Source organism: Macaca mulatta, chromosome 7 (genome assembly GCF_049350105.2).
Source record: "Macaca mulatta isolate MMU2019108-1 chromosome 7, T2T-MMU8v2.0, whole genome shotgun sequence".
Taxonomy (NCBI): domain Eukaryota; kingdom Metazoa; phylum Chordata; class Mammalia; order Primates; family Cercopithecidae; genus Macaca; species Macaca mulatta.
This window is the reverse complement of record NC_133412.1, coordinates 97,193,885-97,459,876: the sequence shown is the minus strand read 5'-3', so window position 1 is coordinate 97,459,876 and position 265,992 is coordinate 97,193,885. Positions and strand designations below refer to the sequence as shown.

General features: G+C 51.0%; 27 protein-coding genes and 4 long non-coding RNA genes across 191 annotated transcripts; 16 read left to right on the top strand and 15 right to left on the bottom strand.

Moving 5' to 3' along the window:
• Nucleotides 1–721: 721 nt before the first annotated feature.
• Nucleotides 722–4,754, top strand: RIPK3 (receptor interacting serine/threonine kinase 3). Its single transcript, XM_001114079.5, has 10 exons — nt 722–960; nt 1,170–1,310; nt 1,445–1,754; nt 2,207–2,352; nt 2,479–2,525; nt 2,733–2,900; nt 3,011–3,078; nt 3,294–3,668; nt 3,809–3,869; nt 4,384–4,754. Exons 1-10 carry the CDS (start codon nt 941–943, stop codon nt 4,602–4,604), a joined length of 1,557 nt encoding a protein of 518 aa, XP_001114079.2. The 5' UTR covers nt 722–940; the 3' UTR covers nt 4,605–4,754.
• Nucleotides 4,755–5,325: 571 nt separating this feature from the next.
• ADCY4 (adenylate cyclase 4) lies at nt 5,326–21,518 on the top strand. Of its 10 annotated transcripts, XR_013396144.1 has the most exons (27): nt 5,606–5,787; nt 6,090–6,278; nt 7,808–8,005; nt 8,113–8,274; nt 8,855–9,004; nt 9,436–9,584; nt 9,663–9,774; nt 10,496–10,623; nt 10,773–10,931; nt 11,259–11,391; nt 11,558–11,731; nt 13,350–13,393; nt 13,530–13,616; nt 13,829–13,898; nt 14,242–14,339; nt 15,648–15,732; nt 15,840–15,977; nt 16,581–16,691; nt 16,934–17,118; nt 17,322–17,406; nt 17,806–17,964; nt 18,180–18,278; nt 19,997–20,143; nt 20,448–20,555; nt 20,672–20,786; nt 21,104–21,228; nt 21,314–21,518. XR_013396144.1 is itself a non-coding variant. In XM_028851453.2 (26 exons), the coding sequence occupies exons 2-26, from the start codon at nt 6,120–6,122 to the stop codon at nt 21,464–21,466; spliced, it is 3,234 nt and encodes a 1,077-aa protein (XP_028707286.1). In that variant the 5' UTR covers nt 5,630–5,787; nt 6,090–6,119; the 3' UTR covers nt 21,467–21,518. The 10 variants fall into 10 exon arrangements, 3 of the variants coding, with proteins under 3 accessions (XP_077796870.1, XP_028707286.1, XP_028707287.1); XR_013396143.1 differs by lacking the exon at nt 18,180–18,278 and having other exon boundaries at nt 5,605–5,787; nt 17,806–18,101; XR_013396142.1 differs by lacking the exon at nt 18,180–18,278 and having other exon boundaries at nt 19,897–20,143.
• On the top strand, nt 14,166–34,781 carry CIDEB (cell death inducing DFFA like effector b). Of its 8 annotated transcripts, none has more exons than XM_077937602.1 (8): nt 28,471–29,257; nt 29,358–29,497; nt 31,054–31,407; nt 31,968–32,070; nt 32,375–32,519; nt 33,359–33,508; nt 33,745–33,935; nt 34,117–34,686. In XM_077937602.1, the coding sequence occupies exons 4-8, from the start codon at nt 32,030–32,032 to the stop codon at nt 34,247–34,249; spliced, it is 660 nt and encodes a 219-aa protein (XP_077793728.1). In that variant the 5' UTR covers nt 28,471–29,257; nt 29,358–29,497; nt 31,054–31,407; nt 31,968–32,029; the 3' UTR covers nt 34,250–34,686.
• LTB4R (leukotriene B4 receptor) lies at nt 21,843–26,903 on the bottom strand. Of its 3 annotated transcripts, none has more exons than XM_077940790.1 (2): nt 25,723–26,903; nt 21,843–24,229 (listed from the first exon to the last, which is right to left on the bottom strand). In XM_077940790.1, exons 1-2 carry the CDS (start codon nt 25,852–25,854, stop codon nt 23,156–23,158), a joined length of 1,206 nt encoding a protein of 401 aa, XP_077796916.1. In that variant the 5' UTR covers nt 25,855–26,903; the 3' UTR covers nt 21,843–23,155. The 3 variants fall into 3 exon arrangements, with proteins under 3 accessions (XP_077796916.1, XP_014998943.2, XP_014998944.2); XM_015143457.3 differs by having other exon boundaries at nt 24,858–26,811; XM_015143458.3 differs by lacking the exon at nt 25,723–26,903 and adding an exon at nt 24,862–25,158.
• On the bottom strand, nt 27,683–29,241 carry LTB4R2 (leukotriene B4 receptor 2). Its single transcript, XM_015143456.3, has one exon. The coding sequence runs from the start codon at nt 29,239–29,241 to the stop codon at nt 28,165–28,167; it is 1,077 nt and encodes a 358-aa protein (XP_014998942.2). The 3' UTR covers nt 27,683–28,164.
• NOP9 (NOP9 nucleolar protein) lies at nt 30,761–40,073 on the bottom strand. Of its 2 annotated transcripts, none has more exons than XM_015143357.3 (10): nt 39,705–40,073; nt 39,046–39,498; nt 38,162–38,314; nt 37,778–37,919; nt 37,464–37,656; nt 36,676–36,816; nt 36,015–36,140; nt 35,595–35,831; nt 35,272–35,377; nt 30,761–34,939 (listed from the first exon to the last, which is right to left on the bottom strand). In XM_015143357.3, the coding sequence occupies exons 1-10, from the start codon at nt 39,949–39,951 to the stop codon at nt 34,782–34,784; spliced, it is 1,956 nt and encodes a 651-aa protein (XP_014998843.1). In that variant the 5' UTR covers nt 39,952–40,073; the 3' UTR covers nt 30,761–34,781. The 2 variants fall into 2 exon arrangements, with proteins under 2 accessions (XP_014998843.1, NP_001253185.1); NM_001266256.1 differs by having other exon boundaries at nt 34,767–34,939; nt 38,162–38,272; nt 39,705–40,021.
• Nucleotides 40,074–40,125: 52 nt separating this feature from the next.
• On the top strand, nt 40,126–49,243 carry DHRS1 (dehydrogenase/reductase 1). 3 transcript variants are annotated; one of them, XM_077938592.1, is made up of 10 exons: nt 40,126–40,301; nt 40,383–40,408; nt 40,898–41,071; nt 43,366–43,509; nt 43,659–43,738; nt 46,707–46,839; nt 47,161–47,307; nt 48,199–48,268; nt 48,618–48,698; nt 48,842–49,239. In XM_077938592.1, exons 3-10 carry the CDS (start codon nt 40,922–40,924, stop codon nt 48,976–48,978), a joined length of 942 nt encoding a protein of 313 aa, XP_077794718.1. In that variant the 5' UTR covers nt 40,126–40,301; nt 40,383–40,408; nt 40,898–40,921; the 3' UTR covers nt 48,979–49,239.
• Nucleotides 49,244–68,367: 19,124 nt separating this feature from the next.
• Nucleotides 68,368–74,392, top strand: RABGGTA (Rab geranylgeranyltransferase subunit alpha). 5 transcript variants are annotated; one of them, XM_077940787.1, is made up of 17 exons: nt 68,368–68,429; nt 68,749–68,805; nt 68,972–69,082; nt 69,461–69,585; nt 69,777–69,964; nt 70,224–70,427; nt 70,767–70,850; nt 70,939–71,021; nt 71,110–71,211; nt 71,316–71,421; nt 71,515–71,566; nt 71,737–71,825; nt 71,977–72,065; nt 72,159–72,248; nt 73,054–73,167; nt 73,425–73,512; nt 74,175–74,392. In XM_077940787.1, exons 2-17 carry the CDS (start codon nt 68,803–68,805, stop codon nt 74,237–74,239), a joined length of 1,593 nt encoding a protein of 530 aa, XP_077796913.1. In that variant the 5' UTR covers nt 68,368–68,429; nt 68,749–68,802; the 3' UTR covers nt 74,240–74,392. The 5 variants fall into 5 exon arrangements, with proteins under 5 accessions (XP_077796913.1, XP_077796911.1, XP_077796912.1 ...); XM_077940785.1 differs by having other exon boundaries at nt 74,167–74,392; XM_077940786.1 differs by having other exon boundaries at nt 72,159–72,275.
• A 2,290-nt stretch (nt 74,393–76,682) lies between these two features.
• TGM1 (transglutaminase 1) lies at nt 76,683–91,150 on the top strand. 2 transcript variants are annotated; one of them, XM_028851457.2, is made up of 15 exons: nt 76,683–76,797; nt 77,535–77,858; nt 78,008–78,196; nt 79,177–79,425; nt 79,816–79,934; nt 80,063–80,170; nt 80,618–80,792; nt 81,194–81,332; nt 81,474–81,577; nt 83,891–83,979; nt 84,456–84,609; nt 84,720–85,001; nt 85,149–85,309; nt 85,684–85,820; nt 90,745–91,150. In XM_028851457.2, exons 2-15 carry the CDS (start codon nt 77,537–77,539, stop codon nt 90,971–90,973), a joined length of 2,457 nt encoding a protein of 818 aa, XP_028707290.2. In that variant the 5' UTR covers nt 76,683–76,797; nt 77,535–77,536; the 3' UTR covers nt 90,974–91,150. The 2 variants fall into 2 exon arrangements, with proteins under 2 accessions (XP_028707290.2, XP_077796897.1); XM_077940771.1 differs by lacking the exon at nt 78,008–78,196.
• LOC144330197 (uncharacterized) lies at nt 90,201–93,575 on the bottom strand. The gene is made up of 2 exons (XR_013396155.1): nt 93,315–93,575; nt 90,201–92,780 (listed from the first exon to the last, which is right to left on the bottom strand). It is a non-coding gene; the product is annotated as an uncharacterized LOC144330197 (long non-coding RNA).
• Nucleotides 93,576–98,337: 4,762 nt separating this feature from the next.
• On the top strand, nt 98,338–101,330 carry TINF2 (TERF1 interacting nuclear factor 2). 2 transcript variants are annotated; one of them, XM_015143438.3, is made up of 9 exons: nt 98,338–98,819; nt 98,962–99,066; nt 99,180–99,281; nt 99,657–99,764; nt 99,852–99,948; nt 100,093–100,549; nt 100,639–100,706; nt 100,814–100,905; nt 101,039–101,330. In XM_015143438.3, exons 1-9 carry the CDS (start codon nt 98,628–98,630, stop codon nt 101,171–101,173), a joined length of 1,356 nt encoding a protein of 451 aa, XP_014998924.3. In that variant the 5' UTR covers nt 98,338–98,627; the 3' UTR covers nt 101,174–101,330. The 2 variants fall into 2 exon arrangements, with proteins under 2 accessions (XP_014998924.3, XP_077796915.1); XM_077940789.1 differs by lacking the exon at nt 98,962–99,066.
• A 399-nt stretch (nt 101,331–101,729) lies between these two features.
• Nucleotides 101,730–108,584, bottom strand: GMPR2 (guanosine monophosphate reductase 2). Of its 14 annotated transcripts, none has more exons than XM_028851443.2 (11): nt 108,418–108,584; nt 107,924–108,045; nt 107,666–107,785; nt 107,016–107,150; nt 105,434–105,517; nt 105,114–105,287; nt 104,110–104,191; nt 103,913–104,019; nt 103,395–103,437; nt 102,563–102,722; nt 101,730–102,378 (listed from the first exon to the last, which is right to left on the bottom strand). In XM_028851443.2, exons 4-11 carry the CDS (start codon nt 107,112–107,114, stop codon nt 102,189–102,191), a joined length of 939 nt encoding a protein of 312 aa, XP_028707276.2. In that variant the 5' UTR covers nt 107,115–107,150; nt 107,666–107,785; nt 107,924–108,045; nt 108,418–108,584; the 3' UTR covers nt 101,730–102,188. The 14 variants fall into 14 exon arrangements, with proteins under 14 accessions (XP_028707276.2, XP_014998928.2, XP_014998929.2 ...); XM_015143442.3 differs by having other exon boundaries at nt 108,477–108,584; XM_015143443.3 differs by lacking the exon at nt 108,418–108,584 and adding an exon at nt 108,288–108,336.
• NEDD8 (NEDD8 ubiquitin like modifier) lies at nt 105,576–124,248 on the top strand. Of its 2 annotated transcripts, none has more exons than XM_028850530.2 (4): nt 105,576–105,903; nt 122,412–122,459; nt 122,625–122,707; nt 123,882–124,248. In XM_028850530.2, the coding sequence occupies exons 1-4, from the start codon at nt 105,859–105,861 to the stop codon at nt 123,976–123,978; spliced, it is 273 nt and encodes a 90-aa protein (XP_028706363.1). In that variant the 5' UTR covers nt 105,576–105,858; the 3' UTR covers nt 123,979–124,248. The 2 variants fall into 2 exon arrangements, with proteins under 2 accessions (XP_028706363.1, NP_001253817.1); NM_001266888.2 differs by lacking the exon at nt 105,576–105,903 and adding an exon at nt 108,996–109,018 and having other exon boundaries at nt 123,882–124,239.
• On the bottom strand, nt 108,904–112,193 carry LOC144330194 (uncharacterized). The gene is made up of 3 exons (XR_013396151.1): nt 111,731–112,193; nt 110,622–110,876; nt 108,904–110,100 (listed from the first exon to the last, which is right to left on the bottom strand). It is a non-coding gene; the product is annotated as an uncharacterized LOC144330194 (long non-coding RNA).
• On the top strand, nt 109,883–120,557 carry LOC144330195 (uncharacterized). Its single transcript, XR_013396152.1, has 3 exons — nt 109,883–110,061; nt 112,824–113,034; nt 119,396–120,557. It is a non-coding gene; the product is annotated as an uncharacterized LOC144330195 (long non-coding RNA).
• A 781-nt stretch (nt 124,249–125,029) lies between the features above and the next one.
• Nucleotides 125,030–127,104, top strand: MDP1 (magnesium dependent phosphatase 1). Of its 4 annotated transcripts, none has more exons than XM_015143450.3 (6): nt 125,030–125,182; nt 125,296–125,356; nt 125,430–125,540; nt 126,460–126,567; nt 126,664–126,749; nt 126,908–127,104. In XM_015143450.3, exons 1-6 carry the CDS (start codon nt 125,146–125,148, stop codon nt 126,997–126,999), a joined length of 495 nt encoding a protein of 164 aa, XP_014998936.1. In that variant the 5' UTR covers nt 125,030–125,145; the 3' UTR covers nt 127,000–127,104. The 4 variants fall into 4 exon arrangements, with proteins under 4 accessions (XP_014998936.1, XP_028707285.1, XP_077796940.1 ...); XM_028851452.2 differs by having other exon boundaries at nt 126,664–126,797; XM_077940814.1 differs by having other exon boundaries at nt 125,030–125,206; nt 126,664–126,797.
• A 474-nt stretch (nt 127,105–127,578) lies between these two features.
• On the top strand, nt 127,579–137,999 carry CHMP4A (charged multivesicular body protein 4A). 3 transcript variants are annotated; one of them, XM_077940802.1, is made up of 7 exons: nt 127,579–127,658; nt 129,237–129,386; nt 129,474–129,651; nt 130,703–130,817; nt 130,988–131,123; nt 131,535–131,580; nt 137,549–137,999. In XM_077940802.1, exons 1-7 carry the CDS (start codon nt 127,628–127,630, stop codon nt 137,604–137,606), a joined length of 714 nt encoding a protein of 237 aa, XP_077796928.1. In that variant the 5' UTR covers nt 127,579–127,627; the 3' UTR covers nt 137,607–137,999. The 3 variants fall into 3 exon arrangements, with proteins under 3 accessions (XP_077796928.1, XP_077796929.1, XP_014998935.2); XM_077940803.1 differs by lacking the exon at nt 131,535–131,580; XM_015143449.3 differs by lacking the exon at nt 137,549–137,999 and having other exon boundaries at nt 131,535–131,854.
• TSSK4 (testis specific serine kinase 4) lies at nt 133,049–136,314 on the bottom strand. Of its 3 annotated transcripts, none has more exons than XM_001112727.5 (4): nt 135,148–136,314; nt 134,574–134,788; nt 133,786–134,179; nt 133,049–133,331 (listed from the first exon to the last, which is right to left on the bottom strand). In XM_001112727.5, the coding sequence occupies exons 1-4, from the start codon at nt 135,370–135,372 to the stop codon at nt 133,149–133,151; spliced, it is 1,017 nt and encodes a 338-aa protein (XP_001112727.2). In that variant the 5' UTR covers nt 135,373–136,314; the 3' UTR covers nt 133,049–133,148. The 3 variants fall into 3 exon arrangements, with proteins under 3 accessions (XP_001112727.2, XP_001112810.2, XP_077796921.1); XM_001112810.5 differs by having other exon boundaries at nt 133,786–134,149; XM_077940795.1 differs by having other exon boundaries at nt 133,786–134,149; nt 135,491–135,599.
• Nucleotides 138,000–143,734: 5,735 nt separating the features above from the next.
• On the top strand, nt 143,735–150,982 carry TM9SF1 (transmembrane 9 superfamily member 1). 9 transcript variants are annotated; one of them, XM_077938529.1, is made up of 6 exons: nt 143,735–143,883; nt 144,981–145,342; nt 146,585–147,206; nt 147,493–147,678; nt 149,478–149,751; nt 150,323–150,982. In XM_077938529.1, the coding sequence occupies exons 2-6, from the start codon at nt 144,998–145,000 to the stop codon at nt 150,714–150,716; spliced, it is 1,821 nt and encodes a 606-aa protein (XP_077794655.1). In that variant the 5' UTR covers nt 143,735–143,883; nt 144,981–144,997; the 3' UTR covers nt 150,717–150,982. The 9 variants fall into 9 exon arrangements, with proteins under 9 accessions (XP_077794655.1, XP_028706341.1, XP_077794656.1 ...); XM_028850508.2 differs by lacking the exon at nt 143,735–143,883 and adding an exon at nt 144,287–144,466; XM_077938530.1 differs by lacking the exon at nt 143,735–143,883 and adding an exon at nt 144,575–144,670 and having other exon boundaries at nt 145,187–145,342.
• A 332-nt stretch (nt 150,983–151,314) lies between these two features.
• On the top strand, nt 151,315–159,903 carry IPO4 (importin 4). Of its 7 annotated transcripts, none has more exons than XR_013396149.1 (30): nt 151,315–151,412; nt 151,494–151,580; nt 151,709–151,788; nt 151,875–151,916; nt 152,334–152,463; nt 152,551–152,730; nt 152,979–153,044; nt 153,146–153,247; nt 153,334–153,417; nt 153,673–153,837; nt 153,942–153,995; nt 154,153–154,262; nt 154,557–154,665; nt 154,811–154,940; nt 155,143–155,256; nt 155,358–155,471; nt 155,706–155,826; nt 156,015–156,126; nt 156,222–156,337; nt 156,454–156,531; nt 156,608–156,665; nt 156,766–156,871; nt 156,955–157,148; nt 157,287–157,337; nt 157,706–157,851; nt 157,966–158,174; nt 158,286–158,418; nt 158,512–158,616; nt 159,364–159,433; nt 159,550–159,903. XR_013396149.1 is itself a non-coding variant. In XM_015143430.2 (30 exons), the coding sequence occupies exons 1-30, from the start codon at nt 151,344–151,346 to the stop codon at nt 159,678–159,680; spliced, it is 3,246 nt and encodes a 1,081-aa protein (XP_014998916.2). In that variant the 5' UTR covers nt 151,315–151,343; the 3' UTR covers nt 159,681–159,903. The 7 variants fall into 7 exon arrangements, 5 of the variants coding, with proteins under 5 accessions (XP_014998916.2, XP_077796874.1, XP_077796873.1 ...); XR_013396148.1 differs by having other exon boundaries at nt 153,146–153,258; nt 153,342–153,417; XM_015143430.2 differs by having other exon boundaries at nt 157,726–157,851.
• On the bottom strand, nt 159,610–168,752 carry REC8 (REC8 meiotic recombination protein). Of its 9 annotated transcripts, none has more exons than XM_015143436.3 (20): nt 168,153–168,752; nt 167,910–168,051; nt 167,737–167,805; nt 167,476–167,618; nt 167,319–167,391; nt 167,106–167,226; nt 164,563–164,644; nt 163,275–163,354; nt 162,953–163,034; nt 162,750–162,822; nt 162,583–162,668; nt 162,362–162,411; nt 161,900–162,031; nt 161,450–161,516; nt 161,211–161,347; nt 160,994–161,042; nt 160,663–160,729; nt 160,396–160,527; nt 160,216–160,322; nt 159,865–160,112 (listed from the first exon to the last, which is right to left on the bottom strand). In XM_015143436.3, the coding sequence occupies exons 2-20, from the start codon at nt 167,963–167,965 to the stop codon at nt 160,021–160,023; spliced, it is 1,698 nt and encodes a 565-aa protein (XP_014998922.3). In that variant the 5' UTR covers nt 167,966–168,051; nt 168,153–168,752; the 3' UTR covers nt 159,865–160,020. The 9 variants fall into 9 exon arrangements, with proteins under 9 accessions (XP_077796904.1, XP_077796910.1, XP_014998920.3 ...); XM_077940783.1 differs by having other exon boundaries at nt 167,910–168,026; nt 168,153–168,507; XM_077940778.1 differs by having other exon boundaries at nt 159,610–160,322.
• Nucleotides 168,753–174,526: 5,774 nt separating this feature from the next.
• On the bottom strand, nt 174,527–180,178 carry IRF9 (interferon regulatory factor 9). Of its 3 annotated transcripts, none has more exons than XR_013395206.1 (10): nt 180,056–180,101; nt 179,072–179,252; nt 178,250–178,433; nt 177,889–178,019; nt 177,442–177,520; nt 177,267–177,338; nt 176,446–176,787; nt 176,146–176,344; nt 175,441–175,556; nt 174,527–175,281 (listed from the first exon to the last, which is right to left on the bottom strand). XR_013395206.1 is itself a non-coding variant. In XM_015143349.3 (10 exons), exons 2-10 carry the CDS (start codon nt 179,249–179,251, stop codon nt 175,148–175,150), a joined length of 1,365 nt encoding a protein of 454 aa, XP_014998835.3. In that variant the 5' UTR covers nt 179,252; nt 180,056–180,101; the 3' UTR covers nt 174,527–175,147.
• A 560-nt stretch (nt 180,179–180,738) lies between these two features.
• RNF31 (ring finger protein 31) lies at nt 180,739–195,055 on the bottom strand. 20 transcript variants are annotated; one of them, XM_077940752.1, is made up of 22 exons: nt 194,911–195,055; nt 193,838–194,030; nt 193,607–193,753; nt 193,304–193,459; nt 193,016–193,075; nt 192,841–192,916; nt 192,135–192,312; nt 191,270–191,657; nt 190,819–191,109; nt 190,318–190,566; nt 190,027–190,212; nt 189,705–189,911; nt 186,006–186,179; nt 185,824–185,922; nt 185,644–185,733; nt 183,960–184,074; nt 183,726–183,844; nt 183,353–183,532; nt 183,166–183,223; nt 181,436–181,532; nt 180,988–181,156; nt 180,739–180,878 (listed from the first exon to the last, which is right to left on the bottom strand). In XM_077940752.1, exons 2-22 carry the CDS (start codon nt 194,027–194,029, stop codon nt 180,825–180,827), a joined length of 3,285 nt encoding a protein of 1,094 aa, XP_077796878.1. In that variant the 5' UTR covers nt 194,030; nt 194,911–195,055; the 3' UTR covers nt 180,739–180,824. The 20 variants fall into 20 exon arrangements, with proteins under 20 accessions (XP_077796878.1, XP_077796883.1, XP_077796887.1 ...); XM_077940757.1 differs by having other exon boundaries at nt 183,353–183,466; XM_077940761.1 differs by having other exon boundaries at nt 183,353–183,466; nt 190,819–191,106.
• A 25-nt stretch (nt 195,056–195,080) lies between these two features.
• Nucleotides 195,081–198,338, top strand: PSME2 (proteasome activator subunit 2). The gene is made up of 11 exons (NM_001257629.1): nt 195,081–195,194; nt 195,489–195,521; nt 195,958–196,020; nt 196,265–196,351; nt 196,457–196,487; nt 196,575–196,672; nt 197,259–197,327; nt 197,468–197,535; nt 197,692–197,746; nt 198,050–198,136; nt 198,232–198,338. Exons 1-11 carry the CDS (start codon nt 195,147–195,149, stop codon nt 198,310–198,312), a joined length of 720 nt encoding a protein of 239 aa, NP_001244558.1. The 5' UTR covers nt 195,081–195,146; the 3' UTR covers nt 198,313–198,338.
• A 1,879-nt stretch (nt 198,339–200,217) lies between these two features.
• Nucleotides 200,218–202,840, top strand: EMC9 (ER membrane protein complex subunit 9). 10 transcript variants are annotated; one of them, NM_001194532.1, is made up of 6 exons: nt 200,218–200,368; nt 200,490–200,699; nt 200,841–200,917; nt 202,185–202,254; nt 202,345–202,439; nt 202,603–202,840. In NM_001194532.1, the coding sequence occupies exons 2-6, from the start codon at nt 200,502–200,504 to the stop codon at nt 202,787–202,789; spliced, it is 627 nt and encodes a 208-aa protein (NP_001181461.1). In that variant the 5' UTR covers nt 200,218–200,368; nt 200,490–200,501; the 3' UTR covers nt 202,790–202,840. The 10 variants fall into 10 exon arrangements, with proteins under 10 accessions (NP_001181461.1, XP_014998832.1, XP_077794643.1 ...); XM_015143346.3 differs by having other exon boundaries at nt 200,296–200,368; nt 202,010–202,254; XM_077938517.1 differs by having other exon boundaries at nt 200,296–200,368; nt 201,986–202,254.
• Nucleotides 201,362–205,630, bottom strand: PSME1 (proteasome activator subunit 1). Of its 6 annotated transcripts, XR_003730940.2 has the most exons (13): nt 205,492–205,630; nt 204,776–204,808; nt 204,591–204,653; nt 204,366–204,476; nt 204,232–204,277; nt 204,000–204,097; nt 203,682–203,750; nt 203,536–203,603; nt 203,398–203,452; nt 203,237–203,323; nt 202,323–202,423; nt 201,945–202,069; nt 201,362–201,551 (listed from the first exon to the last, which is right to left on the bottom strand). XR_003730940.2 is itself a non-coding variant. In XM_028850469.2 (11 exons), the coding sequence occupies exons 1-11, from the start codon at nt 205,528–205,530 to the stop codon at nt 202,388–202,390; spliced, it is 705 nt and encodes a 234-aa protein (XP_028706302.1). In that variant the 5' UTR covers nt 205,531–205,630; the 3' UTR covers nt 201,812–202,387. The 6 variants fall into 6 exon arrangements, 4 of the variants coding, with proteins under 4 accessions (XP_028706302.1, XP_077794585.1, XP_077794584.1 ...); XR_013395204.1 differs by having other exon boundaries at nt 201,945–202,423; XM_028850469.2 differs by lacking the exon at nt 201,362–201,551 and having other exon boundaries at nt 201,812–202,423.
• A 3,337-nt stretch (nt 205,631–208,967) lies between these two features.
• FITM1 (fat storage inducing transmembrane protein 1) lies at nt 208,968–210,542 on the bottom strand. The gene is given in 2 exon segments (NM_001194524.2): nt 208,968–209,608; nt 209,990–210,542. Coding segments are annotated over 2 exon segments (879 nt in total). The 5' UTR covers nt 210,256–210,542; the 3' UTR covers nt 208,968–208,995.
• A 6,336-nt stretch (nt 210,543–216,878) lies between these two features.
• Nucleotides 216,879–227,375, bottom strand: DCAF11 (DDB1 and CUL4 associated factor 11). 35 transcript variants are annotated; one of them, NM_001261192.1, is given in 15 exon segments: nt 216,879–218,353; nt 218,452–218,558; nt 219,959–220,111; nt 220,484–220,637; nt 221,558–221,743; nt 221,838–221,895; nt 222,240–222,308; nt 222,651–222,705; nt 222,921–223,067; nt 223,300–223,400; nt 223,723–223,787; nt 224,063–224,190; nt 224,412–224,539; nt 225,731–226,098; nt 226,187–226,584. In NM_001261192.1, coding segments are annotated over 14 exon segments (1,641 nt in total). In that variant the 5' UTR covers nt 225,886–226,098; nt 226,187–226,584; the 3' UTR covers nt 216,879–218,218.
• On the top strand, nt 226,460–265,466 carry NRL (neural retina leucine zipper). 12 transcript variants are annotated; one of them, XM_077940805.1, is made up of 6 exons: nt 251,223–251,442; nt 252,392–252,716; nt 261,551–261,776; nt 262,632–262,767; nt 263,406–263,813; nt 264,733–265,466. In XM_077940805.1, exons 5-6 carry the CDS (start codon nt 263,433–263,435, stop codon nt 265,069–265,071), a joined length of 720 nt encoding a protein of 239 aa, XP_077796931.1. In that variant the 5' UTR covers nt 251,223–251,442; nt 252,392–252,716; nt 261,551–261,776; nt 262,632–262,767; nt 263,406–263,432; the 3' UTR covers nt 265,072–265,466. The 12 variants fall into 12 exon arrangements, 11 of the variants coding, with proteins under 11 accessions (XP_014998913.3, XP_077796934.1, XP_077796939.1 ...); XM_077940807.1 differs by lacking the exons at nt 251,223–251,442; nt 252,392–252,716 and adding an exon at nt 226,542–226,758; XM_077940804.1 differs by lacking the exons at nt 251,223–251,442; nt 262,632–262,767 and adding an exon at nt 226,557–226,758.
• LOC144330196 (uncharacterized) lies at nt 230,834–235,331 on the bottom strand. Of its 2 annotated transcripts, none has more exons than XR_013396153.1 (3): nt 234,814–235,331; nt 232,268–234,162; nt 230,834–231,098 (listed from the first exon to the last, which is right to left on the bottom strand). It is a non-coding gene; the product is annotated as an uncharacterized LOC144330196 (long non-coding RNA). The 2 variants fall into 2 exon arrangements; XR_013396154.1 differs by having other exon boundaries at nt 230,835–231,098; nt 234,806–235,331.
• On the bottom strand, nt 241,771–251,942 carry PCK2 (phosphoenolpyruvate carboxykinase 2, mitochondrial). Of its 10 annotated transcripts, none has more exons than XM_077938510.1 (11): nt 251,782–251,942; nt 251,065–251,144; nt 248,780–249,025; nt 247,507–247,691; nt 247,216–247,419; nt 246,657–246,844; nt 246,175–246,337; nt 245,682–245,900; nt 243,018–243,155; nt 242,643–242,738; nt 241,771–242,386 (listed from the first exon to the last, which is right to left on the bottom strand). In XM_077938510.1, exons 1-11 carry the CDS (start codon nt 251,839–251,841, stop codon nt 241,932–241,934), a joined length of 2,034 nt encoding a protein of 677 aa, XP_077794636.1. In that variant the 5' UTR covers nt 251,842–251,942; the 3' UTR covers nt 241,771–241,931. The 10 variants fall into 10 exon arrangements, with proteins under 10 accessions (XP_077794636.1, XP_028706327.1, XP_014998830.1 ...); XM_028850494.2 differs by having other exon boundaries at nt 251,657–251,784; XM_015143344.3 differs by having other exon boundaries at nt 251,476–251,782.
• Nucleotides 265,467–265,992: the final 526 nt, after the last annotated feature.

Below are 265,992 nucleotides of genomic sequence, written 5' to 3'. Positions count from 1 at the left end.
GCTGGATGGGCTGGTATATCTAGCCTTACCACAATGCCCTTGGAGTGGGTTTGGGGTCTGCCAGCTCAAGGAGCTCCTGTTCATAGGGCATGTAAGTCCCTATGAACATATAAGTCCCAAGGAATACAAATAGGGATCCTTCACTACATCGTTGGATGCTTCACAACTTTCCCAGCCTCCTGCAGGACCAGCTGAGTGGTCCTGCAACCTGTGTGAAAACAGGTGAAACCTATGTGAAAACAGCCCTGAAACCTATGATGTGAAAACAGGATAACTTGATGGTTCAGAGCCATTATTTCCATATGGGCTTAGGCAAGGTACTTAAACTCTCAGTGTCTCAGTTTCCTCATCTATAGAAAGGTAATAAAAGCAGTACCTATCCCCTTAGGGTTCGTGTGAGAATTAAATAAGCTAATCTATGTACCTGGTGCATGATAAGTTTTATATATGCATTGGCTATGATCTTAGGGCAGCTATGAGAGAGCTGAGCCCCAAAACCATAAAACCTGCCTAAGCACCATCTCCACTCATGGCCTGGCAGGTGGTGGAGCAGGAAATCCTGTGGGAAAAGAGAAGGCTTTGACTGTAGGAGTGGGTTGATTGTGGGTTCCTGGAAGGTGAGGACCCATTGCCACACCTAACCTGGCCGCTGCATGCGGCAGGCACTCAGGAAACGCTAGTCAGGGAGAAAGACACTAGCTTTCACTTTGCCCCCTGCCCCACCCCAGGGGCGGGACTGTAGAGGCGCCTGTAAGGGAAGTTGTTCAGTCAACTCAGAATACGGGTAGCAACCCGGAAAGTGGAGTCACCGTCCTGGTCTAGAGACTGATCCCTGCAGAGACAGATCCCTTCCCCTCTCTGCCAAAGACCGCAGCCCCAGAAGTCATTCCATCTCCTACTGCTCGCAATCTCCAGAGGCCCCCTCGCACCTTCCAGCCTGATGTCGTGCGTCAAGTTATGGTGAGTAGGGAGTGGCATGTCGATCGCAGCCTCCGACATTCACACCCAGAGCGCCCCACGGACTCGCTCAGAGAACGCCTTTGAGTCTGGAGACGGTGGGGGCCGGCGAGAGAGGCCGGGGATTGCAGTAAGAGCGCCGAGTCACAGGGGCGCGGGGAGCAGCGCTGGCGTAGGGCACTGCCGGCTAGTGGGCGACACCCCTGTCTCAGGCCCAGTGGTGCCTCCGCCTCCTTGGTGTCCATCGAGGAACTGGAAAACCAGGAGTTCGTCGGCAGAGGCGGGTTCGGCACAGTGTTCCGGGCGCGATATAGGAAGTGGGGCTACGATGTGGCGGTCAAGATTGTAAACTCGTGAGTGACCCCTGTTGCCCCCCCGGCCGCAATCTGGCCAAAAAGGTGGAGCCACTGTGCTCTGGGGCCTGAATGGGGAATGGAGGGATTTTTCCCACGACCCCGGGTGACTCCAGCTCTCTCCTGGAGTGTAGGAAGGCGATATCCAGGGAAGTCAAGGCCATGGCAAGTCTGGATAACGAATTCGTGCTGCGCCTAGAAGGGGTCATCGAGAAGGTGAACTGGGACCACGTGCCCAAGCCGGCTCTGGTGACTAAATTCATGGAGAACGGCTCCCTGTCCCGGCTGCTGCAGCCCGAGTGCCCTAGGCCCTGGCCGCTGCTTTGCCGCCTGCTGAAAGAAGTGGTGCTTGGGATGTTTTACCTGCACAACCAGAACCCGGTGCTCCTGCACCGGGACCTCAAGCCATCCAATGTCCTGCTGGACCCAGAGCTGCACGTCAAGGTCAGCTGCTCTACACCCCTCTCAGCCTCAGGACAAGGTCCCACCCCAGAGCAGCTCCAGCCAGGCCCACTGGACACCAGACCTCCAGAGCCCTGTCTATTGAATAGGCGTAGCCTCTCCCTCTGGACACAGGGCTGCCAGGGCACAAAGCCCAGCCAGGAGTTTTAGCTCCTGCCATACCAGGTGATAGAGGCCCCGACCCACACGAGTCATTTCCACCAGCTGCCCCACCAACCCCTCCAAAGAGTCATGGCTGACCCAGCCCTGGAGACTCACACCTTGACCCAGCCCTACCACAGGCACCTAGATCTACTATCCAAGGGAGCCTCTTCCCTTGACCTCCACACTCCCTTTACAAAGCTGAACCTGAACCTTCTGGGGGCAAGGGGGTTTCTGGAGGCTGCCTGGCCCCCTTGTCTTCCCTACCTCCCACTTCTTTCCTTCCTTTGCAGCTGGCAGATTTTGGCCTGTCCACATTTCAGGGAGGCTCACAGTCAGGGACAGCATCCAGGGAGCCAGGGGGCACCCTGGGCTACTTGGCCCCAGAACTGTTTGTTAATGTAAACCGGAAGGCCTCCACAGCCAGTGATGTCTACAGGTAAGGATCCCAGCCCAAACACACAGCCGGGATTCCTACACTTCTCTGGGCCCTCCCAGGGGGTGATGTATAGGAAAGGAGTCTTGCCAGTGATTGGACTGGTCCTCAGCTTTGTGTCTCCTGCAGCTTCGGGATCCTAATGTGGGCAGTGCTTGCTGGAAGAGAAGCTGAGTGTAAGACTCTAGGCGGATTCTGGGATCCTTAACCCCAGGTGCCCTTCTCTTGAAAGCCCCAAAGCTTCCCCTTCCTGCTCACCTACTAAGACTGCCCTCCTCCATCCTTGTGCTCCCACATTACACTCCCTGCCTCTTTCCATGATGGAGCAGATATTCCCTTTTACCCTGAATGCCTTCTCTTCTCACCCTCCTCCCCTACTCCAGTGCCAACAGAAGCATCACTGGTGTGTGGAGCAGTGTGCAGGAGGCAGACCCGGCCCTCATTGACTGAGCTGCCCCAAGCTGGGCCTGAGACTCCCGGCTTAGAAGGACTGAAGGAGCTAATGCAGCTCTGCTGGAGCAGTGAGCCCAAGGACAGACCCTCCTTCCAGGGTGAGCTGGCCAATTAGCTGGATCTGGGGTAAGCTTGGGTCTGTCAGCATGGGGCTTTCCTCAGGAAAAGAAGATTTGCTCACCTGCAACCCACTCTGCTGTCCCTCTAGAATGCCTACCAAAAACTGATGAAGCCTTCCAGATGGTGGAGAACAATATAAATGCTGCTGTCTCCACAGTGAGCGCCAACATCACCCCTCTCCAGGAGCTGGTCAGGGATGGCACAACATGGCTACCTGGCCATCCAATGACTCACCATTAACCACAGCTTTTTTATGCCTTGACCTTTGTCCTCACCCTCCCCAGCCCACCCCTGAGTTCCAAGAGACTACTCCCTTGGGTTTACTCTGGCTCATCCAAGTCATACCCAGCAAACTCCTCCCATCCCTGCAGGTAAAGAATTTCCTATCTGAGCTCAGGAGCAGCAATCCGAGATTTTCTACCCCCGAGTCAGGCCAAGGAGGGACAGAAATGGATGGCTTTAGGAGAACCACAGGAAACCAACACTCTCGTAATGATGTCATGGTTTCTGAGCTGCTAAACAAACTGAATCTAGAGGGGTCTCCCAGCTCTGTTCCTGAAAAATACCCGAGCCTTACCAAGAGGAGCAGGGCACAAGAGGAGCAGGTTCTGCAAGCCAGGACAGCAGGGACATCTTCAGATTCAGTGGCCCAACCTCCCCAGACTCCAGAGACCTCAACTTTCAGAAACCAGATGCCCAGCCCCACATCAACTGGAACACCAAGTCCTGGACCCCAGGGGAATCAGGTGAGACATTGGCAGGATTAGGGGATGCACTAAGAGTCCTATAAATGCTGTCCCCTTGCCAGGCAAAACTTGGGGCTGAGAGGAGTGCACTGGGCGGTCCAGGCTCCAGGACAGAACTGGATGCTCTGTGATGTTTGCAGGGCGCTGAGAGACATGGCATGAACTGGTCCTCCAGGACCCCGGAGCCAAATCCAGTAACAGGTACCCACTCTCCACCTCTTTCTTTTCCCTGTTCAATTCTTCCATGAGACTCCTCCTCCAGATCTATATCTAGATTCAGGGTACTTTCTGGAGGCGAGGGGAGAAGATGATCTAACTCAACCTCATTTCATAAATGGGAAAACTGACACCCCCTGAGAAAGGAGCCCTCTGAGGTCACACAACGAAGCTTGGATTTTTCCCTGAGTTTTCTAACTTTCCACAGCATCAGCTCTGTGAGCCCCCTAAGTTCCATTGTTTCAGCAGTCCAGAGGACTTCCCAGCAAAAAAGATCAGGGTCTCAAATGTCAATTGCTACTCTCTAGAGCTTCTGCTAAGCCAGTTCTGGAGAGGAACTCTGAAGGGAAGGGCACAGGACACACCTTAACACAGTCATTTGGGTGACCACTCCACTCAAGGCCAAGCTGGGGGTGGAGACCTCATACTCCCCACCCACCCCCAACTTGGCCTTTCTGACAGCTAAACCCTCCTGCCACCATCACTATTTCTCTTAAAGGGCGACCACTCATTAACTTACACAACTGTTCTGGGGTGCAAGTTGGAGACAACAACTACTTGACTATGCAACAGACAACTGCCTTGCCCACAGGGGGCCTGGCACCTTCGGGCACGGGGAGGGGCTGGCAGCACCCCCCACCAATAGGTTCGCAAGAAGGCCCTGAAGAACCTGAAAACTGGAGCGGGCCACATGGTTGGTATAATCATAGTGGAAAATAAAGCACCTTCAGAGCTTGCCTCCAAGAGTTAGGAGTTAAGGAAGAGCGCCACCCCTTGAGGCCCCTGACTTCCTTCTAGGGCAGTCTGGCCTGCCCACAAACTGACTTTGTGATCTGTCCCCCAGGAGTCAATAAACATGATGGAATGCTAGCCAAAGTCTGAGCTCAGCCAGGGGCCGGGAGGGACTGGGATGGGGGTGGGAGCTGCCAGTGAGGGATAGGGAGGCACCACAACTCTGCTATGGCAGGAAGCGGGGATGCTGGGGGCTGGGAGTGGGCAACGGCCTGGCACACAAGGTCAGGGCACAGCCGGCTACAACAGGAAGGAATCCCAGAGGCCTGGTTCCCCAGACCACTCTAATCTCAGGGCAGTGCTTCCTTTAAAGCCTAGGATGGCGACCCCACCCTAACCCTAAACTCTGGGGATAGAGGCTGTGGTCCCTTTTCTTCTGGGCTCTCAACTCAGTTGCAGCGCTCTGGGAAGGGATGAGTGGGTGTGAAAGATCACAGACCAGGCCCCCCACGGTGCCCTCAGGTTCTTAGAGATCATGAGGTCCCATACCTGCCTCCACCACACACTCAGGTTGCTTCCTAGACATTGCTTCCCTTTTGATTCCCAGCTGCTCTTCGGGAGTGGAAAGCTATGGCTCCTAAAGCTATACACACGCGCACCCCCTCCCACGGAACAGTTCAAACCTGGTAGTAGTGGTTGCCAGCCAGGCGGAGAGACGAGGAGAATGAGCGCCCCCCGCTCTGACCTAGATCCCCACCAGGACTCACATTCTTCCCTACATTCTCGCCAGGCTTCAGCCCCCCGCCCTCAGTCTCCCCACTACCAAACGTTCACCCCCATTTGGCCACACCCTATTCGGTCCACCCCAGCCACCCCTTCGCATCTCTCCCAGGGTCCACATTGCCCTTCCCTGAAGGGGCTGAGGCGGGAAGGCGATGGTGTTAAGAGAGACAAAACCAAGTGCGGGAGGAGACCAGGGGAGTCCGGCTTCGGCACAGGAAGGGGCCGGGCTGTCCCGTCGGGGAAGTGGGAGGGGGGCCGCGGCGCCTGGAGGGAAGCTCCTGTCGCCCGGGACTCTGAGCCAGAGCGCAGCGGCGAGCGTGACTCCGCCATCAGGTCCCCGGCTGCCTCCCTGGGCCTAGCCCACTCCGCTGCGCCAGCGACGCGGGCAGTGAGTTCGGGGGACAGGGGAACCCAGGGCTCCCTCGCACCAACCCCAAATCCTGCCCTCCTGGCGATGAAGCTTTGCTAGGGCACCTCCACAATCCGGGCACGAGGGAGGAGGAGGAAAGGACTGAGGGATCCCCTCATAGCCAGCTGGGAGCGGGCTGGGAGGCCGCAGGGAGGGCCTGAAAAAGGAGACGGGATTACCACGAGGTTTGGGGGCGCGGGGAGGTAGCGGCTTGGAGCGGGTTAGAAAAGCTCAGGTGCGGCCCGCCGGGCCGAAGGAGGTAACCCGGCGCCCGGCCCTAGCCAGCCTCGGGACTCTGGGCGGGGGAGATCATGGCCCGCCTCTTCAGCCCCCGGCCACCCCCCAGCGAAGACCTCTTCTACGAGACCTACTACAGCCTGAGCCAGCAGTACCCGCTGCTGCTGCTGCTGCTGGGAATCGTGCTCTGTGCGCTCGCGGCGCTGCTCGTGGTTGCCTGGGCCAGCGGCAGGGTGAGCCGGGCCGCCGCTGCGGGAGGGTCGCTGCCTGGGTAGCATTTTCGGGGTTGGGGTTTGTGGGGTCTTTTTTTCGATGTGTTTCGTTGCTGGGAGCCGAGAAAGAACCATTGAATCTGGCTAGGAACTGCAGTGACCCTGGGCAAGTCACTGTACCATTCTGGGTCTGCGCAGGGAGAAAGCTGAGTCCTGGATGCTTCTAGTTTCTGTCCGGGTTCTGACAGACTTCATGAACGTCCGTGGTCTACGGGTTCTACAATAAATCCATCACCGGATTTTCCAGTTTTCCAAAAGGGAAATTCTAGGAGGCCCCTGAGGAATTCATTTCCTGCCTTTCTCTGCCTCTTAGGGGATGTGGGGCAGTTGTGCCCACAGACTCCCAGAAGGCACCCTCCACCCGGCTCTCACTGAGTCCCAAAGTAAACCCATGTCCAGTTCCTGTTTGGGAAGGAAGGGGGTCTTCAATCAAATTCTAGAAATGGCCTGCCCCGGGTTTTCTTTTCACTCCTTGGAGGCAAAGTGGGAAAATCACCGGGCGTGGCCAATCCTTGCTGGTCCACGCCGAAATCCGGGAAGAGATGGGGACAAAACGCGGGGACGACGGTGGAACTTCTGCAAGGAGTTGAGGCAGGTGGCGAGATCGCAGCCCTGGCGGCCAGGAAGGTGCGGGACGCCGCGGGTCCTGGCGCCCCCTGCTGCTCGAGCACTGCCTCGCACCGCCCTCCGAGCTGCCAGCCGCCGGCCCCCGCGCCGCCGGGAAACTCCCGAGCAAATTGGCCAGATTTGGAGACATTCATTCCGAAGTGCCTTCTTGTGAGCTAGGATCTATCTTTTACTTGTTTCATGAAGCTTTGGTTCCCGTTTGACAGATAAGAAAATTGAGGCTCAGAAAAGTCATGGATTCACAAATAGGGATGGGAGCCAGATCTTCTAGGTAGCTGTCCCAGGCTCAGCAAGATAATAGGTTGGACCGCAGGAGGCTGGGCGCGGTGGCTCACGCCCGTAATCCCAGCACTTTGGGAGGCCGAGGTGGGAGATCGCTTGAGCCCAGAAGCTCGAGACCAGCCTGGGCAACTTGGCGAGATCCTGTCTTCTACTAAAAATGCAAAAAAAAAAAAAAAAAAAATTCAGCCGGGCGTGGTGGCGGTAGCATGTAATCCCAGCTACTCGGGAGGCTGAGGCACGAGAATCACTTGAACCCGGAGGCAGAGGTTGCAGTAAGCCGAGATCGTGCCACTGAACTCCAGCCTGGGCGACAGAGCAAGACTCTGTCTCAAAAAACTAACCAACCAACCAACAAAAATCATACGAGATTGCTGAGTCTGGATAAAAACAGTAGGACACAAGCAATTTCAAATGGTTCAACCTAAAGTGAATGGCAAGCGGAGGTGCCTTGCCTCCTTTTAGTACTTAGGCTTGAGACATCTTTCAGAACTGGGCTGAGGGGCTGGGCTGCCGGCTCTTCCTTTATCAGGTTCGTTCCTTCTCCCTGTCACAATCTTGCCTCATACACCCCTTGCCCACAGGAGCTGACCTCAGACCCGAGCTTCCTGACCACTGTGCTGTGCGCGCTGGGCGGCTTCTCGCTGCTGCTGGGCCTCGCTTCCCGCGAGCAGCGACTGCAGCGCTGGACGCGTCCTCTGTCCGGCTTGGTATGGGTCGCGCTGCTAGCGCTAGGCCACGCCTTCCTGTTCACCGGGGGCGTGGTGAGCGCCTGGGACCAGGTGAGAGGGGCGGCAGGCAGGGCAGCGGGGACGGCCCGGGCTTCGATCCCTCACCAGGCCTTGAATAGTCCCACTCTGGCCTTCGGCTTTCCGCGCCCCGCCCCCAGGTGTCCTATTTTCTCTTCGTCATCTTCACGGTGTATGCCATGCTGCCCTTGGGCATGCGGGACGCCGCCGTCGCGGGCCTCGCCTCCTCACTCTCGCATCTACTGGTCCTGGGGCTGTATCTTGGGCCACAGCCGGACTCACGGCCTGCACTGCTGCCTCAGGTGAGCACGCAAGTAGCACAGGCTGCGCTCAGGACGGCTCTGTCACGTGCTAGTAGTCTCCTTTGGTGGGGTTGTGGAGCTGTGACTCCAAGGCAGGGTGCAACGCTGGGAGTAGGATACCCAATCTTGCTTTCGCAGAGCTGGTACAACAGTGTGGTGCAATGCCTGCTGTTACCAGAAGAGGGATCCAGGTCTCAAGGAAGGGAGTCGTGTCGTGGTTTGCACGGGGACAACAGATGTTGGTTAATGAAACCTTGACACAGAATGTAAAAAAAAAAAAAGTTTTGTGCCACGGAAGTGGGTAGCGACAGTGGAGTGGTATTCCAAACAGAGGAAATGTACCTGCAAAGGTTCCAGACCTAAGAGGTCGTATTGGTGAAGCAGCCGAGAGTCTGGAGCAGGGAGCATCTGGGAAGGGAAACGCCCCTAGGGATGCCACAGTGTGGCACCACTTGTTCCACAGTAGTTAGGTCCCTCACTGTAGAACCCAGTCTCCCCCAGCCAGTCTTTGAGACCAATTCCAGCTACACACGACAACCACCCGGGTCCCGCGTCCTCTGAGGCTGGCCTTCGCCCACAGTTGGCAGCAAATGCGGTGCTGTTCCTGTGCGGGAACGTGGCAGGAGTATACCACAAGGCGCTGATGGAGCGCGCCCTGCGGGCCACGTTCCGGGAGGCACTCAGCTCCTTGCACTCGCGCCGGCGGCTGGACACCGAAAAGAAGCACCAGGTTAGCCTGGCCTAGGAAGGCCAGACCAGCGCTCCCAGAGAGGAGTTGCTTAGATTACATAACGGGGGTCCTCCACAGGTTGAGTGACTCTGGGCAGATTTCTTGACCTGTTTCCTCTTTTGTATAAAACGTGGGTATTGCCCATCTTAGAAGGTTGTGAGGCTCACACAAACCAAAGCTTATAAAAAGCACTTTAGGGCATTATGATATTAAGTGAACTCTCATTCAGGTGTTGATACTGGGAGTTCAGTCCCTAAAGGTGATCAATGTAGGATGGGGTGCTGGAGCCCTGTTGTGTGCAGAGGGAGGACCTGGGGGAGCATCCTGGGGAGCACGTGTGGTGGGCAGTGTGGGCTCCTGAGTGATTTGGGGGGCAGGGGCTCCCGGCTTTAGGATGCAGAGGAGTTGGTACTCATAGTGACCTCTTCTAGGAACACCTTCTCTTGTCCATCCTTCCTGCCTACCTGGCCCGAGAGATGAAAGCAGAGATCATGGCACGGCTGCAGGCAGGACAGGGGTCACGGCCAGAGAGCACCAACAATTTCCACAGCCTCTATGTCAAGAGGCACCAGGGAGTCAGGTATGATGAAGAATGGCTGGAGGGGAGGAGCCTGTGGGCTAAGACCCTGGCCCCACTGACACAGCCTGCCCTATGCAGTGTGCTGTATGCTGACATTGTGGGCTTCACGCGGCTGGCCAGCGAGTGTTCCCCTAAGGAGCTGGTGCTCATGCTCAATGAGCTCTTTGGCAAGTTCGACCAGATCGCCAAGGTCAGAGAAGGCTTCCCTCCCCACCCAGGGACCCTCAAATTTCCCATCCTGGGTAGCCCCTTCCAAGGGAAACTCCCACCTTATAAGATCCCAGGCCCACTTCAGTGCATGCAGGCCCCCAGATATCCCAGTGGAAAGAGGAAACCCTCTCAAACATTCCCAGTCATGAAGCTGCTCACCACACATCTGAAACCTGCAGAGATCCCTCAATATCTCCACAGATGTCCCAAGTACAATGCCCCATACAAGCTCAGAGCCCCAACATATGTGTCTCTGGACACTACGACCAAATCTATAGAGACGTTTTGATATTCTAACCTTAGGAGGCCCTTCCAAGAGAAATTTCTGCCCTATGCAACCTCAGCCTAGCAACCTGCTTAGACTCCAGGGATACCTCCAAGCAACCAATCCTTGGGTTCCCCCCAACCTCTCAATCCTGAGACCACTACCACATATTCAACTCTGGGTACCCCCTTCACTTGCCAAAAGTGGAAAGAGCCACAGCCATCCAGCCCTTGGGGAAACCCTTCTGAGAAAGAGATCTGCATGGAAGACAGTTAGCCCCATATCAGGTGAAAGGAGTCCCTAGATCTGATCTAAACACTACCCCACCTTGGAAGTTCTTCAGGAATACCACACTCGCTCCCCGCTTTTCCCAACTCCCTCCTACCCTTCTGGCCTCTAACCAGGTTCCTCTACACACCCACATACACACTCCCAGGAGCATGAATGCATGCGGATCAAGATCCTGGGGGACTGTTACTACTGTGTCTCCGGACTGCCACTCTCACTGCCAGACCATGCCATCAACTGCGTGCGCATGGGGCTGGACATGTGCCGGGCCATCAGGTCAGCTCAGGCGGTGGTCAGGAGGAATGCTGAGGGTGGATGTGGGGGGCAGCAGGCAACTGACAGAAGTCCTCTTTGTGAGAATCAGGGGTGTCTCATAGGCAGGGCTGAAGGTAGGACTCAGATTGCCCCACACTCACTCTGCTCAGGAAACTGCGGGCAGCCACTGGCGTGGACATCAACATGCGTGTGGGCGTGCACTCAGGCAGTGTACTCTGTGGAGTCATCGGGCTGCAGAAGTGGCAGTATGACGTTTGGTCCCATGATGTCACACTGGCTAACCACATGGAGGCAGGCGGTGTACCAGGGTGAGACCTATGGCCCTAGGCAGCTACAGCAGAAGGCCAACCAGGCCTACCACAGGCTGCCAAACTTTTCGTTAGTTCCTTAAGATAAGCACAAGAAGAGTACCTTAAGATGAGTCCCATATGGGGCTTGGGAGATCCTAGGGTACAGGGAGGGGAGCTGGGAGGCACCTCCTGTAACACAGGCTCTTTCTTGAAGTCAGACCTCCAGGAATGATCTTTAAAAGACATGAGATGTTTGTCAGTTCTAGGAGCCACGGGCGTGAGGGGGCAGGAAATAGGAGATGTGAAGGCCCTCCCTGCTGACCCCTACTGCCTCCCTCCTTCCAGGCGAGTGCACATCACAGGGGCTACCCTGGCCCTGCTGGCAGGAGCTTATGCTGTGGAGGACGCAGGCATGGAGCATCGGGATCCCTACCTTCGGGAGCTAGGGGAGCCCACCTATCTGGTCATCGATCCACGGGTAAAAGCCCAGCGCAGACCCCGTGGGTTGGCCCACACAAACTGTCCCACAGTCAACAGGCCTGATCTCTTCTGTGCCAGAGATTGAGTTCCTGGATCCTACTGGGGGGTGGAGGAAGAATGAGGGAGTGTCTGTCATCTTTACTCTCAGCCCTCATGTGTCCCAGGCAGAGGAGGAGGATGAGAAGGGCACTGCAGGAGGCTTGCTCTCCTCGCTTGAGGGCCCCAAGATGCGTCCATCACTGCTGATGACCCGTTACCTGGAGTCCTGGGGTGCAGCCAAGCCTTTTGCCCACCTGAGCCACGTAGACAGCCCTGTGTCCACCTCCACCCCTCTCCAGGTATGCGCACCTTCACCCTGAGCCCCAGAGCTTAGTTAAATCCACCCCCAGTATCCTCAGGCCCCACTCCCACCCAGCCTTCTCTGCCCCCACCGCCAGTGAGCCACTTAATGATTTGTGATATCCCAAAGTCCTGAACTGTCTGGTCACCCCAGTCACTGGTTCAGGCCCTTCCTTGCCCCTCCTTCCAGAGAAAGGGCCCTCCAGCTCACCTCAGAGAAGATCCAAGATCCCTACAGACACCATGTCCATAACTCCCCAGCCTCTACTCAGGAGAGTGCCTTCCCCTGACACCACATAGGCAGTTGGACCCCCACTTCCTCCTGTCTCTGATTGTAGGGCTGTGCACCCATAGCACCAGGAAATGTCTCTGTTTAACTCAGTTCCTGAAACTTCATGCTCTCTTCTTCAATCCCCCCAACACTGGGGAGTGGGGGAAGGACACTGGCAGCAGTGGTTGCAGGAAGTACTTAATTCCAAGTGTTAACATGAGGTAGGGGAGAGGTCAGAGGGTTAAGCTGGCAGGAGGAAGAGGAAGGAAGAAGCTGAGGCTCAGCTGACTGTTGGAGGATGAGACCTCTAAGGTGGGTGGAGTGGTGTGTGGGGATTGCTCCAAGCCCAGGGACTATGAGATGACCTTAGGTGCAAGGTTGTTGTTCAAGAGTATCTCCTGAGGCAGGACCTTCACTAGCACAGAAATCCACTTAGCCCCTGAAGTTCCAGGAGATCAGTCAAATATCAGAAATCTTGCCAGGCACAGTGGCTCACGCCTGTAATCCCAGCACTTTGGAAGGCCGAGGCAGATGGATAGCTTGAGGTCAGTAGTTTGAGACCAGCCTGGCCAACATGGCGAAACCCCATCTCTACTAAAAATACAAAAATTAGCCAGGCGTGGTGGTGCGTGCCTGTAATCCCAGCTATTCACGAAGCTGAGGCAAGAGAATTGCTTGAATCTGGAAGGCGGAAGTTGCAGTGAGCTGAGATTGCACCACTGCACTCCAGCCTGAGCAACAAGAGAGAAACTCCATCTCAAAAAAAAAAAAAGAAAGAAAGAAAGAAAAAAGAAATCCAGCCAGGTGCTGTGGCTCACGCCTATAATCCCAGCACTTTGAGAGGCTGAGACAGGCAGATCACCTGAGGTCAGCAGTTTGAGACCAGCCTGACCAACATGGTGAAACCCCCTCTCTACTAAAAATGCAAAAATTAGCCAGGCATGGTGGCACATGCCTGTAATCCCAGCTACCCGGGAGGCTGAGGCAGGAAAATCGCTTTAACCTAGGGGGCAGAGGTTACAGTGAGCCAAGATCACGCCATTGCACTCCAACCTGGTGACAGAGCAAGATTCCGTCACAGACACACACACACACACACACACACACACAGATCCTGGGAGTCTAGAGAGTCAGGGGGAAACTTACTTTAAGGAGGTTCAAACCTCTTCTTCAAGAGCAGGTGGGATTTGGGAGAGAGAGAGGTCATTAGAGGCAGAGGAAAGGGCCCAGTGAAATGCCCAAGGTCAAGGACATGTATAGAGCATGCAGTGTGGCTCATGGTCTACCTCACTACAGGGAGTCTACCTCACCCACCATGCCCACCTCTCACTGTGCTCTCCCAACAGGAGAAGACCCTGGCTTCCTTCAGCCCCCAGTGGAGCCTAGATCGGTGAGGAGGCCCCAAAGCCTTTGCCAGTGGGGCTGTCTGTATGACCCCCTCCATCCTCCCTGGGGGTCTGCTCGTGCTTTGCCCAGATGCTCTGAGAGTCTCTGTGGTGATGTACTTGGCTCTCACTGCTGTGCAGGAGCCGTACCCTCCGTGGACTGGATGATGAACTGGACACCGGGGATGCCAAGTTCTTCCAGGTCATTGAGCAGCTCAACTCACAGAAGTACGGAGAACAAAGAGGACTGGGAGGGCCGCAGGCCCTGAGGTCGTGTGGTGGAGAAGGGATGGTGCTCCCTGAGGGACTGGAAGGAAGACTCACCTGACCACCCGCTCTTGCCCTCACTCTGCCCTCTTCCTGCCCCTCTCTGCCCTCTTCCTGCCCTTCTCTGCCCTCTGCTCTCTGGTGCTTTCACCCACCCTTCCACCTCCCACCAGACAGTGGAAGCAGTCGAAGGACTTCAACCCACTGACACTGTACTTCAGAGAGAAGGAGATGGAGAAAGAGGTGAGCTGTGGAGTGAATGGCACCAAACGACTTCCCAACTTTAGTTCCTTGGCGCTGGGGAGGGGTCAGCCCTTGGGTCTCCTCCCCAGGTCTGCTCAGTTTGTGATCCTAGGGATGAGGAGCTTGTGCCTCTCTCTAAGGGAAAGTCACTCTGTAGACTGAGCTACTGGATGGTAGAGGGAGGAAGGAGGGTAGCTCCTTGGAGAACTGGTAGGGTCTACATGGAACTGAACTGGAGGCTTGGCGGTGAGGCTGAGGAACCCACCCATTGCCCGGGAGTGATGCCTTCAAGGTGATGGGCAGCACGGGACCCTGTCTCTACCTCCGGCCCCCTCACTTTCAGTACCGACTCTCTGCAATCCCCGCCTTCAAATACTATGAAGCCTGCACCTTCCTGGTTTTTCTCTCCAACTTCATCATCCAGATGCTAGTGACAAACAGGTGAGAGTGCCCCAGGCGAAGGAGGCCCTGGCTGTCACAAGCGGATCACCTTGCCCTCATGACCCCTGGCCACACTTTCTTCATTCACCTCTTCCCCTTAGCTTCAGGCACTTACCCACAGAGGAAACGGGTTTTCTGGGGAAAATGATAATCGCAGCCCTTATCTTAATCTTGTACATCCTGTGGACTTTCTACACAGCCCTAGCATTTTCCCATGAGTGTCTCTTTTGGTGCTAACAACATCTCCATGAAGGCGGGTTTGTTTCCATTGAGAAACCCAAATCTGGCAGCAAATGTGTGAGCTTAGAAAGTAGATCCTCGCCAAGCGCGGTGGCTCAAGCCTGTAATCCCAGCACTTTGGGAGGCCGAGACGGGTGGATCACGAGGTCAGGAGATCGAGACCATCCTGGCTAACACGGTGAAACCCCGTCTCTACTAAAAAAAAAAATACAAAAAACTAGCCAGGCGCGGTGGCGGGCGCCTGTAGTCCCAGCTACTCGGGAGGCTGAGGCAGGAGAATGGCGTAAACCCGGGAGGCGGAGCTTGCAGTGAGCTGAGGTCCGGCCACTGCACTCCAGCCTGGGTGGCAGAGCGAGACTCCGTCTCAAAAAAAAAAAAAAAAAAAAAGAAAGTAGGCCCTCATTCCTAGTCCACTGCTAGCAGGGACGAGGACTTGTTAACTCAGCCACGTGGCCGGGTGCAATGGCTCACACCTGTAATCCCAGCACTCTGGGAGGCCAAGGCAGGTGGATCACCTGAGGTCAGGAGTCAAGACCAGCCTGGCCAACACGGTGAAATCCCGTCTCTACTAAAAGTACAAAAATATACTGGGTGAGATAGCAGACTCCTGTAATCCCAGCTACGCGGGAGGCTGACAGTAGGAGAATCGCTCAAACCCTGGAGGCAGAGTTTGCAGTGAGCCAAGATGACACCCCTGCACTCCAGCCTGGGCAACAGAGCGAGACTCCGTCTCAAAAAAAAGAAAAAAAAAAAAAAAAAAACTCAGCCAGGTTAAAGAGCTTTAGCCTAAAGACCCAGAGATCGGTCTGCCGTAGCCTTGGTCATTCTTGTGAGCCCCCACTCCCCACCATACGGGTCCCTGTTCCACCTCAACACAGCTCTAGACCCTTAAGCCAGCCAACCCAGATCATTAGAATGCAATGTGTTTTATCAGCCGGGACCCCATTGCCAGCCAACCCAGATTCCCCAGAACCACTTCCCCCATCTCCCACCCAACTCACCAGCAGCTTCACAGCACACAGGGAGCCTGTTCTGGCACTTCAAGGCCTCGATTTTGTCTCCCTTTAGGCCCCCAGCTCTGGCCATCACGTATAGCATCACCTTCCTCCTCTTCCTCCTCCTCCTTTTTGTCTGCTTCTCAGAGGACCTGATGGTGAGGTGGGCTGAGGGGTGGAAGTGGCATGCCAGAGCCCTGGTCACAACCTGTCCTGAAGAGGGTGCCCCAGCCCCATGGCTAAGACGCCCATGCTCCCTCCACAGAGGTGTGTCCTGAAAGGCCCCAAGATGCTGCACTGGCTGCCTGCACTGTCTGGCCTGGTGGCCACACGACCAGGACTGAGAATAGCCTTGGGCACCGCCACCATCCTCCTTGTCTTTGCCATGGCCATTACCAGCCTGGTGAGGACAGAGGGGGCCCTATCCACCCCCATCAGGGCATGTTGGACCTGCCAGGGACTGAAAGGGAACCCCTGGATTTGGGCAGGCAGCTGGACTAATCCCAGGAGATGCTGGAAATGTTGTATAAATAGAAAGAAAAAAATTACAGTCACCAGCAATCTACATCTGGGTATAATAGTTGTTAATAACACTTTGGTGAATGTCCTTATCTTTTTTCTGTGTAGGCAGTTATTTATTACTTAGATCACTTGGCTGATTTTTCAGGATTTAGACTCATTCCTAGAATTCTATTCCTGGAGGGCACCTGGGAATCACCCATCAGCCAAGTTACAGAAGAGGAAGCTAAGGCCCAGAGAGGCTAAGTGGCTGGCAAGAGCTCACACAGTGGCTCAGAGTCAGAGAAGTACTCTTGACACCCCTCACACAACTCCTCCCCCAGTGAGGACCCCAGTGCTGAGGTTCCCTTCCCTACCAGAAATAGCAGAATCCACCCCTTTGGACGAGTCTGGACCTGACTCATCCCTGGGTCAGCTGAAACCCAGCACAAGCCACCATTGTGCCCAAGAAGCTACCTGCCTCTTCAGCTCCTCATCTCCTCTGCAGTTCTTCTTCCCAGCATCATCAGACTGCCCTTTCCAAGCTCCCAATGTGTCCTCCATGATTTCCAACCTCTCCTGGGAGCTCCCTGGGTCTCTGCCTCTCATCAGTGTCCCAGTGAGTGTTCCCACATGCCCTTAATCTCCTTCCTCAGCCCAAGTCCACAGCTCCCCTGAGTGGAGGAACACTCCATTCTGTGGATTAGAACAGACATAAGTCACACCCAGTGTGTATCAGTGTATGACGCCCCCTGTCTCCCAGATAGGACCTGGGCCTGGGAGGGACAGGAAGGGAGCCCTCAGGGGTCCCCCCTCTGCCTGTGGGACATGCCCACTCCTGACCCCTGCCTGGCCCCACAGTACTCCATGCACTGCTGCACGCTGGGCTTCCTCTCCTGCTCCCTCTTTCTGCACATGAGCTTCGAGCTGAAGCTGCTGCTGCTCCTGCTGTGGCTGGCAGCATCCTGCTCCCTCTTCCTGCACTCCCACGCCTGGCTGTCCGACTGCCTCATCGTCCGCCTCTATCTGGGCCCCTTGGACTCCAGGTATGCACAGCTGCTGGACAGAGGTGCCGGGCCCCCTGGGATGGGGGTGAGATGGGATACAGCAGAGCTGTCCTGGCCTCACTGACCTGAATCACCTACAGGGCAAAGTGGGAGGGAAGCGGAGGCCTACATGGGCACTGGGGGCAGGGAGAAGGCCAGGAAGGGGCAGAGCAAGGGGCAACCCTGATCCATGGCCCCTTCAGGCCCGGAGTGCTGAAGGAGCCCAAATTCATGGGTGCTATCTCCTTCTTCATCTTCTTCTTCACCCTCCTTGTCCTGGCTCGCCAGGTAAGTCACCCAGCTCAGCCCCACCAGGGCCCACCTATGAGTGGCCCCCATATTTGTGACTTGATCTTTCTAATCTCCAGGGTTGAATCCCGTTGGAAGCTTCTAAGCGAGTCTTCCTGCTTCCTTTCTTTCTCCTCCACTCCCCGTCCCTCCTTTCTCCCACACCCCTATCTGGGAAAGCCCATGCTTTAGAAAAAGTCTGCTGCCAATTCTGTATCCCTAGTCTGAATCTAATTTCAAGGATAGTCTCCCTCCAAGGATACTTGCACCTTAAGCCCTACTTCTAGACTGGGGGTGGGGTGGGGGTGGTTTCAGGCATCATGGAGTTGGGGCTGAACACGCAGAAGCTGCGCTTCCCCTGCTCTGTGTCTCCCCATGGCCCCTGGTGACCCTCCCCAGAATGAGTACTACTGCCGCCTGGACTTCCTGTGGAAGAAGAAGCTGAGGCAGGAGCGGGAGGAGACAGAGACGATGGAGAACCTGACTCGGCTGCTCTTGGAGAACGTGCTCCCTGCACACGTGGCCCCCCAGTTCATTGGCCAGAACCGGCGCAACGAGGTGACTCCTGACCCCCTGACTCCTGATCCACGGACGCCATAGGGCCTAATTTCGGATGAAAGTCTTGACCTATGGCCAGTTCTCTCTAGTGCTTGTCAAGCATCTTCGTTTTCACAAGATCTTAGATTCTGTCTTTGGTGAGCACAAAATTGCATATCAAATTCTTACTTGGAAGGCATGTCTTATCTAATTCATGACCATTCCATACCTTCCAGAAGCTTAGGTGTTGATGGGAGCTGTCTGGAGCAGGGGTCCCCAGCCCCCAGGCCCCAGGTCCATGGCCTGTTGGGAACTGGCTACACAGCAGAGGTGAGGTGAGCCGTGAGCCAGCACTACCGCCTGAGCTCCGCCTCCTGTCAGATCAGCAGCGGCATCAGATTCTCATAGGAACTCGAACCTTATTGTGAACTGCACATGCAAGGGGTCTAGTTTGTACACTCCTTATGAAAATGTATTAGGCTGATACAAAATTAATCACAGTTTTTGCCATTAAAAGTAATATAATTAAAAGTAATTACTTTTTTTTTTTTTGAGACGGAGTTTCACTCTTGTCCCTCAGGCTGGAGTACATGTAATGGTGTGATCTCAGCTCACTGAAACCTCTGCCTCCTGGGTTCAAGCGATTCTCCTGCCTCAGCCTCCCAGGTAGCTGGGATTACAGGTGCCTGCCACCATGCCTGGCTAATTATTTTTGCATTTTTTTTTTTAGTAGAGACAGGGTTTCACCATGTTGACCAGGCTGGTCTCGATCTCCTGATCTCAGGTGATCCACCTGCCTTGGCCTCCCAAAATGCTGAGATTATAGGTGCACTGCACCCGACCTAAAAGTAATTACTTTTAATGGCAAAAAAAAAAAAAGCAATTAATTTTGCACCAATCTGATAACTAATGCCTGATGATCTGAAGTGGAACAGTTTCATCCCAAAACCATCCCCCCCACAGCCTGGGTGCATGGAAAACTTGTCTTCCATGAAACCCATCCTTGGGGCCAAAAAGGTTGGGGACTGCTGGTCTAGAGGATACAGTCCACCCCTCTCTCTAGACATGTACTATCCAATATGGTAGCCATTAGCGTATGAAAATTTAATGTTAATGAATTAAAATATTCAGTTCCTCAGTTGCATCAGCCACATTTCCAGGGCTCAACAGCCACGTGTATCTAGTGGCCACCCTATTGGACACTGCAGATAGGGAATGTTTCCACTGCAAAAATTTCTATTGGATGCTGCTGCTCTAGATCCTCAAAAATCTTACTAGAGCCAAACCATCAGAAAGTCACCCACATATTTGTACCATCGTATTTGTATCATCTGCTGGCCCTCTGCTATGGAAATGCTCTTGACTCATATTGAAGGGTGTTAAAAGAAACAGCTCAGGAGCTCTTTCACAGCTTTATGCCCCCACCGCCTGCTCCCTGCTCTCAAGATCAGCTCTGGTTTCTTCTCTAATAGACACAGGGAATGTTGTAATCGATCCTTTTCTCTCTTCACTTTGGTGGCTAGAAAGCTGAGAACCAAAATCTAAGACTAAATAGGACTTCATGGCACTCATTTTGTGAACCACCCTCAGATCTGATTCCATCTTTATCATCTTACTCTTATTTTCCCTTTGCCTCATAGTCCCTATTGTTGCTTACTTTATCTTTCATTTTGTAGCTATCTTAACTGACTTAAACACGTTTTACCTTTGGTTTTGTAGCTGACTTAATTGACTTAAACACCTTTCAGCAGTAGGATAGGATATAGAAATAATTAACATTGACAGGATCCCACTTCTAGGAGTGATTCCCTTCGTGTTGCTGTGAGGTGATCCTGACCCCAAACCTCTGTCTTTTCTAGAATTACAATGAGATCCAAGCTTTGACTCCTAAGTCACTTCCCTGGGGTAGCCTGGCCCTACTCCTCTCCCTCCCTCCCAATTCTTCTTAAACAGGGAGACCAGGAATGTGGACATGGGGAGGAGGGCCCCACACAGACCTAGAAAGGAGAGGAACATGACATGTACCCCTCACTCCAGTCTCCTGCTCTCCCAGGATCTCTACCACCAGTCCTACGAATGCGTTTGTGTCCTCTTCGCTTCAGTCCCAGACTTCAAGGAGTTCTACTCTGAATCCAACATCAATCATGAGGGCCTAGAGTGTCTGAGGCTGCTCAATGAAATAATTGCTGATTTTGATGAGGTGAAAATTCCAAGAGTCTCCCAGAACCTATGTCCTAGATTCTAAAATTTCCCCCAGTACCTCCTTCCACTTTGCTTTTCTGGCCATGAAGTCAATCCTCCCCTCTACAGTACTCCCTCGCCTCCTCTGATCCCCCAGATCTACCCACTCCAGCAACACTGCCCACCACCAACCCTCTCCTTCCTGACACCATCCCCACTCCCACAGCCTGATCCTTTAACTCCAAAGGCTTGGGGCTGGGCTTCTGGGAGAGGGGATGGAGAGAGTAAGAGAGACTGGGGACAGGACTCTTCTCTACATACAGCTGCTCTCCAAGCCCAAGTTCAGTGGGGTGGAGAAGATCAAGACCATTGGCAGCACCTACATGGCAGCCACAGGATTAAATGCCACCTCTGGACAGGATGCACAACAGGTACAGCAACCCTTCCTTACTTACCACCCTCCTCTGGTCTCTCATTGATGGGCTCATTAGTGGGACTTATTCCTGTGCCCTCACTGGCCCACCCTGGTGCGTGGGCCCATTGCCAGGATGCTGAACGGAGCTGCAGCCACCTTGGCACTATGGTGGAATTTGCCGTTGCCCTGGGGTCTAAGCTGGACGTCATCAACAAGCATTCATTCAACAACTTCCGCCTGCGTGTGGGTGAGAGACTTCCCCTGCTGCAACAGTCTGGTACCTCCTCACCTTCCTGAGCTTGCCCCACTCCAAGTCCTTTGTTAGCTGCTCCCAGTTCATCCTGAAGCCCCTTTCCTAACTCACTGCCTGGGATGGGGTGTGAAGCTGCTGGGCCAGGAGGTATGAGGCTCTCCCACTCTTTTTCTTAAGCTACATTCCTCCAGCCTTAGAGACCCCTCCTCTCCTCTAGGGCCCCCCAGGCTCTTCTCCCTTCCTTCTAGTTCCTTGTGCTTCCTCTTCCCCTCTTCCTTCTCCAAGTCTGTCATTACCACATCCCTTATTAGGGTTGAACCACGGACCAGTAGTAGCTGGAGTTATTGGGGCCCAGAAGCCACAATATGACATTTGGGGCAACACAGTGAATGTGGCCAGCCGCATGGAGAGTACAGGAGTCCTTGGCAAAATCCAAGTGAGTGAACAACATTGGAGGCATAGGGGGAGGGGAACTAAGAATAGGGCCACCTCCATATTCCCTCACCCCCCTCCAATTGTAGGTGACTGAGGAGACAGCCTGGGCCCTACAGTCCCTGGGCTACACCTGCTACAGCCGGGGGGTCATCAAGGTGAAAGGCAAAGGGCAGCTCTGCACCTACTTCCTGAACACAGACTTGACACGAAGTGGACCTCCTTCAGTTACCCTAGGCTGAGATTGCACTCCCCTTCTAAGAACCTCAATAAAGAGACTCTGGTGTGCCTGGAGCCCATTGATGTCAGAAGCTGCTGATATAGCTGGGGATCACCTTCTCCTTGCCCTTCAGTGGGAAGTATTCTTCCCAGGCCAATTTTAGTGCGAGTGTGTGTGTGTGTGTGTGTGCATATGTGTGCACACATGCATGCATGTGAGACTGAGCATGTTGAAATGGAGTGATTTTTTTCACAAGCTCAGGAAGAGAACTCCCTCAGCCTCTCTGCCAACTTGATTCCAGCATTTTGTACACCTTGGAAGCGTAAAGAATTTAGCCACATGGCTCAAAACAAAGATTTGCCCATTCCTGCCCCCTACTCACAAATACTGGAAGAATCTCCAGGGAAATGTCATTTGAACTTTATTCATTCAACAAACACTAAATAAGTACCTATCATGTGTTCACCATATAGAATGGGTGAGAGGTCTGAGAAATACTCTGTGAGGTCCCTCCCAGTTTCAGCTGCTGTTCTCAAATTGGTACACCATGCTTTCCAGTAAGGATCTGTAGACAGCTTGGGGGTCTCCTCTTTTTAGATACACCCAACATCCCTTTGCTTCCTTCTGTATCCTTCTGCACAGATGCTGGTATAGGGGTCTTGAGGTATTGATGACTCATTCTCACTGGCTCATACTTTGGGGTCCATGGGAGATACCTTGACATACTAGGTTTGTTGCGGATGTTGCATGTGGATATTTGGTTTCACTCTCTTACTTGCTCTTTTGTTTTTCATGAGAAAGATCCAAAAAGTACACTGCTGCCACTGTTGTTGCCATCTTCCTAAAACCTTGTCAGAACAGAGTTGGACCAAGGTTCTCTAAAACAACAGTCATCTCTAGGAAATAATGACTCATCCCTCTCACTTTTGGGAATCTTTGTTTCCTGGGGCCCTCAGCCCCACCCTGTGCCAGGGTGTGTTGTGGAGGTTAGCAGATGCTGATATGTAGAATTCTAAGGGATAAGATCTAATGACTTAGTCCTCAAGTCTGACCTCTTTGTGAAATGGAAGGAAGGAAGGCATCCCCTAGAATACCTCCTACAGAGAGGACAAAGATTATTGGCAGGAAGTTGGAGTCATGCTAACAAGGAGACTTATCACAGGCTTCAGGGAAGATGTTTCATAGCAGTGCTGTTTTCTCAGAAGGTCCCCTGAGTCACAGAGCTTGGAGTGATAGGCCCACATGGGTGGTCTTCCTAGACAAGCTGCTTTAGGAGTCCGCAGACTGCGTTTTGCTAAGTATTATCTGCAGACTACGTACTCAGAATCACCTGGGAATGGGGGCAATCTATGTTTGTCCTTGTGTCCTTTCCAAAATTGTAAATCATGGGGAACTAAAAGAGGTAACTCTCGACTACTGAGAGGGGTCCCACCAGGGCACCCACAAGCACCCCGATGCCCACAGCACACGTACCCCACTCACAAGGTTGACCCAATTTCAGACTTCAGTTTTAATGGTTAAAGCTGCCTGTGGGAGCAGGATGGAGCACTCTCTCACTCCGCCCTCACTTTGCTCCACCTCTCCCTCTTCTTCCACTCCACTCCCGCCTCCCACGCTCTCATGCCCTCCCCGCTCCTGCTCCTCCTCCAGGTACAGAACTGGCTCAGGGCTGGCATTCTGCCAGGAGAAAGTGGGCCTCCTTCCACCAGGCCTAGTTCAGTTCGTTTAACTCCAGAGGGCTGGAAGCAGTGAGGCTCTCGGAAGGACCGGGCTCCTGAGCGGCGGGGCCGCCCCTCACGGTCTGGCCCAGGCTGCCCCCGCGGCGGGTGCTGGACGCCTCGGAGCCCGTGCCCTCCAGCAGCTTGGCGACGAAGCCCACGCCCGCGGAGCGTAGCAGGCCGCCGCCGGCGCACGCGTACAGCACGGGGTTCACGCTGCTGCTCAGGAAGGCGAGCGCGATGAGTACGCTGCGGGCCAGTTTCAGCCGCTGCCCCACGAGCCCCGACCCGGAGGCCTGGCCGGCCAGCGCACGGGCAGCCTCGGCCAGGTTCACCACGTGGTAGGGCAGCCAGAAGGCGGCGAAGGCCAGGATGATGAGCACCACCAGGCGACCAGTGCGGCGGCTGCGGCGGAAGCGCCGGGCCTGCAGCCGACGCCCTATGTCGGAGTAGCTGGCCACCACAGCCAGGAAGGGCAGCAGGAAGCCCGTGAGGGCCTCGAAGATTAGATGGAAGGCCTCGTGCTCCTTGCTGGGGTACTTCGGATAGCACAGGCTCATGTTCGTTTTCAAGGCCACTACTGTGCGGTACACGAGGACGGGTGTGGCCAGCAGAAAGGACACCACCCAGATGCCTGCCAGCACCCGCAGGGCCATTGCCTTGGTGCGTAGCTTCTGGGATACAAAGGGGCGGGCCACTGCCAGTGAGCGGTCTAGACTCATGGCTGTGATAAGCAGGACACTGGCGTACATGCTGACTCCACAGACATAGTGGCACAGGCGACAACCAGCCAATCCAAAACTCCAGGTGCCTTGGGCCAGGAAGTGAAGGAAAAAGGGAGCAGTGAGCAATACGGCCAGGTCGGCCAGGGCCAGGTTCAGCACCAACAGGGCAGTGACAGAGCGCGTCTTCATCCTTTTCAAGATGCTCCACACCACAAAGCTGTTGCCGGGAAGCCCCACAGCCAGCGCCACTGACAGCAGGATGATAGCCAACAGAACGATGAACCCTACACCTAGTGAGGGGGATGCTGCAGGAGATGTAGTGTTCATGGCCGTCAGGAGGACCTGGAGAGTGAGGGCGGACAAACGCATGAGAGTAGAGGACCAAGGGTTACCTGACACCATAGACACGCCTAGACTGAGAACTCTAGTCTGTCTCCAGGGTCAGCAGCACCAGAGGTCCCCCTGAAATATACTGCCCCCATCGCTGCAGACTGACATCTTAAAGGGATCTGGTTGAGTACAAAGACTAGTTTCCTAACTGGGTCATGAGGCCCCTTCCTGCCCACAGACCCAATTGCAAAATATACAGTGACCGCAGCAGCAGCAGCAGCAGCAGCAGCATTTTCAGACCTTTTCAGTCTCCTCCCCTTAAGAGACCCTAAAGCCCAGAACCAACCTGAGAGTTCCTACCAATGCTGCACCCCTTGAAAGGCCAGCTTTCTTGCCCCCTGCCAGGCCCTCATCCCCTCAATCCCATTAACTTTCCCAATCACCTGCCTACTGTCCCCAGAGATGCCCAGGGTCAACCAGGAATAACAGGGAGGGGAAGAGTTAGTGGACAAGTGACAAGGACAAAGCCTCCCAACTTTTACACTGGTCAGGCTTTCTTTGGAGATTCCTTTGCACCTTCTTTCATGGCTGCACACCGTCCCACCACCACCACAACCACTGCCGTTCCCAGGATACTTACTTACAAGCTTTGACGGGAACTGGTTGGAAGCTGATGCCAATCCCAGGGTCAGGGCAAGGTGCCGTAGCCTATCCCTGGATCTGTCCCACTGCCAAGGGCCTGGCCCCCGGTCTAGGTGCTGTTTGCTAAGTCAGCCAGAGAGGAAGTACCATAGAGCAGAGGACAGGGAAGACGCATCTTCCTGAGGGTGGGGCTGAAACCCCTACCCACTCCCTTCACTAGGAGGGGGGATAGTCTGTGTTCCAGGGCAACCCAGAAGGGTTTCTCTGAGGACTCCTCAGAGGTGGAGCCAGATGAGAAGAGACCAGGAAGGAGCAGTGAGAGGAAAGAGGGGTGTGGGGAGTGAGTAGGCTGGGTGTGGTCTCAAGATGCAGGTCTAGACTGGAGAATTAAATAAAGTAGTGAATGGTATCATATAGGAGAAGGAGGTATGGTAGCTAGAGAAGGGAAATGGGCTCAGATTGAGAGGCTACAGTGCTGATATCTTTGTTTGTTTGTTTTGCAGTAATAATGTAGATTTTTTTTTTTTTTTAAATTAATAGGAAGTGTAGGTTGGAGCTGTGACTAGGTCCTGGGTCTGGGTTTGGGTTAGATAACATGATTTAAAGAGGGCATGTCAGTAAATTGCCGAAGGGGGCAGTACTCTGTTCTTGGTTTCAGTTCAAGCTATGATCTAGGTTGTGTGGCCATCTTCCAGCACCCCCTTTCCTCGCCTTACTTAAAGGGATTGGTTCCATTTAGGTCAACCAATTCTCCATTCTCTTTGGTAGAAGCCAAAATCCAAATGGTCTCCTTGGTATCACACAGAATGCCAATTACTTCCCCTTTCCCCAAACCCCTGCCTTGTGCTTGCCCATGTGATTACCTTGCTGAGTCTGGATTTAAGATCTGGGCAAGGGGATTGGCACCATCTCTTTCCTATCTTCCCACAGCCTTCTATCCAGTTCCACTTTAGACACACAGAGAAAGTTGAGGCCGAGCTAGGCAGGCTGAGCATGAGGAGCAGGAGTGGGAGAGCAGGAACAGTGATGCCTCATGACTACCCTGCCAAGATGGGAAACCAGGAATGCAAAAATGGTCACCTTCCCCATTTCCTGCACAGAGGAACATCTCCTTTCCTTGAAGTCTCCTGCAAAAGCTAAGAACTAAAAATTCCTGGTGGGTTGTGGTGGTTCATACTGGTAATCCCAGCACTTTGGGAGGCTGAGGGGAGCGGATCGCTTGATGTCAGTAGTTTGAGACCAGCCTGGCCAACATGGTGAAACCCCGTCTCTACTAAAAATACAAAAGTTAGCTGGGTGTAGTGGTATGTGCCTGTAGTCTCAGCTACTTGGGAGGCTGAGGCAGGAGAATCACATGAACCCAGGTAGTGCAGGCTGCAGTGAGCCGAGATCGTACCACTGCACTCCAGTCTGAGTGACACAGTGAGACTCCATCTCAAAAAAAAAAAAAAAAAAGAAAAAGAAAAGAAGAAACTAAAAATTTCTTCCTTCAATCTGACCATGGGCCTTCCTGCTTCCCTTTCAACTCTCACTTCTCAGGAAAGATGCAAAGTGTAATGGTGGTCACTGAGATCCCTTAACCTTTCCAGAGCCCCCACTTGCTCTGCCTGGAGAAAAGCCAGAGCAGAGTTGACCTCGTAGCTGTCAGGCAGAGGATATGATGAAAAGCAATGGGCAGAAACCGAAGCAAGAACTGAAGTCTGAGTTAAGGAAGGGCTTTCTGACCGCACTGGGTGTCAGAGATGGGGAATATGCAACAAGGGAATTTAGGGAACCTCTGCCCAGGACACAAGGACAGAAAGAATCCCATGAGGCCTGTGTTTGGGGACAGAAGCTCCAGGGTCAACCAGAGGTCCCCTCAGAGAGAAACTGGGTTGTCCTTGCCACCCCTCCCAAGTTGTTCCCCACCCACATCTACCTTGATGGCCTTTCTTCCCCAAACCCAGGACCAGGCACTCTAAGCATACTCCCTGCTGTTCTAGTTCACAGATGCTAGTTAATCCCAGTTTTGGTAGCCCCAGCATGACCCTGGGGACTGGGTTTCTTTTGCTCTGTTTCGACTTCTGTTTGGGAGGCAGGGAGGTATGAGCAGTCACTAAAGTAGAGCCTGGGGTGATGGTCAGGGTAGCCACTTGAGTGGCCAACCATTTCAGTTTGTTGGGAAACCAACAGGGCTGGGACAAGGGATTTTCAGTGCTAAAACTGGGAAAGTCCTGGGCCAACTGGGATGAGCTGGTCACCTTAGTGACCACAAGTGTGTACTTGTGGATGTCCCCTGAAAAGAATCCCATTCTACATCCCCCAATCAAAGGTGTCAGAATCTAGAACCGTTTTTAGACCTAGATATGGATTCCAAAAGGTGGGGGCAGATAAGTATTGGGGAAGGGGCCAGGAATAGCTAGCAGCATCTTGGAAGGAGCCCAGACTTGGCAAAGAGAAAAAGAATAGGTGGCACTTTTCTGAAAAATTATTCCTGTCCTCTAAATATTCCTGCCATTCCTCATACCCCCTGATGACCAACCTCCAAACTTCCCAGACTGAGTGCCTGCTCCTGGGCTCCTTTTCACGTCAGGTGGCCTTTGCAGGGAGGAACAGATGGTCAGGGAGGAAGGTAAGTCTCAGACTCCCAGGGCCCCTACACCACTGTCCACTCCTTGTGTGCCTCTCTCACACCCACTGGACCAAACACAAGACAGGCAGGAAAACTTTCCTTTCAAACCCCAGATTCAGTTTCCCCTTCAGAGCCATTTCCTCCCCCAGAGGCTTTTATAAGCCTCAGAGAATGGATCCCATTCCTACCCCTCATCCAAGCTCCCATACTTCTCCTTCCATTTTCTCCTTTATTTCCAGAGTGGTTCTATGGATTGGCCTGTGGAACCAGGGCACCTGGACTGAGGAGGGCAGATCAAGATGCCACTGAAGGCCGGCACTGCCCAGCCCTGGCTTGACCCAGAAGGGAACTAGGTGGCTTCAGTACAACTCAGGCATGAAGAACCACCAGGGGAGGCACACATAAGTCATCATCTAATGGCTTCCCAGTGTATTTCACAATAACAGCTATTGGCAACAAGTAAGCAGTGCTGGCACATGGGTACATGCCAACTTGCAAGTATGCAATAGTCCTTAACAGGGACCATCACCACCCTCATAATCCCTCAGTATGGAGAAGCCTGGGCCTGCCTGAGGTGTATAGTAATCCTACCCAGTCAAATCCAAACTCTAATCAAAGAAGGGTCCCCAAATGTTCCAGAACACTGAGCTCCAGAGGGTGAGAGGATGGAAAGGGAGAGGGAAGGGCAGCAGGGTCAAAGGTCCCATTCCGGACCGTCCTTCTCCATCCCACCCCCCGGGTCTCCATTGCCGCGGCCCTGCCCCACCACTTTCAGCTGAGGGGTAGTTCGGAGCTCCATGGTCCCCTCCCTAGAGCGGCCGCCCCCTCGGGCCTCCCCGGAGCCTTCGAAGAGCCGCGTTAGGAAACGGGGACCTGCCCGGGGCAGCAGATCTCCAGCGGTGAAGACGTACAGCACCGGGTTGACGCTAGAACTGAAGAAGGCCAAAGCCGTAGTTCCTGCTCGCGCCGCCTGGCCAGCCCCACCCAGCTTCGCCAAGGTCCCTTCAGGTGGAGCCAGCGCGGCGACTGCCTGCAGAAGGTTGACCGCGTGGTAGGGAGCCCAGAGCAAGCCGAAGGCAAGCACGATGGCGCTCACCAGCCGGCCCACCCGTGCCCCATGCCGCCCGGAGCCCCAGCGGGCGCCCCGCAGCCGCGCCAGCGTCACGCTGTAGCAGCCAAGCATCAGCCCGAAAGGAAGCACGAAGGCGGTCAGAGTCTCCAGGGTCAGGTGGGCGGCGGCGTGGGCCGGCGACGGGTGGCACAGCTGGCATACGCGGTCCCTCCACAGGTGGCGGTAGATGGCGGCCGGAACGGCGAGCAAGAGGGCGGCCAGCCAGACGGCCAGCAGCAGGCGGCGGGCCAGGGCCGGGCTGCGCAGCCTGGGCGCCAGGAAGGGGCGGGTAACCGCGAGGCAGCGCTGCAGGCTGAGCAGGCCGGTGAGCAGCACGCTGGCGTACATGCTGAGCGCGCACACGTAGTACACCGCCTTGCAGCCCGCCTGGCCCAGCGGCCAGGCTTGCCCGGTCAGGAAGGCCACAAAGAGCGGCGTGAGCAGCAGCACCGCGCCGTCGGCCAGCGCCAGATGCAGCACAAGGGTGGCTGCCAGCGGTCGCCCCCGTGCAGGCCGCCAGCCCGCCAAGCTCCACACCACGAAGCCGTTGCCGGGCAGCCCCAGCAGTGCCGCCAGGAGCAGGAAGGCCGTGCCTGTGGCCCGCGAAGTCTTCCAGCTCAGCAGTGTCTCGTTCCCTGGGGGACGGTAGCAGACCGACATCCTTCTGGGCCTACAGGTGGGTGGAAGGCGCCACAGAGAGTGTTCAGGGGTGGGGCGAAACCCCACCTGTGATGTCCGAAGAGAAGGGGCCATGCCTCCTCCTTACTTGCCTGCAGCCTGCCTCTTTCTGCCTGGGAGTCCTGACTTCCACGAGAACCCAGATCCCACCTCAAACACTACTCCTTCTTGGAACCCAGATCCCCTGCTCCCACTCAGCTGACCTGCCCCACTCCTGGCTCCTTCCCAGAGCTCAGTGGTAAACAGGCATAAAGTCCTCACCCCAGGCTGTCACTATCTCTACCACCACTCCTCTAGTCTGGCCCCTCCTTCTTTGTCCAGCCCCATTCTAGCACATCTGGGCAAAAGTGGATGGTGGGGTATAAAGGGATGTGCGCAGATCTACTTACCAAGGTGGGAGCGAGCACGACTGGGGGCCTGGAGAAGCTGAAAGGTTAAGCAGCAGTGGGCGAGGTGCCTACTCCTGTCCTGTGCCTATCACATTTGCAGTGGGTAAGGCAAGAATGGGGAGGGACAAGATGAGGCTCATCCTGGGCCTCTCCTGGGGCCCCTCCCTCACCCTACTCCTTCCCATCACCAACGTATCCAAGTGTCCAGGCATGTGAGAGCCTGCCTTGCCAGGAAACAGCAGAAGCTGAAGTGGGGCAGTAAGATTCCCTGGCCGTGGAAGGAAATAGGAGGACTCTGCTGAATCCTAACCCTGGTCCTGCTTCTGTTCTCATCCCTCCCCCAGCTCTGGCCCCAATCCTCCCAGCCCACCTTCTGCAGCATGTATGTTGCTTGGCCTCTCTGGTCTGCAGAGAAGGTGACCCAAACAACTCAGTCCCCCATCTGCTCTATCTTTGCCTGTTTTCCAGTCTCCTGGTCTGGCTGAGCCCCTTTTCTTCAGCTTCTGGCCTACCTCCTCCCATCTCTTGCCTAGGGCCCTCCCCCGGTCACTCCACCCTCAGGGCTCTCACCGGGCTGTCAGTGACAGCCTTTCCATGTAAGGCATGCTGCCAGGTTCCAGGAGGAACAGGAGATGCATGGAGGCATAATGGTTAGGGAGTCATGACACACAACCATGAAGAGATCCCATTTCCAGGCTGTACAAGGATACAAGACAAGAAAGGAAAGGATGCAGTAGGGACATACTAAGCAGCAGCCCTCTCTTCTTGGAAAAGTCAAGCAAAACTTGGAAATGAAGAGATTTGACGGGGGCCTGGCAGATGGATAGAACTGGGGGAAGGGAAAAGAAAGGCCTCAGCCCAAGTAACAGCCAGAACTTGAGGTTCCTTGCGCAGGGCACCAGGAGCACTGTCTTAGGCTGGGGCCTCCCAAAGCAGAGCCTGAGCTAAGGGCTTGGGTACCAGTAATCCTGTATTTGGGAGGTTAACTCAGGAAGTGAGGGCATAGGGTAAAACAAGAGGGGAAAGCCATTAAGAGTGTTAAGTCCCTTCAGTAGGCCTTGGAATCTCTGAGAAAAGTACAGATTGCCCAAGACAAAAGACTGGCAGGGTGATCAGTCCAAAGCATTTATTAGGAAAATGTACTTAATGAGTGGGCTACAGCATATCCTTACAACAGACAGTGAGAGAAAGAGTTGTTCTATCTCGATATGTCCAAAACAAAGGGGTCAGGGTATGGAGTTTATGAGGGTTCAAGATATTTGGTTCAGGGCCAGGGCCAGTTTTTTTGTGTTTTGAGCAACAACCTGAATACCTTTTCAAGGCTCTGGCTTGGGCTCAAGCCTCCAGGGGAAATGCAGCTGGCCAGGTCACAGGGCAATCAAGTTACTCTGTGTTTCCTTGTCAGGACACAGAAAAAAAGTGGGGAAGCTGGGGGACCCTATAAGGATCCTGGGCAGGAAAGCAGGGATTGTGTTCATTTGAGGGTTTCACTGTCAGTGAGAGTCTCAGCTTCCATGCAACTGTCCATCACGGCTGCAACTGAAATCAGAGCTGGGACACAGTGCACCAGAAGCTAAATTCTTGATGCCATCAAAGGACATTCCTGCCCCATTCACATCTCCTTCACGTCCATTAGTTGGCAAAAGCAGAAAGGTGAGAGAGAAGATGACCTAAGTGTGACCGAACTCCACAGGCAGTTCTGGAAACCGAAGTCAGAGCAATGAACCAGCCCCTCCTTTGACCAAGGAGGAAGGAGCAGGTAAGCAGGAAAACCGGGGTCCCAGACAGGACCCTAATGATTCTGAATCCATGGATTAGGATCCATCCTCTCCTTACACCCTTCCTGGACACAGTCTCACCTCTCACTTTCCAAAGCCCTGCCATGCTGCCATCCAGCTTCCCCACACTCCACCCCGGGATCCCTTTTCCTAAAGCTGCAGCTTATGGCTACTCCAGTAGGTGGCAGCACACACAGAGCCACTCACATAAAATGCAGCTTCTCAGAGTCTGAGAGCCAGAAACCATCCCCAGAAATTCTCTCATAGAAATAAAAAAAACACCAGAGGTCACGTTTCATCCTTTTACATGGTTCCCATCTACTCTCACAACACATGTCATCACCAAAGGCACACATACAAGCTCCAATGGCTTTTGCCAGGCAATTCTTCCTCCAGGACCCCATCTGGCCCCTCCCTCATCCCTCCCCTTGGACTTTGCCCTTCTTACTGGTCAGGCAGGGGGGCCAGAGTCCAGGCTTGACTCATTCCCACGTTGCCCTGGGCTGAGATCCCAGGTTTGTAACAGAAAACACCACTAAAGCCCCAGCACAGGAGAGAACCACCCAGCCCAGAAGTTCCAGGGAAGGAACTCTCCCATCCACCATGGAGTACCTCTCAGCTCTGAACCCCAGTGACCTACTCAGGTGACTGCTAACCCTCCGCTCTACCCTCTACCTTTAGGGGATATAAGCAGGGCAACAATACTCCACTCAGCCCCTAGGACACTAACCAGTACCCCTTCCTCTTCTGCTCCCCACTCCATAGTGGGCTTGTCAAGCTCTTGACCCACCCGCCCCCACCTGTACTCCATGGTCTCTCCCTCATCCCTACCATCTATAAACCTAGATCTCTCCCTCCCTAGCCCTCTAGCCACTCTACCCCCATCACGCCCTTTACACTCACTAAGCCCCTTCTTGCCCCTTCTTGACTTTTCTTCTCAACTACCAGGTCAGTATCTAATATAAGCTCGGAGCTTGGACGGAGGGTCTGGACCTCAGCTTCACCACCCCAGCGACCTTTCCGTGTCTGTAATCACAAGCGGACCATCCGGAAAGGCCTGACAGCTGCCACCCGCCAGGAGCTGCTAGCCAAAGTAAGTAGGCCAAGTTCCTTGGTTCCTTTAGCAGGGGTAGCCAAGGGGCTCCACAACATTGGCAACTTGTGATGATGGAGCAGAGAGGGCTGAAGTCACACAGCTGCCTCCTCCCACTGAGAGCTCAGTGGGGTGGGCCTCATGAGTTCCGGTCAGTTTGTTCATTTTCCACCTAGTGAGCTTTTCTATGGGAGCAGGGGTTAGCAGGAAATAGGGAGAGTTGGAGGGATGGAATTCAGAGGCCAGTATGGAAGGCAATTTGTATGACAAATCAAGTTCAAATTCTGATTCTGCCACTTCCTGGCTGTCAAACCTTGGGAAGTTGTTCAACCTATCAAAACCTCAGTTTCTTCATCTATAAAAAGGCAATAATAACACATCACCTCCTAGGGTTGTTGAAAGGAGTAAGAGGATAATGTAGGTAAAGTCCTCATACCCGGCACAGAGTAAGGACTCAAAAAGGTTAAACACTATTACTGAAAACACTTCTGGAGAACTCTGAGGGTGTGGGAAGTGAGGTGCAGCATTGTAGATAAGACAGAAGGGTGGACTTCATGAGAACCTGGCTTGCTTTCCAATTCCAAACCAGGAGTGACTTGGAGGGGAGCAAGGGGAGATGCCAATGACATGGTAGGAGCAAAGAGGAAAAAGCTCAGCCTCTAGCTAGGATCCCCCAAAACCTGAAGAACACGGAGAGCTGCAGCCTTTAGGAGGTATCAAAGTGCCGGAAAGTCAAGGTGGGACATCGACCAATGTCTAGAGCCAACTGATGGATGTTGGGCAGCTAAAGAGGGAAGGGGCATGGGATACCTTCCTTCTTGCTTCTTGCCATTGGGCAGGCATTGGAGACCCTACTGCTGAATGGAGTGCTAACCCTGGTGCTAGAGGAGGATGGAACTGCAGTGGACAGTGAGGACTTCTTCCAGCTGCTGGAGGATGACACGTGCCTGATGGTGTTGGAGTCTGGTCAGAGCTGGAGCCCCGCAAGGGTAAGAGGCCTATATTGGAGCTGCTTCCACTGCCCGTCCTTTAGAGCTTTCCCGGGCTTCCTCTCTAGCTTAACCCTGATCCTGGGGACCAGGTGCAGGGGGAGTTGTAGAATTGTTAAGGATGTCACACAGTGGACAGAAAGCCTAAGCGAGGGAGAGTCTGACACGGTGCCGATGGAGATTAGTGGTGGGTGTCTGGTGTGAGGATATACTGCACTGACAAGGGTGTCCTACAGAGTGGAGTGCTGTCATATGGCCTGGGACGGGAGAGGCCCAAGCACAGCAAGGACATCGCCCGCATCACCTTTGACGTGTACAAGCAAAACCCTCGAGACCTCTTTGGCAGCCTGAATGTCAAAGCCACATTCTACGGGCTCTACTCTATGAGTTGTGACTTTCAAGGACTCGGCCCAAAGAAAGTACTCAGGTCAGAAATCAACATGTCATACTTCCCCATCCCCTACAGTTGGATAGTCCCCATAATTCCTCCTCCTGCACCCACCTACCCCTAGTTAGCTCTTGCTTGTGGAAAATCCTCATCTCCCGGCTTGATGGCTTCCTCCCAGGTTTCCCAAATCATCTGATTTCCTCTTATCTCTGCCCTTCAGGGAGCTCCTTCGTTGGACCTCCACACTGCTGCAAGGCCTGGGCCATATGTTGCTGGGAATTTCCTCCACCCTTCGTCATGTAGTGGAGGGGGCTGAGCAGTGGCAGCAAAAGGGCCGCCTCCATTCCTACTAAGAAGGGGCTCTGAGCTTCTGCCCCCAGAATCATTCCAAGAGACACACTGCAAAGACTATGACAGCATCAAATTTCAGGACCTGCAGACAGTACAGGCTAGATAACTCACCCAATTTCCCCATTGTCCTCTGATCCGCTTGTCAGAGAACCTTTCAGCATAATGCCTCACATCCCAAGTCTGTACCTTTACCTGAAGAATGCTGTCCCTTCCTAGCCACCTTTCTGGCCTCCCACTTGCCCTGAAAGGCCACAAGCCTGTCCCCCAGGCATCTTGATCCCAGCCTGATTGCTGCTACATCTAACCCCTACCAATGCCTCCTGTCCCTAAACTCCCCAGCACACTGATGACAGCCCTCTGACTTTACCCTGAGATGTCTTCATATCCTTCACCACAAACTAACAAAAACATTTCCAATAAAAATATAAAATATTTACCACTACGACTTTTGACTCCAATTTAAACCAGGAAAGAGATGGGGTGGATACCCCCTTTTGCCCTCCCCCATCAACACGCAGTCCCAGATCCAAAGCCTCAGTCTTCAAGTATGGAGTTCAATGCCCGCCTCCGCTTGGCCACCGCACCCTGCTGCTGTTCCCAAGCCTCTCGTCGCTTTAAGAAGGTAGTCAAGGCCACATTTCGAGCCACATGGTGGCCGAAAGGGTCTCTTATCAGCTGCTGGTTCTGCTCCCCTGCAAAGGGAACCACTCATGTTTAGTACCACCATGCTCAAAGACAGACTCTACCTGAGGTAAAGGTCCCTCCATTTCCCCCAGACCCTGCCACTGGGGTACAGTGAACACTTCACTTTCCAAAGAACAGAAGTCAGAGGGAGGGGTGAGGGCAGAGGACTGCACAATTAGTCAGCGGGAGGGAAGGGGAAAGCAGACTGCTAAGAACCCATGAGCAAGACCACCCTTTGGAACTAAAGACTGTTGAATTTCAGTAGACTTCCCAGCCACCCAGTGATCTGGAGTAAGAGAAGGGAAGTCTGGAAACATCAAAGAGAGGGGCTGGTACTCACCCAGCTCAGCAGCAATTTCTTTCCGAGCCCCCAAGGCTGCTCCACTCCAGATGGCATCTAGCACACGGCTGCCATGGCGACTACAGGCCAGAGCCACATATTGTCCCTGTATTGAGACAAGCAAAGTAGGTCTCCCTAGCAAAGTCCACAAAAGTGTATTTTGGGGGCTTGCGGGGAGTGAATTTTCTGAAGAGTTTAGGGGCTGAATTAAAATAGTCTAGTAATTACATAGCCTTTTGGAGTCTGAAGGTACAGTCCTGAGAAAGCTCATATTCTCTAAATGGATGATGGTGGGGAATCAAGGCAGAAGCCAGAAATCTAACCTTTAGGTTCTGCAGCACACGGCGGCGCTGCTTGCGCGTCACAGAAGGGCTGGTCAGGATGGCATCGAGCACATGAGAGCCAGCAGGACTTTGGGCCAGGACCAGAAGTTGTGGTCCCGTCAAGGCACCCAGACTTCGAAGTACAAGACCAGGAGTGGAGAAGTGCAGCAGATGCTGGAGCAGTAGAGACCCAAGGACTGTTACGTCCCCCAAGGCCCTGGCTGCGGCCATTTCCACCTGGGAGCGCAGAGATAGGAAATTAGGAGGCACCAACAAGCCAGGTGGATGAGCCCATCCCCAGAACACTGCCACCTCCACCTGGATGAAGTCACCACTCTCACCTCAGAAGTCAGAGGCTTGCTAAACCCTAGGAGGCCTGGCTCCCAATTAGTCACTGGCTTGGCCTCTCCTCTACCTCACCTGGTGCTCTGCAGGCACTGCCCCCTCCTCCTCCATCAGTCCATAGTACACCTCATACGCCATCAAAGTGGCAAAGAGAGGCACACAGGCCACTTGCCGGGATGAGGGCTCTGCACAGTGGAATGCCTAAAGGAGAAGACAAAGTATGATGAACCTGAGAACTTCTCCATCCCTAACCTCAACTTTAAGGGAACACCTTCAGGAAAGGAAAGAAGCCCCGACTCCACAAGAATGTGAGCTCCATGAGAGCAGGATATCATGCCTTGCTGTATCCCCAGTCTCTATCACATACAGGGATTAATAAACGTTTATCCCTTAAATAAACTTCTCTCTTAGTTCTGGGAGACAATTTTTGTTCCAGGACTGTGAAATAGCATTTGGCCTCAGCCGGGTGCAGTGAGTTGAGATTGCACCATTGCACTCCAGCCTGGGCAACAAGAGCGAAACTCTGTCTCAAAAAAAAAAAAAAAAGAAAAAAGAAAAAAAAAATTAGCTGGGAGTGGTGGCGGGCACCTACAGGTCTCATTTTCCCCCATTCCTGTGAACTCCTTGGGCACTAGACTTCCTGAGTCCAGAGGTACAACAACTTAAGATTAGATAAGTCCTAACATGTAGAAGTTGGACTGAGGGCATAAACAGATTGTGGGTAATATCCACTCACCTCCAACAAGAGCTGTAGGACCTTGGCTTGGCAGGCCCCAACTCTGCGACAGGCCCCCACCAGGGCAATGACTACCCCTGGGTGGCCCTGGGCCAATACAGCTTCCAGGACAGGGCTTAGCTCCTCAAACACAGGGGACAGCTGATGGGAAACATGGGATGTAACTTTGGCATTCTGGTAATGGTGGACCACATTATTCAGAGAAATTTTCCCAGTGAAAACAACTAAAAATGCTAGATGAAACATAAAAAGCATTGCCAGTATCAGGACTTTTGTTTGGGTAGATAAGGCCCAGGACAAGGGGGCAGTCTTAGAGGTGCCACCTCACAGGAAGGAACTTTAAGTGGCTCTTCCCTATGTGTAAGGGAGAACTAGAGGCAAGGGGGGACTAAAATTAAACCTGCCCCTCCACTCTAACACCCAATGCATGAAACCACAGGGAAGCCCACCTTAGTCCTAAGCAGCAAAGGAAAAGAGCAGCTATGGCAACAGATCTAGCACTCATGTGGGCTTAGAGCCAAGTACCAGAGTCTGGGTGGGCCATGGAACCTCAAGCTGTAAACCTGAATGAAGCCTGTCTCTTGCTGGTCCTCATACCTGAGAGAAGTCAAAACAAATCCTCACTGGAAGATGGGCAAATTTATCCTAAGCTCTGGAAAACCTCAAGGAATAGCTTTTCAAGGGCAATGGCCAGCACAATGTCAAAGATATATAGAGGCAGACAGACCATAAAATAAGGTCCAATGATCAAGAATTAGAAACAGAACCAGCTCAGGTTTCCAACTCACCAGCTCAGGGGTAGTGACTGCATCCAGTAAGCGCTGCAAAGGGAAGTTGGCAATGGGATGTGCAGCCAGGGTCTGCAGCTGCCCCTGCAAGTGCTCCTCAAAGAGGCTCTGGAGCCTTGGGGGCTCCAACACCAGCAGGACCTGCTCCAGGAGTCTGGAGCTCGTCTGATCTCGGAGAAATAGCAGTAGGGGACTGGGGACAAGAAGGGCATCAGGCAGTCTTAACTCTATTTCATGCAAAATACAGTTGCACTACATCACCTCATTCATTTCACACAGCCCCACCAACTTTGATCCTGAGGCCCTGACCATACCTGCCATCTACTGAGGAACTGCGAGTACTCAGGTAGCCAATCACAGCATTGCAGAGATAAGCGCAAAACTCGGGAAGTTTGTGGTGTAAAACCTGTAAAGCCACTTGAAGACAGAAGCTGGAGATCTTATCAGTGATAAACACTGTGAAGAGAGGGCAGAAATAAAGCAGCTTTCTCAAACTCCAGACAACCTGCATAACCTCAAACTTTAGGCAACAAGATACAGGGCACTATGGACACAAAGGGACTATACGAAGTGCTTTGAACATCAAACCAGACCAGGTTTGAAAAGAAGAGGAATAACCTGACCAGAGGGCCTTGCTTGGTGGTAAAATCACCTCCAGAAAAGTAGATGGGAGACCCTCCTCCTACTTCCCTCCTTACCTGCAATGTCCTTCAGAAAGGAGGAGGTCAGGTCCTGAAGGCGATTTAAAAAGGTTTCAGGGACTTCAAAATCAGCTGGCTTACATTCCCGAGCTGGGGCCTTCTGTGCTTCTGAAGGAAGATTAAGAACATGTGCAGTGGGGAGATCACAAACTGTCACCCAGGAGAGAAAAATTCCATAGATGGACAAGGATTCCACTTGGAGATGCAGAACAGATGTAGTACAACTGAATGTCTCTTCTGTATGACAGAACTGAGACTACATTTCTGTCTTAATTTTTCTAAGAAACTTCAACCAGCTTCCCCATGGTCCACAGAAGACAGTTCAACCTCCTCAGTCAGGTAGTCAAGGCATTCCAAAATTAAGCCTCATTTAAACTCGCTAACTTTATTTCCCAGAGTTTTTCAAAATGTGGATCACAGCTCAAGACTGTATCATGAAATCAAGTTACTGGTCTCAACTAGCATTTTTTTTTTTTAATGAAATAGAACAAAATAAAGTTTTGAAAAAGAAAAAAAATAAAATAATAACAGAGTGGGCTGCATGTAGTAAGGGTATTCTTTCCTGAACTTTTGCTTGAGTCCAGTATGTATGTTACTTTTGCTTGAGTCCATTTAAATGTTAAGTCATGCTTAAAAAGAAAAATTTCTCCTCCTGTGTCCATTCTAATAGCCGTCCCCAAAACACAACTGTACATCCCTACCTCTGGGCCTCTGCACACACTAATCTTTGGCTTGCTAAGCCCTGTTCAGATTAGGACAGGTCAAGCTAATATTTCCAGGTCAAGCTCCCCCATGAAGACTTAGTCTTCTGTTTACTGTCTCCTTCTGAACTTTCTAAATTCTTCTTCCCCCTAGGTCCACTTTCCTCTTGTAATACTTACCAGATGATTGGAAACCACGGGGCCTGGCTCTCTCAGACTCCAGAATAGTCCCTCCTAACACCTGAAGCAGAGTTCTGACCACGAAGCTGCCATGTGTGTCTCCACAGTAGAAAAGAAAATCATCACACACCTCAGCGGCTAGTCCCAGGACCAGCTCCTCCAGGGTCTCCGTGGGACCATCCTTCCCATCCTCCCCTTCCTGCTCCTCCTCCTCCTCTGCAGCACTCCCCAGCAATCGAGGGAGCTGTAGCAAAGCACTTTGCAATACATGGACCCCGCATCGGTGACAGGCCACAGTGCGCAAGTTGGAGCGCAGAGCAGCCCATACGCGACAAAGCGGTTTCAAGGGACTGAATCCCAACAGTTCCTGCAGCATCTCACTGCCAGTCCTGTTAGTGGACAAAGCTAGGGCCTGAGTCTCTACTTCCTTCATAATATTGTGCACCATCAGATCTGGAAAAGTGAAGAAAAACACACTTTGAAGAGACTTAGTAGACAATATGGTTATGTACCCTTACTTAACCAAGGGTCGTGGGTGGGAGGCCGAGGAAGAGGACATGGGAATGAAACTAAGTCCCCACGCCCTGCCGACCCCAGAAAGTTTCCTTGCCTGCCCTGGATTTGATGCTCTTGGTCTAAACCCCGAAGTTGCTGCCTACCTCGTTCTTCCCCAGTCTCGGGAGCCTCTTTCAATGCTGACAGCGCCCGGCGGAAATATCCCAGAGCTTCGGGGCTCAGGTGCGGGTGCGAATCTGGAGGCGGCTCCGAGCGCCTATCCGGAGGCGGCCAGGGTTGCCGCTTACTGCGGGGTAAGGGGCGCCCCGACCCCTTGGCCCCGCGTCCCCGTTTGCCACCAGCTGGGAACCGGCGCCCCACCTTGTGTGGAGAGCGCGGACCCAGCCCCATGTGTGTTTCGGAACCTCTCCGGCTGCAAAAGTTTCCTTAGCTGTGGACGAACCTTCAACGTCGCCAAGCGTGTGCCCGGCCCAAACCAAGTTCAGAAACGCGGGCGCGCTCCTGACGCAGCTATTACGTCATAGTTACGCGCGGCCCCAGCCGGGTGGGGTGGGTGTTTCCCCCAGATCGCTCCGCCCCATCCTCAGGTTCTAACTTTGGCCCAGGACTCCGCCCCTCGACCCCAGCACAAAATCGCCCCGGGTCCTACTGTAGAATCAGTCCTTGAACACTTCCTCCACGTCGCCAGCTCAATCTGGGTCAGAACCCAGACTTCCACCGCAGCCCCGCAATTTGCCCCAGTAGTAGTCACTTCGTTCCGCCCCTGCGGCCGGAATTAAAGTTCTCGAACTACACGTGTATGGCGAGCTAGTCGGCGCGAGGACCTCAGCGGCAGCGCAGCTGGCAGGTAAGCGGCACACGCGCCTCACATTTAGGGCTTAGGATCTCCAGGCTTCGCGCTCATCCGGCCCGGAAGCTGCGCCTCTGGCTCAGCCGGACTGGGTCAGGCCAGGGAGCGGAGCCCCAGATAGCCCAGGACTCTGCTTGGACGCGCCCCGAGGGGCTGCCGCGCCAGATTCCCCCATCCAGGCAGCCACACTCAGAGGGTCGTAGTAGTTGTCCACCTCTGGACAGCCCCACTCAGCCCCTTCTTCACTCTCTGGGCCTCCCAAAAGACAGTCAGCCTTGTCCTCAGGCCCACACCCAGTTGTCCGCCTCTGACACCCTTACCCTTAGGCCCGCACCCAGTTGTCCGCCTCTGACTCCTCTCCCCTCAAAGGATTCTTACCTTGGCTCCTCCTCTTAGCCCTAGTGAGGCTCCCCCCTCCCCCCGACCCCCGCCCCAACACACACACAGTCTCCAGGCTTCCCTCAGAGCAAGTCTTTGCTTCCACAGACCTTCCTCCTTTGCCTGTGAGTCATGGCAGCTCCCATGAAGGGCAAAGTGTGTGTGGTGACTGGTGCCTCCAGGGGTATTGGCCGTGGCATTGCCTTGCAGCTCTGCAAAGCAGGTGCCACAGTTTACATCACTGGCCGCCATCTAGACACCCTTCGCGTTGCTGCTCAGGAGGTGAGTGCTTCCTCTGGGACCACAGTTGCAGAAACCACCCAAGAGAGCCTTCCACTTAACCGCTCCCTTTCCTAATCTCTTACCTGAAACTATACTACTACTCAACAAGATGTGAATATTTATTCAAAGTGGAAATTTAAAACCCCGTAAATAATTTCAGGTAAGGTAGAATTTTGCCGCCCAGTGAGTTTTATGAAAAAACTTTGTTTGAGCCAGGCATGGTGGCATGTGCCTATAGTCCCAGCAGCTACTCTGGAGGCTGAGGCAGGAGGATCGCTTGAGCCTAGGAGTTGAGCCATGATCATGCCACTGCACTCCAGTCTAGACGACAGAGGGAGACACTGTCTTAAAAAAAAAAAAAAAAAAAAAAGAAAAAAGAAAAGAAAGAAAAAGAAAAGAACTTTGTGTTTGAGAGCAGAGATTTTGGAATTGTAACTAAAGGGTTGTGGACCTGTGTTTTCCTCTATTTTAGGCAAGACTTTATTGAACTGTACATTTTTTGCTTATTTACTAGACTTCAGTTAAATAAATATTTGAGTATCCATGATTTGCTAGGCATTGGGTAAAGCACGGAAGTTACCAAGACTAATGAGATCTAATTTCTCCTCTTCAAAGATTCAGTCCATGGTGGAGTACAGTGGCTCATGCCTGGCGTCCCAGCCCTTTGGGAGGCCAAGGCAGCAAGATCACTTACCTGCAATGTCCTTCAGAAAGGAGGAGGTCAGGTCTTGAAGGCGATTTAAAAAGGTTTCAGGGACTTCAAAATCAGCTGGCTTACATTCCCGAGCTGGGGCCTTCTGTGCTTCTGAAGGAAGATTAAGAACATGTGCAGCCTTTTGGAGACCAGTCTGGGCAACACAGCTAGACCCAGTCTCTACAAAAAATATTTTTTGAATAATTAGCTGGGCACAGTGGCCTGCACCTGTAGTACCACCTACTTGGGAGGCTGAGGCAGGAGGATCATTTGAGCCCAGGAGTTCGAGGTTGCAGTGAGCTATGATTGCACCACTGCACTCCAGCCTGGGTGACAGTGAGATCTTGTCTCTTAAAAAAAAATAAAAATTAAAAATGAAGATAGATTCCAACAGGAAATGAAGTACAGAAAGCAGTCATTTCAATGTAATGTGAATATGGTAAATTGTAAGAGGGAGATATGCACAGAATACTCTAGGGGTGTTGGGGAGCATCCAGATGACACAGGAGAGTGGCTAGGGAAAGTGGTTTGGGAAAGCATCCTGGAGGAGGTAGGTGGTTCTTGAACTGAGTTTCGAAAGGTAAGAGGTAAAGGAAGTTAGGAAAACCTTTCCAACAGAGGGAGCTCCATAAGCATAGGGACAGTGTGTGAAAGAGTAGATGTTGAGATAATGCAAGGGAAGAGTAGTGAGTGAGAGGCTGGAGAGGAAAGAGTCGGTCTTAGAAGACCCTAGAAGAGAACTCAGGCTTCATTCTCTAAGAGATGGAGATCCAGTTAGGAGATTTTGAACAGGGTTTGTGTTTTAGATGGTTCGTACTGGCTGGATTATGAAGAATTAATTTAAGGCAGACAGACTGGAGGTCAGGTGAGTAGTTGGGAGGCATTGCAGTAGTTCAGGCAAGGAGGGTAATAGGGGAGGATCCATAAATTTGGAGAATAGGAGGATTGTTCTTGGATAAGGGACTCTTCTTCCTCTGAAGTTGGAGGTTTGTGGGCATTTGTAGAGAGTGAGACAGAACAGGAAGTAGAAATCATTCATGGCTGATAGCTTTGGTTTTTTCAGTTACCAAGCAGGAGCATTGGTGGAGCGAGGGTAAGAGAGCTGGGACTGAGCAGAGGTTCTAGGTGAGTGGTGAAGGGTGGGAGCTAAGGCCATGAGAGATGGAAAAGACCACAACAAGGAAAAGGATGCTTACTCATTTCTCAAGAACAGACTCCATGCCTCACTTGTTCTTACCCTCTACTTGCAAAGTACAATGCCTTGCATGGTACTTTGAGAAGTACATTAAGAAGAAGGAGTGAACACCAATGCTCTTTAGTCTCCACATCCTCACTCCACACCACATGGTGGGCCTCAGTAAATGTTTGTAGATTATTAAAACTTACATTGCAATTCACCTTGTTCTGGGGTGGGGAGGCCTATCATTCCTGAAACTACTCAAACAGACACCAGAGGGCAGCGTTGCCTGCCATGTTGCCTCTGCAGCTGGCTCTCCTAGGATTGTCTTCTCAGTGCTCAAGTCCACTTTTGGTTGAGGGAGTTTTGTCATGACTCACACCCGTGTGTGAATGTAAGCTCATATCCCCTGTCCTACTCCAGGCACAATCCCTCGGGGGCCGATGTGTGCCTGTGGTGTGCGATTCAAGCCAGGAGAGTGAAGTGCGAAGCCTGTTTGAGCAAGTGGATCGGGAACAGCAAGGGCATCTGGACGTGCTGGTCAACAACGCTTATGCAGGAGTCCAGGTACCCTTTGAACTTTGGTCCCAGCTCCACATTTCTGACCTCCCCATCTGATCCCTGCATCTTCATCCCCACTCATTGTCCCTTCCATTACCTAGCCCCTCACACCTCCCTGCCTTCAGATCATTCATCACCCTCCCTGTGCCTTCCAGACGATCCTGAACACCAGGAATAAGGCATTCTGGGAAACCCCTGCCTCCATGTGGGATGATATCAACAACGTTGGACTCAGGTCGGTGCTCCACTGCCAGGGCCCGTGTTCCCTCACTCACTTAGCCAGCTTAACAGCCAGGCCTTTCCTTACATGCCCTCTCCTTTTCCCTCTGGCCTCCCCCATCTCTTTCTTCTCCCTTCTGTTCCATTTATCCCACTTACCTCTGGAGAAGTTCCATCCAGGTGAGTCTGTTCCTGAGAATGTCAACTCTTGCCTTGTTTCTGTCAGTAATATTTATCAGAACAAGCCCTTGGCCTCTCTCCTGCCTCATTCTCTGCCCATCCAAATGAAAGACCCAGAAGGGAGAAAGCCTCCTCCTCTCAGTAATGCACACAGCCTGTAGTCTATACTTTCAAAATGGTTAGAGGGAGAAATTGTTTTATTTTAGACCAGGAGAAGCTTAAGAAGGAGTGAACACCAATGCTCTTTACTCTCCACATCCTCACTCCACACCCACAGGCAAGGGCACTCATGGGTCAGAGTTGGGAGAGCAGGGATATCACTGGGTCACACCGGGTCATGTAGCCCAAGAGTCAGATGAAACACAGCATTTAGAATTCGCCTAGCGTAATGTGCACCAGTTATGCCTCCGTTACTGTTGGAATGATGTTACGCTCTCATGTAATCAAGCCATGCCTGATGAATGTGATCAGTCACCTGTGGGAGTAACCACCAGATTATCGGCAAATCTGTGACTAAAGCATGTAAGAACACCCACCGCTCCAATTTTGGTACTCTGGTGACAATCCCAAGGAAGCAGGATTAGAATGCAATTGTGATTTCCAAAGTGGAAGGAAGATCATTAGGACAGAGAAGGATGGTCAGGCCAAAGGCAAGAAAGGAACACCCTAAGAGCTGGAAATTGGCCAGTGTTCATGGCCATAGCCTGCAAAGAGAGGTGCCTTCCACACCCTCATCTCTTGCTGGCCTCAGCCTCCCAAAGTTTGGGATTATAGGCATGAGCCACCACACTCAGTCCTGCCCTGCTCTTTGTATATACAGAAATATACATGTATCTTTATATTTGTGTGTGTATGTGTGTGTGCGTCTTAATTTTAAGAAGTCAAATCTGTCAGTCTTTTATAGTTTCTATCTGCGTGTGATGCTAAGAAAAGCCTTCCCCACCTCAAGTTTATAAACACGTTTGATCATGTTTCTTTCAGTACTTCTGTGCTTTTATTTTTTATATTTAAATATTTGATCCTTTTAGGCTTAATTTTAAAATAATAGATGAGACAGAGACCCAATTCCCCCAACTCAAATAACTGGTCAGTTGTCCCAAATGATCCATCTTTCCCCACTGACTTGACAGGTTCCTTTTGTAATACACTGCATTCTCACATATACTTGTATCTAATTATTCACTGTTTTGTTTCATTGACTTATCAGACTATTGTTACACTTGTACTGTATTCTTTTAACTATTATGTCTTGTACATTTTAATTTATTTTATTTTATTTTTTAGAGATGGGGTCTTGCTGTGCTGGCCAGGCTGGTCTCAAACTCCTGACCTCAAGCAATCCTCCCATCTCAGCCTCCCAAAATGCTGGGATTATAGACATAAGCCAGCATGTCTGGCCCGTGTGCATTTTCATATGGGTGACAATAGGGGTAGGGAAAGCAATCCCCCCACCCACAAGACATTAGTCCTTTTTTCAGAATTTTCCTAGCTGTTCTCTTTCTCTTTTTTTTTTTTTTTTTTTTTTTTCACAGTGTGACAAGCTGGCTAGAGTAGGCATCACACTGGGGAGGGTGGGCAGCTGAGACCTTGGGGCTCCTGGGAAGGGCAGGGTTGGTGGAGCATTCACAGTAGAAGCAGAGAGGGCAGGGCAGGAAAGTGACATGGCTAGGTGGCTCTTACCTTGCCTTCCGCCTCTCCACAGTGTGACAACCTGGGTCACTCTGTGTCACCCAGGTTGGAGTGCAGTGGCACAATCTCAGCTTACTGCAACCTCCGCCTCCTGGGCTCAAGAGATCCTCCTGCCTCAGGCTCCCGAGTAGCTGGGACTACAGGCACGTATCACCACACCTGGCTAATTTTTGTATTTTTAGTATAAATGGGGTTTCACCATGTTGGCCAGTCTGGTCTCAAACTCCTGAGCTCAAGTGATCTGCCCCGCTGGCCTCCCAAAGTGCGTGAGCCACTGTGCCCAGCTTTTCTGGCTGTTCTCACATGTTTATTATTCCCATTGAGCTTTAGATTATTTTATCAATTCCTCCAAAAGGTCTTACTGAGATATAATCCAATTTGACTGAATCTATGGATTGATTTACATAGAAATGATGATTTACATGTCAGTTCTTAGCTTTTAAAGATTTTGTCTGCACTTATTCTGTCATGGTTTTATAGTTTTTCCATGTAGATACTATATATTTCTTAAATTTTCTCCCCCTGAGCAATTTTGTTTGTAATTGTTATTGTGACAGGGCTCTTGCCTTCCATTTCATCTTCTAAAGATTGCTATTTCTCATCTGTTTCAGTGTTTTGTTTTTTTTTTTTTTCCGAGACAGAGTCTCACTCTGTCACCCAGGCTGGAGACCAGTGGTGGCATGATCTCGGCTCACTGCAAGCTCCGCCTCCCGGGTTCATGCCATTCTCCTGCCTCAGCCTCCCGAGTAACTAGGACTACAGGCGCCTGCCACCACGCCCAGCTTATTTTTTTGCATTTTTAGTAGAGACCGGGTTTCACTGTGTTAGCCAGGATGGTCTCGATCTCCTGACCTCGTGATCTGCCCACCTTAGCCTCCCAAAATGCTGGGATTAGAGGCGTGAGCCACCACGCCCAGGCCTGTCAGTGGTTATTTTGACCAGTTTTCCTCTCAGAATATGGCCTCAAGCCCCTAATTCCTCAGGTTGCTACCCTGCCCTGTGTAGCCTTCCTAGTGGACAACCACCACCAGAAGGCAGGGGAAGCTGCCAGAGGCTGCGGCACCCAGGCCAGCACTAACATGGTTCATTCCTTCTTCCCTTGCCGCACCTTCTAGAGGCCACTACTTTTGCTCTGTGTATGGGGCACGGCTGATGGTACCAGCTGGCCGGGGGCTCATCGTGGTCATCTCCTCCCCTGGAAGCCTGCAGTATATGTTCAACGTCCCCTATGGTGTGGGCAAAGCTGCGGTGAGGACCCAGTGGCATAGGAGCTGAGGAGGTAAAAGACAGTGATGGTACTTATAGCTCAGAAGGTACAGTCCCCAGTGGTCAGAATGGTAAGGCTGGCTCCTCTCAGCTCCTCCTCTGCCTCATCCATGGACAGTTCCTTTGCTTGTGCACCTCTCGGTTGGCTAGAGTAGGCATCACACTGGGGAGAGTGGGCAGCTGAGACCTTGGGGCTCCTGGGAAGGGCAGGGTTGGTGGAGCATTCACAGTAGAAGCAGAGAGGGCAGGGCAGGAAAGTGACATGGCTAGGTGGCTCTTACCTTGCCTTCCGCCTCTCCACAGTGTGACAAGCTGGCTGCTGACTGTGCCCACGAGCTGCGGCGCCATGGGGTCAGCTATGTGTCTCTGTGGCCAGGAATTGTGCAGACAGAACTGCTGAAGGAGCATATGGCAAAAGAGGAGGTCCTGAAGGATCCTGTGTTTAAGCAGGTTGGCAAGGGGAGGGCGAAGGAAGCAGAGAACACAGGGGAGTCAGCCTCTCCGTCCTCAATAACAAGACAATAACAAGAGCAGATACTCCTATTCACCAGGTGCTTACTGTGGCAGGTGCAGGGCTGAGCATGGGACACACATTATTTCCTTTAATCCTGTAAGGGAGATACCAGCTCCATTCTACGGATGGCAAAACTGAAACCCAGAGAGGTTTAGAAACGTTTTTGTTTTTTGTTTTTTGTTTTTTTGGTTTTTTTTGAGACGGAGTCTCGCTCTGCTGCCCAGGCTGGAGTGCAGTGGTGCAATCTCGGCTCACTGCAACCTCCACCTCCTGGGTTCAAGCAATTTTCCTGCCTCAGCCTCCTGAGTAGCTGGGATTACAGGCGCCCGCCACCACGTCCAGCTAATTTTTGTATTTTTAGTAGAGACAGGGTTTCACCATGTTGGTCAGGCTGGTCTCGAACCCCTGACCTCGTGATCCACCTGCCTCGGCCTCCCAAAGTGCTGGGATTACAGGCATGAGCCACTGCGCCCGGCAAAAACTTGTTGAAGGTCACATATGTCCTAAGTGGAAAGGCTGTCTAGCTCCAAAGCCCATGCACTCGACCCCCACACCAGCTAGCTTAGAAGGTCCAAACACTATTTGGCACTACCAGATCCTTCCACTTAGCAAAGACAGCAGATCCTGGTGCCAGGAAACAGGGCTTACCTGGATATGGGGAGGAGTGGCTCTGGCACCTGCCAATACTTTGGATCCTGCAGGCCCTGCTTGAGGTCTTTGGCCTCTTTGGTCTTTGATCTCTTTCTCCTGGAACAGAAGTTGAAACCGGGAGACTTGGGCAGTGCTCTTGGAAATTAACCCTTCACTTCTCTGCCCCTGTTTTTCAGTTCAAATCAATCTTCTCATCTGCAGAAACCACAGAATTGAGTGGCAAATGTGTGGTGGCTTTGGCAACAGGTGAAGTTTGGGGGCAGCTGGTAATAAGAAAGGGCATGGAGGATGTGTAGGGTGGTAGCATCCAGTGGCCAGATCTGGCTCAGGAGTTGATTGAGGAACATGTCATTCTTTTCTCTGTTTTTTGAGGCCCAAGGGGTCAGCATTCCCAGTTTGAGTCTGGGAGCCTTAGGAGTGGGCTCCTGGGAAGTGTGGGAAAAGTCCGAGGCCCAAGAGCCTTCCTAGGAACAGAAAGAAAGAGTTTTCCAGGGCTCCTGAGTCTGTTTCAGCAGTGCCCTGTCCAACTGGGCCCAAACCTTGTCACTCTGCACACTCCCCTGCCTGCCATCTCTACCTGTCTGTGTGCCCGCAGATCCCAATATCCTGAGCCTGAGTGGTAAGGTGCTACCATCCTGTGACCTTGCTCGACGCTATGGCCTTCGGGATGTGGACGGTGAGGATCCTGGCACAGCAGCCAGCCTTGACTGCTATTCCCTCTGTTCCCTGCCCACTCCTCCCTCGGTCTCTCCAGCCAAGGTGAGGGTATCTGAGGAGTGGGAAATGAGAATCTAATCCTCCTACTCCTGTTGTTCCCAGGCCGCCCTGTCCAAGACTATTTGTCTTTGAGCTCTGTTCTCTCACACGTGTCCGGCGTGGGCTGGCTGGCCTCCTACTTGCCCTCCTTCCTCCGTGTGCCCAAGTGGATTATTGCCCTCTACACTAGCAAGTTCTAACCCTCCTGGTCTGACACCACGTCTCCGCTTGTCTTCTCATTTGGGCTTGGTGGTTGGTCCTATCTCAATGAAACAGCAGCCTTTCTTGCCTACCCATACCCTTGATATGAAGAGAAGGACTCTGCTGTGTGTCCGTGGTGAGTTCTGGGGTCTGCCTAGGTCCTTTCTTTGTGCCTTGGTTTTCCTTGTCCTTCTTTTTACTTTTTGCCTTAGTATTGAAAAATGCTCTGGGAGCTAATAAAAGTCTCATTTCTCTTTCAATATGTTTTTGACTGCTGATTCTGTGCTCGGCAACACGTTAACTATTTGGTAGAAGGACTCAAAGATGTATAAATGTGAAGCTTCTCAAGGGGTTCTGCCCCAGGACAAGACCCCTTTCCTCCAGACCTGTTCCTGCTCTGCCCTGCAAGACCTATTTCCCATGCCCCAGCTGAGGAGCAGAGTCACTCCACAGCTGGAAGCGGGCACATCCAGTCACACTGGTTTTCCACCCCCATTCCACCATCTCTTCAGAGATGCCTACTACCTTCTAGCTGGGCCTGATCTCTGACTGAGGCCCAGTCCAGCAAAGGCAGATTCCTTGGTGTTTATGATTTCCTGGAACTTGGGGAGAAGGTACTGCCTGAATCCAAGTGAGGGACAGAGGAATAGCTGTGACACCGACAACTCTCATCCTTCCTCTCGGGGTGGTACTACCTGAATTGCTTTCTGCAGAACTAATTGCATGAGCCCTATAGAGCTGCCTTGCCTATGCAGGAGGCTGTCCTAGCCTGAAGCAAGGCAATGGGGTGTGTTCCTAAGAGGAGCCAAGGGCTATTTTGAGGGATCCTTCCACCCAACAGCCTAGATAACCATCCAAAGTGATGGGATGGCTGCCATAACTCAGAGAAGCATAAATCATTTTACTTATTCAAAATCTTCAGAGTGAGAGCTGAGGCTTCTCCAGGCTGCCCATGAGGTTGGCAGAAGGCTTCCTGTGGCTTTCTGGGGACCGTCCCCGGTTACCGTTCCAGTGGTGAGTGGAGTGACTCACCGGCTTGTGAGAGCTGCTGATGCGCATCTCTTCTAAGTCCTCATTCAGTGACTTCATGTGGTGTCTTGAATCAGCCATGGCAACAGTACATGTCCCATGGAAGTCTACAAATGCTACCAATCAAGGCTTTCTTTTAGAGAGAGGGCTGGCTTATCAGTACATGACTGGTATAGAACTTTTGGAACTGTGTACCTAAATGCCACCATTTGCTGTGGCAGCTAATTAAGATCACAGTGATCAGATTTCCTCAGCGCCTGTTCACCCTCTTCCACTTACCAGCCTAAATTCCTGTTATCCCCTGAGGTTGGTGAGGGGCAAAGGCAGTAGCCTATGTGATATAAAAAGAAGATGGGCCTCAGGACCACCTCTAGCCTTGCACAGCCATCATTAAAGCCACCAATGGGGCTGGGCATAGTAGTTTACACCTGTAATCTCAGTCCTTTGGGAGGTTGAGGAAGGTGGATCGCTTGAGCCCAGAAGTTTGAGACCAGCCTGGGCAACATAGGGATACCCCATCTCTACAAAACAATTTTTTAAAAAATTAGCTGGGCATGGTGGAATGCACCTGTGGTCCCAGCTACTTGGGAGGCTAAGGTGGGAGGATTTGGTGAGCGTGATCATGCCACTGCACTCCAGCCTGAGCAACAGAGTGAGACCCAGTCTCAAAAAAACAAAAACCACTATTGGAACAAAGCCTTGCATGATGGTATTGTCTCCTAAAGTCTCAAGATACTATGAGGGAAGCATGGACTTCAAACTCATATAAACTGTCATGCAAATCCTGACTCCACCACTTTGAGAATTAAATGAAATTATATATATATATATGTAAAGCACCAAGCAATACATAACCACTGAAATTGTCAATTCCTGGTTGGGCGTGGTGGCTCACGCCTATAATCCCAGCACTTTGGGAGGCCGACTCAGGTGGATCACGAGGTCAGGAGTTCGAGACCGGCCTGGCCAACATGGTGAAACCCTATCTCTAATAAAAATACAAAAGTTAGCCAGGCATGGTGGAGCATTTCTCCAATCCCAGCTATTCGGGAGGCTGAGGCAGGAGAATCACTTGAACCTGGGAGGCAGAGGTTGCAGTGAGTGGAGATCACGCCACTGCACTCCAGCCTGGGCGACAGTGTGAGACTCCATCTCAAAAAAAAAAAAAAAGAAAAGAAATTGTCAATTCCTTCTCTCAACAAATAAATCTAACAGCCTGCTCTGTACCAGGCACCATTCTTGGCTTCGGGATAGAACAGAGAGCAAGACAGACCAGGCCCCCGCCCACAGAAGACTTTCATTTCAGCCATGGAGATTTTAGAAGTCATCTAGACCTTCCATTTATTGAAGGCAGTGAGTGAACTGGGACCCCAAGAGTCCATAAGATGTGAAGTAAGACCTCGGTCCTGGTATCCCAAGAAACCAGAAGGAACAGTGCTATTCACAGCAGACCACTGTGCTGCTCTCTGACAAGGTTTCACTCATCTTAGAAACATAAGCCATGGAGTACACCACCCAAGGGAATGGCACATGGACAGTCATTTTTGACTGAAGATAGAAGAGATTCAGGATGTGAGAAGCCTGACACTAGAGAACACTAGGACATTTTGGGGAATCAATACTCATTCAAAAACATTTGTTTTTTGAAACTCTCTGCCCAGCCCCGTGCAAGACACCAGGGAAGACTAGCTGAATTTGGCGAGATGAGTGCTACAGCTACGGTAAACTACCCAGAGTGCCCTGAGGACACAGGAGGAAGGAAGCAGCATGCCTGGAGAACTGAGGAAGGGGGCGAGACTAACCAGACATGTAAAGGATGGGCCGGGGGTGGTGGTGGTTTTTTTGTTTTGTTTTGTTTTGTTTTGTTTTGTTTTGTTTTTTGAGACGGAGTCTCCTTCTGCCGCCCAGGCCGGAGTGCAGGGGCGCGATCTTGGCTGACTGCAAGCTCTGCCTCCCAGGTTCATGCCATTCTCCTGCCTCAGCCTCCTGAGTAGCTGGGACTACAGGCACCCGCCACCACGCCCAGCTAAGTTTTTGTATTTTTAGTAGAGACGGGGTTTCACTGTGTTAGCCAGGATGGTCTCCATCTCTTGACCTTGTGATCCGCCCACCTCAGCCTCCGAAAGTGCTGGGATTACAGGCGTGAGCCACAGCACCCAGCCTTGTTTTTGCTTTTTTTTTTTTTTTTTTTTTTTGAGACAGAGTCTTGCTCTGTCGCCCAGGCTGGGGTGCAGTGGCCGGATCTCAGCTCACTGCAAGCTCCGCCTCCCGGGTTTAGACCATTCTCCTGCCTCAGCCTCCCGAGTAGCTGGGACTACAGGCGCCCGCCACCTCGCCCGGCTAGTTTTTTGTATTTTTTAGTAGAGACGGGGTTTCACCGTGTTAGCCAGGATGGTCTCGATCTCCTGACCTCGTGATCCGCCCGTCTCGGCCTCCCAAAGTGCTGGGATTACAGGCTTGAGCCACTGCGCCCGGCCATGTTTTTGCTTTTTAAAGGCAGGTACTAAGACACAAAAGTAGCAGAACAGCTAGAATTTTGATGTGGCTTAAATTTAGATTGGATATGGAAAACATTTCCAGAGAGAGAGTGGAGTAAAGATATATGACTGAGACTTAAATGGTGGATGATAGGTTTCCACTGAGGATCCACCTTAGACCCTGAGTAATTTATGAAGTACTCCCAGGGAGACCAGTAAGCAGCGTTGGTGAAGCCAAGCACGAGCACCTTCTCAGCTGCAGAAAGCAGCTTTGGCATGATGCGAGGGAACAGCTTTGGCATGTAAGGCCTCAGAGCAGTTCCAGCCTGGGATGAGGTTTTTCTGGGCTTTTATTCCCACCAACACTACCACCAGCACATGGTGCTCAGTGACCATGGAGCAGTCACTGGGTACACTGCCACCCAGGGCAAAGCAGTCCAGGAGGCCAAAGGCAGTCCTCCAAGAAGGGCTGCAGGTGCCAGCCTGGAAAGCACAGAGTGGGGACTGGGCACGGTGACTCACACCTGGAATCCCAGCGCTTAGGGAGGCAGAGGCAGGTGGGTCACTTGAGGTCAGGCATTCGAGACCAGGTTGGCCAACATGGTGAAACCATGTCTCTATTAAATACAAAAATTAGCCTGGTGTGGTGGCGTGTGCCTGTAATCCCAGCTACTCAGGAAGCTGAGGCAGGAGGATTGCTTGAACCCGGGAGGCAGAGGTTGCAGTGAGCCAAGATCGCACCACTACACTCCAGCCTGGGCAACAGAGCGAGACTCTCTAAAAATAAACATAAAAAACAAAAAAAGAAAGGAGAGAGTGGGGGGTCATGCACAAAAATGAAAAAGTTCAAGGGGGATCTGGGCAGAGCATTAACACTGTCAGCTGCAGGAGGAATTAAGCAGAAGCATAAAATCATCAGATTTGAATTTTGGAAGTTCACTGGGGCTGAGGTGTAGGGAGGATGGACTAGAGGGAGGAGAGAAGCAGACACCAGAGGAGTAGCCAGAAGGCTAGCCCGCTATCAGTATCCCTGGGATGTGATGCAGTGAAGGTGTGAGCAGATGAGACATTGTAGGAGGCAGAGTCAACAGGGACCTGGGACTATTGTGGGACTGTGGTGGTGGCATCCCTGGCTTGAGGGATGCCATGAAACCAGCAACAGGCACAGAGAAAGAAAGAATGTGCCTGAGCAGTGAAGGAGAAGCCGGTCTGCCAGACGTAGCACTGGTGGGGCACTGAGGGCCTGACCGAGATGCAGCCCGCCCCAACTGGAGAAAGTCAAGGTTCTTGGCAGGTCCCTGAAGACGCTTAATTCCTCAAAGGAACCCAGGGAGAGAAGAAGAAATTTTTGTTTTGCATTGTTACTTTTTTTTTTTTTTTTTTGACAGAGTTTCTCTTTGTTGCCCAGGCTGCATGTAGTGGCATGATCTCAACTCATAGCCACCTCCACCTCCCGGGTTCAAGCAATTCTCATGCCTCAGCCTCCTGAGTAGCTGGGATTACAGGCACCAGCCACCACGCCTGGCTAATTTTTTGTATTTTAGTAGAGACGGGGTTTCACCATCTTGCCCAGGCTGGTCTCGAACTTCTGAGCTGAGGTAATCTGCCTGTCTCGGCCTCCCAAAGTGCTAGGATTACAGGCATAAGCCACTGTGCCCGGCCTGTTAATTTATATTTTTCAGAGGTAACACATTCACATGGCTCAGAATCCAAAAGGTATTGAAGGATGCACAGTGAAAAGTCTCCTTCTCATCCCTGCCCTCAGCCCAGAGGCAGCTAGTGCTACTGCATTCTTGGGTGGCCACAGAGAGAGCCCATACCTTACAAGCAAACATCTAAGATATTCAGAGAAGAGATTTGCTGCGTGCAAATCTGGGCCTCTCTCTCCAGCAGAGGGATCATAATTTCCAGTCTGAGGCCCACTCTGGCCCTTGTGTCCAACACTTCTAAGTGCACTCAGAGCCCCAACCCCTTCCCAGGTCCTAATGCAGCTGCTCCCACCACCAGAAACTTCCCTACTCCACCAGCAGAGAGGGTAAGAGGAAAGTGTGACAGCTTAAATAGAGACTAATGACAGCAGAGAAGCAGTGTGAATGCCTAGAAGAGACCAGCCTGAGCAGCCTGGCCCAGCCCCGGTCTCCTCCAAGGAAGTGGACCCAAACATGGCTGTGAGATGCATGTCACATGGAGATTCCTCTTTGTAGAACAACCGCCCAAGGGTTGTGAAGTATCAGAATGAGGCTGACTGTGGAGCCTCTTATCTCCAGGTGTCTCCACTGATGTGAGCTTTGACCAACTGGTACATTAAACAGGAAGAGGATGGGTGCAGGGCTGGACCAAGGGATAACTGACTCCAGGTTTACGGACAAGTCACTGAGGAGGAGTTTCCATCTTCCTTCAGGAAGTCCCCTTTGGGCCCATGAGTAGGAGGGGAGGTCTCTGGCAGGCCAGGGAAGTGAGGAGGCGATGTGAGTGACAGTGGGGTGCGATCCAGGCACAGAGAGTGAGGAGCACGCATGAGGGCCCCATGGGAACCCAGGCCCAGTGGAAAAATCCAGGCAGGCGGCTGGGCCTAGGGCTGCCCTTTCCCTTTCTCACCCTGGCTCCTACCCACCCATGACCGCCAAAGGCCTTGGCACTGTCTCTGAGGCATCTGTCTCCTACCACCCACGCCAAAGGCCTTGGCACTGCTGCTGAGGCATCTGGTCCCTTAGGCTTTTGGCCTCCCTATCCCTGGGGAGAGCCCCACCTACGACCTCAGAAGTCCTTTGCCACAGCCCTCCCCATCACGTCCAGTCCCTGGTCTTCCCCTCGTTTGGCCCATCCTTTCCACCAAGTGCACTCCCCTGGGCCCTGCTGCCTCCACCTTCTTAGGCTTCCCCTCCTCGCACGGCTCCTCCTGACCCCTCAGCCCATCACCTGCCTGTCCTCACTGGCCCCTGTGCTCTAATCCCATCTTTAACCCTCCATCTCCTGGTCAGCTGGCGTTTGTGCAGCCTCCTGTGTGCCCATCCTGGGCAGGGCAGGGTGGACAGGTACAGGCAAGCCTTATGAGACAAAGGTCCATTTCTCAAAGCGCTTCCAGTTGGCGTCATGAAAACATTAGGCAACCATGGCAAGACCCAGGGTGGGGACTCAAAGGAGCAGGAGGGATCGCCACAGCCAGGCATCTCCCTAGGCTGGACACAACTCTCGTTTCATCCAGGTTTCACCTTCCTGGGGGTGATAGAACATTCTTATCCCTGCCTTTCTCTGTGAAGCTTCACCTCTGTCTCAGCTCCTGCCTTCAGGCCACCAAGGGCATCCTTGCCCCCTCAGTGTGTCCTGACTCCCTGCCTGACACTGCACTCAGTTCCCCCAACACACATGCCCATGGGTGCCCTGGCCTCGGGGTTCTCCTCAGAGCCCTGTGGCTGCTGGTTTGACCAGGCTGATGGGCCTCATGTTGAGCAGCAGAAGAGGCAGGAGTCGCTTCAGGACTGAGCAGGGGCTAAGGAGGAGCGCGGGCTGGGTCTTCTGCAGGTGGTATCAAAGAGAAATAGCAGATGTTAGTTAAAGCAGTGAAAGCAGGCTTTATTCAGTAACTACTGACAGTAGGGGAAAGAGCTGAGCTCCATTCTGATTTGTGCAGAGGTGATCTGGGAGCTTTAAAGGGAGGAAGCAGGGGGTTAGCAGAGCCTCAGAGTGAATGGAATGAGGCCAGCTGTCTCTCTGTCTCTGGCTGGCATGTATCTAAGTTAGGGCTCTGTCCTTTATTTTTTGAGGCAGGGTCTCACTCTGTCGCGTGAGCTGGAGTTCAGTGGGTGGCACGATCTTGGCTCACTGCAACCTGTACCTCCCTAGCTCAAGCGATCCTCCCACCTCAGCCCCCTGAGTAGCTGGGACTATAGGAATGTGCAACCACACCTGGTTAAGTTTTTTTTTGTTTTGTTTTTTGTTTTTTGGGTTTTTTTGTATTTTTAGTAGAGACAGAGTTTTGGCATATTGCCCAAGCTGGTCTTGAACTCCTGGCCTCAAGTGATCCACCTGCCTCCACCTCCCAAAGTGCTGGGATTACAGGTGTGAGTCACCATGCCTGGCCTTGATGACTACATTTTAAAGGAAGACCTGATGCTTCTGAGTTGCAAGAGATACATATTTACAACGGCAAGCCATTTTGAGCCAAACGCCCTAAGAAAGCGAGGTCAGGGGCCTATCATCAGGTGTTGGCTAGAACAAATAATAAATTTTTCTGGCAGCACTGAGCTTTCTAAAGTTGACACTTTAAGAGGGGCTGGGGTCACCCTAGGGATACAGCCTTGTGCTGCTAAAAGCCAGTCTAGAGTCTGGTCAAGTCTCTTAGTTCAGAGGTTTGGACAGAGTTGTCAAGTGCTGAGAGTTCTGCAATTCTCTCTCTAGCAGCCAGTGGGATGCCGCTGCCCAGTGCCCTCTGCTCCAAGCCTCCCAGGGAACTCAGCAGTGAGCCAGCTGTGGGGGTGAATAGTTTCCTCAGCCAGAGTCCAGGTGCAGGCTCAGGCTCAGCTTGAAGCAAAGCCAAGGGACCACCAGCCGCCTGGACTTAAATGCCAGCAGTGGAGAGGAACTGGAAGCTGCCTGTGCTTGATAGTGATGAATCTGGAGGACATGAGGACCCTTCCATAGACCCTTGAGAATGGAGGAGCCCATGAGGAATGCTGGGAAGTGGCAAAGGGAGGAAGTGGGCCCGGTTTTGTGCAATTTCTGTTACCAAGTACCAACACATATGCTCCATATTGGGGAGTAAGAAGGTCTTGGCTAGCTCCTTATTGGAGAGGCAGTTCCAGAAGAAATGAGCAAAGCCAGAACAGACACAGCCTAAGCATCCCTAGAGGGCCTCATGCAAGAGGGAGAAAAACTGCCTTGGCTTTGGCCCTTCACTGTCACATTAACACCCTATCATCAGAGACCTGTGTCATTGTAGGGGCTGAGAGAATTCAGGTTTATTGGGCACCTGCAATGTCCAAACACTCTACCCAGGCCCTACTCTTTTCATCTGCCACATGAGGTAAGTACTCTTTTACAGCTGAGGAAACTGAGGCTCAGAAATTCTAAGTAACTTATCCTGGATTGCAAGTCTTTACAGTGCGAGTCTGGATTCAATCAAATCTGCATAACTCTGTATAAAAGTGTGAGCTCTTTCCCCTACATCATGCTGCTTCTGCTGCCTTGTATCTGGTTTTGTTTTGTTTTGTTTTATGTTTTGCTTGGTTTGGTTTGGTTTGGTTTTTGAGACAGATCTCACTCTGTTGCCCAGGCTGGAGTGCAGTGGCGCTATCTCAGCTCACTACAACCTCTGCCTCCTGGGTTCAAGCAATTCTCCTGTCTCAGCCTCCCCAGTAGCTGGAATTACAGGCGTGTGCCACCATGCCTGGCTAATTTTTGTATTTTTAGTAGAGACGGGGTTTCCCCAGGCTGGTCTCAAGCTCCCGGCCTCAAGTGATCCACCCGCCCTGGCCTCCCAAAGTGTTGGGATTACAGGCGTGAGCCACTGCGCCAGGCATCTGGTTTGGTTTTGACTTTGGAGGCCTTCTACTTTGGGTAGAGGAAGGGTTGGGGACTGGGCAGAATGGTGAAAGCTTTCCCAAGCTCACCCAGCCCAAGTTCCTCTTGGCCACATTGAGTCTTACTCATACCTAAACTTGACCACACTCCCTTTCCTCCACACCTTTGCTCCAACTGTTCTGATCTCTGGATTACCACTCATTCTTCTTTCACCCAGCCCCCAACCCCATTTTGCCTGCCAGAATTCATTCAGCCAGGCCCATCTCAACCTCCTAGAAGTTTCTCTTGGTGTCTTCTGCCCTTGCTTTGCTCACTTCTGGGGAACCTCTTACTATGAAATTCACTTGGCTCTTGACTAGTGTTCGAGCCATAGATGTCTTCATCCATTTCCTGGATAAGGATAAGGTCCAAGACCTAATCCCTAACTTCCCAAGGTTAGGGATTAGGTCTTGGACCCTTCATCCTCCCTTCCCCTGCTGTCTCCTTCCCCATGCACAGAAACTTTGAAGCCTTCAGCAAAGAACTGCACAGTACCTGGTGTGAACCCAGAGTGTGGCTGAGCTCACAGGCCCAGTGGGACCCAGTGGTGAGGGCTCCACCATTCCTCCCCGGGAGGAGGTACACTAGGCCAGCCACAGGAGTGTCTGTATTCCAGGACTGATCCTCTGAGGACTCACTGATCCCTAGTATCCATCGATCCTTGGCCTCGGCCCCACACACCACACCTCCGCCTCAAAACGCCTGTTTAGTGTCCTAAAAGACAATTTCCCAACAGGGCTGCCAGCCGTGGGAGCCTTGGATGCCTCTGTGGGGCTACTCCAGGTCCTCCATGCCCCTTTTCCCCTCAGTGTTCTTTGCCAGGCACAGAGCTCAAGTCTGAGTCATGATTGGACCCACAGGGGACTCGGGAACACAGTATTGCTCCTGTCAGCAGTTCTAGGCATTCTCCTTTACACTGAATTCTGAGCTTTGGAACCACTCCTTGTCCACTCCCTCCAGTGCTGTGAGGCCTGGCCCTACAGCCTGGAGTGCAGCCACCCCGACCAAGCTCCCTGCCCTGGGTTCTAAGATCCCCAACTCCTCCTCCTAATCTCCCACCCCAGCCCAGTGGGTGGGTGCCTCCATGGCTCACCATTTATTCATTCTTTCTTTCTTTCCCAACTAGTCTCAATACCCTGTTTCATTTCCCTCAGGGGCACTTAGATTCCCTGAAATTGTCTTTGGTGTGTATCTACTCCTACAGGGACTGTCTTCCCAACTATAATGTAAGCCCTATGATGACAGGGACCTTGTCTGTCTTGGTTACCGCTGTATATTGAGCTGTACTGGTGCTCAATAATTCTTGGTTGATAATTGACTGGCTAAATTATGTTAACGTTAGCTGAGCAACCACCACGGTGCAGGCACCTTGCTAGGTGAGAGGAAATGCAGTCGAATGAGTCCCTTTGGGTAGGTAGTTCACAGCAGGAGAAGAAGTGGGGCACCACACCCACAGGATGAGCTATAATGCAGGCACCACAGGACCTGGTGCTGAGAGGCACCAAAGAGGTATTTGACTGAACCCCAAACCAGGCCTTCTGCTCACCTACAGCCACTGCTCCCACTCACTTCCTCTAGGAAGCCCACCCCCATCCCCAGACAAGGCAGCTGCCCATCAGGTGCTCGCCCAGCACCATATGCCTCTCCATAAAGGCAGAGCAGTCGACAGAGTTGTACTTCTACATTTGCTTATGTGATTATTTCTGTCATCCAGAAAGTTCGATTAAACAGCCCAGGGCTAACCTATATGCTCCGTGAGGCAGGGACTGTGTCTGTGCTCTGCTCACTGTCATAGCCCCCACCCTAGCATGGATCAGGCACAGAGGGCCCTCAGTCAGTATTTGTTGGACAGATAAATGGGACAGGGAAAGGGTGAGGCCTGAGTCCTCCCCCCAAAGGAGCAGTTCCTCTTTCCTCTCCCAGAGGAGTATGTCCTTTGTTGTCCTTTGTCCCCTGTGTTCATCTACCAGCAACAGCATCCCATCCTTCCCCAGGACCCACAGTGTCACTTTGTTCCACAGCTTCTGCTTCTCATCTGACATAGAACGTCAGGGCTTCTGCCTCCTGGTACCACTCACATCATATATGCCCAAAACTGAATGTGATGGTGCCCCCTGCAGTTGGGCAGCAGCCTTGCCAGGCAGTGAGTTTCTTGGCTACATTCCCACCTCCACTAGTGCTCTGGGCAATTTTTAGCCAACAGGTCATTATCATCACCAGTCACCATGCAGTGCCTGGCTCATGTCACAGAGGCTTCAGTTCTGGCTGGCTCAAGAAGTTTTTCCAGCTTTTCAGCACCAGTTCTTGGTTGCTTTTCCTTCAACTCTTCCCCAAGAGACGCCAACATGAGTCAGCACCCACCACACCCTGGGAGAGTTAGAATGCTCTTGTGGGGACTTTCCCTCTGGGGCCCTTCTGTCTTTTAGGGCAGCCTTGGGGACCTGCCCTCCCTTCTCACTGGCTAACCTGTTCTGTCTTCTTCCCCAGCCAGGAAGTGTGCTACAGGCACATGGCAATCCCCATGGGCCATCAAGGAATTTCCTCAGCCTGACTCAGAAAGAACTGGGGAGCAGGGAGAAGAGAAAGAATGCAAGCATTCAAACCAAGTGTCCAAGGAATGGGCAGTTGCGGGGAATGGGCAGTGGAGAGGGTCTTCTTGGGCTCTGAGTTACTCTAGTCCCCTGCTCCATCCCAGGGATCAGAATCTTTCAGAACTTCAGAGTGGAGAGACTCTGGTCTCTGAATGTCCACTACTACATTCTGACAAAGTGGTTGACCAACATATGCTTGAACGCCTCCCACCTCTCATTGAGGCCCATTCTACCTTCGGGCAGCTTTAATTATTAGAAAGTCCTTCCTCATAAAGGATCTGCAACCACTCTCTGGTCTTTGTTCTTTGTTCTCAAGATACGCAGAATCAATTCGGTTTCTATCCAGGAGTAGAACGACTATTATCATCTGCCCCTTGAATCTTCTCTCCCAGTTCAGTATCTTCATGTCCTCCCTCTGGTCATGGGCTCTTCTCACCATCCTGATTTCTACCTCTGGACTCTACAGTTTGTCTCTGTCCCTCTCAAAATGGGCCACACACTCCTAACAGGGTTTGACTCTCACAGAGTCTGGGGCCTATGAGCCCCATTGTTCTGGGTACTAAAGCTCTCTCTTAGTGCATCCCAAAGTCATGTTAGTGCTTTTGGTAAGCAGATCACGGTCAATTCTTTCCAATCCCTTATCATTCAGAGTCCTCCTGTCTTCATTTACTATTGTTATTCCACCCCTCACATATCTTACTCTTGTGCAGCTGATTATCTGAAGACCAAAGAACCAAACTGTAATTCTGTCCCTATTCAATACCATGTGACAAATTTGGCCCAACAATCTCGCCAGATGTCATCATCCAGTATTCCTCCCAATCATGTGCAAGTGACCTTCGATTATGAGAGTGGCATCTGTGCTCATCCCGCATGTCACTGAAAATGTGCCACCACTAGGGACCTCCCTCCAGGTTGACAAAGACACATTAATTCATATTATTTGGTGATGGGTGTCCTGCGTGTTACAACCATATCTACTATCCTACCAGCAAACCCACAGTTCACCATTTTGTTGCTCAACATATCCTAAGATAGAGCTGATGGATGCAAAACCATTAAGAGTCATTTGAAAACCCGGTTTCCAAACCTGGCCCCACCTCAGGGTATGTGACTTCACTGAGTATCTCTGGGCTGCTGGGGATCCGTCAAGCCCTGTCTCGCTGTTACATTCTGCTCTGTGATGGTCAGGGTTATAAAGAATCAGGAAGCTGGGGGCAGAGGAAGGTCCCTGTTGCAAGAGATAAGAATTGAACACTTCTGCTTGTGCCCTGGGGAAGCTTCAACTCTGCTGTCATTGACACATGGCAGGCACCTAGCACTGCTCTTCCTCTTTCATTTTTCTTGACCCCAACTTGTGCTGGAACTCAGATTTCCCAATATTTGATTTCCTCTGGGTCCCAAGATTAGATCCAGACCATCTGGCCTGAGTTGCCTCTCCTTGCTGGCCCCCCCTCCCTACAAGGCCAGCATCCAGCACCCCCACCCCAGCTTCCCAGAGGTCTCTGGACAACTCCTTCCACCCTCTTCCCACACTTCTGGCCCTGACCAGCTCCAGCAAAGCATGGTGGGCGAGGCTGGAGGGAAAGCCAGCAAGACAGCTTCTTCTGGAATTAGCCTGAGCATGAGGCCAGGCTTTATCACTTCTGGCTGTGTGGCCTCAGACAGAGCTTCAGTTTCTTGCCATCATAGCTATAAAGTATTCAGTCATTATAATTTCACATTAATTATGGCTTCAAGAGCACAGAAGTTCTTCTCTCTTCGCTGTCCATTTCTTGTTTTGCCCTCCACTGAGGCTTCTCCGCCTCACACCCTCAGCCCTGCTCTCACCACGCTCTACCAAAGCTTGTTTGTGGGTTCCCCTCACCTCCCCTCTCCCCAGAGCACCCATTCTCTGCTGGGTGTAATTACTACCTGCACACACCTGACACCCACGCTGACTTCTGCCTTGACCTCTCAGTCTCTCTCCAGGCAAGGATTTCTTGCTGCCTCAGGACTACTCCACCTCAAAATCAAACATGTGAGAAGTAGCCCTTCCTCTTCTCACGCAACCATTCCTCCCCACGCCCATGTTCTGGGACCTCTATGGACACCACAAATTCTCAAGTCCTCAGCTTTACAACTGTAAGCCTTCCTCAAAGTTCCCGTCATCCCTGTATCTTAGTCTCGCCTGCCACCAAATCCTGCCTATTAGTCCTCAGAAATAGTCCTTCTCCATCCTCATTCTCAATGCCCACTGCCCACCCACAGCCACAGGGACATTGATGTGGATTCTAGGTTCTGCCAAATTATCCCTGAGGAGGGGGTTTTCTAACCTCTTTCCCCACATTTACTTCCATTCTGTGTCTTCCGTCCCCCCGCTAAACCTTTTACCCATACCTGTGTCTGGGAGAGTTTTAAAATAGGAGGATCAGAGCTGCATATTTGTGATTTGTGCACTTTCAGTATAACACATTATGCCTCAGTGACAAGTTTTATAGAAGAATAGAATAAGCATCAAAAGTTAAACAGAAAAAAATGTAAACAATTACAATGACCAGATCTAAAACAAGTTCCTCTTAACCTGAGTCTGGGTAAGGTGTCCCTTCTGTGGGCCCTCATGGGCCCCTGTCCTACTCCATCTTACGTGTCTCACCCAAGAGATCTGCTCTGTCCAATACTAGCCACTTGCCCCGTGCAGTTATTTACATTTAAATTAGGCCAGGTGCGGTGGCTCATGCCTCTAGTCCCAGCACTTTGGCAGGCTGAGGCAGGATGACTGCTTGGAGGCCAAGAGTTGGAGACCAGCCTGGGCAATATAGAAAGATCCTGTCTCTAAACAAATTTTGTTTTAATTTGCCAGGCATGGGCTAATTTTTTTTAATTAGCTGGGTGTGTGCCTGTAGTCCCACCTACTTTTTTTTTTTTTTTTTGAGACCGAGTCTTGCTCTGTTGCCAGGCTAGAGTGCAGTGGCACGACCTCAGCTCACTGCAACCTCAGCCTCCTAGGCTCAAATGATTCTTCTGCCTCAGCCTCCCATGTAGCTGGGACTATAGGCACGCACCACCACGCCCAGCTAATTTTTGTATTTTTAGTAGAGATGGCATTTCAGTATGTTGGACAGGCTGGTCTCAAACTCCTGACCTCAAGTGATCTGCCTGCCTTGGCCTCCCAAAGTGCTGGGACTATAGCACTACAGCTGGCCCCTGGCCAAAAAAAAAAAATTTTAAGTTAATTCAAATGAAACAAAATGAAAAATTCAGTTCCTCAATTGCACTAGGCACATTTCAAGTGCTTAGTAGTCACATGGGGCTACCGTCAACTGTGCTGGATGACACAGACACCAAACACTTCCATTGTCACAGAAAGTTATATTGGACAGTGCTACACTCCACCATAAGCTCTGGAAGACAGAGACTTGTCTTTCTGGTCCATTACTGGATCCCTGGCACCCAACATGCTGTGAGGCCCAGCACTGATCCTGAACATCAAGGGACTGAATGAAGGCACACGCTACCACATACTGCACACGGCCCAGCAATACCTCCATTACCTGTCTCACACTTGCTCCCCCTGCCTTCAGACCATGGCTTCTAGCCAAGCTTTCACCCAAGGCCCTGACCCAGGGCTCGTGGCCCCCTTTCCTCCCTCCAAATTATCTCTGGTCTGTGATGGGCTCAGGGTCCTGGAGCCATTATAAGTGACTATGTGTGTGTGCTTCTATGTATGTATGTTGGGAGCAGGAGTAAAGAATGAATTGGCAGGGGTGAAAAGACGCCGGGGTTCCAGGTCTCAAGAAACTCAAGTTCAGGCCTCTGGCAATGGTCACTCCCACCTATAGAGCCAACTGAATTCTGAATCTTGAAGATGTGTAACTCTGGACAAGAAACTAACCTCTGCAAACCCACTGTATTCCCTGTTGCTTCGTTGTAAAATGAATTATTTTACATGTAAAATTATCCATATTGTAAAATATGGATAATAATACCTACTTCATATAGGTAGTGAGTGCAGTAAATAAGATGTCTGGAGCTATGTTGATACTCAATTATTGTTTGTTTCTTTCTATACATAGAGGGCAGTAAAAATCTCTTCTTCAAACATTTAGATTGTGGCTGTCAGGGTGCGGTGGCTGACGCCTATAATCCCAGCACTTTGGGAGGTCAAGGCAGGCAGCTCACCTGAGTTCAGGAGTTCAAGACCAGCCTGACGAACATGGAGAAACCCTGTCTCTACTAAAAATACAAAATTAGCTGGGCATGGTGGCGCATGCCTGTAATCTCAGCTACTCAGGAGGCTAAGGCAGGAGAATCGCTTGAACCCGGGAGGCAGAGGTTGCAGTGAGCCAAGATCGTGCCATTGCATTCCAGCCTGGGCAACAAGAGCAAACCTTGTCTCAAAAAAAAAAAAAAAAAAAAAAAGGCCGGACGTGGTGGCTCATGCCTTTAATCCCAGCACTTTGGGAGGCTGAGGCGGGCAGATCAAGAGATTGAGACCATCCTGGCTAACAAGGTGAAACCCTGTCTCTACTAAAAATACAAAAAATTAGCCAGGCGTGGTGGCAGGCGCCTGTAGTCCCAGCTACTCGGGAGGCTGAGGCAGGAGAACGATGTGAACCTGGGAGGCGGAGCTGGCAGTGAGCAGAGACCACGCCACTGTACTCCAGCCTGGGTGACAGAACAAGACTCTGTCTCAAAAAAAAAAAAAAAAAAAAATTGTGGCTCTCAGACACCTGTATGGTTCCCACTTATCCCACATAGGAGGCCAAATATAACTCCTGACAGCTCCTTTTGCCTTCAAGCAAGAGGCTTGTCATCAGTTCCACTGCTCTTATCTCCAAAGGCACCTGGCTCAGCCTCCCTCTGCCAGCCAGCTAAGTTTGTTTGGCTTTCTCTCCCCCACCTTCACGTCATATTACATACCTGAAATACCCTTCCTGCCCGCTCTTTCCAAAACCCAGGCCCTGCCTTCTCTGATGCAGATTTTTTCATGAGACTCACTTCCTCTCTTAAGCCTGCTTGACTCACCCTTCCCAGTTTCAAGATTGCTAATCACAATGTGATTAGTGACTATGATGCAAGGCTATACCTGGCAAATCTGCACTTGGAAGCATCTGTGTTCCCAAGTATCTGGTTGTGCCTATGAGTGTGCGCAGAGCAGGAAGCTAGAGAAGGAGGTGACCAACAACAAAAAAAAGGCTGGTGGTGAGGTGGGAGGGCTGGATCAGACTAGACACAGGTCCCATTTGGCCACTTATTACATGGGTGGCCCTCAACAAGTTACTTAATCTTTCTGAGCCTCAGTTTCCTATTACTATTCTGAGCCCTTACTTAGTACAGACACTGTTCTAAGCACTTTACATAGATTCTTTTATTTCAGCTTAACTTCAACAGATTAACTTCAACTGCAGCAGCTAGATAATATTTTTCCTGTGTTACTGTTGAAGAAATTGAGACACAGAGGAACCTCAACACAGAAGTTGAGTAACTTGCCCCAGGTCACACTGGGACAAGTAAGTGGCAAAGCTAGGATTTGTAGCCAGGCAGTTTGGCTCCAGCATCCATGTTCTTAATCACTCTGCTTATTGCCTCCTACCTGTAATTCTATGTGCATGCACATCCCTCATATATATGCAAAACTCCCATCACAGTGGCTGGCACAAAGAGAACCAATAAATGGTTTAACTCTTTACTCACTGGGACTACAAATACACAGGGATAGGAAAAATGTCTCTTTTCCTCTGTAATCTGTTATAGGATCTAGGAAAGGACAAGCATATAATGGACACTTTACATACATTTCCAGGGGCTGAGAAAGAGGATATATAAAGATTTAAAGCATTGGCTGGGCGTGGTGGCTCACACCTGTAATCTCAGCACTTTGGGAGGCCAAGGTGGGCAGATCACCTGAGGTCAGGAGTTTGAGACCAGCCTGGCCAACGTGGTGAAACCTCGTCTCTTCTAAATATACAAAAATTAGTTGGGTGTGGTGGTGCATGCCTGTAGTCCCAGCTACTCGGGAGGCTGAGGCAGGAGAATTGCTTGAACCCAGGAGGCAAAGGTTGTAGTAAGCAGAGATTGTGCCACTGCACTGCTGCCTGGGCAACAGAGTGAGACCCTGTCTCAAAAAAAAAAAAAAAAAAAAAAAGATTTAAAGCACTATCTTCTTACCCAGGTGTGAGTTATAAACACACATATGCCACATGGACACACTATTCACAATGACATCACACACATGTACATGTGGAACCCTCACTAGCCACCATGAACCTCATGAAGGTTCCACCAGAAAACCTTCCTTACAGTAGGCACAGGGAAAAAAATCACAGTCTTTGAAAGTACATATGTAGGTCTATCAAATCAGACGGGCATTTTAGAGAACTTCCTCGAGGTGCCAATTGAGTTAAATTTTTTTTCTTTGTTCTGTGGAGTTCAAAAAGTTAAATCTTAAACAGGATTTACTGCAGCAAAGGAGGAGTGTAGAGAAAGGAGAGTCAAGGAGAGGGAACAGGCTAACACATTTAGGAAACTTCAAGTATTTCTGTAGGCTGTCATGAAGGGTTTTTGGCAGGGTCAGGCAGGACATACAGCCAGAGAGTAGGCAGAGCCCAAATGCCAGTAGGTCTGATGTGCTAAGCTGAGAGATTACAATTCTATCCTGAAAAAGAGCCACTCAGCACTTTCAGGCAGAGATAGGACATCAAATCTGCATTTTAGAAAAATTGATTCAGCAGCACAGAGGATGGACTGATAACAAGGGATGAGGTGGAGAACATTGAAAAGACTTTCAACAATCTGGATAAGAAATTCGGAGTTTGAACTTCTAGTGGCAGTGGGAATAGAGTATTTAAGCGAGTTTAAGAAGTGAGGAGGAAATAGTGCCACTCACTACAATAGAAAACGTAAAGGCCAATGTTTAGAGAGGATGGATGAGAGAAAATTTATACCTTTTGGCTTTTGGAGTTTGAGGTGTCTCTGGGACACCAGGTGATATCCAATAGGTGTTTGAATATGTATGTGATGTATATTATTTATTGTTATTTAAGCTTGCAAGACATCTGGGTTGGAGATATAAATTTGGGTGTCATCAATTTACAGGTAGTAATTAAAACAATGAGTGTGAATGAACTCACCCAGGGAAAGTGTAATGCCAGATTTGTGGGCCAAAACAGCTCTGAGGAGCTCCAACTCGAAGCAGTTGAACGCTTAAACATTCTCCCAGGAACAGTGTGTGAAGTGAAAAAGCAGTGAGGAAAGGACCCTTTGGAGATCACCAACATTTAGGGGTGGAGGTGAACAGATGAGAAGAGAGAGGCAGAGATGCAGGAGGAGAAGCCAGGATGGGGGTGTCAAGTATAAAGAAGTGGGTCAAATGCTTCAGAGGTTAGAGAAAATGACAGGCAACTCCACCTGTTAGATTTGACATATAGAAGGGTGTCGGTGTGGCCAGGGTGAGGTCAGTGGAGTAGTGAAGGTGCGGGTTTCTGGCTGTTGGAGAAACCTCTTCCACTAACTACACTACATTTTGAGTTGCCAACTGGCATGGTCCTCCCCACTATTTCACACGCACGGTACAGTCGCGCGTGCGCACTCGTACACACTAGGTGGCTAACAGGTACGAGGCGTTTCCAGACAGCGAGCGCATAGCCCCCGCGCACGCGCCTCCGAGCCGGCCTCCTCCGTCGCAAGTCCCTCCCCAAGCCTGCAGAGGGCGCTGCGTTTCGGTGAGCCAGGACGTGGCGCCGCTCTAGCCAGCGCCTGGGCTCTGTGGCGGGCGCCGCAGCTCCGCATCCCCCGCGCCTCCTCCCAGCGCAGGTGGGTCCGCCCGCGGGGGGCGGGGGTGCCCGGGAGCCGTGGGACGGGCGGGGAGCGGCAACCTTTGGTGCGCAGAGTGGTCCCTAACGCCCAGGTTCCCCGGCTCGGGCTCTGGCCCGGGCGAATCGGGCTGTAGGAAGGGCCATACGGATGGAAGTTCTAGTACGGGTGTTCGCCTCTTGCTGAATGTGCAAAGCCTGTCCCAGGACCTCTTTACACCCTAGGGGTCTCTGCCCAGGCACGCTTGCTGCTTCCGGGAAACCGCTGTGGGCGGTGCTAGTAGGGGGCGGGGCTACGTGATTGACACCTCTCTCCTCAGACTTCGAGGGCTACCACTGGACCCTTCCCCTGTCTTGAACCCTGAGCCGGCACCATGGTGAGAACCCTGAGCCCAGCCCTTCATCTCCGCACGCCCGCGCCCTCACCCGCAGTGGTCGTGCACTTGGTTGCCCCGTATGAACCTAGGGCTTCACAGTGTGGGGCTTTTGCAGGTCGGCTCCTGCAAGGCAACCTGCACTCTTCCAACCCGTTCATCCTTATAGCACGGACGCCTGAAGGTGAAGACGTCAGAAGAGCAGGCGGAGGCCAAAAGGCTAGAACGAGAGCAGAAGCTGAAGCTATACCAGTCAGCCACCCAGGCCGTCTTCCAGAAGGTGGGGCCCTCAGAGGTAGCCCCGACCCCAAGTAGCTCTCTTAGTATAGTATGGAGGCCAAGAGCTGGTCCCTAAAGTCAGACTGCCTAGATCCAGTTCTGGGTTCTCTCACTTATAACTGTATGACTTTGGACAAGTTGCTGGATCTCTTTGGGCCTCAGTTTGCACATCTGTAAAATGGGGCTAATAATTGCACCTACTGCATAAGGCCGTTGTGAAGATTAAATGAGAGAATACCTGTAAGGCCATAAAGCATGGTTCATAGTATCTGTTGTATAATGTGGGATTCACAGAATATTGGGTGGTTTTGAGTTTACGTTATTTAGTCCTGTGGTGGGAAAGTGATATGATCTCTGACCCTGCCACCTATCTTCTCAGCGCCAGGCTGGTGAGCTGGATGAGTCAGTGCTGGAACTGACAAGTCAGATTCTGGGAGCCAACCCTGATTTTGCCACCCTCTGGAACTGCCGACGAGAGGTGCTGCAGCAGCTGGAGACTCAGAAGTGCGTAGGGATTCAGGATCTCAGAAGACTGCCCTGGCCCTGCGCCTACACTGCGTGGGTCCAGGGGTGGAGGAGGAATGGGGCAGCCAGTGGCATAGATGGAGGACAGTAGGGGGCTGGGTGCAGAAAGTGAGGGATGAGCTGAGGTTGAGTGTAGGAGAGCCCTGACCCCCCTTCCCTTCGGGGTACAGGTCTCCTGAAGAGTTGGCTGCTCTGGTGAAGGCAGAACTGGGCTTCCTGGAGAGCTGCTTGCGGGTGAACCCCAAGTCTTATGGCACCTGGCACCACCGATGCTGGCTGCTAGGCCGCCTGCCTGAACCCAACTGGGCCCGAGAGCTGGAGCTCTGTGCCCGCTTCCTGGAGGTGGATGAGCGGAACTGTACGTGCCTGCAGATTCTGTCCCCACAGCCCTCACCTGCCCACATTCTGGTACTGGGGCCTCAGTAAGGCCCAGAATGGGGAGGGATATCCAGGATGGGTCCACTGAGCTGGTGCTGAAAGGGATGTTGGAGTCAAATGCCTCCTCCGTGGAGTGCACTGAAGTGTTTCTAGGAGTTCTCTGAGGGGACTCTAGGGGTCCCAGCCAGGTAGCTCCTCTTGCCTTGCCTCTAAGATATGCTGTCACCTCTCCCCTCCAGTTCACTGCTGGGACTATCGGCGGTTTGTGGCCACACAGGCAGCCGTGCCCCCTGCAGAAGAGCTAGCCTTCACTGACAGCCTCATCACCCGAAACTTCTCCAACTACTCGTCCTGGCATTACCGCTCCTGTCTCTTGCCCCAGCTGCACCCCCAGCCGGATTCTGGACCACAGGGGCGCCTCCCTGAGGATGTGCTGCTCAAAGGTAAGCAGGGTGAGGGGTCCTCCTTCCTACAGAAGGGAGGACTCTGCAGTGCCACCCTTCCAGTCCCCATGCCTGACCCTGTTCCTGAACCTGTCACTCAGGTTTATTGAGCACCTACTTCATGCCTGGCTCCAGGGGTGCCTAAGAATCAGTCCCTGACTGCAGGGAGCTCAAGTGTCTGATGGGGAAGATAAAACTGACATACATAGCCCCTGTGCAAGGACAGCATATAAGTGACACTGGGGGCTGGAAGTACTCCAAGGAGAGGGTAGGGTGTTGGAGTGGCCAGGAGCCCACCAGTGTCCTGACCACAGCACCATGCCTCCCGGAAACCTACAGAGCTGGAGTTGGTGCAGAATGCCTTCTTCACTGACCCCAATGACCAGAGTGCCTGGTTTTATCACCGTTGGCTCCTAGGCCGAGGTAAGCATTGAGGAAAGGGGCTGGGTGTTTAGGGCTTAGTAGGAATGGGAGAGGGTTTAAGGAAATCTGACACTGTGTCTCCCTGCAGCTGACCCCCAGGATGCACTGCGCTGCCTGCATGTGAGCCGGGACGAGGCCTGTCTGACCGTCTCCTTCTCTCGGCCCCTCCTAGTAAGTCCTACAGCTTTTGTCAAGAGCACTGTGGGATTGTGGGCCTGGTGCTGATGGGGCTGAAGTCTGTCTTTGTCCTTTGTGCCAGGTGGGCTCCAGGACGGAGATCTTGCTGCTCATGGTTGATGATTCTCCCCTGATTGTAGAGTGGAGGACCCCAGATGGCAGGAACCGGCCCAGCCATGTCTGGGTATCCCAGGATTGGTGGGGCAGAAGTGGGGTCTGGGGCAGGGCTGGGTGGGACAGTCAAAAAAGGAGTTAGGCCGGGGCATTTCCTTGACCCAGTACTCCCAGCTCTGTGACCTGCCTCCTGCCTCCCTCAACGACCAATTGCCCCAACATACATTTCGCGTCATTTGGACAGCAGGTGATGTCCAGAAAGAATGCGTGCTTTTAAAAGGTGATGGAACCTGCAGCCTCCACCCCTTGCAGCAGTCCCCATCACTCTTTTCCTCTCCAGGGTGCACCCTTCAACCACCTACTCTTTCCCCAGGCCGCCAGGAGGGCTGGTGCCGGGACTCCACCACGGACGAGCAGCTATTCAGGTGGTGATAGGGAAGCACAAAACAAGGAGAGGGGCTCTGGACTCTGGGCATTAGGCAGCCAGGGCAGGAGGTTGGGGCCTCAAGGAGCTGTTTCAGTCTAGATACTGGGGATGTTGACCAGTGCTTCAGGGCTGCGGGCCTCAACACCTCCCCACCCTGCCCACCCTCAGGTGTGAGCTGTCAGTGGAGAAGTCCACAGTGCTGCAGTCTGAGCTGGAATCCTGTAAGGAGCTGCAGGAGCTGGAGCCTGAGAATAAATGTGAGGCCCCATTCTGTGAGAGTCTGCTCCCACAGCCCGCTGAGGGAGCCCCTTTCCAGTGTGGCCCTGAGAGGACAGCAGGAGGGCCTCAGGAGGGTAGAAGCAGAGGAGGATCCAGGAGAAATCCTCCTTTTCCCCGCCCTCTCCTCAGGGTGCCTGCTTACCATCATCCTGCTGATGCGGGCACTGGACCCCTTGCTGTATGAGAAGGAGACCCTGCAGTACTTCCAGACCCTCAAGGCAAGTTGTGCCCGCAGAACAGGCCAGGGGGAGGCCCAGCAGGCAGGAGGCAGGCGGCTGACATGTGTACCCTGCCCACCCCATCCACTCCAGGCCGTGGACCCCATGCGGGCAGCATATCTGGATGACCTGCGCAGCAAGTTCTTGCTGGAGAATAGCGTGCTCAAGATGGAGTATGCTGAGGTGCGTGTGCTGCACCTGGCTCACAAGGTATGAGCTACCACGCACGCCTTCCCCTGGCCCTCATCCTGCTGGCCTCCCCACGTCCCTGACTTTGCCCCCAGTCTCAGGTGCTTTCGTGGACTTCCTCCCAATCAAGATAGAGTTCATCCCTCCCTCCCAGCTTTCTCCTCTTCCAGGCCTTTCTGTCACTCAGCCAATTCTTCTTCTTGTCACTCACTTTCAAATCCCGAGTCACCAGGACCTCCTTGTGTTGCTTCTTCCCCAGGCTGGTCACAGCTTCATCTTCCTTCAGAATGACCCCTAGCCCACTCCTCCCACACATTCCAGCCCATCTCACCCTGGAGCAACCCCCGATACCTGAAGGTCAAATACTTTCCAGAGATTCCTGAGAAGTTGTCCAGGCTCCACTTTTCCTAGTCCACCTTCCCAACACATTAGTTTTATCACATCACCACAGCCCACCTCCATTCCTCCCAAACTCATCTCTGCCTCATCAGGACCAGTCCCCATGGGGGACCAGTCTTTGTTTACCCAGCACCCTCCACTGGCCCCTGTACCTCCGAACTCCAGGCCTCCTCCTCCTCACCCACCCCACTGGTTACCCTACTCACAGCACTCACTGTCCCATGTCATGTACTGCTGTGGACTGTAAGGTCAGCTTTCCATGTGCTCCCATCCTCTCCTTGGCTGGGGTCCCCAAGGGCCTGTGGGGCACAGAGGGCATGTGCCTAATAAACGCTGGCTGAGGACCCTCTCCCAGGTCTCCTGGGAAGCCCATCACCTCCTTCCTCCCTTTACCCCCCAGGATCTGACAGTGCTCTGCCATCTGGAACAGCTGCTCTTGGTCACCCATCTTGACCTGTCACACAATCGTCTCCGAACCCTGCCACCTGCACTGGCTGCCCTGCGCTGCCTTGAGGTAAAGTACCCGTGTCTCCATCCCTGTCATGGGCGGTTCTTTTCCTCTTCCTCTACCTCAGAAGTCTGCCCATCCCACAAAGAGATGTGCAGGACCTTCCACCTCGAACAGGTAACTGCGTGCCTTCCACCTCCATCACGCAGCCTGACCCGTGAGCCCCTGTGTGCGCTGTGGGCCTGTCAGCCTGAGCTCCTCAGTTGCTGAACCATCCCCGGCTAACAGCGCCTGTCCTGCCTCCCTGCCCTCCCTGCCCCCAGGTGCTGCAGGCCAGTGATAATGCCATAGAGTCCCTGGATGGCGTCACCAACCTACCCCGGCTGCAGGAGCTGCTACTGTGCAACAACCGTATCCTTCCTTCTGGGTGCCTTTCAGACAGTGGGTAAGGTGAGGTGCCACCCTGGGGAGGGACAGACAGCAGGCAGGGTATGTGCCACCCTCTGGCAGGGCAGGAGACAGGGGCTCTGTAGTGTGAGTTGAAGGGGGAGAGCCTGGGGCTGTTGGGCTATCACTGACTTGCACTGGTGGAGTTTGGCAGAGTGTAAGTGACTTTCTTACATCAGAGTTCACAAATGGGCAGCCTGCAGCTGTTCTTCAGCTCCATGTAGCTTTTTGAAAATCAGGAAGTTTCATACTTTAAAAACCATCTAGAGTTCTGATTCCCCTCTTAAAAATTGGAAGTTAGAGCAACCTTACACTGGTATTTTCCCTCAGCAGCCCTTGGTCGTTGCTGAATAGTAAATGTCTCTTTGGACCAGGCTGGTCCCTCCACCACTCCCCTGATACTACACCAGTCTGCTTGGGGTGTTGCCGCTCATTGTTTCTTGGCTGACCCTGTGGGCAGATGTTTGCAGTCCCTGCCTAGAGCCTGACTCCCTCCAGGGAGCACATGAGATGCCCATCAAACAGACTTCCAGGCAACAGTCCCCAGCTCTTGAGGGTACACAGGAGCAAATGAATTGGGAGGAACCTGCCAAGCTTTCCTTGACTCTCCTGCACAAGGCCTCCAGCAACCTGCAGCGCTCCAGCCTCTTGCCTCCTGCCCCAGGCTGGTCCTCCTCAACCTGCAGGGTAACCCGCTGTGCCAAGCGATGGGCATCTTGGAGCACCTGGCTGAACTGCTGCCTTCAGTTGGCAGCATCCTCACCTAAGAGGCCCTGCCCCCTACCCTTGCCCTTTAACTTATTGGGACTGAATAAAGAATGGAGAGGCCCTCTCAGGCTACCAACCTGTTGTCACTGCTACCACTACACCACTACCTTCATCACTACAGCCATTTATTTTTGGAAAAGAAAGGGAAGAGACATGGGGTGTTGTCAGCTCATTCTTTCTGCGCCATCCTGTTGTTTCCTCTCAGGGAGAACCAAGGCCTCAGTGTCTGGGGCAGAATTCAGGGTGAGGGCTGAGCTTGTGTTTACCTTCTGGTTTGGGGTTGGGGCTGGGACTGGGTCTAGATTCCAAGCAGGAACAGGGCTTGGGATCAGGTTCTGCTTCTGGCTGAGCAGAGCCTGAACAGAGCAGCTGTGAGTTTCTCCAGCTAGAAGCATCATAAAAGTTTTTCCCATGACCCCTGCACCGTCCAGATGTTCCCTCTGCCCTGGCCCCCATTCACCATAGCTGGGGAGGCTCAGGGGCTCCATGTTCCCAGAAGTGGGCCAGGGTGCTCTTGCTCCGCCCTGCCTGAACCACAGTATCGGTCCCCATGAGTAGCATTCTACGGTTGAAGTACCTTTGAGAATACTTGATACCATTTGATCCTCACAGAGTCTCAGGGAAGAGATTATTAGGCCCAGTGTTCTGATGAGGAAACTGCTGTTGAGACTTGCCCATGGTTCTTGGCCAGAGCGCTTCAGCACTGAAACCAAAGTTGTCTCTACCCTTGGTCTAGGATTCTAGACTCATGTTCTTGCTTCTGTATCGGTAAGGAATGGTTGGGCAGCGGCCTGGCCTCAGCTCCTTGAGGTCCTGAGCTGAGTGTCTGCTCCCATGGTGTCCCCCCACACATACCATGTACACACCCTGTCCTGACCTAGACAGTCCTGAGTGGTGGTGGGGGGAGGGGACTGGCTCAGGGGTTAGGGCACTGACTCAAACCTGGCTGGGTGGGGAGAGAAAGATTGATTAAAGCTAGGGAGAGAGTGTGACAAAGGCATCCTCCTGGTTCTCTGGGATCCGCCTGGGTCCACGTGTGCTCACACACATCCGGACAACCAGGGCCCTGCCCCTTCCCGTATCTGCAGTGATGCAGGAACACCCAGCCCCTGCACAAAGCCCTCTGGCTGACCTGCCTGGAAGTCTGATATCCCCTGGTGTGTCTACTGAGAGTGTTGGAGGTGGGGCACCGGCCCCCACCCCCAGGCAGGTTCTGGTGCTTGGAGCTGGACAAGAAAAGGCAGTGTGGGTGTGGAGGGCTCCCTGCCAGTTCCTGGGGCCTCTCTGTCCCCACTCCCCATGGCGCCTCCCTGCCTGATGCATCACCAAACAGCCCCTCCTGGATTCTGCTTCCTTGTGTCTTCTTGTCAACTTGTTTTCGCTGTCTTCTGCTCGGCGGCCCGTGGGCAGAGCTGGGACACCAGTGGGAAGGAAAGAAAGAAGGAAGAAGGCCCTGGCTGACGGGCCCAAGGACAAGACCCGAGGAGAGCCTCCCTGAAGATGCCTAGCCTCCTCCTCTCTGCCTTGGGATCGCCTCTGTGCCATCCTTGGTGTTTCCCCAGTGTCGGGGTGGAGTTAGGATGCACACAGCACAGGTGCCTGAGCCGGTTGGTCTGGATTCCCAGAAGAATTCCAAGTTGGAGAAAAGGGAATCCTCGAGTCCAAATGAGCAAAGACTCCTCTCAGTGAGAGAAAGGTACTCTGTACCTCTGGAAGGGGGTCTCAGTTCCCACCCAAGCCTGAGTGGAAAGGCCTAAGCCTCCCCCAACTCCCCAGGCTACAGTGGGGGTGGGGGACGTGAAATGAGATTGCTCCTACTCTGATCTCCCTAATCCCAAACTTGAGGGGCAGCTCACTCATGCCTGGGGCTGTAGAGCAGCTGAGAAAGAAGGGACAGACTTGGGGGTGCGGGGAGTCAGAATATCTGGTAGAGCCAGCAGGTCAGGGGTTAGCTGGCTGAGCCAGTCTGAGGGCCTCTCTGCTGATGTCACCAGTCTGCAACCTGGGATCCCCGGACCTCCCTGGGCCAGTTTCATAGGGCTGAGCCTGGCTTGGGCTTCATGGAGCTCAGTAGCAGGAGCCCGTGAGAGCAGAGGTAGGCAGCCTGAGCTTGGGACCAGAAGGTCGGCCAGACAGGGCTGTGGGTAGAAGGACCTGCCTGCCCCGCTGCCCTTGCAGCTTCTTCATCCGGGAGAAGGGGCTCCTCACATGCCCAGTCTGGCAGGAATCAGGCTGGTGCCAGGGGCCATCACACAGGTGGATCACACCAAAGCCCAGCCTAAGCCCAGACCTCACGCGTGCTCCCTCCCTAGCATCTTCTCCCCATTTCCCACTCAGAGGCCTCGCCTCTTCCCTCCACCCCTCACAGCAGTTTGGCCCCTCCTTCCCATATAAGTCACTTACCAGGCTTGTCCCATCCATCCTGACCTGTTCCATCTCAGCCCCGGGACTCAGTGCTGCGGTTGCCAACACTGCTGCCAGGTGAGGGGCCACCACGGGCACTGTGGTGCTGAGCCCAGGCGGCCCACACTATCGGAGGCAGTGCCGGGATCCAGCACGGTGGGGTGTGGGCCAGCTGTGTACCTGTCAGCCCCAGCCAGGCTGTTCCCCAACACCAAGGCTCTGCTTTCCCTGGACTGGGCACAGCTCCGGGCACCTGCCATGCTCTACCCCTTCTGGCAGCCCCAAGTGGGGTCTTCCTTGACTTGGGAATGCCAAGGACCCCAGGCCCCGGGGCCACCTGTCTGTCTTGTGAAGAACCTTGAGTTGGGGAATTTCTGCTAACAAATGAGTTCTAGAAGCTGTCAGCATTGTGCACCTCTACACTGCGGAGCCAGCAGGTGGAGGGACCAGGCCCAGGGATGCTGGAGCACTCTGATGTGTGTGCAGCTGGGTCTTGAGGCTGTGACGAGTGTCCATGCAGGGAACTATGTGGATTTCCTGGGATGGATCCTTGAGTGGGTTTTTTCATTGGGCAGTTGGATGTGGTTTGGTGGAAGTGAGGGGAAGGCTTTTCTCTGCAGTGTGAGAAGCTTCTCTGGGTGAGTCTGAATGGTCTTCGGGGAGGGTCTCTGGATGTTTCTGGAGAATCTCTGGGCCAAGGTGGGATTGTCTCGGTCATCAGGCGGGGACCGAATCAGCTGTCTGGATGGAGGGTTTCTGGGTCAGCTGGCTGGGGCTACCTGGGTTAAGGAGCCACCCCCGCCTCTTCCTAACAGGCATGATGGACGGGCCACGTTCCGACGTTGGCCGTTGGGGTGGCAACCCCTTGCAGCCCCCTACCACGCCTTCTCCAGAGCCAGAGCCAGAGCCAGACAGACGCTTTCGCAGAGGAGGAGGAGGCCGTTCCTTCTGGGCTCGCTGCTGTGGCTGCTGTTCATGCCGAAATGTGGCAGATGATGACTGGGGACCTGAACCCTCTGACTCCAGGGGTCGAGGGTCCAGCTCTGGGACTCGAAGACCTGGCTCCCGGGGCTCAGACTCCCGCCAGCCTGTCTCCCGGGGCAGCGGTGTCAATGCAGCTGGAGATGGCACCATCCGAGGTGAGGCCAGTCTGTCCTCCTCAGCTGAGAGCTGAAAGGCTTTAATGGGACCAGAGACTCATCCTGGCATTTCTGGGGGGATAGGATGCTAATGATGAGGGCCTGGGCTCCCCATGGGGCTTCACTGACCCAGAGCTGTGCCCTTGCAGAGGGCATGCTAGTAGTGACCGGTGTGGACTTGCTGAGCTCGCGCTCGGACCAGAACCGCCAAGAGCACCACACAGACGAGTATGAATACGATGAGCTGATAGTACGTCGCGGGCAGCCTTTCCGCATGCTTCTCCTCCTGTCCCGGACCTATGAATCCTCTGATCGCATCACCCTTGAGTTACTCATTGGTCAGTGGGGCTTGGAGTGGGAAGGGTGAAGGCCCTATGTTTGGTGGGGAGAGGCTGGCATTAGAGTCAGAGAGGTCTTTAGGCTCCTCCCTGTCCCACTCCTCACCTCTGCCAGATAAGGCAGGTGCAAGTGTGTGGTTGTGCCCCTGGGGGTGGGTCTCAGAGAGGATCTTGGTGTTTCAGTTTTTCCCAAGCGCATCCTCCTCAAGCCTCCTGGGGCATCGGTCTCAGAGTACTCCTCTTCAGGGCCTGCCTCAGTGCCTCCTTTGGCATTGCTGCTCTGTCCTTTCTGCGTCTGTTCTCATTCCCCAGGATGTGGCTGGTTCTCTCTCTCTCCCTCTCTCCTTCCACGTCCCCCATCTCTGCCAATTTTGTCTCCCTCTGTCTCTGCCCCTCTGTCCCCGTGACCCAGGGCAGGTGCCTCCCTCACCGCGTTGCTTGATGGAGCTTGACTTCTCAGGCTGGTGATTATGCTGCTGCCTGGGGCAGGCGACTCCTTTTACCCTTTGATTAGGGCCTAACCTTGCCCACCTCACCCTCTAATTTCCCAGGAACCCCTACCACCTTCACCAGGGATGCCTTGGGCTCTAGAACCTGCAGCCCAGGGAGCAGGCAGGGTTGGCCTTCAGGATCAGGACTGCCCTTTCATACAGGGCAGGTGGATCTGCCCCTCCAGCCCAGGCACTGTGACAGGCAGGCAGAAGGTGACAAGAGCCCTCATCTCTCCTCCCCACCTCAGAGTTCAGTGTTAGGGGAACAGGTTTGGGATGTTAGACTGTAGCCCTGCCCTAACATGTGGGCAAGCATTGGGTGGGGACAGAGCTGCTCTGAGGGAGATTGTCAGAGAATAAGACGATGGCCCAATGTAGGGACATACACAGTGGCTCATATACATTTTGGGTGGGGCTGGGAGAAGTCCCAGGTTCCATCCCCTCTCCTCAGGGAGGCCTCACCAGCTAATTGTTGATTTCCTACTCTAGGAAACAACCCCGAGGTGGGCAAGGGCACGCACGTGATCATCCCAGTGGGCAAGGGGGGCAGTGGAGGCTGGAAAGCCCAGGTGACCAAGGCCAGTGGGCAGACTCTGAACCTACGGGTCCACACTTCCCCCAATGCCATCATCGGCAAGTTTCAGTTCACAGTCCGCACACAGTCAGACGCTGGGGAGTTCCAGTTGCCCTTTGACCCCCGCAACGAGATCTACATCCTCTTCAACCCCTGGTGCCCAGGTGAGCAGCTGGGGTCTGGAGCAGAGGGTAGATGGGAGGGAAGGACAGGGAAGGGCTTCCTGCCCTCGGATGCGGCAGGGTGCCTAGGTGCCTCACCCCAGGAGAAGCCAGCCTCCCATTGAGCAGATGAGAGGACCGAGGCCTGGTGCAGAAAGGTGGCCAGCCCAGTGTCACACAGCCAGCCACACCTCTCCTGGCGAAGGCCCCTGGCAAAGGCCAATCTCCTCTACCATCTCTCATGCTACCCCATTCTCCTGCGGCAGTCCTGTCAGGCTAGGGGCATCCCCGCATTTTCTTCTGTGGACATGAGTCCTGCAGAACTGGCCAGGAGTAGGTGAGGCCCAGGGAGAGAACTGGAGGGAACCAGTTTTGTGTGTTCTGGGGACACAGAGGACATTGTGTACGTGGACCATGAGGATTGGCGGCAGGAGTATGTGCTTAATGAGTCTGGGAGAATTTACTACGGGACCGAAGCACAGATTGGCGAGCGGACCTGGAACTATGGCCAGGTATGATGCAGCTGGCCAGGGTCACATGCACCCAGGGGAGCTGGGGTGAGTGTGGGGGCTGGGGTATTGGAGCGGGGTGCTGGCCTAGGGTTCAGGCTCTCACCTCTGCCCTCCATCCCTCCTTCCAGTTTGACCACGGGGTGCTGGATGCCTGCCTATACATCCTGGACCGGCGGGGGATGCCATATGGAGGCCGTGGAGACCCAGTCAGTGTCTCCCGGGTCATCTCTGCCATGGTGAGCACCCTCATGTCTCTGAGTCCTACTGTGTGTTTGCCTGCTGCCTCGCCACACCTCCACCCTCATCCTGCCCTTTCTGGATTCCTTGAGGACCCCCAGCCCTGTCCCTGCCCTTGCAAAGGATACTTCAGGAAGGGGTATCCCTTCTCTTCTCTCCCTTGCCTGCCCCGCAGCCCGCCTTTCCTGGCTCCTGTCCCAGCTCCTGTGGAATGCAGGGCCAAACCCAAAACTTGGCACACCCAGGATTCACATTCTTGTGTCAGAGCCTGGGTGGGAGGGGGGCAGGTGGCTCAGGAAAGGGCTGGATGGAGCTCAGGCTGATGTCTGGATCCTGAGGCATTTAGGGGTAAGGGGTGGTTGCAGGGTCAGGGCTGGGCTAAGGACCACATGGCAGGTCCTGAGCCCCTCCTCCACCTCAGCCCCGTCTCATCCTGTCCTGGGCAGGTGAACTCCCTGGATGACAATGGAGTCCTGATTGGGAACTGGTCTGGTGATTACTCCCGAGGCACCAACCCATCAGCGTGGGTGGGCAGCGTGGAGATCCTGCTTAGCTACCTACGCACCGGCTATTCCGTCCCATATGGCCAGTGCTGGGTCTTTGCTGGCGTGACCACTACAGGTAGTGGAGGGACTGGGACAGGAGTGGCACGGGCCCTACAGGGAGAAGGGAGGAAAGCCAGGCTTATCCAGCCCTGCTCAGCTGTGGCTACAGTGCAGGGTGCAGGCGGGGGTGGATGATAGGCTGGTCTTAATTATCATTAATTAGTGTTAACAACAGACAGAGGCCTAAGGGAAAGGAGGGAGAAGGGACAGGCAGGGACTGAGCCAGGCAGGTGGCCTAGCTTCCCCTGACCCCAAGTGCTCTGTAGCCCGAAGGCCTTCTGGCCCCAGCGACCCTGACCCTGGCAGTCTATGCCCAGCTTGGCAATCCGGGTTGCCCTTCTGCCCCTGATATTCCTGACACGATGCCTCACTTGCCCCCAACCCGTGCCTTGAACCCCAACCTTCACTCCGCCACAGTGCTGCGCTGCCTGGGTCTGGCCACCCGTACTGTCACCAACTTCAACTCCGCCCATGACACAGACACATCTCTTACCATGGACATCTACTTCGATGAGAACATGAAGCCCCTAGAGCACCTGAACCATGATTCTGTCTGGTGAGCTGGGGTGGACTGCCCATCTGTGCTGAAGAATGGTGACCTGAGCTTTGGAGGTGGAGGGTGGGCAGGGGAGGCTGGGGAAACCGTGGACTCCTGACCCTGGGGCTCAGACCCAGCGCCTCCTCCATGTCCATCCAGGAACTTCCACGTGTGGAACGACTGCTGGATGAAGAGGCCAGATCTTCCCTCGGGCTTTGATGGGTGGCAGGTGGTGGATGCCACACCCCAGGAGACTAGCAGTGGTGAGCTGGGCCCCCCCACTTCCCACCATGCCCCTGCTCATCTCCCCCACCTGAGTAACACAGTCCAGAGTGTCAGTGCTGGGCTGGGCTGGAGAGCTAAGCCCTGTAACCCCATGGCTTCTCAAACGGGTTTATCAGATGAACCACCATGTGGACGTTAGTTTATTTTTACCTTTCTGTATAACGCTCTATTTGCCTAAATTTTACTTATTTATAATGGTTTATTTTATTTATAATGGTTAATATACAAGGGAGGTTCAAAATTCAAAGCTGTAAGAGTATTCGGAGAAAGAGAATTCATATCCACTATTCTTACTTGCTTTTTAACTTACATATCCTGGAGATAATTAATTGAAGGACCCTTTTAAAGTCATTTTGATAAGTAATAATACATGCTTGGAAGGAAAAAAAGTGTGGAATTGAAGAACACAAAATGTAAAGGTTCCCTATTCTCTCTCAGGAGGTATTTGGGGTTTTTTTCAAAAATATTTTTAAAGTAAATTTCTAGGTTCTACCCCAAACGTGATACATTAGACTTTCTAAGGATAGATGCTAACAATGTATATTTTTGAAAGTTCTTCTGGTGATTCTGACGATCGACCAGACTTGGGACCCACTCCAAAGGGTGACCAGAGAGATGGAGTGACGTCCTCTGGGGCACAGAGTGGTAGGTCAGCAACAGAACAAGTCCAGTCCTTTTAAACACATACTCTCGCTTTCACCAAGTTCCTTCCTGTCTGTTCCATTGCTCACTGTGAATTATATATACAGTATAGAAAAAAGTCAGGGCTCAGATAGGTTCAAAGAAGAAAATAGCCCTTATGACCCTGCCTTAATACATGATTACTATTGATACAACCCACGGGTCTCTTTTCTGTGTCCACATACATGTGTTTCTGCAGAAATTAGAACTACCATACACTGTTCTCAAACACACCCCCACCCCTTCCTACCGTGATACTCCAGCCGCAGGCCACGAGGCCTGCCCTGCCAGTTGCCTTCTGTCCAGCCTCTCCCTTACTCACCCCAGGTCAGAGAGTCCTCCCTAGCCTACATTCCTCCCCTGGCCTCTTCCCAACGCCCTCCCTCTCACTCAGATATGTGAACACAGCCCCCTGAGCGGTGCAACCCAGTGATGCCTGTGATGCTGAAACAGCCTGGCCCGGACACTGGCAGATCTGAGCTCTGGCCTCCAACTCTGGGAAGTGGTGGGGTGGACATCAGGCAGGGGGCTCGGGGCCAGCAAGACTGGGGCTTGATCCCAGCCTGATCACTTCTCAGATGCATGCGCTTGGGCAAGCACCTCGCACTTTACGGCTTTGGGGTTTGGATGTAATTTGGGAATAATAGATACCACATAGGGTGATTGGGAGGATTAAATGAGAAATTCTCTATCTGAAGGGACCAGCAGCATGCCAGAAGCGTAGTAGCTACTCAGAAAGTCTTAGCTCCTTTCATTCTCCCTGCACCTCCTGTCTTGTGAGATCCTGGCATGCACTTCGCCTTGCTGTTTCCCCGTCTGTAAAGGAGGTGTAGTGTTAGGTGTTGTCTAAGATTCTTTCCTGTTGGATGGTACTCACTTCCCGCTCTGTCCTCTCCTGCCAGGCCTCCTCCTGTCAGCCTATCTCTTCTAGGCAGCCTCCTGAGTATGATAAGAGCAGACTCTATTTCCCACCAGCTCCCCCCAGTAGAGAGGGCAGCAGGCTGCAGAGCTGAGGGTTGTTCCGCATCTCTCTGAAATGGTGGTGGCGGTGGTGTCACTATTCACCCCCCACAAGCGAATAGTGACAAGGTGTACTGGCAGTGGCAGGACGATGGCAGCTTCAAGATTGTGTATGTGGAGGAGAAGGCCATCAGCACACTCATTGTCACAAAGGCCATGAGGCAGGGCCGCTGTAGACTCTGGGTTGGTTACGATAAAGAATAGGAGGTCCTGTCCTCTGGGGGTCACAGACGGTGGACATCCAGTGTCATTCAGCCATGAAAGAGTGTGTCAAGGACTTGGTTATCAGGCAGGCTGGTCTGCACATCTGTACCTTGCCCCCGTCCTCCAGCAGAGCAGCCTGGGCTGAGGAAAGCGAATTGACAGCCAAATGGAGCCACTCTCTCTTTGTTTTCCATACCTGTGTTGCACTGGCTGTCAACTGACCCCCAAGTGTTTGAGTGAGGGCTGATGGCCTTGTTCCAGAGGCCACCAGGCAGTGGAACCAGGCCTGAGTGGCTGGGGCTGGGGCCCTGTGTGGACCCCACCCAGGATCTGAAGGTCCCTCTCTGCCTTCTCAGATCTCTCGCCTTTGTCCCACCTCACTCTAGGCATCTTCTGCTGTGGCCCCTGCTCCGTGGAGTCCATCAAGAATGGCCTGGTCTACATGAAGTATGACACGCCTTTCATTTTTGCTGAGGTGAGGGCTGGACTGCAGGTGCCTTCTTGGGCTTCAGTCGTGGGTTCTCTGGTCCCGACTTCACCGCTGACTGACCAGCTGTGCGACCCTGGGCAAGTCACTCATTATACAAGTCAGTTTCCTCACCTGTAAAAGGGGATAATCAAGGCTGCCTTGCTGCTTGTACTCAGGATCAAAAGAGATAATGGGTATGAAACTGCTTTACTAGTCGTAAAATCAGCCAATGAGCGTGAAGAATTACTGTTATTATTGCCAAAGTGCTCTGAGAGGAGCTTCCCAGACCAGCTTCTTCCCTGCGCTCTGGCCTCATCTGGCTCGTCTTGGAAAGTCTCCCCTTGGGCTCTGCCAGGAAGCTCCCACCCTTGGGACCAAGCCCTGTTCCATAGCTCCTAGGATCAGGGGAAGGAGGCCGGGAGTCAGGCCACCCTCAGACCCTCTGGCTCACTCATTCCTGTTCACCCCGACCCCTCCCACAGGTGAATAGTGACAAGGTGTACTGGCAGCGGCAGGACGATGGCAGCTTCAAGATTGTGTATGTGGAGGAGAAGGCCATCGGCACACTCATTGTCACAAAGGCCATCGGCTCCAACATGCGTGAGGACATCACCTACCTCTATAAGCACCCAGAAGGTACCATTCCCCCAACCCAGCCAGCTCTGGGCCCCATGACAAGTGTTCCTGTCAAGTGCTCGCCCACCCAAGTGGGAATTGGAACCTCACCCTTGACCTTCAACCCCCAGGCTCAGACGCAGAGCGGAAGGCAGTAGAGACAGCAGCAGCCCACGGCAGCAAACCCAATGTGTACGCCAACCGGGGCTCAGCGGAGGATGTGGCCATGCAGGTGGAGGCACAGGACGCGGTGATGGGGCAGGATCTGATGGTCTCCGTCATGCTGACCAATCACAGCAGCAGCCGCCGCACAGTAAAACTGCACCTTTACCTCTCAGTCACCTTCTATACTGGTGTCACTGGGACCATCTTCAAGGAGACCAAGAAGGAAGTGGAGCTGGCACCAGGGGCCTGTAAGTGCTCCTTACCCAGCCCTGCCCCCTGGATGGCTGGGCACCTCAGGGCTGTGGACATGGAGACCCCAGGAGCAGTGGGGAGTCCCTGGGGGAAGCCGGATGTGGGGAAGCAGGCCTCAGTGACGCCATGCCTCTTCTCCCCAGCGGACCGTGTGACCATGCCAGTGGCCTACAAGGAATACCGGCCCCACCTTGTGGACCAGGGGGCCATGCTGCTGAACGTCTCAGGCCATGTCAAGGAGAGCGGGCAGGTGCTGGCCAAGCAGCACACCTTCCGTCTGCGTACCCCAGACCTCTCCCTCACGGTGAATGCAGTTTGCTGGGGCATGAGGGGTGGTCAGAGAGTGAAGGCCAGGGGATAAGGACATCAGAGGCGGGCGCTAAGCCAGGAGCAGGCTGGCCTGATAAGCCTTTGTAGGAGAAGGTCAAGGACTGGCTCTGGGGCCTCAGTTTCCTCGTCTGTAGCATGGGATCTTATGTCTCTGGTTCTGTGACAGTCTTTGTTGGGGAATAGGCTGGAGTTTCTTCTCTGACTTCTGGGGAGTCTTCTCTCAGGAGGATAAATGTGGGGCACGGGGAGGTTTTGCTTCTAAGCAGATTCCCCTCTCTGGTGCAGTGTACGGTCCCGTGTGTTTGACCAGGGTCTCTGACATGGGGGATGGGCCTCTTTTTCTCTCAGTTACTGGGAGCGGCAGTGGTTGGCCAGGAGTGTGAAGTACAGATTGTCTTCAAGAACCCCCTTCCCGTCACCCTCACCAATGTCGTCTTCCGACTCGAGGGCTCTGGGTTACAGAGGCCCAAGATCCTCAATGTTGGGTAAGTCTTGCCTCTCCTCCTGCCCCTGCTGCCACTCTGGCCTTCCCCACAGGCTGCCCTGGTTCCCAGCTTTGCTTCCTCTCTGTCTGGACAAGTATGTTCTGTCAGGACCCAAACAAGCAGGTTGGGGCCAGCTAGCAATACCTCCCTACCCAGCTCAGTCCCACCAGCCTTTAGGGAGACCTCCTGGGCACCTGGTGCTGTGCTGTGCTGTGTCCTTGCCCTGCCTCACTAATTAGGGAGCAAAAGCCCCACATAGGAATCGTTAGTAACTCATTGCTAATATTTGCCTAGTACTGAAGAACTGACCAGGCACTTTCAGGAATATGATCTTTGGACACAAAAACTCTTTAAAGTACATTAGAAGGCCAGGTGTGCTGGCTCACGCCTGTAATCCCAGCACTTTGGGAGGCCGAGGCAGGCAGATCGCTTGAGGTCAGGAGTTCGAGACCAGCCTGGCCATCAAGGTAAAATTCAATCTCTACTAAAGTAAAAAAATTAGCCATGTTTGGTGGCAGGCACCTGTAATCCCAGCTACTTGGGAGGCTGAGGCAGGAGAACCGCTTGGACCCAGGAAGTATAGGTTGCAGTGAGCTGAGATTGAGCCACCGCACTCCAGCCTGGGTGATAGAAGCAGACTCCATGTCAAAAAACAAAAACAAAAACAAAAACACATTAAAGATCATCATATGATTAAAAGCAAAGTTTTGGGCTGGGTGTGGTGGCTCACATCTGTAATCCCAGCACTTTGGCAGGCCAAGGTAAGTGGATCACTTGAGCCCAGGAGTTGAAGACCAGCTTGGGCAACATGGTGAAACCCTGTTTCTACAAAAAAGTTTTAAAAACTTAACCAGTGTGGTGGTGTGCGCCTGTTGTCCCAGCTACTTGGGAGTCTAAGGTGGGAGGATCACCTGAGCCTGAGGAGGTTGAGGCTGAAGTGAGCCATGTTTGTGCTACTGCACTCCAGACTGGGCGACAGAGTGAGACCGTGTGTCTCTGTTTCTCTCTCTGTCTCTCTTACACACACACACACACACACACAAGCAAAGTTTTGGAACCCTAAGGATATGGGTTCAGGTCCCAGCTCTAGCACTTACTGGCTATATGCCCTTGGGCAAGCGGTTTCTCTCCTTCAAGCCTCAGTGTTCTCGTCTGTAAAGCAGGGATAGCAATAGCCCCTGAACCGAGGGTTGTTTAGTGCATTGCTTGGCACAAAGTTAGTGCTCCATTGGTAGTTATTATTTTTATTATTGCCATTATCACCCCCACTTCCAGATGGAGAAGCTGGCGGTCACGTCTCACGTGGTCTCACAGCTCATAAGGGGCAAACTCTGCTCTACCCACTGTGGTGCAAACCATGCACAGGCTCTCAAGCTCATTGCTTGTTTTGTGCCATGAGGGCCAAGTAGCAATTCCAGAGGAGAGAATCCCATCCCTCAGGCCCTTACCCAGCCGTCTGGGTCTGATCCTGGGCTGGGCAAGCCCCTGGGTGCAGTGAGGGCACACACATGCTGCGTTCCTGGGCCTGTGGCTGTCATCTTTGATACAGACTCACATGTGCTGCCCTGTCCCTCCCTAGGAAAAGCACAGAGGGAAAGCAGAGCAGGCCAGAGCCTGGCCTTCTAGATCAGCCTTCTGGGACAGGGGCAGGCTTTGCCTTCAGACAGACAGCTCCTGAGAAAGAACAATGGCTTGGGGTGGGGAAACTGAGGGGAGGAAGCAGAGGACCCCGTGCCCACCCCTCCCTCGCAGCAATCCTGGTGGTGGCCGCCACCTTTGCCGTGAGGCCAAAGTGGAGAAGGCAGCTATGTTGATCTTTGCCCCAGCCTGGGCCCCTGGGAATGCTATGATGTGTCACAAAGGAGGGCTTTCCTCATGTCACCCTACCAGGGTCTCTGGCAGCTCAGTGAACAGAGCCTGAACCCTCCGGATAGCCTGCTTTGCTCGTCTTGCCGGGCAGACATCTCTTACTCACACCCCCACATGGTGGGGAGGGGGAGCTTCCTCATCCTAAGGCATCCTCAGAGGTGGACTTGCCTCAGCAGCCCCACCAGGCCTTTGCCTCTTGGCCCTGCTTGGAAGTAAGGAAAGGGCCACTGTGCTGAGTGTTGGGGGACCTGTTCCCTGTCTTTACCTGTAGAGTTTGTGTGAGTCTACCTACAGCAAAAGATAGGGTTGGACGATGGTTTCTTAAGGCAGATCCTCCCTGGACAGTCTGTGGCTCCTTAGCTGCTGTGAGCCCAGAACAGAGCCTCCAGTACAACTGGGATCCTCCAGGGGGACATCTCTGAGCTGTTGGTTCAGATAAATAAGATTCCAAGATGGGTGTACTTTGCCTCTCATTTGCACATCAAAGGCTGTGGCATGGAACCCCATTATAGCATAAGGTGTGCCACCCCAGTGTGGTGACTGGCCACTTAATAAACATTCCAGAACTCACTCCTCCAGATGGCTGTTGTCACCACCAAAAGCAGTCACCAGGGAGGCTGGAAGTCTGTTCCAAACCCTTCCTGGGAATTTCCCTCAGAGTCTGAGTCATACTCTCTAGAATGTCCTCAGAGTGGTCAATCTGCCTTCTTAGGAGTAGATTTGACTTTGCGGAGAGACCTGAAGTCATCAAGAGCTAAGACTAATTAATAAGATAAGCGAACAGGTGGGTAACTGCCCTTTTCCATCAGAACCGAGGCATGCTGTGGAAGGAAGGACAGGCTGACTGTTGCGTCACTGAGCACACGTGTGTGTGCATATGGTTTAAATGGCTCTGAAGAAGAGTCCAGGAGGAGTTTTAAAAATGTTTCAAGCCTAGGCAATATGATTGAACAAGTACACAATTGGACAATGCTCATTTCGATGTCTAAGTTCTGGTATCCTTGTCGGGGAGTTGGTTTCATGACCCACACTCAGTTTCAGGAACATCCCAGCTTTAGCAGATGGCTTGTACTCGGCTTCAACTCACAAAAGAGGTGTGGTAAAGTCCCCAACTCACAGTGAGACCAGGGGAGGGAGAGATCTTGACATTTCCACCTAGAAAACAGTTTCTCTTGAAAATAATCAGTTATTGCAATGTAAAGGTTATTTTCTGAAATATTACAGTTCAATTATGGTATAAATAGACTTCTGAGGGCTGGTCTGAGCTTGCACAACCTTGAATCTTGTATCTATGAAAAAGTTAGTAAAAATTAAGAATGCAAATTTGTAAGCAGTCAGGACATAGCCTAGCCATTAAGTTATAGACTTAATTTATAGACTTCCTATCATACTACATTCAATTATATATCCCTGCCTCCCTCCTTCAGGGAGCTCAGAAGCACCTTCAGGATAATCAGATCCCACTCCTCCTTTTACTTTCACTTCCATTTTATGACCCGGAAAGTGAGGAACAGAGAAGTTAAATAGCTTCTCCTAAGCCTCACAGTTAACAAGTGGTAGAAAAGGGAGTAGAGTGGTTACGGGAAACCCCTCAGAACCAGGCTCCAAGACAAATGCTTTGCCCTGAAAAGAACTCATCCTTGGAGTTAGGGATGTTGGCTCATTCTCTTAGAGGATAACAGTGACTGCACAGGTTCTGTGTCTGGAAAGGGTCCCCAACAGCAGGCTTGGGTTGAATAGGGCACCAGAGGTAAGGTTTAGGCAAAGGCAGGAAAGACAAATTCCCACAGGCACGAGCAAATGCAATATAAATGTAATCATGTTCAGTGTATAAAATGAAACGTTCAGATTGCTGGAGGAGCTCAGAGAAGGGTGAGGTTCCTTTTCCTAGAGGCAAGAGGTGCTCAGGGGAGCCATCACTGAGGAAGTGGTGTGCCAGGCCTTGGAGGAAAAGTAGGCCTTCACAAGGACGCCCAGGGTGGGGAGGCAGAGCTGGGTGCTCATTCCACACAAGGCGAAGACTGCAAAGCATGACTGTGGAGCTGAGTCTGGGGAAGACGGCATTCAGTAGGGCTGCTCAGCAGGAGGAATGGTGGGGGATGATGAGGCTGTGCAAGTAGCAGGGGCTGAGTCAGACTGAGCCTGTGTGTCAGGTTAGAGGGCCAGGATCTCATGCCACAAGCACCAAAGGAGCACTAAATTCTTGAAGGATTTAGTTCACCTCTGAGTGGTTAGCAGAACAGAATACAAAAGTGGGATGGTAGGCAAGGAGTCCCATTAGAGGACAAGTGAAATCATGATTCCCAGGGGAGGTCTAGGAATCAATTTTTCAGAGGCCCATGTGGAAAGAAGAAAATGAAAACACGTGTGTGTGGGGGGGGGGGGCGTTGTCCATCTGCCTCTCTGTCTCTCTCTCTCAGACACACACACACACACACACACACACACACACACACACGGGTTTATGTCCATTTAAAGATGTCTGTTGTCTGTTCTTGGGGAGGATTTTCCTTTTTTTCCGAAGATAACATCCTTTTAATGTTTTTGTGTGTGAAAATGCTCTTTTGTTCTTTGGAACGATGATCATAGCAGAGAATAATTTCTTTTCTTCAACCTATGCTCTTGTCAAAACAAAGTATTTGGAAATATTGTGTTGGGCCCCCAAAGTCTCATTTTGAAGTTTTCTTGGTTTTGGAGACCCCAGGTGAGATGAGGATGTTCTGTCTGGGGCAGGAGCAGCGGTGATAGAGGGCATGGCATGAGAGGCCCCTGCGGTGGCATCAGCAGTCTTTGTCCAGGTGGATGTGGGAGTAGGGAGGAAGGAGTCCCAGACAATGGGGAGAGTTTCAGCACAGGCAGCTGGTGGGTGGCTGCTGAGCTGGCTATGCAGAGGCGCCCTGGGGCTCCTGGTCTTGGGTGTGGAAATTTCAGGTAAGCCTGAAATTGTCTGAATGGGTCCACCTCCTGCTTCTTCCTCCTGACTGCCCTCGATCAGCTCTTACTCCCCACTCCAACCCCAATTACTCCAGGCCCATGACCTTGTCTCTGCCCACAGGGACATCGGAGGCAATGAAACAGTGACACTGCGCCAGACGTTTGTGCCTGTGCGACCAGGCCCCCGCCAGCTCATTGCCAGCTTGGACAGCCCACAGCTCTCCCAGGTGCACGGTGTCATCCAGGTGGATGTGGCCCCAGCCCCTGGGGACAGGGGCTTCTTCTCAGACGCTGGAGGTGACAGTCACTTGGGAGAGACCATCCCTATGGCATCTCGAGGTGGAGCTTAGCCCTGTGCCAGGAGCAATCAGACTGGAGTCAGATGAGCAAGGACACTGCCCCAAGATGGGGGCACACTACAGAGCAGCTCCCTAGGAGCTCAGGTGGGGAGTCCAGGGCTCCTGGAGAGGGAGTCAGTCTTCATTTGCACTAGGGGCACAGATGCTAATAAACTGTTTTTTAATGAAGCTGCTGCTCTGTCCATCTTTCAGTCCATGCCACACCAAGATGGATGGAACCATGGTCTGTCCCAGGGCTGCACATGGCCTTTCTATATCATCCACTGACAGGGGCTGGTGTCCCTCACCAGAGAGAGGGAAGCACAAGGGAAGTTGAGGCTCAGAGAGACAGAGTCGATATTCTTTGTATAACTCTCTTCTACCTGGAAATTTTCTTGTAGGTGAGTTTTAGAGGATTTTGGCTTTGGTTTGAATGAAACTGTTCCTTTACCTCAGGGTTTTTCAAGTGTACTGTCTAGACCACCTCTATTACAATCACTGAAATGTTTATTAATAATCCAGATATATGAGCCCTAGCATAGACTTCATGTGTCAGAATCCCTGTGGCAGAGGCCCAGAACAGACTCACCAAGAGTTTGACTCCTGTGTATACTAAAGATCAAGAACAATGTCCTTTCATTTTTCTTTTCAGCTGTTCTTTTTTCTGCATTCCCACTGCCTACGTTCTTCTTGGGCCAGCAGTAGCCATGAGATCATGTACCTGATATTCTGGTCCTGAACGCATGTCTTCTTGAACCTTTAAGTTTAGAAGGCTTTCAAGACAAAGGGCTCATGGGGTAGGAAAAAGAGAGCTAAAATTGAGCTGTTCCTACTAGCTATAAACACATGAACAAGGTGCATACCTTGAGGCATCAGTCGTGTAACATGCACAAGAAGAAACAAGCCCTTCCCTTAAGGTGCTCCTGTCCAGTGGGAGTGGCAGATATGTAAACATTCTAAATACAGTAAATGCGTATATCACACTTACCGGGAGCCAGGCTCCAAGCACTTTATATTTATGAATTCATTTAATCCTTACAACAACCTTACGAGATACGTTCTGCATGGTAGTAGAGGGATGTTCAGGATGCCGAGGGGCCCAGAGAACTGTGATTCTGCCTGGGCTGATACAGAAAGGCTTCATGAAGGTGATTACCAGATGACCCATGAAAGATGAGAAAAAGTCAAGTCCAAGAGGCAGAGGACAGAGGAATCACCTACCACGTGTAAAGCACAGACATGCGAGACAACACAGCATATTTGGGAAATGCAGACAGCTGGATGAGGACTGGCATATGGGTACATGATGAGTACAAAGTGGCAAGGGATGTGCTTGAAGAGGTAAGCTTGGGCCAGTTCATTAAAAATCCTTTTGCCATATTTAGGAGTTTGGACTTCCTTCTGAAAGTAAGGGGGAGCTTTCAATTAGGGATGATATGATCAGTTTTGCATTTCACATGATTCACAATGAAAGCAACATAGAAAAGAAATTAGAAGGGTTGGGCTGGAGGTAGGAAGACTAGAGTCCTCTTGGGATGAGAGACAGGAGAACCTGAATTAGGGTAGAAGTAGTATCAATGGGAAAAAAAGGGCGGGGGGTGGGTTTGAAGGTTGTATAGGAAATAAAACTGATGAGACTTGGTAATAGATTGAATTTGGAGAGGAGGGAGGACAGAGATAAGGGTGGTGCCTGCATTTCTGACTCATGGGTGCCATGAACAGAGGTTGACATGCATAGAAATTCGAAGCCCAGGAGGAAGACCATATTATAAAAGGGAAGATAGGCTGGGCCCGGTGGCTAACGCCTATAATCCCAGCACTTTGGGAGGCCAAGGCAGGCGAATCACAAGGTCAGGAGTTCGAGAGCAGCCTGGCCAATATAGTGAAACCCCGTCTCTACTAAAAATACAAAAAAAAAAAAAAAAAAAGTCAGGCATGGTGGCACATGCCTGTAATCCCAGCTACTTGAGAGGCTGAGACAGGAGAATTGCTTGAACCCAGGAGGTGGAGGTTTTAGTCTGGCCTGTAACAAGCTTGGGAGTCCTTGGGACTCCTGTCCTCACAAGAAAAATGCTGAACAAATTGAAAGTTAATAACTCTTGTTGGATCTATCAGAGAATTGAGGGCACAGGGCAAACTCCTGCCCCTAAAACTGGAGAGACAAAAAAGCAGATACAGAGAATCACAACTTAACAGCAGAAGCCCAAAAACAGAAACTTCTGGGGAGCCAGTACCAGGGTAGGAAAACTTAAAGTGTAATTGACTCATAGCTGGAGGCTTAGGGTGGACAAATTTGTGAGCTAAAAACTCTATAGTGGCCGGGCATGGTGGCTTATGCTTGTAATCCCAGCACTTTGTGAGGCTGAGGCACGCAAATCACTGAGCCCAAGGGTTCAAGACCAGCTTGGGCAACATGGCAAACCCCGATCTCTACAAAAAAGACTTTTAATAGCCGGGTGTGGTGGCACATACCTGTAATGCCAGCTACTGGGGAGGCTGAGGTGGATCACCTGAGCCTGGGGAGGTTGAGGCTGCAGTAAGCCGAGATCACAACACTGCACTCCAGCCTGGGCTACAGAGTGAGATTGTCTCAAAAAAAAAAAAAAAAAAAAAGGCCGGGCGCGGTGGCTCACGCCTGTAATCCCAGCACTTTGGGAGGCTGAGACGGGCGGATCACGAGGTCAGGAGATCGAGACCATCCTGGCTAACACGGTGAAACCCCGTCCCTACTAAAAAAAAAAAAAAAAAAAAAATACAAAAAAACTAGCCGGGTGCCGTGGCAGGCGCCTGTAGTCCCAGCTACTCGGGAGGCTGAGGCAGGAGAATGGCGTAAACCTGGGAGGTGGAGCTTGCAGTGAGCTGAGATCCGGCCACTGCACTCTGGCCTGGGAGATAGAGCGAGACTCCATCTCAAAAAAAAAAAAAAAAAATCTAGGGGTCCCATTCCCATTCTTAGGGGGACCCTACCCTTTTTTTGGTTTTTGTTTTTTATTTTTTGTTTCTTGTTTTTGTTTTACCCAGGCTGGAATGCAGTGGTGCAATCACAGCTCACTGCAGCCTCCAACTCCTGGGCTCAAGCAATCCTCCTGCCTCAGCCCAAGTAGCTAGGACTACAGGTGTCTTTAGCCCATGCCTGGCTTTTTTTTTTTTTTTTTTGAGATGGAGTCTCGCTCTGTCACCAGGCAGATCGTGCAGTGGTGCGATCTCGGCTCACTGCAACCTCCGCCTCCCAGGTTCAAGTGATTCTCCTGCCTCAGCCTCCTGAGTACCTGGGATTACAGATGCGCGCCACCATGCCCAGCTAATTTTTGTATTTTTAGTAGAGACGGAGTTTCACCATGTTGGCCAGGATGGTCTTGATTTCTTGACCTTGTGACCCACCCACCTCAGCCTCCCGAAGTGCTGGGATTACAGGTGTGAGCCACTGTGTCCGGTCGCCTGGCTAGCTTTTAGATTTTTTTTATTTGTAGAGACAAGGTCTCACTAAGTTTCCCCGACTGGTCTTGAACTCCTAGCCTCAAGCAATCCTAGGTGTGAGCCATGGCACATGGCCACAAGTTTTACCAGGATCCCACAGTGAAAACTGGAGAACCCCCCGCCCCACCCCACCCCATCCCCACCTCCTGCCCCGTGATTCTGGCAGAGGGGAAGAGGAAAGTAGCCATTTTGAAATACATCCATTGCATTCATTCTCACTCTGTTGCCCAGGCTGGAGTGCAGTTCATTGCAACCAGGCTGGATTACAGCTCACTGCAACCTCAACCTCCTGGGCTCAGGCAATCCTCCTACATCAGCCTCCTGAGTAACTGGGGTTATAGGTGTGTATATCTAACCCTGGCTAGTTTAAAAAATTTTTTTTTTTTTTTTTTTTTTTTTTTTTGAGACGGAGTCTCGCTCTGGCACCCAGGCTGGAGTGCAGTGGCCGGATCTCAGCTCACTGCAAGCTCCGCCTCCCGGGTTCACGCCATTCTCCTGCCTCAGCCTCCGGAGTAGCTGGGACTACAGGCGCCCGCCACCTCGCCCGGCTAGTTTTTTGTATATTTTTAGTAGAGACGGGGTTTCACCATGTTAGCTAGGATGGTCTTGATCTTGTGACCTCGTGATCCGCCCGTCTCGGCCTCCCAAAGTGCTGGGATTACAGGCTTGAGCCACCACGCCCGGCCTAAAAAATTTTTTTTTGTAGAGACGGGGTCTTGCCATTTTGCCCAGGTTGGTCTCAAACTCCTGGACTCAAGCAGTCCACCTGCCTTGGACTCCCAATAAGTCAGCTACACAGAGACAGCAACTGAAAATGAATAATTCAGCCAGGCATGGTGGCTCACACCTGTAATCCTAGCACTTGGGGAGGCCATGGCAGGTGGATCACATGAGGTCAGGAATTCGAGACCAGCCTGGGCAACATGGCAAAACCCCATCTCTATTAAAACAAAAATTAGCCAGGCGTGGTGGCATACGACCTGTAGTCCCACCTACTTGGGAGGCTGAGGCACCAGAATCACTTGAACTTGGGAGGCACAGTTTGCAGTGAGTTGATATTGAGCCACTGCACTCCAACCTGAGCAACAAAGCGAGACACTGTCTCAAAAAACAAACAAACAAAAAAACCCACTGTAACAGAAATGAAGAATGCCTGTGATGGGCTCATGAATAGACTGGACACGGCCAAAGAACATGGTGCGCTTGAAGAAATGTCAACAGAAATTTCCAAAGCTGAAATGCAATGAGAAAAAAAAAATGAAAACAGAATATCCAAGAATTGTAGGACAATTATAGAAGGTGTAGCATACACATAATCAGAATGGCAGAGAAAAAAACAAAGGAACGGAAGAAATGTGGCAATAATAACTGAGAATTTCCCCAAATTAATGATAGACACAAAACGCAGATCCAGGAAGCTCAGAGAATACCAAGCAGGATAAACACCAAAAACAAAAAATGAAGATGGACCAAGCTGGGCAACACAGAGAGACCCCTTCTCTACAAAACACATTTTTCCTTTTATTTCGTAGAGTCTGGGTCTCACTGTGTTGTCCAGGCGGGTCTCAAACTCCTGGCCTCAAGTGATCCTCCCACTTCAGCCTCCCAAAGTGCTGGGATTACAGGCATGAGCCACCACACCCACCAAAAAATATATATTTTTTAAATTATACTTTAAGTTCTAGGGTACATGTGCACAACATGCAGGTTTGTTATGTATACTTGTGCCATGTTGGTGTGCTGCACTCATCAACTCATCAGCACCCAAAAAATATTTTTTAAAAAATTAGCTGGGGACTGCATGCAGTGGCTCATGTCTGTGATCCCAACACTTTGGGAGGCCGAGGTGGGAAGATGGCTTGAGTCCAGGAATTCGAGACCAGCCTGGGCAACGTAGACTTGTCTCTCCAAAAAAATAGAAAAAAATGAGCCAGGCATGGTGGTGCATGCCTGTAGCCCCAGCTACTCGGGAGGCGGAGGCAGCAGGATCACTTGAGCCCAGGAGGCAGAGGTTGCAGTGAGCCAAGATAACTGCACTCCAGCCTGAGCAACAGAGCAAGACTGTCTCCCCACCTCCAAAATAAATAAATAAATAAATTTAAAAAGCCGGGCGCGGTGGCTCACGCCTGTAATCCCAGCACTTTGGGAGGCTGAGGCGGGCGGATCACGAGGTCAGGAGATCAAGACCACGGTGAAACCCCGTCTCTACTAAAAATACAAAAAATAAGCCGGGCGTGGTGGCGGGCGCCTGTAGTCCCAGCTACTCGGGAGGCTGAGGCAGAATGGCGTAAACCCGGGAGACGGAGCTTGCAGTCAGCCGAGATCGCTCCACTGCACTCCAGCCTGGGTGACAGAGTGAGACTCCATCTCAAAAAAAAAAAAAAAAAAAAAAAGGAAAACGACATGTCAGAAGTTCAGATCTACATAAGAAAGAACATTAGAGAAGGAATAAATAAAGGAAAAAAGGAAGATAACTACAATTTCACACATATCCAATTTGGGGTACTTTGGGACTGGGTGTTTCTTAGGCAGTCGAATGGGCGGATCAGCTGAGACTCATCTGGGGCGGAGACAAGGATGTGTGAATCATTATCTCTGGGAATGGAAGACATGGGCTAAAGACGGAGCAGTTTCACTAAATCCTTGTAAAGTGGTCAAGGCAGGCAACTAATCCAGCCAACAACTAAGGAGTGTAAGCTGTGCGTTAGGTTCTGTGCTTGCTGATGGAAATGAGAGGCACCGGGAAGGATGACAAAGAGACAGTCAAGGAGAGCAGTCAATTACATTAAGGGGCTGACAAGTTCAGTGCACAACAGAATCCTAAAACAAGAAACCATTTAATGTGTGTGTGTGTGTGAGAGACCCCATCTCACTCTATCACTTAGGCTGGAGTGCAGTCACTGAAGTCTCAACCTTCCTGGCTCAAACAATCCTCCCACCTCAGCCCCCTGAGTAGCTGGGACTACAGACATGCCACTACACCCGGCTAGTTTTTTTTTATTTTCAGTAGAGATAGAGTCTCACCATGTGACCCAGTCTGGTCTGGAACTCCTGGGCTCAAGCGGATCGATCCTCCCGTCTCGACCTCCCAAAGTGTTGGGATTACAGGTGTGAGTCACCGTGCCCCGCCCCCACAGCCTGTATTCTATTTCTTCTTCTTCCTTTTTTTTTTTTTTTTTTGAGAGGGATTGTCCCTCTGTCCCCCAGGCTGTAATGCAGGGGCAAGATCGCGGCTCACTGCCACCTCCAGTCTCCTGGCCTCGGCCTCCCGAGTAGCTGGGATTTACAGGGGCCTGCCACCACGCCTGGCTAATTTTTGTATTTTTAGCAGAGACGGGGTTTCATTCACCATGTCGCCCAGGCTGGTCTGGAGCTCCTGGGCTCAAGTGACCCTCTTGCCTCGGCCTCTCAAAGCGCTGGGATTAGACACAAGCCACCACGCCCGGCCTGTATTTTACTTTTTAAGGGCGGGAGCCCTCTTCCGTTTTATAAAAGGAACAGTCGAATTCCTACTGGAAGCGACGTGCGCAGGGAAAGGCTTTGTAGACGCCGGCTCGGGTCTGGGATTTAAGGAACTGAATTTCGACGGGTGAAGACAGTGGGAAGAGGCGGTGGCACGATCCTCGTTTCACAGACTAGGAAGTCGAGCCTCAGGGGAGTGACGGGGCTTCTCCGCAGAAGAAATCGAGGCTAGGAGGACCCAGACGAGCGGCCACAACAGCCTCAGCGGCCAATTCAAGTCAGCCGGCAGAGGGCGCAGGGCGCAGCGAGCAGGCAGCGCCAGATCCGCTGGGGCGTGGCCTTCTGACGCACCGTCACAGTTCCCTCTGTGGCCACCCATTGGCTCCCTCTTACCGCCCTTTTCCGGGGCAAGGGAAGCTAGTAGCGGAGCCGGAAGTGAGGCACCCTCGGGCTCGAGACAGAGGCGGCGTTTAAAGCTGAGCGACCCAGTACCACTGGGACGGCCAGCTTTTCCACTCAGGCTCCTCCAGCCTGAGCCAGAAGACCCCCTCCCCCAGAATTCTGGGGGCCTATGGAAGGGAGCCGAGTCGGATCGCGAGGTACCCAGAGCCTACAAACCCGAGCCACAGAGTGTTGCCAGAAGCCCCGCCCCTAGGAGTGATCGGAAAGCCTCACCCATCCGGGTGAGGAACCTGGAGGGACCGCCTCAGGGCGGAGCCCGCCGACCATGGCTACGCCCCCGGGGGCCGGTCCTGCAGCTCTACGCTTCGCCGCCGCAGCTAGCTGGCAGGTTGTGCGCGGACGCTGTGTGGAACATTTTCCCCGAGTACTGGAGTTTCTGCGATCTCTGCGCGCTGTTGCCCCTGGCTTGGTTCGCTACCGGCACCACGAACGCCTTTGTATGGGCCTAAAGGCCAAGGTATTGGAGCAAGTAGGACCTGGAAGGGGAAAGAAAGGGGCGGGATGCGAGCACCTGACAAGGGCCCACAGCTTGGGGATGAGACTAGTTGGAAAAGGTCAGCTTGCCCCGAAGTGGGGATTCTGAATTCAGTACCATACAGGTGGTGGTGGAGCTGATCCTGCAGGGCCGGCCTTGGGCCCAAGTCCTGAAAACCCTGAATCACCACTTTCCAGAATCTGGACCTATAGTGCGGGATCCCAAGGCTGTGAGTAATCCCCGGAACAAGCCCTGACCCCAGTTCAACTTGGTGCAGCAAAGTTGCTCCTCCTGTCTACTGGATGTTGGTGCTAACTTCTCTGTCTTCTATATCCTCAACAGACAAAGCAGGATCTGAGGAAGATTTTGGAGGCACAGGAGACTTTTTACCAACAGGTGAAGCAGCTGTCAGAGGCTCCTGTGGATTTGGCCTCGAAGCTGCAGGTGAGACTGGTTTGAAGGCTATTATGTGACTATTTTCTCTAACCCACCTTTTTTTTTTTTTTTTTTTGAGAGGGAGTCTTGCTTTGTTGCCCAGGCTGGAGTGCAGTGGCACAATCTCAGCTCCCTGCAACCTCTGCCTCCCAGGTTCAAGCGGTTCTCCTGCTTCAGCCTTCTGAATAACTGGTATTATAGATGCCCAGCTAATTTTTGTATTTTAGTAGAGATGGGGTTTCACCATGTTGGCCAGGCTGGTCTCGAACTCCTGACCTCAAGTGATCCTCCCACCTCGGCCTCCCAAAGTGCCAGGATTACAGGCGTGAGCCACCGTGCCTGGCCACTAACCCACTTTTGATCTCCTACTCTCCTCTGCTGCAGGAACTTGAACAAGAATATGGGGAACCCTTTCTGGCTGCCATGGAAAAGCTGCTTTTTGAGTACTTGTGTCAGCTGGAGAAAGCACTGCCTACACCGCAGGCACAGCAGGTTTCATTGGGGCAAAACATGTAAGAGCAGAGTGTGGGGTGGTTGTATGAAGGACTGTGGTCTTTATACCTCTATCCCTGCCCACAGCTTCAGGATGTGCTGAGTTGGATGCAGCCTGGAGTCTCTATCACCTCTTCTCTTGCCTGGAGACAATATGGTGTGGACATGGGGTGGCCACTTCCAGGTACTGGGAATTTGGAGGTGTAGTGTTTAGCATGAAACCTTTTGAGGCAGTCCATTGGAATGGTTCCATGGGCTCCAGGCATAAGAAAGCAGTTATTCTGTTACTATCTGTTCTCTTTATAAGGGGCCTCATTTTCTTTTTCAGAGTGCTCTGTTACTGACTCAGTGAACCTGGCTGAGCTCATGGAACAGAATCCTCCTCAGCAACAAAGACTAGCACTCCACAATCCTCTGCCAAAAGCCAAGCCTGGCCCATGTCTTCCTCAGGGATCATCTTCAAGGACGCACCCAGAACCTCTAGCTGGCCGCCACTTCAATCTGGCCCCTTTAGGCCGACGAAGAGTCCAGTCCCAATGGGCGTCCACTAGGGGAGGCCATAAGGAGCGCCCCACAGTCATGCTGTTTCCCTTTAGGAATCTGGGCTCACCAACCCAGGTCATATCTAAGCCTGAGAGCAAGGAAGAACATGCGATATACACAGCAGACCTAGCCGTGGGCACAAGAGCAGCCTCTACTGGGAAGTCTAAGAGTCCATGCCAGACCCTGGGGGGAAGGGCTCTGAAGGAGAACCCAGTTGACTTGCCTGCCACAGAGCAAAAGGAGTGAGTGGAACAGAGTTGCTTCTCTTTACTAGGAGCACATTCTTTGCCTGCCTTCCCTTCATCCTATCCTCTGCTTGCTCTCACCTCAGGAATTGCTTGGATTGCTACATGGACCCCCTGAGACTATCATTATTACCTCCTAGGGCCAGGAAGCCAGGTAGGTAGTCTGAGTCAGGATTGGATTAACAGCCTCCTCTCTTGGAGACTCTCAAGAGCCTGTGTTCATCTAGAAGTAGTAGTTTGATTCTGGTTTCCCTCCTACAGTGTGTCCTCCATCTCTGTGCAGCTCCATCATTACCATAGGGGACTTGGTTTTAGACTCTGATGAGGAAGAAAATGGCCAGGGGGAAGGAAAGGTGAGTAGGAAGAAGCAGAAAGCTGGGGAAGGCGGATGGGTAGAACAAGACTGAGAAATCTACATGCTTCAGAATTCGGAGGGCTCAGGGAATGGTTTCAGATGGTAGGATCTCCCTGCTCCCTTCTGTACAGGAATCTCTGGAAAACTATCAGAAGACAAAGTTTGACACCTTGATCCCCACTTTCTGTGAATACCTACCCTCTTCTGGCCACGGTGCCATGCCTGTTCCTTCCTATGACTGTAGAGACAGCTCTAGACCCCTGTGATAGAACTAAAATGCCCTTTGTACTCTGCCTGTCTCCTGCCTCTTCAGCTCTGCAAGTAGTTTAGTAGGAATGGAGTGGAAGTCCAGGCTTGGATTGCCTGACTACACTGCTAAAAATATTTGTAATGCTTAATAATTAAACTTTGGATTTGTTAAAATACTGCCTTCATGTGAAAGAGGGGAATTAAGGTTTCCGTAAGGTCAGCATAGGCCATTCCTTAGAAACAGAACTGGCCCTTCCAAACTGGAAGGATCCCTTTGCCTTTTTTACTTCCCTTGCTAAGTGTTGTTCAGCTGTGCCTAAAAGGGTTAGCAAGGTTGAAAGCCTGGAAGAGAAATGTCCTTTGGTATTCTGGAAATATGTGTCCTAATGCCAGAATATACTTTGTAAATTCTCATGCTGCCAGATTATCTGGGGGTGGTGGCACTAGAATGGAGATACTTCATGGGAATAATACTCATTGTTCTTGACCCCACTGGGTCAGTGCTGACCCTACCACCACCCACTCTGCAACAGCATCCAGATGCTAGCCTTGTACAGAAAGCCCCAGCATCTCTTTACAGTCAATGAGCTCTCTCTTTATTGAGGTATCTCAAATATACAAACACTTCAGAGCTTTTTAGATATGTGAAGGTCCCATTTAGTGAAGCAGATTAACAAAACATGATTCTAAAAGCCTGCCTCCTCTAGACCAAGGTCATATAAGAGACTTATGTACCAATCAGCATCTTTTCCTTTTAATAATCTTCAGGATGTTGGGTCCCCAGATTCCCATTTGATTATCTTGCGTCATTTTCTCAGACTGTTTTCTTCCTTGCTTCCTCCCCAGTGAGTGTCTTGGGCATTTTGTGTGTGCAGATAGAGAAGTACAGAGTTACTGCAGGAGCCCTCAGGAGTGAGACAACAGGAAATGACAAAGTAATACAGAGCTGCAGTAGCTGGGATGGGTGAGGAGCCCACTTGGGATGCCCCATGGTAGAGTACTTGTGCCTTGGGAGGGTAGAACTGCCCAGGTCTAGCGCACCTCACTGAAGATTGGATTCACCTGCTGGGTGACTCGGATGAAGGTAGTTCTTCTGCTCAACTCTTTGAGCTTAGCTGCTCCCACATAGGTACACGTAGAGCGGATCCCTCCTAGGATGTCTCGGATGGTATGTTCCACATCTCCTTTAAAAGGAACTTCCACTGTCTTTCCCTCTGAGGCTCTTAAAGTAGGAAAAACTTTATTATCTCCTCCTTCTGGATTCCTTAAGTCCAGGGACTTTTCCCTAGACCCTAGCATTGAGCCCTGGTTCACCATGCTTCTCCTTAGAACTGTACCATCCCCCTCTCAGCAGCCATGAGTTCTGCCTCCATACTATTACTAAGCTCCTGGGCCTCCACACATACCTGTACTCAGCCACGCCCCCAGCATACTTCTTCATGGCCATTTCAGAACTCATTCCATAGAAGAGCTTGTACTTCTTGCCGTCCCTCTCGATGAGCTCACCACCTGACTCACTATGTCCAGCCAGCATGCCACCTAGCATCACGAAGTCAGCTCCTGCCCCTGCCACCATCATGGAGAGGGGAAAGAGATTAATCTGGCCAAGGTGTTCATATGGCCACCCTCAAAAGCAACTCACACCATATTCTCAGTCCTGACAATGATCCCAGCATCTCCCTCTTTCTGCTTCCCTAGCTGACCCACAATCCATGCAGGTCTGATCTGCTCTGGCCTCTATTCCTCAGTGGGTATGATTTCCCCAAGATTTAAAAAAGAGCCTCTGGAGAGTCCCTGCCTGGCTTTCGCTTTCTCCTTTTGCTGTTTTTACCATCGTCTGGTCATTTCATTTTACTGTGCCCAGCTAAGTAAGACTCATTTCATGTGTCCCAAGAGCAAAGATCCCCAACTTTAATGGGAGTAATGGTCTCCTGGGAAGCTGTGCAAAATGAAAAATGCAGATGTGCTGTCCCATTCCTCAGCACCTAATATTTTTAGGTATGGCTGGGGCTCAGGAGTCTGCACTGTGCAGCAATCTAGGAGATGGTCAGATGGCCCTGGCCCACACTTGGAATCTCAGATGTCCCCTGCTGGCTGCCCCAGGTGATACCATAGACTTCAGAGTCACTAATTCATATTATGAAATAATCTGAATGACTTCCTGAGCCTCTCTTAGACCCTGAGAGGTGACTCATCCTCTTGTACAGAATCATCCTTCCGTGCCCTCAAGCTTCTTACCAAAAGCCTTGGCCACATCCCCAGGACAGCTGCAACCTCCATCCTGCAAAGTAAGAGCACTATGAACACAACATGGATTTCCCAAGCCCTCAGCGATGTCCCAACAGCCCAACTCAAAGCCAACAAGAACCCGGGAATTCTTTTTTTTTTTGACGTGGAGTCTCGCTCCGTCGCCCAGGCTGGAGTGCAGTTGCACGATCTCGGCTCGCTGCAAGGTCCGCCTCCCAGGTTCATGCCATTCTTCTGCCTTAGCCTCCCGAGTAGCTGGGAGTACAGGCGCCTGCCAACACGCTCGGCTAATTTTTTTGTATTTTTAGTAGAGACGGGGTTTCACCATGTTAGGCAGTATGGTCTCTTATCTCCTGACCTCGTGATCCGCCTGTCTCAGCCTCCCAAAGTGTTGGGATTACAGGCGTGAGCCACCGCGCCCAGCCAAACCCAGGAATTCTAATCCATCTCTGCCACCTCCATACCCTGCAGAAACCCAGCTCATACCCTACCCTGCCCTTGAGCCTTACTGAAATGATGTGGCCTTTGAGGCCATGAGCAGCATCTGCACACTCCATTACTGCACTGAGCTGTGGATACCCCACTCCAGTTTTCTTCCGAGTAGTACACACAGAGCCTAGGAAGAACATGACAAGGTTGAGAATGACGTGCTCCACAGGTGTTTGCCACTGAAGGGGTAGCCAGTGGCCCCAGTGAACCAGCTTACCTGGCCCAATTCCCACTTTGATGATGTCAGCCCCAGAAAGGATTAGCTCTTCTACCATCTCTCCTGTTACCACATTCCCTGCCTGAGACAGAGCAATTGAAATACAGCATCCTTAAGGCCAGAAACAGGAGGTCATGTATTGTCACATACAGTATGTGTGGACTGTGACTTTCCAACATTATTACAAAGAAAGGATACCTAGGTCCCCTCTACTGGGCCCTCTGAGGGCTTTTACACTAGCCACTTCAGAGAACCCTGCTCCCTACCCATACCCATTCCCCCAACACCAAGCCAAGGTAGGGGGTGAGTGGCCAATGTCACCATTGAACCTAGGGTAAAGCCGAGGTCCATGATGCACTTTTCTAAGGCAACAAGGTGCTATGATCAACAGGGACACATGAAGTGGCATGGAGGAGCATTCAGTGAGGCAAAGGGAACTATTGGACCAGGCTCACATCTGATTTACAGTAGATTTAGCTCCCCTTCCTCAAGAGACCCAAACATATACTGTCCTTAAGCCATTCTGTCATAGAACCTGTCTGGCTTCAGGGAAGGCTAAAGACCCATTTGACCAGTTGTATTGGCTTTTGATGGTCAGTAGACACACCCCTCAATGCTGTGGAGAAAATGAGGGCCACTCTTACAAGCTTGTAAAAAAAAAAAATCATTTTTCATTTGACCCCTTTTATGTGATTGTAGTATGTGTCCATTTCAGTGGGCAGATGTCTATGTATCACAGGTATGTACAGTGCACAGATGTTCCATCACGGTTTGGTGAGTGACATCAGGGACACGAGATTTACAAAGACTATGAACCAAGGGTCAGACATACTACACTGACCAAATAGACATTTTCAGCTTAGAACTATGGATAATCATCCAGTATCATGATTAAATGGACTAGGAATACCATCATGCAGCAGAGGAGAAATGGACTGATGTAGCAAAATGGAGTGGCAGGAAAGTGAAAAGATAAAAAGGTACCGACTATAATAGAAACATACCATGATGGTGTGCTGGGGGAAGCGCTTCCGTACATCTTTTACAAATTCAACAAAGTGTTCGGAGTAGCCATTTGCCACATCCAGGCATATATACTTCACCTGGGGAACAGCTTCCAGGATCTGTTCCAGCTGCTCAAAGTCAGAAGCGCCTGTGCCTGAGCTGGCAGCCAGATGCTGTGGGACAAACAGAGCCATTGGCATATCAGAGATGATCTGGTGGGCAGCCAGTGGCTCAGTGGTGAGGGTTGGTCCCCAGAAAGACAAAATACAATTGCTAAAAAACTGGGATAAGGAAGGGCGCAGGGTATGCCCAGTGTTACCTCAAGACAATCAGGATTCTGGCCAGCAAACTCTTGCCACTCTTCAAGGCTGTAGTGCTTATGGACAGCAGTGAAGAGAGAGAACTGGGGAGAAGACAAAGAAGCATCAAAGGGAGAAAACTTTAAGGTCTTTTTTTCTAGAAACAGACCTATTCTATCTGAGGGAGGACATGATTGAAGTTGGGGAGGAAACAAGTCGAAGAAGTCAGATTGAGCTGGGATTTGAGTTCAACCTGTCTTCTCCCTACAAATACCAGTAAGGCTTTTTACCATAAGCTAGTACTTGTCAGATTTCCCACCCAAGTACTGAGTGATCTGGGTTGGATTTCATCTGCCAGCACATTCACTGCTTCCGACTTAAAAGCTGACAAGCTGCTGGTGCAGTGGGACAGATGGCAGACATGAAAGAACCATGAAGAGGCTGGATGAAACCTGTGTTTCTCTGCACTGACTCAGCCCCTCCTCCTAAGGTAACCTAGTACTGAACTATTTTTGGTTATGTTCTTGTTCATTTACCAGCAGTAATTCAGTAGGTCTGGATGTTCACCAAAGGTAATGGCTTAAGGTTGATAAGAGCTGATAAGGGGCTACCCTATCCTGTCTCCATCTCTAGTGGAAAAAAGGACAAATTTCCTAGTTGGAGACATGGATCAAGCTAAAAAATCTGTTTCATTCAGTCCATTTTAATAAAGTTCAAAAATATAATGACTCATCAAGCTCATATTCTCTAGCTCAACAAATTGCAAACAATATCCCAATACTTTGAGAAAGGCATTCAAAGGCCATTGTGAATGCTGATGTTTGTGCTTTACGTGTCTACATGCAAACAGACAAGAGACGGCAGTTGGCTGAAACACCACAAATCTTGCAACTGACAAGAAACCCAAGGAAGTCATGTATTAGCTAGCAACAAGCAAGTGCTCTACATACGTACTCAGAGATCAACACTGTCTAGCTAAAGCTGGTATCGAATTCTGCTTTCTCAACAAACATTCTATCATCAACATACTGATAAGCAAAGAAAAGTCACTATAGGATAGGAAGTCAGCAGACGTTGGAGATATACTAGCACAGTGTGGCATGATGAGCACATCAGATTACATACCAAGCTTAAAAAAAGATGTTTGCTTGCATCCAACCTTTTTATTACAGTGAGACTTGGCTCTTATCTCTAAAACCTGATTTCTTTACCTCTCATCAGCAATACTGAAAGCCAGGCTCCACATAAAGCATCAAGACAGTCCCCAAAAAGGTTCATGTATTACAGCATGTCTGTTAACTCTGCAGTCAGAGTCACCATTTCTGAATTCTACTGGTCAGGGCAGATGGACAGTGGGCAACAGCAAGATTCCTAAGCAGTTACTGAATGGCAATACAAATAAAGTAAAAACAAAACTGTATAACTATCAACCTCAAAGAAATGACAAGACATTCCACAAAGACATAGCAATCAAAAATAGAAAAAAGGATATGAGGTCCTTAAGACTAATGGAGCCACAAACAGTAGCAGAATTCATCAACCAGGGCTACATGGATCAACCAGCAGAGTGCATGTTCTCAGAGTGCCCAGGTAACTCTCTACCTTCTCAGCAACAAGTATAGAAGCAGGTAATAGTACTGATAGGAGCAGCATCTTCCATTTCAAAGTGAACAACTTGTATATAAGAAAAACACATCCCATTTGGGGCACATCCCAGAAACTCCCAGGAACCTAGGACTTAAAGAAGAGGAAGATTAAAAAAAAAAAAAGAATGGCAGAAGTATTATTTTATTAATGAATTGTTCTTATTAAAGAAAATTAATAAGCTGCTTCTACTAGGATCTTCTAGTTGGGATTTTTGAATGCTTAAACTGTAGTTTCTGGACGAAAACAGTCAAAGCTCAATGTGGACAATCGTGTAACTGAAGGGATGCATGTGACTGGGAGGGGGTGACCTGGGTGGTGGGAAAAGTTGGCAAGGTGTACAAACTGCTAGACAGGACAAAAGGGAAAATTCTTTTCATATATCAGAAATGTGGGAGCAAAACTTAGCTTTGAATCACACTAATTCAGAGAGCCTTTTGAACTTATCGGAAAAAGGGACTTTAGTAGCGGAAAAAACCGTAAATCAGAGCATCCTGACTGCTAACTGCCAGAGAGCTGACTGGGCATGGGCGTGGGGATGCAAACACCTCTGCAGTCAGCTGGGCTAACTGGACACCAATAGGGATGGGGCATGAGGAAAGCCCTACCTTACAGAGAACCTTGGCCATCTCAAAGGTGCCCACAGTATCCATATTGGCAGCAATGATGGGAACCCCAGTGTATGTCTGCTTTGAGTTCCGAAATGAAAAGGATCTTGTGAGATCCACCTACAGATATGAACAGGAAATTGAGCATTTCATTAATCCACAAAACGTACCATATTAGGACAAGGACAGGCATCTTTCTTGGTTGTGGCCCATCGGGAGCGTGGGGTCAAGAAACAGCATGTAGAGAAGCTTGCTCACCTCACTTCGAGACTTAAGAGTACTGCGTTTCGGCCTCAAAAGGACATCCTTGAAGTCTAGTTTCACATCGTTGTCAATATGAGGCATGGCGCTTAGCCTCGGGGTAGCGATGAATCTGAGGGCTGGAAGGCAGGAAGTCATTAGGAGCAATCTTCCCCTGGGCTTTAACGCCCTGTTACGGCTGGCGGGCTCTCCTCGCTTAAGCTGTGGAAGGTCGGGCAAAGGTCGAAGTGTGGTCCCTGAGGCCTGTCGCCTCGACCCATCCCGTGGCTGCGATTTACCCTAGGGCTCCATCCCAGGTACTGTTTGTTGAGGAGAAGAGCTGGGAAGGGGTTGTGGGAGACCCTGACGGTGCATTCCTTACCCCGCTACACTTCCTTCTTCCACCCCTGCAAAGAGCAATGGGGCAAGAGGCTGACCTAGGGGGACGAAGGAGTGTTGGCGACGGGGGGCGGGGAGGGTTCATAACTAGTTTCCGGAATAGGGGTACTCACTTCCTGTTGCCTTGGTCCAGGAGGCAGTTGACGAAAGACCACCTTGCTTAGCAACTAACCTCTGCAATCCCGCTGAGCCTTCTGGGCCACGCCAGGTTCCTCTAGTAGCCGGCGAGAACTACTAGCCGACGAATTCCAGCTTCGGTGGCGGCCGGGCGAGGCCTTCTGGGTAACAGAGTTCACGCACTGAGGTTGCTGTTGGATCCAAGCGTGGGGGGGCGGTTAGACTACAATCCCCAGGGGAAAACGGGCGGGACCGCCCGCTGGCACGATGGGAGTTGTAGTTCGTTCTGCCCCCACTTTTCGCTAGCCCGGGCTCGCTAGGGATTCAGAATCGCAGAGTCGTCATCTCTGCTGTAGCTAAACTGGATGCTTCATTTTAATTTACGACGTCACTGAACCAAAACGCGGGAGCACTCCCGAGCCTTTCCGGAACTCAGTGGAAAGGGGGGGGGGGGGTGGAGCCAGACAGTGACCCGGAAGCAGAAGTGGCCCTTGCAGGCAGAGTGCTGGAGAGCGGCAGCGGCGACCGGAGCGGTAGGAGCAGCAATTTATCCGTGTGCAGCCCCAAACTGGAAAGAAGATGCTAATTAAAGTGAAGGTGGGAGCACCTCCAGCCTTGCCAAGACGCAGTAGTACTGGGCTGGCAACCGTGCCTTACGGGAGACGTGGGGAAGGAAAACCACGCCTTTCCGCAGCCTGGAGGACGCTGACTGCCTCAGGGCTCGGCGCGAGGGGTGGTGGGAAATAGGGGGACCCAGAAGGGCTTTGAGAGCGGGGCCCGGGTCCCACCTGACGACCCTGGGGTCTTTTGCCATCCCTGCTTTTTTGCCAAGACTGTGCTGTCACCCAGAATGGGGTCGCTTTTGTCGGGTCTCACTGTATTCGAACCCCCGCAGTCATAGAGAAGGCCTAGCAGCGGCTTGACTCCCCCGTCTCTCAGATTCTTGGAGTAAGCGCTGCTCTCCATTCTTCATTCCCAGGGTACCTGTTTCTCCCAGTCTCTAACGTAGGTCACCTCCGAGCACAGCCCTAAAACGTTAGCCCGGGGAAACCGGGGCCTCCCAGGGGCTAGACTATGAGCCTTTACTGGTGGTTGCCAAGGTGTGGTATCTCACCCGTCCTACAGGAACCAAAGCGGGGAGTGTGTTCAGTCAGCATCTGCCTTTCTGAGCCTGGCATCCTGGACCAGCCTCACTTCCTTGGCTGAGGCAGGTTAGTTACCGCTGCCCTAGTTCTTGGTACTAGCCATGGTTTCCTCCATCTGCATCTCTCAACTCCCGTGGTGGTTCTTCACCAAATTGCAGCCCTCATTAGTCCTATCTGCTGTTTCCTCTTTTGTGCCTTCAGTCAGACAGAGATCCCCCCGCCCCCCCCCCCAAAAAAAAACAAACTGCTGACAAGTGATGAAGTCTAATGCTAGTTTGGCCTTTTTGTAGCTAAGTAAATCTATCATTATTTCATCAGCTTCTTAGCATGTTTACCGTGCAGAATAGTCATTCTTAACCTTGTCTTCCCCCGTCCTTCCAAACTACTACTTAGCTAAGATTTGAGGTCAAGTATTAAAATAGTATATTAATGATGATTTTTTTTTTTTAACGTTTAGTAGCGACCTATGTAAGAGTCGTAACATCAGTTTAATAGGTGAATGGGTCACTGGCACCATTAAAAAGAGAAAATAGGCTGGGCGCGGTGGCTCACTCCTGTAATCCCAGCACTTTGGAAGGCCGAGGCGGGCCGATCCCTTGAGCCCAGGAGTTCGAGACCATCCTGGGCAACATGGCGAAACCCTGTCTCTACAATAAATACAAAAAATTAGCCAAGGGTCTGGGCGCATGCCTGTAGGCCCAGCTATTCGGGAGGCTGAGATGGGAGGATTGATTGATCCTGGAATGTCGAAGCTGCAGTGAGCAGTGATGGCACCACTGCACTCCAGACCCTGCCTGAAAAAAAAGGCTGGGCGCAGTGGCTCATGCCTGTAATCCCAGCACTTTGGGAGGCCGAGGTGGGTGGATCACCTAAGGTCAGGAGTTCAAGACCAGCTTGGCCAACATGGTGAAAGCCCACCTACTAACAATATAAAAATTAGCCCGGCCTGGTGGTGGGCGCCTATAATTCCAGCTACTCTGGAGGCTAAGGCAGAAGAATTGCTTGAACCTGGCAGGCGGAGGTTGCAGTGAGCTGAGATAGTGCCATTGCACTACAGCCTGGGCGACAAGAGCGAAACTCTGTCTCCCCCACCCTCCCCCAAAAAAAAGAAGGGGGGGGAGAAAATAGGAAACATCAGTTTAGTGCTAGGTAAGGATATTGTTTTATTAATTTTTTTTTTTTTTTTTGAGACAGAATCTCTGTTGCCAGGCCTGAAATTTTTTATTTTATTTTATATGTATATTACGCAGTGGGTGTTACTAGTTCATATTATTTTTTAGTATGAATCACTGTCAAAATCTTGAGAAACACTGTTGAATACTTTTTTTTTTTTTTTTTGAGACGGGGTCTCACTCTGTCACCAGGCTGGAGTGCAGTGACGCAATCTCAGCTCACTGCAACCTCCGCCTCCCGGGTTCGAGCGATTCTCCTGCCTCAGCTTCCTGAGTAGCTGGGACTACAGGGCATGCCACCACGCCCAGCTAATTTTATATTTTTAGTGGAGACGGAGTTTCACCATGTTGGCCAGGATGGTATCGATCTCTGGACCTGGTGATCCACTTGCCTTGGCCTCCCAAAGTGTTGGGATTATAGGCATGAGCCACTGCTCCCGGCCTATTGAATACTTTTATTGACTTTTCAATGCATATGGATTCTCATGTCCACTAGGTCCAAAGAAGTTAAGTTACTAATGTTGAATGTTTTGTACACTTTTTGAAAATGTCACCCCACACTAAGAAATTTTATGTCACAACCCATAGAGACACAAAAACTTTGCTATTTGTGATATGCTCTCAAACTTTCAATTCTAAGTTGATTTGATAACCCACTGATGGGTTTAGACCTGCCAACTGATGGGTTGAGACCTGCAGTTTAAAAAATACTGTTTGAAAGGCTGGGCATGGTGTTTCATGCTTGTAATCCCAGCACTTTGGGAGGCTGAGGCGAGTGGATCACGAGGTCAGGAGTTCGAGACCAGCCTGGCCAACATGGTGAAACCCCGTCTCTACTAAAAATACAAAAATTAGCCGGGTGTGGTGGCACGTGCCTGTAGTCCCAGCCACTGGACAGGCTGAGGCAGGAGAATTGCTTGAACCTGGGAGGCAGAGGTTGCAGTAAGCCAAGACTGTGCTGTTGCCCTCCGGCCTGGGCAACAGAGTGAAACTCTGTCTCAAAAAAAAAAACTGAACAAAAAAATCAATGCTGTGTGTGGAAGCTTGAAAAGAAAATACAATATCCTATCACCTGTGGTCTTGCTAAAATGCTGATTATGGTTCTGTGGGTCTAGGATGGGGCACAGGTTTTTGCATATCTCACAAGCTCCTAGGTGATATTGAATGTCTGAGAACTACACTTTGAATAGCAAGATTCTAGATGTTTTTCTATTTCTTTGAATTCATATTTATATGGTACTTCTCTAAAATTGCCAGTCTTCTTTCCTACAACACTTACCCTTCTGCCTTCAAACAGGCCTCTGTGCCCCATCTCTATCTCCCCCTCTCCCCCATCCCCTCTTGTTTGTTGCATTTCTTTATTAAATACATAGGAAAGCAGTTATACATGAGATAGCTGTTAGTCTCATCTGAAGAAAATAATAATTTAAAAAAGAAAAAAAAAAGAGATAGCTGTTAATTACCATGTAAGTGACATGTTTTTATTACAGTTCCGTTTTTTTGTTTGCTTGTTTGAGACAGGTTCTCACCTTGTCGCCCAGGCTTAGGGTGCAGTGGTGCCATCACGGCTTACTGCAGTCTTGACCTCTCAGGCCCAAGCAATCCTCCCATCTGAGCCTCCTGAGTAGCTGGGACTACAGGCATGTACCACCACCATACCCAGCCAATTGTTTTATTTTTTTGTAGAGACAGAGTCTTATTGTATTGCCCAGGCTGGTCTAAAACTCCTGGGGTCAAGTGGTCTTCCCACCTCATCCTCCTAAAGTGCTGGAATTACAGCAGTGAGCTACCATGTTGGACCCCTTTTTGAATTATTCTTTCTTCTTTTTTTTGAGATGGAGTCTTACTCTGTCGCCCAGGCTGGAGTACAGTGGCGTGATCTCGGCTCACTGCAACCTCCGCCTCACAAGTGATGCTCCTGCCTCAGCCTCCCAAGTAGCTAGGACTACAGGTGCCCACCACCACACCCGGCTAACTTTTATATTTTAGTAGAGACGGGGTTTGGCCATGTTTGCCAGGCTGGTCTTGAACGCCTGACCTCAGGTGATCCACCCACCTCGGCCTCCCAAAGTGCTGGCATTACAGGTGTGAGCCACTGCGCCTGGCCTCATTTTGTTTTTGTTTTGAGACAGTCTCACTCTGTCACCCAGGTTGGAGTGTAGTGGCATCATCTCAGCTCACTGCAACCTCCACCTCCCAGGCTCAAGGGATGCTCCCAGCTCAGCCTTCCAAATTGCTGGGACTACAGGTACATGCCACCACACCTGGCTGATTTTCTGTATTTTTAGTAGAGATGGCATTTCACCATGTTGCCCAGGCTGGTCTTGAACTCCTGAGCTCAAGTGATCCACCTGCCTTGGCCTCCCAAAGTGCTGGGATTACAGGCATGAGCCACTGTGCCCAGCCGAATAATTCATTTCAACTGCTGTCTCTGTGTAGCTGACTTCCATATTTTTCTGTAAGATTTTACAATTAAATTCTTCCCGATTTAAATCTTGTTACCTTGCTCTCTGGTTCTAAAATGTATCATCTTCTGTCATAAGCCATATCCCAATACCCATCTCATTTATTAATCCCATCAGTCACTCAGGTGTCTGGAATACAATTCTTTAGAGTCATTTAAAATTATATGGTCCTTTTATAGGACCTAATTTTTCACTTAAAACCTCTGTTTCCATTTCCATTACCCTCATTCTGGTCTGGGGTCTTACTCATTTATATCTTTATTTCTCTGTAATACTTCCAACCAGGTTTTCCTACCATCATATCCCCTCTAAAGTGTAGTCTAAACCAAGATGTGATGTACAAAACCATAATGTGCAGGTCTTTCTTGAGCTTCTTTTGCATTATATTACTCCCAAAACCCAGATCCTTCATTGATTTCCTCATTGTAGATTACTTTGGCAACTCTCTTTACTATGTGAACTAGTTTTCTCATTCATGTTTTTTAACATACAGTAAAATGCACAGTTCTTAAGGGTTTAGTTCAGTGAGTTTTTAACAATAGCATAAGTTGATGTAATTACAAAATCTCAACATTTGTATCCCTACTCCTCAAGAGTTTCATAGGTTAGTTTTGCTTGTTTTAGAACTGTATATAAATGGAAGTATTCAATGTACAATTTTTGTATCTGGCTGCTTTCATTCTGCGTAATGTCTATTGTAATGTGTGGTTTATTCCTTCTATACTGAATAGTATTCCATTGGATGGATTATATCATAATTTGTTTATCCATTCTGCTGTTGATGGGTGTTTGAGTTATCTCCAGTTTCTGGCTATTATGAATAAGGCTTCTATGAACATTGTTATGCAAATCTTTTTGTGAACGTGTTTTTATGTCCTTTGGATAAATACCTAAGAATGAAATTACTAGGTCATGTGGTAGATATATGTAACTTTATAAAGAAACTAAGGGGTTGTACCATTTTATATTCCCACCTGCAGTGTGTGAGCATTCCAGTTTCTCTGTACCCTTACTAGCTGGTACCTTTGTAGCACCATAAAAATGCTGATGTCATTCGTTTTTATTTTGGCTCTTATAGTGTTATAATGTTATATAATATAAATTAAGACACTATATATAGTGTTATATAATGTTATCTCATTCAAGGCTTAAATTGATTAACATTGATTTTCATTCACCATAGCACTTTGTCATTGCCCCTTGTGTTTGGACAATATAGCACTTCCTTTTGTTTTGTTTTGATTTGTTTTTAATTTTAATTTTATTTTATTTTATTTTTGAGACAGAGTCTCCCTCTGTCGCCCAGGCTGGAGTGCGGTGGAACGATCTCGGCTCACTGCAACCTCCACCTTCCTTCAAGTGTCCACCATGCCTAGCTAAGTTTTTGTATTTTTGGTAGAGACAGGGTTTCCCCATGTTGGCCATGCTAGTCTCGATCTCCTGACCCCAAGTGACCCACCTGCCTCAGCCTCCCAAAGTGCTGGGATTATAAGCATGAGCCACTGCGCCTGGCCAGAACTTCCTTGTATACAGCCTTATTCTGTTAATTTTATGTCTAATTGTTTCTTGGTTGTACATCTTTGCTTGATAAAGATTGTTGGCAAGGCTGGATCACATTTCTTTTGTATCTCCTCCAGTGCCTAGAGCAGTATGTTAGGTTTAGGTTCATCTTTTTTTTGTTTTGTTTTTTGAGATGGAGTCTCACTCTGTCACCCAGGCTGGAGTGCAATGGCGTGATCCCAGCTCACTGCAGCCTCCACCTCCTGGGTTCAAGCAGTTCTCCTCCTCAGCCTCCTGCGTAGCTGGGATTACAGGTGCGTGCCACCACACCTAGCTAATTTTTTTTTTGTATTTTTAGTAGAGACGAGGTTTCATCATGTTAGCCAGGCTGACCTCGAACTCCAGACCTCAGGTAGTCTGCCCGCCTTGGCCTCCCAAAGTGCTGGGATTACAGGCGTGAGCCCTGGCGCCCGGCCTAGGCTCATCTTATACTTGTTTAAATATCATTGAATGTATTGTCAGGTTGTGGTGTGATATATCAAGAATATCTTCTAAAATTGTTCAGTTACTTTAAAACAACTTTATGGACAATTTCAAACACATACATCAGGAAAGAGAAGGGTGTATGCACCCTTCATCCACCTTCAAAAATTATCATCTCATAGCCAATCTTATTTAATGTAAACCCACCAACTCCTTTTACCTGGTTTTTTAAAGCAAATTCCAGATAGCGTAGCATATGTTATTCACACATATTTCAGTGTTTATCTGTAAAAGAGAAGCTTTTTTCTAATATAACCATAATTATTACATCTAAAAATTTAACTGATTGCTTACTATCATCAAATTACCCTATTGTCTCTCTTTTTTTTTTTTTTATTAACAGTTTGAATCTGGATCCAGTTAAGATCCATACATTGCCATTGGTTTATGTGTTTTTAAGTTTCTTTAAATCTGTAGATTCTCCTTTTTCCCATTTTTTCCTTGTTGAGTAAACTAGAGTTTCCTGCAGTTTGAATTTTGCTGATTACATTCCCATGTTTTTCTTTTTTTTTTTTTGTTGAGACGACTCTTGCTCTGTCACCCAGGCTGGAGTGCAGCAATGCAATCTTGGCTCACTGCATCAACTTCTCTGCCTCCGGGGTTCAAGCGATTCTTGTGTTCTCGTGCCTCAGCCTCTTGAGTAGCTGGGACTACAGGCGTGCACCACCATGCCTGACTAATTTTTGTATTTTTCATAGAGATGGGGTTTCGCCATGTTGGCCAGGCTAGTCTCAAATTCCTGGCCTCAAGCGACCCGCCCACCTCGGCCTCCCAAATTGCTGGGATTACAGGCATGAGACACTGCAACGGGCCCCCGTGTTGTCTTTTAACATATTCCTCTTTCCTCGGTATTTCCTGTCAGCTGGTAATTAGATCTAGAGGCTTGATTAGTCTTTGTATGTTCATATGTGAGACGAATTCATAGGTGGTGATGTGGTATGTACTTCCATCAGATTGTTTTGTTTTCTGTGATGTCAGTCATTTCCTACATCCATTGTTTCATTGGGGGTTACAAACTAGGAATGCTGTAATATTCTTGTTGCTTCATATATTAGCTGGAATATTTGGAAAGTGTCCAAAATGGTAGCCATTAGCCACATTTGAAATGTAACTAGAGAGACTGAAGAATTGAAATTTTGATTGTACTTGATTTTAATTAAATTTAAAAACTGAAACTTAGCCGGGTACAGTGGTTCACACCGTAATCCCAGTGAGTTAGGAGGCTGAGGCGGGAAGATCACTTGAGGCCAGAAGTTTGAGACCAGCCTGGACAACATTTCGAGACCCCATCTCTATAAAACAATTTTCAGGCCGGGCATGGTGGCTCACACCTGTAATCCCAACACTTTGGGAGGCTGAGGCGGGTAGATCATTTGAGGTCAGGAATTTGTGTGGCCAACATGGTAAAACCCCATCTCTACTAAAAATACAAAAATTAGCCAGGCGTAGTGGCATGCGGCTGTAATCCCAGCTACTTGGGAGGCTGAGGCAGGAGAATCGCTTGAGCCTGGGAGGCGGAGGTTGCGGTGAGCCAAGATCATGCCACAGCACTCCAGTCTGGGTGACAGAGTGAGACCCTGTCTCAAAAAAAAAAAAATTAGCCAGGCATGGTGGTGTGTACTTATTATAGTCCCAGCTATTCAGAATGCTGAGGTGGGAGGATACTTTGAGCCCAGGAGTTGGAGGCTGCAGTGAACCATGATTACTCCACTGTTTTCCAGCCTGGAACACAGAGCAAGACCCCATCTCAATAAATAAATTAATTAATAATTAATTAATTAATTAAAATTAAAAAAAAAAAAACAGGCTGGGCACGGTGGCTCACACCTGTAATCCCAGCACTTTGGGAGGCCGAGGCGGGTGAATCACGAGGTCAGGAGATTGAGACCATCCTGGCTAACATGGTGAAACCCTGTCTCTACTAAAAATACGAAAAATTAGCTGGGGTGGTGGCGGGCACGTGTAGTCCCAGCTACTTAGGAGGCTGAGGCAGGAGAATGGTGTGAACTCGGGAGGCAGAGCTTGCTGTGAGCTGAGATTGCACCACTGCACTCCAGCCTGGGCAACAGAGGGAGAGACTGTCTCAAAAAAAAAAACCAAACTTTTAAGTATGTTGTTGGGTTTATAAATCTACTTTTTCTGTTGTAAATTATGAAATTTAAATATAGTCAAGTATTTCAGATGAAAATTTACCATTTGAATTTTTTTTTTTTTTTTTTTTTTTTTTGAGATAGGGTCTCACTCTGTCACCCAAGCTGGAATGCAGTGGCACAGTCAGCCCACTACAGCCTTGAACTCCTGGGCTTGGGCAGTCTTGCCTCAGCCTTCTGAGTACCCAGTTGCTGGGACTACAGGTCTGTCTGTGCCACTATGCCTGGCTAATTTTATTGTAGAGATGGGAATCTCACTATGTTGCCCAGGCTGGTCTCAAAATTCCAGGGCTCAAGCAGTACTCGCACGTCCCCTTCCCAAAGTGCTGAGATTACAGGCATATGCTACCATGCCCAGCCTACCGTCTCTATTTTTTTTTTTTTTTTTTGAGATGGAGTCTTGCTCTGTTGCCCAGGCTGGAGTGCAGTGGCATGATCTCAGCTCACTGCAACCTTTGCATCCCGGGTTCAAGCAATTTTCCCCCCTCAGCCTCCTTGGTAGCTGGGACTACAGGCCTACGCCACCATGCCCAGCTAATTTTTGTATTTTTAGTAGAGATGGGGTTTCACTATGTTGGCCAGGCTGGTCTCGAACTCCTGACTTCGTGATCCGCCCCCTCGGCCTCCTAAAGTGCTGGGATTACAGGCATGAGCCACCGTGCCTGGCCCCATCTCTACATGTGATGTAAATATGAAATACAGTATTTTGAATATTTGGGTGGAAAAAAGAATGTAAAATATATTAATTTTTATATTGATTACATGTGAATAATATTTTGGCTATGTTGGGTTTAAAAATATTAAAATTTTACCTCTTAAAAAACTTTGACAATGTGGCTACTAGTAAATTTAAAAATTGCATATATGGCTTGTATTACTTTTCTACTGGACAGTGCTGCTTTACAAACACTTACCCTTATCAAGGACATTGTTTTTTAAATAATTTTTTATCATTACAGCATATTCACATTTGTGGCATAAAAAATGGAAAATACAGAAAAGCATAATAATGTAATTAAAATCACCCATAATTCCACTACTCAAGTTAAAGCATTAATATACTGTATATACCCTTCCAGGCTTTTTGGAGAGCATATAGATGCATGTGTTGTTTTTACAAAATTTTAATTATACTCTATATACTATAACTTTTTTGTTAAATTATCAGTATATTGTTAATATATTACAAATAGTTATCCTAAACATTGTTTGAGGACTTTGTAATTTTTTGTCTATGATTGTACCATAATTTATTTAACCCTCAGCTGTTTGATATTTAGATTGTGTTTCTAATTTTATAGTATCAAAATGTTGCAATAACCATTGTAGGTATACTTTTGGACATAGTCATAGGTATTTTCCGGGAAGTTTGTTGCTGGGACACTATATTGCCAGATTGCTCTCTAGATATATTTATGGGCCTCTACAGTGGATTTCAGAAACAAAGGGCCAGCTCTAGAGTTTTAGAATTTAGAAACCAATAATTCTTTTTAAAAATATAAGGTCCAAGCATTTTGCTCCTGGGAGAGCAGCTCTAGATCTTCTCCAAGAGTCTTTTTTCACTCTTTAAGAATCTGTGGTTGGGCGCACTGGCCCACACCTATAATCCCAGCACTTTGGGAGACCGAGGCAGGCAGATCACCTGAAGTCGGGAGTTTGAGACCAGCCTGACCAACGTGGAGAAAACCTTCTCTACTCAAACTACAAAATTACCCAGCTGTGGTGGTGCATGCCTGTAATCCCAGCCATTTGGGAGGCTGAGGCAGGAGAATCGCTTGAACCTGGGAGGCAGAGGTTGCAGGGTGAGCTGAGATTGTGCCGTTGTACTCCAGCCTGGGCAACAAGAGCAAAATGCCATCTCAAAATAAATAAATTACATAAATAAATAAATAAATAAATGATTGTATTATCGGCCAGGCACGGTGGCTCACGCCTGTAATTCCAGCACTATGGGAGGCCAAGACAGGTGGATCACTTGAGGTCAGGAGTTCAAGACCAGCCTGGGCAACATGGCAAAACCCCATCTCTACTAAAAATACAGAATGTTATCAGGCGTGGTGGTGCCCGCCTGTGGTGCCAGCTACTTAAGAGGCTGAGGTGGGTATCACCTGAGCCCAGTATGTCGAGGTGCAGTGAGCCATGATCACGCCACTGTACTCCATCCGGGTGAGACTGAGACCCTGTCTCAAAAATAAATAAATAAAGTGAAATAATTTGTGGACAACACAGAATTACAAACTTTTTATTTTGTCTTTTTAAAGTTACCACAAATTGTCACCACCATTCCCTAAAAGGACATTAACACCTGAATATATTTAGTTTCATGAAAATTTCACTGTTAACACTGCTTTTCTCATTTTACCATAGGCTATTGAAAATTTTCACACAGACCAGCATAGGTTGGGGTAGAAGCTTGAGAATCACTGCTGTAATTTATTCTTTCACATCCAAACAGGTTAATCCAAAGAAATTGTTCTTGTATTTTTGGAAACATACTAGTACTAAATAATTCTCCTTGTTGGGAAATTTTCTGAGTTCTCTTTCATGCTGGTCTATGTGAATACCATAAGGAGAAACCATATGTTATTTTCTGAGCTAGTATAAGAGTGTACATTGGGTCCCAATACTAGAGCAGCCAGATAGCAATAAAAGCACAGGCTCTGGGACCAGGGAATCTGGATCCATGCTCTACTTTTGATTGCATAGCTATGTTTTTAACCTAAGTCTTATTTTTCTCATCTATAAAATGGAAATAGTAATAGTCCGTATCTCATAAATACTGGGAGAATTAAATGTGATGCATGTAAGATGCTGATCATAGTTACTGACCCTTAGAAAGTGTTCAATGGCTGGGCAAGGTGGCTCATGCCTGTAATCCCAGCTCTTTGGGAGCCGAGGCAGGAGGATCACTTTAGCCCACGAGTTTGAAAACAGCCTGAGCAACATAGAGAGAACTCATCTCTACAAAAAAAAAAAATCTTAAAAATAACTGAGTGTGATGGTGCACACACCCTGTAGTCCTTGCTACTTAGGAGGCTGAAGTGGGAGGGTTGTTTGAACCCAGGAGGTCAAGGCTACAGTGAGCCAGGATCACACCACTGAACTCCAGCCTGGGTGACAGAGCAAGACCCTTAAAAAATAAAGAAAAGGAAAAAAATAGTTTTCAGTAAATGTTAGCTGTGATTATAGCATGATCATCAGTATATTTAGCCCTTCAAAAATATTCATTGACTGCTTATGTGTCGAACACTGGGAAAGTTTAACACTTAAACAACTAGCTGTAATTGGTATATTAATATTGGAAGTATTAATAAAGTACACTGGGAACAGGTCTACACATTATACAGGAGGTTTTTTACATTGCTGGAATACAATGGCACGATCTCGGCTCACTGCAACTTCTGCCTCCTGGGTTCAAGCGATTCTCCTGCCTCAGCTCCCGAGTAGTTGGGATTACAGGCATATGCCACCACACTTAGCTAATTTTGTATTTTTTAGTATAGAAGGGTTTCTCCATGTTGGCCAGGCTGGTCTCGAAGTAATCCACCCACCTCAGCCTCCCAAAGTTCTGGGATTATAGGCATGAGCCACCATGCCCTGCCAGGAGATTGTCTTTTATTTAAGGGGTCTTGAAGTTTGGAGAAGGGGAGGATATTGCAACAAGGAAAACAACGGAAGCAAAGAAATGCCCATAAATTAAACTGAGCATGGTGTGTTTGTGGCCTGGATCACTGTAGACTAATGCAGATAGAGCTTTAAAAGCAAGGACAGATGGGAGATGACACAACATTTATGACTGCATAATCAGTATAATTATTGTTTTGGATATCACCAGCCCTTAACTTACGGAAGAAGTCAAGAAGACAAGGGCTGCAATTTAGGATTTAGGTAGAAGTCTGGAAAGATATGGGAGATGTAATGTTGACTTCTAGTCCTCTTTTCTCTTTTTTCTTTTTCTTTTCTTTTTTTTTTCCGCGAGGGTATTGCCAGGGTCTTCCTCTTGCCCCGGCTGGAGTACAGTGGCACAATCATGGCTTACTGCTGCTGCCTCTAATTTCTGGACTCAAGCGATCTTCCCACTTCAGCCTCCCAAATAGCTGGTACTACAGGCATGCACCACTACACTCAGCTAATTTTTTTTTTTTTGATTGAGACAGGGTCTCGCCGTGTTGTCCAGGCTCTTCTGGAACTCCTAGGCTCAAGTGATCCTCCCGCCTCAGTCTGCCAAGGTGTTGGGATTGCAGGTGTAAGCCACCATGCCCAGCCAATTCTAGCATTTTTAAAAATACTGCTCAGAGGTGATTTCTGATGTCCTTGAGAATTCTTTGAATTATCTGAATATTAATTCCTAGTATTGATATTTAGAACAAGGTCCTTCTGACTTTTTTTACGATACCTTTCAGGCGGGGTGCAATGGCTTACGCCTGTAATCCCAGCACTTTGAGAGGCCAAGGCAGGCGGATCACCTGAGGTTGGGAGTTTGAGACCAGCCTGATCAATATGGAGAAACTCTGTCTCTACTAAAAATACAAAATTAGCCGGGTGTGGTAGTGCATGCCTGCAATCCCAGCTACTCGGGAGGCTGAGGCAGGAGAATTGCTTGAACCTGGGAGGCGGAAGTTGCGGTGAGCTGAGATTGCGCCATTGCACTCCAGCCTGGGCAACGAGAGCAAAACTCCATCTCAAAAATAAATAAATAAATAAAAGATACCTTTCATTGCCATGTTATCCAAAAGAATGCCAATATTCTCACTGGTTTTGGGGGACTGATTTTGGAAGATGACTCATGGAATTAAGAGGATCTGATGGTTCAAAGAATCTTGCCCTATCAAAGTTGTTCACAGCCTAAAAAATTTGATAAATGAAGGTATGTTCAAAGCCTTCTCATTCTCCAAAGATAAGAATATGCACCTTTTAGAAGGCATTAGATCCCAAAGACCAAGATAGGATGTTTTACCTAGAAGACAAATTGTACATTGGGCTTTAAGGACTCATGAAACCATTGCCTGTTTCAGACGCTGACCGGAAAGGAGATTGAGATTGACATTGAACCTACAGACAAGGTGATGCATGCCCAGCTCCTCTTCATGCACTTCTTGCCATGTATATTTGTTTGCATATGCTTATGAACTTGGTCCTTTTGCTCTTATGCTGTCTGCATAGCCCTTGTTCTTTCCATTTCCATGGTCCTACCCCTGAGCAGCCCCTGACTACTTGTCTCTTTAAAGGTGGAGCGGATCAAGGAGCGTGTGGAGGAGAAAGAGGGAATCCCCCCACAACAGCAGAGGCTCATCTACAGTGGCAAACAGATGTGAGTTTGGAGTGAGAATGACAGCGTGGCAATCCTACGTGAAGATGAGATGAGAGGGGGCACGTACTGAGGTGGATCGGGGGTGCCTCTTGTTTTTGGTGCCTTAGACCCTTTGGCAATCTGGTGAAGCCTCTAAGCCCCTTCTCAGAATAAGATTTTTTCAGGCATAAAACAAAATAGATAGAATTAAAAGAAAACTAATTATATTGAAATAGTTATTAAAATACTAAAACAAATTTGTGATATAGTAATATACGTACTTTTTTATTAATAAGATCTAATGGTAGGTCTAATATGACTATAATTTTGAAATATTTTCAAGATACCTATAAATGATCATGATAGAAAATAGTTAATTTCTATTGTTAACAATTTGCCTATATTGCTAATACTACTGTGGTTTTTGGGCTTTGTTTAAAGTTAGAAGAAATGTTAAATTTCAGTTGGCGGTTAGTAAAAATAAAGATGGGATTTTTTTTCTCATTCAAGTTCGCAGACCCCCAAAGAGATCCATGAAACTCAAGAACTTCTGTTCTGGCTGGACGTAGTGGTTCACGCCTGTAATCCCAGCACTTGGGGAGGCTGAGGTGGGTGGATCACCTGAGGTCAGGAGTTCGAGACCAGCCTGGCCAATATGGTGAAACCCCATCTTTACTAAAAATACAAAAATTAGCTGGGTGTGGTAGTGGGCGCCTGTAATCCCAGCTACTCGGGAGGCTGAGGCAGGAGAATTGCTTGAACCCAGGAGGCGGAGGTTGCAGTGAGCTGAGATCGTGCCACTGCACTTCAGCCTAGATGACAGAGCGAGACTCTGTCAAAAAAAAAAAAAAAAACAAACTCGGCCGGGCGCGGTAACTCACGCCTGTAATCCCAGCACTTTGGAAGGCCGAGGCGGGCGGATCACAAGGTCAGGAGATCGAGACCATGGTGAAACCCCGTCTCTACTAAAAATAGAAAAAATTAGCCGGGCGCAGTGGCGGGCGCCTGAAGTCCCAGCTACTCGGGAGGCTGAGGCCGGAGAATGGCGTGAACCCGGGAGGCGGAGCTTGTAGTGAGCAGAGATTGCGCCACTGCACTCCAGCCTGGGCGACAGAGTGAGACTCCGTCTCAAAAAAAAAAAAAAAAAACAAAAAAAACTCCTAAGTCTTTTTTTTTCGGCTTCCTTTTCCTGCAGGAATGATGAGAAGACAGCAGCTGATTACAAGATTTTAGGTGGTTCAGTTCTTCACCTGGTGTTGGCTCTGAGAGGAGGAGGTGGTCTTAGGCAGTGATGGACCCTCCATTTTACCTCTGTACCGTGTCGCTCATAATGAGGCATCATATATCCTCTCACTTTCTGGGACACCAGAGCCACTGCCCCCTCCCCTGGATGCCCAGTATTGTACATCTACTGGTGGGAGACTGTGAGGACCCCAGGATTCAGTATTCCTGGCCCAGAGGGCCCTTGCTGGCTGTTGGGTGTTAGTTTGCAGTCCTGTGTGCTTCCTTCTCTTATGGCTGTGTCCCTGGTTGTCAATAAAATATTTCCTGGCCTCCTGGAATCTTTCTTCTGTTGCACAAGTTGACTGAAATAAAAAATGGACGTAATGTTCACTCAGTTATAGCAGGCTGAAGGAATCGGACAATGGAAGGGATGATGCTCTTAGAAGGATTATCAGACTCTAGGAAAACATACTTACTGGTGTGCTGGAGCCAGTTCCTAATGGCTAATGAGAGCCAACTATTGGCACCTCTTTCCAACTTTCTTAAGTGACTTCATGTTGGTAGCTTGAAATTGGCCATGGTAGGATTATTTACAAAAACTGGCAAACACTACAGATCAGTTCCTCCCCACAAACTGGTTGTTAAACATCTACCAGTGTAGTGCTGACATGGATGGTGGAAACCTTCAGAGTGAATTCTCTCTGAATGTGGCTCTACTGGACATTTAGGTCTGGTTGGAGAATGCCGTCAAGGGTTTGGCCGACACTGCACTCTGGCTGGAATATTACTGAGGGCTTTGGGTTCTGCACTATCAAGAGGTTGATAATGGAGAAAGATTGAGTGACAAACTGTAATGTATCACTTGGGTCTCAAGAAGAGGCAGGTGCTAGAAAACGCTTTCCTTCTTCCCTGGCTTCTTAGTATAATAGAATCGGGCAAGGCTGGGTGGAGTGGAGTAGTAGGGAGGATGCCCGTGGCCAATGCCTTGGAGAGACTTGACTGCTGTGGTTGCGTGTGGCGGTCGTGTTGGTACCTCGCTGCAATCCTCTTCCCCGCCCAGCATCAGATGGCCCTCTTGCGCCATATCTAGGCTGATGACGCCCCGAGTGGCGACGCTCTAGTAGCCGTTTGTCTATGGCAGGCGGGGTGGCCGCCTTAGCTGCCGGAGGTGCCGCACTCTCTACCGGCCCTGGGTGAAGCACCAACTCTGCTGCGCGCAGCCTGCGGTGCGGGTCATGGCGCGGCTACCGAAGCTGGCAGTCTTTGATTTGGGTGAGGGACGGGAAGGAGAATTTCGTAAGGCGCCCTCATACCCCTAACTGCTGCTCCCGAATCCCTGCGTCCCCCACCACCAGGCTGAACCTTCCCTCTCCTTCCTCTCTCAGATTACACTCTCTGGCCTTTCTGGGTCGACACGCACGTGGACCCTCCGTTCCATAAGAGCAGGTGAGGTAGGGACAGGGAGGACTGGGGCGAGATGGGACCCAGCCAGGGCTGAGCGCACTCTTGCCCTCCCCAGTGATGGAACTGTACGAGATAGGCGGGGCCAAGACGTCCGACTGTACCCAGAGGTGCCTGAGGTCCTAAAACGATTGCAGAGTCTTGGGGTGCCCGGTGCGGCTGCTTCAAGGTAAGAGCGACTGACAACTGATAGTGTAATGCTGAAGGGTGCATACAAGAGACTTACAGTGAAACCCCTGGGCTACAAAAATAGGGGCGGTGCAAGTTTGCAAGTATTTGCATATTTTTTCTCCTTGGTCTTTTAACTATTAAAAAGTGGGGCCGGCAGCCGGACACGGTGGCTCACTCCTGTAATCCCAGCACTTTGGGAGGCCAAGGCGGGCGGATCACGAGATCAAGAGTTCGAGACCAGCCTGACCAACGTGGTGAAACCCCGTCTCTACTAAAAATACAAAAATTAGCGGGCGCCTGTAATCCCAGCTACTCGGGAGGCTGAGGCAGGAGAATCGCTTGAACCCAGGAGGTGGAGGTTGCAGTGAGCTGAGATGGAGCCACTGCACTCTAGCCTGGGTGACAGAGTGAGACAGTGTCTCAAAAAAAAAAAAAAACAAGTGAGGCCGGGCAAAGTGACTCACACCTGTAATCTTAGCACTTTGGGAGTCCTAGGCGGGAGGATCACTTGAGCCCAGCAATTTGAGACCAGCCTAGGCAATAGAGGGAGACCCCATCTCTACCAAAAAAAAAAAAAAATGTGGCGTGCACCTGTAGTCCCAGCTACTTGGAAGGCTGAGGTGGGAGGATCACTTGAGCCCAGGACGTTGTGACCGCAGTGAGCCATGATTGGGCCACTGCACTCTAGTCTGGGTGACAGAACTAGACCCCGTCTCAAAACAAAAACTAAAACTTTGGCCCAGCACCAATTTCGTCAAACAGGAAGGCAATGGAGTTAAACAGAGGCTGATGATGCCTGTCCATCCCAGAAAAACAGCAAGTTGATTTCCCTGGCTATACTTACTAACTTTGCTTAATAAGTTAACGTAGCCCTGGCCCTTCACTTTGGTAATCCCATCTTTTACACCGTTTTGCAGGACAAGTGAGATAGAAGGGGCCAACCAGCTACTGGAGCTCTTTGACCTCATCAGGTACTTTGTTCATCGGGAAATCTATCCAGGCAGCAAAGTCACACACTTTGAGAGGTATGCGGACATAAGGGAGGAGCAGGGTGAGAAAGTACCAGAGAGGCTTGGGAAACCAAGATACTAGCTTGGTTACCCATGCCCTATCTTCCACAGGTTGCAGCAGAAGACTGGAATTCCTTTCTCCCAGATGATCTTCTTCGATGATGAGAGGCGGAATATTGTAGACGTCAGCAAACTGGGTACTGAGTGATGAGCAACAGCCATTTGGGGTCCCTAGGAGGGATTAGGTAGATACACACAGGATGGATAGTTTGCCCTATAGGTGGCACCCACAAAGGTCAGCGTGATAATGGAGAACCCTGAAAGCCTGATGAAATGTGACTTCTTATCTTTCTAGGTGTTACCTGCATTCATATCCAGAATGGAATGAATCTTCAAACTCTAAGTCAAGGGTTAGAGACATTTGCAAAGGCCCAAACTGGGCCTTGAGGTCCAGCCTTGAGGAAAGCCCATTTGAGGCCTAAACTGAAAGGAAATCAAGAAGACATTTTCAGGTGCATTTGTAATTTATTAAAGTTCATCTGTGTGTGACAGTAGAGATTTTTACTCACAGTGTGGGGAGCTTCTATTTTTCTAGCCTGTGAAATGGGGTTGGTTGTCCTGAGGTGCAAAGACCAGAATGTGAGACATTAGACTGCATCAGGTTTGCTATCTAAACTTAGGGCAACCCCAAGTGCTTGAACCTATACCACCCCACTTTCCTGAGCCCTGTAAAGAGCATGAAGAGTTTTCCCACTGACCCCATACATTGAGGTGCCATCACACTGCACATTTCCTTCCGGAGAACAAGCACATACTCTGGGGTGGAGACAGGACTGCCTTTTTATGTAATAGAAAATGATGTGGCTGCTTTAAGAGGAGCACCTCGGTCTGGGACTGGTGGTTTGGGTCACGTGACAGCGGTGGTCTCGTTTGCGCCTCTTGATGATGTCGCGGCGGCGCCCTGAGGAGGGATTGGGCAAGGCTGGTCCCTGTGTGATGAGAACATCACCCTCCCAGGAGCAAGGCGGAAGTCTGGAGGACGCCGAGGGGCGGAGGCGGGATAGGCGAGCTCGCGATGAGTGGTCTCGGCAGGCTCTTCGGGAAGGGTGAGCCGGGGTGGGACTGGCCAGCCAGGAGGCGCTGGCTGGTGCAGGGGAAGAGGAGATCCCGGCGAGATTCGGCCAGACCGCTGCGCCGGGCAGGGGAAGAGAATCAGGAGACAGGCTGACTGGAAAACCCCGGCGGCCGATGGCGGAGCAAGGCTCATCGCCGGTGCCAGAAGGCACACCATGTCAAGGCGCCTGGTTCCCGTCCGCCGTCCTCTCTCACTCTCTGAGGGAAGAACTCAAGATCGGGGAGGGGACTTGAGTTGAGGGCGTGGCGATCGTGCTGGCTCCCACTGTTCAGGCTTGAAGACGAGTTTCCTGCTGTCTTCAGCCCTTTTCAAAACCTTGTTCTATAATACTTTGTGCTGGGCAAGAGGGATCTAAGATGAAGAAGAAAGACTGCCTTCTTGGCCGGGCGCGGTGGCTCACGCCTGTAATCGCAACACTTTGGGAGGCCGACGTGGGTGGATCATGAGGTCAGGAGTTTAAGACCAGCCTGGCCAATATGGTGAAACCCCGTCTCTGCTACAAATACAAAAATTGGCCGGGCGCGGTGGCTCACGCCTGTAATCCCAGCACTTTGGGAGGCCGAGGCGGGTGGATCACCTGAGGTCAAGAGTTCGAGACCAGCCTGGCCAACATGGTGAAACCTCGTCTCTACTAAAAATACAAAAAAATAAAAAAAAAAATTAGCTGGGTGTGGTGGCGCGCACCTGTAGTCCCAGCTACTCAGGGAGTCTGAGGAAGGAGAATCGCTTGAACCCAGGAGGCAGAGGTTGCAGTGAGCCAAGATTGCGCCACTGCACTCCATCCTGGGTGACAGAAGGAGATTCCATCTCAAAAGAAAAAAAAAATACAAAAATTAGGTGTGCATGGTGATGTGTGCCCGTAGTCCCAGCTACTCAGGGAGGCTGACACAGGAGAATCACTTCAACGCAGGAGGCGGAGGTTGCAATGAGCCTAGATCATGCCACTGCACTCTGACCTGGGCAACAGAGCGAGTCTCAAAAAAAAAGAAGGCCTGGCACGGTGGCTCACGCCTGTAATCCCAGCACTTTGGGAGGCCAAGGCAGGTAGATCACCTGAGGTTGGGAGTTTGACACCAGCCTGGCTAACATGGAGAAACCCTGTCTCTACTAAAAATACAAAAAATTAGCCAGGCGTGGTGGCACATGCCTGTAATCCCAGCTATTTGGGAGGCTGAGGCAGGAGAATCGCTTGAACCCAGGAGGCGGAGGTTGAGGTGAGCTGAGATCACGCCATTGCATTCCAGCCTGGGCAACAAGACCGAAACTTTGCCTAAAGAAAAAAAAAGGCAGCCAGGGATAGTAAAACGAATATTGGTTTTAGAACTCATACTGCCACATTTTGATTCCTGAACAATCTCTTATTAATTGTGATTTTTAACATCTTTGTGGTTGTTTTCACATTTTTAAGTGAAGAGAGAGCACATTCATTGTAGAGATTTGGGGATTAACAATAACACAGTCAGGTCCCTAGCACATACTATGTATTCAATGATTGGTGGCTAATATTTTTCCTTCACAAAATTTGGGCCTACTCCACTGGACTCCTCAGGTAAGAAGGAGAAAGGGCCAACCCCTGAAGAAGCAATACAGAAACTGAAGGAGACAGAGAAGATACTGATCAAGAAACAGGAATTTTTGGAGCAGAAGATTCAACAGGAGCTACAAACAGCCAAGAAGTATGGGACCAAGAATAAGAGAGGTAATGAGGGAAACAAGCCTATGGGGAGGGCCCAGATGGGAAGCAGGTGCTTCTGACCCTTGATGTTAAGGGTATCAGCTGGGTCAGCTGCCCTACAGGCTTTGCGGAGGAAGAAAAGATTCGAACAGCAGCTGGCACAAACTGACGGGACTTTATCCACCCTGGAGTTTCAGCGTGAGGCCATTGAGAATGCCACCACCAATGCAGAAGTCCTTCGTACCATGGAGCTTGCTGCCCAAGGCATGAAGAAAGCCTACCAGGACATGTGGGTACGGGGAAGGGGTGGAGGGGACCCAAGAACTGGGAAGAGTGGCTTGCTATCACACTTTAAACTTTTTTTTGTTTTTCCCCCCGAGACAGAGTCTTGCTCTGTGGCCCAGACTGGAGTGCAGTGGCGCAATCTCGGCTCACTGCAAGCTCTGCCTCCCAGGTTCACACCCTTCTCCTGCCTCCGCCTCCCAAGTAGCTGGGACTACAGGCGCTTACCACCTCGCCTGGCTAATTTTTTTTTTTTTGTATTTTTAGTAGAGACGGGGTTTCACTGTGTTAGCCAGGATGGTCTCGATCTCCTGACTTCGTGATCTGCCCACCTCGGCCTCCCAAAGTGCTGGGAGGCGTGAGCCACCGCGCCCGGCCTCACACTTTAAACTTTAAAGCCTCTCAGAATTTGCAGTATAGATACTTGTAATGGCTAGACCTCTGTCTGCCCCTTGCTTCCTATAAGATTCTTTCGCTGCCTGGGGCATTCTAGGGAGCAAAGATGCCTTCTCTAATTCTTTTTTTGTTTTGTTTTTTGAGACAGTCTTGCTCTGTCACCCAGGCTGGAGTGCAGTGGCACGATCTCGGCTCACTGCAACCTCTGCCTCCTGGATTCAAGTGATTCTCCTGCCTCAGCCTCCTGAGTAGCTGGGATTACAGTTGTGTGCTACTGTTCCCAGCTCATTTTTGTATTTTTAGTGGAGACGGAGTTTCACTATTTTGGCCAGGCTGGTCTTGAACTCCTGACCTCAGGTGATCCACCTGCCTTGGCCTCCCAAAGTGCTGGGATCACAACTGTGAGCCACCACTCCCGGCTACCTTTTCTAATTCTTAAAGATCCTTCAGGAAAGGGAATGAAACCTATCCTCTCCAGTGTGGCTCCTTGCTATTTCTTAGCCCAGACTTGCGTCTTTGCAGTTTTCCAGGGATCTCTTCTGATTGATAGCTATGGGCTTATCAGTGTGACAATACAAGGCAGGAGGGGTTTCATTCATGTGAGATGAGGAAGTCAAGGGGGCATTGTTGCCTGATTTCTTAGCTGTCTGTCTCATTCTCAGGGACATTGACAAGGTAGATGAACTGATGACTGACATCACAGAACAACAGGAGGTGGCCCAGCAGATCTCAGATGCCATTTCTCGGCCTATGGGCTTTGGAGATGATGTGGATGAGGTGATTGGGGGTGAGGGGTCAGGGCATTTTGGAGGAAGTATGGAACTGGCCAGAAGGAACACCCAAGAGAGGCTCTTGGGGCAAGTTTGGGAGGGAACTTCAAAAGCAATATGTTTTTGGAGGTAGATGTTTTTTTCTTCATCTTAAATGGTCTTGTCTTCCCTATACAGGATGAACTGCTGGAGGAGCTAGAGTTGCTGGAACAGGAGGAATTGGCCCAGGAGTTGTTAAGTGTGGGCGACAAGGAGGAAGAACCCCCAGTCAAATTGCCTAGTGTACCTTCTACTCATCTGCCGGCAGAGCCAGGTATGCAGGGTTGTTCTGTTGTCTTGAGGACTTAAGAGGGTAGGAGAGGTATGGGGAAAGATTATTCCTCATCCATCCTGCCTCAAAGGAGCCACACAGAAAGGGCTGCTGCTGCAGTTGTGCAGGTTGTTGACTGCATATGGGCACCCACCTAGCCTGTGCTTCACTCAGCAAGCTGTGTACCCTGGTTTAGGGCTACAAATGGCAGGAGCAAGAGGCACCTTTTTTCTAATTTGCACAAAGGTGCTATGGGATTGAACAGCAGCCTAGCAAGCAGAAGGACCACATCTTTAGTTTTTTTGTGGGGAGAGAGAATTCAGCAGGCTCTGAATGTCATAGTAGGGGATGGTTGGAGTTGCTGAGACCTTAATCCTTCTCCTTTCTTTTCTCTGGGTATCTTTGTCCTCAAAGCTCCCAAAGCGGATGAAGATGAAGAAGCACTAAAGCAGTTGGCTGAGTGGGTATCCTGATAAATCTGGGCTTGTCTTCCTAATGCTACCTTTGTTGGTCCTTTTTTCCTTAAGTGCCAAATGCTGAGCTAAATGAGAATAACTTTTTGGGGAAGTCCTGCTGAGGGTGGTAGTATGACCCTGCCTGAAAAAAGGGTCTCTTGCCCTCCCAGCCCTGGCTCAACTCTGAAGAAGATCTTGCTACAGAAGGAGCCCGTGGGCTCCCTTCTCTTTGATAGCAGTTATAATGCCCTTGTTCCCAATAAAACTGGGCAGATGGAATCCTAGTGTCTATACTGCCTTGTCTACCCCTGAAGCTGTTCCCCTGGCCCTTGGAGCCTTGTCCTCAAGAGCCTTATTTCAAGCAATGAATAATTACAGCAAAGAAGGGAGGTTGGAACATAGAACAAATGGGCATTCCTAATATCTCAACCTATGTTCCAGACAAACACTGTTTCATCTTTCAAGTCGGTTTGTCCTAGAGTTGCCTAGTTGCTGCGATTGAAGAAACTGCCATCTACCACTTAGAACCATGTGTAGGCATCTCTGAGTCTTCCCTCATTGCTTTCCCCTGGTCGTGCCTCTGCCAAGACAACCCCAGATTTATTTTACAAAGCCCATTTTCAAGGACAAGGAGGGAGAATACCATGGAAGGAGCAAGTAGCTTTCCTTTGTCCAGAACCCATAGTAGCTTTCACTACTAGAAGGCTTGGTTTGAATTCTATGTCTGGGAACAACAGTGTGAGAAGCCTTGTCTCCCTGCTATTCTGTCAGTAGTGGTTAAGGTGACACTGGAAGAGGGAAAAGGAACCGAGGTCCTTCATACACCCAAATACCCATTTCTTTTCTTTTCTTTTTTTTTTCTTTTTTTTTTGAGACAGAGTCTCACTTTGTCACCCAGGCTGGAGTGCAATAGGGCGATCTTGGCTCACTGCAATCCCCGCCTCCCGGGTTCAAGTGATTCTCACACCTCAGCCAGGTGCCACTATTCCCGGCTAATTTTTGTATTTTTAGTAGAGACAGGGTTTTGCCAAGTTGGCCAGACTGGTCTCGAACTCTTGACCTCAAGTGATCTGCCCACCTCGGTCCCCTAAAGTGCTGGGATTACAGGCGTGAGTCACTGCACCCAGCTCGAATACCCATTTCTAAAAGAACTAACAGTGCCATCATCTTGGACTATAGACAGGCAGAGCCATAATCAAAGTGGAGCAACCAGGGATTTTGCCCCACCGCTTGAGCATTTAAACAACACAAAGATGTAAAATAATGAGCATATATTGAGTTGAATAATAAAGCTTCCCAAAATAGAGTGTTAATCTGAGCACCCCATCTCCTGTGAGCCACATCATGAATTACACTGTTGATTTAACAGTGTCAAGATGATTGGTCACAGGCTGTGGGCAGAAATCGTCTCTTACCCCAGCAGTGTTCCCTGCTATAAGATTGCCTTGAGAAAAGAATGTCTTTGACCCTAGCTGATAAAACTAAATCAGACTTAGATTTATTTTTGGTATAAAAGATTTTTGGCCCAAGACCTCCTGCTTGCTCCTCTCTTAGCCCCCTCCTTCAGCCATTTTCAGGTCGTAATTTCCAAGGATTGGTGATGTTTAGTGGTGTTGTGGAGCTGGCACATGGTCTCTAGCAGCCTGATCTCATGGGTGGGTTGTTCATGCTGGAATTTGAGCACCCAGGGATCCTTGATGATGTCCAGAATGGTGGCACGCTTAGTGGCTTGGTGTAGCATCTGGTGGATCAGGTTCTAGAGCAGGGGAGAGAGAGGTCTTGCCTGAGTTTTTCTCCATTGTGCCACGCAGGCAATGAGCAGCTGGACCTAAGAAAGAAGCAGGATAGCCCATCATGCCACTCTGGCCAAAGTGGGTGTGGCTCTGATTTTATCTTGGAGAGCCAGGCAGTTAACTCCCTGGAGGGGAAGGGAAAAGTTCCTTGGGAGGAATGCTTTCCATAATTCTCTTCTGGCCTAAAGAGACAGAAGCTAGAACCTGTGTATCAAGCAAGGTTTGGAGCCTAGTGGTTGGCCCTTTATGCCTTCCATACTGTTTATTATAGGACAGGAGCTAGTGTGTGAGATGGCTCTGGTGTGGGAAGAGCCTTTCCCCAGGGTTGGGAGGCCTAGGTTGGGTGACGTAGGTTGGATATTCACCCCTCCCTGTTGGTCATCCCTGAGGGCTCACCCCTCCTTAGGTAGCCAGTACCTTGCACTCCTGGGAGATGGTATGGTTAGCTGGGAAAGTGACCTCCTTCTGAGTCTCTCTCAGCAGCTTTTTCAGATTGGTGTCATCAAAGGGCAGACGGGCGACCATTAGCGTGTAAAGGATGACGCCCATGCTCCAGGTGTCAGACAGGAAAGGGTTGTAGGGCAAGCCTAGTAAGATCTCCGGGCAAGCATAAGCAAAGCTGCCACAGTAAGTCTGGCTGAGGTGGGAAAAGCAGTTCACTTGGCGGTAAGAAGAGCTACGACCCACAGGCTGGTTAGAAGGCACCATCTTGGCGAAGCCAAAGTCTGATATCTTCACATTCTCCCGCTTGTCCAGCAACAGATTCTCCAACTTTAAGTCCCTACCAGCAGCAGAAAGGCTGGGCATCAGGCTGGGGAGAGGGCTTAGTTTTAGACTGGGAGCTGAAGGGCCAGGGGTCAGAGGGTAAAGATGAGGAAAGAAGTGGGAGGTAGAAACCATTATGAGGGCACAAGGTAGAGAGGAAGGAAAGCCATGGAGTTGTGAGCAGAGCCCAAAGTAGGGAGAGAGAGAGAGAGAGGATGGTATCTGAGGACCACCGGGAGCTCACCATCATATTTCATAAAATGCTGTGCATACAGTGAGTACTTTATCAGTATCCTTGACCATATGATTAAAATAGAGTACATGAATAGTCCTAGATATTGAGGAGGGAGTTCGAGAGAGGAGAAAAGGGCAGCAAATGGGAGATGTGCATAAAACCCCCTTGAGGGCAAAGGACCCAGTCTGGGTGGCAGCGCCCTCACCGGTGCACGATGCTCTTGCTGTGCAGGTAGGCAATGCCCAGGGTCAGCTGGGAGAACCACTTGCCAGCAAGGGGCTCAGAGCAGGCCCCGTAGCGCTGGATCCATTCAAGGACGTCACCACCCTGAGCCAGCTCCAGAATGATGTATACTCGAGATGTGGTCTCAATGGCCTGATAGAAGTTGATGAGGTACTTGTGCCGCAAGACTTTCATTACCTGACCCCAGAAGAAGGACCCATCAAACCTGGGAAGGGAGAACTGTGATGGCACTCCCAGCCATCTCCTGCCCTCAGCTACTGACTTAGAACTTTGCAATAGGATCAACCCCTTAACCCCAGAGAACTGGTGGCCTGTGGTCAAATGCTATGTTTTGCACCTTTACTTTTTGGGGGGCTGGAGGTGAGTGGGTGGATGGGAAAGAGGTTTAACTTACATAAATTTTCCTAGCTGCTAGTGAGACATTCAGTTCTGGTTTAGGGATTTCTGGCCCCACCCCTCGTGGCCATACCCCTTCTGAGAAACCTCAGGCAGCTTAGTACCAAGCTCCAGTTCCCTCTTCCAGCCCCCTTTCCAACCTGTATCTCACGGGGCAGGAACTTGTTAAGATAGTCATCAGAGGCCTTCTTCTTTGATATGATCTTGACTGCCACCATGACCTTCTGCTTTGTGTAGAAAGCCTCATATACTGTCCCATAGGAGCCATTGCCAATGACCTTGCCCACCTCATAACCATATTCATCCATGATGGAGTGGTAGGCTGTGGTGGTTGGTGCTGCCTCTACGACATCTCCCTTCCCCATGGTGTTGGGCTTGCTGAGAGCAGGGAGCTTTACTATTGGAAGCTTCCTATCCAAAGGCCAACACCTTGAGCCGCCGAAGGCTAGGGTATCAAAGTGAAGTAGGTCTCCAGATGTTTGCCTATATAGTCACACAAGTCTGGGATGCTGGGCTCAGCCCTCCACTAGGAAGTTGGAGGGGGAAAGAAAGAGAAGCAGTTCTTTTTGTCTCCACTGGCTGTTGTTACTTTGTCCTTTTGATTACGGAACTCCTCAAGGTCCCATGTTCTGAATACATCACAATCCACCTCCTATCCATCATTGGCCACAAAACTTGAGAATGAAGTGCAGTTGGAAACATACTCATTCCCAGAGGCACCTTCCACAGTCTGCTGAAACTCCTAAAGATCAGCCCTTTCATTGATATATGAGTACCTACTAAGTACCAGACAGTGTGCTGAATACTTGGATAAAATGTCACCCAAATGTCATGCCAGACCCTTCCTCCTTTCTCAATCCCTACATACAATCTTTCATCAAATTCTGTCTCTGCTATCTCCTACTTATCTCTTTAATGATACACTCAAGGCTTTCCAAGCCCATTGCAGCCCCCTTAGTTCAATAAGGCCAATAGAGACACTATGATCCTAGAGCTTATAATGCAGCATGAAAAAATGAGAAATACAAGTGTGAAAGTATTGCAACAGTAAGGTATTGAACATGTTCTAGGAAAATCTAACCTTGAAATGCATTCTTATCTTTCATGAGTCAGAACTCTCTAGTTTTCCTCCACATCCTTCTGGTCAGTCCTCAGCGTTCACTGAAGCTGTATCTTTCTCCATCCATCCCTTAATCATATCCCAAGTGTTCTATCACAAGCTTTATTTTCTCAAACCTTCACATCCTCCCTTAATCTTGTCCATACCCATGGTGTTAATACTACATTTATGCTGACTGCTCCTAATTTCATCTCCATCCCATATATCTCTGGAGTTCAGATAGAGCAGCCAGTATTACATGGCCATGTCTGCCCCAGGCATGGAACTTACCATATCCGTCTCGAACTTAAACATATCAATAATTGAACTTATTTTCTTCTTTCAGACCTGTGAGTTGTACACTAATCACCCTTAATTGAGACACTCAAATGTCATCCCAGACTCTCCTGCCTCAGTCCCTACATTCAATCTATCACCAAATCCTATCTCTTCTACCTCCTGATTATCTCTTTGATAATATTCTCATGGCTTTCTGAGCCCACTGCCACTCCCTTAGTTCACGCCTCCATCATCCAACAGATGGCCCCAGCCAGCCTTCTGCTCTCCTCCAGTTGGTCCATCCCAAGTCCAAAGCATAAATCTGATTTTATTTCCATTTGGAACAATTCCGTTTCTCCACATTCTCTTCAGGATCAAGTCCTGATTCTTTCATACAGCTTTAAGTCTGATCCTGCTTACCTCCCCAATTCTATTTTTTAACACACACATAATACTCCAAAACTGCTTTTCTGTATTTGTGGCAAACTCCAGATCTCCTTGAGAACTTGGCATAGGAGCTGTTTTGTTTTTGTTTTTGTTTTGAGATGGAGTTTCGCTCTTGTTGCCCAGGCTGGAGTGCAATGGCGTGATCTTGACTCACAGCAACCTCCACCTCCTTGGTTCAAGCCATTCTCCCGCCTCAGCCTCCCCAGTAGCTGGCATGCACCACCATGTGAGGCTAATTTTGTATTTTTTAGTAGAGGAGGTTTCTCCATGTTGGTCAGGCTGGTCTCGAACTCCCGACCTCAGGTGATCACCCACCTCAGCCTCCCAAAATGCTGGGATCACAGCCATGAGCCACCGCGCCCAGCGGAGCTATTTTAAAGAAACCTTAACTGACTGCTCAAGCTTCAGTTAGATATTCCTTCTTCCTGGGTGCTCCCACAGGCCCAATACTTTGTCTGTCACAGCACCTAACATGGTATCTGTAATTGCTTCTCTTACTTCATCTCCCACTAAGCTATATAGGCAGGTCAACTGATGAGAAGACAGATGAATTGTGGAGAACAGAAAAGAGCTGGTTTAGAAAATGAGTAGCATTGGCCCAACTGAGGTTGGAGAACAACTTGTCCATAGATACATATTACAGTTTTGTGATTCTTTTAGCATCTTGGTTATAGGTACTTGAATGTTGATGGATGATTTAGGGTTTTGCTTGGCAGCTGCAGTGAAACAACAATGGGAGAGGGGCATCAAGAACATACACAAGAACGTGGCTGAAATGATGGAATGCAGAATCTAAGCTGCATGGGTAAGGAAGATTATATGGTTTGGATCTGTGTCCCCACCCAAATCTCATGGTCAATTGTAATCTGCAATGTTGGAGGTGGGGCCTGGTGGGAGGTAATTGGATCACGGAGGTGGGTTTCTGATGAATGTTTAGCACCACCTTCTTGAAGTGAGTTATCATGAGATGTGGTCATTTAAAAAAGTGTGTAGCACCTCCCCCTTTGCCCTCTTGCTCCTGCTCCCACTGTGTGAGATGCTTGCTCCCCCTTCGCCTTCTGCCATGATTGTAAGCTTCCTGAGGCCTTCCCAGAAGCAGATGCCAGCATTATGTTTCCTGTACAGCCTGCAGAACCACAAGCCAATTAAAGCTCTTTTCTTATAAATTACCCAGTCTCAGGTATTTCTTTATAACAAGGCAGCTGACACAGAAGACAAGCTAGAAACTGGCCAAAGGGGCAGAGGGAGGAGTTGCAGGTGTCACTGGAATGGAAAAACAAGTTTGGTAGGAATTGAGAGCATGAGAAGAACAGGAGGTTGTGGTCACAGAGGAGTTATTTAGATTTAAGATTTTGTAGCCAGGCGCAGTGGCTCACGCCTGTAATCCCAGCACTTTGGGAGGCCAAGGCTGGTGGATTGCTTGAGGTTAGGAGTTCAAGATCAGCCTGACCAACATGATGAAACTCATCTCTACTAAAAATACAAAAATTAGCTGGGTGTGGTGGCAGGCGCCTGTAATCCCAGCTACTTGGGAGGTAGAGTCAGGAGAATCTCTTGAAGCCAGGAGGCAGAGGTTGCAGTGAGCCGAGATCATGCCACTGTACTTCAGCCTGGGCTACAGAGTGAGACTTTGTATGGAAAAAAAAAATGCTGGAAGATCGCGCCACTGCACTCTAGCCTGGGCAACAGAACGAGACTCCATCCAAAAAAAAAAAAAAAAAAACCAGGAAAAAAAGATTTTGTGTGGTGGGTGTATTAGGCCGTTCTTGCATTGCTATAAAGAAATACCAGGCCAGGCGTGGTGGCTCACACCTGTAATCCCAACATTTTGGGAGGCTGAGGCAGAGAGATTGCAAGGTCAGAATATCAAGACCATCCTGGCCAACATGGTGAAACCCCGTCTCTACTAAAGATACAAAAATCAGCTGGGTGTGGTGGTGCATGCCTGTAATCCCAGGTACTCGGGAGGCTGAGGCAGAAGAATCGCTTGAACCAGGGAGTTGGAGGTCGCAGTGAGCCGAGATCGCACCACTGCACTCCAGCCTGGTGACAGAGCAACACTCCGTCTCAAAAAAAAAAAAAAAACAAAAGAAAAGAAATACCTGAGGCCAGGTACCGAGGCTCATGCCTGTAATCTCAACACTTTGGGAAGCCAAGGCAGGTGGATTACCTGAGCCCAGGAGTTCAAAACCAGCTTGGGCGACATAGCGAAGATGCATTTCTACGAAAAATACAAATATTAGCCAGGTGTGGTGGCATGTGCCTACAGTCTCAGCTACTCAGGAGGATCACTTGAGCCTGAGAGGTGAAGGTTGCAGTGAACCAAGATCGCACCACTGCACTCCAGCCTGGGTGACAAAGTGAGACCCTGTCTCAAAAACAAAAACAAACAAAAACGTGAGACTGGGTAGTTTGTAAAGAAAAGAGGTTTAGCCGGGCGCGGTGGCTCACGCCTGTAATCCCAGCACTTTGGGAGGCCGAGGCGGGCGGATCACAAGGTCAGGAGATGGAGACCACGGTGAAACCCCGTCTCTACTAAAAATACAAAAAATTAGCCGGGCGCGGTGGCAGGCGCCTGTAGTCCCAGCTACTCAGGAGGCTGAGGCAGGAGAATGGCGTGAACCCGGGAGGCGGAGCTTGCAGTGATCCGAGATTGCGCCACTGCACTCCAGCCTGGGCGACAGAGCGAGACTCTGTCTCAAAAAAAAAAAAAAAAAAAAAAAAAGAGGTTTAGGCTGGGTGCAGTGGCTTATGCCTGTAATCTCAACACTCTGGGAGGCCAAATTAGGCAGGTGGATCACGAGGTCAAGAGATTGAGACCATCCTGGCCAACATGGTGAAACCCCATCTCTACTAAAAATACAAAAATTAGCTGGGCATGGTGGTGCATGCCTGTAGTACCAGCTACTCTGGAGGCTGAGGCAGAAGAATCACTTGAACCCAGGAGTGGGAGGTTGCAGTAAGCCACGATCACACCACTGCACTCTAGCTTGGCGACACAGCAACACTCCGTCTCAAAAAAAAAAGAGGTTTAATTGGCTCACCGTTCTGCAGGCTGTGTAGCAAGCGTGGTGCTGGCTCAGCTTATGGGGAGGCCTCAGAAAGCTTACAATCAAAACGGAAGGTGAAGGGGAAAGCAGGGACGTCACAGGGTGAGAATGGGAGTGTGAGACAGAGTTGTGGGGGAGGTGCCACACACTTTTAAACAACCAGATCTTGCGATAACTCATAGGGTGAATACTACACCAAACCATGAGGGGTCCCCCCATGATCCAAAAACCTCCCACCAGGACCTACCTACAGCATTGGAGATTACATTTCAACATGAGATTCGGGCAGGGATAACTATCCCAACTATATCAGCGGGGGACAGAGGGGCAGAGGAAAGAACAAGGGAAGAATCCAAATTCTTATATCTTCCATCCTCCAGAACAGAACAAATACTTCAAGAACAGATCATGCCACAGGCCAGCAATAAATTCCTATTTATTGACAGTCTGACCTTGCTGGCAGGATGGTTCCAAAGTTCTGCTGGAAACCAGCTCTACATCCTCAATTTAGCAAGATGAGCAGTTTTCCAGGGCACACCATGGTAAGGGGGCCCACCCAATGCTGCCCATCTGATCCCACAGGCTGGCCCCTGGATAGGTAACTTGGTGGCAACTCTAGTCTCTCATCATCTACAGGGGGTAAACCAGTTCATGCAAGGATCATGTCATGTATTAAGCTGCCTAATATATACAAAAACACTGCTAGGCCCTGAAGAAACAGAGATGAATAAATTACAGTCTTCCTGTGAGGAGTTTGAAATTAGCAAGGGAGACAGACACATAAGAAGTAAAATAACCGTACAGTGAGATATGCTATAAACAAACCTGGCAGGAGATGTAAGGGAAGGCTTTATAGAGATTTGCACTGTTCAAAAAAAAAAAAAAAAAAAAGGATAAGGCCGAGTGCAGTGGCTTACACCTGTAATCCCAGCACTTTGGGAGGTTGAGGTGGGCGGATCACAAAGTCAGGAGTTCGAGACCAGCCTGGCCAATATGGTGAAACCTCGTCTCTACTAAAAAATACAAAAATTAGCCAGGCGTGGTAGTGCGCACCTGTAGTCCCAGCTACTCTGGAGGCTGGGGCAGAAGAATCACTTGAACTTGGGAGGTGGAGGCTGCAGTGAGCTGAGATCACACCACTGCACTCCAGCCTGGTTGACAGTGAGACTCTGTCTCAAAAAAAAAAAAAAAAAAAAAAAAGGCCAAGTGTGGTGGCTCACACCTGTAATCCCAGCACTTTGGGAGGTGGAGGCGGGCGGATCACAAGTTCAGGAGATGGAGACCATCCTGGCTAACACTGTGAAACCCTGTCTCTACAGAAAATACAAAAACAAAAATTAGTCGGGCGTGGTGGTGGGCATCTGTACTCCCAGCCACTTGGGAGGCTGAGGCGGGAGAATGGCGTGAACCCAGGAGGCCAAGCTTGCAGTGAGCCGAGATCACGCCACTGCACTCCAGCCTAGGCGACAGAGCAAGACTCCGTCTCAAAAAAAAAAAAAGGATAAGTAGGGAATAGGAGATTGGGTGGTTTAGGCAGGAGGAACAATATGAGGCTTGTAGGCTTGAGAGAATATGATATTCAGTATTTCTATTTGAATACAGGATAGGGTTCCAGAAGGGGAATGTACCTCGAGAAGTAATTAGGATCCAGGTCTGAGCGGTCTCATATGCCAGGCTATTTTGACTTTACCTTGTATGCTCATATAATCTGGGTATACATCACAATCAGTGCTGGCCGGTCGTGGTGGCTCACGCCTGTAATCTCAGCACTTTGGGAGGCTGAAGCAGGCCGATTACGAGGTCAGGAGATCAAGACCATCCTGGCTAACACGGTGAAACCCTGTCTCTACTAAAAAATACAAAAAAATTAGCCAGGCGTGGTCCGGGCGCCTGTAGTCCCAGCTACTTGGGAGGCTGAGGCAGGAGAATGGCATGAACCTGGGAGGTGGAGCTTGCAGTGAGCTGAGATTGCGCCACTGCACTCCAGCCTGGGAGACAGAGCGAGACTCTGTCTCAAAAAAAAAAAAAAAAAAAAAAAAAAAAACAACGAAAACAAAATCAGTGCTTATTTTTTTGAGACAGAGTTTGGTTCTTGTTGCCCAGACTGGAGTGCAATGGTACAGTCTCAGATCACCGCAACCTCCGCCTCCCGGGTTCAAGCGATTCTCCTGCCTCAGCCTCCCAAGTAGCTGGGATTATAGGCATGAGCCACCATGCCCGGCTAATTGTTTTGTATTTTTAGTAGAGACGTGGTTTCACCATGTTGGCCGGGCTGGTCTCGAACTCCTGACCTCAGGTGATCCACCCACCTCGGCTTCCTAAAGCGCTGGGATTACAGGTGTGAGCCACTGAGCCCGGCCTCAGTGCTTGCTTTAAAAAAAAGAAAAAATGCTGATGACCAGGTAACCCCTCTCCTGAGAATCCTGATTTTAAAAAAGTAGAGAACTTTTATATCTAGCTGGAGGATCGTATGTGCACTAGTCAGCACTCTGTGTCTAGCTCAGGGTTTGTGAATACACCAATTGGTACTGTGTATCTAGCTAACCGAATGGAGACTTGGAGGACTAGCACTCTGACTCTGTGTCTAGCTCAAGGATTGTAAATGCACCAATTGGCACTCTGTGTCTAGCTCAAGGTTTGTAAATACACCAATCAGTACTCTGTGTCTAGCTCAAAGTTTGTAAACATACCAATTGGTACTCTGTATCTAGCTAACACTGTATCTAGCTAACTAGCACTCTGTGACCCTGTGTCTAGCTCAAGGATTGTAAACGTACCAATCAGCACTCTGTCAAATCGGACCAATCAGCTCTCTGTAAAATGGACCATCAGCAGGATGTGGGTGGGGCCAGATAAGGGAATAAAAGCAGGCTGCCCGAGCCAGCAGTGGCAACCCGCGGGGGTCCCCTTCCACCCTGTGGAGGTTTTGTTCTTTCACTCTGTAATAAATCTTGCTGCTGCTCACTCTGGGTCCATGCTGCCATGAGCTGTAACACTCAAGGCGAAGGTCTGCAGCTTCATTCCTGAAGCCAGCAAGACTACAAACCCACCGGGAAGAACAAACAACTCCTGAGGCACTTCCTTTAAGAGCCGTAACACTCACCACGAAGGTCTACAGCTTCACTCCTGACAGCAAGACCACCAACCCGCCAGAAGGAAGAAGCTCCAGACACATCTGAACGTCTGAAGGAATAAACTCCGGACACACCATCTTTAAGAACTGTAACACTCAATGTGAGGGTCCACGGCTTCCTTCTTGAAGTCAGTGAGACCAAGAACCCACCAATTTCGGACACACTTGGATTACAGGTGTGAGCCCACTGTGCCCGACCTCAGTTCTTTTTCTAATTACAAAATTCACTGATTGTCTAAAAAACTCCACCATCTACTTCTTTGACCCTCACCTATGTCTGCAGGGAGATGAACTGGGTCATAAAGGGCAGTAATTGTAGAAGCAGGTAAATTAAGGGCTTTTCAGGCCAGAAGTCATTTGTGATTTTTCCACTGTGCTTCTTCCCCTGGAGAGAGAGAACCTTAAGTCCACTTCCTTACACGTTGCTCCCAGGTGGCAAAACAGAAGTCACTACTCAAAGGTCCAATTTTCAAGGGGAACTCCCTAGACGGCAGATCCCCTTTAAAATCGCTGAGATAAACCAAGAGTAAACTTTTTCAAAATAATTTGCCATAGAAAGTTAAGAGAAGCCCAAAGACATACACAGTGATAAATAAGAACAAAAACATAGAAGAAGACTAACGGACCGCGAGATACTTTACCAATTAACAATAACCGTGTCAGGCTGCCCAACTCAGAGAGTGAAAGGACAGACACCCTCTCTCCTTGGGCGCCTCTGCGCCAGACCGGGTTTCGGCTTGCTTATGGTGGGGCACTGAACGCTCACTGTGCGGCCAGGGAAGTCTCCAGCATAGCCTCTGGAAGACATTCCTATTACATATTTATTACTTTGGCGCGGGCCATTCGTGACAGGTGGGAGAGGAGTGAGGTGAGATTCAGACGGTGGGACCCTTGCATGGGACAGATGCCCAGAGCCCCTTCCCCAGTTGGGGGGCCACGAACCGCCTCGCAGGGCTCAGCAGCTGGTGGTTCAGCCGGCAAGTGCCTCGAACAAAGCCGCCGCCTGCGCTCCATCTCCCCGGCCCTCGCTAGGCTCTTGCCTGCGGGTACACCTCTCGGGCCTCGGCCAGGGCGAGCCTCCTGGCCAAGAGCTCTCAAACCCCAAATCTTTCCCGGAGCAAGCGAGCGGCCTAGATGCCACTCCTCTCCCGAAGGGGCGTCAGGGTCCTGGCTGCCAGGCCTCAGCCCCCTCCCCGGGAAGCCGTCGCGAAGGGGTCCCCAGGGGCTGCAGCGTCTAAGGCCCTCTACATTCAATGCAACGAGCTTTCCGCCAGGCTGAGGTCCCCGCCGCTGAGGGCGGAAGTGGTAAGACTGACGTGTCCTGGGCCGCGCTGCCGATCGCCGGGAGGACCCCCGCCTTGCCCAGGACGGGCGGGGCGAGCCGAGCCTCACGGGGTCGCCGGAGCTGGGCCGGGCCTCCAGATGGAGAAGGCGCAGCGGGGAGTTCTTGAGTAAGCCAGAGCTGTGTCCAGCGCGGTGTAGCCGCAGCTGCAGCTGTCAGGCGCAGCAGCGGGCAACCCCGTGGAGGTCGGTTGGCAGGTCCTCTCCAACCCGCCGCTACCGCGCCGCTCTGGTAGAGACCCCGGCAGGAGCCCAAGGGCAGCTACGGGGCCGCGGAGGCCGCTGGCGCCGCCTCGGCCAGCCCTTCCCGCGCGGTGAGGACCTCGGGGCTATGGCGGGAAGGGACCCGAGGTGCGAGACCGCGCGGCGTTGTCATGGAAACGGGCCAGGGCGCGAAATAGAGGCCCCGGGCCGGACGGGCTGCGGGAGGGATGAACCCCAGGTTGGGAGGATGAGAGAGCTGAAGTGGAGCGGGGTCTTTGGGATAGAGAGAGGCGGGGTAGGGTGGGGGCGGGGAGGGGGTCAATGGGAGCAAGTGGAGCCAGGGGACCTCAGTTCGAGGCACCTGACCTGGGGTTTCTGTAACCTCCCTGGTTTCTGTAACCTCAGGATTCCCCCAAACAGGTTCCACTGCCTTAAGGATGACAGTCATAGGGAACCCTCGAAGTTGGAGCTGCCAGTGGTTGCCAATCCTGATACTGTTGCTGGGCACAGGCCATGGGCCAGGGGTGGAAGGCGTGACACACTACAAGGCCGGCGACCCTGTTATTCTATATGTCAACAAAGTGGGACCCTACCATAACCCTCAGGAAACTTACCACTACTATCAGCTTCCAGTTTGCTGCCCTGAGAAGATACGTCACAAAAGCCTTAGCCTGGGTGAAGTGCTGGATGGGGACCGAATGGCTGAGTCTTTGTATGAGATCCGCTTTCGGGAAAACGTGGAGAAGAGAATTCTGTGCCACATGCAGCTCAGTTCTGCACAGGTCAGCCTCTCCACATTGGCTATCATGTAGCCCTCCTTCCCAGAGACTAACAGTGCCTTACATATATGGTTCAGGGTACTTTTATGGAAATTGTTTGATTTGATTCTAACTACAATACAACCCAGTGTGGCAGGCAGGGTAGGTGATGCTATTCTAATTCAGTTGACTAAGTTACGAACTTGCTTAGAAGTTACTTTTTTCAAGATTACATTGACAGTGAATTGCAGAACTGATATCAGAGCCCAGGGTTTCTTACTGCAAGCTTCTCTGTTGGTCATGAGGTCCCAACTATCAGTCCTACATATTTCTGTTTCCTTCCATGCCTACCTCTTGGCTGTTTCTTAACTGTTTTCCTGTAGTCTCTACCTAACCTTCCCTGTCATGCTTTTTCTTTAGTGAATCCTGGTACTTCTTAGTCCACTCCAGACTTCCTTACACCTTCCCACTCTCCTGTCAAGTCATACTTGCTCTTTCTTTTGGAGAATCTCAACATACTGGAGTCTAATCCAGTGATTGTCAACAGGGAACACTTTTGTTCCCCAAGGAACATTTAGCAATGTCTGGAGACATTTTTTATTGTTACAGCTGGGGGTACTACCAGCATGTAATGGGAAGAGGCCAGGAAAGCTACATCCTACAGTGCATGGGACAACCCCACTATGACAAGCTCCACCTTCTGGGTTCGTGCCATTCTCCTGCCTCAGCCTCCCGAGTAGCTGGGACTACAGGTGCCCGCCACCATGCCCGGCTAATTTTTTGTATTTTTAGTAGAAACGGGGTTTCACCGTGTCAGCCAGTATGGTCTCCATCTCCTGACCTTGTGTGCCTTGGCCTCCCAAAGTGCTGGGATTACAGGCATGAGCCACCGCACCTGGCCAATCCCAGCACTTTGGGAGGCTGAGGTGGGCGGATCATGAGGTCAGGAGTTTGAGACCAGCCTGGCCAACATGGTGAAACTTGTCTCTATTCAAAATACAAAAATGAGCTGGGTGTGGTGGTGGGTACCTGTAATCCCAGCTACTCGGGAGGCTGGGGCAGAATTGCTTGAACCCAGGAGGCAGAGACTGCAGTAAACCGAGATTGCACCACTGCACTCCAGCCTGGGTGACAGAGCAAGACTCCATCTCGAAAAAAAAGAACTGTCCACCCCAAAATATCAGTAGTGCTGAAGGTGAGAAACTTTGCTCTAACTCTCTGCCTGGGGAGGTCTTGTGTGACCAACTCCTGACTTGCTCTTTATAGGTGGAGCAGCTGCGCCAGGCCATCGAAGAACTGTACTACTTTGAATTTGTGGTAGATGACTTGCCAATCCGGGGCTTTGTGGGCTACATGGAGGAGAGCGGCTTCTTGCCACACAGCCACAAGATAGGACTCTGGACCCATTTGGACTTCCACCTAGAATTTCATGGAGACCGAATTATATTTGCCAATGTTTCAGTGCGGGACGTCAAGCCCCACAGCTTGGATGGGTTACGACCTGATGAGTTCCTAGGCCTTACCCACACTTATAGCGTGCGCTGGTCTGAGACTTCAGTAGAGCGTCGGAGTGACAGGCGCCGTGGTGATGATGGTGGTTTCTTTCCTCGAACACTGGAAATCCATTGGTTGTCCATCATCAACTCCATGGTGCTTGTGTTTTTACTGGTGGGTTTTGTGGCTGTCATTCTAATGCGTGTGCTTCGGAATGACCTGGCTCGGTACAACTTAGATGAGGAGACCACCTCTGCAGGTTCTGGTGATGACTTTGACCAAGGTGACAATGGCTGGAAAATTATCCATACAGATGTCTTCCGCTTCCCCCCATACCGTGGTCTGCTCTGTGCTGTGCTTGGCGTGGGCGCCCAGTTCCTGGCCCTTGGCACTGGTGAGGTGATAAAAATGAATTGGGGATTTATCTCATGGGGTAGAACTAGGTATGGAGTTTGTTCAGAAAAGGTCTGTGGATCTTCTATCCAGAGGGGCAGACCTAAGGGATAAGGTGGCCCTAGCAAGGATGCGCGTATTCTATTGTAGATTTTCTGGATAGCAAAACTGGGGGAGATTGTTTTGCTGGAGGCCCTGGGTCTGGGAGAAGGGGGGCTGATTCCTCTGAAATTGCTAGAAGAGACACAGGTAAGGCCTAACATGGGCTTTCCACTACCATCCTGCAGGCATTATTGTCATGGCACTGCTGGGCATGTTCAATGTGCACCGTCATGGGGCCATTAACTCGGCAGCCATCTTGTTGTATGCCCTGACCTGCTGCATCTCTGGCTACGTGTCCAGCCACTTCTACCGGCAGATTGGAGGCGAGCGTTGGGTGTGGAACATCATTCTCACCACCAGTCTCTTCTCTGGTGAGGACATTCCTTTCCCTGGTGGGCCTTTCTGGACTTAGGAATTAAGAATACATTGTGGCTGGGCACAGTAGCTCACACCTGTAATCCTAGCACTTTGGGAGACCGAGGCCAGAGGACCACTTGAGTCCAAAAGTTTGAGACAAGCCTAGGCAACATAGTGAGACCCTGTCTCTATAACAAAAAATTAGCTGGGCATGGTGGTTTACATCTGTAATTCCAGCTACTTGGGAGGCTGAGGCAGGAGGATTGCTTGAGTCTAGGGAGCCTGGGAGGTTGAGGCTACAGTGAGCCATGATTGCACCACTGCACTCTAGCTGGGGTGACAGAGTGAGACTGTCTCAAAAAAAAAAAGAACACATCATAGAACTTGGGATAGAGTCAGGATGAGGCTTGAAGGGAAGGAATATTGTAAAAGAAACAAGAAAACCAAAAAAGACAAGAATGCACTTCTTTTGAATAGTTTAACATTATAAAGCCCTCGCTGGGCGCGGCGGCTCACGCCTGTAATCCCAGCACTTTGGGAGGCCGATGGTGGGCAGATCACGAGGTCAGGAGATCGAGACCATCCTGGTTAACAAGGTGAAACCCTGTCTCTACTAAAAATACAAAAATAAACATTAGCCGGGCGTGGTGGCAGGCACCTGTAGTCCCAGCTACTCGGGAGGCTGAGGCAGGAGAACGGCGTGAACCCGGGAGGCAGAGCTTGCAGTGAGCTGAGATGGCGCCACTGCACTCCAGCCTGGGTGACAAAGCGAGACTCTGTCTCAAAAAAATAAAAATAAATAATATGTCCTAGGCAGTGTGGTAAGCACTCAGCAATAACTGTGTGAAGTAGGTAATATTTCCATTCCACAGATGAGGAAACTGAACTAAAGGCTGCTTAAGTAACTTGTCTGAGATTACACTCCTAAAAAGTAGTGAACCAGGTTTCAGCAGTCTGACTTGTATTCTCACCCATTACACTAAAGTAACACCCTTTAATTTTTATTTTGAAGGTGGGCCCACTCTAAGCTTTCAAACCAGATTGCCCTTTCAAAGGCAGTAGTAGTCCCTGTTCTGAACCCTTTTTGTTCCCAATCCTATGTGTCTGATTTATATCCCATCACATTTATATTTGAACCAAGGCTTTCTGAAAACAGGGCCTTAATCCAAAGAAATGTCTCATGCTAGGAATTACCAACTCCAAGGCAAGACAGGCCCCTGGAGGCAGGTGGATTTGTGTTACTCTCAGATTATGTAGTAGCTAACTGGATCCTTAATGACACCGGGATGGGGGGTGGTGGTGGTAAGATTAAGAGCAAAGAGGCCAGGCACGGTGGCTCAGGCCTGTGATCCCAGCACTTTGGGAGGCTGAGGTGGGTGGATCAAGAGGTCAGGAGATGGAGACCATCCTGGCTAACACGGTGAAACCCCGTCTCTATTAAAAATACAAAAAAATTAGCCGGGTGTGGTGGCACATGCCTGTAATCCCAGCTACTCGGGAGGCTAAGGCAGGAGAATGGCGTGAACCCGGGAGGCAGAGCTTGCAGTGAGCGGAGATCGTGCCACTGCACTCCAGCCTGGGCAACAGAGTGAGACTCTGTCTCAAAAAAAAAAAAAAAAAAAAAAGAGTAACGGGATCTGAAAGGGTGGAAGTGAAGGCAGTTGACTCTGTAGGGACATCCAGGAGCATGAGTCTGCTGTTAAGAGTGGCAGGCTGCTTCACCCCCCCTCCCCTTTTGGTCCTGGATATAAGTGGGTACCCTTAGAGATGTAGCTCCTAGTGTTGACCCTCCCTCCGGGGGCCATCCCTGCAGTGCCTTTCTTCCTGACGTGGAGTGTGGTGAACTCAGTGCACTGGGCCAATGGTTCGACACAGGCTCTGCCAGCCACAACCATCCTGCTGCTTCTGACGGTTTGGCTGCTGGTGGGCTTTCCCCTCACTGTCATTGGAGGCATCTTCGGGAAGAACAACGCCAGCCCCTTTGATGCACCCTGTCGCACCAAGAACATCGCCCGGGAGATTCCACCCCAGCCCTGGTACAAGTCTACTGTCATCCACATGACTGTTGGAGGCTTCCTGCCTTTCAGGTATCCTCCCTTTATTCCATGGCTATCACTCTCAGGTTCCTGACCTCAACTTTTCCTGTCCCTACTCATCCAGTACCCTAACCCAACCTGCTGATCCCTGGTTCAGTGGTACCATTCAGAGATCATTAAATGGTTCCTCCTATCTCCAAGCAGGACTGAGCTTGAATCAGTTCAGATATAAGAATGTCTCACTTATAAGGGCCTCCAGAGACATCTCCCCCTTCACCTTCCTGGTTTCTGACTTTAGTGTCTGTGGACATCATGTGGGGTTTAAAGCCCATTTGATGATCCATTTACTTTGTTGAATACCTCTTTGTGCCAGGCAAAGAATGAAGTGGAAAGTAAAATGGATAAGATCCCTGCCCTCAATCTATTAGGGAAGATATTCTTGAAGTGAGAGCAGCTAATCATAGGCAAAAAATCCCCATGAAGCCAGGAGATCTGGGGCAGAGAGTGGAGTGAACTCACTTTTCACAATGACCCAGCAACATGGGAGAGGGTGGGGGCTGGATTTCAGCCCAGCCACTGTGCACAGCCCTTTAATGCTGTGTATCATCTCTTTTCTTCACAGTGCCATCTCTGTAGAGCTGTACTACATCTTTGCCACAGTATGGGGTCGGGAGCAGTACACTTTGTACGGCATCCTCTTCTTTGTCTTCGCCATCCTGCTGAGTGTGGGGGCTTGCATCTCCATTGCACTCACCTACTTCCAGTTGTCTGGGGAGGATTACCGCTGGTGGTGGCGATCTGTGCTGAGTGTTGGCTCCACTGGCCTCTTCATCTTTCTCTACTCAGTTTTCTATTATGCCCGGCGCTCCAACATGTCTGGGGCAGTACAGACAGTAGAGTTCTTTGGCTACTCCTTACTCACTGGTTATGTCTTCTTCCTCATGCTGGGCACCATCTCCTTTTTTTCTTCCCTAAAGTTCATCCGGTATATCTATGTTAACCTCAAGATGGACTGAGTTCTGTGTGGCAGAAGTATTGCTGTTCTCTCCCTTTCTTCATGCCTCCTTGAGCTCTCCTACCAGCTTCTCTTCTGATTGACTGAATTGTGTGATGGCATTGTTGCCTTCCCCTTTGCCCTTTGGGCCTTCCTTCCCCAGAGAGGGCCTGGAAATTATAAATCTCTATTACATAAGGAGTATATATTTGAAATTTTTAAGTTGCCTTTAGTTTTGGTCCTGATTTTTCTTTTTACAATTATCAAAATAAAATTTGTTAAGAAAAAGGATCATGTAGTTGGAGGTTTTGGTCTGGATATAGGAACTCCAGCCCCGCGGTTAAGGGCACGGTCCTTTAGAAAGCCGAGCTGGCCACTGAATGCCCGAAGCTTGAGTTCTCCAACCCAACTTGGGAACTCCCGGCGTGGGGAACCTACATTGCCAGAGCTGGGTTTCCGCGACTCAGCCGGTGCTCAGCATAACGGAAGTGGAGGAGTCGGACCTCTTTGTGGGAAGTGAATTGAATCACCTTGGCAACCCTCGGGGCGTGTGGCAACGCCCTTTCCGCCGGAAGTGGGTGTCAGCGCCTCCACGTGCTGTCCCTCCCCCTCCCCTTTTCGGCCCAGTAGCGGCGGCTCAGCTGCTGCCATGGAGCCCGCCGGCCTGGAGCAGCTCCTACGGGAGCTGCTGCTGCCGGACACCGAGCGCATCCGTCGGGTACGGGAGTAGGCATAACCGGGCCAGGGCGAGCGGGAGGTTGCGGGAAAGACCCGACTCTCACCCCTAGCTTCCCCCCAGGCCACGGAACAGCTCCAGATCGCTCTTCGGGCCCCCGCCGCTTTGCCGGCTCTCTGCGACCTGCTGGCCTCGGCGGCCGACCCCCAGGTGAGACCCCTGACTCTCCCCTCCGAGCTTCCCACTGTACGCCACTGGTCAAGCCCCAATATCCGCCCCCTGCGGTCCGCTCAGCACCCTCCTGCCCGGACCCCCACGTGCTTGTTTCCTCGTCCTAGATCCGCCAGTTTGCGGCGGTGCTGACCCGCAGACGACTGAACACCCGCTGGCGACGGCTGGCGGCGGAGCAACGGGAGAGGTGGGTTGGGCCTGGGTTGGGGCGGGGCCAGGCGGAGACTTTTCTTGGGCAGTCTGTGTACCAAACACCTGCCCACTGTGTTCCAGCCTCAAGTCCCTGATCCTGACGGCCCTGCAGAGAGAAACAGAGTAAGTACCTACCCCCTTTTCTCGGGATCCTGACGACCTTGTCGGGGTTTCTGCCTTCCCTTTCAGTTCCAGGCTGGGACTTGTGGGGCAGGGACTTCAGTTCTAGACCCAAGGTGGAGCGAAAATTTTAAGGCTGTTTTGAAGACTGAAGTTCTTGAGGAAGGGTGACTATGATCTGCCAAACTCGAGTCAGAAGAATAAGACTGAAATTCAGGCTAGTAAGACTGAACTTACCAGATTACATGCCCGCAGTGCTGCTGGGCTCCCTCTGAGCTGCTGTCTCATGTGTCCCAACTTGGTAAAGACCCTGTGCCCACACCTCCTGAAAGTTTCTCTCCTGGCTGCCCCATTGTGCCTGGCCACTGTGTGCAGAGGAAGGTATTGGAGAGTGATAGAGGAGATCTCTCCTGTTTGCAGGCACTGTGTGAGCCTCAGCCTGGCCCAGCTTTCAGCCACCATTTTTCGAAAGGAAGGCCTGGAGGCCTGGCCACAGCTTTTGCAGCTTCTTCAGCACAGTACCCACAGCCCCCACAGCCCAGAGAGAGAGGTACCATCACATGGTTGGCAGGAGGGAGGGACTAAGAGGTGGGATAGACCATGTAAGCTTGCTCTCCAATCCTCTATTCTTGGACAGATGGGGCTTTTGCTGCTAAGTGTGGTGGTGACCTCCCGGCCCGAGGCCTTCCAACCCCACCACCGGGAGCTGCTTCGGCTTCTGAATGAGACTCTTGGTGAGGTGGGCTCTCCTGGGCTGCTCTTCTACTCCCTGCGCACTCTGACCACCATGGCCCCCTACCTCAGCACTGAAGACGTGGTGAGATGTGGGCCCTCGTATCTTTGACTCCCTTTCCTCAGGCCTTCATGTCCTCATCTGTAAAAGTTACAAAACTGCTTTGGATTCTTTACCTGCCTGTGGCCCTTCCTGACAATTGAGAGGGGATGCTGTAGGTGGGCCTGGCTATTATGTCTGGGCTCCTCCTCGCAATTCAGGCTATGAGGAAGCTGTCAGCTGCTGGGGTGTGAGATTAGGCTGCATCATGCTGTCTGTGATGTGTCCCTCAGCCTCTCGCTCGGATGTTGGTGCCCAAGCTGATCGTGGCTGTGCAGACTCTGATCCCCATAGATGAGGTGAGGACAGGTGGGCAGGAGCTCTGTTGGAAGAAGAGTGCAAAAGTGACCAGCTTGGCCCACTGAAGAAGAGCATGGTAACCTTGTGCCTTGTTTGTCAGGCAAAGGCCTGTGAGGCCCTTGAGGTTTTGGATGAACTGTTGGAGTCAGAGGTGCCCATCATCACCCCCTACCTCTCTGAGGTCCTCACATTCTGCCTGGAGGTGAGCCTGGAGTGGACATGGCCCCTGCTACATGCTCTGTTGGGACTTTCCTTCCCTGTCTCTGATTCTTATTATTCTCTGGACAGGTGGCTAGAAATGTGGCCCTGGGCAATGCGATACGCGTACGTGTTCTCTGCTGCCTCACTTTCTTGGTCAAAGTCAAGAGCAAGGTGAGTGAGTGCCCATTGACACACATCACCCCACCCACTCTCTACCCTTAGTCTCACTCCTGGGACTTTCGGTTCATCTCAGGGTATCTAAAGTACTGTGGGGGTTCAAGCCTTGGCCTAGCCTCACCCCAGCTCCTGCCTGGGAGATTGGGAATTTTCTGTCGGACCTTTTATGGCCTGGAAGACTGGAATTTTTAATGTGAGCCCATCCTGGGAGCAGATTCTTAGGGACACTGTTCCACCTTCTCTGTCAAGGCCTTACTGAAGAATCGTCTCCTGCCACCCTTGCTACACACCCTTTTCCCCATTATGGCTGCTGAGCCCCTGCCAGGCCAGTTGGATCCTGAGGACCAGGATTCAGAAGAGGAAGAGTTGGAGATTGAGCTGATGGGGGAGACTCCCAAGCATTTTGCTGTACAGGTGAGATGTGGGGCAGGACAGAGGGGGAAGGTGTTAGGTGGCTGTGGGAGGTTGGGGAGGCAGAGATGGAGTCGAGCAAAGTAAGTCTCCCCATCCTATCTTAGGTTGTGGACATGCTGGCGCTACACCTGCCCCCCGACAAGCTGTGTCCCCAGCTGGTAAGTGTGGCTCTGTCCTTCTGGTGTCCCTACCTCCAAGTGTGCCTAGTCCCCTGAGGCCAAGGACGTTTAGACCCTGGGAGGTGTGAAGGTCTATTTCCACAGGAATGGGCAGGCTCTTTCTGGGGTTTCAGAAGCATGCCACATGCTTCCCTAGATGCCCATGCTGGAAGAGGCCTTGCGGAGCGAGAGCCCATACCAGCGCAAGGCTGGACTCCTGGTGCTGGCCGTGCTGTCTGACGGAGCTGGTGACCACATCAGGCAGAGGTATCTATTCCCCTATCCCAGGGTGAGGGTTGCCCACGGGGAGGACCGTGGCTGTCATGGTTTACGCTTGTTGTTCAAGCTTATTTATCAACAGCATTTTCCCCCATTCTCAAAAGTGTCCTGGCTTAGAAGATAAATGACATGGCTTCCCAGCTGTAGGGGTCAGGGGCTGCTGCCCACCCTCTGGTGACAGGAAAAGCCTTGTTTTTTCCAGGGAAAATGAAGAGAACAGGTCAGCCTAGGGCTGTCAGGTATAGCTCCTCAGCCTGTGTCCTCTTGTCCTGCCCTATCCAGACTGCTGCCCCCACTGCTGCAGATCGTGTGCAAGGGCCTGGAGGACCCCTCGCAAGTTGTACGCAATGCTGCGCTATTTGCCCTGGGCCAGTTCTCAGAAAACCTACAGGTGAACCAGGCTGAATGTGGGAGCCACCACTTGAATGTCCCCTTCCCCTCACCTTTCATCTCTTCAAGCATCCCTGCTGCCGTCGCACTCTTGTATGTGCCCTGCAGGTGAACCTGACTCAAGCCCTGCTTGCTCCCTCCCCCAGCCCCATATCAGCAGCTATTCAAGGGATGTGATGCCATTGCTCCTCGCCTACCTGAAGTCGGTGCCTCTTGGACACACACACCACCTAGCCAAGGCCTGCTATGCCCTGGAGAATTTCGTGGAGAACTTAGGTAGTGATGGCAGTGGGGAGCTTGGGGGAGGGGGATGAGGCAGCGGCTTTGGCTGAATGCGCAGGATGTGCATCTCCTTGCATTGCTGCCTATGGTGGGGGAAAGTGTGTGATGGCGCCACAAAGGGGTTTCCGCCTGGAGGGAGGTGGGCATGCAGGTGGGAGATCTGGGTTGGTTGATAGAGGAGCATCCTTTCCCACAGGGCCCAAAGTGCAGCCCTACCTTCCGGAGCTTATGGAATGCATGCTGCAGCCTCTGAGGAGCCCCAGCAGTCCCCGGGCCAAGGAGCTGGCTGTGAGCGCCGTAGGAGCCATTGGTGAGGAGAGGCAGGAGGCAGGGATGTGGGGTTCACCCAAAGGCCCTGTGGCTGGTGGTCCCTGCCCTTTCCAGCTCTGATTCTGTCCTTCCATCCTGCAGCTACAGCTGCCCAGGCCTCGCTGCTGCCCTACTTCCCTGCCATCATGGAGCACCTGCGGGAATTCCTGTTAACAGGCCGTGAGGACCTTCAGCCTGTGCAGATCCAGAGCCTGGGTGAGTGAGAGGCTCCCAGGTGGGGATCCCAGTGCCAGCAAAGGGCCGATGCTCACCTGGTGTTGACAGAGATTGCCCCCACGGGAGCACGGATGTCTTCCTTCTCATCAAAGGGGGTGTTCTTCACCCTGTACCAAGGGGTAGGGGGGGATTTCTGAATCCCTCCCAGCTACCACCTTTGGTCCTATAGCCCACCTCCACCTCCTGGTGCTAATGGAGCCCTTGCTCCCACAGAGACACTGGGAGTGCTGGCACGAGCGGTGGGGGAGCCCATGAGGCCGCTGGCTGAGGAATGCTGCCAGCTGGGTCTGGGCCTCTGCAACCAGGTAGACGACCCTGACTTGCGGCGCTGCACGTGAGTGATCCCTCACCCTGCCTCTGCCCTTGTCCCCACCCCTCCTTTCTGCCCACTGGACCCACTGGAATCCCCACCCCAGACTCTAGTCCTCTGGTTCGGACCATAGCCAGGTGTTCCCGGGCTCCCCCGTCCTGTCTGGTGGTAGCAAGCAGGACCATACAGCTTCTTCTGCCTGCTTTGACCAGGTACAGCCTATTTGCCGCCTTATCGGGTCTGATGGGCGAGGGCCTGGCACCCCACTTGGAACAGATCACCACGCTCATGCTGCTGTCACTGCGTTCTACCGAGGGCATTGTGGTGAGCAGAGGGTGGGCTGGGCCAGGCCAGCCCTGCAATGGGATTTATCTCCTGGGCCTAGCTGAGCCAAAGTCCTTGCCATGCCTCCACTCCAGCCTCAGTATGACGGGAGCAGCTCCTTCCTTCTGTTTGACGATGAGAGTGATGGGGAAGAAGAGGAGGAGCTCATGGATGAGGATGTGGAAGAAGAGGATGACTCAGAGATCTCAGGGTGCGGAGGGGTGCTCTTCTGATCAGGAATCTAGACTTTGGTTTTAGACCAGGGGACTAGTGCTGGATCTGCTCCTCTTGGTGCCTGATCACCACTGCCTCCCCATCTTACTCTAGGTACAGCGTGGAGAACGCCTTCTTCGATGAGAAGGAAGACACCTGTGCTGCCCTAGGGGAGATCTCTGTGAACACCAGGTGAGCATTCGCCCTTCCCTGGCACTGAAAACCCTGCCTGGGGGCCCCTTACCCATGACTGTGTCTCTCTCTGTAGTGTGGCCTTCCTTCCATACATGGAAAGTGTCTTTGAAGAAGTATTTAAACTGCTGGAGGTGAGGGGGCCAGTGGGTAGAGTGGGTGGGGTTCTCAGGCTGGGGGCCCTGTGTTCACAGTGCACACAGCAGACACATCCCGCCCCTCCTCATCTTGCAGTGCCCTCACCTGAATGTGCGGAAGGCAGCCCATGAGGCTCTGGGTCAGTTTTGCTGTGCACTGCACAAGGCCTGTCAAAGCTGCCCCTCAGAACCCAACACTGCTGGTGAGAAGGAGAGGCTGGGCCAGGCTGAGGGTTCTTGGGGCACGGCAGGGCCTGACCAGTGCTTCAGCCAATAATGTCCCCAGCTTTGCAGGCTGCCCTGGCCCGAGTGGTGCCATCCTACATGCATTCAGTGAACAGGGAGCGGGAGCGCCAGGTGGTGATGGCCGTGCTGGAGGCCCTGACAGGGGTGCTCCGCAGCTGTGGGACCCTCACTCTGAAGCCCCCTGGGCGCCTGGCTGAGCTCTGTAGCATGCTCAAGGCTGTGCTGCAGAGGAAGGTGAGCAGGGCAGGTGGGCTTCGGGAAGGAGAGGTGCCGGGCCCAGGTTGGGGACTGGCTACAAGTCCACCCCCATACCCCGATGAAAAGAGAAGGGGCATGAAAGCTCTGGCTAAGTTGAGCTGCTTCTTCTTGTAGACAGCCTGTCAGGATACTGACGAGGAGGAGGAAGAGGAAGATGATGATCAGGTGAGCGCCAGGGGTGAAAACTGGGACCAGGTGGTCCAGGCAGTCTCCACAGGGACAGGGGTGGACAGTGTATTTGTTCTTGGCCTGGGGCAGTCAGGGCCACTAAAAGAGATTGGTAATGGTCAGAGAGACACAACCCTGATCCCATTAAGCCAGTGGGAGTTCAGGGAAGGAGAGCAGTGTGGACTGGGGTGTGCTTAGAGCGATAGGCAGGAGCAGAAGAGCTAGGGGAAGAAGCTGGGCCATGAAAACACCCGGTCTGAGAGGGACCAGCCCTATCAACCAAGGGCAGCCCCAGGGACCCCTGCAGCTGGTAGCAGAGCATGGTAGGGAGGTGTGCAGTCACTGAGCTGGCCCTGGTGCTCCAGCCCCTGACCTGGCTCCACAGGCTGAATACGACGCCATGTTGCTGGAGCATGCTGGAGAGGCCATCCCTGCCCTGGCAGCTGCGGCTGGGGGAGACTCCTTTGCCCCATTCTTTGCTGGTTTCCTGCCATTATTGGTGTGCAAGACAGTGAGTGTCCATCTTCTGGCTTCAAGCCCTAGTCCCCTCATGCACCCAGTGCCCACCTCAGCCTTTATCCTTGGCCCAGGCTGATCTGTACTCCTTCCTGTTCTCCCCCATCAGAAACAGGGCTGCACAGTGGCAGAGAAGTCCTTTGCAGTGGGGACCTTGGCAGAGACTATTCAGGGCCTGGGTGCCGCCTCAGCCCAATTTGTGTCTCGGCTGCTCCCTGTGCTGTTGAGCACCGCCCGAGAGGCAGACCCTGAGGTGCGAAGCAATGCCATCTTTGGGCTGGGTGTGCTAGCAGAGCACGGGGGCCACCCTGCCCAGGAGTATCCTTGGATCACAGGAGGGGAGGGACTGGGGGTTGGGGGAGTGTCCCCAGGGCTTGCAGGTGGGCAAGGTCTACCTGAGTGTGTGGCCATTCCTTGACTATGGATCAGACACTTCCCCAAGCTGCTGGGGCTCCTTTTTCCCCTCCTGGCGCGGGAGAGACACGATCGTGTCCGTGACAACATCTGTGGGGCACTTGCCCGCCTGTTGATGGCCAGTCCCACCAGGAAACCAGAGCCCCAGGTGAGGGAGGGAGACATCAGGCAGAGCCTGGAAGCTGAGGAGGGAGGGTGGTGGAGGGCAGGGCAGGTTGGCCTGAGACATTTGTGTGCCCAGGTGCTGGCTGCCCTACTGCATGCCCTGCCACTGAAGAAGGACTTGGAGGAGTGGGTCACCATTGGGCGCCTCTTCAGCTTCCTGTACCAGAGCAGCCCTGACCAGGTAACCTTGTGGCTGGCAGCCCTCAGAGGGGAGCACGCCGCTCCACTCAGTGATAGGCCCTGTCTGCTGATGAGGCTCAGGAGCTCCAGGCTGTCGGTTGCACCTGATGCAAGGTGACAGTTTCAGCTGTTCTTTTGATACTCCCTGCACCATTTCTTATTTGTCTGCAATGATTGGCAGCCAGTCCTGTGATGGGACAGGAAGGACTTCCTCCACGTAGCATTTTTCCGGAGGAAGCTCCATTTCTACCCTTTGGTCTGAGCCAGAAGTTGCAGTTTTCCCAGGCTGGTTTCCTAAACCAGGGCCCTTTCAAACTGTGCTCTGTGGAGCCCTGGGTACCTCTGGGCCACCACACCATACATTTCAATTAGATCAGCTCTGCTCTCTGAAGAGATTTTGGCTGTACCAAGTAGCTAGGTTTGGAGTCATGTCAGAGTGTTTGTGTCATCCTTGTCTTACACCTTTAGAGATTGTTGTGTAGGTGGAGCTTCTGGGTGTCTGGGTTTCTTTAGGTCTTGAGGCTATGACTTTAATCATCTTGTTCCACATCCCCCATTCCCTCCAAAAAAAGTCATTACCACCAAGTTTCACTGGTCCTGCTCATGTTCATAGTTGTCTTGGATGCCTGTGAATCAGTACCAGGTGCAACCACCCCAATAAGAGACTCTGCCACTCCTTGGTCCTGACCACCTGCCTAGACCTGGGGTCCGGGGCTGCTGCCCTGAGTCAGCCACTCTTTCCTCACAGGTTGTAGATGTGGCTCCAGAGCTCTTGCGTATCTGCAGCCTCATTCTGGCTGACAACAAGATCCCATCAGGTGAGGATAGGAGTCACGGGCAGGGGCTTGGGGGAGGCTGGGAGTGGCAGGGCTCAGAGGACCTGGGGCAGCGAGGCTTTAGGAGCCCCAACCTTTCTCCCTCCCTCTGCACCCAGACACCAAGGCCGCACTGTTGCTGCTCCTGACATTCCTGGCCGAACAGCACGCCGACAGCTTCCAGGCAGCTCTGGGCTCACTGCCTGTTGACAAGGCTCAGGAGCTCCAGGCTGTGCTGGGCCTCTCCTAGATCGCAGGCTGCAGCCAGTCCAGAGAGAACAGAGCCTGCCCAGGCCTTAAGACCACCTCTTAGCCCAGTTCAGTTCTGCCTTACCAAAGATTCTGGGACTCATAGCCATTTGGCGCCAGCCCTACTTGCTGCCTTACAGGGCTGTCCCTGAGGCTGGATCTGTTACAAATGAGTCATGACATCATACTGTAATAAAAGCAGCTTGTTTTCTGCTTGAACAATAGCTCTGAGAGCAAGAAGGCTGGAAATGCACATTCAGAAATGAAGTAAGCAGGACCCAGTGAGCCACGACGTGGTTTACTAGAAGTGGCCGGTTTCCTGGCAGCTTCGTAAATGGACTCTAACCTCGGTGGAATCTGGGCCCCGGCTGGATCAGGAGGCGACCATATGGCTTTTCTTGTTCCACGCGAAGAATCTGTTGCGCTGAGAGCACTGGTCAAGAGGGGAGGAGAGGGCAGGTTGGGGGAGTCCCTGTACGGGCCTCTGGTCTGTGTGTCCCTGCGCCACATACACACACACACATGCATACACTCACCCAGGAGCATGTAGAAGACCCGAGCGGCCATCCTGCGGGGGCTGAGGGGTGACACCAGGCTGCTGAAGTCGGGCTCCCTGTTGGCCTGCAGCTCCAGTGCCACTGCCCTATAGGGATCAAGAACCATTAGCAGAGGCTTCAACCCGGGTCCACCCCATCAAGGTGCCACCCCCGTGGTACCTGTGCACAGCTTCCAGTGAGAGCAGCTCGAGCTCTGGGGGCAGCACCAAAGGCATCTCCATGGGCACCTCAGGGAGTTCAGGCACCACGGGCAATGCAGGAGGTTCTGGCTGTTCCACCTCAGCCCAGGCCCTAGGAGAACATGGGAGTAAGAGCAGGGAAGGTGGCAGCTGTGACAGTGACAAGGGGCATACCCATCCCAGCAGCCATTTCTACCACCTGGCCAAAGGCTGTGGGCCCTGGCTCCCATGGAGCCTGGCCGCTTACCACCGTTCTTCTGGTGGGATGAGGCTGATGCGGGACTTCTCCTCTTCAGCTGCCTCTAGGGAGAGCTCTGTTCGGGGAGGAAAGGCACTGGTGGGTGTCTGCTTGGGTGGTAGTTAGGGCCTTGTGGCCACCTGGTATAAGTAGATGGCAGAGCTATGCAGTGACTTGTTAAAAGCACACAGGTGAGAGAGCAGAGGAGGAGCAGTCCGTGCTTCCTTATGTCACACACACACGCCTTCACTCATGAAATAGCTTGAGCAGTTGGGATACTAGTTTCCTGGGACAGTGGTAAGGGTGGTGGTCCCACTGCCCCTCTTCTCTAGGTGTTTACCTGAAGACAGCATAAGGGGACCACTGGGCTCCAGGGCCTCCCTCGGGACCTGGGGACAGGAGAAGCAGAACTAAGACCCCAAGCATCTGGGACTCGGGCCTCAGAAGGCACAAGGCCAGTGAGCCTGTGCTGTTGGCCCTCATAGCAGGGGAGGGCAGCCAGTTGGTCAGGCAGACCCTGGCACTGGGGCGATGCAGGCAACAGGTGGTGCAGTTACCTCGATCTCACTCGGAACTTCAGCCTTTCTCCTTTCCTCCTCAGCAGCCTCCTCGGGCAGCTCTCGCCTGAGTGCTCTTGGGGGTGGCTGGGCACAGTGGGTCCAGAGACCCAGTAGTTCAAGGGGTAGCCAGCCAGCTGTGGACAAGAAGGCAGTAGGCACGGTTTGAGGCGTGAGGAGCACCAGGAATGAGAAATTGGTTTTGAGGATCCTTTGTGCCCATCCCCCGCCATTCTTACAGAGAGTTGGGGTTCTGAACAACTCTGCAGGGCCTGTGATGGTCCTCTCAGGAGGCTGCACCTTGGGCTGTGTGGTGGGGAAAGGTCAGAAGCCTCATTATGAAGCAGCCACTCCTCAGGTCCCCTTTGCCTCTTTGCAATGCATTGTTCTGGGGCTTCTGGACTTGCCCAGCTTTTGGGCTCGTGACCCTGCCTGCCCTGCTCACTGCTAAAAGAAGGACTTTTTAACCTGGTGCCCATGGGTATGACAGTTGGGGTCACTAAAGGACCGTGAAGAGTTGTACATGTGCAAACCCACATCGCCTGCATTTTCTGGAGAATGGAGGGGATTTTTCATCAAGTTCCCAATCCTACCCCCAACCTCCTGAGGAATTTAGAAGGCTCAGCCTGCATGTGCCCCTGGTATCCCTGCCTCCTTCCCTCTCCCCGCAAAGCCTGGGCTGTACTCACACATTCCCAGCAGTGGGCTCTGGTTTGCAGTTGTTCCCGGAATTTCTCCCGGGAAATCTGAGTCTCCTTGTCCCAAAACAGTAACCGGCGACGACGGCGGCGAGGGGGTGGGAAGACTGGGGGCCGCCTCAGCTGAGTGGGGAGGGCAGGTAGGGGCAAGGCTGCCCATTACTCTTTTTCCTGTCATTCTGGTGGACTGCTAACGGCCCCACACCCCGCCCCTGGAGGAACCTGGGGAAAGGGCTTGTGTGGGGTCTTCATGCACTTGAGCAGCTCATACCTTGCATAAGGGTACCCATCTGGAAAGTGCAGGCCAGACACAATGGGGTGTAGAAAAGGACATCTTTTATCATCTGCACTAAGGACCCCTGTAAGCTAGCAGTGGCCCTGGGCTTGGGGAGGCAGCCCTGGTGGGGGAGGGCAAAGAGGAGGAGGAGGAGGATTGGAAGGGATGCTACTCACCTCTGGGCTGGGTGGGGCTGGCAGACGCAGTTCCTCTGGGGGGGTCACCTCTGCAACAACACCCAAGGTTGTGGCTCTGTCCCATAAGCCCCTTACCCCTTGCAGATACCAGGGCAAGAAACTGCAGGGTCCTCCCTTTAGCGAGTTGGGATATAGAGCCCTTGTGTGCAGCAGTATAGAAGTACTCCCAGAAAAGCCCCTGGGGTGTGGTGGGCACTCACCCATGAGTAGGGCCCCAGGCTCCCAGCCTGTCGGCCTCAGCTCCTCAGGGACCAGGACTGGAAGTGCCTCTGCTATTCCTTCCACCCTGAAGGGAAATGGGCAAGAGAAATGAGAAGACCCTTCCCAGCACCAACACCCTACCTGGTCTAGGAATTCCTGCCCTTACTCTGCAGGAGCTGGAGGTGAGAGCCGGGGGACTACGATTTCACCCTCTGGAACCCGGAGCTCCTCCCTTAGCTCTGTGGAGAGAGAATCAGAGTTCAGAGGATGGAAAAGGAGAAATGGGAACATTGTCCAGTCCCAGACTGCCCACGCCAGGGGTTTGACCATCCAGCTCCAGGCGGGCCCTATGCTGCCAGAGACACCTACTTTCTAACAAGATAGCTTCGTCTTCCTCTGCGATCAGCAGGTCCAGGTCTCGGCGGCTGACCTCTGGGAGCTCCTGTTCACCCTGTCCAGAGAGAAGAGCAAGGGGAGGGGATTCAGTAACATTTCTGAAAAAGGCAAGTGGATCCAGGAGAGTGGATCCCAGAGGCATGCCACAGGGCCAGGTTCAAGGAAGCCACTGGGTGCTCAGGTGCCAGGGACAGAGAATAGGGAAATGGAGACAGAAAAGGCAGGACTCTGGGGACAGAGAGAAGTAGATGCAAGGGGGCTGGACCTCAGGCCCTGTGTGCAGGGAACAACTCACCTCAATCCGCAGCATCCGTATGGGCTCTGCCTCCTGGAGCGTGATGGCCTCAGGGGGCAGCACAGTGACCAGAATCCTGTCTGGAGGAACAGGGGAGTCACCAGCCTCTCTGCTTCTTTCCAAATTCCCACAGCCGTGCAGTCAGGCAAAAGCATGGACTCTGAAGTCAAGGTAACCTGGATTCTAATCAGACCCAGGCTAATCTCTGGCATCCTGACCCTGGCTACACTGCTTAACCACTGTGAGCCTCACTTTCCTCATCAGTAAAATGGGGAGGCTGGACGAAATGGCTCATACCTGTAATCCCAACACTTTGGATTGCTTGAGCCCAGGAGTTTGAGGCCAGCCTGGGCAACATAGCGAGACTCTGTCTCTACAAAAAATTTAAAAACTAGCCAGGTGTGGTGGCTCATCCCTGTGGTCCCAGCAACTCTGGAGGCTGAGGTGGAAGGATTGCTTGAGCCTTGGAGGAGGAGGTCAAGGCTGCAGTGATCTATGATCATACCATTGCACTCCAGCCTGGGGAAAAAAAGAAAAAAAAAAAAAGCCAAGTGTGGTGGCTTATGCCTGTAATCCCACCACTTTGGGAGGCTGAGGTGGGTGGATCACCTGAGGTCAGAAGTTCGAGACCAGCCTGGCCAACATGGCGAAAACCCATCTCTACTAAAAATACAAAAATTAGTTGGGCGTGGTGGTGCACGCCTATAATTCCAGCTACCTGGGAGGAGAATTGCTTGAATCCGGGAGGCAAAGATTGCAGTGAGCCTAAAGTGCACCACTGTATTCCAGCCTGGGCTATAGAGTAATACTCTGTCTCTCAAAAAAAAAAAAAAAAAAAAAGGATAAGAAATCTGACCTCAGAGGACTCTTGTAAGGTACTAATTAGGTTACACACATAAACTGCCCCTCGTGGGGCACAGTGGCTCACGCCTGTAATCCCAGCACTTTGGGAGGCCGAGGCGGGTGGATCACCTGAGGTCAAGAATTTGAGACCAGCCTGGCCAATGTGATGAAACCCCATCTCTATTAAAAATATAAAAATTCGCTGGGCATGGTATTGCGCGTCTGTAATCCCAGCTACTAGGGAGGCTGAGGCAGGAGAATTGCTTGCAGTGAGCCGAGATCGCACCACTGCACTCCAGCCTGGGCGACACAGTGAGACTCTGTCTCAAAAAAAAAAAAAAAAGGGCCCCTCACAGGGCCGGGCTCTTAAGCTAAAAAATGGTAATTTCTACAGCTCTTGGGCCTGCCTATGCCTCTCACCAGAAAGAAGGTTCTCTCTGCTGACCTGGCTTCCTGGGCTCTGTAGGGACTTCGGGAGGGATCTCTTCAACTCTCTCTGGAATTGCAGCCTCTAAGAGGTGTCGAATCTTTGGGGAGGGATTGGAAACAAAAGATAGGGTTCAGCTTCAGCCCCCTGCTTTCCCACTTTCACAACCTTCTTCAACAATGCACAGTAGGCCGGGCGCGGTGGCTCAAGCCTGTAATCCCAGCACTTTGGGAGGCCGAGACGGGCGGATCACGAGGTCAGGAGATCGAGACCATCCTGGTTAACATGGTGAAACCCCCTCTCTACTAAAAAAAAAAATACAAAAAACTAGCCGGGCGAGGTGGCGGACGCCTGTAGTCCCAGCTACTCGGGAGGCTGAGGCAGGAGAATGGCGTGAACCCGGGAGGCGGAGCTTGCAGTGAGCTGAGATCCGGCCACTGCACTCCAGCCTGGGTGACAGCGCGAGACTCCGTCTCAAAAAAAAAAAAAAAAAAAACAATGCACAGTAATCTCCTTTTATGCCTAATTCTTGTTGCACTGACATCAGCTTGCAGTAAACTCACCTGCCATCTGGCCTCCTTTCCTCAGTTCCTGTTCTCACCTCCCTTCCCAACCCAAACCCCAGTTATCTAGCCCTCATCAATTTGTGCAAGAAGGCCAGGCGCGGTGGCTCACGTCTATAATCCCAGCACTTTGGGAGGCCAAGGTGGGTGGATCAGTTGAGGTCAGGAGTTCGAGACCAGCCTGGCCAACATCATGAAACCCCATTTCTACTAAAAATACAAAAATTAGCCGGGCGTGGTGGTGGTGCCTGTAATTCCAGCTACTCGAGAGGTGGAGACAGGAGAATTGCTTGAACTCAGGAAGTGGAGGTTGCAGTGAGCTGAGATTGCTCCACTGCACTCCAACCTGGGAGACAGAGCAAGACTGTCTCAAAAAAAAAAAAAAAAAAAAAAAAAATTGTGCAAGAAGCAATGCATCATCAACTGTTGTGGTTGACAGAGGTGAACAAAAAAGATTCTTGATCTTAAGGAAGTCTAGTGGGGAGACAAGGTTGTAGGTAACCCCTCAAGAGTCAAGGCAAAGGGTAAAACAAGGCCCTAGCAAAGTGTTGAGTTCCCAAACCACATTTGGTTCCAGCTAAGACTGGGATAAATATTTCATAGAGAAGGGCAGCATTTAAGCCAGGTCTGTAAGAATATGTAGAACTCGACTTGTAGAGGATGAGGGGTGACCATTATGGGCTAGGGAAACAGCACAAGCAAAGACATGAATGTGGTATCATTGAGGCATAAGGGCCAAACTAGTGTTTAGGAGCCACAGATGCCCAGAGGACTGAGAGAGAAGTCTGGGGATGACTAGTTCTAAACCAGGGTATGTGCCGGGCATGGTGGTTCACGCCTGTAATCACAGCACTTTGGGAAGCCAAGGCGGGTGGATCGCCTGAGGTCAGGAGTTCAAGACCAGCCTGACCAACATGGTGAAACCCCGTCTCTACTAAAGATACAAAAATTAGCCGGGCATGGTGGCAGGCACTTATAATCCCAGCTACTTGGGAGGCTGAGGCAGGAGAATCGCTTGACCAGAGGAAGTGGAGGTTGAAATGAGCCAAGATCACACCACTGCACTCCAGCCTGGGTGACAGAGACTCCATCTTAAAAAATAGTAATAATAGGCCAGGCGCAGTGGCTCACACCTGTAATCCTAGCACTTTGGAAAGCCAAGGTGGGTGGATCACCTGAGGTCATGAGTTCGAGACCAGCCTGGCCAATATGGCGAAACCCCATGTCTACTAAAACTAAAAAAAAATGGGCCAGGCGCTGTGGCTCATGTCTGTAATCCCAGCACTTTGGGAGGATGAGGCAGGTGGATCATGAGGTCAGGGGTTCGAAACCAGCCTGGCCAGCATGGTGAAACCCTGTCTCTACTAAAATTACAAAATCATTTGGGCATGCTGGCGAATGCCTGTAGTCCCAGCTACTTGGGAGGCTGAGGCAGGAAAATCACTTGAACCAGGGAGGCAGAGGTTGCAGTAAGCTGAGATCGTGCCACTGCACTCCAGCCTAGGCCACAGAGCAAGATCCTGTCTCAATAATAATAATAATAATAGTAATAAAATAAAAAAATAAACTGGGGCATGGAGAGCCCCAAATGCTAGTAATCTGTTTGCAGCAGGAGCCACTGTTCAAATGGGGAACTAAGGAAGGAGGTGACATTAAGCTGTTGGAGTATTGGGAATAGATGGAGGAGGACAGGGGTAAGAAAGCCCAGTACAGAGAGGTGAGAGCCTGGATTAGGGCCTCGGCAGTGAAAACAGTGTGGAGACAAGTGGGGACAAGAGCTGCCTCCAGTGGGGAAACCATCTGATCAGATTGGCCCCGAGTAGATAAGTACAGGGGGCTTCGCCTGGATGGATCCACCTTGGCAGTCCCCTTGTTACCACCTCCCGTGGGAGAGAGCTGTGGCAAGCTTCCCCCCGCCAACCCCAATATCAGAGTGACACAGCGACAGCACTCCCCTTCTGCATTGTCAATTCACGAGTCTGGGGGAATAAGCCCTACCTGAGGGATATCGAAAGGACTAGGAAGTCTGGGATCCACAGACATCATCCCAAAAAAGGGATCTGGAGCATCTTCTAGGGTTTCCATCATGGCCAGGTGGTTAGGAAGCAGTAGGCTGGGTCTGGGAGAGAATGTAGGCCGTCAGGGACTGAGGCTGAGCTAGGCTGAGGCCAAATTAGCAGGTGTTCCATCAAAGGCCCAGGGAACACTCACAGCTCAGTCTCCATATCTATTCGGATCTGCAGCTGGGCACGGTGGAGGCGCTCCAAGATGTGCTGGATGTCCTCTGTGGGCAGGGAGGGCGAGGTAGACAGCCAGCTTAGCAGACAGCTGCTCAGCCCGCCCCACCTCTGAGGGTTCCCAGCCTTACCCACGAGGTACTGGCATTGTTGAGAATAGACGCGGATCACACCGATCTGAAGTTGGGCTGAAAGATAGAGGGAGAAGCGGGGCCGCGGCAGGCCGGGCTGCGGGGGTTGCACTCGTACCAGCACGTAATTGAGGATTTCCTCGCTGGGGAACAATGGGCCCTGATTACCGCTGCGCCCAGGACTGGGCCCACAGCGTTGCCCACCCCATCCCCTAACTCACCCCCCCGCCCCAGGCCCTCCTTCCCTTTTCTGGGCCTTACCAGGTCTTCACCACATTCACCCTCAGGTATTCGCGCTTCACCAACCGGCTGCCGCGCGTCGCTGCCAGCCTGAAGTGGGTGGGGAAGGTGGGAAAATGGGGACGGAGGGGGAGCTGTCAGGCTGGGATCCCGGCCAGCATCCCCCATCGCACGCCCACGGGCCCCACCCTTACCAGATGGTGGCAAAGCAGCCGGTGTGGCGCTGAAGCACGTTGGGATAGTAGAACATCGTCCCTCTGGCCTTTCACCCTCAATTCCACCAGATCGCCGTTTGGATCTGAGTCGGAATTCTTTAGGGCACAGAATTCCCAACACCTTGGAGAGAAGTCAGGATTTGGACTTCTCTGGTGGCAAGGTGGGTGCACCCAGAAAACCAAGTTAATGAGGCAATGAACAATTGGTGTATACACGATTACCCGGATAACTGAGATGCAGGAGATGGGCGCCCCTCTCTGTGGACCCTCAGTGGATCCGCTCGCCACGTGATGCGTCGAACTTGAGCCTTCTGGGTTGGGTTCCAGGTTGGAGATGCAGAGCTCCAAGGGGACGCCCGGGCCGGAATCCAAAACAGGTCCCGAGGGAGCACGGTGTCCTCCACAGCAGGCCTCGGTCCTCGAGCGCTGGGAGCGATATCAGGCCCCTGGGACTTTCACTGGCTTGGGCGGCCGCGGTGTGGGCCTGGGATGCCTCCCGCAGGACTAGATGGCACCGCGGGAAGCGCGCGCTCCGGAGCCCCGCACCTCGCTCCTCATTAGATGGCGGCTTTTGCCAGGACAGCCAATGGGGAACAGGGGTCGGGTCGGGAGCGCCAAGTAGCCTAGGCTCGAGGCAACAGGGTCTCCCGAGGCAGCCAGCAAACCAATCATAAGGACTCTGCGTGCCGCTGGGGTCCATTGTGAGGTGTTCTGACCAATGGGCTCTGGTTCTCGCCTCTAGTAACAGGCGCTCCTTCCTTGACCAATGAGCGCATCCCCGCCGCTCGCCTCTAGCCTGGCAACAAGGGCGCCTCAATTGGTAGGGGAGGTCGGGTCACGTCGGGGGCAACTGTGCTGGGTCTCTTCCGGGTGCCAAGATGTACCTTGCAACGCGCCTGACCTGAGGTTAGACCCCGCCCTCCCCCCAGTCCACAAACTCCTACTTTGTTTCCAACTAGGGCGTGTCGTGTGCTGCAGAGGTAGAAAGATGTGAGATGAGGCCTGGAGCGGTGGCTCACGCCTGTAATCCTAGCACTTTGGGAGGCTCAGGAGGGCGGATCATGAGGTCAGGAGTTCGAGACCAGCCTGATCAACATGGTGAAACCCCGTCTCTACTAAAAATACAAAATTAGCTGCTCGTGGTGGCACAAGCCTGTAATCCCAGCTACTCAGGAGGCTGAGGCAGGAGAATGCTTGAACCTGGGAGGCGGAGGTTGCAGTGAGCCGAGATTGTGCCACTGCACTCCAGCCTGGACAAGAGAGCAAGACTCCATCTCAAAAAAAAAAAAAAAAAAAAAAGATGTGAGATGATAGTCTTGGAGCCCCCACAGGTCAATGAGGAAGAAGTCAATCGTTTTTGTTTTGTTTTGTTTTGTTTTGTTTTGAGATGGAGTCTCTCACTGTTGCCTAGGCTGGAGTGCAGTGGCGCTATCTCTGCAATCTCGGCACACTGCATCCTCTGCCCCCCCATCCCCTCAGGTTCAAGCGATTCTCATGTCTCAGCCTCCCGAGTAGCTGGGATTACAGGCACCCTCCACCACACCCAGTTAATTTTTGTATTTTTAGAAGAAACGGGGTTTCACTATGTTGGTCAGGCTGTTTCTTTTCTTTTTGAGATGGAGTTTCACTCTGTCACCCAGGCTGGAGTGCAATGGCGCAGTCTCAGCTCACTGCAACCTCCGCCTCCCCAGTGCAAGGGATTCTCCTGCCTCAGCCTCCCGAGTAGCTGGGATTACAGGCACCCACCACCACCCCCGGCCAGATTTTGTATTTTTTAGTAGAGACAGGGGTTTCACCATATTGGTCAGGCTGGTCTCGAACTCCTGACCTCAGGTGATCTGCCTGCCTTGGCCTCCCAAAGTGTTGGGATTGCAGGTGTGAGCCACCGCCCCCAGCTGAAGAAGTCAATCTTACACGAAACTCCAAAAGGACTTACTGGGGTCACTTCCTAAATCTGAACAACTTAGGTTATGGGCACACCACGTGGTCCTTTCCCAGTTGCCAGTGTTCTCCCGGCTGAAATAGACTTTAGCTTTGTTGGATGCAGCACATACTTCCCAGCCTGGAAAAGCCATATTCTCAAACAATTGTTTGTGTAAATTTAAGAGGTATGGTTGTAATAACAAATAACCCTTGTCTCTATGCCTCCTACCTTTGCACAGCCATTTCTTTGGCCTAGAATGCCCTTCTCTGCCTTGACTGTAGGGCATACTTCTTCCTAAGACTTATCTCTTACTGCAGCTGAGCTGACCTTATCTTCTTACAGTTCCCTTCAATTTGGGAGCTTTTTTTTTTTTCTTTCTGAGATGGAGTTTTGCTCTTGTCGCCCAGGCTGGAGTACAATGGACCATCTCGGTTCACTGCAATCTCTGCCTCCTGGGTTCAAGCAATTCTCCTACCTAAGCCTCCTGGGTAGCTGGGACTACAGGCATGTGCCACTACGCCCAGCTAATTTTTTTGTATTTTTAGTAGAGACAGAGTTTCACCATGTTGGCCAGGCTGGTCTCAAACTCCTGACCTCAAGTGACACCCACCTCAGCCTCTCAAATTACATGCCTATACTCACAGCTACTTAGAAGGCTGAGATAGGAGGACCGATTGAGCCAAAGGTCGAGGCTGCAGTGAGCCATGATCACACTACTGTGCTCCAGCGTGGGTGATTCTGTTTTTAAAAAAAAAGAAAGGCCGGGCGCGGTGGCTCAAGCCTGTAATCCCAGCACTTTGGGAGGCCGAGGCGGGTGGATCACGAGGTCAGGAGATCGAGACCATCCTGGCTAACATGGTGAAACCCCGTCTCTACTAAAAATACAAAAAACTAGCCGGGCGTGGTGGCGGGCGCCTGTAGTCCCAGCTACTCGGAGGCTGAGGCGGGAGAATGGTGTGAACCCGGGAGGTGGAGCTTGCAGTGAGCCAAGATCGCGCCACTGCACTCCAGCCTGGGCGACAGAGCGAGACTCCGTCTCAAAAAAAAAAAAAAAAAAAAAAGAAAGAAAGAAAAAAAGAAATACATGAAGTGGCCGTAAGTGCTATGAAGAAAATGAGGCAGCATAGGAGGATAGAATAATGACGACTGCTATTTAGGGAGGGTATTTCAGGGAAGTCTTGCCCCCTCTCTTAAGAGATAGAATTTGAAGAAAGTGGGTAAGTCATGTGCTTACTTGAAGGAAGAGTAATTTAGACAAAAGAACTGGCAACTGCAAAGATCCTGAGGTAGAAATGTGTTTGGTGGGTTCAAGGAGCCTGAAGCAAAGCGGCAGGGGAAGAATGGCAAGGGGCAAGAGAAAGAGGAGGGCAGGGTCACATCACAGGACCTCAGAGGTCGTTATGGGCATTTGGGCTTTTACCCTGGGTGATTTGGGACCCAATGAAAGGTTCTGAGCAGAGGAGTGACATGATCAGAATTGTATGTGAAAAGGATCTCTACTGTGTTGAGAATAGCTTAAGGTAGACACGAGTGGAAACAGATGTGAAGGAAGCAGAGAAGATATGAGAGATGGTGGTAGTTTGTTCCAAAGTGTTGCTGATGGAAACAGAGAGAAGTGGTCAGACCCTGGATACATATTGAAGGAATAGCGACAGGATTTGCTGATGAATTGGATGTGGGGTATGATAGAAAACGGAAGGAGGCCAGGTATGGTAGCTTACACCTGTAATCCCAGCAGTTTGGGAGGCGAGTGACTGGGACTATAGGCACACACCACCACACCTGGCTTCTTTTTTTTTTTTCACTTTTTTTTTTTTGAGATGGAGTTTCGTTCTTGTTGCCCAGGCTTGGAATGCAATGGCACGATATTGGCTCACTGCAACCTCTGCCTCCTGGGTTCAAGCGATTCTCCTGCCTCAGCCTCCCAAGTAGCTGGGATTACAGGCATGTGCCACCATGCACAGCTAATTTTTAAAATATTTTTAGTAGAGATGGGGTTTCACCATGTTGGTCAGGCTGATCTCGAACTTCTGACCCCAAGTGATCCACCCACCTCGGCCTTCCAAAGTGCAATGATTACAGGTGTGAGCCACCGTGCTTGGCCTCCCCTGGCTAATTTTTAAGAATTTTGGGGAGCCAGGCACAGTGGCTCACACCTGTAATCCCAACACTTTGGGAAGCTGAGGTGGGCAGATCACCTGAAGTCAGGAGTTCAAGACTAGCCTGGCCAACATGGTGAAACTCTGCCACTAAACATACAAAAATTAGCCTGGCATCATGGCGTGCACCTGTAATCCCAGATACTCAGGAGGCTGAGGCAGGAGGATCACTTGAACCCAGGAGGTGGAAGTTGCAGTGAGCCAAGATTGCACTACTGTACTCCAGCCTGGGCGACAGAGTGAGACTCTGTCTCAAAAAGAAAAAAAAAAGAAAAAAAGAATTTTTTTGTAGAGGTAGGTTTTCACTATGTCACCCAGGCTAGTCTCAAACTCCTGGGCTAAGGCAGTCTTCTCATTTCGATCTCCCAAAGTGCCAGGATTACAGGTGTAAACCACCGCGCCCAGCTGAAAAAGGATTTTTTTTTTCTTTGAGACGGAGTTTTGCTCTTGTTGCCCAGGCTCAAGTGCAGTGGTGCGATCTCGGCTTACTGCAACCTCCACCTCCTGGGTTTAAGCGATTCTCCTGCCTCAGGCTCCCAAGTAGCTGGGATTACAGGTGTCCACCACCACGCCTGGCTAATTTTTTGTATTTTTAGTAGAGACAGGGTTTCACCATGTTGGCCATCCTGGTCTCAAACTCCTGACCTCAGGTGATCCACCCGCCTTGGCCTCTCAAATTACTGGGATTACAGGCATGAGCCTCAATGGCCAGCCAATTTTTTTTTTTAATTAAAAGAATTAAAATAAAATGGAAGTCGGCCGGGCGCGGTGGCTCAAGCCTGTAATCCCAGCACTTTGGGAGGCCGAGGCGGGCGGATCACAAGGTCAGGAGATCGAGACCACAGTGAAACCCCGTCTCTACTAAAAATACAAAAAATTAGCCGGGCGCGGTGGCGGGCGCCTGTAGTCCCAGCTACTCAGGAGGCTGAGGCAGGAGAATGGCGTGAACCCAGGAGGCGGAGCTTGCAGTGAGCCGAGATCGCGCCACTGCACTCCAGCCTGGGCAACAGCGTGAGACTCCGTCTCAAAAAAAAAAAAAATAAAAATAAAATAAAATAAAATAAAATGGAAGTCAAGGAGATAATTTAGACCTTGTACAAAGAAGGTCCAGGAGGGATTTCATCACATTGCATCACATTGAGGGCACAACAGGGATTGTACAAGTCTGCACTCAGTACCTCATTTCTTTACTGCTAGTGCAGAGCCTGTCTAGGCACTTGGCTTCCCAGGGGGATGATGGACAAGACTGAAGGGAAGAAGGGAGGTCCATGGAGGCAGGGAGGCTCAAAGGCAGCACTGAAGCTTGCCAAATGAGGCAGCAAGAAGGTCCTAGGAGGACTTAGGCATCCAGATTTGATCATGTGTATGAGCCATTGAGGGCTGAAGAGTGAAATGACAGGAGGAAGTCTGGAAAGCTAAGCTGGTGTCATATGCAGGAAGAAGGAAGCTGAAGGCTGTGGCCTGGGTTGGAACTAGTTTGCTGGAAGTGAGTGTACAAAAAAGTAGGTGACAGGTGGCCTTGTGGTGAAGGAAAAACCTTCCAGTTTGGTAGTAAAATGAACACAGGGGAAAGGGAAAGGAGTGTCAGCCAATTTGGAGCCCTCAAGTCTCATGAACAGCATGTTTGTGACATGGCAGTCTAGGCCGGAGTGCCTTTTTTTTTTTTTTCTTGAGATACAGTCTTGCTCGTTGCCAAGGCTGGAGTACAGTAGCACAATCTTGGCTCACTGCAACCTCTGCCTCCCAGGTTCAAGCGATTCTCCTGCCTCAGCCTCCCAAGTAGCTGAGATTACAGGTGCCCGCCACCATGCCTGGCTAATTTTTGTATTTTTAGAAGATGAGGTTTCACCATGTTGGCCAGGCTGGTCTCAAACTCCTGATCTCAAGTGATCCACCCACCTTGGCCTCCCAAAGTGCTGGGATTATAGGCGTGAGCCACTGCACCCAGCCAGCCAGAGTGTCTTTTATGGGGCTTAGATAGAGCAAGGAATCCAGTTTGGGAGTACCCTGCTGGGGTGACGGTGAAATTTGTGCTGGAGGAAGAGGTGCCAGTAACAACAGGTACAGGTTTAGCAACTCTTCGCTCTGACTCCTCTGTTCTCAGGCCCCAGGGCCTCTAGACCATAGTTTTAGGTCACCTTCAAGTGTCTCCTCTTCATTTAGACCTCCAGTCTAACCTCAGGCCCGATGTTGAGGCCTTCTAGCAAGAACTATGAAGCCCAGACTTTACCATGTGAAGTTGGTGGCTATAGTGCCTGGCTGAAGGCTTGATGCCCCTTTCGATGGCCTATCCCAACCCACTCCCTAATCTTGTCTGCCCAGAGGGTACCTCTATAGAGTGCCAGGCCCAGGACCCACAGGGCCCAGATAGCATATTAGCCAGAACCTGTGGGCAGAGGAGAGGAAAAAGGCTGGAGATGTCAGCAGGAAGAGAACCCCAGTGCCCCACTCTTAAGTTTACATCTCTATCTGTGACCACTGCTACCTTCTTCTCCCAGAAAATCAGATACTGATTCCTCTTTCAATAAAATTTTATTTTAAATCCTTAGTGAATATCTAAGAGGAAAATATAAAGTGCTTGTCTTTTTTTTTTTTTTTTTTGAGATGGAGTCTCGCTCTGTAGCCCAGGCTGGAGTGCAGTGGCCGGATCTCAGCTCACTGCAAACTCCGCCTCCCAGGTTCACGCCATTCTCCTGCCTCAGCCTCCTGAGTAGCTGGGACTACAGACGCCCGCCACCTCGCCCGGCTAGTTTTTTGTATTTTTTAGTAGAGACGGGGTTTCGCCATGTTAGCCAGGATGGTCTCGATCTCCTGACCTCGTGATCCGCCCGTCTTGGCCTCCCAAAGTGCTGGGATTACAGGCGTGAGCCACCGCGCCCGGCAGTGCTTGTCTTTAGAGTTGGGAGGTCAGGGAAGAGGGAGAGGCCCCCTGGGTTCACACCATTTGGAATTTCCCAGTCCCTTACAGGTGAAAGAGGGTGTATATGTCAAAATTTAAAAAAAAAAAAAGGAAAAAAAATTAGCCTTGAGTGCTCCACCAACCAGTGTGTGCGAGGATTTTCAGGATACAATTATCACAGACAACTATTGAGACTTATCACAAAGAGGACAGGTCAATCGTGTGAAGAATGAGTCTATTTCAAAGGAGACAGGAAGAACAAAGAGGTGAGGTGGAAGATGGGTACCCCACGCTCTACACCAGGGACAGAATGGCTGCCTGCTGCTCTGGAGTCTCCTCCAGCAAGTATCGGGCAAAGGCCTGCTCCATCTGTATTGGAAGAGATGGAGAAGAGTGTCTTAGTGAGTGCATCAGGGACAGACACCACCCCCAGGAGCTCCTTCCCCACTAGGAAACCCCCTTTGCCTCCTGAAGTACCACTGCCCCCGCTCTCATTAGATGGGTACTCTGCCCCTGCTCTGAGCTCACCTTCACTGTGATAAGATTCTGTGGAGTATGGCTGGGGCCACGGCTCTCTTCCCAGAAATTCAGTGTTACTTGGAACTTCGGTGGGGGGCCTAGGCCCTGGAAGTACTTGGCCAAGTCTGAAAGAGAAAGGGTCAAGGGTTGGAAGAATTTCAAAAAGAAGAGAGGGCCACAGGCAGGGAGGCAATAGTGAGAAACAAATGATGGAGAGAGGTAGGAGGGGGTCCTGCCACAGCAGGAGCTGCAAGGTCAGAAGTACTTGGAACTAAATGCTACTCACCCGTGTGCAAATAGGGAAAGGGTGCCCCTGCCTCAAATAAGTGCTTAGAAGTAGATCACTGCACAGCTGAAAAAGCTCTCTGCTGGGAGAGTTTAGAGTCCTCCCGGGCAGCAGCCCTGGCTGCTAACACAGATGTGCCCAGACCTTTGCTGCTTGCTCACACCCTTCCAGTGCTAGGGTACCCATGGTGCTGGGAACACCCACACTCTGCACCCATGTACACCTGGTCCCACTCTTAAGGTCAGGTTTAGAATTGAGTAGGAGCTGGAATTGGATGGGAGAGAAGCGCAACCCTAAGGCATGCCTGGACTGTAGTAGAGACAGTGCAGCCAGGGCCAGAGTGTGTGATGTGTGCCAGCTCTCCCAAATCTGTGTATATAGGAGAAGACCATGAAGCTCAAAATCTCTGTGCCAATTCTTCTGTGCACCTTCACATAGTGACTGCATGCTTCACTGTGATGGTGTTCTTGAAGATACGAGACTCTTGTGCTGGGCTCTACCTGAACCACCTCTTCCATTGTCTTGGCTGGAGGAGAGCTGCCAGGTAGCTGCCAGGCTGGGCATATGACCACACAGGATGTGCACCACACAAGTGCAGGAGTGCCATGCATAGGCTACATGGAGGATCTGCTGGCAGATAGGGAAGTGGCAGGACCCACCAAGTTGGGCCCAGGGGGTACTAAGAGGTAGGGGGTGGGAGCTCAGGTGCCCAGAGAGAGCAGCCTCACCTCTGCAGAAGTAGGCGGTTCTGAAGAGCTCCACACACTCGTTGCTGGGCAGCAGATGTGGGCCTGGCCCAGGTGGAGCCTGGGGTGCATTCCAGAAGATGGGGATGGGGCAAAGGCGCTGCACGAAGAGGCCTCGGGGGTTGCTGGCCACCAGGATGCCCCTCTCAAGCTGGCTCAGCAGGCGCTGCGTGGGCTCCAGTGGGCCAGGCTTGGGGAACAGCACCTGCTCCATGCTGCTCTCAGAGCCTGAGGGCTCAGCCACAAGGCGGCAATCCAGGCTTTGCACCTGGGCCTCGCCCACCACACGCCCGTTGTAGATGAAGGTGAGCAGCAGTGAGTAGTCTGGGGAATAGAACAGCCCTACTTGGTGCTGGAGGAGCATGCAGGCTGGCAGCAGCCCCTCCCCAGGGGAATAGCTCCACCTTCCCTCCCTGCACCAGCCAGGGGACTTCTTCTCAGGTTTTCCTGTCACTCAGGCAAGTAGCTAGTATGTGATTGACCATGAGGCCTCAGGGTTTAATGACCAGGGGCTTGTAGTTTACTAGAAGGTCCCTTGAGATTGGGCCTCTGTTTGGCCCAATGAAATCAACGTCTCAATGTAGATTTCCAGGAGAGTGTATAGGGTGATATTTTTGGGAAGCAAGCTTTTTGGAGCCTGGCCAGGCATGTGGAATTCTCGCCACCTAGAAACCAGTGCCTTGGGCTATGGTAATGTGGGCACAGTTTGCTGTAAGCCCTGACTGACTAGATAATGCATGCACAGTCAAAGGTGGAAGACCTCGGGGCACAGGGCACAGGAGAAAGTCAGAAATGCCATGTACCTGGCTCTGGAGGAAGCAGAAACTCCAGGGACCTCTGATCCCCTTGAAAGGGGGCCTCAGTTGTGTCTGTACCTGGAAGGGAAGCAAAGGCACTGGTCATTCAGAGTGGGACTGGGGAGTCTTGGGCCAGAGGGTGTGGCATGGGGGACAACACAAGAGGCAGGGCAGGTGGTACCTTCCTGTGGCTCAGGGCTGCTGCTGCTGCTGCTCCCGATGTCTGAATGGAGTGCTCCCCCACTGGCCTCCTCCTCCTCCTGCAGACACAGTGTCTTTTTTTTTTTTTTCTTTTTTTGAGACAGAGTTTTGTTCTTGTTGCCCAGGCTGGAGTGCAATGGGGCAATCTCGGCTCACTGCAACCTCCGCCTCCTGGGTTCAAGCGATTCTCCTGCCTCAGCCTCCTGAGTAGCTGGGATTACAGGCAGATGCCACAACACCCAGCTAATTTTTGTATTTTTAGTAGAGACGGGGTTTCACCATGTTGGTCAAGGCTGGTTTCGAACTCCTGACCTCAGGTGATCTGCCCGCCTTGGCCTCCCAAGACACAGTGTCTTTCATTGGCCCACCTCTCCCTCTAGTTACTGTCCTGCCCTCAGGCCCGCCCAGTTCCCTTTCCATCTCTTACATTATTGAGGGATTCCTGGAGTACAGAGGGACTGAGTGTGCAGTTCTGCATGGCACCCTCTTCCTCCTTCCTCTCAGAGGACACAGAACTGTGCTGTCGCTTTGATGGTGATTTCTGAGTCCCTGGCTGGCCTGTGGAATTGTTGAGGGAGACAGAAAGGTCAGGGTCTTGAGCAGGGACAGAGGGTAAGGGAGAGGTCTGAGGCAGTGAAGAATGCGCAAGCCTAGGAAGGGAAACCTGGGTAGCAGCCCCCAAGGGCACGGACAAGGCAGAGCTATGAGAAGCCTGGGGGAAGCCCGCACATCTATCCTTCCTCCCCAGTCTGCTGAGTCTAGGAGTGGTTGGGCAAGGGGAAACCCACCAGAGAAGGTTCCTGGTGGCAGCAGCCGATACACCTTGTAGGGCTCAGCAACATCCATGCGGCCCCTGTTAGGAACCTCCTCAAATTCGGTACTCTTGTTGAGTGCACAGCGCAGGCGAGTCTTCCAGACAGCGGGGCCTCCTGTGTCCCCTTCCTTATACTTTCCCTTAAATATTGCCCAGGCCTAGGAAAGAAAGCAAGGGAAAAAGAGGCAGTGTGTTACAGGCTCCAGCTGCCCCTCCAACAGGACTGGCTTTATGGGCGTGCAGCTCTAAGCTCAGAAGGGATCATGCAGGGTCTGTGCTCTGTGTTGCCATCTTGAAATCCCCAGAATTTTTTTTTTTTTTTTTGAGACAGAGTCTCACTCTGTCGCCAGGCTGGAGTGCAGTGGTACGATCTCGGCTCACTACAGCCTCTGCCTCCCTGGTTCAAGCAATTCTCCTGCCTCAGCCTCCTGAGTAGCTGGGACTACAGGCATGCGCCGCCAGGCCCAGCTAATTTTTGTATTTTTAGTAGAGACGGGGTTTCACCATGTTGGCCAGGATGGTCTTGATCTCTTGACCTCGTGATCCACCCACCTTGGCCTCCCAGAGTGCTGGGATTACAGGCGTGAGCCACTGCGCCTGGCCAAAATCCCCAGAATTTTTGAACAAGGCCTCCACATTTTCATTTTGTACTGGACTCTGCAAATGATGCAGCTAGTTTTCCTCTCCAATGTCTCCCTTGTCTGAAACCCAGGTAGACGCAAGTGCTCGAGGGTGAGTGTACCAGTGTATACACCATCCCTCACGCAGAGGAACAGTGGTTTCCAAGCCCTTTCACCTTGAAGAAGGCAGCATCCTGGTCCTCTCGGAAGTCCTGCTTGCCTGCATGCTTCCAGGGAATCCGGAACATGGTCTTAGCTGTATCATCCCAGCACACTCCGGGGAACTGCCCGCTCTCCACTTGCTCCACCACCCAGTTCCGGAGTTTTCGGGTACAGCGTGCCCTGCCTGATGCCATTCTGGGGGATAAGAGGAGCAGGAAGCGTCAGAACTGACACTTTGGGAGGGAACATCTCCTGAGACCCTGGCCATTGAGACTAGATTCTGGCAACAGGTCCCAGAGATTCCATCCATTTTCTTTTAGCTCTAGACACATTTCAACACTCTATGAGACAGAATTGTTTCCTTTCTGCCATCACTAGCAATGACAAAAAACAAAAACAAAACAAAAACCCAAACATTGTTTTTAGCATTCTAAGCTGTGATACCTGGAAGGAAACCTTGGGCATTGGTCTTAATTTTAGGACTTTTCAGAAATGTATTGTTTAGGAAGTAATTCCTTTGGTGATCATTCCTGGTGAGAGGCCCTGTCTAGATTCCCGAGCATCAGCAGAGGCAGGCTCTGCTGAGATGCATCAGGCCCTTCACCCACTGCCCCACAGCCTACACAACCTAGCCTCTGACCCCCACCCCTCTGCCATCCCCAGGAGTAGGTGGGGCAGGAAGCAGGGGTGGGGGTGGAGCTGCAGCACAAGTGGGCAGGGCCAGACGGCAAGGAAACAAATGGTCCACTGAGGCTGGGGCAATGAGCCTTCTTCCCTGAACAATCCAGCAGGAGGTCCTTCTGACCTTTGCCTACAAGAGTCTGAGGTGCTGGCCTTTGTCAGTCTCATTCTCAGGCTGAATCTCCCACTTCCTGACTTAGAGGTCTTCTGTCTATCCCGCAGTCTAGCAGAGGGACCCCTAGAACCCCCTACCCCCAATCTGGCTGGACTTTCTAGCCCTAGATCCCAGGATGACTCCCATTCTTGGCTGATCTTACCTGAGTTGCTGTCCAGGCTGTTGCAGGGCTCAGACGACCTCAGCTTAACTCCTGGCTGGGCGGCTGATCTCTCCACCCCTTTCTACAGTCCCCACCCTAAGTTTCAGTTCTCCTCCAGGGAGGGCCTTTTCCCAGAAATCACGTGGTCTCAGAGTTGCAGGGAACTGGTGGCCACCAGGGGGCAGCAGCATCTAAGCATCTCACTATCAGGATGCCACTGTCGCAGCAGGGGGTCCTGCTCTACCGGCTCAGCTCCATCCTGGCTCATTCCCCTTCCTCCCTCAGATACTCTTGCTTGTATCTGACCTTCTCTGGGTGACACTGCGGCTTCCCCAGGGAGGCCAGTTTCCTGGAGTCAGGCTTGGGACCTCTGGATTGCTGTGTACACCTGTGCATCTGTGTTCCCCTACAGTGCCCACCTGATACATACTGGGTGACTTCAAATACCAGTCGAATTCGATGAAAGGAAGAAAGGAGGCAGGGAGGGAGGGAGCCCAGGCCACGTGGCTGGATGGGGAGGGCCTCCCTTGACCATCCAGGGTGTCAACTCCTTCCTGGTCCTGAGTCCAGGGAGGGTCAGGCACTAGGTTGCAGGGGGCCCTTTTCAGCAAAGCTCTGTTCACCCCACTCTTTCCCTGGTACCCCTAGATGGTGGCACCAGGAAGAAGGACCACCAAGAAGCCTGGGTGGTAAGATGCCTCTTTATTGGTGCTGGAGCTGTTCCTGAGGGAGTAGGCCATGGGACCCTCATCGGGACCCTTACTCTCAGCTACTTCCTCCTGCGGGGGATACTCTGTCCCAAGGGTACCTCTTCTGTCAGCTTCTGCAGGAGAGAGAAGGTAATGATATTAGGAGCCTGGAGCTCAGACACAGCCTGCACCAGGTGACTTCTGTAGGGTGGGGTCAGAGGTGAGGCTGGGTGGAGGCTATACCTGTAACAAGCGGGCCTGGTAGGCAGGGGGATCCTCTCCAGCCAAAGGCTGGGGGCGTACGTGTAGGTAGCGCTCAGTGGCCGTCTCCAGTTCTTCCACCTCATACAGGGTGGCTGGGTCCAGAGAGTGGGCATTGATGAGGCTCACAAGATACTCTTTGTAGTGTGCCCTGGGGAGAAAAGGGAGCAGAATATTTGTTCTGTTGACTAATATTAACTGAGTGTGTCAACATAGCTGGGCTCTGAGACACTTAGACGAACAAGATTAACAACCCCTGCCTGTGCCCACACTGCATGCTACTATCTATCCATGCCCTTGCCCAGAAAGCCTCCTCCCTTCTACCCACTGCGAGACCTACTGCTCCCAGGGACCCACTTTACTGCCTGGGCATGCCCTCACCACTTCTACCCACCGCCCAACACCATGCCCATGTCCTGCTGACACTCACTGGCACAGGCCAGCATAGCCAGCTGGAGTTTCCTTGCCACAAGCTTCATCCCTGAGCCCATTGGGAACCTCCTTCTGCTCCATTACTCGGCAGCCACCTGAAGGTGAGGGAAGAAGGGAGCCTCTGTTGGGAGGCCAATAACCACAAAGCTCCAGAACTGGGATACTCACAAGGTAGGGAAGGCAGCCTCCAAGGAAGGGACTGAGCACAGCAACTCCCGCTTTCCCAGTGGTGCTGGTGGGTACTCAGAGGTGCCATCAGCGGCAGACCATCTGATACAGAGGCAGGAACTTGTCCCTACTTTTATCCAAGCTGGCTTTTGGTTCATAAACACATACCCTCTTGAGATAGCTTTTTTTTTTTTTTGGTTGTTATTTATCTCTTGACTAGTTAACTTACTTATTCTGTGAAGGTCTTACCTCTTTTTTTTTTTTAAATAGAGACAGGGTCTCATTATGTTGTTCATGCTGGTCTCAAACTCCTGGGCTCAAGTAATCCTCTTGCCTTAGCCTCCCAAAGTGCTGGGATTACGGGTGTGAGCCACCACTCCTGGCTACCTCTGTTTTTTTTTTTTTTTTTTTTTTTTTGAGATGGAGTTTCACCCTTGTTGCCCAGGCTGGACTGGAGTGCAATGGCGCAATCTTGGCTCACTGCAATCTCGGCCTCCTTCCGGGTTCAAGCGATTCTCCTGCCTCAGCCACCCGGGTAGCTGGGATTACAGGTGCTTGCCACCACACCTGGCTAATTTTTTTTGTATTTTTAGTACAGACAGGGTTTCACCTTGTTGGCCAGGCTGGTCTCGAACTCCTGACCTCAGGTGATCCACCTGCCTTGGCCTCCCAAAGTGCTGGGATTATAGGCATGAGCCACTGCGCTTGGCCACCTTTTTTTTTTTTTTTTGAGTCTCACTGTTGCCCAGGCTGGAGTGCAGTGGTGCGATCTTGGCTCATTGCAAGCTCCGCCTCCCAGGTTCATGCCATTCTCCTGCCTCAGCCTCCTGAGCAGCTGGGACTACAGGCACCTGCCACCACGCCCGGCTAATTTTTTCTATTTTTTAGTAGAGACGGGGTTTCACTGTGTTAGCCAGGATGGTCTCCATCTCCTGACTTCATGATCCGCCCGCCTTGGCTTCCCAAAGTGTTGGGATTACAGGCATGAGCCACCGCACCTGGCAGGCCACCTCTATTTTTTTTTTTTTTTAATTTAAAGCCTACAGCACCTGGTATTCCCAGCCAATCTCTCATCCAAGTACTAACTAGGCCCGAACCTGCTTAGCCTCCAAGATCAGAAAAGATTAGTCACATTCAGGGTGGTATGGACTGTAGACTTGCCTCTGTCTACACTGTAGGAAGTGAAAGAGGTTAGAACCACACGTAACACCTTTCTGTTACCCTCATGGAATCTAAAACAGTGCCCTGCAACTAGCAGGTCTCATTAAACACTCATTGAGTTAATTAATGAATTATGATCATTTGAGAATGGGAGAAGAAAATTAGTATTAGTGCCTTCTTGGGTACCAGGTTATTTAAAGATGTCTTACGTAAAGTGGCTTAGCTGCAAGGTAGATACTACCCCTATTTTACAGCGGAAGAAACAAGGCCTGGAGTCTCAATTAACTTGCCAAAGGGCGTGCAACAAGTGGCCCCAGACCCAAGCCTCCCCTTTACCCATCATACAGTGGGAGCCCAGCACACCATCTCTTCTTCTCAAAGGCTTGTCCTAACACTCACCTCCAGGGACTGCCCGGGCCCCAGCTGGAGGCTCTGTATTAAACATGACATTATTGTCCTGAGGAGGAGAGACAGATGGGTGTTACATTCCCCTTGATGCCAGTCCCTGTTGCATTTCCTAGCATGAAGTCTTTTCCATTCTTGCCCACCCTGGGCCCAGTCTTCTTCTCTCCTGACCACCTCTGACCTGTAGCAGCTTCTGAAGCCGGAGAGCAGTCCAGTCCCGTAGGTAGAAGAGACAGTCTCGAGGGTGGTGGCCGTGCAGAGACTTTTTCACCCTGCAGTTAGGGTCTGGACATTTCTGGCAGAAACCCAGATGGGAGAGAGGAAGTTGGAGACTGTTGGGGTCCTGGCCTCTCAGGAACCCCTGCGTGAGGGGTGTATGGGTGAGGGGAGATGGAGACATTGGAGGAGCAAGCAAAGGGTAAGGGGATAGAGAGTTGTGCTTTACATCCCATTGACCTCTTCTCTTCCCCGGGGCCACTCCTCAATGGCCTCTGCCTCTCAAACCCAACGGAGGCCCCCACCCTTCCATCCCTTCGCCAACTCTCTGGGCTCACATTCTTGGCATAAAAGGCATTGTAGCAGCCGCTGCAGAACTGGTGGCGGCACTGGGTACAGTGAAAGTGCATGCAGCCTCCTCGGGCCAGGGCATATGAGAACTTGCATTTGGGGCAGTCTGCAAAGGACAAGAGATCAGGGCTGGAGCTGCCGCTGCAGCTCAAGGCCCTCAAGAAGAGAGCTGCTGGCAATGACAGGCTTCTGAGCAAACAGGCCAAGTGGGGCAGCCTTACCAATGCCGTTTTCCTGAAGATACATTGCTAGGCCCTGGGCCTGGTATTCTGGGTCATTCATGCGTTTCCAGTTCTGGAAGTCCTCACAGCTCCGACCTCGGTGCTGCTCCTCCCACTGCCGGAGGGAAAGTAGGCTTCACGTGGGAGCTCTATCCCATCCCCTGGCCCTTCTTCCTAGCCCCTCCACTCACATCCAGTGGTCCCCAGCTTGGTTTATGTCACTGCCACCTACCATTTGCTCAGATCTAAAAATGAGAGGCCATGCTTGGTTCTTTCATTTTCTCCTACCGCCTCACACTCCTTTTGCCTTGTTTCCACCCCACAGACCATCTCAACATTATCCCCTTTTCCTTCATCCCTACTGCTACCACTTTACTCCAGGTCACTATCAGCCCTTGCCTCAATTGCTTGCCTTGGTTACTAGTCTGTTTCCCATTCCTGCACCCCTAGGATCAATTCTCCCCATAGCTGTCAAAAGGACTTCAAAATTTTAAGTCAGGTAGCTTCCACAGTATTGGTGGTGTTTTTGGTCCCGTGGTAGTCTCAGATGTTCACTTTGTTTCAGACATGATGCAGATGAAATTTTTTTTTTTTTTTTTTTGAGATGGAGTCTCGCTCTGTCACCCAGGCTGGAGTGCAATGGCGTGATCTCGGCTCACTGCAGCCTCCACCTCCTGGGTTCAAGTGATTCTCCTGCTCCAGCCTCCAGAGTAGCTGGGATTACAGGCACATGCCACCATACCCGGCTAATTTTCGTATTTTTAGTAGAGACGGGGTTTCACCATATTGGGCAGGCTGGTCTTGAACTCCCGACCTCAAGTGATCTACCCACCATGGCCTCCCAAAGTGATGGGATTACAGGCAGAAGCCACTGTGCCTAGCCAAATATTATACTTCTTAAAAGATAAATGTGGTTGGGCATAGTGGCTCATGCCTGTAATCCCAGTACTTTGGAAGGCTAAGGTGAGGGATCACTTGAGACCAGGAGTTGGAGGCTATAGTGAGCTGTGACTGCACCAGAGGACCCCAGCCTGGGTGAGAGTGAGTCCTTGTCTCTAAAAATAAATAAATAAATAAACGAAAGATAAATGAGATAGTATCACCCTTGCTTTTTCTCAGAATGAAGGCGGACGGATACCTGCCTCACTTGGCCTCCAGGGCTCTCCAGACCTGGCAGCTGGCTTCTCTCTGACCACCTGCCACTCCCACCTTGCTTTCCAGGCTCCAGCCACCCAACACTTTTTTCTGACTCTGGTCCTTCCCATGTGTTGTTCTTTCTCTCCCAAATGCTCTCTGCGTGGCTGGCTTCTTTTTAATGTTTAGGCCTGAGCTTAAACCATTTTAGAGAAGACTTGTCTGACCTCTCTACCCTAAGTAGGTCCACTCTGTTACCCTGATCTCAGATTCCTGTTTGTTTTCTTCATAGAACTTAAGCCTATGTATAATTAGTTCCTCTGGCTTACTTCCCTTCCTTCCTCCTCCCCTTTCCTTTCTCTCCCGATTTCCTCCCTCCCTCTGCTTTCTTCCCTTTCTCCTTGTGCCTAGTCTTTCTGACTAGTCTGTAAGCTCTTTTGACCTCAGAGCTCATATATATTTTGCTCTCCAGTATACAAACTCCCCTGAGTCTAACACAGTACCTGGCAGTAGCTCAGCAAGTATTTCTGAAAGGATGAATGTGCCTCACCTGGCGCTTGCAGCGCACACAGAAGGTCTGGTGACACTGGGGACAAGTCGCCTCCAGCTGCTCACGCTCATATATGAAGCCAAAGGAGCACTGTAAGTACAAGAGCATAAAGTTATCAAAGGCCTGACATGGAACCATCCCCTGTCCCTCCACAGTAGCTCCCCTGGGCAGGCCACTTACCTGGGCACACCACAAGAACTTGGGGTCCCGCATCAGCACACCCTCGGTCAGCTTCTTATGGAACAACGCATAGGCATCTGGCTCTAGGCTCTCTCGAAGCTGGGGACAGGATGCAGAGGTGGTGGGTGGGAGGGTTGCTATTCAAAGCTCAGGGTACCTGAGTCCTAGAGGGGCTGCAGTACCTGGATGTCAAGGGTAGAGAAGTAGCTGAGCAACTGTGTGTCATCGGTGAGGTCAGGGCGGCCACAGGCAGGGCACACCATGTCTGTGATGTGCTTCTCCTTCAAGGCGATGGTGAAGTGCTGGCGGAAGCAGTCAGGGCAGATGGTGCACTCACAGGAAGTCAGGGCCTGCATCTGGAGGGTGAGGGGTTGGAGGGAGGGGGTCAGAAGCCACAGCTGCCAGCCTAGGGAAGAGGCAGTGGCCAGGTGTCTACTAAGAAATCAGGCTCTAATTAACAACTAGGCAGGGTTAACAACCTCAAGTGCCAGCAGGGGCCAGGCAGGCAACCTAAACATCTGAAGACAGTCAGGTGGAGGAAAATAGACAATGGTGACACCTAAGGTAAAGACAAAAGTGCCTATAAAAACATTCATATTCCATTAAATATACAAGTAACATGCTTGAAATGACAAAACTATAGAGGTGGAGAACAGATTCATGGTTGCTGGGTGACTAGAAGTGGTGGCAGAAGGGTATAATTAAAGAGGTACATGAGGGAGTTCCTCTGTGGTGAGGAAACAATCTGTATCTTGATTATGGTGGTGGTTATATGTATCTATACATGGGACAGAACTGCACAGAACCACACATACACACAGCGGCACATCCACGTGAAAAATGAACAAGACCTATGGTAAAGCTAACGTTGTAGCAATGTCTATTTCTTGGTCTTGATATTGTACTATAATTATATAAGAAATCACCACTGGGGGTCGGGCATGCTGGCTCACACCTGTAATCCCAGTACTTTGGGAAGCCAAGGTGGGCGGATCACTTGAGGCCAGGAGTTCGAGACCAGCCTGCCAACATGGCGAAACCTTGTCTCTACTAAAAATACAAAAATTAGGCCAGCCACCATGGCTCGTGCCCGTAATCCCAGCACTTTAGGAGGCTGAGGCAGGCGGATCACCTGAGGTCAGGAGTTCCACACCAGCCTGACCAACATTGAGAAACCCTGTCTCTACTAAAAATACAAAATTAGGCAGGTGTGGTGGCGCATGCCTGTAATCCCAGCTACTCAGGAGGCTGAGGCAGGAGAATCGCTTGAACCCAGGAGGCGGAGGCTGCAGTGAGCCGAGATCGCACCATTGCACTCCAGCCTGGGCAACAAGAGCAAAACTCCGTCTCAAAAAAAAAAAAAAAAAAAAAAAAAAATTAGCCAGGCGTGGTAGAAGATGCCTGTAATCACAGCTATTCGGGAGGCTGAGACAGGGGAATCGCTTGAACAGGGAGGTGGGGGTTGCAGTGAGCCATAATTGCGCCACTGCGCTCCAGTCAGGGTGACAGAGCGAGACTCCATCTCAAAAAAATAAAGTCATCACTGGGTGAAGGTGAGTGAAAAGTACACAGGACTCTATGTACTATTTTTGAAACTTCCTGTAGATTCTACAATTATTTATTTATTTAATTGATTTTGAGACAGAGTCTTACTCCATCACTCAGACTGGAGTGCCGTGGCACAATCCTGGGTCACTGCAACCTCTGTCTCCCAGGTTCAAGAGATTTTCCTGCCTCAGCCTCCCAAGTAGCTGGGATTACAGGCACCCGCTACCACGCCCAGCTAATTTTTGTATTTTTTGTAGAGACAGGGTTTCACCATGTTGGTCAGGCTGGTTTCAAACTCCTGACCTCAGGTGATCCACCCACCTTGGCCTTCCAAAGTGCTAGGATTACAGGTGTGAGCCACTGTGCCTGGCCAACTTTATTTATTTATTTACTTACTTATTTTTAATTTCTTTTTTTTTTTTTTTTGAGATGGAATCTCATTCTGTTGCCCAGGTTGGAGTGCAGTGGCACAATCTTGGCTCACTGCAACCTCCGCCTCCCAGGTTCAAGTGATTCTCCTGCCTCAGCCTCCCGAGTAGCTGGGATAACAGGCACACGCCACCATGCCTGGCTAATTTTTGTATTTTTAGTAGAGACGGGGTTTCACCATGTTGACCAGGATGGTCTAAATCTCTTGATCTCGTGATCAACCCACTTGGCCTCCCAAAGTGCAGGGATTACAGGCGTTAGCCACCACGCCCAGCCCTTTATTTATTTTTTTAGAGATGGGAGTCTTATTATGTTGCCCATGCTGGTCTCTAACTCCTGGCTTCAAGGAATTCTCCCACCTCAGACTCCCAAAGCGCTAGGATTACAGGCATAAGGCATCATGCCCAGCAAAATTCTTTTTGAAAACACATCCACAGTAGCGCTGTCACACACACACACACAAATGAACAGTAATTTTTTTTTTTTTTTTTTTTTTTTTTTTTTTTTGAGATGGAGTCTCGCTCTGTCGCCCAGGCTGGAGTGCAGTGGCCGGATCTCAGCTCACTGCAAGCTCTGCCTCCCGGGTTCACGCCATTCTCCTGCCTCAGGCTCCCGAGTAGCTGGGACTACAGGCACCCACAACTGCGCCCGGCTAGTTTTTTTTTTTTGTATTTTTTAGTAGAGACGGGGTTTCACCGCGTTAGCCAGGATGGTCTCGATCTCCTGACCTCGTGATCCGCCCGTCTCGGCCTCCCAAAGTGCTGGGATTACAGGCTTGAGCCACCGCGCCCAGCCTTTAATTTTTTTTTTTTGAGACAGAATCTCACTCTGTTGCCCAGGCTGGAGTGCAGTGATGCAATCTCTGCTCCCTGCAAGCTCCGCCTCCTGGGTTCATGCCATTCTCCTGCCTCAGCCTCCCGAGTAGCTGGGACTACAGGCACCTGCCACCACACTCGGCTAATTTTTTGTATTTTTAGTAGAGACAGGGTTTCACCATGTCAGCCAGGATGGTCTCCATCTCCTGACCTCGTGATCCACCTGCCTTGGCCTCCCAAAATGCTGGCATTACAGGCGTGAGCCACTGCGCCCGGCCTAGTAATTCTTTAATATCAGCAAATATCCAGTTTATAGGAACAAGCCCTTCTTAGCTCCCAAGCCTCCACGTACTCTAGGTCAGAGCAGTTAGACTGGCTCTGTATGTGTTTTGTTTTGGTTTTACTCTGTATTTTTTAAATAATTGTAGAGGTCAAGAGTTCGAGACCAGCCTGGCCAATATGGCAAAACCCCGTCTCTACTAAAAATATAAAAATTAGCCGAGTGTGGTGGCAGGTGCCTGTAATCCCAGCTACTCAGGAGGCTGAGGCAGGAGAACTGCTTGGAGGAGGTGGAGGTTACAGTGAGCTGAGATTGCGCTACTGTACTCCAGCCTGGGGTCAAGACTGAAATTCCATCTCAAAAAAAAATAAATAAGTAAATAAATAAAGTTTTACATTTTAGAGATATATACTGAAGCATTTATAAGCTATATTATATATGCCTGATATTTGATATAAAAATAACCGTCTGTGTATATATGTGAAATAAAGACTGATCATATTTGTTGACAATTGCTGAAGCTTGATGATGAATACACTGGGATTGGAAGGGTTGCAGGGGGATATGGGAATTTGTTATACAGTGTAGTACAACTTTTCTACTATTGCATGTTTGAAAATTTCCATAATAGGAAATTTTTTTTCAAGGGAGGAGATAAGCCTATTCCTGACCTCCCCCTCCCAGAAGCCTTCAGGGATACATGGGCAACTGAAGAGCAGAAGACAGGATCAGAGATGGGGACTGGGGTAGGGTGGGGGTCCAAAAGAATAGAGTAATTCTTGGACCAGGTACTGTGGGGAGGGACTTACCCGGTTGTGGGGCAGGGCCCAGCCACACACAGCACACTCCTGGGCAAGCAAGCGGCGCAGGAAGGCCCGGTCCTGGCTGTGCCTTACAGCTTCTACCACGTCCCCCAACTCATAGTTCCTGGGTGTCTCCTGCAGCAATGACAGCGCCAGCTCTGCCCGGCCCCAACTGGGGAGTGCGTAGACTGCCAAAAGCCGCCTGACCAGGCTCTGCAATGTGATTCAGGTGGAGGGGGGAAGTGCTGTCAGACTCCAGGGACCCTTCCCCTCAGCTCCCTCTTGCTCCTCTAGGTGGACCCTTGGGTTTCTTGCCTCCTCCCAGCACCTGCTTGTCTGGCCCATCCCAGGAAGGGGTGGGCTCAGGGCCACTGTCCCAGAGGCGCTGGTGGAAGGGCTCTAGGCGTTGGCGCTGTAGCTCAGTCAGGGCCCGTGACACATCACCTCCATGCTGGAACAATGCCTGGAGAGACCCCTCCTCAGGCCCAAAGCCTAGAGACTGGAGCTCCCGCACCTGCAAGATGGGAGTGGTGAGAGGGAGTGAAGTGGGAAAGCAAGCAAGGGAGAATGTGAGAGATGCAGACTCTCGACCCTATCCCATATCCAGCACAGCTGATACCTTCCTTCGCCTGGTCCTCACACATTCCTCCACAGCTTCATCAAGGTTGCCATGACGATCCAGCCAGGCTTTCCGGGCCTCCTGACAGGAAAAGGCACCCAGCCCAGGGTCCTGCTGTCCAGCCAGCTCAGCCACCATCTCCAGCACGTAGGGCAGTTCTGAGCGCAACCACTGCAGAGGCACCTCAGTGCCCGAGTACTGCAGAGCCGAGAAGATCTCCTCTGGACAGGCACCTGCGGCTTCCCCTTCCTAAGGCACAGTCCTGCCCATCAGGCCCATCAGGTGGGGCACACCCTTCACCCACCCTCAGCCTGATCTAAGATGGTGACAGTGGCTCAGCTCAGACATATGGATCATGTCATCAGTGCACAGCATGGTAACTGCCTCAGTAACAAGGAGCTGCTGCTAACAATGACAAGGTTCATAGAAACTATTAACCACCTGCAGCATCTCCTTTCCCACACCAGCTCAGCCCTACCTCATCCCAAGCCCAGTCCTTACCCGGATCATGCTCACTAGCTGGAGGCCTTCCTCCCGCATCTTGTCTTGGCGCTGCTTCCCAGGGTCTCCACAGGAACTGGGCAGGGAGGCACTAAGGCGTTGTGGGGGCCCAAGCTTAGGGGGACCCTTTTCCAAAGAGCTGGCATAGGGCCGGGGGGCACGTTGTACTGGAATGGGGCTACTAGTCCGGTTGCACATTACACACACCCAGCCAGGGCTCGAGTTGCAGAAGGTACAGTGAATACAGTACCAGACATGACTCTGGGCAGAGGCCAGCAAAGTATCCCCCTGCTGGGAAGGCAAAGAGAATTATCCCTTTGACTGGCTGGCTGAGGTTCACAACAGAAATACAGGGAGTTGGAAGGAAGTAAAGGAAAACATGGGATAGAAAAGAAGAGAATGACTTGAGGTAACACACAATAAAGAGCTGGGAAGGCCAGGAACAGGTTACCTGAAGGGGTTGCAGGCAAATGCCAGCATCTCGGGAATCCACCACCAAGCTGGGAGGCTGGGCCAGCCGAGGTCGCTCACATATGGAACACAGCACAGCTGCTGCCTCATTCTCAAAGGTACAGCTCTGGCAGGCCCACCGACCCCTTGCAAGATCAGGTTCTAGGCCTCCAGTTCCTTGGGCACCCTCAGTTCCCAACCCCAACCCCTTACAGCCTCGGGGCCGATCACAGGCCACACAGAGCACTGCCCAAGGCTCATTTAGCATGGCACAGGCAGCACAGTGCCAGGGCAAACGAGCACTTGCAGGATTAGGGGAAGAAAGAGAGCTGTCCCCCAGTGCCAGCAGGGAGGTCGACTGGGGCCGTGGTTGGGCTGAGGCAGGTAAACTGTAATGGAAAAGCAGACATGGCCTACTGAAGTGGCACCTGGTGCCTGGATCCCTCACCTCTAAGCATTCCCCATTTCCTGGGTAACAACACATGTCTCTGGCCTTTGCACACATTGTCCCTGTCTCGAACACTCCTATACCCATAGCCTATGCAACATTTAAATGACAGTTTAAAGCTCACTTCTTCCTAGTAGACACTGCTAATACATGGCCTGACCTACACTAGATGTTTAAAATATTGCCACCTGATTCAGCTGACCCTTCAGACTAGGTTGCAAACCACCTACTACCATAACAACCAGGGTTACTATAATTGCTACTTGTTTGATGTATATGTCTATTATCTCCTTCAGGGTTCTGATTGGCTACTTCTCCTCTATTAAACAGTCTTTACCACAGAAACTGGCAGGTAGTCCATAACCAAGTGATCTTAAGTTCTCTAAATTTCACTCACCCAGAAGAGAAACTCTCTCACCTGGGGCTTAGGTGGGTACCCTGGAGGACCCCAGGCAGGGTCTGGCGGAGGTGATGAGCACGGGATGGGTGTCCATGGAACAGGTGGTCACAGGCTGGACACAGGGCCTGTTTACAGGATGGGCAGTGCAGTGTGCCTGGGGCAGAACCACAGAGGAAGCAGGGACCAGGAGTGGAGCCTGGAGAGCAGGAGAGATAGAACATCTTTCCAAAAAAGACCAAGTTACATCTGAATCTGCTGTGGATGGGGGCAAATCACAAGACTACTTTTTAACACAACTGGCCCAAGGAAACAATTTTAATCTCTTAAAAAACAAAGAGGCCGGACACAGTGGTTCATGCCAGTAATCCCAACAATTTGGGAGGCTGAGGCGGGTGGATCACCTGAGGTCGGGAGTTCCAGACCAGCCTGACCAACATGGAGAAACCCTGTATCTACCAAAAATACAAAATTAGCTGAGTGTGGTGGTGCATGCCTGTAATCCCAGCTACCTGGGAGGCTGAGGCAGGAGAATCGCTTGAACCCGGAAGGCGGAGGTTGCGGTGAGTGGAGATCGCACCATTGCACTCCAGCCTGGGCAACAAGAGCAAAACTCTGTCTCAAAACAAACAAACAAACACAAAGGAAGATAACCAAGGCAGAGGAGCATCCCAAATTTCCATCAATATAGCTTGCTACTTGGTCCCCAATTTAGGACCAATAATACCTGGGGCAGAGGGTGTGGTGAGGGGGCCAGGAGCAATCTCTCTCAATAGGGGGTCAAATTCTGAAAGCTGTAGCATCTGAAAAAGAAAGGGCAGGGAATGAACAAGGGTTTAGGGATACAGAGTCCCACAATTCCGGTTCCCTTTGTATACCAGCCCCTTTCCTGCCTTCCTTACATCATCTTCAACCTTGTCTTCCAACAGCTGCTCCAGTGCCTGCTGTCTTGGATGAGTATTCTGTAATAATACAGATAAAAACGGTTTCCACCTAGACCCCTAGAACAAAGCCCTCCCTCTAAGCCCTGGTCCCTTAACATTCACAGAGGGAAAATCAGTACCCGGAGCTCCCAGAATGCTGAACTACGCCCATAGTTCAGCAGCACAGGGGTCCTCAGACTTACTTGAGTTAGGCTGGGCTCCCCAGCCCTGGTGCATAAGTCCATCAAGACTAGAGGAGCATCTCACCTGCAATAGCAGGCTGAGCTCTGTCCGAAGCAGCAGTACTTCCAGTGTGACTGTAGCAACCTGGTGCTCATTTGGCTCCTCTTGCCCTTCGGGGAAGCTCAACCCATCTGGCTGCTCCTCTGTATAGCCATATAATCGCAGCACATCTCGGCCCCCCTGCCACACATTCACAACCAGTCACCACCCAGGAGGCTTCCTGCCGAGTAGGGCTGGACCCCTCCCCATTCAGCACAATCTCAGGCCTTTTCTAGCCAAACCCCAGCCCAGACCCAGCCCCCTCTCCCGTAAGGCCAGGGGATTCACCTGCACAGCATCCACCGTGCTGCGAAAGACAGGGTTATTAAACTTGACGCCGCGCCAGTACCGGGGCCGCTGAGGGCTGAGAAGGTTGCGGCCATATTTCTCCAGGATGTTCAGGGCCGTGGACAGGGTACTGAGGTAGTTTCGGGGCTGGGAGCAATGAGAGCAGAGAGTTGTAAGCGTAGCCCGGGCCTCAGGCCCTGGTGCCCCCTTCCAAGCGGGGCCGGGCCTCACCTCCCCATGGGCGTTGCAGCGGACCAGGCGTGCGGCGTCCAGCTGCAGGTAGCGGGCGGTTGGCGGCAGAGAGCTGGCTAGCAGCGGCCGGAGCTGCTCCAGGGAAAACGCCTGCCCAGAATCCCTCCTCAGGGCGCTCGCCAGCTCCTCGCGGGCCACCAGGAAGGCCCGCTCCTCTTCCTCCCCCGGCATCCTGAGAAAGGAGTCAGCCCCAGCCTTGCCGCCCGCCGGGACCCGGCGCGGGCAGCGCGCGGCCCAAGCGCCGCCCCTCCCGTCTGGTGCCCGGCTTTGAGGCCCACCCCGGCCCGCGCAGCCGCCCCGGGTCACTCAGACCACAGTCATTCTCCAGCCCCCGGCCCTGCGCCAGGGTTAGCCGAGAACAGGAAGTACTAGGAAAGAGGGCGGGACAGCGACCCAATTTCAGAGGAACGGGCGGGGCTTAAGGTTAAGCTGGGAGCGGGTGTCCCGAAACCAGGGGGCGTGGCCAAGAGGGAGGGCCAGGTCCCAAGCAATGAGAAGGCAAATGGCTCCTGGCTCCTCCCTCAACGCGCCCCAGCATCTTCCCTCAGTCAAGCGCTCTTCCCCGCCTTCCTCCAGTCTGGTTCCACCCCTTCCGGATAGCCCCAGGCGCGGGGTTATCCTATTCAGCTCAAACCCTTCCTTTTTCTAGCTGGACCAGTCCGCTACGCTCCGGGCCTCACCGGGGAAGTCCCACCCTGCAGGGGAACCGACTCTGGCCGGCCCTAGCCCCTCTTGAGCGAGTCCCGCCCCATCTCCGGTCTGTCCTGAAGGCTGAGGGAAGACCCTCACCCAGCCCCTGCCCTCTCCCTTCTAAGGGCGGCTAGCCCTTCTCCACCCCAGGCGCTCCCTCTGGCTGCCCCTCCTACTCGCTCTCATCTCTCTCCGTCCGCTGTTTGCGGTCGAGACTTCTTGGGGGAGCCCCGCCACTGGATACCCCCTTTGCCATACTCCCACCTCTCTTACCCCGACCCTGGACTTCTCGTGGGCCCTAGCTATAAGCCCCGCCCCTCTCCAAGGGACAGCCCCGCTCCAGTCTCCGCTGTCCCACTCACCCCAGCCCCTCCCTCGGGCAGCCCCTGGGCTTGTGACCCAGCCAGCACCGCCTCTCCTAGTGGCAACTGGCTGGGAATGGCTGAGGGGCTACCTACTGCTTGCGGCCTGCCGGGGGAGGAGGGAGGCGGAAAGAAGAAAGGGGGCGGGGTTGAGGGGGGCGGGCCTGGACCTGGGGAGTGAAAGCGAAAGCCCGGGCGACTAGCCGGGAGACCAGAGATCTAGCGACTGAAGCAGCATGGCCAAGCCGTGTGGGGTGCGCCTGAGCGGGGAAGCCCGCAAACAGGTAATGGTGAATCGGAGGCCAGGAAGGGGTCATAGAGCCCTCTTGGGGGGAGGCCAAGCTGGGTGGTTCAGGGGACCAAAGCAGTGCCAGATAACTCCCCCAATCTCGCTAGTGCCTTCACTTCTCGGGGATTCCCAGATTCCTGCCCTCTGACTGCAGTGAGCAGGAGCTTCCAGGGGAAACTGGCTTGTGGTGAGAAAGGCCTGAGCCACAGTTGGAGGGCACCCTGTTGTGGGTGGAAGCTTTTGACAACCCAGACCCTTAACCAACATCCGGGTACTACTCTCTGTGTAGGTGGAGGTCTTCAGGCAGAATCTTTTCCAGGAGGTAAGTCTCTGGATTTCAGCGATTTGACCCAGAATCTTAGACCAATACTTGAGGATAACAACCTCTCCTAATGACCCCCCCCAAGTCACCCTAGACTTAACCCTACTTCCCTTACCAAGCCTTCACCCAAAGTAACCCCGGAATTATTGATAGCTACCTTTAATGTGACCTTTCTTATGACTCTCCCCACTTCTGGCACTTCTCCCCTCTTTTGATGTGGAGGAAAAAATCCATGGCTCCCAAAGCAGGAATAGCACAGTCCTAACCTTAGTTCTGCCACTTACCAGCTTGGGCAAGTCCTTTCATTTTCAGGTCTTCAGTTTCCTCATTTGCAAGTCTTGGACCCGGTGATTTCCAAAGGCCCTTCCAGTTCCATTTGTCAGACATCTCATTGAGCATATTCTGTGATTCCCCTCCCTTGCAATGTAACCCACAGGCTGAGGAATTCCTCTACAGATTCTTGCCACAGAAAATCATATACCTGAATCAGCTCTTGCAAGTGAGTAGTGTGGCCCCCTCCTGCCCCTTCCCATGTCCTCTCTCCCCTTTGCCCATCCTCTCTAGCTAACAACTGGATTCAGCATGCAGAGAATAGTTTCAAGTAGTGGACTGGGAATATTAGGATGGCGTGAGGCATGAGCCTAGGTTGGGAGGCAGAGGGCAAGTGGGATGTATGGAGGGAAGGCTGTGACCTAGGATGAAGGGAAGAGACTGGGCAGCCCCTGACAGTGAGCTCTGTGCAGGAGGACTCCCTCAATGTGGCTGACCTGACTTCCCTCCGGGCCCCACTGGACATCCCCATCCCAGACCCTCCACCCAAGGATGATGAGGTGAGGCATTCAGGGTGCAGGACTTGGACTATAAACCCAATGGAGATGATAGCCCTTCAACCTCTGTGACTTTTCCAAAGCTACTTTCCCCCTTTTTTGTCTTAGATGGAAACAGATAAGCAGGAGAAGAAAGAAGGTAAGAGAGATAAGAGGTGACTAGGGAAGGGGAGATGGCACATTGGCTGCTGGATGAGAAAGAGCCTGAATCCCCTCTTTCTCACAGTCCCTAAGTGTGGATTTCTCCCTGGGAATGAGAAAGTCCTGTCCCTGCTTGCCCTGGTTAAGCCAGAAGTCTGGACTCTCAAAGAGAAATGCATTCTGGTAAGCCTAGGAAATGGGGGAGGTGGAAAGAGAAGATACACAAAGTGAAGCCCTGGACTCCTCCATAGATACAAGTCCTTCATACAGAGACCTAGTCCTGAAAAAGAAAACTTCCTTCTGTGCCTTGGGCTTAGATCTCCTTTGTTCTCATTCTGTTAGACCTCTCTTATCACAACGGTACCCCCAAAATTAGAGACTATGCAGTATCCACTCTGTAACCTCAGAACCTACTGCTCTATCGGGTTCATAGTAGAGGTGGCATGATATAGTGAGTGAATTGTTTTAAAAGAGTGGACCCTAGAGAGAGACTGCTTAGGTTCAAATCATGATTCTATCAGTTACCTAGCTGGTAACCTTAAGTAAGTCACTTAGACATTCTGTGACTCAGTTTTTTCATCTGTTAAATGGATACAATAAATATGTGTCTCTGATGGTTGCTGTGATGATTAAATGAAATAAATACATGACACAGCGCTGGTGTGTAATAAGTACCCAATTAAATATAACAATTTTTTAGTAAGTGACAATAATAGGAAGAACTCAGTATGTTTGTTGAATGATTCTTACATGATCCCTCTTAACACAGGTGATTACATGGATCCAGCACCTGATCCCCAAGATTGAAGATGGAAATGATTTTGGGGTAGCAATCCAGGTAAGAAAAGGGTAACTGAAGACACTTAGAGTAGGGAGAGCCTCGGAGGTTGAGCTAGACATGAACCAGAAGGAGGAGGAAGATAGTGTATGAAATGGGGAGGACATGAAGTGTTGTCTTTGCCTCCCGTGTCACCACAGGAGAAGGTGCTGGAGAGGGTGAATGCCGTCAAGACCAAAGTGGAAGCTTTCCAGACAACCATTTCCAAGTGAGGGCAGCTGGAAGACCAGCATTGGGGGCAGTAGGAGCATTTCTTTGGGACCCCCAAAGCTAGGCATCAGGATGATGGGAGACTTTGGGAAGGGTCTGAGGGAGTACATCTCCCTGAACACTCATTCCTGTGGTATTTCCTTGCTTCTGGCAGGTACTTCTCAGAACGTGGGGATGCTGTGGCCAAGGCCTCCAAGGAGACTCATGTAGTGAGTGGATAGTCCACCAGCCTTTTAGCTGGAGGTGGGACGAGGAGGTGTGGAGAAAGAGGTCCTCCTTGTCTTGTTTGTGACTTTCCCAATGTGTAGAATATTTAGCTAAAAGCATTGCCTAGAAAAACCGATTAGGGCTTCAACGACTTTGACCCTTTTCTCTGCTCAGTCCCTTGGGATCCTATTTCTTGGTGCTAAGAAGGGGTTCATTCTCAAGTTAACTTGTTTCCTATAAAAGGAAACCAGACTCATGTCCCAGCCTCCCATGGGACTGACACAGCTTTGCCTCCCACACTGCAGATGGATTACCGGGCCTTGGTGCATGAGCGAGATGAGGCAGCCTATGGGGAGCTCAGGGCCATGGTGCTGGACCTGAGGGCCTTCTATGTGAGTCTGGAGTAAGGCCTTAGGGGAGGTGGATGAGTAGGGGCGGGCAGGGGATTGGCTAAGAACCTGACTCTTGCACTCTGGCCTTCTCCCAGGCCGAGCTTTATCATATCATCAGCAGCAACCTGGAGAAAATTGTCAACCCGAAGGGTGAAGAGAAGCCATCTATGTACTGAACCCAGGACTAGAAGGAAAATAAATGATCTATATGTTGTATGGATTCCCTTCCTGCATGTGTCATTCATTCAAAAAGCATTTATTGAGGTGGCATCTATGTCCAGACTGAAGATGAATGTGGTGGGAAGGGGTGGGTGTCATGACTTAGATGCCCACTGTAATCTTTTTTTTTTTTTTGAGATGGAGTCTCACTTTGTCGCCCAGGCTGGAGTGCAGTGGCACGATCTCGGCTCACTGCAAGCTCTGCCTCCTGGGTTCACGCCATTCTCCTGCCTCAGCCTCCCGAGTAGCTGGAATTACAGGCGCCCGCCAGCACGCCCCGCTAATTTTTTGTATTTTTAGTAGAGATGGAGTTTCACCGTATTAGCCAGGATGATCTCGAGCTCCTGACCTCGTGATCCGCCCGTCTCAGCCTCCCTAAGTGCTGGAATTACAGGCGTGAGCCACTGTGCCCAGCCAGCCCACTGTAATCTTAAGAGGTCCTCCAAAGGAACAGTGTGGGGATTGTTACATGCCATGACAGCCATGCAGATAACCTGTATTTTGGAATGTAACAGTATTATTTTCATCCAGAGGTCTCAGGAATTAGTGGAAGAGATGGCATTTGCAAAGAGCCCTTATGGGAATAATAAGGCTTTGGATAGACAAGGGGAAAGTTCTGTGGCCAACATCAGGAATGAAGAAAGAAGGAATCCTTATCAGTTTAGGAAAAGGCTAGAAGGAGAATGAGGTTTCAGTGGGAGAACTATGGAGAACTATGGATGAATGATTGGACTCCTTTTTTTTTTTTTTTTTTTTTTTTTGAGATGGAGTCTTGCTCTGTCGCCCAGGTTGGAGTACAATGGCATGATCTTGGCTTACTGCAACCTCCGTCTCCCGGGTTCAAGCAATTCTCCTGCCTCAGCCTCTCGAGTAGCTGGGAGTACAGGCGTGTGCCACCACACCTGGCTAAGTTTTTGTATTTTTAGTAGAGACGGGGTTTTGCTATGTTGGCCAGGCTGGTCTTGAACTCCTGACCTCAGGTGATCCACCCACCTCGGCCTCACAAAGTGCTGGCACTGCAAGGCGTGAACCACTGCTCCTGACCTGGACTTCTTCTTAAGGGCTGGGAGGGAAAAAAATAATGCTTCCAAGGCATTGTGGTGAAGGAAATACACCGCAGGACATTATGGGAAAGATTCATCTGTAAGTTTTTCTTACTGTCCTCCCCTACACCCCCTTCAGCCAATCACTGTCTTTATCTCTGCTTTTCAAGATTCAGCCCTGGGCTGAAGACAAGGGTTCCTTTGCTGTGATCTTGCTATAAACTCCATGGGATTGTTCTTTAATTCAGGGCCTTATCCTGTCATAAAATATGAGATAAGAACGTGCTGCGAAGCACTGGACAGGCTGGAAGCCTGCCCCCATACATATCTCATTAAAACCTTAAAGGAACATGGGCAAAAGATAAACCAAGGGCAAGAAAACCTGCAGTCGCGAAGGTAACACGGATCATTAGTGACAGAGCCGATCTAGAGTACAGATCCACTCGTCCCATAATAGGCGCAAGGCGGTCTGCTTTGCCCGCAGCCCTTCGGAACACCCGGCTACGGGTTAGCGCTCCATCCCCGGGGCTCCGCGGAGCCGGTGGTGGTGGGCAACACAGGTTAACAGGCAAAGCCAACCAGCAACGAGAGCGGAAGTCGGGGAACCTAGCCAATAAGAGTTCGGGCAATTTTCTTTGCTTCACAATGGTGGGTTCTTTCCAGTCCGCTGGAGACAAAGGCGGGGCAAAGTTGGGGTGCGGCCGCTGATTGGACAAATTGAAAGCCTTTAGCCCTATCAAGGAGCACCACGTGGGCGGGACTTCAGGTGCCAGTTCTGCAGGGAGCTGCAGCTTGCCCTGTCTCCCAGGCAGGCGCTGAGTCGCAACCGCCAGCTAGGGGCTCGGGAAGGCGGGGCTCGGATGCAATCGGGACCTCCTCCTGGGCTGGGCTTCGGGCGGACTCCCGGACCCCGGGCGCCGGGAGCCGGCGGGCTACCTGCGAGTCGAGTTAGCATTGTCGCCGAACCGAAGTGAGAGGGCACGGGGAAGGGTCAAAGAGGGTGCCGAAGCGCTGGAAGGAGCTTCACGGACGCGAGCTAGGCACCGGCTCGCCTAATTCGGCACTAATCCGGCTTGCTGCTTCCCGGCCAGGCCCCGCTCGCCATGGGGGAGGTGGAGATCTCGGCCCTGGCCTACGTGAAGATGTGCCTGCATGCTGCCCGGTACCCACACGCCGCAGTCAACGGGCTGTTTCTGGCGCCAGCGCCGCGGTCCGGAGAATGCCTGTGCCTCACCGACTGTGTGCCCCTCTTCCACAGCCACCTGGCCCTGTCCGTCATGTTGGAGGTCGCCCTCAACCAGGTGCCTCCGTTGGATGCCCATCCCCCACCGCGAACCCACCCAACACCCCAGCCCAAGTTAATCCCCGGTCCCTTGGCAGCAGTGCGCATCCACAAAGCCAGCGGCACAATTTAATTACTGATGGCCCCTTTCCCACGACAGGTGGATGTGTGGGGAGCACAGGCCGGTCTGGTGGTGGCTGGTTACTACCATGCCAATGCAGCTGTGGACGACCAGAGGTGAGTGGCGTAGCCAGAGGAAGAAGGAAAGGATTATGGGGGGTTGCGGGTTGGAGGAATAGAGGGCGAGGATGCGTGGGGCATTGGGTGGAGGGGGGCGCACAAGATGAACCAAGGTCATTCCTTCTATCTTTCCTTCACCAAACGCTTAGGAGCAGGGGTTTTACACCAGGCACTATGCTGGGTACTGGAGTGAGGAAATATAAAGATGAATAGGACAGAGCCCTGCTCTGGAGTGCCGTTTCGGCGGGGAGGACAACTGTGTATCAACAGATTGATTTTGTTTTTTTTTTTTTTTGAGACGGAGTCTCGTTCTGTCGCCCAGGCTGGAGTGCAGTGGCGCAATCTCGGCTCACTGCAACCTCCACCTCCTGGATTCAGGATTCTTCTGCCTCAGCCTCTCGAGTAGCTGGGATCACAGATGAGCGCCACCATGCCTGGCTGTTTTTAATTATTATTTTTATTTTTTTGTTTTTAGTAGAGATGGGGTTTTGCCATGTTGGCCAGGCTGGTCTAGAACTTGACCTCAGGTGATCCACGAGCTTCAGCCTCCCAAAGTGCTGGGATTACAGGCGTGAGCCACCACTCCTGGCCAACAGACTGATCTTGCTTTAACTGAGGTGTCCCCCAGGTGCTGAAAGAACAGAGAAATCCCAACCAGCAACTTCAAAAATAAGGCAGTTTCCTTATATATATAGGAAAAGACAATTATATATATATATAAATCATATACATGAAGCAGATTAGAGATACTGTTTTGTAATTTGCGTTTCTCCCTCACTTAATAAATACTTGACATCATCCCATTTCCACAGCAAGATCTACCTTTCCCTAACAACTGTATAGTCTGAATATGGATGTACTATGATTTATTTAATGCTTCAAACATTGAGGTTGTTTCCAATGTTTTATTACAGACACTGTCCTATTATTACCGTAAATTCTTTATAAGTAGAATTTCTGGGTTAGCATATGTATAGTATGTAGTATGTATACAGTTTCAGTTTGGATGGTTATGCCAAATTACCTTCCAAAAAGACCACCTTTGGTTTCCACTCTCACCAGCAGTATCTGAGCACCTGTTTCCCACAGCACTCAAGCATCAAGCAGTCGTACATCAAGCATCCAGCAGGCCCGATCCCCGCAGGCCACCTACAGGGAAAGGCCACAGCTGCGCCCACATCTATGAGACCTGGGAGGCCCAGCTCAAATGGATGGGTTTTGCCCACAGTTGGCTCCTCACTCCTCTGATCTTCCCTCTACACAGCCCTGGGCCCCTGGCCTTGAAAATTGCTGGGCGAATTGCAGAATTCTTCCCTGATGCAGTACTTATTATGGTGAGACTTGGGTTTCTGGGTGGGGAGGTGAAAAGAAAGTAGGGTGAGGGGACCCTTGAAACTCTCACTTGCCCTTCTTTGTCCACTCAGTTGGATAATCAGAAACTGGTGCCTCAGCCTCGTGTGCCCCCGGTCATCGTCCTGGAGAACCAAGGTCTCCGCTGGGTCCCTAAGGATAAGAACTTGTGAGTACCCCACTCCCTCTCTCTCTTCTTAGAAGCCCAAGATTCCTGGGTCTCCTCTGTCCTTGGCCCTGCCCCAAGGGTCTTTCTCTAGACCCAATCTCTGTCAAGTCTGTGTCTGGCCCCACTACTTGCTGTTTGACCTCCATGGGGGTTGCTATTTCAGAGTGATGTGGAGGGACTGGGAAGAGTCACGGCAGATGGTGGGAGCTCTACTGGAAGATCGGGCCCACCAGCACCTTGTGGACTTTGACTGCCACCTTGACGACATCCGGCAGGACTGGACCAACCAGTGGCTCAACACTCAAATCACCCAGTGGGTTGGTCCCACTAATGGAAATGGAAATGCCTGAGCCAGGGCCAGCAGGGTCCAGATCCAATAAAGAGACTTGGGCTGATGGGCAGTGGTATAACTATATTTATTGTGCCTGGGAGGCAAGATGAGGGAAAAATCTCAACAGAAGCAAGTTTGGGGAAAATCTGGAGTCCCCAGTAAAAAGTAGGAAGGTCTCTGCTGTACCCATCCCAGAATGGGAGAGAGGGCTCTCAATAGATCATTCCCTTTGTTTCTCCCCTGGGCTTCTTGAGCTTCTCGAAGTTCTTCAGGATGATGTCATATAACACAGCCTACAGGGCCAGGGAGGAGTGGAGGTCAGTCAGAGGCCTCCAGTGGCTCTGTGCCCCATTTCTAGCCTTGTGGAGAAGCTGCACTTTGTCACCCTTTACCCCCAGCCTGCAGGGTCAGGGAGTGCGTGGCCTGGGAAAGCTGCCTCTGCCCACCCCTGCCCTCGCCTCCTCACATAAGCATTGCGGATCTCCATGACCATCAGCCGGATGTCCCGGTACTCTGCCTCATCCAGCTCGTGCACCAGCTGCCGATAATCACCCTGTGGGAAGCTCGGGTCAGGCCTGACCTTACATGAGTCCTTCCCTCATGCACCCTGACCTGGGCCTCACCTACCACATGGGGCTGCTTGGCTGCTTTAGTCACTGCATCACCACGCTCAGAGAAATACCTGTGGAAGGAGAAGTGTGTATGGAGTAGAAGAAGGAGGTCTCTGTCCCAAAACAGACAGTGTGTACATGGGTGGTCACTCACTTAGAGATTTGGGTGTGGAAGCCTTCTAGCTTGGTGTGGAGGCTGGTCATCAGCTCAAACACCTTCTCCTAGGGAAAAAAAGCAAGGGGGAAAGTAGAAGGAAGCATGGACTAGAAAAGAGCAGGGAAGTGGGGCAGCACTCTCACCTGGACAGCCACTCCAAAATTGTTACCATCCTCAATCCGAGGTATCTGCAGCTGCAACCAGGTGGTGACCTGGGAAGAGGGAATGGCGTAATGCCACATCAGCCCTCTATCCAATTCCGTTTCATATTCTCCCTTGCTTCCCTCCCCACACTGGGTGGAGGCATGCCAGGTCTCTCCTGAGCCTCAGAGCCCGGACTTCTGGTTTCACTTGCTGTGCTCTCTCTTGCTAAAACCTGGCATGTGCCAGGCCCTAAATGGCAGGGACTAAGAGGACAATGGTTTGACTTAAAGCCTGAGAGTTGAAGGGGGAGAGCCTACCAGGTTGAGCTGCTCAATGACATCCTTGATCTCAGGCTTCAAGCGCTGCAGAAGGACCAAGATCTTTTCATTGCAGTTCACTGGACCACAGGGAGGACCTAGAGAGTGAGCAATGGGTCAGTCACATGATTGAGCCTGTGTGAGGGTTGAAGGGGAGAGTAGAAAGAAATCCTTAGGAGGAGCTCCTGTGGGTGGGACTCAAGTCTCTTCCCACAATTGTGGTTTCAAGTACCTTTGTCTTCATCCTCCCCCTTCTTCTTTTCATCCTTGTCTTCCTTCTGCAGAAAAAGAGGGGCTCATGAGAGTCAGGACTAAGGTTGATTACCCCCATGGTTGGATCCCTTCTCCCAGGTCTTCCCAGCTTGCCTCCTGCTGTTTCTTCCGTTCCTCTTTCTCTTTCTCCTTGACTGGATCAGGCACTGGGATGTCCAACGGGGCCTTCAGATTGCTCAGGTTGGCTTCATTGAGAGCTGGCTCCTGGTGTAGGGTGGGAGGAGGGCTGGAGGTGAGGGGGTTCCTTTCACCTCACTCTCACAGCCCCTGACCCTTCTCTTGGCCTTTACTCCCTAGCTCCCTGCCCAGCCGCGGTACCTTTAAAAATGCATCCAGCTCAGAAATCTTCTTGGGGAAATAGCTCCCGAGCAGGTTCTCTGTCTGTGTGTGAGGTGGGATGGAGAAGGATGGGAGTCAGCATCAAATGCCCATCCTAGGTGGTGAGGCAGGGTTGAGCAGTAGGAGTTGGGCAGGGGTGGGGCCGCTGATGGGGCATGTCTTACCTTGGTACAGAGGTCTTCACGAAACACATCCACCTGTGGGGCACATGCATCCCTTCAGAAACTTGGCTTTAAGGCCAGTTCATTTGAGGACAGTTCCCTTAGGGTTATGTAGGGCCTGACCTGGGGAAGGGTGGAGGGGATCCCTCTAAGGCCAGACCTGAAGAAAGCGAGATGGATGCCTGTGGGGTGGGTTGGGGTGGTGGAGGAGTGGAACTCTGCAGACCTGGATCTACGGAGAGTGGAATGGGTATCCCTAGGGCTGGATACGGGGGATGAGAACATTCCTGGCAGTGAAGGGCCAGTGGTTCACGTGAGACCAGATCCCTGGGGTCGCCTGGCAGGTGTGAGGAGGGGTGCTGAGAGCCCTCTGCGAGCAGGACAGGGACGGGGTGGGCCCCGGGACCCTCCCTAAGGGAAAGGCCACGAGGTAGCTGGGGCAGTCCCGCATCCAGTCTGTGTGTGGCCCCGGCTCCAGGCCAGCGGAGTTCCCCTCCACGCCAGCTCTCCGCTTCACCTCACCCCACAGAACCACGGCCGCCTCGCCTGTCCCCGCAGGCAGCAGTCACCGCCCTCCCCGGGGCGCAGGTGCTCCGGGAGCGCCAGCTCGGCGGACTGCCCCTGACTTGTGTGGGAGTCTGGGGGGCGGGTCGGGGATGCCCCCGGCCGCTCGAGCCACGCCTCCCCAGTGGGCCCTTTCTAGACCCCGCGGCGCTCACCTTGGCTTGGGCCTCGGGCTGGACCCTGAGCGTGGCCATGACCGGGACGGGGGGCCTAGCGCCGCACGAGGAACGGAGTGGGCACCGCGAAGGGAAAGCGAAAGCGGCGCTCGCACCACTCACGGCCTTCCTGGGTAGTGGGGCGGGGAGGGCTGGAGGAGGCGGGGTCAGCCCGGCCAGGGAGAGGTGCAGTGCAGCAGAGGAGGGCGGCGGGTGCGGCTCCCCCTAGCGCGCACAGGCTGCCTCGCGAGGGCCAGTTTCCAGCCTCCCCACCCCCGCCGGCCGGGTCCCCGCCTCCCCGCCCTCCTCTCGTCCCCGCCTCCCGCCTCCCGCCTCCCGCCTCCCGCCTCCCGCCTCCCGCCTCCCGCCTCCCGCCTCTCGCCACTCGCCGCCCGCCGTCCGAGGACGCCGGGTCCTCCCATCGTCTAGTCTAAGCCAGTCTCTCCGCGCCCCGCCCTCCACCTTCCGCCTCCCAACTGGCTCCCCACCTGCTCTCTTCTTCCCCTGCTCCGCCTGGGACAGATAAGTCTTACTTAGGGCTCTTCTGTCTTTCCCCAGAGATGGAATAAGACCTGGCCTCTCTTTCCTAGCCTTGCTAGCGTGGGCCTCTGGCTCTGCCGACATCCTCCGCACCTGTAGCAACACCGGCACCAGAGCCGACAGCATCCCTATCCAAGCCCGGACCAGCTCTCTCCTGGACCACCGCGGCATATGCCATTCTACAGCCCACTCTCACAGAGCAGCGGGTTCATGCCTCTGTCTGGCTTAAAACCCTTTCTCAGCTGCCTGTTGACCTTAGAATGAAATCCAAAAGGCTGTTGCAGCTGTCTCCCCTTTAAGTTCACTTTCTACTACTTGCCCCTTCATTCATTACACTTGCAAATACTCGGGCTATTTGTTTCCCAAATGTGTCATGTTCATTCCTGCCTCAGGGCCTTTGCCCTTGCTAATAATCCCTTTGTCTAAAACACACTTACCCTGGGTGTTGTCATTCGGTTCTCAGTTTAGATGTCACCTCTTCAGAGACAACTATTTTCATCATCCTCTATAAGGAACCTCCCTCCAAATGCATTACAAATCAGCCTGTTTTAGTACATTCATAGCATTTATCTCTGATATTAGCCCGGTTTTTTTTTTTTTCTCCCCAGGATAATTCACTGATTTAAACCAGCAAACTGTGTGTGTGTGTGTGTGTGTGTGTGTGTGTGTGTGTGTGTGTGTGTGTGTTGGGGGACAGAGTCTCACTCTGTCGCCCAGGGTGGAGTGCAGTGGCACAATCTCAGCTTACTGCAACCTCCACCTGCTGGGTTCAAGCGATTCTCCTGCTTCAGCCTTCGCAGTAGCTGGGACTACAGGCGCGTCCCACCACGCTCGGCTATTTTTGTATTTTTAGTAGAGATGGGGTTTCACCATGTTAGCCAGGATGGACTCGATATGCTGACCTCGTGATCCGCCCGCCTCGGCCTCCCAAAGTGCTGGGATTACAGGCATGAGCCACTGCGTCTGGTCAGCTTTTTCTATAAAGAGCCAGAGAGTAAATTGTAGGCTTTATGGGCCTTACAGTGTCTGTCTACTCAACTCTACCATTGTAGCAGGAAAGCTGCCATATGTAAATGAATTAGTATGGTGAGATCAATAAAACTTTACAGACACTGGACTGAATTTCATGTAATTTTTTCCTGTAATAAAATATTCTTTTTCTTTTGCTTTTCCAACCATTAAAAAATGTAAAAACGGCCGGGCACAGTGGCTCATGCCTGTAATCTCAGCACTTTGGGAGGCCAAAGTGGGCAGATCACTTGAGGTCAGGGGTTCGAGACCAGCCTGGCCAACATGGTGAAACCCTGTCCCTACTAAAAATACAAACACTAGACAGGTGTGGTGGTGGGGGCCTGTAATCCCAGCGACTCGGGAGGTTGAGGCAGGAGATCACTTGAACCTGGGAAGTGGAGGTTGCAGTGAGCCAAAATTGCACTCCAGCCTGGGCAACAGAGTGAGACTCTGTCTCAAAATAATAATAATAAAAACGTAAACAACGTTTTACCTTTTTCTTTTTAAAAAGTTTTTGTAGAGACAGGGTCTCACTATCTTGCCCAGGCTAGTCTCAAACTCCTGGGCTCAAGTGATCCTCTTGCCTCAGCCTCCCAAAGTGCTGGGATTACACTGCTATCACCACCAGGTCTCTGCCTTAAAAAAAAAAAAAAAAAAAAAAAATATATATATATATATATATATATATACACACATACACACACACACACATATATATATAATTATTTAATTATTAGCTCGCAGGTCATACAGAAACTGGCCACAGGAAGGTTTAGCCAAAGTTTGAGGAATTAGCCAAAGTTTGCTAATTCCTGGTTTAGAGGATAGATGATATACCCATATTGCCTAGCTTTGTAATCATGGCTCCTCTGTTTATTAATTGTGAACAAGTTACTTAACCTCTGTGTCTCAGTGTTTGCAACTGCACAATGGGAACACTACTATCTCATTTTTTTTTTTCCAATCAAGATCAGTACAACTTACCTCATACTTTTATTGTTGTGGGGACCAAATGTGTTTTTTTTTTTTTTGAAACAAGAGTTTCGCTCTTGTTGCCCAGGAGGGAGTGCAGTGGCGCGACCTCAGCTCGTTGCAACCTCCGCCTCCCAGGTTCAAGCGATTCTCCTGACTCAGCCTCCCAAGTAGCTGGGATTACAGGCGCCTGCCATCATGCCTAATTTTTTTTTTGTTTATATTTTTAGTAGAGATGGGGTTTCACCATGTTGGTCAGGCTGGTTTTGAACTCCTGACCTCAAGTGATCTGCCCACCTCGGCCTCCCAAAGTGCTAGGATTATAGGCGTGAGCCACTGCGCCCGGCCGTATGTGTTAACTTTTATGAAGAACTTACAGACACTTAGAAAAGTGCCTGGCAGAGTAAACGCAGTGCAAGTGTTTTGCTATTATTTGTGTGTCTATTATCTGCCCTCCCCAGTTAGCGCATATGCCTCCAAACAGCAGAAATCTTGTTTTATTTACATGGCATAGAACTATGCTAAGCTCAATAAACATTTGTTAAATAGATGAGCACATACAGACCCCCTACGGGGAAGACAGGGTAGGAAGAGTCCCTGAGAGGAGTGCCCAGATAGGTAGGCCCCTGAAGAGGGAGAGTGGAGATTCAGTGGAGAAGGCAGGAAAAACAATCAAACAGGCTGGAAATGGAGCAACTACTCAGCAAGAATGATGCCCACACCTGAGGGCACCATTACCTGCGTTAGAAGCACCATTCCTGGATATCTCAGTCCCCAGATAGCTTAAAGTTTGCAAAAACTAGGAGACTGAAAGGACAGCTGGAGGGATGGAGGTCAAGCATAAGGAAGGACATTCAAGGTTGATGAGAGCAAGGAATGGCTGGGAAACCCTAGTGACTACCAGACCCTCTTCCCACCCTTTCAAGGACCCAACCAAATGATGAGAGGAGCCAGAGCCAGGCCCGATGGCTTTTATTTCTTTCAGTTATGCTTGCGGCTGGAGTGGGGACGGGGGAAGAGCCCATGGCCTGGACTCCCTGGAGACCAGGGCTGATGATACCAGCTGCCATAGGTGAGGTACCAGGCGAAGGTGCCCACTGCGGCACCCACCACCTTGTGAGTGTACTGGTGGAAATAGATGACAGTACAGAGCAGCAAGAAGTTCCAAAGGCCCAGCAGCAGCACGTTCAACAGGAAGACAAGGCGCAGGGGGGCGCCAGCAGGCAGCCCATGGGCCAGGTACTTGGCGAACACAGCTGCTTCCTCTGCCATAAGCAGGCAGCAGAAGGTGAGCAGGAAGGTGTGGGAGGAGACCGTGTAGCCCCGCCACTGGTGGCCAGCCGCCAGGCAGCTGCGGCGGTCAGGCAGCTCGTGGAGCAGCAGACCCTGGGGCAGTGGCTCGAAGCAGGAGCCAGTCAGGTCCTCGATGAGCAGGAAGGCTCGGCCAGCTCCCCGCCACACCGCTGCTCCCACCACCAGTCGGCTCAGGTGTCTGGCAGTTACTGCCACGCGCCGTGTAGCCAGAAACACCACCAGCAACACAAAGCCCCCTAGGAAGGTGCATGTCCAGCCCCAGGCTGAATTCACAAATTTTCTGTGGGCAAAGAGGGGAGACTATTGAGGCCCCAAGCGCCATCTCCCACCCTGGTCTGTGCTCCCATCACTGCACTCTCCCCAACCCTACACATCACCACTGGTTCTCTCCTTGCCGTACCCTTTACAGCCCCCAGTCATTTAAACTTTGCCATCTCCTTGGAGGACCATTCAGCATTCCAGGGTACATATTTCCTCTTTAGTCCTGTTCCTGACTTCCCCTATACCCCAGGGTTCTGTTCCCTTCCCCCTCCCCTGACCTTCTCCTCAACCTCCTAGCCTATTTTTAGTGTTCAGACTGGCAGGAGGACAGAAGCCTGGAGAAGGGAGCTAGGATCCCAGAGTGCAGGGACCCAGCTCCCACAGCCTTGAGTGGACTCACATGTTGAAGAAGTTGCCGTGGCTGGCGAAGATAGTCCGAGGGTTGACATGGAACTGCAGAAGGGGCCCAAAGATGACCACTGCTGCCAGCCAGGCATGGTAGAGGCGCCGTAAGCAGGGGCTGCCCAGAAGGCGGGCGGCCTGTTCGCTTCCAAAGTACAGCAAGGCAGAGGCCACCCAGAGAAGCACCTTGACCAGGCAGCCCAGCAGTGCCCGGATTCGGGCCCCGGCCCCCAGCCCTGCCCCCACCACCGGCCCCCGCTCCATGTTCCCTCCCCTCCCCACTAGCTGCTTGCTCTGCTGGGCAGCTGAGGAGGGGCTGATGGGGCCCCCCCGGACAAGGATAGGCAGTGACAGGTGTGGCAGACACAAGGCAGAGCCCTGTTGGCAGCTGGCAGGCGGGGGAGAGGGGCGGGGGGCAGTAAGGGGCCAGGGTGGAGGTCTGCCACGTCAGCAGGGTCCTGGCCTTGGGTGTGTGGTAGCATGTGTCCTAACAGCAGTCTGTGTCCTTTCCTGTTAGTCCTGTGTCCTCGGCTCCAACCATGTTCCAGTTCATGTCTCAGGGCCAGCTGTTCAGGGCTGTCCTTGTCCATAGTCTGCCAGGGTCTGCCAAAGTCCCTCTCCACCCACCCCTACTTTACCATTTGCTCCACAGGGAAATCAGAGGTCATGAAGATAAAACTAACCAAACCTTGAAAGTCGTTTTTTTAAAAAAGCTGTCAGTCTTATCATCAGTATGATCTAGCCCTTCTTCTGGGGTTCTGAGCACAAGACCCTACCAACAGCAGGATGCCACAAGGTGGCTGTGCACAGCACTGTGGCCACCTTAGGCCTTGGGAGGCAGATCAGCAGGGGTATCCACTTCAGCGCTCTGTGACCCCAGCAGCTTGGGTCTGCCTTAGTTCCTGTCTGGATTGAGGGTCTCTAAGGGACTAGTTTGGTCTAGGGCTGCTGTGTAAACTGGCGGTTTCATCTGTTGATTACGTTGACCCTCAGATCCCTAAAGATTAGGTTTACTCCCAGGTGACAGGGGTAGAGGAGACCCTAAAAGGGCAATTGCCAGACAGGAGTCAGTTGAAACCTTAAGTTCCATCCTCCAACCAACTAGCCTGGACTTCAGGGCTCTCCATGCAAGCCTGTCCTCCCAGTCTGACTGCTGAGGTGGCAGCAGCAGGGTAGAGAGCCACCTACCCACAGAGAGTGCCTGTTAGTAACTATTTCGAGATCACTTTTTCTTTCTTCCTCATTCCTCAAAACCAGTGGTGGGATTTCAGAGCACAGCGGAAGTAGTGGAAGCAATGAGCAAACAAGGACATCCGAGTTCTGGACCCAACTGTGTGACTTCAGGAAAACCAATGAACCCTCTTCAGTCCTCAGTAAATCAATTTCCTTTATAAATTGGTCAAGACAGATTGGATAATCAATTAGATTCTTTCCAGATCCTAAAGCCCATACCTTGGAATAGACCTTCAATGAACCCTATAAAAGAATTTTGAACTAGGCTGGGCGCGGTGGCTCACACCTATAATCCCAGCACTTTGGGAGGCTGAGGCAGGTAGATTGCCTGAGGTCAGGAGTTCGAGACCAGCCTGGCCAACACAGTGAAACCCTATCTCTACTAAAAATAAAAAAATTAGCTGGACGCGGTGGTGGGCGCCTGTAATCCCAGCTACTCTGGAGGCTGAGGCAGGAGAATCACTTGAATCCGGGAGGCGGAAGTTGCAGTGAGCCGAGATTATGCCATTGCACTCCAGCCTGGGCAACAGGAGTGAGACTCCGTCTTAAAAAAAAAAAAAAAAAAAAAAATTCCCTCCCCTCATTTTTATTTATTACAGTTTTATTATTTATTTTTTTGAGACAGTGTCTCATTCTTGCCCAGGCTGGAATACAGTGTGCTATCATGGCTCACTGCAGCCTCAAACTCCTGGGCTCAAGTGATCATCTGCTCTAGCCTCCTGAGTAGCTAGAACTACAGGAATGCATCACCATGCTTGGTTAATTTATTTTTTATTTTTTGGCCAGGTGTGGTAGCTCAGGCCTGTAATCCCAGCATTTTGGGACCAGCCTGAGGAACCATAGGAGCTTGGGACCACACTGAGCTGGTCTCACACAGTGAGACGCCATCTCTACAAAAATAAAAATAATTAGCTGGGTACAGTGGCACGTGCCTGTAATTCCAGCTATTTGGGAGGCTGAAATGGGAGGAACACTTGGGCCCAGAAGGTTGACACTGCAGTGAGTCGTGATGGCACCATTGCATTCCAAGCCTAAGCAACAGAGTGAGACCTTGTTTCAATATTTATTTTGTAGAGACAAAGTCTCACTAAGTTGACCAGGCTGGTCTTGACCTCCTGGCCTCAGGTGATCTTTCTGCCTTGGCCTCCCAAAGTGGTGGGATTACAGGCATAAGCCACTATGCCTGGTCTCATTGTGGTTTTAAATAGTTGCAAAGGACATAATTTCTAGTGTATTATATACTGACATTTCAAAATAAAACCATTATATCGTTGTTTCAAATGTATCCAATGAAATCTAAATACTACAGTGATTAGATACTTCACCATTATCCATTAAAAGACATGACAAGATTTTACATCAGAAATTATATTTACATTCTACTCCCTCATATAATTTATCCTAATATGTTTTTACGCTTGAAAGTCTTTTATTGACCATTTATCACATTGCTCTGCAAGAAAAATAACTCAAAACATTTAATTTTTTGTTTGTTTGAGATACAGTCTCACTCTGCCGTCCTGGTTGAAGTGCAGTGGCACGATCTCGGCTCACTGCAACCTCCGCCTCCCAGGTTCAAGCAATTCTCCTGCCTCAGCCTTCTGAGTAGCTGGGATTACAGGCTCCCACCACCACACCCAGCTTTTTTTTTTTTTTTTTTGTATTTGTAGTAAAGATGGGGTTTCACCATGTTGGCCAGGCTGGTCTCAAACTCCTGACCTAGTGATTCACCTGCCTCGGCCTCCCAAAGTGCTGGGATTACAGGCGTGAGCCACCGTGCCCGGCCAAAAAATTTAATTTTTTATAGTTTCTGGGCCCAGTGTGGTGGCTCACACCTGCAATTCCAGTCCTTTGGGAGACCATGGCAGGAGGATCACTTAAGCCCAGGAGTTCTAGACCAGCCTGAGCAACATGGTGAAACTTTGTCTATACAAAAATATACACAAATTAGCCAAGCATGGTGGCACCCACCCAGCTACTCAGGAGGCTGAGATGGGAAGATCACTTGAGCCCAGGAATTTGAGGTTGCAGTGAGCAGTGATCACACCACTGCACTCCAGCCTGGGCAACAGAGCAAGGCTCTCTCAAAAAATAAAAACAAATAAAATAGAAATTTCCTGTGACCATAAATCCCTAAGAGTTAATTTTTTCCCCTATGGATTCTATTTTCATTATAACTGTTAGTAGTCTAAAATATATTATTAGTACATGAATACCTTAGTTTTTGGGGTTTTTTTGAGACAGGGTCACTTTCTGTCAGGAAAGTGAAACAGTCTTATTACTGACATGGAGAAAGTTTTAGTGGTCTCAGTAGAAGATTAAAACAGTCACAACATTCTCTTAAACCAAAGCCTAGTCCAGCGGCGTGATCGCAGCTCACTGCAGCCTTGACCTCCCCAGTTCAAGTGATCCTCCTCTCGCGGAGCTGGGACTACAGGTGCAGGTCACCAAGTTTGGCTAATTTTTAAATTTTTTTTAGAGACAGGGGTCTCACTGTGTTGCCCAGGCTGGTCTTAAACTCCTGGACTCAAGTGATCCTCCTGTTTTGGCTCAAGTGCTGGGATTACAGAAGTGAGCCGCTGCACCTGTCCAGGAAAAGTTGTTGGAGGAAATTAAAAGGTACTACACTTCAGTGAACACATGAATGACACAAAAGTGAAATAGCCTTATTGCTGACATCAAGAAAGTTTTAGTGGTCTGGATAGAAGATCAAAGCAGCCACAACATTCCCTTAAACCAAAGCCTAATCCAGAGCAAGGCCCCGACTCTCTCTCTCTCTCTTTTTTTTAAAGAGATAGGGTCTTGCTTAGTTGCCCAGCCTGGAGTGCAGTGGCATGATCATGTCTTACTGCAGTCTCAAACTCCTGAGCTCAAGTAATCCTCCTGCTCTGCCTCCTAAACAGCTGGGACTACATGTGCATGCCAACACTCACTATGTTGCCCACACTGGTCTCCAACCCTTGGCCTCAAGTGATCCTTCAATCTTGGCCTCCCAAAGTGCTGGGATTATAGGTGTGAGCTACTGAGCCCAGCCTATTCTCTTCAATACTATAAAGACTGAGAGTGGTGAGGAAGCTAGCAGAGGCTGGTTCATAATGCTCAAGGAAAGAAGCCACCTCCATAACATAAAAATGCAAGGTGAAGCAGCGAGGGCTGATATAGAAGCTGCAGCAAGTTATCCAGAAGATCTAGCTAAGATCATTGATGAAGGTAGCTACACCAAACAACAGATTTTCAAAGCAAACAAAACAGTCTTCTATTGGAAGAAGACGCCATATAGCAGTTTCACAGCAAGAGAAAAGTCAGGGCTTGGCTACAGAGCCTCAAAGGACAGACTAACTCTTTTATTAGGAGATAATGCACCTGGTGATTTTAGGTGGAAACCAATTCTCATTTACCATTCTGAAAATCCTAGGGCCTTAGGAATTATGCTAAATGTATTCTGCTGTGCTCTATAAATAAAACAAAACCTGCATGACAGCACGTATGTCTGCAGCATGGGTTACAGAATATTTTAAGCTCACTGTTAAGATCTACTCCTCAGAAATAAAGATTCCTTTCAAAATATTACTGCTCATTGACGATGCACCTGGTCACCTACAAACTCTGGAGATGTATAGGGAGATTAATGTTTTCATGCCTGCTAACACAACATTCATTCTGCAGCCCATGGATCAAGGAGTAATTGTGACTTGCAAGTCTTACTCTTTAAGAAATACATTGCGAACCCTGTCTCTACAAAAAATAACAAAAACGAGCCGGGTGTGGTGGTGTGTGCTGGTAGTCCCAGCTACTTGGGAGGCTGAGGTGGGAAGATTGCTTGAGTCGAGGGGGAAGCAGAGGTTGCAGTAAGCTGAGATCACACCACTGCACACCAGTCTGAGCGACACAGCAAGACCCTGTGTCAAGAAAAAAAAAATTAGATTTCATAAAACTGCAGCTGCCATAGTGATTCCTCTGATAGCTGTAGACAAAGTCAATTGGAAACCTTCTGGAAAGGATTCACCATTCCAGATGCCATTAAGAACACTCATGGCCAGGCACAGTGGCTTATGCCTATAATCCCAGCACTTTGGGAGGCTGAAGTGGGAGGATCGCTTGAGCCCAGGAGTTTGAGAGTAGCTCATGCAATAGGACAAAACCCCATCTCTACAAAAAACATAAAAATTAGCCAGGTGTAGTGGTGGGCACCTGTAGTCCCAGCTACTCAGGAGGCTGAGGTGGGAGGATTGCTTGAGCCAGGAGAGGTCCAGGCTGCAGTGAGCTGAGATCATGCCATTGCACTCCAGCTTGGGTAACAGAGTGAGACCCTGTCTCAAAAAAAAAAGAAAACAAATACGAAAAACCTTTTTTTTTTTTTTTTTTTTTTCAGACGGCATCTCACTCTGTCGCCCAGGCTGGAGTGCAGTGGCGCGATCTCAGCTCACTGCAACTTCCGCCTCCCCGGTTCAAACGATTCTCCTGCCTCAGCCTCTGAGTAGCTGGGACTACAGGTGCCTGCCACCACACCTGGCTAATTTTTGTATTTGTAGTAGAGATGAGGTTTCACTATGTTGGCCAGGCTGGTCTTGAACTCCCGACCTCAGGTGATCCAACTGCCTTGGCCTCCCAAAGTGCTGGGATTACAAGCGTGAGCCACCATGCCCAGCCTAAAAACAATATAACCTATATGCACTGGGAAACCAACAAAATTGACTCGCCTTATGCAATATTCACTGTATTGCAGTGGTCTGGAAATTAACTCACAGTATCTCCTAGGTGCCTGTACAACAAACATTTTACATTATTTCGATAACATAAAATTGTATTGTAAATGCATCTCTTACTGAGAATGGATGGTCTATGGGGCTTTGATCTAATGAAGCTGTAAGGATACTAACAATTTGAATTTCTCTCTTAATTTGGTGCCCTGGAAGTAACACAGGTTCTGGGTGAGATGGATAGCACCTTGGGTAACTTTATCACTTGGTAGACAGGGACTGAAAAGGTGAGTGGGAAAGGAGATCTGGCATGGGAGTTTCACCCTAGGTAGATCAGTTTGAGGAATGAGAACACAGAAGCCAAGGATCTGGACAATTTATTTATTTATTATTTATTTTTGAGACAGGGTCTCACTCTGTCACCTAGGCTGGAATACAGTGGCACAATCACCACTCACTGCAGCCTCGACCTCCTGGGCTCAGGTGATCCTCCCACCTCTGCCTCCTGAGTAGCTAGGACTACAGGCACGCGCCACATCTGGCTTTTTTATTTTTTTGAGACAGAGTTTTGCTCTTGTTGCCCAAGCTGGAGTGCAATGGCATGATCTCGGCTCACTGCACTCGGCTCACTTCTGCTCCTGGGTTCAAGTGATTCTCCTGCCTCAGCCTCCCAAGTAGCTGAGATTACAGGCACCCACCACCACGCCCGGCTAGTTTTTTTGTATTTTTAGTAGAGATGGGGTTTCACCATGTTGGCCAGGCTGGTCTCAAACACCTGACTTCAGGTGATCCACATACCTCAGCCTCCCAAAATGCTAGGATTACAGGCGTAAGCCACCGTGCCCGGCTCACTTTTTGTGTTTTTTGTAGAGATGGGGTTTTGCCATGTTGCCCAGGCTGGTCTCAAACTCCTGGGCTCAAGCGATCCATGAGCTTTGGCTTCCCAAAGTGCTAGGATTACAGGTGTGAGCCACCACGCCTAGCCTGTTTATTCTTTTAAAACTGCCTATTTTGCCATGCAATAGGTACCCTTGCTGTGAAAGCCTGTGAACATCCCTGGATATGTGTACTATCATTTAAAAACTGCCTCAGAGGGCACGAAATGTTGTCGGGGAAGATCTATTCAGAGCTGGGTGTGAGCTCTAGCCCTCTCCCTGACTATCGGTTTGCTCTGGGGTATGAGGTTGAGTGTGAGGCGCCCACTGGGCCCTGACATCAGGGCTGACTTGCTTCTCTCAGGCTCTGTGTTCATGGGCTACCTCTTCCAAAGACTGCACAGCTCCAGGCCCGGCTTCAGAGCAGAGGTGATGTGGTATTATCAGGCTCTGATGGAAAGTGTGCTCTCTCGGTATCTACTTGCAGGGAAGCTTCTGAAATTGGTGAGGGAGCACCTGTTGCAAGGCTCAGTGAACAAATGGTTTTGGTATTTCCCTTTTTCATGGGGCACCAGAAGGGTATTTTCTCCTACACAGGATCGCATCTGAAGACTGTTGAAACTGTGTTTTCCCAAAGTGAGATGGAAGATCTCAGATAGGAAAGAGACAGTGAGAGAGAGAGACAGACACTGAGCCAGGTTCCCACGCAGTTTATTGAGGGAGCCAAAGCCAGTGAGAGGACAAAGGAGTCCTACTTCAACCTACTTCCTTAAAGCTGTGTGCCTCGAGCATGAAGGGACCTTCTCAGAGGGCAGGACCTGCCCTATGAGGGGCCACACAGAGCCCTGTGGAGACTCCTACCTCTCATACCACAGCCCGTCCTACCCCAAAGACCCAGACATGAGAGCAGACATAATCCCCACCCCAGGAGGGTGCTGAGGAAACACCCTTACCCATGCCCCTCCCCTAGAGACCTCAGGAAGAAAGGCCAGGACACCTGTACTGTGTTTGGCCAGTCGAATCCTCAATGTGAAGACCTGGGCAACAGGCCTGGCTGACAGGTCTGTTCAGATGTGGCCTCAGACATCTACTCTAGAATCCAACCCCTAACACTCAAACATGATTAAAAACACCCAGGACACTTCTCTTGCTGGCAGAGGCCACACCCCAGATAATGGCAGTCCTGCCAAACTCTGGCCAGAGATAGGGACCCAGGCTGACTGGGTGTGAGCATGTAAGAAGACCACTCTGCCCCATGGGGAGGATCTTCCAGGGCTCAGCTGAGGCTCAGAGCCCGGGCTTCTGTTTCTCCCCATCCAATGCCAGTGATTCCTCCAAACATTCCCCACAAGGGAGAAAGGGAGGAGGAGGCAGAGAGCTTATCAAGAGGTTCACCCTGTATGGGGCTGGGGGTCGGATCTACTGGGGTGAGGAAAAGGCTGTAGAGGAGTGGGGCACTGGGGCAGGGGCGCTGGCACATTCCTCGGATTCTGGCATGTCATCCTGGAAGTACTCAGCCTGGCGGTACTGCCACAGACGCAGGTTCCCGTCCCACTGCAGGGCAGAGGGTGGCAAGTAGTCAGGAGGTGCTGCCCCCACCCCAAGTCCAAGCCCCAGACATGTGCCAGCACCCCCAACCCTTGCAACCTCACCGAACTGCTGACAATCTTCTCTTCAAAGGGGTGCCAACTGACATCACGCACACAGGCCTTGTGGTTCGTCAGCTTCTTCACAATGTGGCCACTGAGAAGGTCGTACACTGTCCAGGACAGGCAAGAGTGGAGAGGGACCACCACAAGACCTCTAAACTATCCCTTACCTCCCTGTGAGTAGCACCACTGACCTCTCAGGCAACTTCCCATGTTCCCATGGGAGCAAAGCCCACACGAGCAGACTGTGTTATTTCTGCTTCTATCCCTGTTCCTTTCCCTACCTTGGGTTGAGGGTGTGGTTTGTGTGGGTGTGGGTATTTCTGGCCCTTAGCTAAATTTCATAGGGGCTACAGTTAAGAAAATGCAGTGGCTTTAAAGATTTTAGTAAGATATGGAAGGCACCACAAAAGTGAACACCAAGCTGTCTGGGGGAGTGTGCACCTGCTGCACCTTGTCTGGACAGGGTGCATCTTTCTTTTGTTATGGGTCTGTGAGTGTCTCTCTGGGGATAGCACTGCCTTAGACTCCTTATATCTGCAGCTGTGCTTGTGGTTTTTTTCTTTCCTTTTCTTTTTCTTTTTTTTTTTTTTTTTTGAGACGGAGTCTCGCTCTTATTGCCCAGGCTGGAGTGCAGTGGCACGATCTCGGCTCACTGCAACCTCTGCCTCCCAGGTAGCTTGTGATTACTGGCGCCTGCCATCACCCCTGGCTAATTTTTGTATTTTTAATAGAGACGGGGCTTCACCATGTTGGCCAGGCTGGTCTCAAACCCCTAAGCTCAGGTGATCGCCTGCCTCAGCCTCCCAAAGTGCTGGGATTACAGGTGTGAGTCACTGTGCCCAACCTTTTTTTTTTTTGAGACAGTTTCTCACTCTGTCACCCAGGCTGAAGTGCGGTGGCACAATCATGGCTCACTGCAGGCTCGACCTCCTGGGCTCAGGTGATTCTCCCACCCTAGCTTCCCAAGTAGCTAGGACTACAGGCCTGTGCCACCACGTCCAGCCATTTTTTGTAGAGAAGAGGTTTCTCCATGTTGCCCTGGCTGGTCTCAAACTTCTAGGCTCAAGCGATCTGCCCTCATTGGCTTCCCAAAGCACTGGGATTATAGGCATGAGCCACTGCGCCCAGCTTATTTCTTTCTGTGCTTTTCTGCTTCAGCGATTGCATGTCCCTTTACTACTTGCTACCATCTTCCTGTGTCATTTTGTCTCTGTTCCCTCCTACCTTTCATCTGCAACCTCTTTCCTTGACTGGCTGAAAAACAGAACCAACTGTATTTTTGGCAATCTATTATATTTACTGTCTAGAATTCTATGTTCCTTTTCTTAATTTAAAACACTGAAAAATAGAATGGTTTCTATTTCTCTGTTTAAGCCTCCAAGCTAAGTTAGATTTTACCTGTAGCCGTCACTGGGCTTTTTTAAGGTGGTCACTGGTCGTTATAGGTGGAACGGCAAGGAGTCATTCCTGCCCTTCCTGATGCCCCCTGTTCTGACACAGTCCTTACCAACCACTTTGCCGGTGGAGCAGCCACTATAGATGAACTGCTGGCCGGTGCTATGAATGGGGGAGAACCGGCAGCGGATAAGGGTGTGCAGCACTCCGTGGCCCCGGTAGGTCATCAAGGAGCTGTCCCCTGGGAGCTTCAGCTTCCGCCAGGCTGGGTAGGGATGCAGAGTAAGCCCTAGGTTAGGGAATCTGCTTTGGGATTGTTTCGTACCAGCAGTCCTGAGCAAGGATCGATGCCCAGAGACAAATGCCTTTCCAACCTTCAAGTGGTGGCTCTTTCTCCACCTAATAGTCAGTGGACAGTCTCCAATATGGCCCTGCTGGTTAATCATTATACTCAAATACTTCGGTATTGTGGATTCTGAGTGACCCCCACCCAGGCCCCAATCCTAGGAACCTCTGGCCATTCCATTTGTGATTTAGCAAATAAAGAGTTAATGCCTGGTAAAGAGGGCTGAGGGGGAGATCCTCCAGGGCTCCAAGGCTACAGACAAATCCACTGTGCCTGTACCTCCATTCTCACCTTTTTTGGGCACTTGCTGCCAGCGATAGTCCCAGTTTTGCTGTGTGGCAGCCTGGCGTGAGGCTTCCATGCCTTCCCGGCTGGAAAAGCGTCGGATATCCCAGAGTTTGATGGTCTGGTCTTTAGAGTTGGAGATGAGATATCGAGCATCACCCTATGAATTCAAAGGTGGATAGTGAAGCATCAGAGCTTGCAAATGTCGGCGCCTGTCAGTCTAGTTCCTGTTCTCTAGTTGAGTGGAAGAACTCTGGCCTCTGGTTTTGCTTGCCTCTCTTCATCCAGGCGAACTCATTTTCAGTGTTCTGCCTCAGATCCTACCACCTGGCTAGGTTTTTCTTTCCTTGCCCAGGGTACTGGCTGGCTTTTCTATTCCAGCCTGAATGAGACTGTCTTTCATTTTTCCTTTTTTAATTTTTTTTTTGAGATGGAGTCTTGCTCTAGCGTCACCCAGGCTAGAATGCAGTGGTGCGATCTCGGCTCACTGCAAGCTCCGCCTCCCAGGTTCACGCCATTCTCCTGCCTCAGCCTCTCGGGTAGATAGGACTATAGGCACCCGCCACCATGCCCAGCTACTTTTTTTGTATTTTTAGTAGAGATGGGGTTTCACCGTGTTAGCCAGGATGGTCTCAATCTCCTGACCTCGTGATCCACCCGCCTCAGCCTCCCAAAGTACTGGGATTACAGGTGTGAGCCACAGCGCTCAGCCTTAACTTTTTTTTTTTTTAAATAAATAGAGACGAGGTCTCGCTAGGTTTCACAGGCTGGTCCGGAACTCCTGAGCTCAAGTGATCCTTCCACCTTGGCCTCCCAAAGTGCTAGGATTACAGGTGTGAGCCACCATACCTGGCCGGTATTCAATTTTTCTTGTATGGAAAGCCCTGCCTTGCTCCTTGAGGACTGGTGAGTACAGATGGAATTCATGTTCCCTGGCTTGAGCCCCTTCCCTAAACTCCAACTCTTACAAACCTTGGTCAATAAGGAGCTTGTTAAATTCCCACACCAGTCCACTTTCATGCCCTCCTGGGCAACCAGAACCTTAGTGGCCTGGCTGTGCAGTCCTGCATCCTGGCCCACCTTGCTGTCAATGAAGGTGATGCCATCCTGGTGTCCAGCCAGTGCACCCACAGGCTTGGGGTCATCCTCCCGCATGGTGCGTCGATCCCACACTTTGCAGATGGCATCGTCTCCCCCAGAGAACAGGATTTGGGAGCTTATATCAGCAAAGGCCACTGCATTCACGTCATCCTCATGGGACTCAATCTAGGCGAAAAGGAGGCCAGTATATAAGACCTCTTTCTAGGTCTCATAATAAGCCAAAGACCAGGAAACAGAGGCTCTCTCTCAGGAGCCATACCTGAAGGGTGCGCCGGTTCTGTTCTCGGTCAAAGACATACAGGCAGCCATCATTGGCCCTGAAAGGGAAGGGATAAAGGAGGGTCCTGGAGCCATGATCGAGAGGACCAATATGGTATATGCTCTAGAGAGTTCCACTGAGAAATCCTGCTCTGGGTCAAGTCCTTTGCTCTTTTTATATAGGAAGTCGGGGAAAAGTTAGCTGTGTTTCAAGGAGGCTTGACACCTCCCATCTTGTGCTGGGAAAATGGAGAGCAAGGGGTGAAGCAACCTGTAAATCCTGACCTTGGAGAAGGTCTGGTTGTTCTCTGCAGCTGCCAGTGCCATCTGTGTAACAGCAGAGCTCATCTCTGGCAGAACCCCCACCTTGTTATTGAGGGAAACATACCCCATAAGCACTCACCCTCCTAGTACTTCTCGTCCATCTGAGGACACAGCAATGGAGAAGACAGCAAAGCGACGCTCATCTGGCCTGAAAGCAAAGAAGGAGCTGGGTTAAGTGGACTTCCCTTCAGCTTTTGTTAATCTACATAGAATCTGACAATGGTTGTGAGGCACATCCCCAGGAGAAAAAAGAAGTCTGGCTAACATGTACCACAATGCAGATCCTCAGTGAGAACCCAGAAATCATCCCGCAAGCGTCTATTTTACCCAGTCCTCTGGCTGACAAGATGGTGCTTCCCTCCCAGGAATGCACACAGACCCATCAGTATACTTTTTCCCCTAAGCAGAACTTCCAACTCAAGAGGTTTGCTCCTGAAGAGCTTCCCTTGAGAAGTTTCTGATGAGTCCGACCAGAAAGGGAAGCCAGTACCTGAGATCCAGGGCAGTGTGTGTATCTCCCTCACCATAGATATTGCAGATATGAACTAAGAGAAGCAAAAAAAACAAGAATCTTTCAGGGATGGGGGAAGGAGAGTGGAAGTGAAGCTAGGGAAGGGGTCAAACAGAGGACAAGGGTACTGGAGCACTTTGGGAATGATTTTCCCAGGACAAAGTGAGGGATCCTGGCTCAGAGGGGACAGGCACATGGAAACCTCAGGTCCCAGGCTGGAGAGTCAGTGGAAGCCTGGTGCATACTCACTGTAATCAGACCAGCTGGAGTAGAGGAAGTGGTTCCCATCGGGGGTGAAGGCCACATCCAAGACGCTCCAGCCTACGTCGCGGGCCTTGATGCTTTTGAATTTACGGAAACGGCCATACCGGCAGTCATACAGTCGGATTGTCTGGTCTGTATAAGTAGAGATCAGGCAGAATTATGGAACACTTTCCTTGTAACTTTCCTAGATTAGACGTCTCCCACTCAGTGTACCTGTGGAGTCTTCCCTTTATCATGGGAAACATGCTCTGACTAAGCATCCTTAAGCCAGGTCTGAGCTCCCCATCTGTGGCTTTCTAGCCTCAGTCAGGGGGAACATTCCATGTCCCAGGAAAAGACAGTTTATAGGACCAGGGTCTGGTACCTTGGCAAGCAGACATGAATATTTGACCATCTTTGCTGTAGATGCCACAGAAAGCCTTCTGAGAGTAGCTATCAGTGAAGCCCAGATCATTGGGCAAGAAGCTAGGGAAGAAGAGAGAAAGTGAGGGTAAGCGGTGCCTAGGATAAGGAGTGTCCCAATTAGCAAAATCCTAACAAAGCTGGAATATCAGAACAGTCATTCTTCCCTTTTGGCTGTGAGTGCAATCCCGTCTTTCAATCATTCCACCATCCTCTAAATTTCTACAATTTTCTACACTTTTCCACTTTGCTTACTCTCAAAGTTTCAACCCCATTTAACCTAACCTTTAATATCTCTGAGGCTCCTTTAACACCTACCCCTTCAAAGTTTAGGAGATAAGACCTATTTGGCCCTTAGAGTCTCTTCACCGAGCCCCATACTCACTGAGATATCACTCGAGACTGTTCTCCAAGGGAGAAGCTTCCCCGGTGGCAGAGGCCCCGTTCTCTCTAAATGGAAGGGATTGGGGAATATTGCTAGCAGAAATAGAGGGCCACTTCAGCCATATCAAACCCCCTCCTCCAAAGACACTGCTGTTGTTATAGAAACGGACACAACACATCGTTGTCCGTCCCACAGAACTCCAATGGGGGCTGGTTAACTCTCCAGCCCCGGCCCTTGAGGCTTCTTTCTTGGAAAGTTGACTTCCTTTTCCTCTGGGGCTGGCAGAGATTCTGGCTGCTTTGGCAGGCCTGCTGCCAGGCTGGGAGGTGGAGAGGCCTACCTGGTGCAACATTCGAGGAAAGCTGTGCTCCTGGGTGGCCCGCCTAAGCCCCAGCTGCCCTGTGGCCAGTTCCACTTGTGTCTTGATCTCATTGCATTCCAGCTCCCGGGTGTCAGGGGTAGCATCCACTGTGAGTACCAAGTAGAAGTTTCATCCTAGGTCTTCCAGCCTCAGAGGACAGTTAGCAGAACTGTACCCAAGCCCACCCCTGTGGCTGAATATACTGGGGCTGTAAGGACTCCTTATTCCTTAAATTATCGTACCTTCTTTCAATGTAACCTATCATTCAAAATATCACTAAAAGGTTTTCCAGTAAAAGTCTTCCAACATTAGGGACTTTTCCTCTTACCAGGCGGGTTGTATCGATCCCCAAGACGACCATCCCAAGCTCTGTCATTCTCTTCCTCTGAGTCCAAGAGGGCCTGAATGAATTGTAAATTTGCTGCACCTCCTCCCTGCACCAACCTCACTTGGCCTCTGTGGAGAGACCCCCATTATAAAGGAGGGGACTTCTTCCCCCAAACCAACCAAATTCAGAGTAAATGGCTATCTAGCTCTTAGACCACTTGGTACTCATTTTGAGGTTGGAGGCTGATTAGACCTTGGCTGTTATTTTTTGGTCTCCTATAAAACACAGTAGGAAAGTGAGTCTTACTCTTATAGCAAGAGTAAGACCAACATGCTGTGGACGTGACCTACTAAGTTGACCTCCCAGAGAGCTAAACATTCTAACTGCATTTCCTTAGAGCAAGAGCAAGACTAATACGCTGTGGACATGACCTACTAAGTTGACCTCTCAACGAGCTAAACATTCTCACAGCATTTCCTTCTGAGCCTCTGCCTGAGAAGTCCACCACAGAAGACAATATTCTAAGCTGGGTGTGGTAGTGTGTGTAACTGTAGTCTTAGCTAACTGGGAGGCAAGGATTGTTTGAGCCCAGGAGTTGCGGGCTGTGGTGTGCACTGTGATCACACCTGTGAATAGACTGTTCTCCAGACTGGGGAACACAGTGAGCCCTGTCTATGTCTACTAAAAACAACACAAAACACAAAAACAAAAAAGAATACAATATTCTGATGGGACCCCTAAGCTCATCTTCTCCTCAAAGAGCCATAAGCAAAGAAAGCAAGGCAGCTGCACTCTTTTCCAGTCAATTCCAGGTGGTCTCTCCCTTCAAGGCATTCTTTCCTCAAGAACAAGTCAGAGTCAGGGCAAATTAAACTTGTTTTTCAAGTAAATCGAAGTGACCTCATCGAAGTGGCCTCATATCACGTGTCAACTGACTTACCAAAAAGTTCAACACTCCCTTTCCATCTCTTCACCCCCGTATATCACTGCTTTCCCACCAGGAACCTCCCCCCACCCTTTTTTTTTTCAAACTTACTTGGAAAAGAGATTATATTTGTGTAGTCACAGAGAGAGGCTCCCCTGAATAGCCTCTCAAACACATGAGCAGGTCCTCTTGGTGACCCTCCCTAGGTAAGAACCACTCTTACTGGGTATGAAGCTGAGTGCCATGGGTGCCCAGCAGGGAAAGGCTGTTCCGCTCAAACAGAACAGCTGTCCTGAGTGAATCCTATTTCCTAACCTCTGTAATTTTCCTGCCTGGAGATGGGATCAAGGCACTGTGGTAGCACCTGGTAGGGTCACACCAGAGGGTAAGTTACCTGCGGAGGAGATAGGCCAGTACCTGGGCCAGATCCACATCTTCATCCTCTTCTTCCTCTTCCTCACTCCGACGCAGGCCAGCCCCTCTTCGGGACAAGCCCTCGGAGGGGTCTCCGGACCCGGATCCTGCACTGCTGCTGTTCCGTGATCCCATCTTCTGGTCACAGCATCCTTAGGTACTGTGCGAGGACTCCGCCTGTCACCTCCTTGGGTTTGGTGAAAGCAAAGCGTGCTCTAGAAATACCAGGGTCTCCTGAGACGGGGTAGTAGCTATCTCTAGGAGGGTGACCCTCCCTCGGGGCTGAGATCCCTTTGCTTTAGCCTATGCCAACTACCAAGGCGTCGGGAACACAAACCTTCCCCAATCCTGTGAAGCAAAGAAAGCAAGAGTGAACCGTAGTGCGCTACCCTAGCTCACCAACTGAAGAAAGATTTGTTTTCTACACCAAACTCACCTATCGCAGTCCCTGGACAGGGGAGCGGGAGAGGTGTTGGGCGGTGTAGGATTCCCAGGTAACCTCTCTGACAGACCAATCGAAATCCCTCGCGGAAGAAAGCGCTTCACTAGCTTATCTCATCTAACCAATGAGAAGCCTTACGACTCAAAGACCCTCGGCACCCCCCCCTTACCAACCAATCAGAGCGCCTCCTTACGAAAGCCGGCAGCAATAACAACCAATGAAAATAGAATTTGGCCTAACTCCCCTCCTTCCTTGCCTCACGCCCACGTGGTGCGCCGGGGGTGTGTACGCCAAGAGGGGGAGGAAGCCGAGAAGCACCTCCCACTGAAGCCGGCGGTTACTGCCCCACGAGAGACCACCCACCAGCCAGGAGCGGTCGCAGGACCCGCAGCGGCGCGAGGCCTTGTTTACACCGACTGCAGCCACTGCGTTGGCCAACCGCTGCTCCGTCACGCGCCTGGCTCGTCACGCATCTCGCGGCTTCCCGGCCGGCGAGCTGCAAACGTCACACGACGGCCCCGCCCCCTTGGCCCGCCAACTGGACAGCGGAGCGCGATGATTGATAGGTAAGCGGGAGAATGCGCGAGGGGCCTGAGGGGAGGAGAAAGTGCTCACCCGAAGAGGGCTGTTAGCTCTTGTTGGGGAGGAGTAAGTGGGAACTGACAACTTCCTGGCTCAGAGACAGCCGAACTAGACGTAATGGCTGAGAGGCGGGGCTTAAAAAAGAAACGTTTGGTGGTTCGCTACCGAGAGGTATTTTAGCAAGGGATACAATTTACTGTCGGTCCCTAAAGATCATTTGGCATCGCACTTTTCAGACAGTGCCCAGGGGCCTCCTCTTTAAGCCTACTGCTTCCCCCGTCGAGCTGGAGCCGTTCTCCTGTCGCTGGCTGCAGCTCCAGTCGGTCCTGCCCTAAGGAGTGCTCGGCGTCCCAGTAGGCTTCCACACCGTCCTTCCGGGCTTAGCTTTTCGAAGCCTTGCTCTTGAGACGGCCTCCTTTTAGACCTCCCTTTATCTGCTCGGCAATTTTTTAAGACAATTCCTGGTCTTCTGCCGCGGTCTTTGCAGACGTTCCCTAATACACGCATCTTTCTCTCAAAGCTTTTCCGGTTCCGCTGTCCATTTAGACGCTCCCTTGGCCCTTCGGGATTTGCAGACCTTCCCTAGACCCTCTGTCCTCACAGTGCCTTTCCCTCCCCGGCCGTGAGTCCGGGGTGCGCGCGCGCCGCCTCCTGCCCCCTCCTGCCCCCTCTTGCGGGTTTATGAGTAACAAGCATGAGTCCAAGGCCGGGACTTGCCATATCTCTGAACCTCGGCCTGGCTGGGTGGGGAAGTGTGTGGGGTTGAATGACCTTGCTGTCTCCGGCTCAGAGGCCCAGGGTCCGAGCTGAACTTCAGTCCCCGCAGCCTGCACTCCCTTGGGAAAGCTGCGAGCTTCCCTCCGCCCGCTCCTGAGGGCAGCGATGGGAGCGAGGGCTCGTGGCCCTCTTGGGCCCTCCTGGGGTCTCTCCCAGTGAGGGCGAGGGTTTGGCCAGCTTTCGGGCGACGTCTTCTAGTCTCCAGACCCGGAGGCCTGAGCTTGTCACCAGGGCTAGCTTTGATGGGTTCTGCGCTTAGAAGGGTCCTGAATGCTTGGTTTAATGTTCTACTGTTAACGGTCTTGAAATTATCAATAATTTCAAAGCAAGTGCCTGGCATTTTCAACTTGCACTGGACTCCACTGATTATGTAGGCGGTCTGTAGGCAGTATGCTGGGCGCCCATACTCTATTGCCAGATTACTTACTATCTGTGCTTTAACGTTTATTGAGACTTTAAGATTCCGTGGTTTCTGGGTTATCCAGCCTGGAAAATCGGGATCGTTATTTATTGATTGATTTTACCTGCATTCTCTCAGAATGTTACGGAATCATTTTTTAAAACATTGGCCGGGCGCGGTGGCTCACCCCTGTAATCCCAGCACTTTGGGAGGCTGAGGCGGGTGGATCAACTGAGGTCAGGAGTTCGAGACCAGCCTGGCCAACACCGTGAAACCCTGTCACTACTTAAAAAAAAAGCCGGCCGGGCGCGGTGGCTCAAGCCTGTAATCCCAGCACTTTGGGAGGCTGAGGCGGGTGGATCAACTGAGGTCAGGAGTTCGAGACCAGCCTGGCCAACACCGTGAAACCCTGTCACTACTTAAAAAAAAAGCCGGCCGGGCGCGGTGGCTCAAGCCTGTAATCCCAGCACTTTGGGAGGCCGAGACGGGCGGATCACGAGGTCAGGAGATCGAGACCATCCTGGCTAACACAATGAAACCCCGTCTCCACTAAAAATACAAAAAAATTAGCCGGGCGTGGTGGCGGCGCCTGTAGTCCCAGCTACTTGGGAGGCTGAGGCAGGAGAATGGCGGGAACCCGGGAGGCGGAGCTTGCAGTGAGCCGAGATCGCGCCACTGCACTCCAGCCTGGGCGACAGAGCGAGACTCCGCCTCAAAAAAAAAAAAAAAAAAAAAAAGCCAGATGTGGTGGTGTGCGCCCGTAATCCCAGCTACTTGAGAGGCTGAGGCAGGAGAATCGCTTGAACCCGGGAGGCGGAGGTTGCAGTGAGCCGAGATCACGCTACTGCACTCCAGCCTGGGCTACAAAAGCGAAACTCAAACAACAAACAACAACAACAACAAAAAACCAACTAAACAAACAAAAAAACACTTACGTCTCTTCCGCCAGTTGATCTGTTGAAGAATCCTCCTCTAACAGCGTTTCGTGCTTAAGAACCCACAAGTGAGCCGGGTGCAGTGGCTCACGACTATAATTCCAGCACCATGGGAGGCCGAGGAGGAGGATCATTTGTTGCCAGGAGTTCAAGGCCAGCCTGGGCAACATAGTGAGACCCAGTCTACAAAAAGAAAAAAAATAGCCGGCCATCGTGGCGCGTGCCTGTGGTCCCAACTTACTTGGGAAGGCTGAAGGAGGGAATCTTGAGCCCATGAGGTGGAGGCTGCAGTGAGCCATGATTGCTCCACTGCACTCCAGCCTGGGCACAGAGCTAAAGCCTGTCTCTAAAAAAAGAAAACCAACAAATGGCTCACTATTGTTCATTGTTTCAAATACAAACTTCCAAACCTGGTTGTCTATATTTAGTAACCTCATTTTTTGATAATTCTGCCAAGCAAATATGCCAATAAATACCTTGTTTATTTTTACCTCTGCACCTTCCCAGGAAAATTTCTTATCAGAGGGAGGCTGTCTCTACCCAACTCCCTCAGTCTTGCCCTTTGACTCAGTAATACTGCTTCCAGAAATCTAGCCCGGACCTGCATAAAAATTTGTGTTCTACATAGCAATTACTGATAAAAGTAGAACACTGGAAACAAAGATCTAAATATCTTGCAATATGGAATTGGTTAAATAAATTATAGTCCATGTGGTATAGACACAGAAATACCAGGTAGCTATTAAAATGGTGTTGTAGTCTTCATTTTTTTTTTTTTAAGGTACTTATTCCTGGTACAGGTTTGTTGTAGCCTTCCATTTTTATACCATGGGAAATTGTGCAAACTACATTGTCAAGTTAAAAAAAAAAAAGATAATAATTTCTTCTGGTGACATGTAATAGATGCAAAAACAATGTGGTTTCAGTTTTTCATTAAAAAGTATAATAGGCGTGGTAGCTCATGCCTGTAATCCCAGTACCTTGGGAGGCTGAGGCAGGCAGATCACTTGACCCCAGGAGTTTGAGACCAGCCTGGGCAACGTGATGAAACCCCGTCTCTACAAAAAAAAATAATAATAATTGAGCTGGGCCTGTAGTCTTGGCTACCCAGGATGCTGAGGTGGAAGGATCAACTGAGTCTGGTCAAGGCACAGTGAGCCATGATGGTGCCACTGCACTTCATCCAGCCTGGGCGAGAATGAGACCCTGTCTCAAAGAAAAAAAAAAAAAGTATAATAATACCCAGCTCATTACATCATTAAACAAAGTGGAGAAGGCTTGCATGAACCGGTGACAAAGGTGTAGCTTCTACAAAGGGTTATGATTAATATAGCTATAGCACCTGAGGTCCAGAAAAGCAAACAAAAAACTTCTGTTAAATTTATCCCCTTAACTATTCATTTTTTGATTCTCTTTTCTCTTCTTCTTTTTTTTTTTTTTTTTTTTTGAGACGGAGTCTCGCTCTGTAGCCCAGGCTGGAGTGCAGTGGCCGGATCTCAGCTCACTGCAAGCTCCGCCTCCCGGGTTCACGCCATTCTCTGGCCTCAGCCTCCCGAGTAGCTGGGACTACAGGCGCCCGCCACCTCGCCCGGCTATTTTTTTGTATTTCTTAGTAGAGACGGGGTTTCACCGTGTTAGCCAGGATGGTCTCGATCTCCTGACCTCGTGATCCGCCCATCTCGGCCTCCCAAAGTGCTGGGATTACAGGCTTGAGCCACCGCGCCCGGCCTCTTCTTCTTATAAATTAGTTCAAATCTGAATAAAATCTTTTAATTCAAGCTTTTGTAATATGGAACTTGTACATTATTGAATAAAACATTTAAAAGTCATGGTAAATGTTAAAATAGCTGAGGTTTTATGACCAAAATGAATCCTCTTTCACATCAAATGGGAAAGAATATAAGATTCAACACTGGATTCATTGATTAATTTTTTTGCGTATAAAAGATTTTTTTTTTTTTTTTTTTGAGGTGGAGTCTTGCTCTGTCGCCCAGGCTGGAGTGCAGTGGCTCCATCTCGGCTCACTGCAAGCTCTGCCTCCCGGGTTCACGCCATTCTCCTGCCTCAGCCTCCCAAGTAGCTGGGACTGCAGGCATCCGCCACCACACCTGGCTAATTTTTGTATTTTTAGTAGAGACGGGGTTTCACCTTGTAGCCAGGATGGTCATGATCTCCTGACCTCGTGATCTGCCCGCCTTGGCCTTCCAAAGTGCTGGGATTACAGGCATGAGCCACCACGCCTGGCCACGTGCAAAAGATTTTTAAGCCTATGAACTTGATTATTTCACTATGACCTGTAATGTTTTTCAAAATGTGTAAGAGCATTTATATCTTAGGGTATACAATGTGTCTATTGAAATAAATAAAATAAGGCCGGGCGCGGTGGCTCAAGCCTGTAATCCCAGCACTTTGGGAGGCCGAGGCGGGCGGATCACAAGGTCAGGAGATCGAGACCACAGTGAAACCCCGTCTCTACTAAAAATACAAAAAATTAGCCGGGCGCGGTGGCGGGCGCCTGTAGTCCCAGCTACTCAGGAGGCTGAGGCAGGAGAATGGCGTGAACCCAGGAGGCGGAGCTTGCAGTGAGCCGAGATCGCGCCACTGCACTCCAGCCTGGGCAACAGCGTGAGACTCCGTCTCAAAAAAAAAAAAAAAAAAAAAAAAAAAAAAAAAGAAATAAATAAAATAACATATCTTTAAAAATAATTATGGTGAAGTTGTTTTGATATACTCAACTTTGCCTGCCCTCTCTTGATTTTGAAATTTGGTATGTTGCTTGGTTACAGTTTGTGAAGCACTTTTCATTTGGGTAACTTCTACTCCCTCCAGTTGCACTTAAAGTCACTTAAAGCCACAGAGAGGTTTTTCTACCTTTGGCACCCGTTTTAGGACAATTTCTGGTAATTGCTAAGTAAATGTCAGCTAGTTGACTTCCTGCATGACCTGTTTTGGCCTGTTTCCTGCTCGTTAGCATCTCCACTAGAGGGCAGGCTGGGCTGGTGAGGAGAGAAAGAAAGGAGCGTTTTCATTCTCTAGCTAATCCTGTCCTCCTTTCCTCTACTGCAGCCCCCAGCCTGGTGACCACACAGAGCTCCTGGGACAGTTCCATTTTTGGAAGTGATTGATGCTCATTCAGGTGTTTAAACATTGCCTTGTAGCATTCTCTGTGTCGATGGAAATGGAGAGTGTGCTAATTTACCTAGGGACTTAAAATGTGTTGACTAGAAAGCCACTAAGTAATTATGGGATGTTCTAATACTCTCATATCTTGTGTCTGTAAGAATCAGATTTTTCTGTGTGTAGGGTAGGAGCTACAGATGTAATATAAGTAAATACCCTTTAGTGGCCCGGGGTAGTGGCTCACACCTGTAATCCCAGCACTTTGGGAGGCTGAGGCAGGTGGATTGCTTGAAACCAGGGGTTCAAGACCAGCCTGGCCAATATAGTGAGACCCCATCTCTAAAAAAATAAATAAATAAAAATTAGCCAGGTGTGGTGGCTTGCTGCTGTAGATACTCGGGAGGCTGAGGCAAGAGGATCATTTGAGCCCAGGAATTCGAGGCTGCAGTGAGCTGTGACCACACTACTGCATTACAGCCTGGGCAACAAAGCAAGTCCGTGTCTCAGGAAAACACCAGAAACCCCTGTAGCCCTGATTTTGAATAGAACATATCAGTATGAATTCATGAGGTTTTATCTTGTCGCTACCCACCAAAAAGATCTAGAAACAATGACCAATCCAATATCAATGAACACTCCTAGCATCCAGATTGTGGTCTTAAAATGCCATTTCCCCCTGAAAGAAGCCAGACCTTCTTAGAGAAATGGCTGATTCCAGGTTTGGGAAAGGAAATGAACACGATGAGCATGGAGCAACTTACACCATATAGCCGGGAAGCAAGGAGTATGTATCATGTCAAAAGGACTCAGCTGTTTTTGGCCTAGCTTCCATAGCCAAATGTGGGACAATTTGAACATTTAATAAGGTCAATTTAATAAACACTAAGTATGTTTAAATCCATGAGTTCATAATGTTTGTGTGTAACTAACTGGTTACCTTTTTGAAGGATTGATAGGAAATCAAATCATTATTTTGAAGATGGCAAATAAAGAATTGAGCAGTTATCTTGCTGTTCCTGTATAAATGATACCACAGGGTGATGAAATAGAAATATCTATTTTATAAAATTATTGCAACTGTTATGACAACTCAAATATGGCTGTTTTGCAATCCTTAGTGAGTTAATGCATTTAGACACTGAACATCTGGGTCTGGATTCGTTAATGGGTTAATTGAAGGAAAAGAAAGGAATGGAGGGGCATCCGGAATCCGTAGACTGATAGAGACTTGAAAGTCATGCGAAATTTTTTTTTAAATGGGAGCAAAGCTAAACTATAGTGTCTAAGGATCTACATTTAGGTGATCAAACTATAAAAAAATGCAAAGAAGTATTTATTACTCACCATAGTATCCCCTATGGCAGGAAGGGGTGACTGTGATAGAGATGGGCAACAGGGGCGGGGCGGGGCAGGGTTGGTGTCTGGCAAAGTTCTGTTTCTTTCCCTGGGTGATGTTCCAAAGGTGTTCACTTTATGATAGTTTATTCAGCCATACCTTTGTTTTAGATGGTTTTCTTTATCTGTGTTTTATTTTAAAATAAAAAGATTATCATGTGTTAACTATATTTTATCAGTTATCTGGAGCTGAAGGGCATGCAGCCCAATTTTATTCTAATTAATAAAAATCATTTTGAAGGCTAACACTTTCTTGTCCCTGTGCATTTAGATGCCAGAAAGGTGCCTGGAACTCCAGTTCCCTGCCTCTTAGCTGAAGGGATTTATTTTTAAATCTTTTTTCTTTCTCTCCTAGATTTTACTTACATTGCTCATGTTCCTTTTAAACTGTAGAGTCAGCAATATGTAATATACGCTTACAGGGCCTACTCTAATCATTATAAAGTGGAAAGGTGATGATAGCTAACATGTATTAAATGACTATTCAGTGCCAGGAATAGTTCTGAGTGCTTTATTCCACTGACTCTTAATCTTCCCAACAAGATTGTAAGGTGTAGGCATTTCCATTTTACAGATGAAGCAACTGAGAGGCACCTCTGGCTTGAGTCTACTATGTGTTTAATATCTGTGCTATGCTGCTTCTGATGGTATTCAGTTACATGCTATTTATGAAGCTAAGAATTTGGCTGTCTTTTATTATTTTTTAATTTTATTAATTTTATTATTATTTTTTGAGACAGAGTCTCACTCTGTTGCTCAGGCTGGAGTGCAGTGGTGTGATCTCAGCTCACTGCAACCTCCGCCTCCTGGGTTCAAGTGATTCTCCCTCCTCAGCCTCCTGAGTAGCTGGAATTACAGGTATGTGCCACCATGCCTGGTTAATTTTTGTATTTTTAGTAGAGATGGGATTTCACCATGTTGGTCTGGCTGGTCTCAAACTCCTGACCTTAGGTGATCTGCCCACCTCGGCCTCCCAAAGTGTGAACCACCGCGCCAGGCTGGCTGTGTTTTAAAGTACAGTATGGCTGGGCGCGGTGGCTCAAGCCTGTAATCCCAGCACTTTGGGAGGCTGAGACGGGCGGATCACGAGGTCAGGAGTTCGAGACCATCCTGGCTAACACGGTGAAACCCCGTCTCTACTAAAAAATACAAAAAAACTAGCCGGGCGAGGTGGCGGGCGCCCGTAGTCCCAGCTACTCGGGAGGCTGAGGCAGGAGAATGGCGTAAAAACCCGGGAGGCAGAGCTTGCAGTGAGCTGAGATCCGGCCACTGCACTCCAGCCTGGGCGACACAGCGAGACTCCGTCTCAAAAAAAAAATAAAATAAAATAAAATAAAGTACAGTATACTCCATTGTTAACTTTGTTATAACCTCTGTTCCACTCTGACCTTTAGATTTTTATACATTCTGGCTGGTCACTGGCATTTCCTATGAGAACACTTGGTGTTTCCTCTTCTAGGTTTTTCCTTTGAAGGAGTTCCCAATAATTCCATTTTATTTGTTGAAGTTTGTTCCCTGTTTCTGGGTAAAGACTCTCATACTACCCACCTTAGTTTATAATTCCCTCAGCCTGATCCAGATTGCACAGAAGTTATCCTAAGCTGATGCTCCTGACTCATGTGAGATCATTGCACCCTTTTCCTGATTACTCTCCAAAGTTGATTTCAGATGAATTTAGGCTAAGACCTTGATACTCAAAACTGTAGCCCCCAGACTGGCAGCATCAGCATTACCCAGGAGCTTGTAAGGAAAACAAAATCTTCAGGCTACTACACACTTGCCAAGTGACAATCTGCATTTTAACAAGATCGCCAGGTGATTCAAAGGCACTTTTAAGTTTGAGAAACACGGAATAGGTGACTTTTTATTTTTTATTTTACTATTATTTTTTGAGATGGAGTCTCGCTTTATCCCCCAGGCTGGAGTGCAATGGCATGATCTCGGCTCGCTGCAACCTCTGCCTCCTGAGTTCAAGTGATTCTCCTGAATAGCTGGGATTACAGGCACTTGCCATCATGCCCGGCTAATTTTTGTATTTTTGTAGAGAAGGGGTTTCACCGTGTTGGCCAGGCTGGTCTTGAACTCCTGACCTCAGGTGATCCTCCCTCCTCAGCCTCCCAGAGTGGTGGGATTACAGGCATGAGCCACTGCGCCCGGCGGAATAGGTGACTTCTAAGGTCCTTGCAGTTCTAGATGTCTATACTACTATGAAAGACATGTCTGTGCAGTTTTATCACTTTAACCCTTAGTTCTATTGTTTACTAATGGTGAAGCTTTGGACAAATTACTTGACCTCTCTGTGCCTTTGTTACTTCATCTGTAAAATGGTAATTCCCCCAAAGGGTTGACACATATGTGCTTAGAACAGTACCTTGTTGGGAATAGGCCCCCAAAATCTGGCCATAAACTGGCCCCAAAACTGGCCATAAGCAAAATCTCTGCAGCACTGTGACATGTTTGTGATGACCATGTCGCCCACACTGGAAGGTTGTGGGTTTACCAGAATGAGGGCAAGGAAACCTCGCCCACCCAGGGTGGAAAACTGCTTAAAGGGGTTCTTAAACTATAAACAATAGCATGAATAATCTGTGCCTTAAGGACATGCTCCTGCTGCAGATAACTAGCCAGAGCCCATCCCTTTATTTCCCATAAGGAATACTTTTAGTTAATCTGTAATCTATAAAAGCAATGCTTATTGCTGTCAATAAATACGTGGGTAAATCTCTGTTTGAGGCTCTCAGCTCTGAAGGGTGTGAGACCCCTGATTTCCCACTCCACACCTCTATATTTCTGTGTGTGTGCCTTTAATTCCTCTGGTGCCACTGGGTTAGGGTCTCCCTGACCGAGCTGGTCTTGGCAAGTGGTGCCCGTATGTGGGGGCTCAAATTCAGGTCAAAGGGTCGCCAGAGCGACAGTTGGAGAATGTGGAACTAAGGTGGAGGACACCTGAGTACTCTTAAAGCAATCCCCGTGGTGAGTAAGAAGGGGAGCTCGGAAGCAGCAGGGTAACAGTGGGACAAGTGTGGGCTCTGGTTCATTCCACCTTGGAACCTTTTCACACTGATGATGATGAGGAATGAGAGTATAATGAAGTAACAGAAGAAGTAACAGAGTAGGTTTGTTTGCCAGCTAAAGCTAAAGCGGCAAAGGAGGGAGAGGTTCATCCCTACCCTTCTGCACCCATCATTATTATTTTGAAGAAAAAGAGTGGCCTGATCCTCCAGATCTTTCTTTTCCGGAGGATCACTGGGCGAAAAGTAGTTGCCTCAGTGACTGTTCGAGCAGGGCCTCGAGCGACTGCTCTCAGTTCTATTCAGGCAGGAGCTCAGCAAGTTAGATGAGAGGGTGATTTGGAGGCTTGGCAGTTGCCTGTTAGAATACACCCCCCAGATCAACAGGGAAATATTATAGCTACATTTGACTCTTTTCCTTTTAAATTACTCAAAGAATTTAAGCAAGCTGTTAATCAGTATGGACTTTTGTAACGGGACTGTTAAAGAATGTTGCTGTTTCGGCCGGGCGCGGTGGCTCAAGCCTGTAATCCCAGCACTTTGGGAGGCCGAGACGGGCGGATCACGAGGTCAGGAGATCGAGACCATCCTGGCTAACACGGTGAAACCCTGTCTCTACTAAAAAATACAAAAAACTAGCTGGGCGAGGTGGCGGGCGCCTGTAGTTCTAGCTACTCGGGAGGCTGAGGCAGGAGAATGGCGTAAACCCGGGAGGCGGAGCTTGCAGTGAGCTGAGATCCAGCCACTGCACCCCAGCCTGGGCGACAGAGCAAGACTCCATCTCAAAAAAAAAAAAAAAAAAAAAAAGAATGTTGCTGTTTCCAGTGGGATGATTCCTACTGACTGGGATGCTCTTACTCGAGCTTGTCTAACTCCTGCTCAGTTCTTACAGTTTAAAACTTGGTGGGCAGATGAAGCTTCCATTCAGGCTGCTCGCAACGCCCAGGCCCAACCTCAAATTAATATAACTGCAGACCAACTTTTGGGGGTCGGCGGCTGGGCTGGTTTAGATGCACAAGTGATCATGCAGGATGATGCCATAGAGCAGCTTAGAGGAGTGTGCATTAGAGCTTGGGAAAAAATCACTTCAGGTGGAGAACAATACCCTTTCTTTAGTGCTGTAAAGCAGGGACCAAAAGAACTGTATGCGGATTTTATAGCTTGGTTACAGGAGTCTCTTAAAAAGGTGATTGCAGATTCGGCTGCTCAGGATATAGTGTTACGGTTATTAGCTTTTGACAATGCTAAGCCTGATTGCCAGGCTGCTCTGCAACCTATTAGAGGGAAAGCACATTTAGTTGATTATATCAAGGCCTGTGATGGTATCGGAGGTAATCTGCATAAAGCTACTTTGTTGGCACAGGCAATGGCAGGACCAAGAGTGGATAAAGGAAATATTCCGTTTCCTGGAGCTTGTTTTAACTGTGGAAAGCATGGTCATACTAAAAAAGAATGTAGAAAAAATCAGCAAGTCAGGCCACCAGATAGGGGAAAAAAGAAAACTGCTGAACCTGAAATATGTCCAAAATGTAAAAAAGGAAAACATCGGACTAAACAGTGTCACTCTAAGTTTGATAAAGATGGGAACCCGATTTTGGGAGACGCTATGAGGGGCCCATCCCGGGCCCCATTCCAAACCGGGGCATTTCTGGCTCAGGCCATTCCCTCACCCCTGTACAATGTCTGTCCCCCGCCACAGCCGGTAGTGCCGCAGCAGATTTATGCTGCACAAAAGCTGTGAGCCTTCTGCCTGGGGAACCCCCACAAAAGGTCCCAACAGGAGTCTGTGGACCCTTGCCAGCAGGGACGATAGGATTACTTCTAGGAAGGTCTAGTTTAAGTTTAAAAAGGGTACAAATATAAACAGGAGTCATTGATTCAGGTTACAATGGGGAAATTCAAATTATTATATCTACTTCTGTTCCCTGGAAAGCAGAGCCAGGAGAGCGTATAGCACAGCTCCTGATTGTGCCATATGCGGGAATGGGGGAAAAGTGAAATTAAATGAGCAGGAGGATTTGGAAGCACAAATAAACAAGGCAAAGCAGCTTATTGGGTAAATCAAATTACTGATAAACGTCCTACCTGTGAAATAACTATTCAGTGAAAGAAATTTAAAGGTTTGGTAGATACAGGAGCCGACATTTCAATCATTTCTCTGCAGCACTGGCCACCCACTTGGCCAATTCAACCTGCTCAATTTAACATAGTTGGAGTTGGTAAAGCCCCTGAAGTATATCAAAGTAGTTACATTTTGCACTGTGAAGGGCCCAATGGACAACTTGGGACTATTCAACCAGTTATAACTTCTGTACCTATAAATTTATGGGGAAGAGATTTATTGCAACAATGGGGAGCACAAGTATTCCAGAACAATTATATAGCCCTCAAAGTCAACATATGATTCATGAAATGGGGTATGTCCCTGGTATGGGACTAGGAAAAATTTGCAAGGTTAAAAAAAACCGCTTCAAGCGAAAGGACAACAGTTCCCACCAAGGTTTAGAATATCATTTTTGATGGCGGCCATTGTTAAGCCTCCAGAACCTATGCCTTTAAAATGGTTAACGGATAATGTCCCAGGCTATACTAGCCAATCTCTAGCTACATTTTTCTCTGTATGGAATATTAAACACATTACTGGTATCCCATATAATTCTCAAGGACAAGCCACAGTGGAAAGAATGAATCTCTCCCTAAAACGGCAGCTGCAAAAGCAGAGGGAGGAAAACAGGGAATATGGAACACTGCAGATGCAACTGAATCTAGCATTATTAACTTTAAATTTTTTGAGTCTGCCCAAAGGCCAGATGGTAACAGCAGCTGAACAGCATCTACAGAAACCAACTGCAAAGACAGAAGCCGAACAACTGGTTTGGTGGAGAGATCTGATAACAAAAAGTTGGGAAATAGGTAAAATAATAAACTTGGGGTAGAGGTTATGTTTGTGTTTCTCCAGGCCAAAATCAACAGCCAATTTGGATACCATCAAGACACCTGAAAGCTTATCATGAGCGAGATGCTGAGAAAGAGATTCCAGAAGGATCCCAAGGACCCCCCAGTTGCAGCCATGTCAAGACTGATGCTGAGAGAGGAGGACCCCAACTGTCACAAGCAACACCCGTCGAACACAGCCACCCACCTGGAGACAGATCAAGAAGCAGTCACAGATGGCGGAAGAAAACCTGAGCAAAGTGGGACAATCAGTCACAATGAGTAATTTAATGGTAGCTATGATAGCGGTGATCACCATTGCCATGAGTATTTCTTCAACAAGGGCTAACACAGAGAACAATTATACTTATTGGGCATATTTATCAATCTTGTCTGGCAATAATGTCTGGATGTAATCACTCTATGACACAGTTATACACGCTTTCTGATCTTAGTATTTACCATAATAAATCTGCTCCTATAATTGAGGCATACCGCCCTCAAAAACCTATTTGTAAACAGGATTGCCTCAGTTAGAAAAAATGTACGTACTTGTTTATGAAGATTGCATTGCAGAACAGGCAGAAGTGCTGCTCTCCGATTCCCATGGAGTCATTATTAATTGGTCCCCTAAGGGAATCTTTAGCTTGAATTGCACCTCTCAGTCTGCATGCCATGGTCACACTATGTTCAGCTGGTCTGAACAAAATGGTCAGATGGTAGAAATGATAAGAAGTATGGCAAGAGTTCCTATTATCTGGAACCATGGCAGTATAGTGGCATCTCACCCTCAAATGATGTGGCCTGTTGTAGGAGCTAAACAAGGATTTGTAGAAACTATTATTAAAAGAACAAACATTTAAGGCATCCCAGGCACACCTGACCTTAATGCCAGGAACCGGAGTGCTTGAAGAAGCTGCAGACAGATTAGCAGCTAGTAACCCATTAAAATGGATAAAAACACTTGGAAGCTCTGTGATGTCAATGATGATTGTGCTTTTAATCTGTGTCATTTGTCTTTGTATAGTCCGCAGATGCGGATCCCGACTCCTGCGACTCCTGCGAGAAGTAGCTCAGCGTGACAAAGCTGCCTTTGTTTTTATCACTTTGCAAATCAAATAAGGGGGACATTTTGGGAATAGGCCCCCAAAATCTGGCCATAAACCGGACCCAAAACTGGCCATAAACAAAATCTCTGCAGCACTGCAACATGTTCGTGATGGCCATGACACCCACGCTGGAAGGTTGTGGGTTTACCGGAATGAGGGCAAGGAACGCTTGGCCCACCCAGGGTGGAAAACTGCTTAAAGGGGTTCTTAAACTACAAACAATAGCATGAGCGATCTGTGCCTCAAGGACATGCTCCTGCTGCAGATAACTAGCCAGAGCCCATCCCTTTATTTTGGCCCATCCCTTTGTTTTCCGTAAGGAATACTTTTAGTTAATCTACAATCTATAAAAACAATGCTTATCACTGACTTGCTGTCAATAAATATGTGGGTAAATCTCTGTTCGAGGCTCTCGGCTCTCAAGGCTGTGAGACCACTGATTTCCTATTCCACACCTCTATATTTCTCTGTGTGTGTCTTTAATTCCTCTAGCACCACTAGGTTAGGGTCTCCCCGACCGAGCTGGCCTCGGCAGTGTCTGGCACATAGAAGGTGCTACAGAAGTGTTGTTAGCTGTCCTAATATTGAATATGCTTCCATGAATACTATGTAACTCCCAGTGCCAGGTCAGGTGGGGGAAGAACAAATTTGAGAACTGACAATGAAGCCACTTTACTGGAGAATGGGGTTGTAGAGGCTTCTGCAATCTAAGTGGGAGATCAGGAATTTTAGGCCTGGGGGCTGTACTGAACAGCTTGCTCAGGCCCTCACCATTTTTTTTTTTTTTTTTGAGATGGAGTCTCTCTCTGTCACCCAGGCTGGAGTGTGCAGTGGCACGATTTTGGCTCACTGCAAGCTCTGCCTCCTGGGTTCACACCATTCTCCTGCCTCAGCCTCCCAAGTAGCTAGGACTACAGGCACCCACCACCACGCCTGGCTAATTTTTTTTTTTTTTTTTTTTTTTTGGTATTTTTAGTAGCTACAGGGTTTCACCATGTTAGCCAAGATGGTCTCAATCCCCTGACCTCGTGATCCGCCCACCTCAGCCTCCCAAAGTGCTGGGATTACAGGCATGAGCCACGGTGCCGAGCCTCACCTTTTTTTTTTTTTTTTTTAAGAACTCGGGACATAGAGTGGATAGTGCCTTCTCCCAGCAATTCCTATGTCTGTGACCCAGTGCTAGAGCTGCCTGTAAAACAGATCTTTGGTTGTGCTGGGCTGTGCTTCTTCCAGGGGCTGGAAGAAGATTGTGAGATTGGTGTTAGAGGGAAGCCTGTGAAAATAGGTGGGAAATGAAAACAGCACAAATCTTGTGTAAAATAGATAAGCATCTCTTATTATTGGACAGTCTTTGTGGGAAGGTCTATGGCACATAGAAGATGTTAATTAATATCAAATTGCTAGTATTTTCTGCAAGGTGACTTCCCTATTCCCAGATGAGGGTGCTATGTCCTCTTGCTAGACCACAGCCTCAGGTCACATTTTGTGCACACGTCTTTCCAGGGCTTCAAGCTCAGCCAACACCTCTTTGGGCAGATCCTGGTTGACCTGCTCTGTTAGGTAGCTCCGAATGTCACGAACCTCCTGTTCCCAAAAATCCTTGGGGAGGGAGAACAGCTGAGTGGTGTCTATAGCTCCGAGGCCACTGAGATCCAAGGCTCCCTCCTTTGGCACCAGCCCAATGGGTGTCTCTCGGGCACTGTCCTCCCCCTCTAACCGCCGGCAGATCCAGTCTAGCACCCGAGCATTCTCCCCAAAGCCTGGCCACAGGAAGTGCCCTGCCTCGTCACGCCGGAACCAGTTGACATGGAAGATACGGGGCAGCTGGGCCCCCTTGCGCCCCTCCATGCTCAGCCAGTGTTCCAGGTAGTGCCCAAAGTTGTAGCCAAAAAAGGGCCGCATGGCAAATGGGTCGTGCATGATGATCTTCCCTAGGGAGGGGAGCAAGATGGGTAAGGAATCTTCCTTCTCACTGGAGAAGGGAAGGGCACCCTGCACCCAGTTGGAAGAAGCTGTGAAAGGCTCATGGTTCTGGCATATCTTCAGGGATGGGGAAAAGATAGAAGTGGGAAGAGGTGGAGCCATATCAGACTCCAGGGGTGGACAAAAGGAAGGTCTGGCTCAGGAAGGGAGAGAGGAAGTGCTGTGTGTGCACAGAGGAGAGGGAGGAATGGCGAGGGTGCTCACCTTTGTGTTCTGCTGCAGCAGTGGACTCAGAGCGCATGGCACTGCCCACAAACACCCCATGACGCCAGTTGAAGGCCTCGTATACCAGGGGTACCCCTAGATCACCAATGAACAGAGTCACAGGCAGCCCTTTTCTTTGGACCCTCACTCCAGCCCTTCTGGTGAGCTTGACTGGTACTGTCTCTCCTAGGACCTTGGCTATCCCATTTTCAGACCCTTTGCCTCCTCCCAAGTTTGCATTCACCAGGGGAGAACTCTGGAGACAGACAGCTACAGGTAAGATGCAGGCCGAGGCTCTGGATCAGAGGGAGGGAGGTAGACCCTGATACAGACATAGCCCTTTTGCCAAGAACATGGAGCTCACATGTTGTTTACCTTTGGGTCTGCGGCCACCAAAGATGATGGCGTCAATGGGGACACCCTCTGGGGCCTCCCAGGCTGGGTCCATGATGGGGCACTGGCGAGCCGGGGCACAAAAGCGAGAGTTGGGATGTGCACAGGGCTCCTTGTCACCTGGCAGAGGAAATACAAACACTATTATTTCCAAGGTCATGTCGACCCCCAACACACACATATATGGGCACACATTCTTGCAGGGTTCTTTTTTTTTTTTTGTCTCATCAGCTGCCTAGAACTTTGTGTGATAAGGAGCAGAGAGAAGGGAGCCAGGGCATCTCCAAAAGCTCAGGTTATTTAGCCATGAAGGTGCTGCCAGCTGAGCTATGTGAGAAAAGAGTGGGAGAGGAATTGGGGTTTGGCAGCACACTAATGTTTGTGCCAAGCTACTGGCACTTGGCACTGACCAGGGCTCAAGGGAATGGGGTTAGATATGGGCATAAGGTTATAATAATTTTTCCCCCAGAAACTATTTCGTTATTTGCGAGATTATTATTTAAATACCCAAACCTAAAGCAAAAACTGAGAATGTCAGCTTAGTACCTCAGACAATTGACTTTCCATCAGCAAACTGGGGAAGACAGACTCTCCTAAATTACCAAAATGCAAACAGGAATTTATTTTATCTTTTTATTTTTGAGGTGGAGTCTCGCTCTGTTGCCCAGGCTGTAGCGAGCGCAGTGGCGCAATCTCAGCTTACTGCAACCTCCGCCTCCCGGGTTCAAGCAATTCTCCTGCCTCAGCCTCCCCAATAGCTGGGATTACAGGCACCCACCACCATGCCTGGCTGATTTTTTTGTATTTTTAATAGAGATGGGGTTTCACCATGTTGGCCAGGCTGGTTTCAAACTCCTGACCTTAGGTGATCTGCCCACCTCGGCCTCCCAAAGTGCTAGGATTACAGGGGTGAGCCACCGCACCTGGCCTGATTTTATTTTATTAATTAATTAATTTATTTGTGAGATGGAGTTTCACTCTGTCGCCAGGCTGGAGTGCAGTGGCACGATCTTGTCTCACTACAACCTCTGCCTCCTGGGATGAAGCGATTCTCCTGCCTCCTGAGTAGCTGGGATTACAGGCGTGAGCCACCGTGCCCAGCTAATTTTTGTGTTTTTAGTAGAGATGGGGTTTTGCCATGTTGCCAGCCTGGTCTCGAACTCCTGACCTCAGATGATCCACCCGCCTCAGCCTCCCAAAGTGCTGGGATTATAGATGTCCACCCAGCAAGGAATTGATTTTAAAGCTAACAAAATGCTGGAGATTTCCCTGTCCTGCTTAGACCCTGATGAAGTGATAGGGCTTGAAGAATAGAGATAGGGATATCACATGGGTAGGGATAACCTTAGGAGCCCAGGTCATACTTGGCACCTTCAGGTGTCCTGGAGAGGGATTGGGACTAAGTCAGTGGCACATGTATGAAGCACCACTGTGTGGCCCGAGTGGACACATCCCCTTCTCTGCTGGAGGTTGCTGGTTAGACATGGGGGGTGAGGAAGCCATGGGGCCCAGATCCCCACTCTGTCCCATCCCCAGCTTCTGCCTCCCATCGCAGATAAGAGCCATCCTTCATCAGCACCCAGTGCAGGACCCTAACACAGGGTATTGTTCTGGGAATTGAAGCTGGGGACAAGGTGCCTTAGTTATGCCCCCGAGTCTGGAGATGATGAAAGGGTTGGGGAACTAGCCTGTGGGGAAAGATGAAAGTTTCTTGGATTTCTCAGTTGGGTGGGAAGGCTGAGAGGGGCTTAATGATGGTGTTAGTAAAAATAAAGGGTGATTAGATGAGGCAAGGAGGGTGACTGCTAGGCCAGCCTGGCAAACCTGAATATAGGCTTCAGTGACCACAAGGCCACCCTCCCCTCCCACACTTTTCTTTGCCCCCGCCTTGGTGTCTGGACTGCCTGACTGCAGAAGGCCATGGAAAGAATACTGAAGGTCCAGAGTGCAGGGCCGAGGGAAAGGTGGGACTCCCAGGCACCCGGGGTAATGACAGGATTCAGAAACTAGCTTCTGGGAAAGACTCAAGCACTGACCTAATTTTGTTTATAGGAAGGGATTGGGGTGAATGCTTTGGAGGGACAGGGGAAGGGTGAGGGTAACAATACTGACCTTTAGACGGTGGTTATTATACAGGGGACAGTGGGAGCCAAGTGGCAGGAGGACAGTCGGAGCAGAGGAGGCAGGTTTCCCTTTTCCTAATGGGTCAAACTTTATGGATAGTGCTTGGAGCCCAATACCTTCTGTAACAATGTTCAAAAGTCCTTCCTTTTCCTTTCATTAAAAAAATCAGCCTGTATTTATTATTGAGATTCTACTGTGTGTTTGTCAGTGTGCTAAACCCTTTTTATGCACTCTTTAATCCTCCAACAACCTCATGAGATAGGTACTATCACAACTACCTTCATTCAACTGATGTGGAAACTAAAGCTTAGAGGTTGAGCAACTTAGCCAGATCACAAAACCAGTGACTGGTGGAGTTGGGACATGAACTGAGATTTTGCCTGGGACTGGAAACTGCAGACGTTCATGACTTCTGTGCCTCCTAGCAGTCCTAGAAGATGGCTGGAGGTCGTGGAGAAGGCTTTTCCACCATTAAGGTGCTGAGGCCTGGAGGCTGTGCCACACCTTCCCTACTGCACATACCAGGTTTCCAGGGTTTGCCCAGCCAGGAAGTCACAGTAACACCAGGTGGAAGAGGCTGGTCAATGCCCTCCCAGTACACGCCACCATCGCTGGTCTCAGCCACGTTGGTAAAAATAGTGTTACTCTGGATTGTAGCCATGGCGTTGGGATTGGTGGTGGCAGAGGTACCAGGGGCAACCCCAAAGAAGCCGTTCTCAGGGTTGATGGCCCGGAGTCGACCTGTTAGAAGAAGTGAAAGAAAGGAAGGACCAAACAAGGAAAACTTGAGATGTAAGACCAAAGAAGGTCCTGCTCCACCCCTCCCTGTCCTGAGATGGACCCAAGATCTGATGAGGAAAGGCTGTCTCTAGGGTGGCTGGGCTGCCAGAGGAATGGAGCAGGGTTGGGTGTTCAGGAAACTTTCTCACTGACAAAGTCACTGTGAACACTAAAGAGGAGACCTCGAGTCTCTGACAAGAGCCAGAACCAAGAGTGTGATCTGAGGGTCCCTCACCTTCACTGTCAAACCTCATCCAAGCAATGTCATCCCCCACACACTCCACTTTCCAGCCTGGCAGTGCGGGCCGCATCATGGCCAGGTTGGTCTTGCCACAGGCACTGGGGAAGGCGGCTGCCACATAGCGCTTCTTCCCTGCAGGGCTGGTGATGCCCAGGATCTGTGCATTGGGGAGAGAGGGAATAAGAAAGAGGTCACCAAAGGTCAGGGCATGGTCTTCATGGGGAAGGACAGCTAGGGTTTAACAGGGAGGACCCATGTTTATTCACTATATAGGTGACTGCCCTGCCATTAGGCCTGGGTGAGTGGCAGGGGAAACCCCAACATTCAGCAGCCTGAGGCCAAAGTTTTGGGCCTTCAAGTAGAGTCCCTGCCCACCAGCCTGGCACCTGGCAGGAGGGAGGTGAGGCTGAGGCACTGGCCAGGCCCCACCCCTGCCCCGTCCCCAGCAGCTGCCCTGCTCCTCACCAGGCCCTCACCAGCATGTGCTCTGCCAGCCAGCCCTCATCCCGGGCCAACCGAGAGGCGATGCGCAGGGCAAAGCACTTCTTGCCCAGCAGGGAGTTGCCACCATAGCCGCTGCCGAAGGAGACGATCTCCCGCTGGTCAGGCACGTGGCCAATCAGGGTTTTCTCTGGGTTGCACGGCCACTGGCTCACCGGCTCCCCTGGGGACAATGGGGTCATGGGGCTGCTGGCAGCAGCATCGCGAACTGGGGTGTCAGGGGCCAGAGGGATCAGGGATTGGCAAGAGAGACACTTGGGAGCAGGAGCAGCACCAAGAGGTGGCTGAGGCCCCCCACCTCATAATAACCATCAGCTTTTGTGCCCCTATTCTTGGACACGGACTTTTCTCAATCTTGTGCAAAGTACTCTGCAAACACAGCCTCACACCTCCGCTGGGACTGTTGCTCTGGATCTTGGGAATTAGGTTGCCAGAGAGGACAGGTTCTTAGGGTCTGTGGAGAAGTAGGACTTGGGATTTCCTCCGAGTACAAGAAGGCCTCTGTGTCCCCCTTGGGGCAGAGCAGGTGCTTACCTTGTCCTGTCAGGGGCTGGCCCACGGAGTGCAGACACTTGACAAAGTCACCATCTCCCAGGGCCTGAAGCACGGGCGTCCCCAGTCGGGTCATAATACGCATGCTTGCCACCACGTAGGCTGAGTCAGTGAGCTGCACCCCAATGCGGGACAGCGGGGAGCCCACAGGACCCATGCTGAATGGAAGCACATACATGGTGCGGCCTGTGGAGGAAAGCATCCCCTGGATGAAGGGTTCCAAACCTGTTCATATCTTCCATGCCCCTGCCACTCTGTCCCTGCCCTGGTTACCCTGCATGCAGCCTGGAAACCTCTCATCCACAGCTCGCTGGAAATCAGCTGGGGACATCCAGTTGCCCAGCTGCCCACGGGCCCCACCAGCTGGGAGAGGTACCGTGTCCCGCTGAGAAGGAGTTACAATCACCGTCTTGCTCTCTATTCGTGCCACATCCTTGGGGTCTGTGCGGGCCAGCCAGCTGGGGGAGAGAGTACTGTCAGGAGGTTTCCCTTGTCCCTAGACCCACTTTTTCAAGTCCACCTTTGACTCCAGGTCTTCTGTTGGCCTTATTTTTCCCCACCCAATCACATCTCAGGCCCTTCCTCCAGACGTTGCCCCATCTAAGGGGTGTTTCCCCAAGGTCTCAGCCCTCTGGGGGTCTCTGCCCCTGGCAAAATCTCCCTGAACTGGTGAGAAAAAAAAAAAAAAGCAAAGGATCTATTTATGTCAGCTTCTTCATTTAGCATTAAAATAAAATACAAACTACAAACCAGACCAGGCACGGTGGCTGACGCCTGTAATCCCAGCACTTTTGGAGGCTGAGGTGGGTGGATCATTTGAGGTCAGGAGTTTGAGACCAACTTGGCCAACATGGTGAAACCCTGTCTCTACTAAAAATACAAAAATCAGCTGGGCGTGGTGGCGCATGCCCGTAATCCCAGCTACTCGGGAGGCTGAGGCAGGAGAATTGCTTGAACCTGGGAGGCAGAGGTTGCTGTGAGCTGAAATCATAGCCACTGCACTCCAGCCTGGGTGACACAGTGAGACTCTGTCTCAAAAAAAACAAAAAACAAACAAACAAACAAAAAACAGTTTCTTTTTTTTGAGACAGAGTTTCGCTCTTATTGCCCAGGCTGGAGTGCAATGAAGCGATCTCGGCTCACTGCAACCTCTGCCTCCTGGGTTTAAGTGATTCTCCTGCCTCAGTCTCCCAAGTAGCTGGGATTACAGGCATGCGCCACCATGCTGGGCTAATTTGTGTGTGTGTGTGTGTGTGTATATATATATATATATATATTTTTTTTTTTTTTTTTTTGGTAGAGATGGGGTTTCTCTATGTTGGTCAGGCTGGTCTCAAACTCCCGACCTCTGGTGATCCACCTGCCTTGGCCTCCCAAAGTGCTGGGATTATAGGCATGAGCAAATCCCAGTTTCTGAGTCCGTTTACCCCAAAGCTCTCATTCTTGTTCATTCCATTAGGATGTTCTAGTTAAGTTGATTATGTCTTGGTGAACCCAAAGTGGCCTCAGTGCACCTATCTTGCAGGTTGTGGAGCCCAAGGCTTACCAGTTATTGTACTTGGGGAGCTTTCGGATGAGGCCCTGCTGCTCCAGCAGGGTCAGTGTGGCAGTATTCTCAGCCTCAGTTCCATCACAGATGTGGATGCCCTCTGGTTGGCACAGGCGGGCACTGTGCTCTACAAAATCTTGAACGCCAGTGGGAAGCTGACCCAGATCTCCACTAAGCACTCGCAGAGTCTGGATGCTACGGCATGATGGCCAGCCTAAGGGGCTCAGCCCATGCCAGCTAAGCCTACAGGAGAAACAGGGAAGCAATGAGCTAGCTGCTGTCATCGAGGGTGGACGGGGTGGGTGGTGGGGAGACAGAAAGCTTGGGCTGTTGCAGCCTGCTAAAACATGTCTGCATGCAGGGACCATGAAGAGCATGTTGCAGTTGGTGTGTGGGATGTGTTCAGGACACATGTACCTTGTAGCCTTCATGAGGCTTGAGGAGGGTGTCTCCTAGTCAGTTAGGGACAGATATGGCCAAATGAGCAAAAAAGGCACATGCCTGGCTGTGTGGAAGTGTCCATGTAGGCATGCTGATGTTACTGCATGTGTAGCCCATGCCCATGTTTAACTGTTTAATCAATGTTTAGAAATGAGTAGGGGGATGGCTGGGCATGGTGGCTCATGCCTGTAATCCCAGCACTTTGGGAGGCTGAGGCAGGTGAATCACGAGGTGAGGAGATCAAGACCATACTGGCCAACATGGTGAAACCCCATCTACTAAAAATACAAAAATTAGCCGGATGTGGTGGCGTGTGCCTGTAGTCCCAGCTACTCAGGAGGCTGAGGCAGGAGAATCGCTTGAACCCGGGAGGTGGAGGTTGCAGTGAGCCGAGATTGTGACACTGCACTCCAGCCTGGGCAACAGAGTGAGACTCTGTCTCAAAAAAAAAAAAAAAAAAAAAAAGAGTAGGGGCCTTTGGCTCAAGTGTCAAGAAGCTGGGCCCAGGTGACAACTTCATATGTCTGGTGTTTGAAGCCTCATCCATTTTATTTCCATTTTCGAGTATAGTTTTTTATAAGTTAAAATGGCAACTGTTTTTATTCTTTCCTTCTGGTGTGTATGCTGTAAGACTATGAAAGCCCCAAGCAAAGGTCCCAGTCTTTGCAGTGCCAGGTTTCTAGATGAGGACTCTTGCACAGAGAATAGGTGACTGGATGCTGGGCTTCCAGGCCCTGATCTGCTGCTGCCCACTTGGACCAACAATGATTGCGTAAAATGTTGCCCTCGGGTAAGTATTTTTGAACTGTGCGGAAGGTTGACCACTGGGGAATGAGTGTCACTGGCTGGAGTTCATGGGCTTAATTCTTAGGAGGTCAGCGTCCTATTGTCTGTCCTCTCATGGCCCTGGGGGAGAGAGAAGCAAGGTCTGCTCTGATTGGCCTGGACCCAAGGTGGAGTAAGCCTGAGAGAGCAAAGGCCATGAGAAGGATGTTACTCTCCTCCTCTACCAAGGCCTCGCCCATCAGAAACTGCCCCCACACCCAGGACCGCTGACTCCGTACTTCCCCTGGCTCTCCTTCCTAGAGGCCACATGCCTAGAGAGCTTTGGTGTTGGTGGGAGGGTGAAACAGCAGCCTGCTGGCAGCTGGGACTCAGAGGGTGTTAGCCTGGGGAAGGGAGAAAGCTCAGAGCATGGATGCGGGAGCTTGAGTCTGGCTGGGGTAGAAGCTGGGGTGGTTTCCGCTAAAGCAGGATAGATGAACAGTGTGGCCCCAGGGGCAGGGGAGGAGGGCTACTGGGACCTGGGTCTGTTCCTGCCTCAGAGGGAAGTTCTCCCTGAGCATTAATCTTCAAGACACACATCCTTGAGGAGAGCCTCTCTCCAGTTGGAGCCTCGCTCACGTTCTCTCTTGTGAAGCCCCCACACCCTCCTACAGCCCCCTAAGTGGGACCTTTCCTTCAAAGACTACCCACAAGGGCTGCCCACGTGGAACGGGCTGTGCGAGAGATGTGGGTCACTTCCGACTCTGAGACAAAAGCTGAGAAGAGAGGCCTCAGAGAATAAATAGAAAGGAGACTAAGAGGAGGAGCAGACGAACAGGACGAGCCTGGGGGCTCCAGGCCTGGACAGAGGAAGAAGCCAGCTATGTAAGAAACGAAGGCAACTTGGCACCCTCCTCCCACCTTGCTTGCCTCCCTCTCCTGGCCCCAGGTCCCTCGGGCTGCCCTGGACTTCCCGCCAGGTTCCAGTCCTTCCAGTCCGGGAAAGGCCGGGAATGGATGTTTAACCTTCCATCTTCTTTAAGGGGTCTGAGCTCAGTCTCCCGGGGCTCACGTACCCTTGTCCCCAGGGCCCTGCTGCCTCTCGAAGTACCCTGGGGCGCTGGCTGGGAGCCCGGTAGAGGTCCGAGGGAGGTATCTGGGAAGGAAAGGAGGATATGCGGAGACCCGACTCAGCAGAGACGAGCGAGGAGGGAGAGGAAGTTCTGAGAGTGACAGACAGAGATCGCGCGGTCGGAGGCGAGCGAGGCAGAGAAGGGGAGGTGCGGGCGGAAACGAGGAGCACCGGCCGGCTGCCCTCCCAAGAGACGCACGGCGCGGGAGGCTGGACCCACAGCAGTCGCCCCTGCCCGCCTCCGCCTAGGACGGGAAACCTGGCGGAGGCTGAGAGCAGGGGAGCGCCACTGGCAGCCCCGAGGGGGCGAGCGCAGCGGAAGGTGCGGGTGGGCCCCGGGCCGGGGGTCACTCACCGCAGGCCGGGGCGGTACAATGCGGCCATGGCACCTGGGCAGGGGCTGCGGGGTGGCCACGGAACCGAGCGGAGCCGGGGAGATATGGAAGGCGGGGAAGAAGGGAGCGCGGCGAAGCGAGCCACAGCAGAGGCTGGCGGGAGGCGCTTAAAAAGGAGGGGGGCAGGCGCGGGGGCGGAACCTGGTAGGGCTGGCGCGAGATTTCCTCCGCCCTGCCAGCAGGCTGGCTCCCTCGGCCTTGGGGCTCCAGGCCCCAGGTCGGCCCAGCCACCGCCCCAACCTCTGCCTCCCAACCGCCAAACCCACCTCTCCCATTGGAGGACTGGGTCCACCCTTCGGCCCCCGACTTCGAGGTCCCGCCCCCATCCGCCACCGCCCTACCCGCCGCACATGATGTAACTTTGAGGACTCTTGCTCCCCGGAGAGACACTAGGTGGCAAACAAGCTAGGAACGAGGGGCGAGGCCAGGGGCGGGAGGCCAAAGGGCCAGACGTCTAGAAGTTAGGGGGTTGGGCATTGCCTTTTCAGTTCCTCCTCCTAGGGACCCGAAGCCCTGAGCCCTGGGCCTTTCTGTATTCCAAGTGCCCAATGCCAAGGTCCACTTAGTTCCCAACTCCTAAATCCCCGCTTCTCCTCCTGATCAAGGCTCCTTTCTGTCTTACTGTGAAATGGTGGAGTCTCTCCACCCCTGAGTCTCTTCCTTGGTCCTCTGATCTGGTCATTCTCCTGCCCTGGCACACACCCCACCCCCAACGGAGTCTTACTCTGTCACCCAGGCTGGAGTGCAGTGGTGGATCTCGGCTCACTGCACACTCCGCCTCCTGGGTTCAAGCAATTATCCTGCCTCAACCACCAGAGTAGCTGGGATTACAGGCGCCCGCCACCACACGCGGCTAATTTTTTGTATTTTTTGTAGAGATGGGGTTTCTCCATGTTGGCCAAGCTGGTCTCCAACTCCTGACCTCGTGATCCACCCGCCTCAGCCTCCCAAAGTGCTGGGATTACTGGTGTGAGCCACCACGCCCGGCGTGGTCATTCTTTCTCTCCACAATCCAATGAGGAAATGCATCTGCTCACCCAGCTACCACCGTAAGGTCCTCAGGTGATTTCTCAAGCTGTATCTCCATTCAGACATCTCTCTCCAACCTGAGACCACTGGATATCACCCACAATGCTATATAGCACCTCAAACTCAGCTTACCTATGATGGGTGTCTGCTCAGCATCCACTCCTCCTTTCTGGTAATAGCACTCTGATTTTCTTCTGGGGAACCATCCCCTCAGTCTGTATTGTCATGTGGGTCTTATGTCACCCCTCTTGGGGGTAGGCTTGCAGTTTAGCCAACTTTTGTGTTCCTCACTCTGGCCACAGCAATCAGGGATGTTCAAGGATGGGCATGAGATCCCTCTCCGGGACTTTTTCTGAAAACTTTGGAAGTGAGCTATTTCTGCTGAGTTGCTGAGCTGGTAGAATATAAACCTGGAGCTGCTGGGTATTAGCTTGGCACTGCAAAGCAGGAACCTGTCTAAGAAGCCAGCCTAGAGGAAGCACAGCAGGGAGATGGCAAGCAATGGATTCCTGATTTCAGTTATAGGAATCGATGCATTTCTTTTCTTGCTCAAGCTAATTTTAATTGGAGTTCTGCCACTTGCAACAGAAACAATCTTGATTCTCAGATTTTTTGGTGTTCTATGCTGGAACATAGTGGGATAATGAGAGCTAGTCTCCAGCTATGGGCTTGCTGCTGGTCCCCGTCTCTTCCTCCTCAGGCTGTAGCCTATACTCAACCTCAGGTATATGTATTTGGATCTCTTTCCCCCAGTCCGTAGATCCAAACTCTGTCCACACTTACCCAGCTGCAAACAGATGCCTCTTGGCCACCCTTTGGGCCTAAAGGTGTGCACACTGGTGGCAGCATGGTTGACCTGAAGGTCATCTTGTTCTCCATAATCCTGCACTTGCTCTCATGGTTTCCTACCTCAGCAAATGGCACCATCATCTGTCCAATTGCCCCAAAGGGAATCAGTCTAGACTATTCTTATCCTCCATAGCTAATCAGATGCCAGGACCTTTGGATCTGTACTTCTCAATTAGCTCTCAAGTCTGTAACTATCCCCATGGCCAGGGCCTTAGTTCAGGGCGTATCTCTCACCTGGCTTCAGGTGATAGCTTCTTTTTTTTTTTTTTGAGACGGAGTCTCACTGTGTCGCCCAGGCTGGAGTGCAGTTGCCGGATCTCCGCTCACTGCAAGCTCCGCCTCCCGGGTTCACGCCATTCTCCTGCCTCAGCCTCCCGAGTAGCTGGGACTACAGGCGCCTGCCACCTTGCCCAGCTAGTTTTTTGTATTTTTTTAGTAGAGAGGGGGTTTCACCGTGTTAGCCAGGATGGTCTTGATCTCCTGACCTCGTGATCCGCCTGTCTCGGCCTCCCAAAGTGCTGGGATTACAGGCTTGAGCCACCGCGCCCGGCCTCAGGTGATAGCTTCTAAGGCACTTCTTGGACTCCTGCCTCTCCAAACACCAACCCCTCTCCCAACCAAGCGACTCCCCACACTGTGCATGCAAATCCACTTGGAAAGTGAAGAGAGAAGAATAATGTTTATGGTATGGACAGTAAGTGCCAGGCTCTGTGTCAGCAACTCTGCATGCATAATCTCATTCCGTTTCACAACTATATTTTACACATGTGGACACAGGCTTAAAGAGTCATTTGCTCAAAGTCACACAACTGGTTAGAAGGAGAAATGGAATCTGAATCCAGATCTTTCTGACTAATTACCAAGTCCCCCTCTCCCTGTAAATCCTATACTGTCCCCTTGATTTACCATTAAAAATTAGATCATATCACTCTTAGGCTTAAAATCTCTTCAAGGCTCTTTCCGTCACATGATATCTTATGTCCTTCATAATCTGACTCCTATTTATCTAATGTTGTCACCCCCACATCCCCACTTGCCTCCTTTTCTCCTACGTATTGAACTCTGAAGTTTCCAGAGCACTTCTGTGAACTTTTTCTGGACATCTGCACTCAAATTAAACACACACCAGCCTGGCCAACATGGTGAAACCCTGTCTCTACTAAAAATACAAAAATTAGCTCGGTGTGGTGGCACACGCCTGTAGTCCCAGCTACTCAGGAGGCTGAGGCAGGAGAATTGCTTGAACCCGGGAGGCAGAGGTTGCAGTGAGCCAAGATCGCACCACTGCATTCCAGCCTGGGCGACAGAGCAAGACTGTGTCTCACACACACACACACACACACACACACACACACACACACACACACACGCCTTTTCTGTTCATCCCTTAGAATGAACATCTATTTCATCTGTGTTGCTTCTATCCCATGTATATGCCTATATTTTTGTACTTATCACACTTTACTATACTGTAGTTACTTTTATATCTCTGTAATCCTCACTAGAGTGATGATTTCAGTCTTGTTTTTTTCCTAGTTCCTAGCAGTACCTGGCCTATAATAGGCACTTAATAAAAGTTGGTTGAGGCCGGGCGCGGTGGCTCAAGCCTGTAATCCCAGCACTTTGGGAGGCCGAGACGGGCGGATCACGAGTTCAGGAGATCGAGACCATCCTGGCTAACACGGTGAAACCCCGTCTCTACTAAAATACAAAAAAAAAATTAGCCGGGCGAGGTGGCGGGCGCCTGTACTCCCAGCTACTCGGGAGGCTGAGGCAGGAGAATGGCGTGAACCCGGGAGGCGGGGCTTGCAGTGAGCTGAGATCCGGCCACTGCACTCCAGCCTGGGCAACAGAGCTAGACTCCGTCTCAAAAAAAAAAAAATAAAAATAAAAAAAAAATAAAAGTTGGTTGAATAAAAGAATGAATGAGTGCCATGTTTCTGAATCATTCTTCCTCACCATTACTTTCTTCTCTAGCTTTAGGCAAATGGAGCAAGGGGCTCATGTGCGGATTTCCTTGCACTGCTCATTTCCCGTTATCTGCCACACACTTTTCTTTAGTTCCCTGCCAGGGGAGCCTGGACCACCAGCTGGCCCCATGTCCAAGGAGTACCACCAGGGGGCAGAGTGTGACCAGCCTTGCCCTGATCTGCACTGTCCTCCCTGGGGCCTCTGGGTTCATCCTTGAAGTCTCACAGCCCCCGAGTAGTGGATGCTGTGGTGTGCAGCCCAGATTCCCCCTTCAGGATCATGGTGCTCATTGTTCCAGCTGCTGAGTGTTGGCTGCTGATGGCTCACAGCTGAGTACTTCCTTGAGCACTATCTGTGGCCAAAGGGAGCTGTCTCACCAAATGCAATGCCTGCTTCCTGGGGGCAGAATGTATCCAATGAATGGTTGTTACAAAGTACAGAGGCCTAGCCCTTTGCCTCAGTTTGGGACAACTCTGAAGGTCCATCCCAGTCCCAGAGCTCTTTAGGCTCAGCTGATTACAGCTGCAGTGCCATTCAACTGTTCCCTCTCTCCCGTCCTGCTACTCTCACTTTCTTCGAAAGGCTCCCTGCCCCCCGCCCAATAAACCACTTGCAAACAAGGTTCTGTCTCAGAGTGTGCTTCCAGTTGCAGATACTCCCCAGGCTCAACTTGGTTATGGCATTAGTCCTCTAATCTGACTCCTAGTTCATTGTTGCCTTCCTCCACAAACACAAAGTGCTGACATACGTGATCCTTTCGAACACAAATCTGATCACATCATGTCTCTACTGAAAACGCTTCAGTAGCTTCTCCCTGCTCTTAGAATAAAGCCCAAACCCTTAATGTGACCTCCCAGGCTCTGCATATCTGGCCCCTGCTGACTTCTCCAGCTTCACCTATCACTGTTCTTCCCACCTTCCAGGCTTTCTACTCTCTGGCTACATGGATCTTTTCTCAGTTTTGTGAGCATGTCTACCTCTTTCCTGCCTCAGAGTCTTTGCATATGTTGTTTCTGCAGCCTGGAATTCCCACCCTGTCCACACCTCCAGGCAGGGTCACTTCTTATTCACCTGACTAGTCTTGGTTTAACATGACTTTCTTAGGCAACCTGTCCCTGTGATCCATCCCCTCTGGCCTTGTATTAGAGTATGTCTTCACGGAAAAAAATTTCATAGCACCCTGCCCTTCTTCATAGCACATTCATCTCTGTTTAGATGGTTTGTTGTTAGGTAGACACATCTCTAACACATGTAGGACCTGCGGCAAGAGTACAAATAGAGGCCCTCAAACCTTGTGTTTAAATATTTAAAATGGGCTGGGTGTGGTGGCTCATGCCTTGTAATCCCAGCGCTTTGGGAGGCAGAGGCTGGAGGATCACTTGAGACCGGGAGTTTAAGACCAGCCTGAACAACATAGTGAGACTTCTTCTCTACAAAAAATAAAAAATTAGCCAGGCATGGTGGTGTGCGCCTGTAGTCCCAACTGCTTGGGAGACTAAGGTGGGAGATAGCTTGAGCCCAGGAGTTCAAGGCTGCAGTGAGCTATGATTGCACCACTGTACTCCAGCCTGGGTGACAGAGTGAGATCTTGTCTCAAAAAAAAAAAAAAAAAAAAAAAAAAAAAAAATTAAAATGTATAACTCAGGGTGGGGCGCAGTGGCTCATGCTTGTAATCCTAATGCTTTGGGAGGCTGAGGCGGGTGGATCACTTGAGGTCAGGAGTTCGAGACCAGCCTGGCCAACGTGAAACCCTGTCTCTACTACAAGTACAAAAATTAGGGCAGGTGCAGTGGCTCACGCCTATAATCCCAGCACTTTGGGAGGCCGAGGTGGGCGGATCACGAGGTCAGGAGATTGAGACCATCTTGGCTAACACGGTGAAACCCCATCTCTACTAAAAATACCAAAAAAAATTAGCTGGGCATGGTGGTGGATGCCTGTAGTCCCAGCTACTCAGGAGGCTGAGGCAGGAGAATGGCGTGAACCCAGGAGGCAGAGCTTGCAGTGAGCCGAGATTACGCCACAGCACTCCAGCCTGGGGAACAGAGCAATACTCTGTGTCAAAAAAAAAAAAAATTAGCTGGGCATGGTGGTGCATGTCTGCTACTCAGTAGGCTAAGCCAGGAGAATCACTTGAACCCAGGAGGCAGAGGTTGCAGTGAGCCAAGATCACACCACTGCATTCCAGCCAGGGTGACAGAGCTGTCAAAAAAAAAAAAAAAGTATAACTCAGGCTAACAAACTGTTACACAAAATATATTCTGTTCTACCTTGACAAATATATTGACAAATATATACTTCACAGTGGCCTGGAAGGCCAGGTTCAGATTTGTATTTTATTTGGAATCCTCAGGGTTCTGCACCAGAATGTGGTAGTGTAGGGGAATGTAGTTTTGGCCACTGGCCCTCAGCTGGGCCCACTTTGCCTCCCACCCCTGACACCATCTTGGACTGCAAGGGGCCTTGTATGAAACCATGTGGACCTCCCATCAGACCATCCCAAGTCTGTCCACAGCCTCCTGCAAGTGGCTACCCCTTGTCTACCCTTTGACCTTGAAATGTGTGAACCAGTCATGTGGTCCAGTTGTGGGAGGATAAACTCAGGCAAGAGGTTCATGTGGGCCCTAGGAGTGGGCTCGGGCCTTTTGGACAGGGAATGCTTAGCTATCTGGAGTGTGGTCCTGAGAGAATTAAGGTATGGGCAGAGGAGAGTTGGACTTCTCACCCATGTGGTGGGACATAGTCAGAGGAGGGCCAGAGTGGAGCCTTCTAAAGCACAGGGCCCAGGGCAGGGGCCACTCCTGCCTGGGCCTAAGGACAATAATTTATTTATTATTATTATTTTTTGAGACAGGGTTTCTTTCTGTCTCCAAAGCTAGAGTGCAGTGGTGCCATCATGGCCCACTGCAGCCTTGACCTCCCCAGGCTCAGGTGATCCTCCCACCTCGGTTTTTGTATTTTTAGTAGAGGCAGGGTTTTGCCATGTTGCCCAGGCTGGTGTCAAAGTCCTGGGCTCAAGCGATCCACCCGTCTTGGCCTTCCAAAGTGCTAGGATTACAGGCGTGAGCCACTGCACCCAGGCAAAGGGCAATAATTTGATGTTTCTCTGTTTCATCAGTCTGTAAGTTTCTTGAAGTCAGGGCTGGTATCAGTCTAAGTTACTGAGGAGTTGCTAATGTCTTACTTAGGGTGTGGTGCAGAATAGGTGTTTAATATGCATTTGTCAAATGAATGTAGAAGGTACACCAAGAAGAGGTTGAGGATTTGGATCTATTACTGAAGATCTAGATACCATGAGCCAGAACTAGGAATGAGAACCAGTCTTTCAGGGTTCCAAAAATGAGAGTGCAGGACAGAGGAGAGGAGGGTAGCATCCTGAAAGGCTGACTGTTTCATCTTCTCTCCTTCCTCTTCATTTTCTACCCCACTCCTGCGGGCCCTTTGCCTGCCTGCCCCTCTTTCCCCATGGTCCAATATCACTCCATCCATATCTTGCTACCTTTCTGTCCTTTGGCCACTGCTCTTCCTCTGTGGCCTATCGATGTGTCTGTTTCTTTTTATTGGTGTCTAGCTCTTGGTCCCCAAGAACTCTTACTGTTCTAGTCCTTGTTCCTCTCCACCCCTCCTGTTGTCCCCTACTCCCTTCTTGGTCCTATTCTAGAAGACTTCCTCTCTTTACCCATCTCTTCCATGTGTCTACATCTTTCTGTTTCCTTTAATCCAAATCCCCATGGAGCCCCTGACTTGTCCTGTCTTCTATCTCACATCTACACCTACTACCTCCTTAGTCTCCTTCCTCTATTCTATTATTCCCGGAGTCATGCTGGCTTCATCTTTTTCATTCCTATTTTCCTGTCTCCAGGTGTCCTTGAGCCTGTCAGTCTCAGTATTCATTTCTCAGTCTCCAGTGGATACGGGAGATGGGCTCTGCTTTCTGGGTCCCCAATGACTGCCACAGACTCTCCTCTCCATGCCCTTGGTCCTTTCCTCTAGCCCAGACTGGGGCCAACCCTCACTCCCCCAACTCCTTTCCCTGGTTTAGTGGTGCCTGGTCTGAGCCCCAAGCAGCTCAACTCGCCTGAGCTTGTTTAGTCTGACTCCCTTAGCCCGTTAGCAGCTTAGCCCTCCCACCTCTCCTTTGAGCCCTCCAGTAAACAAGAGGATCAGTGCAGACCTGACAGCTGCTGGTTGGGGGCAAGTGTCTGGCCAGGCCAGAGCAGGCATGAAAAAGGGGCTGCACTCAACATTTCCCATTCCTTCTTCAACCAGGGAAATTGTGGAGTCTCTTTCCTTGGTGTCCACTTTAGAGAGCTACATTCCATAGGCATGGGTGTGGGGTCCTGCCTCTCCATGATCCTTATTCCCATTTTGTGGTTGGTTCCTAGGCCTTAGGCTTTTTTATTCTTTTGAGAAAGCAGCAGTAGATCCAGACAGTCACACAGAGAAGCCTGAATGGTGACAATGGTTTCTGCTCCTTAAAACAGACACCCAGGTGTGGGAAAAGAGTGATGTCATCTGATCTAGGTTTTCCAATATGTGTATGGAAAGCGTGGTAGGAGAGACCACATACACAAGTACAGACATATACACATGCCTCCCTAGGGAAGCTGGGTAGACTGTAGGCATTCTGTGCGGTTCTCAAACTTTCTTTCTTTTCTTTTCTTTTTCTTTTTTTTTTTTTTTGAGATGGAGTCTCTCTCTGTTGCCTAAGCTGGAGTGCAGTGGCACGATCGCAGCTCACTGCAACCTCCGCCTCCCAGGTTCAAGCGATTCTCCTGCCTCAGTAGGAGTAGCTGGCATTACAGGTGCCTGCCACCATGCCCAGCTAATTTTTGTATTTTTTAGTAGAGACGGGATTTCACCATGTTGGCCAGGCTGGTCTTGAACTCCTGACCTCAAGTGATCCACCCACCTTGGCCTCCCAAAATTCTGGGATTGCAGGCCTGCACCACTGTGCCTGGCCTTTAAACTTTCAAGCATGTCAGACTTGCTGGAAGGGCCTTAAAACACAGATTTCTCGGCTCCACCCTAGAGTTTCTGACTTAGTAGATTTAAGGTGAGACCAGATAACATGTATTTCTAGCAAGTTCCCAGGTGATATGGATGTTGCTGCTCTGGGGACCACACTTCAGAAACCACCATCTTAGATAATCTGTATCTGCCAGCTCTTCCCCAACATCTAAGGCTGGGACCAAGTTAAGTTTTATAAGTGATGACCTTTGGGATCTGATGGACACCCAGGCCTCTGTGTTGAGAAAGAGGACCTATTAACCCCATGGGAGTATTTGGGTGGCCTCAGAAGGTAGGGAGTGGCCTTTAACTCCATAGACCCTATTTAAACAGCTTCGGACAGGTTTAAACATCTCCTTGGATAATTCCTAGTATCCCTGTTCCCACTCCTACTCAGGGATGATAGCTCTAAGAGGTGTTAGGGGATTAGGCTGAAAATGTAGGTCACCCCCCAGCCATCTGGGAACTAGAATGAGTGAGAGAGGAGGAGAGAGGGGCAGAGACACACACAGGGAAAAGGTGAGAGAAAGCAGAGGGCATGTGAGGCCAGTCACAAAAGTGTCTCCGATGGACTGGTGGTGATTAGATTTCAGTGTCCCTTGAGGCCCAGAAGGAAGGAACAGAGTTCCCTGTTCTCCTTTCTCCTACTCCTTCTTCCAAGCTGGGCTGCCTGTCCTGGGGCTGGATCAGCAAGAATGGGAGAGACAAAATATGGGATGGTCAAGTCCTGGAGATCCTCTGTGGGAAAAGTTGCTTTCCTTTCTGATGCAACGGCTATGAGGGGCATAAGACCAGTCAGCATGAAGGTGGGGCAGAGGCAGAAATGTGAGGATTCTTGAAAATAGGACACAGACCCAATAGGCCAGGTGAGAGTGGGCCTGGGAGAGCTTATAGTCTCCAAAGACAGACGAGGGGCTGCAGGGTCTTGGAAGGTGGGGGTCCTGGGAGTTTGTCTGGTCTTCTTTTTCCAGTCCCAGGCTATGCATGACTAGGGCTGAGGGTTGTGTTCACATGGAGGTGTGGTGTTTGAGACCCATGTGACTGTCCGAACTGGGAAACTGAGCACTTGGGAGTCGGATCATCAGTGAGGAGCTTTGTTGGGGAAGATGCCCCCTTTCCTTCTTTGAGAATAAACATACTTGTACTCTCCTCTCTCTCCATTTCCCCCAACCCCAGGCCAATAAGATATGCAAATGATCTCCTTACCTCATTGGTTGGAGGCCCCAGGACCACAGATGACCTCAGAGAGCTGGCCCTTTAAGAATGCCCTTTGGGCTCTGTGCCCACAGCCCCCTGGAGCTGAGCAGAGGCACCAGGCCCTGCTCCATGGAGCCTTCAGTCTCCTGGGAAGCTGTGCCTGTCTGGCTCTGGCACTGACCACATCCTCTCTGCCATTTCTAAAGTGAGTATATCCAGGGCCTACCTCGGTGCCAGGCCACTCACCTAGAACCCCCTCTTTCAACACCTGCTCTTTGTTGTCTGTTTTCAAGAATCCTCAGACTTTGGTACCTTACTCCATTGCCACCCTGACTGGCCTGTGTCCCTCACTGCTCTCACATCAGAAAGATAAACAACCTTCCCCACTACTCCTTCTGTACATCCAATTCTTTCTGGATACCTCTCTCAGTGTCTCACCATCTCCTTTCTGCCAAGACCCAGTTCCTTTAATCTGTGTCTGTTTCCATCCCCTCTGTCCTCTCAAGGGTGACAGGTTCCACAGAGAGGGCAACCACCCTGCCCTGGAACAGGAAGAGAGAGGCCTGGGTCTTACTCTTGCCTCTGTGGGTAGAGCCTGGGGGTCAGCGATGTGGTTGGAAAGAGGGCTACCTAGGCTTGGGGAATCAAGAAGGAGCTGAAGTCTAAGCCCTGGGGATGAACACTCCCTGCCGCACACCTTCTGGGGATGGGGTGGGAGTTACTGGAATTGGGAGCTGGACTAGAGCTTGAACTTCAAGGCTGGGAAGGGTATCTGAGGCCACCCAGCCAGAAGTTCCTCAGGTGAACATGTGCCCCATGGTTGATAACAGACAGGAGAGCTCCTTGGTGACATAAGTTGAGGACACTTTTTGTTGAACTTGAACAGATGGTTTACTAAAGGATCGCTCAGGTTAATATGCTCTTGTGCTATGTGAATCTGTAAGAGGTGAGGATAGGAGGCAACATTTCTCAAAATTATCTGAGCACAGACCTCTTCTTGGGTGTTCCAGAGAACACTCTTTGGTGTATGTTACAAAGTCTAACTGCTCTCATTGAACAGAACGGAAAACGGGTCAGAAGGGTGAAGGTGATCTGCTCAAGTTCACACAACATAACAAGTTGTGAATAGAAGAAGGAAAATCAGTCTTGGTCGGTTCCCCTTGGAGAGACTGGCCTTGAGAAAAGATGGTGGCCAGGTGATCCTGATCTTTCTAGAACTAATTCTTGGACCTTTCTTTTTTCCATATAAAGCCTCTTGCCCCTACAAAAGGGATTCATTGATTGATTAATCCATGGAACAAATGTACACCGAGGGGCTTCTATAGGCAAGACACTTCCCTGAGTGCTTTGAGAGACAGAGAGGTATAACAACACATTATCCTTGTATTTTAAAATTCACAGCATACATGCCTTCCCACTGTCCTAAAATATACACTCACTCTGTCACAGTTAATTAAGCAATTTTAAAAAATGGCTTGGAAGTGGAATGATGCCTCTTGAGATGACAGACCTCTCGGCATGTCTCAGCACTAGGGTTGGGAGTACTGCCATACTGCTCTTGCTTTTCATAGATCCTGAGGCATCAGTGGGGCGAGAGGCTGTGCTGTCCTTTTCCTCCTTCAGGAATTCAGCTGCTCGTCCCCTATCAGGAGCCCCTGCCCTCTGAAAGGTTACTCCTTAGCCTGGCGGGGACTGTGCAGTGAACAGAGCTGCACCATCCCTCTGGCTTTCCCAAACTCTTGCTCCAGGGCACTTGGGCTTTGAGGGAAGGACTTGGTGAAGAGGGGATGGCAGGTGGCCTCCATGTGCTCCAGACCTCTCCTCCTCTTTGCAGGTGCACCCCTCCCAGCCCAGCTCCAGAATGGCCCTGCCCCCCAGTCCCCTGGCCATGGAATATGTCAATGACTTTGACTTGATGAAGTTTGAGGTAAAGCGGGAGCCCTCTGAGGGCCGTCCTGGCCCCCCTACAGCCTCACTGGGCTCCACACCTTACAGCTCAGTGCCTCCTTCACCCACCTTCAGTGAACCAGGCATGGTGGGGGCGACCGAGGGCACCCGGCCAGGCCTGGAGGAGCTGTACTGGCTGGCTACCCTGCAGCAGCAGCTGGGGTCTGGGGAGGCACTGGGGCTGAGTCCTGAAGATGCCATGGAGCTGCTGCAGGGTCAGGGCCCAGTTCCTGTTGATGGGCCTCACGGCTACTACCCAGGGAGCCCAGAGGAGACAGGAGCCCAGCACATCCAGGTGAGTGGTCAGCAAGCTGGCCTGAGGGGAGGCAGGGCAAGGAAGGAGGACTACCCAAGGGAGGAAGGTGAGCTCCCAGAGGGGGTTATGGACTGGGACAGGGGACAGAGGGCAGGAGAAAGGAAGAAGGTCCCTTGAAAGAAATCAGATCGAGAAAACTACATTCTGCTTCTCCCCCTTTTCTCAAAATGGAGAGAAATGAGTAGGCTGAACCAGGAGGAGCAGGGAGAAGATAAGATTAGCAGAAAATCCGAAGGGAAGAATTGAGCTGGGGAGTGGGTGACTCCGGGAGATAAACAGATACACGGTGTGTGGAAACCAGGGAAAGGGTTATGTGTGGAGTGGAGCCGGGTTAAGACTGGTTTAGATTGGCCTTTTCAAGACTTCGTGCTTCCCAGCCCCCAACCTTCTCAGGAAGGATTGGTACTCATCCTATTAATTACAGACACAGATGGGGGTGTTGAGGGCATTAGGATGTAATCCAAATCCTGTGAGGGTCACCGGGTTGCGGGCTTCAGGACAGGGAAACGCAGAGCGTTGGAGGGTTGGGGGCCGTCTGGGTGCGGGTCCACTGGACACACCCAGGCCTGGAGCTGGATGCCGGGGATCCCAGAGACGAGCCCGGGGTTCAGGTGCGCGGTGGGCTCGCCTGACCGTGGCCGGCTCGCCTGACTCAAGCAACGGTCAGCTGGGGGGCCCGGAGAGCGTCAGGGCCTGGGGCGGGGTCTGGACTGAAACAGACTTCGTGGAAGGGCGAGCCTTCCGGTGAAGGTGGGAGCCGGGGCGGGGCGGGGCGGGGCGGGGCGGGGCGGGGCGGGGCTGTCCCGGGGCGGGGCCAGGTAGCGTCGGGCCCCCAGGGCTGAGTGGGGTGCGACCCTGGACCCTTCGCTGACCCGGTTTCTGCACTCTCCCTCCGCAGCTGGCCCAGCGGTTTTCCGACGCGGCGCTGGTCTCGATGTCTGTGCGGGAGCTAAACCGGCAGCTGCGGGGCTGCGGACGCGACGAGGCGCTGCGGCTGAAGCAGAGGCGCCGCACGCTGAAGAACCGCGGCTACGCGCAGGCCTGTCGCTCCAAGCGGCTGCAGCAGCGGCGCGGGCTGGAGGCGGAGCGCGCCCGCTTGGCCGCCCAGCTGGACGCGCTGCGGGCGGAGGTGGCCCGCCTGGCCCGGGAGCGAGATCTCTACAAGGCTCGCTGTGACCGGCTAACCTCGAGCGGTCCCGGTCCCGGGTCCGGGGAACTCTCCCACCTCTTTCTCTGAGCCATTCAGAGCACCTTGTGGTGTAGTGGGGGCTGGGTGGGGTGGCACCGCCCAGGAGGCGGCTGCACAGTTCTCTGCATCGTTACCAGAGCGCCTTCTGGTCCTAGCCACGCCCTGTATGACCGCGCAAATATCCCCAAAGCTTTTGGGTCCTCAAGTCATGCCCGAATTTAGATGCTGGTCATTTTCTGGAGAGGGGTCCCCTCCCCTTACGAACACAGAAACCCAGCCCACATGACTAGCACGCTGAGCTCTGCAGGGACCAGTGCCAGGCACTGGGGGGTGGAAGTGTGGTGACAGTGAATGAGAGGTGGGGGAGGGTTGCAGCTCCCACCTCAGTTTAGTTTTTAATTCAAGGTTTTCAACCTGTAACACATTAAAGCTGTAATTAGCAATAAGGCTGTATTTTCATTCTGAAGCTTGTAACCTCCCCATTTTAGCACTACAGTATTTTCAAGGTTTCAATACCCAATAACTAGACAGACTAGGAACTCTATCCAAGATGCTTTTTCCCTGCCCAACCCTGTGGCCTTCAGGGCTCAGAGCAGCAAAGGCCTGAAGCTCTGGGGGTTGTTGGTGTGGGTTGGGAGAGAGCTCTGTGCAGAAGTCTGGAAATCTAGGTCCTAGTCCCAGCTCTTCCATGGGATCCCCCTGTCACCTTGAGCAAATCGATTGCTTCCTGGACTTGTGTTACTTCATCTAATTCTCATTTGGATTGGACGACTTCTGCTCCCTTTCCAGTTCTGGCATCTCCCCAGTGTGGAAGTCCCAGTGGTCTCCCCAAGAAGTCCCCAAGACAATCTCGCCAAGGGCACCTCCTATCCTGCTCCGGTTTCCCAGCTGCAGCCTAGGCAGGGGATGCACAGCCCAGGTGAGGAAGCCTGGCTTCTCTGTGAGCACATACATGGGTCCTCTGCAGCT

Bases quoted from the DNA above. Each gene is read 5' to 3' on its own strand.
- EMC9 (XM_015143345.3), top strand. From the start codon at position 200,551: ATGCTGCCCGGTACCCACACGCCGCAGTCAACGGGCTGTTTCTGGCGC. The intron at 200,700-200,840 runs GTGCCTCCGTTG...TTCCCACGACAG, and splicing joins TGGAGGTCGCCCTCAACCAG to GTGGATGTGTGGGGAGCACA. The intron at 200,918-201,982 runs GTGAGTGGCGTA...CACTCTCACCAG, and splicing joins GCAGCTGTGGACGACCAGAG to CAGTATCTGAGCACCTGTTT.
- PSME1 (NM_001261290.1), bottom strand. From the start codon at position 205,530: ATGGCCACGCTCAGGGTCCAGCCCGAGGCCCAAGCCAAG. The intron at 203,751-203,999 runs GTAGGCTCTCCC...CCCTCTTCCCAG, and splicing joins TCATTGAGCAGCTCAACCTG to GTCACCACCTGGTTGCAGCT. The intron at 203,604-203,681 runs GTGAGAGTGCTG...TTTTTTCCCTAG, and splicing joins ATTTTGGAGTGGCTGTCCAG to GAGAAGGTGTTTGAGCTGAT.
- IRF9 (XM_015143349.3), bottom strand. From the start codon at position 179,251: ATGGCATCAGGCAGGGCACGCTGTACCCGAAAACTCCGGAACTGGGTG. The intron at 176,345-176,445 runs GTGAGGCTGCTC...ATCTGCCAGCAG, and splicing joins AACCGCCTACTTCTGCAGAG to ATCCTCCATGTAGCCTATGC. The intron at 175,557-176,217 runs GTAGAGCCCAGC...TTTCTCTTTCAG, and splicing joins CAATGGAAGAGGTGGTTCAG to ACTTGGCCAAGTACTTCCAG.
- MDP1 (XM_015143450.3), top strand. From the start codon at position 125,146: ATGGCGCGGCTACCGAAGCTGGCAGTCTTTGATTTGG. The intron at 125,183-125,295 runs GTGAGGGACGGG...TTCCTCTCTCAG, and splicing joins GCTGGCAGTCTTTGATTTGG to ATTACACTCTCTGGCCTTTC. The intron at 125,541-126,459 runs GTAAGAGCGACT...ACCGTTTTGCAG, and splicing joins CCCGGTGCGGCTGCTTCAAG to GACAAGTGAGATAGAAGGGG.
- TGM1 (XM_028851457.2), top strand. From the start codon at position 77,537: ATGATGGACGGGCCACGTTCCGACGTTGGCCGTTGGGGTGGCAACCCC. The intron at 79,935-80,062 runs GTATGATGCAGC...CCCTCCTTCCAG, and splicing joins GGACCTGGAACTATGGCCAG to TTTGACCACGGGGTGCTGGA. The intron at 81,578-83,890 runs GTGAGCTGGGCC...ACCTCACTCTAG, and splicing joins ACCCCAGGAGACTAGCAGTG to GCATCTTCTGCTGTGGCCCC.
- TSSK4 (XM_001112727.5), bottom strand. From the start codon at position 135,372: ATGGGGAAGGGAGATGTCGTAGAGGCAGCACCAACCACCACAGCCTAC. The intron at 134,789-135,147 runs GTTGGAAAGGGG...TTCTGGGGTCAG, and splicing joins TCCTGCCCCGTGAGATACAG to GTAATGAAAGTCTTGCGGCA. The intron at 134,180-134,573 runs GTGAGGGCGCTG...CCCTCTCCCCAG, and splicing joins AGCAAGAGCATCGTGCACCG to CCTGATGCCCAGCCTTTCTG.
- DCAF11 (XM_077938484.1), bottom strand. From the start codon at position 225,885: ATGGGATCACGGAACAGCAGCAGTGCAGGATCCGGGTCCGGAGACCCC. The intron at 223,401-223,722 runs GTGAGTATGGGG...CTTCTTCCCTAG, and splicing joins CAGTCTCGAGTGATATCTCA to CTTCTTGCCCAATGATCTGG. The intron at 218,559-219,958 runs GTAAGGACTGTG...TGTCCTGGACAG, and splicing joins CTCCACCGGCAAAGTGGTTG to TGTACGACCTTCTCAGTGGC.
- REC8 (XM_015143434.3), bottom strand. From the start codon at position 167,965: ATGTTCTACTATCCCAACGTGCTTCAGCGCCACACCGGCTGCTTTGCC. The intron at 167,227-167,318 runs GTGAGTGTTCCC...ATTCTCTCCCAG, and splicing joins ATAGATATGGAGACTGAGCT to ACCCAGCCTACTGCTTCCTA. The intron at 163,035-163,274 runs GTGAGTTGTTCC...CTCTCTGGACAG, and splicing joins TACGGATGCTGCGGATTGAG to GGTGAACAGGAGCTCCCAGA.
- GMPR2 (XM_015143439.3), bottom strand. From the start codon at position 108,064: ATGACTTCCTGCCTTCCAGCCCTCAGATTCATCGCTACCCCGAGGCTA. The intron at 102,723-103,394 runs GTAAGAAGCTTG...TGATGGTGGCAG, and splicing joins GGATGTGGCCAAGGCTTTTG to GGGCAGGAGCTGACTTCGTG. The intron at 102,379-102,562 runs GTATGTGTGGAG...TCCTACTTTAAG, and splicing joins GGGGGCGTGGCTGAGTACAG to AGCCTCAGAGGGAAAGACAG.
- ADCY4 (XM_077940744.1), top strand. From the start codon at position 5,341: ATGAGCGCCCCCCGCTCTGACCTAGATCCCCACCAGGACTCACATTCT. The intron at 13,394-13,529 runs GTGAGGAGGCCC...ACTGCTGTGCAG, and splicing joins CCCCAGTGGAGCCTAGATCG to GAGCCGTACCCTCCGTGGAC. The intron at 13,899-14,241 runs GTGAGCTGTGGA...CCTCACTTTCAG, and splicing joins AGAAGGAGATGGAGAAAGAG to TACCGACTCTCTGCAATCCC.
- LTB4R (XM_077940790.1), bottom strand. From the start codon at position 25,854: ATGCTCAGCCTGCCTAGCTCGGCCTCAACTTTCTCTGTGTGTCTAAAG. The intron at 24,230-25,722 runs GTAATCACATGG...CTCACTCTCCAG, and splicing joins TTAAATCCAGACTCAGCAAG to GTCCTCCTGACGGCCATGAA.
- CIDEB (XM_077937604.1), top strand. From the start codon at position 32,030: ATGGAGTACCTCTCAGCTCTGAACCCCAGTGACCTACTCAG. The intron at 32,520-33,358 runs GTAAGTAGGCCA...GCCATTGGGCAG, and splicing joins GCCAGGAGCTGCTAGCCAAA to GCATTGGAGACCCTACTGCT. The intron at 33,509-33,744 runs GTAAGAGGCCTA...GGTGTCCTACAG, and splicing joins AGAGCTGGAGCCCCGCAAGG to AGTGGAGTGCTGTCATATGG.
- NOP9 (XM_015143357.3), bottom strand. From the start codon at position 39,951: ATGGGGCTGGGTCCGCGCTCTCCACACAAGGTGGGGCGCCGGTTCCCA. The intron at 36,817-37,463 runs GTGAGTTGGAAA...GTTTCCCATCAG, and splicing joins CAGTCACTACCCCTGAGCTG to CTGTCCCCTGTGTTTGAGGA. The intron at 35,832-36,014 runs GTGAGGTAGAGG...CTGCGCTCCCAG, and splicing joins CAGTGCCTGCAGAGCACCAG to GTGGAAATGGCCGCAGCCAG.
- PCK2 (XM_077938507.1), bottom strand. From the start codon at position 249,213: ATGAAGGCTACAAGGTACATGTGTCCTGAACACATCCCACACACCAAC. The intron at 246,845-247,215 runs GTAAGCACCTGC...CATTGTCCCCAG, and splicing joins CCAGCCCCTGACAGGACAAG to GGGAGCCGGTGAGCCAGTGG. The intron at 246,338-246,656 runs GTGAGGGCCTGG...CCCAATGCACAG, and splicing joins GGCTGGCAGAGCACATGCTG to ATCCTGGGCATCACCAGCCC.
- LTB4R2 (XM_015143456.3), bottom strand. From the start codon at position 29,241: ATGTCGGTCTGCTACCGTCCCCCAGGGAACGAGACACTGCTGAGCTGG.
- CHMP4A (XM_077940802.1), top strand. From the start codon at position 127,628: ATGAGTGGTCTCGGCAGGCTCTTCGGGAAGG. The intron at 131,124-131,534 runs GTATGCAGGGTT...TTGTCCTCAAAG, and splicing joins TCATCTGCCGGCAGAGCCAG to CTCCCAAAGCGGATGAAGAT. The intron at 131,581-137,548 runs GTGGGTATCCTG...TTTGCTTGGCAG, and splicing joins GCACTAAAGCAGTTGGCTGA to CTGCAGTGAAACAACAATGG.
- NRL (XM_015143427.3), top strand. From the start codon at position 263,433: ATGGCCCTGCCCCCCAGTCCCCTGGCCATGGAATATGTCAATGACTTT. The intron at 263,814-264,732 runs GTGAGTGGTCAG...CTCCCTCCGCAG, and splicing joins CAGGAGCCCAGCACATCCAG to CTGGCCCAGCGGTTTTCCGA.
- RNF31 (XM_077940752.1), bottom strand. From the start codon at position 194,029: ATGCCGGGGGAGGAAGAGGAGCGGGCCTTCCTGGTGGCCCGCGAGGAG. The intron at 193,460-193,606 runs GTGAATCCCCTG...AATGTGTGGCAG, and splicing joins GCACGGTGGATGCTGTGCAG to GGGGGCCGAGATGTGCTGCG. The intron at 184,075-185,643 runs GTGAGGCACATT...TCCCTCCGGCAG, and splicing joins GTGTGCGCTGCAAGCGCCAG to TGGGAGGAGCAGCACCGAGG.
- DHRS1 (XM_077938592.1), top strand. From the start codon at position 40,922: ATGGCAGCTCCCATGAAGGGCAAAGTGTGTGTGGTGACTGGTGCCTCC. The intron at 41,072-43,365 runs GTGAGTGCTTCC...GTCCTACTCCAG, and splicing joins TTCGCGTTGCTGCTCAGGAG to GCACAATCCCTCGGGGGCCG. The intron at 48,269-48,617 runs GTGAAGTTTGGG...GTGTGCCCGCAG, and splicing joins TGTGGTGGCTTTGGCAACAG to ATCCCAATATCCTGAGCCTG.
- PSME2 (NM_001257629.1), top strand. From the start codon at position 195,147: ATGGCCAAGCCGTGTGGGGTGCGCCTGAGCGGGGAAGCCCGCAAACAG. The intron at 195,195-195,488 runs GTAATGGTGAAT...CTCTCTGTGTAG, and splicing joins GCGGGGAAGCCCGCAAACAG to GTGGAGGTCTTCAGGCAGAA. The intron at 196,021-196,264 runs GTGAGTAGTGTG...AGCTCTGTGCAG, and splicing joins ACCTGAATCAGCTCTTGCAA to GAGGACTCCCTCAATGTGGC.
- TM9SF1 (XM_077938529.1), top strand. From the start codon at position 144,998: ATGACAGTCATAGGGAACCCTCGAAGTTGGAGCTGCCAGTGGTTGCCA. The intron at 145,343-146,584 runs GTCAGCCTCTCC...TGCTCTTTATAG, and splicing joins TGCAGCTCAGTTCTGCACAG to GTGGAGCAGCTGCGCCAGGC. The intron at 147,679-149,477 runs GTGAGGACATTC...CCATCCCTGCAG, and splicing joins CACCACCAGTCTCTTCTCTG to TGCCTTTCTTCCTGACGTGG.
- IPO4 (XM_077940746.1), top strand. From the start codon at position 151,344: ATGGAGCCCGCCGGCCTGGAGCAGCTCCTACGGGAGCTGCTGCTGCCG. The intron at 153,248-153,333 runs GTGAGCCTGGAG...TTCTCTGGACAG, and splicing joins TCCTCACATTCTGCCTGGAG to GTGGCTAGAAATGTGGCCCT. The intron at 153,996-154,152 runs GTAAGTGTGGCT...ATGCTTCCCTAG, and splicing joins ACAAGCTGTGTCCCCAGCTG to ATGCCCATGCTGGAAGAGGC.
- NEDD8 (XM_028850530.2), top strand. From the start codon at position 105,859: ATGAAACCTGTGTTTCTCTGCACTGACTCAGCCCCTCCTCCTAAG. The intron at 105,904-122,411 runs GTAACCTAGTAC...TGCCTGTTTCAG, and splicing joins ACTCAGCCCCTCCTCCTAAG to ACGCTGACCGGAAAGGAGAT. The intron at 122,460-122,624 runs GTGATGCATGCC...GTCTCTTTAAAG, and splicing joins ACATTGAACCTACAGACAAG to GTGGAGCGGATCAAGGAGCG.
- TINF2 (XM_015143438.3), top strand. From the start codon at position 98,628: ATGGCTACGCCCCCGGGGGCCGGTCCTGCAGCTCTACGCTTCGCCGCC. The intron at 98,820-98,961 runs GTATTGGAGCAA...AGTACCATACAG, and splicing joins GTATGGGCCTAAAGGCCAAG to GTGGTGGTGGAGCTGATCCT. The intron at 99,765-99,851 runs GTTTCATTGGGG...CCCTGCCCACAG, and splicing joins CTACACCGCAGGCACAGCAG to CTTCAGGATGTGCTGAGTTG.
- RIPK3 (XM_001114079.5), top strand. From the start codon at position 941: ATGTCGTGCGTCAAGTTATG. The intron at 1,755-2,206 runs GTCAGCTGCTCT...CTTCCTTTGCAG, and splicing joins ACCCAGAGCTGCACGTCAAG to CTGGCAGATTTTGGCCTGTC. The intron at 3,079-3,293 runs GTGAGCGCCAAC...CCATCCCTGCAG, and splicing joins TAAATGCTGCTGTCTCCACA to GTAAAGAATTTCCTATCTGA.
- RABGGTA (XM_015143453.3), top strand. The intron at 70,428-70,766 runs GTAAGCAGGGTG...GGAAACCTACAG, and splicing joins TGAGGATGTGCTGCTCAAAG to AGCTGGAGTTGGTGCAGAAT. The intron at 71,022-71,109 runs GTAAGTCCTACA...CCTTTGTGCCAG, and splicing joins CCTTCTCTCGGCCCCTCCTA to GTGGGCTCCAGGACGGAGAT.